This window comes from Phycodurus eques, chromosome 22, assembly GCF_024500275.1.
Source record: "Phycodurus eques isolate BA_2022a chromosome 22, UOR_Pequ_1.1, whole genome shotgun sequence".
In the NCBI taxonomy this organism is placed as follows: Eukaryota; Metazoa; Chordata; class Actinopteri; order Syngnathiformes; family Syngnathidae; genus Phycodurus; species Phycodurus eques.
In genome coordinates, this window is record NC_084546.1 from 6,818,988 (window position 1) to 7,028,723 (window position 209,736).

The window sequence follows — 209,736 nt, forward strand, 5'->3', positions numbered from 1 at the left end:
TTCACCTCATATCATAGCGACATGTACAGAAGATATTGTGATAATATGCCCCCAGGGCAGTGTGACCAAACCTTTATTGAGCTAAGGCTCATATTTTCCAGGAGTAAACTCTCAGGGCACACCAAACAAAAATGTCAGAAAATGTTCACCACAAGCAACAGTTTGGCGGCCAGTGAATCGCGCTTCCAAGAAGAGTCTTCAAGCTATTTATTGCCACTCCCAGTTGAAGTTTACTGTTAAACTAAACATTAAAGAGAACGACACCGTGTGTATTTCAAACAACCACAGTAGCTTTGCCCTAATAAAGTATGTTTAGCTTAACGCTAAACTGCAAAATTCCAGAGATCGGCGGACAAATAGCATCGGTGTTGCTTTAAGCATTGCCTATATGAATAGAAATGGTGGTGCAATAGAAGTAGACTGATAATATAACAGTACAGTTATGTACTGGATATATAGATGTTAATACTGTAGTGTAATTGCCTATAAATGCCACAAGAGAGTGACAAAGGACTACTTTTGTCTAAATGAAGCTCCTCAACAGTTCCTTGGCACCAACATGGCACACTTGTGCGTTAAAAGGACAAAAAAAAAAAACTTACATCAAAAACAAACACAAAATACATCACACCCAAGGGTTACTTTGTCCGACGTTCGTAGCTCGAGTCGTACTGTCTGTGTTGCAGGCAGCCTCACCGGCAGATTGAGAAGCGGCGGCGAGACAAAATGAACAACCTCATCGACGAGTTGGCCGCCATGATCCCCACCTGTCAGCCTATGACCCGGAAACTGGACAAACTCACTGTGCTGCGAAAAGCCGTGCAGCACCTAAAGGCCCTTAAAGGTACGCTACTTCTCCGCCATATTCAAGTCCATTTTCTGGGAATTTACATCCAGCCCTTTTTCCCTCCAGCCGGTTCGGGCAGCGCTGACGCCGCCCGCAAGCCCTCCATCCTGCCTCATGATGACCTCAGACACCTTTTGCTCAGGGTACGTGCCTCAATTTAGAGACATCATCTATTCATTGGAAACAAAAATCCTCCACTAATCCTGATTGATGTCTTTGTTGATCTTCGCCTCTGTGCCCAATTCAGGTTGCTGACGGCTTCCTGTTAGTTGTGAGTTGTGACCGAGCAAAAATTTTGTTTATCTCCGAGTCTGTCTCCAAGATCCTCAGCTTTAGCAGGGTCTGTGCACATTTTGCAACACTTAATAGCATTCGTGAGGGCTGAATGTTTTTTTCATGTGGAGAAACTAATCATAACACACTTTAAGAGTGGAGGAATACAGTATAACAACATCATTACACATCTGAATTTCTTTAAATATGGCTAAGCTAAATCTTTGTGATAAACATATATATTGCATGTTTTTAGTTTTATTTGTATTAAATTCAGTGATTCTTTCCGGTACTACTCGAGATAGCCTGCGTTTCACTTGTGGTGGTACTCGTGCTACACTTTGAGAATCACTGGTCTTTTCATTCATTGTGTTTTTGAAATAATAATTTACATTCTATGAATTAATTTAAAGATTGTATTTTTTTTTTTTTTTTTTAACAGCAATAATGAATTTATTATTGTGTGTGGTGACAGGTGGAGCTGACAGGCCAAAGTCTGTTCGACTTCATCCACCCCAAAGACATCAGCAAAGTGAAGGAGCAGCTGTCGTCGTCAGAGTTGAACAACCACCAACGCCTCATCGATGCTGCCAGTGAGTCTGTCGCCATGACGACTAGTAGAGTCCACTGCGGGAGCCGCCGTGTGGAACTTTGCGTGTGTTTGTTTTTGCGTTGTGTACAGCGGGCGTCCCTGTTCAAGCGGACACCCCCGTCACAACGTCGCACTTGTCCACTGGAGCCAGACGCTCCTTCTTCTGCCGCATGAAGCACAGTCGAGTGGAGGGAAAGCACAAGGACAAGCGCACGCTGCCCACTGCTTCCATTAAGAAAGGTGAGTATCAACACAGTAGATGATGAATGGAAAGATTCATAGCCATGGGGATAGTTAAATTGTAGAATACTACAGTCCCATTGGCACATTTGAAAAATAACCTTCTGTATATATATACAGGAGTGTAAGGTGAATTTCCCCCGAAGACGCCGTGTAACTTCCTCCAGCAACCCAGGCTAAACTTAGCTCCTCCTCGACATACAAAAATATTAGTCCATCAGGTGCGATGGATCACTTCAACAAGCCTTCCTTGACAGCAATTACTACTTTCCTGTTCGCCAAGACATTGGTGCCATCTTATGGCAATTTAGGGGGTTACAGAACGAGCACAAAAATGCTCGAATAGGTCAGCACCCACAAGGTTTTTTATTTTAAATAGTTTAATAAATGAGCAATATTATTATTATTAATACCAATACTGATTCTTTAAAAAATTATAATACAGCATGTAGGTTTTTCAAAATCTACATTTGAGCAATCATGGATGACAAATGTTGCAGTGGAGTTCTTATTTTTATTTTATTTAAAAAAAAAAAAAGTAACCTACCAAAATCACCAGAATTATTCTAATATCATTTTAAAATTGAATCAAAAATACTACACGCAAATGATAACAGTAATAGTAATAATACAAACAAATCATAATGCAGAATTTTATATTTTTGTATTGACTACCTAAATTATCTCCATTATTTACTATAAAATATTTAAAATGTGTCTTTTAATAGTCAAAAAGAATACATACAAGTAATAATATTATTTTATGTATTTTATTATATACTTATTATATTTCCACATGATGCAACATTATTCTTATGCATTGATTCTCAAAAGTGTGGTTGGAGTACAACAAGTGGTGCGCAGGTACGTATTATGAAAAAAAATATTTTAAAATATCGAAAACTGGGATTTAATAATATGACATCACACATACCGTACAATTAAAGATGTGTGCCGGAAAAAAAAAAATTGTGAGCTTTTAGAGTGATAAAATATTCTGAATTGTTTTGAGAATGTGGTTTGAATTGACAAACTGGTCAAATGTGTGTCCCCAGACTCAAGAAGATACTGTACCCTCCACTGCACCGGATACATGCGCAGCTGGCCCATGAGCGACCTGGACTCGGAGGCCGACGCCGAGAAGGACGCGTCGGGCCTCACCTGCCTGGTGACCATGTGTCGCGTGCAGGCCCACGCGTCCCACCAGCCCCCCAAAGATGTCAAAATCAAGCCCTACCGAGTTTGTGACTCGCTGTGCCATCGACGGCAAGTTCACTTTTGTAGAGCAACAGTGAGTTTCCCCTCCATTCGCTTCTCAAATCCCCCCCTCCCCGACTCGGTAGCCTGTTTAGCCTTTTTTTTGTTGTCAGGGGCCTGAGGTGAGAATTCCACTGAGAATGCAATGGCAGAGATGTGTCAACCAGAGAAAATACTTCTGTGTCTTTGCCGTTGTTTCTCAGAGGGAGCATCTTGATGGCGTCCCCATGAAAATATCCTCTATTCTTTGGACGTAATTTCACCACCTAAGTACAGTGAATTGGCTTCTCCCACATGCGTGACTGATGAGTGCATGTGGACATGTTGGAGGCTCAATCAATCCATGCTCGCCCCCAAAATAGAAAACTTGCACAACCAAACTACCTCTTTTATTCTTCTTCTTTAATTCCTCCTTTTTACCATTTTGTTTGTTTGTTTGTTTGCAGAGCGACGACGGTCATCGGTTACCTCCCGCAAGAAATTTTGGGCACGTCTTGTTACGAGTACTTCCACCAGGATGACCTGCAGCACCTGGTGGAAAAACACAGGCAAGGTGATGGAGCATGGTGTATTACATTTGAATTCTTCTCATTAAAAAGCCACATGCAAAGGTTTTCAATGCGCTACTTGATCAAATTAAACCAGCATTTCACAACCTTCATATTTGACCAACTTGTATCAGCATTGTACATGTACATAAACCCACAAGATTTTACTGTAGCCAAAAAACAAACAGTGGAGTTTGTGCATTCTCGTTTCCGGTGGCTCATTTAGAGATTGAAAAAACATAAACGTGCATTACAATTACTAGTGTTGTACGTTTATGAGTTTGTCTTACCTCAAATATGGTGTTACTACCTAAACATTTATTAAGCCAAGGCACTTATTTTACATTCGAAAAGTCTCATGACTGGATTAAACATTTGATTTCCAATTTATAGTACATTTAAATCATTTTAACGGTTAGTATTTGGAAGATTGTGCACATTTCTTTACACCCGCCATTGTTTTTGCAGTTCTGCGCAGCAAAGAGAAGCTGGAGACAAAGTGTTACAAGTTCAAAACAAAATCTGGTCCCTACGTTTCACTCCAAAGTCAGTGGTTTAGTTTCACAAACCCGTGGACCAAAGAAGCTGAGTTTATCGTGTCGTCAAACCGGGTCGTCTCGTAAGTATCGCTTTTTTTCTTTTCTTTTTTAATAATAAGAGATTTTGTTAAGTTAGTTTTTTTTCGTCACATTGCACTGCACAAATAGAATTTGAACTAGCTCTTTTCATCAGCAGGGGGCCCAGTCATACAAAAGACGATGAAGCTGCAGGCAGCTCGAGAGGTCCTCAGGGTAACACAGAAATCATCTGCAATTCAAATATGTGCATTCTATCTTTCCTTCTCTTCCTTTTTTTTTTTTCACTTGTCACTTCTTGTCTCACAGAGGAATCAAAACAATTACACGCTATTCCAGGCCTCACAAGTGGTGTGGGCAAAATGATGTACGCAGGCAGCCTCGGCACCCAAATTGCAAATGAACTCATCGATTCCTACAGGTGCTCTGTGACAAAATAAATTGCTACTTCATAAATGTTTCAGTATGTTTTCAGTACTTTTTGCACAACTTGCTGTTCTCTAACAAGGAGCTGATCAGCAAAAGTCACAACAATTTCCAAGGATGTCTACTTGCCTGACTTTCTGTGACTCTTCCAGTCTCTCTGTTGCAAACTGCTGATGATACTCTGTTACACAAATACTGCAAAAAGTTAAAAAAAAAAGAACAGTTGAACGTTTAAAAGTTTAGAGAAAGTCAGATTAATTTCACTCATAAAGGTTATAGTGCATTTTAGGTTAATCTTGAAATGTGTCTATTTAGAGAATATTTATACTGTTATTACATATGTGTGAATAGGGCAAACTCGTCTCCGTCAAGCGGTGTGTCCAGCCCGTTTGGAGCAGCCCAGAGTGTACTAGAATCCCCGCAAGCCAGCAGAAGTGTGAGTGATTTATTATTACAGCGTGCCTGAAGTTCAAATAAGAGCACTTCTTGAAAATTCAGTTAAAATGTTGTGTTGCAGCTGTCTAGACGAGAGGATGAAGCGGGAAGTTTTTCAGAGTCGAAGACGGAGGCGGTCCCCAGCGTTTCGGAAAGTACAGGTACTGTGTCACACTATTTAAACACGAACATTTGAGCCCATAGGAAGTCACTACGAACTGGAAAAAGCAATAATGACTCAAGGGTAAGGGAAATCATACAAAATAAATACAACAAAAATACACTAAAATAGAACAGAAACAATGACAATGTATGTGGAAAAAGAAAAAATAACTTTAATGGTAACAGAAGCGGAAGCCCTAAATTGGATAAATACAGGCCTCCTATGATGAAATTACTGACAGCCATTCGCAAAGAAAATAAAAGGTAATTTATATGTAAACTATTACAAATATAAATCGTGAACAAATAGCAAGTATAAAAAAGTAGAATTTTTTTTAAAAATGAGTATTTTAAATGGAAGAAATATGTGGCCAATAAATATAAAACTTTATTTCAATGCATGTAACATTTTTAAAGAATAAAAAAACTAAACCAAAAAATGTGATTAAAAAAAATAAAACAAACTATTTTGGAAAACAAATTCAACAATTATATTAATGTAAAATTGTTAAAAAATAAACCAAATGTTAAAAGGGTAGGAAAAGAAATACCCAAAAAAATAAATATCAAATATATCCATAAAAAGTACAGAAATACACAATAATATAGCAAAAACAATTATAAAACTGTTTAAAATAAATGAAAATATATAAATTCAGTTAGTGTAGTTGAAGATTTTAGCTTTTAGTCAGATTAGTAAAAAATATATTGACATAACATCAAACAAATCAGAATCCAACCGATTTTTTGTGTGCTAAATGTGGTTGTATATTAAACATTTAAAAACGTTGATCAAAGATACATACTGTTATTATGTCATTATTTTTATATCATATTATCATCAGCAGTTACTTAATTTTGCCTTGACATGATTATTAATGATCTAAAAAGTTAGGCGAAACACTACTTGAATCTCTGGAAGACATTAAGTATATTTCCATTGTTTCTTATGGGGATTATTCAATACAAATCTGGAAATAATGCAAACAATGGGGGAAAAAAAAAATACAAAATTAGAACATCTATTGGGTGGGCATCCTGTACACACAGCCAACATTTAAGCCTAGACGTGTGTGTGTATACGTCTGTGGATTTGTACGTGTCCCTGCAGGCGAGCCGTCCCAGCAGGACTTGGACAGCATGCTGGTGCCGGGCCTGAGCAGCTTTAGCAGCGATGAGGTGGCCATGGCGGTCATCATGAGCTTACTGGAGACGGACGTCAACATGGGTCAGTCGGAGGACTTTGACGACTTACACTGGCCCTTCTGAGTCCCCCTTTCGCCTCGCTATTCAAACCACCGCAAGGCCTCAAAAAGTCCACTCGATGACACGTAGGGTTGAAAAAAACATCATGACTGTTGACTTCTCCTTAAGGAAACGGCACTTGAAGTGAATGTGTCTTCCGGTGGGATTGAAAGACAGAAAAAATATATTTTTTTCTCACCCCCACCCTGACTTGACTATGAAAAAAAATCTGACTGATGACCCGCAGTTCTGCAACACAAGAAACTTAGATTTTTTTTTTTTTTTAAATCGTAGTTTTTTGTTTTTTTAAACATAATGTCCGCCACCAAAACATGTACTTTATTTCTTCTTGCATTGTCTTTGGTAGAGCCAATAAGCATCATGCAAATATTGACATGATGCCTCAGGCCTTAATTTCCAGCCCACACACCATCACCACCACCACTCCCAATTAACTGAAAGCCGGTCTCCAACTTTACCAAACATGATAAATTAAAATAATGCGTGGAAAAAATTTGAAACGTAGCCTGAACCTGGGGTTGCGTCAGGTTGCTTTTGCAATTTTGGTAATTTTGAATTTTCAAATTATTATAACCCAACCTAATTTAAGATTTATTACACCGTTATATGGGCCAGCTATCATTAGAATGTTATTAGAAGCATCCAGTTCAGATTCAAAATTCACTTTAGTGGCTCGCTTTTTTTTGGGCGTGTATCAGAACAAATTTAATAATTTACCCCTCCTGAATTGGCTTTAAAAAAAATTGTTGTAATGGCCATACAGGGGCCACATGTTTTATTTATTTATTTATTTTTTTTAAAGCCAATGCGGGCCAGTTATGATATTATGTCATCAAAATAAAATCTTGTCACCAAGGTGTAATAAAATATTAAATTTGTTCAGATTCTTGCCAAAACAAAACAAGTCGCTCGGTAAATTTTGATATTTGTAACGACCAAAGCTAGACCACTTTAGGCTACCGGTAATACTGCCAAAATTTACCAAGCGAGTCGCTTTTTGGGGGCGTGTAACAGAACAAATGTAATGATTTACGCCCTCATGGAGACATCTTTTAAGGTGTCATGGCCATTCACAGGTTAAATATAATTGCATCACTGTAATAGTGATGAAAATCAAATAGTTTGAGAAATGTAACTTTAAAGAACTTTGGAGCGAGACGCTACAGTAAATGCAGTCGATGAAAGTGCTAGAAAAGAATGCTTGCGCCCCGGTGTACTATTGTACTGTCACGACATATCACTCACTTGGTGTATCGCAAAGTCTGTACAGTTGAACGACAGTTTCAGTTCAAATGGGGCCATAATAGTAAAAAAATGAAAAATAAACTTGATGTTCGGGAAATGACTTGAATGCCCTATGTATATTTTGGAGAGGATTGTGTTTACTGAGCTTTTTGTCACAGACAAGTTGTGCAGAATGCAAGTTGAAAGGCACGTTTGCAATGGCTTCTGTGTTTTGGATGCTACTTTCCACTTATTTAATACCGTCTGTTTATATGTTGGTGAATGTCTCAATACCACAACAGCCTTTTGTGAACGACAACATCAGCCTATCTCAACATTGCTACTGAGAATATGCAACGTGGTTCTGTGCACAGTTATACTTATTTTAGAGGAGGTCACTTTAAACCACTGCAAGTAGAAGCGAAAGGTCCATTCAATCCAACCAGAATTGAGTGGACCACATTGTTAGACTAAAGAACAAGACATTTGGAGGATGAAAAGCAAATCAACAGGGGAGTTTTAAAAAAAATAACTGTGTGAAATCCTCTGCCTTCTTCCCGCTCATGTAAACTACTCTGGTTTTATCACTGGGTTCTCTAATCTTGAGAAACATAATGTGATTGTGTTGCCTTGTGTTTTTGAATGTGTAAAATCAACAATGCTCTTTGGCTTTCAAAGCTGTCTTGAACCCTCTATCAGAAGAGAACGTGTCTTGTTCGTTTGTACGTGCTGATTGTTGTTGATGCTTCTGCTGCAATGAGTGGAGGTTCAATTTGGAAGTAAAGTACTTTTGTTTTATAGGAACTGAAATCAACTGATGCTGTTTTATTGTTTCAGGTTGCACCTTTGCACATGAAAAGTACTAAAAAACAACAACAACCTACCTCTAATAATTAACATTGACATATAAAATCAAGATACACAGTAAGGCAAGTGAAGTTTTCCCATTTTATGTCTAAACCTGAATTGCACATTAGCTAGGCAAACCAACACACCAGATATGCATTTTTTCCCCCAAACGAGGTAAAATGTATTGATATTGTGCAATTTTTAAAACAAAAATAGCTGGGAAAAAAAATAAAAAATACAATAAACAATGAATGCCATATAAAAGTGTGGAAATCTACCCACAAACAAAACTCCTTGATTGGCTTTATACATACCATATAATGAAGTGTCCACATCAGGTATACCTGTGAGCCAATGCAAAAACTGCATAACAACTGCATGTAATTTGACTTCAATTCACTTTCTTGTAAAAAACAAAAACAAATAAAAACTATTCAATGTTATAATTAAAAAGGAAAAGGATCTTTAAAGAGCTTTGTCACATATTCTGTCTTTACAAAGAAAGAAATGGCCAATTACTGTTTTAAGCATACTGTATGTATAAGAGATTAACAGTAATCCGCCGCTATTCACATTGGGCCATATTCTCCCGTTCGTGCATAAATCTCTTTTTTAAAATTATTTTTTTTATTATTATTACCTGGACTTGTGCACTTTTCATTTACTTGGATTATCCCGTCTGGACCTCTGCTTCATATCAACGCGGAGAAACCAAAAAGGTGTGAATCACTGACAAAATTTTAATATATATTTTTCAGTCTCTCTACATACATTTGATAGTTTTCCGGAATTGTGTGGCATATATTTTAACTGCATCCAAACGTCAAGTCCAATATAATGTCTCACGATCTCCGGGCACTTGAGTTACTACAGCCTCTGAAGTGCATAGTGGAAAAGTGCTTAAGTCAATGGGAGAATATTCAAAAGACCAGATTTGTAGTTACACTCACGGTTAAGGGTTGTTCCACCCAGAACATATATCTGCTTCAAGGTGCATAAATGACACTGGCAAATCTTGCACACGTGGGAGAAGAAGGCCAACAAAGCAGTCCCGTGATATTGAAGATTTTTCCCTTTGTAAACTTATTTGAACAATTTTTTTTTAAATATACGTCAAATTGTGTTTCAAGAATGTGAGAAAGGGTATTTTAAGGCTTAAACTTGAAAACAAAAAATCTCGATTTGGCCGATTTTCAACTATCTCAGGTGAATCTGGGACTTAAAGCCCCAGGGCGCTCACGATACAATTCTCTGTGCGATGCTCATCCTCCCTGTCACACAAAAGATTTGTTTGGCCTTGGCGAGGTAAAAGAGAGGCCTTATGAGCAGGCCGACCCTCGGGAATAACAGACAGAACTGAAACGCATAACATGTCAACCGCTTTAATTCCAGTCTACCGTAGATGCTCAAAAAAAGCAAGGGGAGCATCGAGCTAACGGGCGTGTAGGTAATCACAGCAGGTACCACCACAGTGAGTACATTGACCGCTGCCCGTTTCTTTAGAGGTGACCCGGAGCAGGCCTGGTCGCTGCTTGCTGGGCTTTGTTGACGGAGTGACAGGACCACACCCATGAGGCTTCCGAACATGACCAGGAAGAGGCACGATATCACGATGCACACGGGCATGAGCATGATAGTCAGGATGTTGATAATACCTGAGCAAAAAAAAAAATCAAAGCATATGAAACTGGAAAGTTGATGGAAATATGGAAATGAGCTCTTAATTTGGGAATTTTATTGTGGAAATGTCGGCATTTTGGGAATGCGATCAACAGTTTCGTAGAGCGGAATAGTTTTAAGGTGAAACAGTTTGAATCGGTGAAGAAATGCGGAAAGAGGATGCAATCCATAAAATATCCCTTGATTTGGTAAATGTATGCGAAAATGTGGACATTTTGGGAATGTGATATATCCGTAGATGCACTGAACAAGCGGAACATTTTGTAGTTGGAATCGTTTTGAGTCGGTCAAGAAATGTGGAAGGACAACAAAGTGAGAGGCATAATAAAAAAAGAAAGAATTTTGGTGCAAAATAACCATTCCAATTGTAAATACTCCACACCTGAAGGGGGTGCTGTTACCCTGCCTCTACTGTTTGCTTGAAAGGATGGGGCCAATGGAGTCAGAGGAATTACCAGGATGTTGCTTAAATACTACACACCTAACCAATTCTCAGCCATTATTTGGTTACTTGGATACTTAAACAGCGTTTACCTGAAGCCAGGCAGAAGGAAAACGTGAGTACCCACACCACACTTGACACGGCTTTGTGGTACTCCCACTTTCGCAGTCTTGTGTACAGCACGGGTCGGACTACAGCCAGGTAGCGCTCGACACACATGCAAGCTAACAGCAGGGGGCAGCCCATGATGTTGAACGCTCCGAACACGTTTTGTAGCACGTTGGTGGGAGAGTCGTAGGCAATCTTGGAAGTTTCTGGAAGTATATTCTTAATGTGCAAATCCCTCTGTGAAAATGGGTTAAAAAAAACAAAAGCAAAAAAAAAAAAAAAACTTGGAAGATAATTGGCTGAATGCTCCCAAAAGCAAGACATTTGTCATCCTAGAATAGTAAAAAAAAAAAAAAAAAAAAGAATAGTTTTGTCAGCGTCCAATCAAAAGCATGTAAACCATAAACAGGCAACAACAAATCTCTTCTTAAATTAGAGTTCCGCAAAAATTATTTTACTGGGGTGTTACCCAGTTCTGTCAAAACTGCTACTCTGGCAACTACTCACTTGACCTTCAATCAAGTGTTCCGATTAAACTGCTGCCATGGCGACAGCTACTTGAATCTCTAAACTAAGCAATTGTGGCGTGTTTACAAGCCAGTTACATTCTGGTTTCAATTTTATTTGGAAACAAAAAGCTGCTTTTTCTTGTGCCGAATTGTTTTACAAATGAAAACAAAGAGGGTACTAGATGCACCTAGATATCAAGGATATTGAATAAATGCTCTAACGGCTGTCCATAATTTTGAGAATTTTCTATGAAGTTGTCAACCAAGCGTGCTGACAGGTCTCTATTATTTTCCAGAACCATTAGGGGTTCAAAAGCACAATCGAATGGTAAAAAAACGAGGTACAGGTAATCCATCACAACAAGGTTCACACCAAGGACCTGGGAGACAGAGACTTCAGTATAAAACATTGAGTGCCAAGGCCAAACCCATATCAAAAGCAAACACAAATTAAAAAGCATTAAACCAGAAATCAACTGAGTTTCGAGGTAGAGTTTGACTTCCTTTCCCTGACAAGTAACCAAAGCTTGAAGCCATTGCCCGTTCCCCCGATAATTAGGAGGAAAATCCATCCATTTTCTTCAGCGCTTATCCTCACTAGGGTCGCTGGCTGCTGGAACCTATCCCAGCTATCTTCGGGCGGGGCACACCCTGAACCGGTCGCCAGCCAATGGCAGGGCACAGAGAAACAAACAAATATTCGCACTCACATTCACACCTACGGGCAATTTAAGTCTTCCATCAACCAACCACGCATGTTTTTGGGATGTGGGAGGAAACCGGAGTGCCCGGAGAAAACCCACCCAGGCACGGGGAGAACATACAAACTCCACACAGGCGGGACTGTGATTTGAATCCCAGTCCCCGGAACTGTGAGGCAGATGTGCTAACCAGTCGTCCACCGCGGAGGAAAATATTGGAGTCAAACCAAATGCCGTTCCAGCTTCAATTCTGGACTTTTACTAGCTTTTCCCAGTGTCACGTAAACGCCACTCTGCAAATATGACACATAAAAAACACACACACATTAAACTGCTCAACTCAAGAAAACTCACTCCACTTTTATTGCACACTCACATTATCATAAAGATGTTAAAATTAATCACATTTAGTCATAAACATAAAACAAATCTTCCCCCCCCCCCCCCCCCCCCCCCCCAAAAGTGCAAATTTCATCGTGTGGCTACTTTAGTGCTATTATTACAAAATAAAAATCCCCACAGATAAAGGTGACTCAAGCAACAGTAGATTTTTCTTTTCATAAAGTATATGATACATGGAAGGAAATCATGAACTAAACAAAAGGAAAGCAATATTAATGATCCATTCCTGCTTTATTTCCCTAATCAGCGCAATTTCCAGTGCGTTCAGGAAAGAGCAGCACATTTACAGTGTCTCAAAGCAAGTTCATCAGTTTTTACACTTTGTACAGATTCACAAAATCGCTCCTCCTCAGTTAACTCATCACAGTAGTGAAGAACACAGGGCTTGTGGACCCGTTTTAGTGACTTGGTGGCCAGCCGTTCTTATGACAAATTGAGAGTTGCGGTCCAAGTAAAGCATCAAAACAGGCATTTCTTGATTTAGCAAAAATAACATAAATATCTTGTATGTAGTATGTGTAGAAAAGAACAGAATGTTTGAATTTAAATGGCATTAAATCCTGTTTACATAGAACATAAGCAGTTTGATTGTTGTTTTTCTTATAGTAGTTAATATGAGCCATATTTAGACAATTGGTGCACTTCATTTAGTCTCAGTTGTTTCAAGATCCGATGAACTAATCCCACAACTTGTGCCGACATCCTTAATTAACGGGCGTATAATATCTTTTGGGGATCTTGCCAAAACATAAGCAGTTTGTTTTGCTTTTTGTTCCCTAACTTATTCACTCACTTCTAAACGGGAACACATAAGAGGGAGCACATAGCTCCTCTTCGGGCCTGCCTCCACTGGCTGCCTGTGCACTGTGTTATTGTTTTATTGTTTCTAAATTATCTCGGGTTCGATTTGTATTTATGTACACCACTTAATTTGAGCTGCAGTTGTTTTTAAAGTGTTCTATAAATTACACTGAGTTTAGTTGATTTACAGTAGACAATGTGAACCGAGCCAGTTTTGGACGATTACGGGTATACATTTATGTGATTATAACCATCCGTAACAACGATGTGGCCCGCAATAAAAACAAATTTGACACCCCCTGCTTAAGAGGAATACATGTACCTAAACCAGTGTCAAATATTAAAAAGGTTACAGAGGCAGACGCACATGAACGAATGGAAAAATCCATGCTCCTCTTTGGCGGTTAGAAGAGAATTGAGCTGCCTACTGACTGGCGTCTGCAGTCTTGGTTCTTCTGCTCAGGAAACAAAACCCTGTTTGACTTCCTGTTGACTCCAAGTGGAGGACAAATCCAGCTTGCATGCACTAAAAGGAAAAGTTGGGGTGTCCACATTAGCTGTAGCTACTCGTCTGCTCACATGTGGAGCACGTCCCTCCTTCGACTCGGTTAGCCTCGGCCTCGAGGAACAAGCTCACTGCCACGGCTGCTGCGGCTTCGGGTTCGGGTTGGGGTAGATGGGCGCCGGGACGGGACGGTGGAACGGCGGCACTGACGTGTTCGGATTGGGCGGGTACGTCGGCGTGCGGTACTGGCCCATGAGGTGAGCTTGGGAGTGGGCGGTCGTGTGGGCCGGCGTAGAGGACGAGGACGAGGCAGGGAGGTGGAGGTAGAGCGGGGCCGAGGGGGCGGATGGGGCGGATGGCGCCGAGGGGGCTGTAGGGGGCAGGACCCTCTGGAGGACCACATGCGGGTAGAGCTGGGACTCGGAGCGGTAGACCCCAGGAGGGCCGGTCTTTAGAAGACTCTCCTGACTCCTGTGTGGGGAAGAAATGTGGAGACAGAATAAAAATTTTGGACCATCTTTAACGTCACTATTGCTTTTGATTGGCTTATGAAAGGCTTGGCTCAGGTGGTCAACTTGACCCAGCAGCATAACATTTCAAAAGAAGAAGACAAAAACAACTGCAGTAGTAGTACAGGGTTTCCACAAAATGTTTTTCAATTTAAATATAAATAATACATTGTTAATCAGATTTCCATTAAGTGGTGATCAAAGTTTTTCATCACCTGAAGCAGTTGATGAAATAGATTCAGTTTTAGAGACTTTATGGACACCCTGTATTTGTAATTAAAGAAAATAATAATTTGTGACATTTACTGAGTTGCTGCAGGTGCCTTGGCTACAAAGGAATATTCAAGACAATAAGGAAAAATAGTAAATTTTGGAGAACAAAATTTGCAGTTTCAAGAATGAAGTCAGAATATTATGAGGAAAATATTTTTTCGAGAAAGTGTTTTTTTTTTAATATTAGTGTCTTTAGAGAAAAGTTGCCTTTTTTGATAGTTGTAATATTTTGAGAAATAAATCTTTTTTTTTTAAATAGAACACTAGTATAGTCATAAAAAATAAATTAATGACAAGTTTCTTTGTTGCAGCAGTGACCTTAGGTACAAGGAAATAATAAAGCCATAATAACTAAATAAATTAGGAGAAAAGTTGCAAAGTTACAAGAATTAAGTCATAATATTATGAAAACCTTTTTTTTTTTTTTATTTAGAAGTCTGATATATTTCTTTACATTAAAGTAGTCCTATGACCAAAAAAAGGAGAAAGGGGGAACTATTATTTCATAATAGTTTTAATAGCATAAGAAAACAAATTATTTTTATAGAATTAAATTACAATATTATGGGAAAAAATACCATATTTTCTTTTGAGAATAAAATGGTAATGGTCCATGGATTATTTTTTTTAAACCAATATATAATTTGGTGGTTGGAAATGGTCAAAAGGTATTTTGTAAAATCTTAAACTGGAAGGTGTGGTGCCTGGGAGAGGCGTTGGACTAAATCCCTTGAGTGAAAATTGGAAAATTGCCAAGCAATAACTTGATGATGAATTAAATATGTTTTGAATAGGATAGGAAAATCTCTCTCTGAATGTTCTGAATCAAGGCTGGAGCAGCTGTGCCATCGTGTGGATGAAGGCTTGAGCTGGGTCACGGCCTTCTTTCGCAAACTAGTTGTGAGTAAATCAAGCCTATCAGTGCGCTCCATTTTTCTCAGTTGTTTCAAGGCATTATGAATCAGTTCCACAGATTGGACCAAATCCTTCATGATCAGTTGATTGATTGGTAGGCCCTTTCCTATCGTCCCTGGTATATTAGCGTCTGGTGACCTTGGCTTGACTACCTCTGATATCCTCTGTTCTCGTATCCGCCGAGGCCTCCGGTCAGGTAGAGCGGACTGTCTGGTGCTAGACGAGGGTTCATCCTCTGGGACAGGTGGAAGATCTTGGGAGGAGGGAAGTCCTCCCATTCGCCGTCTTCTCTGTCCAGCCATCGCTCACTGCAACGGGCTGAACGCTTTCCCCTGCGTCTGTCAACAAGGAGCGTTTCGACAAGAACTTCTGAGCTATGTTTATGCAGTGAACGTACTGCAAAGCAAGAAACATTTTGTAACACTTGCAAATTTTTAGAGCACAAGTGAATGTGCGCGGCACGGTGGACGACTGGTTAGCACATCCACCTCACAGTTCTGAGGACCGGGGTTCAAATCTCGACCCCGCCTGTGTGGAGTTTGCATGTATCTCCCTGTGCCTGTGTGGGCTTTCTCCTCCCACGTCACAAAAACATGCATGGTAGGTTGATTGAAGATTCTAAATTGCCCTTAAGGTGTGAATGTGAGTGTGAATGCCATGTGCCCTGTGATTGGCTGGCGTTCAGTTCGGGTGTACCCCGCCTCTCGTCCGAAGATCGCTGGGATAGGTTCCAGCAAGCCCGCGACCCTATTGAGGAGAAGCGGAACGGAAGATGAATGAATGAATGAAAGTGAATATGCTTGTTTAGAAAAGAATACACTTTAAAAATGGCAAAACAACAAAACCCTGCATTTGCTTATTTTGGCATTGGTTAATTTATGGACAGTATTTGCAGTTGTTGTTGTTTTCAACCTTTCCTCCTTTATTCGCTTGTTTTTTAAAAATAGTTTGTGCTAGTTTGTGCTTTGGTGCCATCTGGGGAAGTCTTGGTGTTGTTGTTAGGTTCAATTTGTTGACAGGTTTTTTGTTATTATTTCTTATATATATATATATATATATATATATATATATATATTAGATGTGCTATTTTGTTGGCGTTCCTTGAATACACCCTGTACAACATCAATAGTGAAACTGAAAATATGTAATTGCGTCTTGATGCAGCTACTTGTAGCCTGTGTAGTATACTTTGTAGTGACAATTTGCCTGTATTCCCTAACATTTATTTTTGTATGTACAACACAAAAGGTGAGTTTAATGACTTGCGAATGCGCATATTAGTTTGCCCATGTGTGATATCACATCGGTCGGTTTGTGCTAGTGTGTTTTTAAGGTGGTTTATTTGTGGTGAATAATTCAATTACAGAATACAGTCGTATTAGAAATAATGTGGAATGTTATTGAATGATGTAGAATGATGTTGAATAATGTGGAATGGTATTGAATGAGGCGGCAAGGTGGCCGACTGGTTAGAGCGTCAGTCTCTCAGTTCTGAGGACCAGGGTTCAATCCCCGACCCCGCCTGTGTGGAGTTTGCATGTTCTCCCCGTGCCTGCGTGGGTTTTCTCCGGGCACTCCGGTTTCCTCCCACATCCCAAAAACATGCATTAATTGGAGACTCTAAATTGCCCGTAGGTGTGACTGTGAGTGCGAATGGTTGTTTGTTTGTATGTGCCCTGCGATTGCTTGGCAACCAGTTCAGGGTGTACCCTCCCCCCTTTCCACGTTGATAGCTGGGATAGGCTCCAGGACTCCAGCGACCCTAGTGAGGAGAAGCGGCTCAGAAAATGGATGGATGGATGGTATTGAATGAAGTGGAATGAGTTGAACACGTAGAAGTAGGAACGGGGATAAGGAAATAAGGAAGTTACGGCAAAATTAGGAATATCAGGCTTTTATTTTGAAATTTGGGCAAGGGGAGTTGTTCACGAGTTGGTTTGAATGAGCTGAAAACATAGAAGTAGAAACGGAGCAAATGTGTTGAGAAATAAGGAAGTTATAGCAACATTTGTAAAAGTTTTAATTTCGGGCTTCTATTTTGAAATTTCGTGAAATTTGGGGAAGGGGAGTTGTTCACAGGTTGGTTTTAATTAGCTGAACACATAGAAGTTGGAACGGTGCGAATCGGTTGAGAAATAAGGAAACTGTAGCAAAAAATTTTGAATTTGTGGCTAAAATGCGGGTATTTCAGTGATGCACAGTGTAGAGTGTTGTTTGTTTTTTATTTATTTTTTAAAATATATATATATTTTCCCCTTTTCCATCCGGCTGTTACGAACTTACCTGCCCGGTCGAGAGGCCCTCTGGGCCGACATGTTAAAGCGAAACATGACCCTGCCGGCTGGATGATTAATTCCCCCCCCCCCTGCATCCAGCTGTTTTGAACTTCTCTGGCCGGCCGAAAGCCCCTCTGGTCGGGCATGCGAGACCGTGTCATGACCCCCATCGGCTGGATGATTTTTTTTTTTTTTTTTTTTTTTTTTTAAAATTTCATTTATTATTATTTTTGTTGTGTTCCATCCCGCTGTTATTTGTTGTCTGCTATGAACGTCTCTCGGTCGGCCAAAGAAGTTCGTAACAGCGGTATGAAGGGAGGGAATCATCCATCCGGCGAGTGTCATGTCTCGCTCACATATGCCCGCCCAGAGGGCCTCTCTGCCGGCCAGTCAAGTTCATTACAGCGGGATGGAGGGGGGCGGGGTGGTATATTTTACATGCCCGCCCAGAGGGCCTGTCGACAGGCTAGAGAAGTTGTCAAAACAGCGGGATGGTGTAAAGAAAGGGGATGGTGTTAATCATCCATTCGGTGGGGGTCATGCCTCGCAATCACATGCCCGCCCAGAGTGCCTCTCGGCCGGCCAGTGAAGCGCACAACTGCGGGTGGAAGGGAGGGGAGGGGAAGTGGGGGCTATTCATCCAGTCAACCTTCCAGAGAAGTTCGTAACAGCGAAATGGAGCCAATTTCCGTTTTTTTTTTTTTTTTTTTTTTTTTTTTTTAAATCCCCCAACCTTCTTCCGACCGAGGGGTATCCCCCAACCTTCTTCCGACCGAGGGGGTACCATGAGCGGGCATTGGAGAGCGAGGCTGATCTCCACGCCGGTTGGATGAACTCCCCTCGCCGCCCAACCCGGGGATCATGCCACGGTCTCCCATCCCCGCCCAGAGGGGCTCTCGGCCGGTCAGAGAAGTTCAAAACAGCTGGATGGAGAGGAAGAGAAAACAAATTTGAAAAATAAATAAGTAAAAAGTTACACCCCGCTTTTACATGGGGGTCCAGAAGGGCTCTCCGACCTTCCAGAGAAGTTCGTAACAGCGAAATGGAGCGAATTTCCGGGTTTAAAAAAAAAAAAAAAAAAAAAAAATTATATATATTTTTAATTTATGTATTTATTTTTAATTTAATGAATTTGGTTGTGTTTTTTTAACCCCCCAACCTTCTATGGCCGGCCGAGGGGTACCATGAGCGGGCATTGGAGAGCGAGGCATGATCTCCACGCCGGCTGGATAAACTCCCCCCGCCGCCCACCCCCATCCGGCTGTTATGAACTTCACTGGCCGCTCAAGAGTCCCTCAAGACGAACATGTGAAAGCAAGGTGTGACCCCTGCCGGCCGGATGAATATTTCCCCTCAGTGTTTTTCTCCATTCCGCTGCTATGAACTTGACTGGCCGGCCGAGAGGCCCTCTGGGCGGGCAAATGTGTGAGTGAGGCACGAGCCTCGCCGGATGGATGATTCCCTCTCTCCATCCCACTGTTATGAACTTCTCTGGCCGACCGAGAGACGTTCATAACAGACAACAAATAACAGCGGGATGGAGGGGGGGGATAAATAAATGAATGAAATAAAAATTTGGGGAAAAATATATATATATATATATATCATCCAGCCGGCGGGGATCATGCCACGGTCTTCCATGCCCGCCCAGAGGGGCTCTCGACCGGTCAGAGAAGTTCAAAACACCGGGATGGAGGGGGGAATAAAAAAAAAAAAAAAAAAAAAAAAAAAAAAAAGTATATATATATATATTAATAAAGGAAAAAGTCACACCCCGCTTTTACATAGGGGTCCAGAAGGGCTCTCGACGGAGCCAATTTCCGTTCCCCCCCCCCCCCCCCAAAATTATTATTTTATATATATATATATATATATATATATATATATATATATATATATATATATATATATATATATATATATATATATATATATATATATATATACATATATACATATTTTTTTTCATATATTTTTCATACATATATTTTTTTAAACCCCCCAACCCCCTGTTATGTCCTTCTATGGCCGGCCGAGGGCTACCATGAGCGGGCATTGGAGAGCGAGGCATGATCTCCACGCCGGCTGGATAAACTCCCCCCGCCGCCCACCCCCATCCGGCTGTTATGAACTTCACTGGCCGCTCAAGAGGCCCTCAAGACGAACATGTGAAAGCAAGGTGTGACCCCTGCCGGCCGGATGAATATTTCCCCTCAGTGTTTTTCTCCATTCCGCTGCTATGAACTTGTCTGGCCGGCCGAGAGGCCCTCTGGGCGGGCAAATGTGTGAGTGAGGCACGAGCCTCGCCGGATGGATGATTCCCTCTCTCCATCCCACTGTTATGAACTTCTCTGGCCGACCGAGAGACGTTCATAACAGACAACAAATAACAGCGGGATGGAGGGGGGGGGATAAATAAATGAATGAAATAAAAATTTGGGAAAAAAAGAAAAAAAAATATCATCCAGCCGGCGGGGATCATGCCACGGTCTTCCATGCCCGCCCAGAGGGGCTCTCGACCGGTCAGAGAAGTTCAAAACACCGGGATGGAGGGGGGAATAAAAAAAAATGAAAAAAAAAAAAAAATATATATATATATATATATATATATATATATTTTTTTCTTTCTTTTTTAATATATATATATATATATATATATATAAAAAGAAAAAGTCACACCCCGCTTTTACATGGGGGTCCAGAGGGGCTCTCGACGAAGCCAATTTCCGTTTTTCCCCCCCTCAAATTATTATTATTATATATATATATATATATATATATATATATATATATATATATATATATATATATATATATATATATATATATATATATATATATATATATATATTTTTTTTTCCATATATTTTTCATACATATATTTTTTTAAACCCCCCAACCCGCTGTTATGACCTTCTATGGCCGGCCGAGGGCTACCATGAGCGGGCATTGGAGAGCGAGGCATGATCTCCACGCCGGCTGGATGAACTCCCCCCCGCCGCCCAACCCAACCCCCATCCGGCTGTTATGAATTTCTCGGGCCGGTCGAGAGGCACCCTGGACGTGCATGTAAAAGCGAGATGTAACCCCTGCCGGGTGGATGTCCCCCTTCCCCCCTCCAGGTGTGACCCCGGCTGGCCGGATGAATTAGTCGCCCCAACCACCCCCGGTGGTTTCCACCTGCCCACCATTCCGCTTTTTTGAACGTCTCGGGTCGGGCGAGAGGCCCTCTGGGCGGGCATTTGAGAGCGAGGCATGATAACCGCCGGATGTTCCGCTGTTCTGAACTTCTCTGGCCGTTCGAGAGCCCCTCTAGACGAACATGTGAAAGCAAGGTGTGACCCCTGCCGGCCGGATGAATCTCTCCCGTCAGTATTTTTCTCCATTCCGCTGCTATGAACTTGAGTGGCCGGCCGAGATGCACTCTGGACGGGCATGTAAAAGCGAGATGTGACCCCTTCCGGATGGGATGAGGTTTTTATTAAATTTCCCCTCCCACTGTTATGAACTTCTCTGGTCGACCGAGAGACGTTCATAACAGACAACAAATAAATAAATAAATAAATGAAATTTAAAAAAAAAAAAAAAAAAAAAACATCCAGCTGGCGGGGATCATGCCACGGTCTCCCATGCCCGCCCAGAGGGGCTCTCGGCCGGCCAGAGAAATTCAAAACAGCGGGATGGAGGGGGGGGAGTGAAAAATATATAAATAAATAAATAAATAAATAAATAAATAAATAAAAAGTCACACCCCACTTTTACATGAGGGTCCAGAGGGGCTCTCGACCCTCCATCGAAGTTCATAACTGAAATGGAGCCAATTTGCGGTTTTTATTTTTATTTTATGTATTTTTAAAAATCCCCCATCCCGCTGTTACGAACTTCTATGGCCGGCAGAGAAGACCTCTGGAGGGGCATGTGAAAACTAGGTGCGACCCCTGCCGGCTGGATTTATTATTATTATTATTATTATTATTATTATTATTATTATTATATTTATTTATTCCCCCCCTCCTCAATCCTGCTTTTATTGAATATCTCTTGCCGGCCGATAGGCCCCATGAGTGGGTATTTGAGAGCTAGGCCTTATCCCTGCCGGATGGCTGATTTTAAAAAAAAAATAGTATTTTTTATTTATCTCCCGCCCCCATCCCTTTCTTCATCCCGCTTTTTTTTTAACGTGTCTGGCTGGACAAAAGGCCCTATGGCCGTATGTGAGAGCGAGGCATGACCCCCGCCGGATGGATGCATTTATTCTTTTTTCTCCATCCCTCCTAATCATGTCACCCAGTTTATCTTTTTTTTTTTTTTTTTTTCAGTTAAAAAAAGTGGGGGTCGGGGGGGGGGGGGGAATCATCCATCTGGCGGTGGTCATGCCCCGCTTTCACATGCATGCCCAGAGGGTCTCTTGACCAGCCAGAGAAGTTCAAAATAGCGGGGGGACGGAGAAACTGGGGGCCATGATTAGGAGGAATGGCCGAGGGCATTTGTATTGCGCCACAAGAGGTAAAATTCTTGGACCGGGCAAGATGGGCAAGAGCGAAACCATTTGCCAAGAATTTTTTCATTAAAGTTCTGTTCACCCACAAAGTTTGTATTTGCAAAGTCTTCTTCCAGCATCAAAAGCCTAGTCCAGGAAAGGAGATGATTTTATTTATTTATTTATTTTTTTTACTTTTTTCTCCCCCACCTACCTGGTCCGAACTGTCTTTTTTGGCTTTTTTCTTGCTGGATTGTTCTTGCAGGCAGCAGACGAGGAAGGACAGCGACATGGCGAGGATGACGACACCGCTCACCACCGACGCCAACACGGCCACTCTCAACCCGCGGTCCTCTGGCCTGGGGATTGCTGCGGGGGTGGGGCGGGGGGCGGGTGGAAACATTTCCTAATCCAGCAGTGCTCTTCCATGTATTTGTACCCTTGAGTTGCAGAGACATGAGCCTTACCCTCACACACGGGCAAGTAGTTGCTCCACTGCGCTTTCCCATTGCGGACATTGCAGTAGATCTTGTCGTGGCCCACCAACTGGTAGCCCCCACGGCACCAGAAGGCCAACGCGCTGCCCACCGACACCCCGGTGCCGCTCTCCACGTAGAAGGAGCCCCGACGTGGAGGCAGGACGGGCATACAGGACAGACCTGAAGAGCCAGAGAGGTCATGTTGGAAGACCAGTGTAGTTTTTTTGCACATTACATCAGTGTTTCCAAATTCTTATTGAGCCAAGGCGGACATTTTACAATTAAAAAAACTCACATCACACCGCCAAACAAAAACTCTTGTATCTCAAATCATCTTTACCAATTGAAATGAAGAGAAATACCGTTACTTTGCTCCAGCCCTACATAAAACACCAACAAAATTTTTTTGTGATCCATTAAAAAAAAAAAAATAGCTTTGTAGTATTGTACTTTATATAAACATTTGTTAATAACATATTCAGAAATAATGTAAAGAGTTAAACAGTTTGTGCAGTACGATTTCATGCATCAATGCACATTGACTTTGTGCTTTCGGTGTGCTCACCTTGGCCACATCGGGGCAATATAGTACAGACATACAGATAAGTGTTTCACAGCTAAGAGACTCAGTAAGAGCGGCACGGTGGACGACTGGTTAGAGCGTCAGCCTCACAGTTCTGAGGACTAGGGTTCAATCCCCAGTCCCGCCTGTGTGGAGTTTGCATGTTCTCCCCGTGCCTGCGTGGGTTTTCTCCGGGCACTCCGGTTTCCTCCCGCATCCCAAAAACACTGCATTCATTGGAGACTCTAAATTGCCCGTGGGTGTGACTGTGAGTGCGAATGGTTGTTTGTTTGTATGTGCCCTGCGATTGGCTGGCAACCCATTCAGGGTGTACCCCGCCTCATGCCCGATGACAGCTCCAGCACGCCCACGGCCCTAGTGAGGAGAAGCGGCTCAGAAAATGGATATATATATATATATATATATATATATATATATATAATGGATATATATATACATATATATAATATGATGAAAATTATTTGTATGGACCTTTTTTCCCTCCTGTACTTGAACTATTGAATGATCATTGGAGTTTGCATAGTAGAACCAAGTGGGGCTACTTTTTTTTTTAATAGATAGTATACCATCCTTGGTTGAATGAATTTGCACGAATAAGAGCTTATAAAAAACAAAAGAAGGAATCACACACACTTTGTTTTTGCCAAATTTTTTTAGCTTTGTAAGGCAGCTAACAAAATATGACGTTTAAGTGCATTTCTACCAGTCAGGAAATTGGGAAATCATCCTCATAGATGCTTTTGTGGGGGATTGCACTTTGATTCTTGTTATATTTTCCTCATCCATTTTACCAGCCCCATCCTCTTTTTATCTGCCTGATGTTCTATTTTCTGCTTTTCCGTGTTGCGACTAGAGTGTCTGTTTTCTTTTCAGGCACTGGCACTTACATGGGAGACATGGCGATACTGTACACGGAGGGAGCGAAAGCTCTATTTATATCCTCTTTATGCTGCAATACACAAATACTGCTCTGAGGTGTCATGATGCAGCCACTATTGTTAGACTCTCCTAGGACCTTGCATGCATCGCCAAAGTGATGTAGTTCAATATGTTATTGATCAGTGTTGAGTTGCAGCTTTTGCACATGAAATTATTCTTTTAAAAAAAAATCTACTTTTAAAGGAGATGATTTAATAATAAATTACATTTTATTCCAAGGAAATCAGCATGGAACACAGCACACAACAAAGCCAAAATGTTAGATATAGCTACACTTTATCTAATGATCCAAAATTCTGCCTTTCCAAAGAGAATGGCACTCTGGAAAGCTTCCAGGGCAATAACATACATGAAGATATTATATCAGAACAACAATTGAGATCCTGATGTGATGTGATTTCAAGAGATATGGTGTTTCTCCCCCCCCCCCCCCCTTTTTTTTTGTATTTCACCATGTTAAATGGGATTTTTCATGTTAAATTTAGATACCTGCAAGAAGTGAAACCTGGGAAAGACTTTTAAATTTCGTCAGTTTGTGACCCTGAAATGAAACTTGCTATAGCAATAAAGTATTACTGTATATAATGTGTGGCACGGTGGACGACTGGTTAGAGCGTCAGCCTCACAGTTCTGTGGACCCGGGTTCAAACCCCGGCCCCGCCTGTGTGGAGTTTGCATGTTCTCCCCGTGCCTGTGTGGGTTTTCTCCGGGCACTCCGGTTTCCTCCCACATCCTAAAAACATGCATTAATTGGAGAATCTAAAATTGCCCGTAGGTGTGACTGTGACTGTGACTGTGAGTGTGAATGGTTGTTTGTTTCAATGTGCCCTGCGATTGACTGGCAACCAGTTCAGGGTGTACCCCGCCTCCTGCCTGATGATAGCTGGGATAGGCTCCAGCACGCCCGCGACCCTTGTGAGGAGAAGCGGCTCAGAAAATGGATGGATGTATATAATGTTTGAGCAATTATTGCCACACTATGTACTATCATAGGTTGCATATATGTTGAGCAAAGCATTCACACATCTTCTGACTGGAAGATTATCAACCATTTTAGAACAGACCTCATGTCAGGGCCCATGTGCTTGAGATAATAGATGGAAATTCCCCACACTTTGTGGGCAGAGTGAAACACGGAAAAAGGAAGACAGATTCCGGAAGAGGACAGATAATTCTGGTGAGACTCTCATCTAATGATCAGCGGTGCACGATGCCACTTGTTGTATTTGCTTAAAATAAGATATAACTTATTTCTTTGTCTAATAATTGACTATGTCCATTAGCTTATCAACAAAAAAGCCAGAAAAAAGCCACAAAATAAAAAATGACTTTGGCAACTATGCTATTAGGCTAATGATAGAATATTGTATCTATTTCTGTAGCTTTTGAAACAGTAATCAGGACATTGTGAGTGTGTGTTACCAATTAGATTCTCTTGATGGAAATGTTTGCCCCTGGAGTGGCTCCACTTTGCATGCAATGTAGTGCAACTCTGCTTACTTTGTGCATCATGAACCGATGCTAATTAGCGTGTTGAGCGTCCTTTCCAACATGGTGTCGGCTTCACTAATTCTGCTTCTAATGAGTAACAGCCAGAGGGGCATGTGATGGTGTGGTTTGCTCTGTCAGTATTAGAGTAATCTGTATACTGTATATATGTGTGTACGTGTGTGTGTGTGTGTGTGTGTGTGTGTGTGTGTCCGTGTGCGCGTACACACGAGCTGACATTGTGTTTAAGACCCTCTGAACATGCGAGCTGCTTTCCGCTGATTAGGAAGGACAGATGGAAGGATTTCTGCAGCCGGAGAGATGCTGACAGAGGATCCCGTCATCATGTGTGAGGATGATGTCACATCCCCTCCCTCTTTTTCCTCTCTCGCAGACATACAGAAACACATATGAAGTCGCTCACATCAAACACGTGCAAGATGGACGGTGCATTTCATGGCAACAAGGATGAGCTGACTCACTGTTTAGAGGACAAAAGTCAGGCCCATGTCCACATCAACAGATTAAACTGCAAGTGAAATGCTCTTACACAAAAACTGCCCGGTGCACAAAAAAACAACCATATTTTGCGTTCATTTGATTTTGCAGTGATAGTTTTAAAAACTACAGTGGTACGTCAACTTGGGAGTTTTTAAAAAAAATTTTTTTAGATGCGAGCCTTTTTGTCTGAATTAGGAGAAACCTTTCAGTTAAGAGTGCTAGCCAATGGTGGCAGCGAAATTCAATTAACAATTCTTTGAAGTTGACTGTCAAATTAGTCAAAACAAAAAGAATTGCACGTTATGTATTTAACCATATCACATTAACTTCGTCTTATGAAAGTCCACTAGCTGAATGCTAATATACAATGCAAAATGCAACAGACGAGCTTACGAAACTAGTATCAATGTCTTGGTAATTATAAACCAGTAAATCAATTATATTTGAACACAAACAGTCGTACCACAGAGTATACAACAATACTAACAGGCAAATATTCTTTACCCTCTGCAAAAAACGACTAATATTATTTCAGCTTTGTTTAGACCGTCTACTTCTGTGCTTTTGTCATCAAATCTATGCTTAGTATGTCTGTATATCTTATACTACCCTCTTTTGGCCACGAATGAGCAGCACAATGCCCACTGAATTATCATGATGCACAAACTGTTTAATTCATTCCATTAAACTAAATTCAATCATTACTGTATGTTTTTTTTATAAAGTCCCATACAATTATATAATAATATGCATACATAATATTACAATACATGTAACAGATTCTGAATAATCATCACATTCTTTGATTTGTGTACATGTAGAGAATGTTTGTGAGTGTGTGTCCCTTGAGCTTTTTCTCACACACATACACACTTGACTTCCACTGCTGTAAAGCCGCATTCATTATTAAATGTATTACGTGACAGTGTGTCCTCTCCTTGATCCGTTGCCTTATCGTGGTGGAGGGGTTTGTGTGTCCCAATGATCCTGGGAGCTAAGTTGTTGGAGTCCTGTGGGGGGTGCTTCGGAAGTATGGGGTACCGAACCACCTGATACGGGCTGTTCGGTCCCTGTACGACCGGTGTCAGTTTGGTTCGCATTGCCGGCAGTCAGTCGGACTTGTTTCCAGTGAGGGTTGGACTCCGCCAAGGCTGCCCTTTGTCACCGATTCTGTTCATAACTTTTATGGACAGAATTTCTAGGCTCAGCCGAGGCACAGAGGGGGTCCGGTTTGGTGGCCTCAGTATCGCATCTCTGCTTTTTGCAGATGATGTGGTTCTGTTGGCTTCATCAGGCCTTGATCTCCAACTCACTGGAGCGGTTCGCAGCCTAGTGTGAAGCGGCTGGGATGAGAATCAGCACCTCTAAATCTGAGACCATGGTCCTTAGTCGGAAAAGGGTGGCGTGCCCTCTCCAGGTCGGGGATGAGATCCTTGCCCAAGTGAAGGAGTGCAAATATCTTGGGGTCTTGTTCACAAGTGAGGGAAGAATGGAACGGGAGATCGACAGGCGGATCGGTGCAGCGTCTGCAGTGATGCGGTCTGTTGTGGTGAAGAAGGAGCTAAAGCCGCCAGGAAAAGCTCTCAATTTACTGGCCGATCTACGTTCCTAACCTCACCTATGGTCACAAGCTGTGGGTCAGTAGTTTCCTCTGCAGGGTGTCCGGGCTGTCCCTTAGAGACAAGGTGAGAAGCTCGGTCATCTGGGACGGGCTCAGAGTAGAGATGAGGTGGCTCGGACATCTGTTTAGGATGCCTCCTGGATACCTCCCTGGTGAGGTGTTCTGGGCACGTCCCACCGGGAGGAGACCCCGGGGACGACCCAGGATAAGCTGGAGAGACTATGTCTCTCGGCTTGCCTGGGAACGCCTCGGGATGCCCTCGGAAGAGCTGGAGGAAGTGGCTGGGGAGAGGGAAGTCTGGGCTTCCCTGCTGAGGCGGATGCCCCCGCGACCCGACCTCGGATAAGTGGAAGACAATGGATGGATGGATGGATGGACAGTGTGTTTTAAAACTATGTTGCTACGCTGTTGCTGGTAAACTCATTTGCTATCCTTCCAGCGGAGGCCATTCATGATGAATAAAAAGGGGGAATTAATGCCAAAAAGATTGAAAACGTATTCTAACTGGGAAACCTTTGTTTTGTAGTTGTTGGGATGTTTGTGTTTTGCACATTATTGTTCTCCTGGATTCAACTTAAAACCTGGCAACCACACACAAACAACCAAAAATGTGATTTATTTGCCTTGCAGACCCCCAATGTCTGTTTGTTTAAAGCGGCGTTTCCCAACCTTTATTGAGCCAAGGCACATATTTTACATTGGAATAATCTAATGGCACACCACCAAACAGAAATGTCTCGAAAATATATATAGTGGTGCCTTAAGATACGAATGACCTGACTTATTAAATTTGAGATCTGACCACTGTATGGGCAGTGAGCTCAACTCACTTCGCAACAGTCAGCAGTTTGGCAGATAAAAGATGGATAATACACACACAACAATACTCACAGGCATATATTATTTGTCCTTGACAAAGGACCACTCATATTACTGTGACTTACGAAGGTGTTTTGACCGGCTTCTTGTATATCCTTATGTCTGTATTAAACAGCCCCCAGGTGGCCAATGTGTGCGGACCAGAAGGAGCAGCACAATGTCCATTGAATTGAAGCAAAAAAATGTGGAAAAAACTGTTTAATTCTTGACAATCTATGTCATTACTGTATGTTTTTATGAAGTACAATATTATAGAGTGCTATTTTTGCTTGTTAAAAAATCCATTACAACTTTTTTTTTTTTTTTTTTTTTTGATCGGCCTGAACGGATTAATGTTATTTTAATAGAGAAACGATTTGAGATACGGTTTCAAAGGTTGTTTGAAATTAGTTACAAGCGTGGTCATCTCAAGGCACCACTGTATTTCGATACAGCTCTCGTATTGAAGATTGTGCGGAACCTAATGAAGCGTCCACTTATTGTGTTTCTGAACAAAAGGCTACACCGGATCACTTTTCACTTGTTAATCGTAAAAACTAAAACGAGTTAAGATTTACTGCCGTGAGTTGACACAGATGGGAGGTGGCATTCTTCGCTAGCAGGAGACTGGCTTCACAACATTTTTGTGTTACTGTCTTCTTCCTAAGTGATATTTTTTTTCCAGTCTCTTTGCTCTTGCTGAATGTGATATGACCTCACACCAACTTCTCCTCGGCATCACGGGGCGTATCCATTTTTGATGTGCTGTATCGCCACCTATTACCTAATCGCATGTGTGTGTGTGTGTGTGTGAACATGTGAGGCTTCGCAGATCAGTGTTGGTTCAGTTTGTTTGTAAATGCACACACTGCTTTGCTGCTTTTGGGTCAAATAATGTGAATTTGTTGGATGCTGGTTCCATCCTGTCCTGTGAGTGTCAGTTGTTTGATAGGAAACAGAGCGTGAATGAGAGGAAAAAGGCTTAACACGCAACTGTGTTTGCAGGGAAGCTGCTTGTATTCCCAGTTAGCTGTGGAAAAGGCCTGCTTGGGTTTTAAATAACCCTACTTACAGCCCAGAAACTTCAGTTTGCTCAGCTTTAGTTTGATATGATAGCTCTGGAGGAGGGGTTCTCAAACATTTTGGGTCCAGGGTGGGGGGACATTTTTCCAAGGATCCCATCATAATCCTCACTCTAATTAAACATTACTACCTTAAGAATTAAAAAGTTGCCTATTTTTGAGAGTGTGTAGTTTTTTTTCAGAGGAAAACAATTTTTAATGGTATGAGAATAAAAAAAAATTTTCCAAGAAAAAAGTCTTCAAGAACATAGAAATTTTGTTAGAATAAAAAGTCAAAGTTTGAGTCAAGAAATTCAAATTTTAACAAGTGAAGCTTAAAATTACAACTTCATTCTCTTATGCCTTTCATTCTGGAAAAGACACATTTATTCTAAAAAAAAAAACAATAGGGCTGTACTGTCAGCTAAATATGCCTTTTGTTAAAAAAAAAAAACCTTCACGAGTACAGGAATATCAGATTTGTCATAAAACAAGTATTCAATCCAGTATTTTTTTTTTTTTTTAATTTTCAAGTACAGTACATTTTTAAGTTCAGTTGTGTTCGTTTAATGCAATACGTTTGAATTTAATCTTTAAGAACTGTTTGTTTGAACTGAAATTTATTTCAGTACACTTATTTTCCCACATTATATTTAAGCACCGTGTTAATGTTCAAACTGTGCATAATGTTACAGTGGGTTACAATAATAAATAAACATTTTAGGTATAAAACCTCTACAACCTCTGCTAAACGTACTACGCTACTGTATTCTAATTATGTTCATGATGGTGACTCCACATAATAATTGCAAAATATTTTGTGGACCCAGTTTGAAAACCACTGCGCTGGAGTTAAATCTGCTGCCATCCAAGCAGAAAATATAATTACTGACGCAGGGGAAGAAATAAAAAAGTATATAAAGCCCTCATCAAAGTTACATGACCAAGAGACAAGAAATCTTAAATTACACTTTCTTCACCAGCTTGTTCGTGTTGCGAACTGGAAAAAATAAAATCCATCCCGACAAGTAAGAGATAATCAAGGTTGAAGGCAAAATGACAATTCTTCTGTATATTACATGAATTGTAGTTCATTTCCAAGGTGTTTAATGGGGTTGTGTCCCAATACGTTTTGTCCTTATAGTGTATATTTTGTCATTATTTCTGTCCACATTTTAAAAAATATATAAATAAATAAATAAATCACTGATGCATTTGCAACTCCTATAACCCAGTCTCGGGCCATTTAGCCAATCAGAAGCCTGAAGAAAATAATTTCCTGGAAAATACATAGGTTCACACGATGGCAACTTGTCTTCATAGACATCCATCTCATATAACATTTTTGGTGTGTAAAATGGTTGAATAATCTTTACACAGTCCTCCTTAGAGATCCCTGGAGGAGGTAATAAAACAAGCAGTTTTGTCTCCCACAATTTACTGTACACTGTGGTGCTTGAATTATTCATTATTATGGTTGCTGACAGAATAATGGAGTAAACATTATTTTTTTTGTGGGTTGTTTTAAAATTATACAATATAAGTGGGGAGAGGTGGGGGCAACGACCTCCATACCCATCAGGGCAGATGGCAGATTGTTTCTTCCATTTTTTCCATTTAACCTGACAAAATCTTTGGGTAAAATTTAACCCATTTTCACATTTGTAACCAATAGAAATGGCCCATTTGTCATTCTTTCACCCTGAAATATGATGACTTTTCCCTGAAGTGACCCAAAATAAAATGAAAATATTTCTGTGTGTCCATCTGTCAAGCGTATTAGGTTTGTGTTGAATGAAACGTGTCCAGATTACATACATTGTCAGTCAGTTTGTAAATTGAGACAAGGTCATTTCAGTGTGTTGTGGTACCTTGACTTTCAGCTCGAATCACTCCTACCTCAAATCAACTTTCCCCATTGAAATGTGTTGAAATGCCATTAATCTCTTCAAAACCCTCTAAAATTACCAACAGATTTTTAGAATGTGGATTTATATCATGGTACATAGTCTTGCAATGTACAAATGCATACAATAATAAAATAGTGAAATCGACAAAATCGACTTTAAAGAATGAAATTAGCACCAGAAAGAATATATGCCTATGTAGCAGAAATCGGTCATTAAAATACATGCAATTATTTAATTAAAAAGATCAAGAGTAGAATGCCTGCAGCCTACTGGTCTCAAAAGTATAAATTTAAATATAACGACTTAAATGTACCGACTTCAGTTTAAATGGATAAAACGGTGTGACCCAGTTTTCATTACATAAAACGAAAAATTCTGTAAACGACTACGAACACTTGGTGGACAGATGCTTAATTTATTCCCACAACACTAAATCACAAATAAAGATCGTTCTATAAGAAGGATTTATTAACTAAACTATGGATAACACATAACAAATGAGGGACATTGGGGCAATGTAAGGATAACAGCCCACAGCCCGTTTATGGCGTTTTGCATGACGTGTATTAAGTTAACAAAATTTCAGAAGACAAAGTTATTTCTTACACAGTATGTGTGCCTTGACTCAATGAAGGATGGGGAAACACTAGGCAAAAATACGTGCCCACAAGGGTCTAATCAGCTAAATGGGATCCCCGGAGCGGATAAAAGTGGCAGCTAAGGTCACGATTTAGCTGTAACCAAAGCAACAAAAGAGATTAACGTTCGTGGTGTTTCAGCAGAGACTTTATCTGAACCTGTTTTCATTTAAAAAAAAAAAAAAAAAAAGTGCAAAGACCTCAAAGCTTGATGGGTGGTTGCTGGTTTTCTCCTGATTTATAGTTACTATTTTAATTGATCGGATTGGACTGTGATGGTTGTGACATAGACCATTTGACCAATCAATGACCAGTAAGTTAGTTTTCAGTTCCATTAATTTCCTGCCACTTATCCAGTTCAGGGACATGGGGAAGCTGGTGTGTATCCCAGCTGACTTAGAGCATCACACAATCAATCAATCAATCTATTAACTACTACTCACTTAAGAGCAGGATCAAGATGGCTGTTGTTCCCATGTGGCGAAAACACATGGTGGCAGATTAAATGAGGGCGTCCTCTGAACTCAAATTGACAAAAGTAATTGGCTTCAAAACTACACCCCGCTAATAGTGGGCGTGTCCACGCGGTATGATAGTCCCGCGTGTTACTGTGCCATTACCAGGATTCCCGCCGCTCGAAATAGCCCGGGATAGACAAAGGTAATTGGCTTGGGGATAATCACAACCGAGCCATTGAAACATTTCACATCGACGTTTGGCCGCCTGACTATTATCAGTGGAGAATAAGCATCTTAGTGTCATCGTGAGGTGGATTCTGTGCCTAAATCTGTGAATCACTGTTTGGATGCTGTCAATGGTGGCAAGTAACCAAGTGAAAATACTTTGTGACTTAAGTTGATTCTGATGACTTTTTACTTTTGCTGTCTACATTCCATCACGAAGAGTTTACCGTTGCCAACTTTTTTACGAGAGTATTTTTATACAACTATCTGTCCTTCTTAAGTACTGACTGCAAGTGCTTTTCCCACCTCTGGATTGTTGGTCGAAAGTTCTGTGCTTTTTTTTTTTTTTTTTTTTTTTTGCCCCCCCAAACAACACAGATAAAAAAGAATCAGCGTAAACTCGTGCTTGAGCAGATTAGGAAGCCGAACGCCTGCTAAGTAAGTGATAGAGGCCCCACTGAGGGATTTACATGAACACTGTCACACACACAAGCTGGTGAGGTTAATTGGAGGTGTTACCGTGTTAATATAAAGGCTTTTGCGGCTTCTCCAACCGCTGAAGTAAGCCTGACTCAGCTGCAGCTTTTTGTAGACCTTAAACTTAGCATCTGTGGCTGCTTGTAATAAAAACAAAAATCTGAGATTCTCTGGAGAGTGCAGACCTCCACCAAGGCACAATAACAATGTGAAGCAATAGAAAATTGCACATTTCATAACAGCCACCAGCCTTCGAAAGAAACTCTGTAGAAAGGAATCAATACAAATTGTAGTAAAATAAAGTAGGCGAAATGTTGTGAATGAAAACCCATTGAAGACAACTCAGGATACAGGCTTGTTATAAATACAGCAATTATATATATTTATATATACAGCAAATTATTTAATAATGGTGGTTGAAGATAAAATGATCAAAGTTAAATTAGACCGAATAGAGTACAAACAGTAACATTGATTAAATAAAATTTAATTGGGGAAGGGCATAAGACTAATCATTCCCCCCAAAAAGTAGAACAAAATAAAAAAGATGAGAGAAGAAGATAAATCAGTATTTTCTTTAAAAATAAAATAAAATATCAATAATTTAAAAACAGAAGACAGGTAAATTTGTAGAAATACTCTAGCAAAATAAAAAGAAACCGGTTCAGAGTCGAAGATAAAAGACTAAATAAAAAATGTCAAATAAAATAAATTAAAAAGGTAGAAGTAAAATAACTCATGAGATGGTTCACATGAGTATAATAAAATAGTAAGAATTTGTTGGGAATTACAAAATAGTTCAGGGGGTAATAAGGTTTTTGGTGGGGCAAAGACACCAACTTGGCTATAACCACATACAACCAAATAATGTTGAGGGGCGGAGGCTTAACAAAATTTTTAGGGGGGCTTCAGGAAAGAGATTGTTTGGCGCGTTCACCGATTTGTTTCAATGGCTAAAAAGTTGACATTTGATTTGAAATAGCTCAGTGAACAGTGTAACTGTCACTGTACAGTAAGGACCAAATAAATTGGTGAGTTTGACTTTAACAGGACATATTTGATTCCATATTATAACAGCATCCTCTCAATAATTCAGCATACAGCATCTAATGAACATCTAATAACTATCCTCCCTCCATCTTTGCATTTCCACACAACTATTTAGTCAGTGTCTGAATAACAAGAGAGACCGTTTCGCTGCTCTGGGCTGAACCCGAGGAGATGAGTCAAATTGGCTTAGAAGAAAAAGTCAACAAAATATGCACATATGGTTAATTCTTGTGGGAATTAGACATTTACGCTACCACACACACACACTCTCTCTCTCACACACACACACACACACACACACACACACACACACACCGCACTGTTTATCACACCTCCAGGATTTAGGACACTTTGAACAGTGAACAGGGCTTTGCTGTGGTAATTCATGCATGCGGCAAGCCCAGCTGATAACCTGTGTGTGTGTGTGTGTGTGTGTGTGTGTGTGTGTGTGCCCGCTTGTGCGTGGATGTTATTAAAGCATAAAGTGCTTACTCTATGCTCTCTGAGACACAGAGCCGCTGTTATGAAACAAGCAACTGTGTTTATTCTCTAAACCTTTAAGAAGATTGATGTTGTTTCAGTGAGTCCATTTGTAATGCGTGTGTGTGTGTGTGTGTGTGTGTGTGTTTGAGGCACGTGAGCTTTGCATTTTGTCTTCTGCTGACGGCTATTTTGCGTCCACGTGAGCTGTGGCTCAGCGAGACAGGATGGGCGACTGGCAGGGAGAAACAAATGAATGCTGGGGAAAGGGGGAAGAGAGTGGATAAGTGCGGATAAGAAGACAAAACAAGAGGAGACAGGGAAAAAGGGAAGAATAAAGGAGGTTACAATGGAGCTGGTAAGCTAAAAAAAAAAAAAAACAACAACAAAGAGGCAGACCGATGTAGAAAAGGATTGAAGGGAGGGATGGAGAGCAGAGGAGAGGAGAAAGGCAGCTCATGGTCCAGTGGAGGTTGAAGTCATGCTCTACTTCGGACAACTGTCTTTAAACGCATCATCTGCTTTCTCCAAGCGTGCGCACGCACACACATACACACACACACACACTGGAACGCTCCTGCACTCACACCTCTTTAGTTATGGAAGACATAACACAGCGATATACGTAGCAGACATTTCCGGATGTGTGGCTGTCCAGCCTCCGGCCTAAGCACTTTTCTTATCTTTGAGCGAGAGCATGAAAAATAAATGTGTCACCTCTGTTTCAACCCTTTATCCAAAAGCACAACCTATAATTCAAACACCCCAGACTTAATCTTTGCCCGCCCCTGGGGAGGTGAGGACTAGTCGAGGAAGCTCCTAATCACTCTCAGTAGTGAGACATCGATCAGTCTCATCAGTTGTCGGGGAGGGGGGAGGCGTCTGTGTACTCTTTTGTACTGGGAAGACCTTCTGCGACATTTGACAGTCAGGGATGTCAAGTTCTTCCATAAACTGTTTCCATAAAGTTTGCAAGTGTAGAATTTTGTAGTCCAGATACATTATGTACAAGTGCATACGAGCACACATTGATGCATGCACTTAATTGGTCCCCCAATTTTTCATTTACTGCAAAAACAATCTCAGCCAGCGACATATACTGACATTCAGATTGTTATAGAGGTCTTATTGAATGAGTGAGAAACTCAAAATAAGTCATGTTTCTCTCTGCATATATGTAAAAAGCAATTCAATATGTATTTTATATTGTAAAGTTAAAAAAGGTATTTTTTTTCAAGAATTTCTTTATTTTATGTTACAAGAACAAAGGCGTGTTTTGTCAAAATGAAAAGTCATCATTTATGAGAAAAGTCATATTTTTCCCAAGATAAAGTTGCAATGTTATGATCTTAAAATCAAAGATTTACAATGGACAAAAGTCGTTGTTTTGACGAGTGAATTTCAAGAATACAACTTTATTCTCGTAATATTATGGCTTTTATTCTTGAAACAAAACATCTTCACTTTTCCAAAAATTAGGACTATATTGTATTATTGTATTAAATAGGGTTATACCCCAACCCCTCACCCCCTCAAAAAAAAAAAAAAAAAACACATCTATTTGTCCCTTGGAAAAATATGACTTTATTTCTGTGATAATAACGTTTATTTGGTTTTGTTTGAAGGAAAAACAAAAAACTGACTTGCAGGGATGTCAGATTTATGTGATAAATCACAATCATATTGGATCTTTTGGTCCAAGGCTAAGTCAGGAAGGTAGAGAGGAGTCATTGGTTTGGCACTGTGATGTGCGGTACGAGTACCACTAGTGGTACATCAGCTCCCTGGAGTGGCACCGAAAGGTATCACTTAATTAAATAGAAGTAAAACTGACATTGACATTCAATACAATTAAACATTGGAATAAAAACTTGCATATATAGTTTAAATATATATTTTAAAAAAAATCTAAAACAGTGCAGTATTTAAATGGAGTTCAGTTGTATTAACTTTAAAGTATAGTGCAATACATATGCTTTAAATATTGAAGAACGGTTTGTTTTCAAACATTTATTGGAGTACAATTTTTATTTAACTCAGAACTAAATCACTATTTAAGTGCACTTCATTTCTTAACTATATTTAAGCACAGTACGGCAAATGCCAGTACATTTTCTTTTAATTTTATTATTATTCTTTTTTTTTTTTTTGACAATTGTGCAAAAAGTGGCAGACTCCTCTAGCACTTAGGGCAGTTCGAATGACTCACATTGCACCGGACTATTGCAATATTAGTAATTCGAACTGCTCTAAGTGCGAGAGGACTCTGCATCTTTTAGCACAATTGTCAAAAAAAAAAAGTACCGGCATTACCAGATAACGAGCAACCCTTTACTGCTCAGTGACTGTTTTTTTTTTTGTCAATGTCTTTATGTCTCCAAAGCGTTCTCTGTCAAATGACGGTCTGTTGTCGTACGAGAGCGGCTCCAACTACCGGAGACAAATTCCTTGTGTGTTTTTGGACATACTTGGCAAATAAAGATGATTCTGATTCTGATTAATGTTCAATGTTTGAGGTGGAACTTGGTGTAAAAAGTTTGAGAACCACTGGTTTAGTACGTTTGTTTTGTTGGCTTTAAGTATGCACTTTATTGAAATGATACGATCTAATCATGTATTGTAAATGAATTTGTAGACCTTCAAGCTACAGCTCACAGCCCCCAGTTAGGAAAAGTGCTTCATTCATCGGCAACAAAAAAAAGTTCACCTGGCGGCAGACTGACCTGTGTAGTTTCTGGTTGGAGTTTGCGTCTCCAACTCTGTCTGCACCTCCACTGTTGTTGCTCGGCCCTCCGTCTGCAGGTTGGGCTGCAGGCGGACCAGGGTGCCGGTCCACTCGTCCGGGGGCGCCGGCGGGGTCACGGCGGCGGTGGTGGCGTTCTGCAAGTCCTCCAGGCTTAGCGCTGAGCCTAGGGTCAGTACCAGCACGCATAGTAAAGGCTTCAGCAGCACCCAGACGCGAGGGCTTTGGGAAGCGGTTCCAACGTTTGAAACCATGGGGACAAGTGATGAATGTGAGAGGATGAGCAGAGAAGTTCACAGCGCCAAGGTCACATGTGTTGACTCCATCACTTCTTGGATCCTTTTGCTTCGGGTACTCTTCAGAAAATCCAGTTCATGATGCTGGCTGTAAAACAGAGAAAGAAAGTCAGCGTTTGTCTGTGCTGTTTGCTACTCCCTCTTTTCTCTCTCTCTCTCTCTCTCTCTCTCTCTCTCTCTCTCTCTCTCTCTCTCTCTCTCTCTCTCTCTCTCTCCCTCTGTCTAACTTGCTCTCTCATCTCCAGCTGGGCCGACTGAGCTCTTGCGTAACAGTCACTCGCTGGCTGAGCTGTGCTGAGCTCTCACTCGTGCAGTGGCTGCCTGCATGCGAGCTTCCGCTACTGTGACCCTCTCACGTGCACCCCTGCCTGCCCTGCCGCCGTTGTTGTGGTGGGGGGTGCTTTCGCTGGAAGCAAGGTGTCAGGGATTGGAGCCCCAGAGTTCGCGGTGCTATCGTTATCCTTCAGTGGTGTACTCTACGGTGTTCCCATGCTATATCGCAGTCCATCGTTTCAGCAATCTTTTTTTTTTTTTAAACAGTATACAATGCTACCTTAACTTACAAGTTATATTCATTGTAATGAATATAAATGCCATTAATCCGTTTTAGTCCCACAAAACAACAACGGGTTTTTAATAAGAGAATATGTAAATATATATTTATATGTACATATGTGTTATTAGCATATTTAAAAAAATATATATATTTATTCTTATTTCAAAATGTGTCACTGTATATATTTTTCTTTTTAAATGTATTTTGCACCAATTTCGTTGTACACCGTGCGATGACAATGAAAATTGTAATTCTAATTCCAATATGAAAAATAGCACTACTGCATTAAACATACAATAATATCATCCCACATCCATCCATTGTTTTACACCGCATTTCAAATTATTATGCAAATTATATTTTTCTCTGACGTTCCTAAATACTTGATGCAAATGACAGGCACCATAATTTTCAAGTCGTCAACCATTTGCGTAGAATTCAAATGTTTTTGAACAAACTTTGCGATTACTGGATAACAGTATCTTTTTGAAAAACAAAGAAACTTAAAATGCACTGTTCCAAATGACATTTTATAGGTGACAACTGAAAATAGTCATTTGTTGAATTTGCTGCATTGGGAGGTCATATTTACTGAGGTCAAAAACAATTTCAATGAAAAACATCATTGGCAGCTATGTGTATAAAAGGAGAGACATACTCCCCTGATCTCAACCCGATTGAGAACCTTGAAATCAATGGATGCAAGAATTGTGTTGCTGTTGTCAAATCAGGGGTCCTTTGTTGAAATGTAACTTGACCTGACAAGATTTTGGGAGGGGGGGGGATTAAAATAGCTTTTGATTTCAGTCAGTAAGACGCTTTTGCCTCTGAAAGGAGTGCCACAGTCGGAGGAGCAGATTCAGCGATGATGAGGGGAGCACAGAACCCTTTTCTCACTGGAGTTTGAAATCTCAACTCAATGTGTACATGGGACTTAAAGGCCACTTAGATTTGCATTCTCAGTTAGTTTGCAGCGTATGTGAGTTGGCATCCATGGGCTGAAACGTGACTGCACTTGCTGTCCACTCCGAGTGCGTCTTTAGTCTCGTAACAGTGTGTATTAGTATACCAGGTATAGATGCTCAGGTGCACTATGAACGTGATCGCTCTTGTTGATGCGTCCGAGTGAACGCATTACTCATTGATGCACGTGGGACCAAAAATAGGAAGAGGCAAAAAGAGGGTGGCAAAAATAAATTGGAAGATCGATTAAAGTGCGAGAGTGTGGGGTAGTGAGCGATGACATGAGAGCGGCAAAACAATCGGAGAGGAGGAATGGCGGAAGGAGATTGAGACGCCTGTCGTCGAGTTGAGTGGTGATGCGTTCATCCATAGGTTAGCATCGCTATCACAGCTTTGTACAGAGATGATACGCCAATGTACTTGTAGTGACGCACACTAATGTGACTTTCACATATAAAGCTGCACCCCCCCAAACAAACAGCTTAATATTACTACTAAGTTTTCAAATTCACTTGTTAAGATATGAATTTCTTCCCTCATTAACTTTTGACTTTAATATCACAACTTTATCTTGTGAAAATATGACTTTATTCTCGTAAGATTGTGACTTTTCATCCCAACAAAATAGGATTTAATTTAATAATCAAGCATTTAGCATTACACATGGTCATATGTAATTGGCGTTAGGATTATGACGGGGGTCCTTTAAAATGAAAATATTCAGTTTAAGGGGTCCCTGGACCCAAAAAGCTTGCAATCCCCTGCACTAAAGAGTTATTTGTGAGGTGAGAAGTGTTGAACGTGTGTGCAGACATCCACAAACTGAACAAATCATTAGTATGACCCTAATCCCTTATGCAGCCATCTTGGAGCACATCAAACACCGTTATGCAATGCAAAACATAGCACCCACAAACACACACACATTCAGACTCAACTCAATTCTTCTTTTGTGTGTGTGTGTGTGTGTGTGTGTGTGTGTGTGTCTCTGTGTATGTGTGTGTTCATGAGCTGTCTGAGTCTGTCTCATCTCCTCTTGGCTCACACACATCGGAACACCCGCAAAAGTGTCTACTATGTTTAAAAAAAAGAAGAAGAAAAAAAAAGAAAAATCAATACTGTATAGTGGTCTATAGACAATTCTGAAGAACTAAATTAAAATATATAAAGTCATCTATATTATGCTCCAGCTTGAAAATAACTCTTGATTACATACATTTCCCTAATTGTGATAATTTTTGAGTCTTTAAAAAATTAATACAAAACTCTCGCTTTTGAAAGATAGATAAATAAATAAATACACTGATAAAAAATAACACATTAAATTCAACTAGTAATATATTGCTCCTAAAATGAATAATTTTCCAAAAATGATCATGAATTACGTAATCCTCTCAGAGGCCATCAGACATTCGTGTGCCTACCGCTGCGTCGACTGCATTGCATCGATCAAAATTTGACTCAATCTTGAACTTGAGCCTTGTGAATGACACGCGCGGTGACAATTGCTCCTTTATTCCACACGGCACGGGAGCGGGCTGGATTTGAAGAGCAAAGAGGTCGGATCAAGCCCGGGGAATTATCCTCCCGAAGCCGAGCACCTTCACGGCTTGTCCATGACCAATTGCTGATAGAATTCTATGTTCAATGTTTGGAAACAAAACATTTTAAAGGATTAAACGCAAATGTATTGTACTTTAATGTTAAATACAACGTAACTGTATGAAACAAAAAAAGGTTTAAGCCACTGGAACAGTATTCACAGTTTGAAAATTTAATTCAGTGATACTTTCTCGTACCACTAGAGGGAGCCCGCATACCACACTTTGATCATCACTGCTCTAACTCATAGACCATGAACAAATGATCCCAATCAACGTTGTTTTGGAGATGTTTGAAAATATCCCTCTAGATTTCGGTGAGGATTCAAGCTTCAGCCAAATCCCCTGCAGCTTTGATGTTAAATTACAGCAGCAGATTAAAAAGTCAGACAGACACAAATGTTCAAATAAACCATTTAGGCACCCCTGCAGCTCTGCTGAGCTCATGTTGTGGTGTGCGCCACAGGACCTGGACACACATCCACACACTTCATGAACTAGTGAGAAAGTAGCTACGTCCAAAAGAGGAAAGATATTTAAATGTGTAGACGTGACCTCTAATCTGAGGTCGGTTTTGCCGCAAGTATATTTACATTTCGGGTCTTTCACTAAACTATAATTCTGACGGGAAAACGCTTTGCCTCGGTGTAATCCCACATTAAACCAAATGCAAATGTGAGGGAAAATAGGCCAAATAAAAACAAAAAACTAACGTTGATGAGGATATATCAATAGGCAGTCCAATGGAACTGGGATAGTACAGTTGAGCTCAGGCTGATGGTTTGTTGGAGTGGCTCAAGCACACAGTGATAAATGAGATATGTGTACAACGCCACCTCGTGGATATTAGTTACTGTTACAGCTTTTTCTTACCTTATCTGACATCTTTCAGTGAGCAAGGCTAGTGTGATTCTCGGTGTGGTACAGTTCAGTTGTATTTAACTTTTAAGTACAGTCCAATCCATTTGCATTGCACTGATTGTTTTTCAACTTTTCCAAATGATATCTGTGTGTAAATATACTGTAAGCGCGTGTTTGCCCACTGTTCTTCAGTCTCTCCTGGGAGATCTTCAGGAATATGTGGCACTGCGATTGCGAATAAATTATTAATGACTAGTTTTACCTCTTGCCTTTTTCTCCTGTTAGACTTTGACAAACTTTCAGCTCCAAGGGACTTAGGAGATTTTGGGTTTTGGATAAATGTAGACAAACATTTGACACTAAAAATGTTTTTTTTTGGTCGATTTTAACACCAGCTCCAGAATCTGAAGGTTTGTGTTGGACATTGAGGACGGGACCCCAACTTCATCTGGCCACTCCGCCTTCTGTTTTGTGAGCGTACAACTAACATGAAAGTTATTTACAAGCTAACATATTTGACATCATATGAAACTGAGAGGATAATCCTTTTTCCCGAGTCTTTGCTTCCAGTCAGCAGCAGTCAATCAATTGTTTGTTTTTATGAGGAAATCACAGTTAATCCTTACTAAAGAAACATTTTGGTCATTTGCTGATTTATTTTTTTTGTTCACGTTGATGCAGGTGCATGTGAATGTGAATGGAATGTCTGCCATGTGAGGTTATTTACCAGTGCGTCAAACCTTATGAAGAGAGCCTTATGTGCTTAAGGTGGATTGTGATCAAATATTTATTTTTAAAATTTTATTTCCATGTAGATCAACTCCAATAACTTACTTTAAAGTTAGTGTAGTACACAAAGTATGGCCCACTTTGTTTTTATCCTAAAATTGGTGAATTAAAATGGATTGACTATTTTGTTGTTATTTTTAAATCATTTATATAATTAAAAATGTGTCAATTGGTTTCATGGGAAAAATATAATTTAAATAATATTAAAATACGTAATTCCAAATATGCATTTAAAGTTTTATTTAATCATTGGTTAATTGAGTCAATAAAAGTATCCCCCCCCCCCCCCCCCCCCTAAAATTGGTTAATTCAAATGTATATCCACATTTTTCTAGTTATTTTGTATTCATTTAAAAATTGAAACACAAACCTGTCCTGGTTTGGCTTGCATGTACACCTACACACAGATACAGTATTTTATACGGTATAAGGTTTATATATATATATATATATATATATATATATATATATATAGATATAGATAGATAGATATAGATAGATAGATAGATATATAGATGCACATATAAAACCCTCCTCTAGAGGGCGGTGTAGGATAATTGCGTGGAAAGTTGGGCTGGGTTACAGTATTATTGTTGTACAGTAGTGTGTACGTATACAGTTGCACTATATTTATAATTTTATCTTAAAATATTTTAACATGAAACTATATATAACTTGATCAAAATGTCCTCAGGATTTATTTAAATATAAACACATGTACTGTATACTGAACTCTATAATATTCAATTGTCAAATTATTTTAGTTGTATTAATTTTGAACTGTTTTAGTGGTATTTTCCACGAGTAACATCATGCTCATGCTCACGCCCACACCCTTATGCAAACACCTCAAGTCTGATTGGGTGACGCACAAGAAGAGGTTGGTACAAAACAATGCTTGTTTAGCATAGCTAAGCAGACCAATAAATGAGCCCCTGGGGCCTCACCTGACGCTGCAGACAGAAGCCAGGACGGGGGAGACTGTCGTGTTCCAAAGTGGCTTGGCCCAAACACACCAGACCAGTCCACTCATGCGTAAAAGCGCGCAGCCAGGCAAACTTTACGCATCGGAAACAGTGTGGCCCCCCTTCATCATCGCTCCTGGCCCGGTTGTGTGCTGCCCCTGCCTGTGGTTACTGGACACCTCCCCTCCCTTACCCCCCCAGCTGACGTTCACGGTCGGTTCTGTTGAGTCCAGAGCTCCGGGTCACCCATGAGGCTGGAGGCCGCAGCCAGGATGGATCTGTTCCGGAGGCTGTGGAGGGCGAGGAATCTGATCGTGGTGATTTTCATCCCACTCTCCCTGTTGCCACTTCCTCTCATCCACCCCACCAGCGTAAGTCAAACAACTTTAATACTATAAAGATAAAAGAACAGAGGAAATCGTAAGCAAATATGGCAGAAGATTCAGTTCTGTTGTGTGTCTATTTGTGAAGACAACTTGACTACTGCATTATTTTAGGAAGAGCAATTCATTCAAGTCAGTAAAATACACAGTTGAAATTGTTGAATCGGTAAATCAGCAGAGGTGGCAAAAGCCCTCACATTCTGTACTTAAGTAGAAGTACAGATAATACCTGTGTAAACAAAAAAATAAAAATAAAAGCCTAATTTGACTAAGTGAGGAGAAGAAAGTACAAATACTGTATCTGCGTGAAAGTAAAAAGTCAAAAGAAAATGCACAGTTTGAGTTTCTGAATCCATAAATGACCAGAGGTGGCAAAAGTATGCACAATCTGTACTTAAGTAGAAGTATACCTGTCTATAAAACAATACAATATTAGAAGCCTATTTTGACCAAGTCTGGAGTAGAAAGTACAGACATCTGAGTAAAAGTAAAAAGTAAACACTGAAGTCAAGTAGAGACTTAAAAAATCCACGTCAGTACAGTTACAAAGCATTTATACTGTTGCATACCACCTCTCCATAACAGCAGCACTCAATTTAACGATACATTTTTACCAAATAATAGAAAAATACCCACGACATAACATCCAGTTGGTGTTGTTGAAGCTCCTTTTTTGACAGCTGCAGTCAACTGATGGGATTTTCTAGTGCGTGAATCAATCAAAAGGCCCTATTGTCGTGATGAATGCTCATCCAGATCAGCGGGCCGTGTCTGTGTGGAGATGTCGCGTCACGTTGATGACATGGAGATCAGTGGAAGATGAGGCCAAAAGGGTTCAAAGACGCATAAACGGCCCTTTCATAATAGAAGAAATGGGCGAAAAAGCAAATCTCAGTCATGTAAAAACTGTTGCAAGAACAATAGGATTATCACAAGCTTAAATCCATTGTACGCAGGGTTGCTACTTGGCTTGGAAAGTTAAACGAAAGACTCGGGATAAGTCATAACAAACGTGACAAATGTACCAGTTTGGTTTAGATTAAACAAAATTCTGGACCTTTCCTGGTTGAGGAACCGGATGAAGTAATGGTAGCAACGGGGAAGAAGGGAATCCAAATTGTTAGCCAGAGAGCATAGTTACAGGGGTCATTTTTTCTTTTTTTTCCCAAAAATTTTGAAAAAAACACAAGTCACAACAAAGTCCAGTTGCCCTGATTCAACCTTTGTGGATTATCATTGCCTGCATGACTTGGATTCTACACAGACATAAAAAAAAAATATATATATATTTTTAGCAAGCACAATGCTATTTTTAATTGACATTGTAACAATAAGTTAAAACTGACTTGGTCAATCATGCTATTTGGCTAATGATTGTCCTTTTAGCAAGCTTTAGTACTACGATCAATATTGTGGTAAAGATTTTGGTCAGCAACTTACCATCAAAACGTACTCTTCCAGCAATTCACTAAACTGCAATAGAAAACTGTTAATACAAATCATTTGTAAAACTTTGCAACTGAAAAAAAAAAATTGGCTCAGTAGATAATGCATAATTACTCTTGCTTTACTGATTTATTTAGGACACAACCCCAGTTACATTGCAAAATACTTCTATGACTAACAATACATATATATATATATATATATATATATATATATATATATATATATATATCATATCCCAGTCAAGACCATGAGGTTTCTTTGTGCTGCCATCAACAGCAAAGAAATTAGGCAGTCAGACAAAGTAATAGAAAGGAAATTGTTCGAAATAAATGTCACTTTTGAGATAATTATGAGAGTAATCGATAAGTCACAACTGACAGTAAATGACATTGTGGGACAAAAGACGTTTTTTTTTCAACACAGCACCATCTGCTGGATCTCGTGGAGAAATCCACACTGCATCCTTATTTGTGTAAAACCTCTTATGCAGTAGTACCTTGACTTAAAAGTGCCCAACTTACAAGTTCTTCAAGTTACGAGCCGTATCTCGGTCCATTTTTTTTGCTTAGTGTTGCGAGCAAAAATTTGGCTTGCGAGTGAGCTGCAGGCACGCCGGCACTTGATGGCTGCAGCGAACTTCACATCAGGCCAACGTGTCCGAAGAAAGTGAGCGCTGAGAAGAAAAAGCGGATGATGTCCATTAAATTAAAGCTTGAAATCATCGAAAAACATGAGCAATATATAAGCTCAGTGAAAGTTAAGTGGGGGGAAAAAAGTTGTAAAAATAATCATCATGTATCAAATTTAACTCAAAAGTCAAGGTACCACTGTGATGCTAATATTGTTGTACGGGGTAAAGTGGTTTTCATTCAAAGGAGTTTTCACGTGCTTCCAAGTGGCCCGCTGGCCAATCGCCGCTCTCCTTGCTGTTATGTCAGCGGCGATGCATGTTTGGCACCGTACGCTGCTGACCCAGGATGAGGCCGAGCCAGAACCGAGGTGCCAGAACATCAACACAAAGAAAAAAATAATCAGAGTAATGAAGTTATATAATCAATGTACCACCACCGACAGCACGCAGGGGCGGCGTCCCGCTGGCTTCTTACGACACTGGGGACCACAGACTGTTTCAGGAATGTGACGTGTGTGTGAGTGTCTGTGTGTCCGGCTGCAGCACAACAGAAGATCCAGCCAAACACTGGCTCATTATTACCACATTTGCCATGTTTGTTTGCTTGCTAGTGAGCAAACTGACACCCAAAAGTAATTCCTAGTAGCGGATTACATTTTGTTGTGGAGCCAGTGTTTGTCATTAAGCTTTATGCATTTGAATGCACAAAGACAGTGATTCCCAACCACTGGGCTAAGGGAAATGATCTAAGTTGACTTAATTGGTCTGAAAATTACTCCAAATCATGTTTATCTATCTATGGCAGTTACATATAGTGACAGGCGGAAACAATTGAATGCACTTCCAAATAGGTGGTAAGGAGTACATTTGACCTGCGTATCCACTTGTTGCCATTCATACAACAGAGTAAGAAGTATGTTTATAGAATAAGTACATTTGTGAGTAAAGTGAGACAAGCTCATCGTGATTTTAATATACAGTGGTGTACCATGTACCTTGATTTACAAGTTTTTTTTCCGTGAACATGTGTAACGCTAATAACGTGCATCTGATATCAACGTTCCCCATTGAAATGAATGCTATTAATCCGTTCCAGCCCACCACAAAAACACCAACATTTTTTATGTAACATATTTCTTAGTTTAAAAAAAAAAAATAGCACTCGACGGTGTTGTTAGGAATGTGACAAGTAATCTCACTTTCCTAGAATTAAAAGCATTTTGGTTTATATACTGCACCACAATGACTCGGTGAATACAAAATATATAATGACAAAAGAAGGAAAAATGAATTAGTAGTAGTTGAACATGGTAAACATTTATGCATGACTGTGAGATAATCAGTCAATTTAAAAAGGTAATATAGCCTGTTGTTGATTGGTTCAGGGAACGCACATTTATTCCACCAGGTGACCTAATTCGTCTTTCAAGTTTCTTTGATTAAATGCCACTCATCATCATTTCCTGAGCCCACCACTGATAACAGGGAGTTGATTAGCCAATCAATTAGCCGCGCTGAGGTGGAAATACGCCTGCACAATTTAAGACAGTCAACACAAAGGTGAAATATCTGTTTTTCCAAAGTAATTATGCCGAGAGTCTAGGGACGTTCGAGTCACTTGATTTTGAGTATCTGCTGATACCGAGTTGACATTCAATACCCTAGCAATGCGTTAGGAAGCAAAAAAAAAAAAAAAAGATGTATTCAAAAAAAGGTATCCCAACATAATACCCTTTTTTTTTTAAACGGCTATAAGTAAATGAGGTCTGACTCGAGTTTGAACGCAAAGCCTCTATCAGTATAAAGTCTGATTATTCCATCAGCAGCTGTTGCTTACTTTGCACTTTAGCTTTAACTTGCAAAAGGACACCAACAAAGAAATCAGCAATGCATGTTTGAAGGTCTCACAGCCTCCACTGATAAACAGTAGCCAATAATCAATAATCAGTGAGTGCTGAATCAGGCCATCTTGCTTGTATCTCCTGTCCTGTGTTTACTCATTTTATCTTTGCATGTCCCCCCCTCATGCTCCTCAGCACCTTCCCAACCATGTGCATTGCTTTAACCCCACTATCAGTCTGGCTTTTCCACCTCCATGCATGTGAATTTTCAGTGCTGATTCAGCACGGTCCCAGCTGTTCACAAGTAAACGGGACTTGGAAGTCAAACTGAAAGCTATATGAAACAATTCAGATTTTTTTTGGGTGGGACCTTGAGATTATCGTTGACAGCTTTTGAATGTGTTGCTAGTGTTTCAATTTTATCTGTTGAATTTTATTTTATATTTTCATTGTATTGTATTTAAATGTTTTACTTTATTTACATTTTTGTATTTTTATTTGGGTTGATATTTTATTTGCAGTCGCAGCAGTAATAGTTGGTGAAGTATTTAATTTGACAAATTGTTTGTCAGAATTTACAGCCAGGGAAAACACTGTCAAAAAAAATAAATACTTAAAGAAAAATAAGACTTAAAGAAACATAAAATGTATTATGTTTATATTTATATATATTATATTTATTACGAGTGTCCAACGATTTGATGAAAATTAAAATGAAAATGTAATCGCTAGAAAGTATATGTAGTACAGTAATTAAAGTACTATGGTTTTTTTTGGGTAACATAATATTACACTCGATACATTTTCCCATTAATTCTCATTATTTTCCTTGTTCACTATTAAAGAGAAAGTTAACCGTTGTGGGTCCTTGCCCACATTTTGTTTTCTGGCATAACTAAAATAAAATTGCGCCTTTTTTCTGGAAATAGTCCTCGCCAAATTAAATCAATAGCAAAGGAAGACACAGTTCATAGATTTAAGTGCGATAACCTGTGGACTTTGACAGGGGGTCGAATCTAGGTTGATCAGTTCAAATCAATTCACTTCGACATGTTGGAGTACGGTGGGACGGTGGACGACTGGTTAGAGCGTCAGCCTCACAGTTCTGAGGACCCGGGTTCAATCCCCGGCCCCACCTGTGTGGAGTTTGCATGTTCCCCCCGTGCCTGCGTGGGTTTTCTCCGGACACTCCGGTTTCCTCCCGCATCCCAAAAACATGCATTAATTGGAGACTCTAAATTGCCCGTAGGTATGACTGTGAGTGCAAATGGTTGTTTGTTTGTATGCGATTGGCTGGCAACCAGTTCAGGGTGTTCCCCGCCTCCTGCCCGATGATAGCTGATAGCTGGGATAGGCGACCCTAGTGAGGAGAAGCGGCTCAGAAAATGGATGGATGGATGTTGGAGTACCCCAGGAAATTATGTTAGGACCTTTTACATAATTTGATATCCCGACCAATGGAAACATTGCACCAATGATTTGCAATGGCTCAGTCTTAACCCTCATCCAGAACTGTTTTATAGAAAATAAAATTATTAAAATGTATGCATTCATTCGATGTTCTGAGGGTTTTTTTGGTTTGCAGGAGGCATGTTGCGCATATGTGCTAATAGTGACGGCAGTCTACTGGGTATCAGAGGCTGTTCCCTTGGGTGCTGCCGCCCTCGTCCCTGCCTTCCTCTACCCACTCTTTGGGGTACTAAAGTCAAGCGAGGTGAGTTTATTTTTTAATTTTTTTTTTTATTGTAGTTTGGTATTTTTTCGACAAGCCATCACACATTACAGTAAACCCCTGCTTTGCAAAAATAAAAAAATACACTTAGATGTGCCAAAGGAAGGTGAACACACTGCAAATGAAGTGAAACACACAAATTGCCTGTTGACAATTTGAGTTTTAATATGGATGTTCGATGTCACGTGACAACGGTGAACCTTAAAATAGTTTTTTCTGACTGTGCAAATGGAAGGCGTTAAATCTTCAGAGCAATGCATAGAAACGGAATGTCTGTGCTGACTCATCTATATTTTCTCTAAGCCCAGATCAGACAGAAAGTGAATGGTCCCCCTGTGAGCTCCTTTCTTTGTGTTTTGCTTTAATAATCCTGCACAGAGGATGTTTTAGTCCTGTAGGTGCACTGTCACGTTTCGCACACATCTCCTCTTTAACAGTCGTAAAAGCATGTCCAATGGCTCGTCCTTGTTGACTAGTGGGTAAAGCCCATTGTATCACAAATAAGTCACCCACCTCCCTTTTTCTTGACCTTTCTTATCACAGCATTACATAAAAAGAGTGCCATGTGACCAAATTGCAAAGCTGCCTCTTAACCACACTAAGCCTCTTGTGATGGTGGTCCATAAACAGAGAGCTTTTATGCAACATTTCCTGTCTGTTATAACGCTTGCTTACTGTCGTCCACCTGATAGCTGCAATGGTGGCAACGTAGAACTGGGAAAGTTGCACCAATAAACACCTGAGTTGAGCATTCAGGGGGTACACAGGTGATGACATCTTTGCATGCCATTTTGTGAAATACTGCTCGTATCAAATCTTCTGGTACTCTCACTGGACAATTCATTAGGTATGTCTGCATGATGTCCGTTATAACAGATATATGAAAAAAATGATAGCTTATATTTATATTTGCCTTTCAAAGCACTCAAGTTAGCTAATGAAAATTAAAATATAACTAAATATAGATATAAAGAAATATAATTTAATGATCATGTAGCTGGGTTTGGAAGAGGAATACATTGTAGTTTACAATTGTGTTCATATTCTTTACTTTTGCACTAATTGTTTACTTTTTGAACTAAAAGAGAATCCAACCATATCTGGTGTGGAATTGATTGTCATCATGTATGAAATATGGCAAACAGCCCAGCAGGACAAAGTCCAGCAGGCGTTAGGTGAGAGGTGACGAGACATTGGCTTATACAACGGCGAGATTGAAAAGAAAGAATGGTGTAAGTGTTGATCCAAACAGGGGAGGGTGAAGTTGGGAAGTGGGTGAAGGGGGTAAAAACCCAAATGCAACCATCATTTCCTGTGAGGCCTGTCTTTGACGTATGTTCAGGTGGCGGCCGAGTACTCGAAAGACACCACGTTGCTGCTGATGGGAGTCATCTGTCTGGCCGCGTCCATAGAAAAGTGGAACCTGCACAAGCGCATCGCCCTGCGCATGGTGATGATTGCGGGGGCCAAGCCTGGCATGTGAGTGTTCAAGCATGCAAGAGTGTACACCGTAAGCATAGAAAACGGACAGTCTACCAGGGGTGAGAAAAGTACGAACACACTATACTTTAAGTCCCTGAAAAGTAAAAGCACTGATTTAACACCAATGCGAAAAGTCTCAAGGGATCAATTGTCATTAGACAAACGTACCTAACAATCTTTATTCATGCTCTCTTGCGCAAGGTTGGTGCTGGGCTTCATGTGTTGCACAGTTTTCCTGTCCATGTGGCTCAGCAACACGTCCACCACGGCTATGGTGATGCCAATTGCCGAAGCCGTCCTGCAGCAACTCATATGCACCGGCATGGCCGACAACCTCGAGCCCGACGCCACCGAGGACGACAGCGGTACAAATGCTCGCTTGCAAACTTCGAATATGGTCGGCCTTGTGTGAGATCCAGTATGAGGCATCTGTCTGTGATGTTATATTAATCCACAGTCTCAAATGTTCCTCGTCGACTGTGACAAATGTGCAATTTTGATGATGTTTGTTTTGTCCTGCTGCAGTTTCAGACAAAGAAGAAACCCTGGACAAGAACCAAATGGCACTGCTCGACCGTAATGACAGGTATTGTTTTGGTTGTAACTTCATTTGTGACCGAATTTTGTTTGTTGAATATACCTAAACATTTTGTAACCACGTCTTTTTTGCCCAATATCTTTTACTGAGCATCAACTGTGCTGTACAGTAGATCAACATAAAAAAACAGTGCTCACATTTTGAAATTTTCAAGAGAACCCCTATCCAAAGAACCCGCTCCATCTCACCTGTATCTGGGTGACAGACACAGCACAAAATAAAAAAATCTTTAAAAAAATCAATAACATTTTCTTCAATTTGAAAAATATAATAGTCATAATAAAATGGACCCCAGGAATACCTCACAGTTAGACAATATAAGAGTGATAAGAACTATAATGATTATAGTGAAGCTATTTAAAAAATGAATGTAATTTATAATCATTATAATTAAATATTCTAAATAAATACTGTATTTTACTAATATGACGCAATCTTTGGACATGAAATGTTTTTTTAATGAACTGCATTCCATGGTTGACGTGTTGAATATTTAAATTAGAGTAATGGTATAGCTGAAAATGGTAAACTGTACTTATTGTCACAGTTTTGCAGGTTTGCAGTTTAACGTACTGCATATCAGTTTAACAAACACGGGTACATTTCAATCATCTTATCTATTCAATATGATATAATATAATTTCTCACTCTTCCAGCAACTCTGACTTCCTTGCAGTTGTCTCAAAAAACATCTAAGTTTGGATTAAGCGATGAAGAATTTGTTTTAAAGCAACTATTTTACCAACCAGCGTTTCTTTTTATGAATCTAATTGCTGTCATTCTCTCCTCATCCTCCAGCAATGCTTACGATAAACAGGAGCTCTCTACACTTAGTGAGGTAACAAAAACACACTTCTTAACAAAAAAACAACAACAACTACATAATAAACGACTCTATTTGAACTCTTCAGGTACAGACTGGAGAAGCCAACGGGATGGGTGTGAATCAAAATACCAATCAAGAATGCATCACACATACAAACGGACACTTGCCGCAGGTGAGAAACGCCAATCATAAAACATTCTCTGAGTAGCAGACTCAAGTGTCACTCATTTTGTCCTTCATTTTCACATAGGTGGCCATTGAAATCCCAAATGTGAAGCGCGTGAAGGCCAGGCGAGACTCCCAGTATCCCACCAAGCGGGACCACATGATCTGCAAATGTCTGACACTCAGCATCACCTACGCCGCAACCATCGGTGGACTCATCACCATCACCGGCACCTCCACCAACCTAATATTCGCTGAGCAGTTTAACACGTACGTTCTTTATGCATGCAACATAAAAAAAAAAAAAAAAAGCTTCTGTGCTTTTCTGACTCATGTGAAGTCAGGTTTGCGAATCAGACCCCAATTCCAGGCTAATGCAGGCCTACTGTATATGACAAGCTTGGCAGAAATGGAGACGCTGGATATCAACATGCCGTTCATAAATCATATGACGTTGATTTGACCAGTAACAGAGCAGTGTGGTCACTTCATAGAGTGTCCAGACTTTCCTTTACATAGTTTTGCCGATGTCTAATTAATTTCCTCAACTCACTTCAACATACGTCATACATCAAGATGTTACCAGATAGAGCCCAAAAACAGCAAATGTAGTTTATTTATTTATTTTAAATAGCGGCTAACTGAAGATAGGTTCAAGGGGGGAAAAAGGAAGAAAATCTACAAATAGTCACATTTGCAAATGCCAAACCACGAAGATGCCTGGTTCACCGTGTAACCTTTTCAGGTGAATTTTTCAAAACACTGCAGAAACGTCCATTCTTTCCGTTTCCAGGCGCTATCCAGATGCCAAGGTGATCAACTTCGGCACGTGGTTCATCTTCAGTTTCCCCATTGCCATTATCATGCTGGTCCTCACCTGGCTGTGGCTGCACTTTCTCTTCCTGGGCTGCAAGTGAGTGCCGTGTGAGAGTTTGTGCACGGTGAATGTGTGTGGTGAATGATGTCATCTCCAGCTTCAGGGAAACATGCTCTCTGAGTAAGAAACGCAAGTCCAAAAGGGAAATGATGTCAGAGAAGAGAATCCATGAGGAGTATGAAAAACTGGGACCCATCAGGTATCCATCTGTTCCATCAGAGTAGGACATTAAAAGGACATTTTAATTCTCTGTTACCAGATGTTGCTCTTCTTTTTTTTGGTGTGTGTGTTCTAGCTACCCAGAGGTTGTCACTGGGGTTTTCTTCATCTTGATGACTCTGCTTTGGTTCACGAGAGAACCTGGTTTTGTGCCCGGCTGGACCTCCCTTTTTGAGAAGTACTCCCAATATCCCACTAACTGTCATTATTCATGTTGCGTGTCAAACACACACACACAAAATGAAATTGTAATGCATGTTCTCCCTCCTTTAGAAAAGGTTATCGGACCGACGCTACAGTGTCTGTCCTCCTGGGCTTCCTGCTCTTCCTCATTCCTGCAAGGCGGCCTTTCTCTTCACCCTCTTCGAGCTACAGAGACTCAGGTAGAGCACACGCAGGCTTCAGGGTGCTAGTGACCAGATTATATCAGTGTTAACCAACCTTAGTGAGCCAAGGCACATCTTTTACATGCAGCACACCAAAAATGGCACAAAAAGTATACAGTAGCTACTGGAATAATGTTATTTCTCCCAAATGTACTCAGAAATGTGTTTCCTCAGTGTGAAATCGGGGCCTGTTTATTGAACACGAAGCTATTATTCTGTTCTGTTCTGCCATCTACCACTGAATAGTTCGGCCTGTCACGATAACGTCGCTGGCGTAGATGGATGAACAAAGATACATTATTTGTTGTAAATAAATAATAATTGATTGGATAGTTTCTAGAGTCGTTTTGAGTCACTGTGCAGTATTTATGCAGTGTTCCCCTGTTATTAAGGACCGGTAGGGACCGAGCCCTGCCGCAACTAGGTTTAGAACTGCCTACATATGCCACAAAATGGTGGCAAAGCACTACTTTTGTCGTAATAAAGCTCTGCAACTCTCTTCAACGTCGTTCCTTGCCACCAAGATTCCAAAAGACGGCGACCAACCAAGCATTACTTTTGTCTTCATTAAGCTTGTCAACTCACTTGAACATAGTTCCTTGGCACCAAGATGGCAGCAAAGCACGACTTTTGTCTAAATGAAGCTGCTCAACTCACTTCAAAATAGTTCCTTTGCACCAAGATGCCAAAGCAATACTTTTATTGCTTTTTCAATAAAACAAAGGCATATCAGAGGATAGATGAATCCTCACGTCACGACGTTCCTTCGCAATTTGTATTTACAGCATCAGACCCGCTGGCTCCAATGATCACTTGGAAGGACTTCCAGCGGCTCATGCCGTGGGAGATCGTCATCCTGGTGGGCGGAGGCTATGCGCTGGCAGCCGGCTGCAAGGTACAACATCGATCAGAGAATCATTGAGTTCGACGAGTAGAACTGCAGTGTATCATACTGACTGATTTCGGTGTGCAGGTGTCAGGCTTGTCCGTGTGGATCGGCCGCCAGCTGGAGCCGATGAGTGGACTCCCGCCCTGGGCCGTCACCCTGCTCGCCTGCCTGCTGGTGTCGGCGGTCACGGAGTTCGCCTCCAACCCGGCGACGCTCACCGTCTTCCTGCCCATCCTCTCCGCACTGGTACGTCACAGCTTGATCAAGAATGATGTGTTGCAACATTTAGTTTGAATATGCATAAACTGAAGGCACGGGTCTTCCATTTGCAATGTGAGCTGGGTCTGGATTGAGTTCCATTCCATTTCACATATTCGGATTCGGATAGTTCTGTCAAATTTCATCAGTTTGTTGTCCATTACATTTTAATACTGTGAAACTGGAAATATTTTTGCATTTGGTTCACTCACTCTTTCGGACTGAATTCACACCTAAGGGGGAAATTAAGAGTAGCAGAATATAGACTTCACCTCCGTTTTCTTGTTAAGATCCTAAATTGTTACCTTAAAAAATATATTGTGTAACTTGACAAATGTCGAAGCAATGGGGAGATATTTTTTTCATGACCTCCACTTTCTCCAAAAGGTTTGTTCTTTTTTTTTTTAAATTCCTCTTTCCTTTTATTTCTTACTGTATCGACCCCTCCTTCATAGTCCGAGACCTTGCGCATCAACCCCCTCCACACTTTAATCCCCTCCACAATGTGCGTGTCATTCGGGGTCATGCTTCCAGTGGGGAACCCCCCCAACGCCATCGTCTTCAGCTACGGACACCTGCAGATCAGCGACATGGTATGACACGCACACGCACACACACACACACACACACACACACACACACACACACACGCACACGTGCACGCCTACTTTCCCCAAATCACATGCTCTCTTGCACCTGCAGCATCAAAAAGCCTGTGATTGTTTTATGTAATCAGAGGGATGAAAAGATGTATTTTGTAACTCTTGGCAAAGACTTGAATGCCCCAAGAGAAGCCGTCACGTTTTCTCTCATTTAAACTGCGCTCTGGTTTGTGATTATACACTGTGACATATGCGATTCCCAACTCCACTTAGCTGACCCAAAAATTATTTATTTAAGACAAGTATATATTTGTTAATCTGTCTATGACAGTGACAGAGACAGGCAGAACAATTTAATGCTCTTCCACTAGATGGCAAAAGGTACATAATTAACCTGTGTATTTCAGTATACAGTATATATTTTTATAACATTTTTGTTTGGTGGTTTGCCATGATTTTTTTTCTTGCATGAATGTATTGCCATCTCCTTTTTATTTTCCAGGTGAAAGCAGGTTTCGGAGTGAACCTGATCGGCGTGGCGGTGGTGATGTTGGCCATCACCACGTGGGGGGTTCCCCTCTTTAATTTGTCCGAGTTCCCAGCCTGGACAGTGGCCGCAAATGTCACTAGCAGCTTATAGCCCACCCTCTTCTCAGAGTGAAGCCAGCAAGAGGGGGACCAATCCGGAGAGAATTAAGAAAGTCTTTTGACAGAGAAAGTGACAGAGAAAGTCTAGACTGGACTTATGGGAAGAAGGTGGACAGAGGGGAGGAGAAGCTGCTTGAGGCAGGCAATCCACAATTCACAATGAAAGCTGTAAAAATGAAAACGTATTTTATATCCTTAAATGTAGGTAATTTCTCTATTCACTTGCTGTGTGATATGACATTTAAAGGTTCTGCAAATGGCGCTCAAAACCACAGATTGCCTTCTACTGTACAGTTTTTGGGAAAACATTTTTAGTACTGCCTTTAAACCTGTATACAGTTCTTTTACTCACAGTAAAAGTACATCATGGAACCTTAGGAGTGCACTTGTTGCCAATCCTAACAAAGGAATAAAAAGTTCCTATTTCACTCCGTGGAAACAAGGCAAGGGCTTTTGCCGTCACTGTGGTGACAGATATAATGAAAGCGCATCATTGAAAACAAAAATCAAAAATCATGAAATGTTTTACAGTTGAACAATAAGCTGCTAAAGGATGGCTTGAAAATGTGAATGAGTAATTTTTTGAACACATTAAGGTACAAAGGGTGAGCGCATATATTTGCATTTTATGATAATCAATGTTCAATCAAATCTGGTGGTAGAAGACAATATTAACATGTACTGTGCAAAAATTTAAATTGTGTTTAATATTTTTACACAATGGAATGTGTGGCTTTTATCTGTTCTAAACCAATTATCGTATCATAGGCACAATCTTTTATCTGTAATTTATTCAAGTTGTCACACTGAATGTAACTCAGTGGAGTCGATGTCAAAGCCTTGACGCCTATCTTTGTAAATACATAGACTTGTAACATAAAGAACTGGTTCAATTCCATGCATTGTAAAGACATGAAAGTTAAAAAGACCAACTATGTGTACAAGAATAAAACCCATTCAACCAACATGTAATGTATTTTTTTTAATATACATTTTGTATGTTCATGTGAACCAACATCAGGAGTTCACAAGGCCATTACACAAAATGCAATTTAAAGCTTTGTTCACATAAATACACATAATCAACCAGAAGAAGAAATGATTCCAAGTCCTCTAGGCCTGACTGTGGCGAAAAAATAAAATAAAATAATGTCACTTTTGTCAGTGAGTGTTAGGAGGGCTGTCGGGGTCCTTCAGCAGGTGTGAACCCCTCTGTTTCCATCTTCTCTTTGTATTTCAAGAAGTCTCTCCTTTTGCTGAAATACTTGACCTGCAAGCAAAGACAGAAATAGGAAGTACGCTTAAAATACGGTGTACGATGAGCTGCGAATGACAACAACAAAAAGGGTACAGTTTACCCACTGAGCGGGGCATTTGGCCTCAAACTCGCTTTGGAAGCTCTGGCACGATGCAATCTTGTCATTGTTGTCATCCATACATTTCCATAATAAGTCTCTGGCATCCCAACAGGCCTTTCTTTCAGCTGAGTTTGGAGCTGCCATAACCTATTGACTGTGGGGGGATGGAATCAAAAAAGGTAAAAGTGTGGGAGGTTTTTTTGCTGCTAAAATCATCAACAGTCCATTCAACGCATTTGTATACCATTGTATGTAGAAACGATACAACTACACATCGTGCTACTTGTTTTATTTGGAAAAACAGGACGTTCAGCACGCAGACGGCGAGAAATAGCGGATAGTAGTTAGTTTGTTAGCTACTGAATACTCACTCAATCAAATTGCGGAGGATGTTTGTCAACCTAAATCTGCTGCTTCCATAAAAAAACAAAAAAAACACAAACAATGTACATTTACAACGCGTGCGAGGTTACAGAATGAGCATAGTGAAGGACAATTCTTCCCCGTCGCGCATTGATGACGTCAACATGGTATGCATCGGTAAGGCAGGCTAAAGCTTCTCACCGTAAAACAATAAAATACTAAATAGAAAGCAAAATAATGTTTTTTATCAGTTACTTTGGAACCATTTTTACTCTCAAACGTCAGCGTGTGGGAGTCCTGTGTCAAGCTCGTCGAAGAAACTTTGCTGCTCGAAGACAACAGAAGATGGCGCTGTTTGCTAACAATCTTTATGAGCTCTTCATTACTTATTGTCCAATGAAATTATGCAAACTGTAATAACAGGTATAGTACAAAAAATATTTAAAACGCTAAGTGATTAATTTGCACCATTATGAAACGATAGAGTAATTAAAATGATCCCAGGCGTCGAATATATTTCTGTGAATGGTCTACATAACCCCTAAATGTACAACAACAATGATACTGATTGGACAAAATGCAACAGGTGAGATTGAGCTAATCTTATCTCATCAATTTAATGTTTCAAGTCCCTTTTGTTGACTGCGCAACCAGCTAATTTGATCAGGCTATTATAGACTTTAGTATTAGTGTCTGACCCATACTGTGCTAAATCTTACACACGCATAAGCAGATTTCAGGAGAAAAAGACCAAAACAAAAAACAATCGCTTCTGGAGTTGTGGAAATTACACATAGGTATGTATGTGTTTATATACAGTCAATACATATTGATATGTATTAAGGAGGGTTCTCAGAGCCTTGCTCAAGTGTACCTTGGCAATACCCATGAAGCAAACCAGTAAGTTCCACAATTAGGGTTCAGTGCAGGTCTTCCTCTCATCCTACAATAAATATAAAAGGTCTACACACCCCATTCCAGGTTGCTTTTGAGATACAAAAAAAAACCAACCCAAAAACAAAACAAGATAAATCATTTCCAATAATGTGACCTATAGCATATACGACTCAAGTGAAATAAAAGTGGTTTTGAGAAGGGAGCTAAAATATTCAAAACTGAGATAGTATGGTTGCACAATTGCGAACACTCTTATTTCTGGGGATGCGGTGGTGTTAAGAATGAACCAATCAACACCAAAATCTCCCAAAGTCAGTGTTAGCACAAAACTTTCAGAGACGCAAATAAATGTCGGAAAAAGCCTACTGGAAAATCTAAACTTTATTTGGGGTTATCAGAGACACTTTTTATGGGGGCAGGTGTGTGCTGATGCCCCTTTTATCATGAGTTTGAATGTGATTGGTTCATTCTGAACACAGCCGCAACCCAGTTATAGGAGACTGTGCACACCACATGATCTCTTTTTAACTTCTTTTTTTTTTTCAATTGAGTTGTACGGGTTATAGTATAGTAGTAGTATCCAGTAATTAATGATTGCAAAAGTTTTGACATTATTTTTCACCTTGGTCTTTTTTTTTTTTTTTTTTTTTGAATATATCACAAAACCCTGGAAGAGGTGTGTGTAGACCTTTTATGTCCACGCTATATTACGAAGGCAGGGCATTTGCACACATCCTCTCCAAAATGTAGCTCTGACTAGCTTGGCCTCATTCAAATGAAAGTATTTTCCCATGTAGGCTGTTTTTGTCACCCGGCTGTTTGGATGCACAATAGGGTGTGTGAAAGCTTTGCAGTGAGTAAAGGCATAATTAATGCGCAATGTTGATTAACTCTCTCCTTCTTTTTTTTCTCCTTCCTTGCCTTTCCTCTCTCAGCCGCAGTGATGAAGAAAAGCCCCAGAGGTTGCCATGGTGCCCAGCAGCAATCCATCTCCGTTTTCTGTGCTCATGTGGACCGAGTGGGAATGAAAAACAGGCAAACCTCTGCAGAGGATGCGGTACCCGCAGTCCTTTTAAGAAAGTAAGTGTTTGCCGCCTTATATGTATATACAGACAATCCCGAATGTACACTTGATGTCACATATTTAGTGCTCCCACTTCAAGTTTCTTCTCTCCCTTTTTACTGTTTTCGTTTTAGTTCTGCATGGAGGGTTCTCTTTCTGAGAGCATCAATAACACTCTCAGGTTTAATTGTTTGAGACGCCCTAGTGTTAGACAGCCGTGTACTACTTGAATCTGCTGCATGAGAGTGCCAACACATAATCTCTGTTTTCAAAAAGCTAATCTTTCACAAATCGGCATATCCTGAGAAATGGGCAGAGATGCACTGATTATCAATGAAAAGCTTCACACTCAGGTAAATTGAGGCGAACAGAAGAGGCCACAAAACAGATTTTATTCTCTTTAATCTCATGACCTACTTAATACAGTAAGATACAGCCCGCCTACATGCTGCTGTTACATAATGGAGAGAGTCATTGTGATGTCAGACAAATCATTTGATCAATTAGCTCTTGAGAATTGATGTAGGATCTAGAAAAAAAGAACCCATTTCCCCAGGAGGGGAGTCATGTACGGGCTCCAGGAATGTTGACTAGACTAATCTGCGTTCATACCTGCAGGTAAATGCAGCAGCAGAATGTGCTCATTGCCGAGGGATCAACATGGAGATCACCCCCTCATTGTGACTGCTAAATATCTCATCAAGCTACTCTGGCTTCCATGAGCGTTGATCTATTCTAGAATGAGGTACGCGTGTGTTAGATATATTGTAGAAGTTATCATTAGTATTATGGACAATGTTTAGAAAGAAAGATGTCTCGCCTTCAAGAAGATGACTCAGCAGGAATCATCTGAGAGAAGGACGTGGCCGGGACGTGGCAGGTGCCATGTTTTCACCTTGAAACCCTACCCTTAGTGTGTTGTGTCTTGTAGCTTAGTACGTTATGTCTTGTAAACTTAGAAACCTCCCTATTTTCAAATAAATGCAGGAGCGACGGGAGAGATTGTTTAGAGCGTGTTGAGAGGCTGTAACCTGAACAATCTCCCATGCGCCCTCCTCATGAGTAAAATGACCAACGTCTTCATTCCTTTTGTGTTTATTCATTATAATGTTTGGTGAGATAAATCCAACAGCGTGCGATGAACTGAGTAATTGTGCACGTCTGGCCAGGGTTTCATGTTCGTATAAATACACCTCATTCGCAATGACCTCTGACCATGGAAAATGGCAGTTTTTTTTTTCTCTCCCTTTCTCCAGCTGAGGTACTCCTCTTCTCATTACTGCCTCCATAACTTGGTTAGAATCTGGATGGAACGGGGAAGTAAAACAAGGATTTTTGTTTGCTTTTATTCAAGGTTATGTGCCTTCTTTGACACCATTTAAGTTTTTCTGTGGGAAATAACACCCCACTTTTGCAATTACTGGCTGACACGGTTATATTTACTGACCTAAGAGTTACAAATGCATTACGGTGACTCTCGCTTTCAAATCAATGGCGAATATTTGTACTTCTTTTTCAAAAGGAGGTTATCCAGAGGGCTGATTTCAGACATGTTCTCCCCCTCCATCTTCTCAGCCAGTGATAATGCCTGCATAGCAGTGGATCAGTTATTTCAGCGCAAATTCACACTGCCGCATTACCTTGTTAAAAGAAACCTATTAAATGTGAAAGTTAAAGCCTCAGCAAGGTTTATTGACCGAGTGCCAGCGTGGTTTCACAAAGCACATGTTTGTGAAGATTCTCTCGATGTGCACAGGGCCTGTAAAATTCACCCTCAAACCAAATTGGTTGATTTCTTTTGTCTCTTGTTGTTTACATGGCAAATACCATATAATGTATATCTTTGCTGTTTGGTGTCTACAGGTTTGGTACCCTAATCTCTCAGTAGACGTGTTCAGTCCGTGCAACACATCCTCATAGGTGAGTAGTAATGCCTTCATTAATACAACAGTACTGCTACTACTTATTTGAGTATTGCTATTTGGACAAATGTTTTAGGACAAGTCACCATTCTAATGTATCACTTTTGTCCGTGCCAAATTATTCACACCCCAGTCAAACATTTGTGGGGGGAAAAGGAAATTAAAAGAATGATATTTTAGCATAATCCTGCTTTAGACAACCACAACAACACAGACAAAACAATTGCATGCCATCACATGTACACTCAGTGAGATCAAACCACATTAATTTCCACAAAGCATCCCACTCTCCATATTTACGCTGAATTTCAGCCACTGATTGAAACTGACACACCAGCACTGTTGTTCATTGGATTAAATCAGATTACATTGAAGGATCTTGATCATTTCCTATTTTGTCGTCAGGCATGCTCTCGTGTGACAATGAAAAATTGCACGATGAGATGCTTTTGTTTGAATCATTGAACCAAATACAGCACTTTGGTAACAATTTTATTGAATAACTATGGTGAATAATGTAAACGTGATGGTGGTGTTGTTTAATCTTGATACACAGGACTTTAATCAGTCCAAACCATTTCCAATTTTTTTTAAAAAAACTCTTCCTGGCATTTTGAATCACATTGAACTCCACTTTAAGAAACATTATTATATAACAATTGACTACTTATTAAGTTCAACTGAGCATGATCCGTCATTACATTCAAATTTTTCACACGTTAACACTGTATTACCTTAAAATTAAATAAGAATAGTTTGCCTGAATATGCAAACACCCTCTTTGACCCAATGCAAAGACTATAGTAACCAAGTCCGGTTTTTATCCATATCCATTATTTGATTTTTGCATATTAATTCGTGACATTTTCTTGAATTATTCACAGGATACATCACATGGTTAAAGTATGGATTTCTGTAGTTTATGGTCACAGGCTAACCACTGCGACTCAAACATAAACCACCCTCGGAGATGTAATAAAAGTGTGAGAGATGAGTCACGTGACTTTAAGATCTACGGCGAAACCTTTAATGATCTTGGAAGGTAAATGTAAGAAAACAGACAGACACGTGAAACGGCCTGAAACACACACATACATACACACAGACAGATGGAGGCAGGCAGCTCTGCGAGTTTTTGAAGTAGCCTGACACAAATGTTAAATGGCAGAGACGCCGGCATATTCTGCTTTTTTCTTGCCTTTCAAAAATACAAGCTATCATGGATCTCCAAGAGGAGGAACAAATCAATTATTAAATGGAATAGCAATTGCCCCTAAAGGAACATCTTCTGGCAACACGTCCCTAAATTAATAAGAACAGAGAGACCATCAATAAAGTGCAGCAGTTAAACTCCCCCCTAATCTCACAGGTGTTGGTAAATGACAAAATAGGCATCTGTCACATTATATTAGGCTGTATATTATTTTAGCCTGTGTCATTTGCACATACCAGACAGTCTGCACACTCATCTTTTGAGCCACACACGGCATCTTACACGCACACAAACACACGCATGCACACACAGAGGGATAAACATCGAACAGTTATCTGTCAGGCATGCTCTGGCCACAGCAGTGACCTCCAGTTGCCACCAATGGAAGTCAATATCACTGTCAACTCAGACCCAGGACCAAATGCCATTGCAAGCACACACACCCGCACCCACCCACACAAACACACACACAACACACACACACACACACACACACACACACACACACACACGCACTTGTCTGGCAATAATATGAAGGCTATTGTCCAGTGTCCGGTGTGTAGGTGTGTCTGTTTGCTCTCGTGTTATAGTTGTTTTCTATTAGGTGTCTTCCATCCCATCCATTTTCTGAGCCGCTTCTCCTCACTTGGGTCGCGGGCTTGCTGGAGCCTATCCCAGCTGTCATTGGGCAGGAGGCGGGGTACACCATGAACTGGTTGCCAGCCAATCGCAGGGCACATAGAAACAAACAACCATTCGCACTCACAGTCATGCCTACGGGCAATTTAGAGTCTCCAATTAATGCATGTTTTTGGGATGTGGGAGGAAACCAGAGTGCCCGGAGAAAACCCACACAGGCACGGGGAGAACATGCAAACTCCACACAGGCGGGGCCGGGGATTGAACCCCAGTCCTCAGAACTGTGAGGCTGACGCTCTAACCAGTCGTCCACCGTACCGCCTATTAGGTGTCTTATTGAACAAAAATAACATTAACGTCTCAAAAAACTTTTTACTCTCACAAAAAAAAAAATCTTCAGTCACCAGAAAACCCCTCACTCACGCACAAAAATTCACATTCACCAATAAACATCTTACCTGAAATAACCTTTCACATACACCCAAAACCTTTTCACGTTAACCTAAAAATTCTTACATACACTTACATACACCTAAAGACCACTCACGCATCCAAAAAACCTGTCACTCACCTCTCACTCAAAAAAACTCTCACTCGCACCTAAACATCTCTTACACAAACCAAAAATCCTCTCAAGCTCACCAAAATAAACCTCTCAGATCTACTCAAAAACCTCTCACTCTTACCATAAAACCTCTCACACAAACCTTTTGCATATACCAAATAACCTCACACACACCACCTCTCATATTCACCAAAAACCTCTCACATGCACCAAAAAACTCTCTCACTCAAACTAAAGAACCTATCACTCATTCCAAAAAACTCTCACAGCCACACATTGTGTACCCAAAAACTCTCACAGCCACCAAAGAACTCTCGTTCACATCAAAAATTCTTTCACGCTCACCAAAAACCCCTCGCTCAAGGAAAATTCTCACTCACACATAAACATCTCTTACACAAACCGAAAATCCTCTCAAGACTTATTTTAGGGCCACACTGGCACCTCCCAGTTTTCCTCCGATTTATGTTGGTAACGAAACATGCAAATTTCAACCTGCCGCTATCTCACAAGGCAAACTCAAGCACTTTTCAAGTGTACAGCACAAACACGCACGCAGAGGCCGACAGTATTTCCCGGAAGCACGGGAGGTGAGAGGATATTGTAACAAACATTGGATCGTAAATGTTGGACCGACAAGTAGGACAAAAAGGCTCTCCTGGCGGAATTAAAGGAGGATTATCTCTCTTAATTTATGCTAATGAATGCACACGGAGTAATGAGAGCAGCTTGTTCTTGTGAGACTCGAGCCTGCCTCACACATTCTCACACACAAACACTTAAAAGCTGCCACCGCAGTGTGTTTTTGAACCATTGAAGCCTGTTGCATGTGAACCCCACTCCCAACTCATTCTTTTTCCCAGCACACACACTCGGTGCTGTTCAGTCGGGTCCTTCGGGCGACTGTTGTTCTCCAACTTTTTCCTAATCCTTTTACATTAAAACACACTTTATTTCCGCTGTGGGAGAGTTTTGTTGTCGCCGGGGTCTTGTTCCGCTGTGTGGGGCTGCTCCAGTTCAGCGGACCAAAGCCTTTCTCTTTAGACAAATTATTCATCAAGACATACTGTGATCAGCGGGGTCTGCACGATTCTGCTGAATCCCGATTTCCTCGAACGCACCCTCTGATGAAACGTCTTCCAAGAGAGACTCAAATCTCTTTCTTTAGCACTTAGCAAGGACTTCATAGTCGTCTGTAGGTACGGCAACCATGTTGCTACATTAAGTGCTCAATAGTTGTCTTCATTGTTTTAGTAGGAACCAAAATCAGTTGGTTGAATGCAAGCTAAATTAAGTGAAAACAATACAGTGTTAGAACAATGCTTTGTGCGATATATGTGGTTTTACAGATCGTTTTCGACTGGGATCATGACATGTAAAATCACTGCCGTTTGTATGGGTAATCTGTGGAGTCGCTCTCTGTTGATGAAAAAAGATGGTGGTTTGGGCTCCAAAAGGGGGCCTTGCACAGGGCGGCCATTCGAGCTAGGACCGCCACTGCTTAGTAAGCTGCAGTGCAGTTTGACAAGCACAATAGTAAACATATTGAGAAATGTTTCTTTGCTAAAGCTGCATTATATTGTGGGTGTACATCATAGCATGTCTCAAATGTCCTTTTACTGTATAAAGTGTAGTTTATGGAATGTAATGCATGCAAGAGGAGCTCAGTGCTTTCAGAGCTAAAAGACACTGATTGGACGTCAAGTGCACGCACACACAGATCACACAGAAATCCCTGAAGTCAGATCACCATGACGCCCCTCATTCATTTTCATGAAGGCAGTGGGTGGCGCTCACGCCATCCCTGTTTGCGATTCGCAATTGCGCGCCCACATTCATCCGGCCAGACAGACAGCGCTCCTCTTACCAGAGCCAAGCCGAACCGCACACGCACGGGCACGGTCACGAGCGCGAGCGCGATGACCCGCTCGCGCATCTTTACGCACACGACACGCGTTTCGCTCCACTCGAAGCAACATTCTGCCTCTTTGCGTGTCATTTTCTCGCGGGGGACCATGAAGGCAGTACGGGTCCATGAAGTCTTCTACGGGCTTCTGCTCCTCAGCCTCATGGGTAAGGAAATCCGGAATTTCTTGTGGGTACGCGTCAATAATTCTGAAATGACGCATTTGTGTACAAATGTATGAAACTTTTTGGGGATTGTGCTCGCAGACACATGTTGAAGAGTGACTGTGTAGTGATGCTGTGTAGAAAGCATGCTGTATAATGTTCGCTGTGGTGCATGTGTGCTTCATGATGCACTCTCTTCCAGCAGCATTAACTCTTTTTTTTTTTTTTTTTTTTTTTTTAAATGAGCACGTTTAGCGTGCAAAGCATTGAACTGGTGGCTGCAATATGATTCACATTATTTGCATCTCACCATTCCGTGAGCTCGCGCTCTATCTTCCAGTTGGAAGCATCTGCATTGGCCATGTCTATACACTAATTATTTTTTATTTCATTTGCCACTCATTTGAAAATGACCCATAAGGCACAGCAGGCCACCCTCCATTTAACAAGCATATATATCCATTGTCATAACTTTGTTTTTCCCAAAGGATTCAAATGTGTGTCCACCTTTCGCCCCAAATTAGCTCCGATAGGCACCACCCCAGCGCTGACCCCTGTCATGAAATGACAGATAATGAAAACCATACTCTGCATCGGGTGAGGTGTGGCTCATTTGCATGAGACAGAGCCGCCCCCTTAAAACCGAGTGGTTTCCGCTGTATAGTAAGTCTGCTTTAATTGTTAACCCTTGGGGAATTTTGACAAAACCATGTCACATAAATGTGAGTAAGAAACCTGGGAACTGTTTTAAATTATGGAAAAAATGCATCACGTCTTCTTTAAACTTAATCAAACATCTTGTTAAAATTTTAGCTAATATGAGCCAGACTTTGTCATTAAACTATGAAATCATGTAGAATTTTTGGGACACCGTGTGTAGATACACATTAGCGCCAATTCAAAACAGAAGTTATTTCAAGGCGCTTTACACACAGAGCAGGTCAAGAACCACATTCCCCATGGAGGAGAGAACAAGGACAGATATGTAGGTGAGAGCAACGGGCACAACAACAGCCATATCAACAAGAGTTATCGTGCCATGATGACAGCAACAGTGACGATACTGGTCCGCTCCTAACACCACCGATGACAAATAGGTGAAAGTCAAGTCGCGCCTCCATAAGCAGAGAGCACCAGCCATTGGGAGAGAGAAAGACAAAGAGAAGAAGGGTTAGTAGTAGCATGCTACCTGGATGGTGATGAGGTGAGAAGAGCAGAGGAAGAGAAGCTCAGTGCATGAAGGGAGATCCCCTGGCAGTAAACCAGGACAAGCGTGGGTCGTCGCTGACAATAACCTCAAAGGAAAGTTTACTGTCGAATAGAGAAAAGGGTGTCTGCCCTCCGGACTGTGTCAGGAGGACGGTTCCACAGACGAGGAGCCTGATAGCTAAATGCTCTCATTCTACTTTTGCTTTCATAACCAATGATTTATTAATCAGTGTTGGCGTCCTCGATATATTTTCTTTTGTAATTCGGCTCAAGGACAACATTTATCAGCATTCACCTTCGCTTTTTGAGAGAGTTGTATTTTTCCGTTTAGAATACAATACCGACACGAGCATGTCTTAAATGTGAAAGATTTGGTAGTTGGAGACTGAGAGGCATCGTTCCCCGACTGCCCTGTTGTCCAACCATCTGTCTCACAGTATGCCAAGTCGGCACTACAGAACAGTTTGTGGTTTGACTCGCCCACAGTGTCACAAGTGCAACAATAACGCACACATTCAAATCTGTGTGATCCGGCGGATGTGCTTGTTGTGACCTAATCTGTCCTAGTTGTTCTAAACACAATCTGCCTCGCCTTCGGGGAGTTTTGTTGTTGTTCATTCATCCAAAAGAGCATTTGTGAGGACTCGGAGTTCACTGATGTTGGATGACATGGCCTGGCTTATGATCTCCATTGTAGTGTTTTGATGGAGTTTGGGCCATAATCATAACTTCATCTCTTTTGCAGTGTGCACTGAGATTTGACACTGTATCTGATTTTAAGGCTTTCTGTGAATGGGCAAAATAGTGATTGACTGGGGATTTGAGTGACCTGTGATTGACGGGTCTCTCACCCAAAGTCAGCGGCTCCTGAACAAGATACGCCAGTGATTCTTAACATCTGTGGTAGTACGCATTAGGCTCCCTTTAGTGGTACGCAAAAGAATCACAGCCTAAGTACAGTTCTGTTGTATTTAACTTTTGAAGTCCCTGTAAAGTGAACATAAATGTATTCTAAATTTGACACACCATAGAGAAAAGTGTATTTTTTTCACAACCCGACCAAATCTGGGTAAATATATGAAATGGTTCTGATTCTGATAATAATACATTTTAATTGCATTATTATGTAGTTTCTCCCCCTATATTTAAGTGAAGTGTTCATATTGAAACCGTGTAATGTTTCAGGGGCTTACAATAATAATAATAAAAAATATCCTTTTAAGGAATAAAACCTGTCTCATGTTATATGAACACTTCGGCCTACTTTGCTACAGTATTGCGATATTGGTCATGGTTGTGGTACTTGGAGAGCTAAGTGTTTTTTTTTAGGTGATACTTAGTGCAGACTGTTTGAGAGCCACTGGGCTAAGCAGTGGAAAATGTTTTTTTTTGTTTAGTGAGCTTATTACTTAAAAAAAGAAATGTAACGTGAAGCCTTTAAAGCCTTAATGATCCCTTCTGCTATCAGGTGCCGATTTACTAGCGTAGCTCTTTTACTGTGCCATATGCTTTGCAACCACATGTTCTCTCAGTTGAGATCACACCTGCTGTGAGGAATTCCATATGTGCTTTTGTGCCGGAGAAACTGAACGCATTTCGATTGTATTACTAAATCACACTTATTCCAAACCGATGTCAGGTCGAAGCCTTGCCCAGTGTTGACATCCTTGTGTAATTCTGCTAGAATACAAATCAACTCATTACTGCCCCACCCAGTTTATTGTTGTTTTAATGTTTTTGGAGTTTGCCGTTTCACCCCTTGTGACACTGAATGATTGCATTGTGCTATTGATGACTCGCTAGTGCGTGACAATTGGCGTGATGGACTCGCACGAAAACAGCCAGCGTGCTATTGATCATTTCGCAGCTCACAAGAGAAGGCTCTCTGCCAGGCACTGTGTGTGTGTGTGTGTGTGTGTGTGTGTGTTGGTGGCTGGCCTCTCCTGATTATGTCCAAACGAGATGAAAACAATGATCAAGTTTATGAGAACATGCCACCACACTAAGCGCCATAGACAACATGTTAATGTAAATTGATGATCATATGTTGTCCCTGTGAGATACCATCTGGCCTGCATGCGCCTAACTGAGTGAGGCATCCGGCAGCGTTATAGGATGCCTAATGGTGTAATAGTAATTGCCTTAAAAATAAAAAAACTGGCACACTGACTAAGTAAAATCATAAATAATATATAGAGCACCGATGACACAGTCTGGATCATGAATTATTGTATGGATGAAATCTGTCTGCTTCATATGTGTAATTTATGCTTTTATTCCCATTACATCCATCGCACTCATTCCAATCTATGTATGGATGAAACGATACACCGCTGACAGTTAATCCCAGATTATTGATTAATGATGAATTACCAGACATTGGGGTGTTGGTTTCAGGTGTTGTCATCTTTTGATTGAACTTGGCTTCCCTGCACAGAACACAAGTAAAAGCAAAGAAAATGGATGAATAATAGATAAATACTTGGTTGTCTATTTTCGCAAAACTCTCAGGCTCACATAATTTCTCTGCAAATCAAAAGCCTACTTTTTAGTTACGGGACATTATGAGATATGATTGTAATTTGTTCCTCTTCTACCTTTTAACTCCCTGCTAAAAAGGAGATTATTGCTGCACTAACTTCTCCTCTGCAGATGGAGTCAAGCTCTGTAAACCAGCTGAATAAAAACCTTACGTGAGGGGAAATAAATCTTGTTAGAAAGATTTCCTAAAGCCTTCTTAGCTGTCTGGTTTTTAGTGATTTTGATAATTTCCTTATATAGTTGTTTCAGTCCTTCAAATGGAACATGAGATAAGATTTTGATGGCATTTCTCACAACAGAAGTGGGTTACACTTTTATAGTAACCAAAGGTTTGGCATTGAGACAAACCACAGATGTTATAGTGAATAATTGATTTACTTTCTGTGGGGGTATTTTTGCCTTCCCTCCTTTCGTCCCTTCATTTTGTCATCCCAAACATTTTATGTTAAGTTTTTCTTTAATCCACTCAGCAGAATCTTTTTCTTACCCTGGCAGTGTACCGCGAGTTTTTTTTTTTTTTTTTTTTAAAAGCCAGGCTGTGTCACGAGGACAGCTGCTCGTCTCTTTGATGGCGAAAAGCCTGGACATGGCTCAGGCAACGCACTCCAAAGTTTTCTCAGGAGCTACTATGATTGAGGCAGGTAGTGACATTTTACTGGGACGGTGGAAAACAAAGAGGAAAAACAATAAATGGACCTACTGCAGGTCAAATAATGCATTAGAGAAGGTTTTAATTTGTTTGGCACCATGAGTTGGTAAAATACCCATTTTACATCAATATTTAACACAGATGTGTCCCTATGTCCTGTACTAGTGTTTTAAAAATAATTCTTATACATATTTTATAGAGAAACTTTGGTATTCACAAAGCATTGCACTGACAGAATGGTTGTTAAAACAGACAGAAAATTTTCCAGCGCTCTCAATTTGTTCGTTTAAAGTGTGCTCCTCCAGTTTTATTTTGAGAGATGCTTTGTTAACAACCAGTTACAAAGTTTTCATGGGTGTTGCACAATGTTGGCTGGCACACTGATCATGGCAGCACTGACGGTGTCCAACTTTGCAATTTGTTAACTCAAATTGGATGCTATCTTAGGTTGTGGTTTAATTTTAATTTGCAAACACTGTCAGACATTCAGATTAAATGATTGAATAATTTGGCATTCACTGAGTTTTGCATTCTGAGATAATCCAAGCTAAAATACAGTGAAAGTGTGGTCTACTTCTTGAATCATTTTCTTCCTCAGAGAACCATTTAAAGTTGAGATTCACATGCACAGTTTGACTTCTTCCTAGAAGGTTTTGACACAATTGCAGTGGTTCTTTGCGAAACAGAGGGCTTCATTGTTTTATTGATCAAAAGTTAAGTGGAACCCAAAACCAATGAAAGTGAAATGCAGTGTTTTGTATTGCTTCTGTCAGCGAGAAGGGTCATCTGGGAACTGTGACCAAATGTAAGTTGATTAACGCTCAAGGCCGTCCAACTTTCCAACCAATCCCGCAACCCACCTTAAAACATGCTTACGTTCCGATAGAAATCCATGAGTGGGAGCTCAGAGAGAATGACAGTCTGGCCCATTTCCAATCCCCTCCCCTTGGCCCTGCTCCTAGCTTTGGAGTGCCCTCGACCGGGTGGTGGCTCTTCAGTAGCAAACAGCAAGGGGTACATATCTTTACCCAAAGGGGATGCTTCTTCCGCCAATATAAAGCATGCCAACACCACCTGACGTCACAGAAATACAGCATGTGTTGTGTGGTTGTGACTCATAATGGTTTGTAATGCAATAGAATGCAGCAATCCATTTTTATCAAGGCTAAGCTTGTAGAATTGAGGACAACATCCTTGTGCTCTATTTTGGTTTTTGGGGCAAACAAGTGAGGAATTGCGGGGGGGGGGTGACCCTCCGCTGAAAGAACGCGAGGGGGGAGATTGTTGTGTCTCCATGGCGATGGACAGAGTTGGATCAGGAAGCCGACAGGAAGTCAGGGTGTTCCACGCGCCATCGAGGGCTTTTTCGTTGTCATGAACTGTTGTCATGGAAACTCCACACATTCAGACTGAATGTCGATGGAAAAAAATGTTGACATAATTCATCAATGAACATATGTTTTCTCTCAGTATACATCGCCCCAGAAATTCTACAAAAATAAAATGTTTCCAATGTCATATCTTCTACAGCTTGCACCACTATTGGACTTTAAATGCAACCTCCATACGAGAGCGTGTGTTGCTTTCCGACCGCACAAAATCATAGAGAAAATCTTTTTTTCATGGCCAAAGGCCCAAAGTATTAGGATGCAGGACCGCTCCACTGAACGGATGCAGGATTACTAATCGCACACACGCACACGCACACGCACAGTATTTTCTCAGTTTGTGCCAAGCAGATGGGATTGGTGCATCTCACTGCTCAGACTAGGCAGGCAGATTAGTGCGCCACACAAGTGAGGTGAACACGTGCACTCATGTGGATGAATCAAAGCACTGCGCCTGCATGCACAGAAAACACATGTTGTCTATGTATGTTTGTCATAACATATTTGCATAGATCATTTATGATTATTTTGATAATCAGATATAAACTATTCTAGTCTCTTAAGATGTGTCCACCTCGCCTGGTTTCCAATTTAAGAGCAGTCAAGAAGAATACATAGCTTCATTACACACTCACAACCCATCAAAAATATCTTAGCTGCAGGGTGGAATGCAGGAAGTAAGCTTATTCATCCTTTTACACCTGCCTTGAACACCAACCGGAGGTGAAAAGGCGTAATGGCAAATGGTTTGTGGAAGAACTACATTTCTCTTGCCCTTTTGATGCGACTGACCGATATTTTACCAAAGATTTAAGATGTAAGCAGGCAAGCTTACACATTGACCTTCTGTTGTCAGGGAAAGATTATTCGGGAATTAGTTAAGTGACATGAGAATAATGATATCCAATATAGAGCGTCTGCCTCACAATTATGAGGACCGGGGTTCAATCTGTGTGGAGTTTGCATGTTCTCCCTGTGCCTGTGTGGGTTTTCTCCGGGCGTTCTGGTTTCCTCCCACATCCCCAAAAACATGCATGGTAGGTTAATTGACAACTCTAAATTGCACGTAGGTGTGAATGTGAGTGCGAATGGTTGTTTGTTTCTATGTGCCCTGCGATTGGCTGGCAGCCAGTTCAGGGTGTACCCCGCCTCCTGCCCGATGATAGCTGGGATAGGCTCCGGGATGCCCGCGACCCTGGTGAGGAGAAGCGGCTCAGAAAATGGATGGATGGATATCCAACTCCATGAGATGTCAATAAAAAATGTCATCAGCCCAAAGATTTGTATATCAGTTACAAATATAAACAGCCAACATATAAGGTGGAAAATGGGGCAAAGATTGAGAGATTGGCGATTTAAAGTGGCTATCAAAAGTCTACACACGCCTGTTCAAATGCTAGGTTTTTGTGATGTTAAAAAAATGAAATCAAGATAAGTTATTTCAAAACCTTTTCCACCATGAGTGTGAACTAGAACACGTACAACTCAATTGAAACTTTTTTCTTTCAAAATCTGTTTGATCGGGGAAATGATAAACAACTAAAATAATGTGGTTGCAGAACTGTGCACACCCTCTTATAACTGGGATGTGGCTTTGTTAAATGGGAGTCCCCACACACCTGCCACCATTTAACATGCCTGTGATTAATCCTAAATAGAGTTCAGCTATTCGAGTAGGCTCTTCCTGATGTATATCTTTTTTTATCAGTTTCTAGCAGAAGCCTCAAAAGGTTTTGTGCTAACACTGACATTCTTTGGAGTCTAATGATTTATTTTGCATAGCTGCCTTGAATATAATTTCTGGAGCTTATTTATTTGGCCACATAAAAAATATGTCTAGTAGTTGTCCTATTTGGTTGCAAATCCAAAGGATTAAAAGCCAAATTGTTGTCAAAACAAGTGTGGCGTAAACCTATGGATTTATTTAATATTTCTTTGCAAGCAAGGGAATTAATGTGTGTCAATGTTAGTGTTTGTCTGGAGCAGCTCTTTTTTTTTTTAAGAAGAAAGGGCTGAACTTTAAAAGCAAAACTCACGTCGCTTCAAATAGATGAAATTGTAGGGAAAAGCCAAGCTTTCATCATGTGTCGTGTCAGCCTGTCTGAGTATTTATTCATGTCTTACCCTTGCCTTTTATTAATCCTGCTGTAGTTCACTGTGCAGTAAGAGAGTGCACTATTGATTTTTCTTCATCCTTAGAAATCAAGATTACAAGAAACACATGCCATGATTAAGTGTTTACTATTGCATGGTACAGATTACACCAGCAACTACACAAATATTACATGTGCTGTAATGTTTATATTTCATGTAGGTACAGTATGTGTGTGGTGGTAAAGCAATGCAAAGGTAAAATATCAAAAAGGTTTTGGTTTAATGAGACTGCTGTGTTGTCAAACGACAGAAGGGCATTGCGTTGTACTCTATATGTCTGCAAATAATGGGGTGTTACATTACACTCTATGTCTTTGGATGTATGTGTGTGTGCACACATGTGCAGCTGTCCAACTGTATTACCACCTCACACAGGGCCCAAAACTCTCAGGGTCACATCTCACACACACACACACACACACACACACACACACACACACACACGCACACGCACACACACACGGATCCCAGTGATAAGCTTGTCTTCTTGGGTTTTAAATTGCAGCTTTTAATGCTGCCCAGGGCTCGTGGAACAATGTACGGTTTATTTAAACCTCCAATGTCCTCCACTTAACATAAAGCCTGATCCCATTAACTGGTTCCTTCTGCTGCTGGACCTGAGTGTGAGAGAAATGAAGAGACGAACAGTAAATGTCGGCGGCCGCCCTATCAGCAGGCCACAAATGGATTGCAGTGGCCCCTCAAAGTTTGCATCTCGTATGAGGTGATTAATTATCAACCAGTCCGTCTACATAACTTTGTTAAAAAGTCATATTAAATCCGCATAATATCTAGTTTTGTGGCTGTTCAAACTTCATTTTCAATATGTCAGTCGAAACACGTGTGAAGTCTTAAGAGATATGCTGGCCTTGTAAGGCAGAGAATTGTCACCACTAAACAAACTCGCAGCATTTCCTTACATTTCTCGTACACTTTTGCATTCACTGTTTCATGCCAGCTTCGGAAGTGACTGGAAGGTTTCCCTCAACTCGTGTTCCTCTTAATTATTTATATAATTCTTATTATTATGACTAAGGCATACATTTAACCAACTGTCACTGAACACAGCTGAATGCCTTACAAGTTAAAGCTTGTCCCGCCTGAGACATGTTGCCCTTGGATTAGTGTGTGAGACCCTCTGGTGAGAAGGCGTTATATGATACACAGAAGTCCTGTCTTCATCTACATTTGTCTCGGAATGCCACTCGGTATGTTTCTATACCGATAGATATGTGTTGGCGTACTAAGAAGGAGCTAAATCATTGTGCAAGAACCCGTGACAAATGAACAAACCTACCTATGCTTGTCATGAATGGACTTCAATCCCGATGAGGTACAAGTTCATTTTAGTAGTTTTGTATTTATATATTGTATTTTTGTCAATGATGGTGACGTACGGTTCGTTTAAATGATAAGGCTCTGGGAAAACTAAATAGGATGACTTGGTATTTGGGGTTCTTTTAATGGGACCACACTAAATCAGTTTGTGCCGTTATAAACGAAGCCGACGGACAAGTGCCTCATTGGAAGGATTTGGGCTAAATCAGCCTCCGGGAGTCTGCTAATCCAGCACTGTTTTATTCGTTAGATTTCTGCTGAGACAGGCTCGATTATCACATAATTATCAACATTCCTCCTTGCAGCATCTTCACACAGCCTGCTCTCATGGGAATCCAGTAGGATTTTGGACAAAAAAGTACTCCGCTGTAAGTAGTGGAAAGCAGGCTGATTTCATTCGATTTTTATGAATTGCTGCATTTATGAATTCGTTTTCAATGTAAAATGTCCATAGAATGTAGTAAAGTTTACAAAGAGCTTAACTTTCAGCATCGTTGAAAATAATGTCATCCAGAAACTACATTCTGTCCAATGCACATACAGTACGAGATGTGAATTTTCAATTACAAGCTTTGAGGTTCACAAACTGCAGGAGGCCAGCTAAGCCCCAATCTCCAATTGATTGAAAAGAGCCGGCATGCGTCCATCTGTTGTGAGGTAACCTACGCACTACTTTTCAGCTCATCTTCAAGAAAACGAAATAATCATGTAATTCTCAGCACATTTCCATGTTATTTATTTTTAAAATTTTATTATTCAGTGGGCTTTGAAACTGTGATCTAAACTAACTAATTTGAGAGAAAAGGGTACGGGGAACATGATCCAAGCCCCGCAAGGGAAATACTGTACCATAAAGAATGAAACATAACACTGATATATTTAAAAATCAGAAACTAAACCAATGTGACTGGCCTTTCTTAGGCGTGTCATATGAGATAAAATAAAAAAAAAATGAGATAAAATAAAAAAAATTTAACCATTGTTTTCTTATTTTCAACCATAAAACTTGGGTCATTCAGACTTTAACGAGGAGGAATAATAGATAAGTGAATGAGGGCACAATAAAAGAGAGAAGAAAAGAAGTAGCTGCAGGCTTGTAGCATCAGTAATTGCCTCATTAACATCCCAACACTGTGTTTCATGTAATGGGTTCTTTGCGGCACACACACCAATGAGGCCAATTATGACCTGTTGTTTCAGTTTTAACCTCTAATATGATTGTAATTTAAAGGTGGAACAGTAATGCAATACATTCTTCATCTACATTCAATGCACACACACAACGAGGTGCCCTAAAGTGGTCATGATACCCCAAAGCCCCGGTCCACACACTGGCTGTCAAGTCGGAATTTGACCATTTTTATGCATTTTACCCCCCTTGTGGTTAGGGTTAGGGTTCTCACCGTAGGCGTGCGCGCACTCACAGCCAACAACGGGCGCTCCAAAGTAGCTACACCAACGGACTATCTGAAAGGCATTTTCGGGGTGTAGCCATGGCTAGCTAACTAACTTCACGTCGTAATTCCGCCTGACAACCGCCGATATGAACGAAGGCCCTTAAGTTCTTCTATATGTGGGAGGGATGACTCATGCCGGACTCCAAAGTGCACCACGTAGCGCCGTCTTAGCCACGCCCAGAACATTTGGAAAAACAAAATGGTGAAAAACTGTTTAATGCTATCTCTCCATAATTGAGTAGTACATATTTCCCAGTCTTCGAACACGTTTTCAGCAATTCTCTTCAAACATCAATTTCGGAACAAATCCCTGAATTTAATGTAAAACTAACAAAGATGTGAGTTAAAACAGTTGTGATGTGCAACATTAAATCCCCCGTGGCCACAGCTGCATCATCGGGGTCTCCTGAATATGCATTTATGCAGATGATTTTACACATGATACACAAGAGCCTTCTTTACCGTATGCATGCAGGGTAGGTGCATTTTTAAAAAGTACTAATAAGCAGCTCAGAAGTGATTTTAGTGTTATAAGTGCACGCTGTTTATGCTATCTTTTTTGTAATTTAGTTTTTATTTTAATCTTGCTGTGGTAAACAATAGGATTATGCTGACTACATGTTGAGGGTATGATGGTAGTTGCCTCTGACCTAAATTTGACTCTGCTGAGGGCTTGAAAGTTGGAAGGCAGGTCTACACAGAGTGAAAGAAAAAGGGATTCTGTTTTGTTCACCTTATTTTTGATGTATTCATGTTTATGTGGCACCCCACTGCATAATTCAGGCATCAGTAATCACTATCCTATTTTGCTATTCTCATGATGTTGACCCTTCCTTCTCCTCTGTCATTTTCATGCCATGACTCAACTAATTTGTCTACTTCCTCATGCTCTTCCCTTACAGTGACATAATGAAATGGCCCCAAGTATCACAGTGGATGCAGCAGGGTGCATCTATTGAATTCAAAATGTCGCTCAAGCATACTTTGTCCGATTATGTATGCTGCCTGCATGATTCTCTGTCTGCTACCTAGTAATATACTATATTAGTTTTATTACCTTAGTGGCATTCTCACTAATAAAACAGTCTTTACATTTTCTAGTTTTCTAGATATTTGTGTGTGTATAGGATGATTTTAAACAAAACAAACAAACAAAAAACATTAACAAGCCTTCTTATTTTTTCTGCAGTCGGAACAGTGGAACCTTTCCGAAACTTGAAGAAAGTCCAAGAAGATATCGACTGGTCGTACACAGGTATGTACCAGTTGGAATAAATAGATAGCAGGCCTTTAGTCAATAATGTAAAAATACATTTAAAACCATCTTCAGAATTGCGTACAACACAGGCTTCTGCATGAATCACCACCTATGAAAATAGGTTGTGTGCCACCAGGTCCAAATTGTCAGCATCCACACCGTTCCTGACAAGTGAATAAACACATACTGACATTTAAGGTTGAAAAATCCCTTGATCTGTTCCAACATTTGAAAACATCCAACAGTGACATAAAGCTCCGGTGACAAGCCCAGCGTATGTCAGTCTCAGATCACTTGATCTGTAGGAATTACTTTATCTGTCAGCATCTCCCATAGGAGAGCCTTGATCTGCCTCGGGCCATATGCTCAGATGACTGCAGCTAACTCAACATGGAGCCCTGCTGCGCTAAGCTGGGCAGAAACAAGAGTGGTCAGAGGCAGACAAATAATAGTCGTGGTCCCGGTGGGGGAGATTATGGCCTCTTACTGGTAAAGGAGAATCGGGTGGAGTGATCAGTCTGAAGGGGTCACCACTGGGCTAATGGAGGGCTATTAAACGTATTAACCCCTCATGGATTTCTCGCGATAACTGGCACATTTGATGGCTACATTCAGTTACAAACAACACACGTTACACACATTCATTGTGTAACCTGTAGCACCACTAATTGTACCTGTTCTAATTAATATAGGATGGGCTCCTTGGTTGATTTGCAATGTAAAGATGACACTTTAAAAGCACAATATAATCCCTTTCCGAGCTGAAACTATTTTTATCCCTCCATACCCCCCCTACACACACACACACACACACACACTGAATGCACATTACAGGGCTTAGAGATCAACTGATTATAATTTAGTGGTCACAAGGTCAGAACAGCTCAAGAATATACAGACTGTTCAAGGCAAAAGGTCATTAATATATATATATATATTTAAATGCTTAGGATATAATTATAATAATATTATAATAATATTCATTCACTTACTACTAAGGGTTGAACCAATTAGTTGACTAGTCAACGAGTCCAGTTTACAACTCAGCATTGACATGAGTGTTTTTGGCGTCTCGACCTCCAATCAGCCAATTTACAGAGGACTTTCGACTCGTCTGTCGTTGGCGAAAGATAATCCGCTGGCCTATGCAGCTCGATAGAGCAGCATAATCTCCAACCAACATGGCGACACAGTCTTCATACATCTGCACGGGTCTGAGTATGAAAATAAGATGGTTGTGGATGAGAATAGCTCAGAATCAGAATCAGAATCAGAATCATCTTTATTTGCCAAGTATGTCCAAAACACACAAGGAATTTGTCTCCGGTAGTTGGAGCCGTTCTAGTACAACAAACAGTCAATTTACAGAACACTTTGGGGACATAAAGACATTGACAAAAAACAATTGTGCAAAAAGATGCAGAGTCCTCTAGCACTTAAAGGAGTTCGAACGACTAATATTGCAATAGTCCGGTGCAATGACCATTGTGCAAAGGGCGCTGAGACTTCAAGGAGTGTATGCGGTGACGAGTGACGAGTAGTGCGATCATCTGAGACAATGTTGGTTGTGCAAATGTTACAGATACTCCTCAAGTTAGCCTCACTAGCTTTGGCGGAACACAGGATGAGACCGGCTCGTTGAATTGAAAAGCATTCGCAGCGCTTCCACTACATACAACAACTACATCAATTTTGATTTTTAATCAATTATTTGTCAAAATATGTCTTCATGTGAAACCGGTCCGTGGCAGAAAAAAAGGTTGGGGACTGCTGTTATGTGTTGAAAATATCAATGAAATCACTGATTAATCAACTTGGACTCGATTTTCATCACATCATAGTCGACCCCCCACCCCCCAAAAAACACATATACTTGAAGCATGAAGTTGCTGAGATTCCCACATGTAAATTTGGTTTATTTGGCTTGTTGGCAATCTCCTCCGCCAGACTTGTTTCCCTCATTTTACAGATTGTTTTCTTCGCTCCGTCAAATCTTTCCAGTCAGCTCTCAGGCACACACGGTCCATTTGTCAAAGAGTGACAATGTTTTTGTTTCGCGGTGTGCCTTCTCTTCCTCACTTAGTTCAATTTGTCGTCTTATTTTGGGGGGTGCGCTTGCTTGTTTGCCGCACTGCACTCGTCATTCTGTCTCGCCTCTGATGTTCATCATCACACGGGAAGGCAGGCTGGTGCCAGTTAGTGTAGCTTCACTGAAACTGGAGACATTCCTGCCAGATGTGTGTGTGTGTGCATGCGTGTGTGTGCGTGTGTGTGTGTGCGCGCGTGCGTGTGTTCTGGTCACAATCCGGTCTTTCTGAGCAGCTCTGTTCCCTTGCCCTGTGCTGTTCACTGAGCCGTGAGTAAGAACATTAACATGTGAAAGAAGTGCACTTCATTGTGAGGCACCATGCACTTCTTTTTGGAAAGGGTACGGGTGAGGTTCATGATAAAATAAAATGAAATATGTGGAATAGGGTGCAAGAGAGTAATTGACAGATGTGATGTGGGAGAAAATACCAGTCAACTTATAGGAGAAGAGTTCTTCTTTAGTGTTAGTCTTATAAGTTAAAATCACACCTTGATAAACTACTAACAAATTTTACAGCCTGTTTCGGCAGCAAACAAATTACACCTTATGGTGTAATAAATGTAAAATCTATTCCACCTCCATGCTTTAAGACACAACATAACTTTAAGTGTTATTATCTGTCACATAGTAGACCAAATTCTTCGTGGTAAAAAATCCACTCATCATAACCATCCATAATCTGTGTATTTTCATAAAGAATGCTTTCTTTGAATGGTTAATATGGGGACTGCTGGAGCTGCTTCCATGTGGAAGGAAAGCATTAAAATGTTCGTCACTGACACCCATAAGGCTTTTTCCATGTCTCACACTTAATGCTTGCTTCTTCAGACCACACATCCCTCTCGGTCACCTCTGTGTATATTTGTGTCACACCAGAGGGAATACATTGGATTCATAGTTATCCATCCAGTTTTTTGCCAGGACTCTGTCAAGTCTGGTCACCTAGCTGGAAAACCAGTGTCAACACAAGAGATGACTGCTCTTAACGGTCTTTTTTCCGACCAAAAACGACTGTTTTGGAAACACGTAGTGTTATCTTGCTACCTTCCTTCACAAGCTGAGATGAACATATACAGAAGTCTCTGAATATGTACCGAGCCATTTTTGACTATGAGCTATTATTAAGAAATCAAAGTTAAAATAATCCTCCACAGTTCACTAGTCACAAATTCACCTATTGGTGTTTTATTTCTACAGAGCCTAATCCCAATGTAAAACTCGTTTGCATTTTTGTGCTCTTTTTGTAACACGTTAATATGCGTCTAAATAGGAAAGTAGTGCAGTAATCGGTCCAAGGAATTATGGTGAAGTTATACATCTAGACTGAGCTTTGTATGTCGGGGAGGATCTAAGTATAGCCTGGGTTATTATGGAGAGTCTTCGCAGCATGTGCATGTAATAATGTAACATGAGTTAGAAATCATATTAGTCTTTTGAGATCATAGTTTGACGTATATTTACAGTTTACACTATTAATATAGGCAATTGTCAACATATTTTTGTGGGGGGCATTAATTACAGTTTTTCGCTATTCCCAGCACGTATGTTAATTAACATTGTCATTGGAATCCTATTGTTCTGTTAATTAATTTGTATGGTCCAAATGTGGTAAGGTATATCAGAATAAAAAAACTGGAGGATTCCCAGTGGAATATGTTGTTGTCTACAACCATTCACGGTTGTTGTGCATAACAATTTTGTTATTCTCATCATTCCTGATATGACTGTTAATTCAATTTGATTTTTTGAACAAACTTTCTCTTCCTTCATGTTCTACTCATCATCGTCCCTGGTGGCCCTGGGATCCTTCTGCCTGGAGGATACCCCCGGGCTCCCATCTGTTCCGTTTGCATGTGTTAGCGTGCAAGTGTGCACTCTTGATTATCCATAGCAAGGCAATGGCATGCATCATATTGTCCAAATATCTAATATAACAAAACTACTACTACTACATCTATTTTTCCCTGTGTAATTTTATTGTGTCAACAGCCAATTATAAAAGCTCTGAAAAATTGTGTTGTATTGGTTTGAATAGTAATACTGAGTAGCTTAAAACAGCCTATTCTATGCCTCTTCTTTCTGCTGCTGTCTCTCTTCTCTTGCGCCTAAAGATTCATCGCCACTGGCAATGCAAGCTTCAAAACTCCGCTTGCGCTTGATCCTATGATCACATGGAAATGCACATAGATTTTTGATATGGATATTTCAACAAGTTCCGCATTTCCCGCGCAGCGACTTGAGAGCGTTAGAAAGAAAAGTGGACTGTGGCAGTATACCGCCACAGGGTTTGTTCACATATGATCGCATTTAAAGTTTACTCTCATTCTCTGCTGAACTGTGCAGAAGCTTCCAAGAAAACATCCTGCATTTCTCTTGCAGTTGCACATTTCACTAACAAGCAGCTCGGAGGGAGAAATCACTTATTATATGACTAAAATGAGCTGGATGACTGGCCAGATGTCAACCATAATATGCCCACAATAAATGTTTGAGTCATATACTTTGAAGGTTCAACTTTTCGGAATGATTGTGTTGTGTTAGAGGAAGAACCTAAAATCTTTTGCATAATATCCAAGCCAAAATCATTGTCATCCATAATATACAATAATACATCTTTGATACTTTTTGTTGTTGTTTTTTTAAATTGGGTGGCCGACTGGTTAGCACATCTGCCTCACACTTCTGGGACCGGTCCCACCTGTGTGGAGTTTGCATGTTCTCCCCATGCCTGGGTGGGTTTTCTCCGGGCACTCCGGTTTCCTCCCACATCCCCAAAACATGCGTGGTAGGTTGATTGAAGACTCTAAATTGCCCCTAGGTCTGAATGTGAGTGCAAATGGTTGTTTGTTTCTATGTGCCCTGCGATTGGCTGGCCGGTTCAGGGTGTACCCCGCCTCCCGCCCAAAGATAGCTGGGATAGGCTCCAGCAGCCCGCGACCCTAGTGAGGATAAGCCATAAAGAAAATGGATGGATGGATGGGTTTTTCTTCATTTTAATTCATGTTTTTTTTCCTCTGTCAATCGGTAATCGCTTTGTGAGGATTACAAACTGTTGTGTCAAATCAGGCAAAAGGCCAGCATATTCATATTCTTCCAACTGTAGTTGCATCTGTTAGTTCCCCTGTCTGCCTTTCAGTAGGCACCACCAGACAAACAAGCCAAATTATTTGGATGAAACTCTCTGCAGGGCTGCAGCATGGGCCCAGGAAGCAGCAAGCCAATTTGGGTCAGATCTGTTTAACGTAGTGAAAACAGTTTTTTCCTTCCTCCTACATTGGCCAGTGTAGGAGTACTGATGTGATGTGATGTACTGACCTCAGACCAGCGTTCACAGCTGGAGCCTGCAGCGCTCCACTTTGCTCTGTTAATTTGTTTCCAAATACAAGCTGCCAAAACTGTTTGAAAGCCATTCGGCTTTGTTGGCTTCAGCTACGATGCTCTTTGAAATAGACTGACGGAGAGTTGACGCGGTGCAAAGCTCTCATTGTGCCAGCATAAATGGGACCAACCCGTCAACTTCGTTTGACCAGAATTTGCATGAAGCAATAGATATATTTTAAATGAATGCCAACAGTGCAAAGTCCCCTGATTGTATCCAAGTGGAAGTAATAATATTTACAGTGCATCTGGAAGGTATTCTAATTGCTTCACTTTTCCCATATTTTGTTACGTTACTGCTAAAACGATTAATTGAATAACTCGAGGAATTCAGTTGCAAATGCATAAAAGTTGGAGCAAAATCTCTGCCTCGATGCATAATAGTGATAATTTTTCCACAGACAATGTCCAAAGTTTGGGATCATTTCATGAAAAAATATGATAAAGTGCAATTGCAAGTGAAACTAACTAACGTACCACAGCAGCACGTCTATGATGAGGAACACAACGTATCGATGTTTGCTCATTTAATGTAGCCTACCACGATAAGTTAGAATGTATTGCAATGCCCCTACAAGACAGACATAGCCGCCAGTGGACTTTCAATCATCCTATTGAACAAACTGTGGGAAAAATAGACACATCATAAGCACATTAGTACACAAGCTGCTATAGCCACAACCGATGCCCAGGCACCCAACAGTTAGCCGGTAGACTAATTGATTCTAAAAATATTTGCTAGGCGCATGATTAGGATTACATCCATTAAATGACTGTGCGCCCATCCAATCTGATGAGAATTTGAGAGGTGTCGCAAATAGAGCAAGGCAAAACTGCCCAAAGACAGGTGTGCCAAGCTCATCATTTCTGTACAGATTGAAAAACTTGAGGCTGTAATTGCAGCCAAGGTACATCAACAAAGTATTGAGCAAAGGCTGTGAATACCTAGGTATGTACATGGAATCTTTCAGTTTAAAAAATAAAATAAAAAATACTTTCTAAAGGCACTGTACATCTACCAGAATCAAGGAACAATCTCTGAATGGTTTGGCTTATTGTTGGAATTGTGATGATTGTTCTCCAACCCATGCAGAATAAAAAAAACCTCACTGTTTCTTTGCTTTTGTCATGGTTATCAACTCACTCAACTCAAAAACATACAGTAGCTGTGGTCCATGATTAGCAGGCACTGAATCAAACTGATTGAAAGTTGCAGCCAGTAGACCACCGCCACAAAAATGTACCACCCGCTCAGCCCTCGAATTGTTTTGACAGAACTTAGTTCGCTTATTTGGCAGTGCATTGTCATGTCAGTGCTGTTTCCTTCTGTTGCAATTTTAAGGGCTTTCCTGTCTTGTATTCATCATAGATCCCACCTTGAATATTTTAACTGAAAAAGCCCACGAGCTGTTTCGACGGCGTGTTCTCTCCCCGCCTCTGCTGCTGTCTGTTCGTCCGCACGCACATGTTCGCGACTCTCGACCGCTTTCCCAGTCACCAAATTCTTGAGGCTGGCCTTTCTTCTGCTCCAGTTGTTAAGTATTCTTGTGAGGCTGCTCCTGGAGCCTCTTTTCAGACGCGGGTTAATGATGGTGAGGTGTGCACATACATGCGCCAGTTCCTTGTGTTCTCGCTTTGCTTTCTTGCATGATACAGTATACGTACTGATACAAGTTGGAAGATTTCATCCTTCTTTTGTGCAAAATGAAATAGAATTATTGCTCAAAGACGAGTTCAACGGTTCATCTCGGATTAAACATGAGTCACCTGTAAAATCAAGGAGTTAATGGATACAAAAAAAGGTGTTAAAGCCCGTTCAGATGCAGAATTTCCATCTATCCATCCATTTTCTACCGCTTATCTGAGGTCGTGTCGCGGGGGGAGTAACTTTAGCAGGGACGCCCAGACTTCCCACTCCCCAGCCACTTCATTCAGCTCTTCCGGGGGCATCTCGAGGCGTTCCCAGGCCAGCCGAAATACGTAGTCTCTCCAGCGTGTCCTGGGTCGTCCCCGGGGTCTCCTCCCGGTGGGACGTGCCCGGAACACCTCACCGGGGAGGCGTCCGGGAGGCAGCAGAATCGGATGCCCCAGCCACCTCATCTGGCTCCTCTCGTACTCGGAGGAGCAGCGGCTCTCCTCTGAGATCCTCCCGGATGACCGAGCTTCTCACCCTATCTCTCAGGGAGAGCCCGGACACCCTGCGGAGGAAACTCATGTAGACTGGTTGGGCGAACTCCCATGCAACCTCGAGGACCCTGCCGAGGGTGTAGAGCTGGTCCACTGTTCCACGGCCAGGACGAAAACACTGCTCCTCCTGAATCTGACATTTGACTTCCCGATAGACCCTCCTCTCCAGGACCCCAGAATAGGCCTTCCCAGGGAGGCTGAGGAGTGTGATCGCCTGTAGTTGGAACACACTCTCCAGAATTTCCAATGACGTGAAAGGGACACAGCCCGAATAAGATCCTGTGTAAATGTTTCTGATGTTGTGACTGTAAATTGGAAAGATAACATTAAAACTTCTCACCATCTATAAAAAAAAAACCAGCAAATTTGTTAAAATTGGATACAAATAAAATAAATAACTTAAAAATAATCTCTTGACACACTGACCAAATCCAGCCCCAAAACCCCAAATATTAACAAATGACATGTTAATTAGCTGTTAGTGTTAGACTAAATAAGCAGTGAAGCCTATCGCTCATCTAATATTCACACATACATTCTTCTGTGTCGTCTTGTCTTGGTGATTCTTTTTTTCCCCTCTTGAGACTTTAAATTGTGTTCATGTCGAGACGAAGCAGAGGAGAAACACTTCCTATAGAGTGTCACATTGCGTCTGTGTGGGTGTCTATCGCTTAGATCATCTCAGCTTTAGGCTCAGTCTTTTATGTCAAACAATGTGTATGTGTGTATGTCTCCCCATGCAGAGGGACTCACATTCATTTTCATGTCTAAAAATGGTTGTAAGCAGACAAAGAAACACTATCTCAAACACATGACCCTGCGACAGCAAAATCATTCTCAATGCTAAAATATGAAAACCATTTCCTTCGAATTTTAAAGTAAAACAATTCTCTTCTGTCTGATCATCATATTCAAATTGAACATTTTAGTTTAATCATGAATCAAGATGCCAAGTTATTTAAATGCGGCAACGGCTAATTCAAAATGGAAACCTGCAAGCTTGAAAAGAGGTTAAACTTCTTAAGCTCTTTCTTTGTGAGTCGATAATTCATATTCAGAAGTTTAGCGTTGGGTTAAACAGCTCCAACAGTGACGTTCTGGCTTTTAATATTTGATCAGTATTCAACTATTTTTTGCCAGCGCTGCGGTAAACCGAAGCAGACAGTCCCCCCCCCCCCCAAAAAAAAAGTGGAGCCCTACATTATTTAACTCAATAATCTCGCATGTATTTCTGAATGGCTCCCTGGCTCAGCAGGGCAGAACATTTTCAAAGAGGGTGAAATGAGCACTTTTGCACCGCGTGTGTGTACGTGTGCACACCATCCAAGGGAGCCTAATTGGTTAAAGTGTCGGCAGGAAGCGAGAGACGACATTTGAGTCTGTGCAGTTCATTGTCTATCATTAAGCAGGGAAACGCTGTAGGAATTGTGTATACACAGTGATTAGCAAATACACCTTCTGTGATTTGCTCCAATTTGGCTTAAGGAAAGCAAATAAACTGAGCTTTCTCTTCCTATTTTCCAATCATAAACTCAATTCCGTTTAATATTGAAAGGACAAAGCAGCTAACCAAATGAATGTAAACTTCTGTATACTGTTGACCAATATGGAACCTGACAAGTTCATTGAGGCAACGACTGACCCCACTTACGAGTAAAACCATTTTTTGCTTTGACAAAAATTTAAGATAAAAGCACTGTATGATGGCAGTGATTAGAGCTACAAGCTTGGTCACGGAACAAATTAAACTCTTATCTCAAGGCACCACTGTACTATATTTAAACCATACACAAAGCTGCATACACTTCACAATGTGAAAAGCTAGAGCCCTATTGATTTTGAATGATGACACTAAATGGCCCAGTGAGCTGAGGTCAAAACAGAACGACGCTCAAATTAGTCCCATTTTAAGCCATGTTTCATCAAACTTGTAGTTATTATTGCTGCCAAATCAACAACACTATTGATACTGACTGATAAAGTAATTGGGGTTTCAAGGTCATTTCGGTTTGCATGTGTTTTCATCAGAAATCAAATATGAGCTTTGATTTTACAGGGACTACACAGTCTTCCGCCACAGTCATTCCTGTTCATTTCTTCCCTTTACGCTCCACGGAGCCTCATCCTCTTTTATCGTCATTTCTCCGCTCACTACAGCAGAGTGAGCAGAAATGATGAGTGGGGCACCAGAAGGTGGGAATGGGAATGGTAGCTTTCCAAAGTTTTCCTCGTCTTCAGTATTATCATTCTTCTCTTCCCTGCGGATACTTCTTATGAAAGTAGACGTCAGGGTTATTGAATGTAAATTGCTTATTCATTCTTTTTACTTTCACTACCTGACTGTGAAGACAATCTTAGTGAACCTCATTTTTCCCTCCTCCTTTTTCTCACAACCTAAGCTTGCCATGCTTAATTTCTTCCCCCCCCCCCCCCCCCCCCCCCCCTTAAACCATCATTTCTGACTTCATTAAGCATTTTAATGAATATATCGGCTCCAACTACCGGAGACAAATTCCTTGTGTGTTTTTTGGACATACTTGGCAAAATAAAGATGATTCTGATAAATCATCACCACAATAATAAATAAACATTGAATACTCAATACCTCATGCTATATGCCACAGATGTTCCAACACTGGACCCCTGTTAAGAGTGTACTCCTCTAGTCTGCATCCACTCTTGAGCTCCGTATTCCCCGTTGCGGTTCTGTTGCAAGCTTTCTCAGATGTTACTTTACCTCCCACACTACTGGCTCTATTAGTGTCTGACTGACAGTAGTTCGATGTGAATTTTGAATCTGGTGTGATGTTTTCGTTTTATTTTGAGGGGGGGCTGGCAGAGTATGACGTGTTGCTCAGCTTGCTCAGATTTACATCACATGCTTGATCACCTTACAAAATGAAACATATTACCGCTCTTAAAGATTAAACCCACAACGCTCATGCCCTGATTGAATTGATTTAAGGCTAGTTTCTTTGATCTCCATTTTGTATGTGAGATAACATGTTGTATATAGCCGATGCACGCCAGCCAATGTATGTAAATGTTTTATGAATCGATTAGCACAATTCGTCATGAGTAAATGAGTAAACAGTAGTTGTGTGTTCTGAGTTTGGCTGAAATTTGCTAGTTCTTGTGTTGCTCATTCTGTTCCATTGTTCATGAGACGAATCACATGCACACATGCCACATATCTATGATTCAATAGAATTCATACTACGCACTTTAAAAAAACATTTACTTATCTGCACTTGCAGAACATCGATGCATGTCGACAGTGAGCGAAAGGCCTGCCATCATGAATAAACAATGCTGCTGCCCACACACATCTTAAACATAGATTAGATGCAGCCTGAGGCCAAATCAGCCAAATTCAACCACGACATTGCACATTTCCACTCATTTGTTGCTAATCTGTTCTGAATATTCCTCTGTTTAACATTATTCAACCCACTTCAAATCTGTGTGCAGGTGCCCTGAACCAGCGTAACTGGGGTAAGAAGTACCCGTCGTGTAACAGCGCCAAACAGTCCCCTGTGGACATCGACGAGACCTTCACGCAGGTTCGACTTCAGTACCAGAATCTGCAACTGGAGGGCTGGGACAGACTCATGGCAGAGTCCACAACTATCCACAACAACGGGAAAACAGGTCTGATGATGATCTTCAATTGTATTTATTTATTTTTTGAAATAATTACAGCCTGGTTTCTTAAATTGATTGTGACCATGCAGGTAAGGCTTGATTTATTTGTGTGCTGTATACAGATAGTACAAAAAGGTATGTTCTTGGATGTAATTTTGAGTTATATACAGCAGTGATTCCCAACCACTGTGGTGAGAGATCATCAGGTGTCTTGCGGGAAATTATACAATTTCATTTAATTCAGTCTGAATGTTTATTTTATTTTTTATTTCCTACTAATGACCTAGCGTTTGTTCATCTTTCTATGCCAGCGATGTATAGTGAAAGACAGAACAATTAAATGATGATGTAGAGGGCAGAAGTTACAATTATCCTGCATATTCACCCGTTGCCATTCATACAAAAGAATAATAACTTTGTGTTCAACTAAACAGGTATAGATTTCACACCAAGTACATTTTTGAGTAAATTGAGACATCGTCATCATTATTTCAGTATATATACTGTGACATTTTTGTTTGTTTGTGTGGAATGAGATTTTTCTAATGTAAAATATGTGCGTTGGCTGGCTCAATAAAACTTGGAAAACACTAATATACTTTGTACTTTGCAAAGCTCTGAGCCCAGAGTTCTTTTTGGTAATTCACTCCAAAAAAGGAGAAGGTTTGCTGCCCATTTCAATCAATAGAAATGAATCTGATATCATTTTGTTGCTATAAAACACAACATCTTAATAATCCCTGGATGAGGAAAGAAGCTTAACTTTCCAGACGCCAAAAAAAAAAAAAAAAAAAAGCTTCACAACACGGGGGTTAACGAAGGAGAGGAGCCATGAGGATTTAAAGGAACAGAGAGAGAAAGAGTCATTGAAGGAGAGGCAGCCAGAGGCACAACACTACAGAGTGAGCATGTGGAGAAGGGAAAAAAAGATCAATGTCAAGAGGGAGAGATGAAACTGAGCGAAAGAAAAGAGTCAATAAAGGAGCTGGAGGCTAGAACAAGAAGTAGCACTCGTGAAAAATCGGGACAACGTGAAGAGACGGCGAAGGAAATGTGTAACGAGTGATGTCTTACCTGATAAACAGTCTGCTCAATCTCACTATGTAGGCACTATGTGTTATCAAAACATTAAAGATCCTTCGAACTAATCTCTTTCTCTCCCTCTCTTTTAAGTCAGAGAGGAAATTAGATATCAGGGCAGGTGTAGCGATGCAGAGCTGCCATGATGTGATGAGGAATAATGTATGAGCTGTACAGTCCCACTTAACTCTATTTCATATCCTGTTAGGGCTTAATATCCTAGAGGAGCTACTTGGAATTTATGGGGCACACGTGCACAATCTAATACAAGAGGGATGATGCAGTGCAGTTATACAACCACAAACATGTCAATTAATACTTCTTTGATACAGTATTCTTCATACAGCTCTTGGATTTGATCACATTAGATTGTGCATGTGGCCCTCATATTGTGGCGAGTATGTACAGTATCTCACAAAAGTGAGTACAATGTAAAGTAGTCAGTGTACACCTTGTAGAACAGTGTAATTTTACTGTACCCTCAAAATAAAATTCAAAACACAGGCATTAATGTGTCAACCGCTCGCAACAAAAGTGAGTGCGGTACTCCGCTAAGTGAAAATTCTGCCCAATTAGCCATTTCCCCTTCCTGCTGTCATGTGACTTGGTGGTGTCACAAGGTCTCAGGTGTGAATGGGGAGCAGGTGTTTTAAATTTGGTACAACCTCTGAAGTACATGTATGTGTGTTTTAGTGGCTATCAATGTGGATGGCGACTTCGACATACGTGGAGGTGGACTGAGCTCCAGGTTCCGTGTTGATACCATCACCTTCCACTGGGGGCGCTGCAATGCTACTTCAGATGGGTCTGAGCACAGCCTCAATGGGATGAAATACCCTCTTGAGGTACTCAAAACAAACTTTCTACTGGTATGTTTATCTTTACCCTTGCTTTTGGCTAACTTGCTTACATTTATTTCAGATGCAAATCTACGCTTATGACCCAGATGCTTTCCAAAGTCTGGATGAGGCCATCAGGGAGGGAGGCAGGATTGCGGCATTAGCTGTGCTGTTTGAGGTAAGTCAACATGTTGATGTCTGCCTCGGTATCATCAGCAGTAAGGCTTTTCCTCCTTAAATAGAATGATTCAGTCAATTTACTGAAGAAGTGCATGTCTGCAGATCAGCTTAGATGACAACGAGAACCTCAATCCTGTCATCGATGCTGTCAACACTGTTAGTCGATTGGGTGAGTCACCTTAAAAATCTTTCATTAAAGAATATTTTTTGGTGTGGTTCCTTTTCTTACCATTTTCTGTTGTTGAGCAGGTAAGAGTGGATCAATGGAAGCCTTGGCCTTGCACTCCTTGCTGCCAAATAACACCGCCAAATACTACATCTACAACGGCTCACTGACTTCTCCTCCCTGCACGGAAACGGTCGAGTGGGTCGTCTTTAAACAAACCGTGGCCATATCGGAAACACAGGCGAGTAGACATGACACAAATGAGGTACAGTTACACAATTTAATGAAAGCTGAAAAATCCTGACAAACATGCTCAGATTCGTGATGCAACTCGGTGACTGGTTTTGGCTTAGTTGTCCTTCACGACTGTGGACAAAAAACCCAGCCAAATACTGTACAGCATAGTAATGAAGTGATGCAACATGACAGCTTTAGTCCAGTTTTTAAGTGGGGAAAAGGGGCATTTGGTTTTGTCGTGATTACATATTTTTTGGAATTCTTGCCATGCAGTGTTTTGGAAGCTCTTGTCTTCTGCTAATTGTCTCTAGCTGATGAATATAGAAAGACACGGAGGTCATTTTCAGTGGTTGTTTGTTTACAGTACAAGCCATATTTGTCTGCATGTGTTAGTGCGCATTTGCATGACGGAAATGAAAGTGACAAGGCATGACACGGGCACATAGGCGCAAGCTAAAAATAGAGCAGTGCTCGCTATTGGCCTGGCACAAACACAAGCCTCTTACACATAGTGTTTACTTTGGCATTGGTATCAAAACAAGAGAGATACATATTTGTTTTGTGGTGTTCACCGTTCCTCCTGCTGTGCTTCTCCCTGCAGCTGGAGGTCTTCTGTGAGGTGATGACCATGGAGCAGGCAGGCTACGTGATGCTGACAGATTACCTGCAGAATAACTTCAGAGAGCAGCAGCAGTTCATGGGGCAGGTGTTTGCCTCGTACACAGGAGTAGAGGACGTGCCCACGCCGAGTATGTCGTAATTCACCCCTCACATGTTTGAAAGGCTTTTTTTGTTTCACTATCCTTTAGCACAGGGGTTGTCAAATCTTTTTAGCTCAAGGTCTACTTTCGATTTTTAAAACAGACAGATGGGACAGGTCATTTGCACATGAAGTAGAAAAACAGTTTGAATAATACATTCAAATTGTATTATGTTTCAATTGCAATTATTTATAAATAAAGACAAAAATGTTAAATGTCTTTGTTAAACTTTTTGTTTTATAAAAAAAATCGACAAATTATTGACTAAAAGTAATAATGAAGAAGGTTATAGTTGTATAAAAAATATTTTAGTATTATTTTTCATGTTTTTACATATATTATTAATGTTAAACTTATGTAAAAGTGTTTACTAATATTTTAGTTTATTATTTACAATAAACTAACTAAATATTTAAAAATTTATTAAAATATTAAATGTACTTTATATGTAAATGTGTACTTTTTAACTAATATTTGTATTATTTTATTTACAATAAATTAATCAATAAATCATTAATTGAGATAAATACAATACAAAATAAAATAAAAAGAATAAATGCATTTAATTAACCAATTTTAAATTTATTCAACCAATATCAAAGAACTGTTGATAATGTAAATGCTTAGTGGGCCAGATTAAATAATGGCGCTCACGAGCCATACTTTGCCCACGCGTGTTTAATCACTTTTTGTTCCATTCAGCCAACCAAACGAACTCGTCAGAAATGTTTTTTTGCGTGTCTGAAAACGGCAGACAATAAAAATCATTTAAAAAAAAAAAAACTTTGCTTTGTTGAAACTGTGTTGACTGAGGCCACACAGGCGCGACAAGGCAAAGTGAACGTGGAGCACGTTGTGCTCACAATGCCTGCATCCGCTTCCTGCATAATGCTGTTTGTCCTCCAAGGTCAGCCCACAGTAGCAGTCATCAAAAACTATAATTTCGCTATCCTCTCCATCTGCATAAATCCAAACTCAGACATGTAAAGTAGGTCTTTTAGGTTGCCAGGGAGCTCGACTTTGTAGATCAGGACCCCTTTTTCCCCTCTCAATTTATTCTGTAGCTCTTTTTGAAATTGAAATAAAGTATTCAGTATTTCCGAAAAGGGCCCTTCTGCCTGTAACAAATGTATGCACCGCTCACGCACTGGCCACTTATTGCCAAGCGCTTTCCTATACTTCTGTACTTTGCAAATAAATTGAATCAACATACAGTATATAAGGATTGAATAATCAAGCACAGCTTTACTATTTTTATGTGTTTTTATCTTGATGTTGTTTTCGGCATCCTTACACAATTTACATGCTCTTCGTGACTCCAGCCTGCAGTTCAGCACCAGAAAATGTCCAAGCTGACGCCCAGAATGAGACAACCATTGTTGTGACGTGGGAGCGTCCCCGCGTGGTTTATGACACGACCATCGACTGGTACACTGTCACCTACGAGAGGCTACAAGGCCAAAACCAGAGGAAGTGGGAGTACAGGACTGACGGGGATCAGGATGTGGTACGTGTATATTTGTGTGTATGTCCATCCTCTACTACTGTATTTCAATTCAATTTGGGTTTTTATAGGGAGCCATCATCTCCAGCCTGCTGGCCAACAGCAGCTATGTGGTTCAGGTGGTGGCTGTTTGCACCAATGGTCTCAGAGGAAGATGGAGCGTTCAGATTATAGTGGACATGCCATTAGAGGATCCTGGTACGAGCATGCATAGAGCACAAATATGAATTTGCTCCAGCACAATTGTATATTTATAGGTTTCCTTTCTAGAGAGTGATACATTTCCGGATGTCTCCAAAGACTTGAAAAGCAGCAAAGAGGTAAGTGACCATCTTGAAATGTTAACTTTCTTGATTTAATAAAATCACGCTTTCATTGTTAGCCGTCACCAAACATCAGATGGCAGAATCCGGAGAATCCCAATCCCTTAGATTTGACTCCAGTAGATCACAGTCCAGTGGAGGAGATCCCGGCAGAGCAGACCAGAGTTTACCAGAACCAACCCACACACCACCCCCGGCTGAAATCAACCCAGAACCCCCCGGTCCAGGTCACCGCTCAGTCAAGCCCAAAGCCTCCTCCACCCGAGTCGCCCGTCCAGAAAACACGGCTCAACCCCAATGGGAAAAAGAAACCCAGCAAGTCTAAAAGTGACGATGTGAGCAAAAACCAGATCGATGACGGGAGGAGAACTCGAACACAACGGATATTTACCCATGGTGGCTTGGATGGGAACGGTGCAATCTGGGTAACTGGTATAACCGAGCAGCCGGGCTTCCTGTTTCCTGTTTCTGCACCTAACACTCTGCCTACTGTCCGCCGTCAAATCACAGAAGAGGAGTCTCTGCCGCATCAGGTAGTGACGATAACAGTTTACCAAACTACTCAGAGCAAAATGTTTTACCGCTGGACTGACAATCTCTTTATTCGTTTTGTCATTGCAGACACAAGATCTCAATCCAACAGATCCAAGTGAAAGTGACCTCCCTTCTCCTGAGTCGGACCTGTACTCCTTCTCTGTGGAGGATATCCAAGTCACCGATGTCTTCTATGAAGACTCACTCAACAGCTCTTCATCCCAAATCCCCACTTCCCCCTCAGTGGGATCCACTGTTACACTGCCAGGTCAGCTAAGCAATGTTACAGTTTAACTTTAACCCTACTACTCTAAATATTACATCAGTGGTTCTCCTTATCGACATTTTGTTGCATAGATACTGATGTGGCCAAAGGGACGCCACAGTCCTCTGAAGACAGCGATTCACCTGTGAACAAACCTCCGGAAACCAGCACCTCGTTCTGGATCCCTGAGAGAACGGCGACCGGGAGCAACAACCTCGCCGATACCGTTTACAAGTCTTTCACCTCCTCCTCTCTCCTCAGGGTGCTCATGCACACCACCCAGCCAATGTTTAATGGTAATACTCCAAGACCACCTCCCTCAGTATTGCTGGGGTACTGACTGTAGGCTCAAAGTGTGTTCTCATGCCTTTAAAACAACACTGTACACTCCCTGGACAATACGTGTGTTTCAATAGCAGCCTTGAATTGACCATATTATGGGTTTGACATATTTTTTTTCGCTCAACAGTGAATACAGTTCGGACTATTCAGCTGCAGTGTGTGTCATCTCGTAGTAATGATGGATGCTGTGTTGGCAATAATAGCGTGGCCTTGGTAATGCTAAAGAGTAAGCTCCTTGTTGCTTGTCACAAATTAAATGAGTGTAATTTTCATCAAATCTTTTTGTCAGCATCCGACTGTGTTAACTGCTTGAGTCCACTTATGCTTCATAAGTGGAATATTTTCATCTGCAAGGGGGTTTATTCCTTTGTGTTACTCAAGTGCACTCTCTGGTGGATGTTTTTCCTCAACCATTCCAAACACTAGAATTTTACTAGATTGACAGTCTTGTACATGAAGCTCCTGTTTTTTCCCCCTCTTGACATTGTGTATGTAGAAATGCTTTTACTTTTACTTTTAAAGCTATGGATATTTTTTCTCTCTTTTTACATCAGAGGGAAGCAACAGCAGTCACGAATCGCACGTCGGGTTGGTTGGCGTTGCGGACAGGGAGAAGAGGACCGTCATTCCTCTGGCTGTTGTCTCCACTCTCACCATCCTGTGTTTGCTAGTGCTGGTGGGCATTCTGGTCTATTGGAGGTACGCAAACAACAAAGATGACATTGCAATGACCCACCTCACTTTTGTTCATCTCAGTTTTTTTTTAGTTTTTTGTATGTGCTTATGTCACAGAAACTGTTTCCAGACAGCTAACTTCTACCCCGAGGACACCACGTCACCTAAAGTCATATCAGCTCTGTCCACACCTCTGCTGCTCGCCACAGGTAATGTTCACAGCGAGACCCTCATAACATCGCTGTTACTATTTGAAATGGGAGTTCCATTCGGCCCTTGTGTGCCAGATGGTCACGAGCCACTGACGGTGAAGCAGTTTGTGAAGAACGTCATGGAGCTCCACAACACCAACACGTTCTCCAAGGAGTTTGAGGTGTGTGCGATGTCTGTGGCACTACTGTCGTTTTTTGTGTGGTGGAGTTATTAGAGGCAGACATTGCACTAGCTGACAGTACCTCATCTGTCACAGCTTTTTAATAATGCACTTCCATTTTTGCTAACATCACGCTCTATAGGAAAAGCTTTTAGCAACGTGTTAGTATGCGCAAGCAGTTACATAACAATTTTAAAGAAGGATTCCCACAAACCTATCTGTCATCACTAGTATAAGTCAATTTGAAGATTAATTACGATTCCTTGGATTGGTGTCAAACGGGTGCATCTGCATGGCATCAGTCCCCCCTGTTTCCTAGCATGAACCTCCAGTGTAACACACACAGACAGGAAATTCAATGAATACTTCCATCTTGTAGCTGTCATTGTCTTTTGGCCCCTTTACGACAGCTAAGGACTAAAATTTGCATCTTTAAGAGAGAAAATCACAGTCTGAATGCGACATAAGCGATAGATGTGAAACCATAGCTTCTGACTTAGCGCTCAACCTCTCTGTGTGTATATGAACCCCTTGTATCTGTACCTGCACTGACTCCCTGTCTGCCTGTGTGTCACCACCCCCAACCCCCTGATTCTCCTTTCACCACTGCCATCGTTGTGCTTTCTGCATCCTCACTTCCACCCTCCATTAGATTGTGAAAGAATCCTATGAGGTAAGATGCTCTCCATCCCTTTAAAGTCGACTTTGTTTTTCTAACTGACACAGTGTAATGTATGTGTATAATGCAGGCTCACAACAGGCTTTTTTTGAGGCGAAGACAACATGTTGAAGCTGATACATTGTTTTGTGTTAACTTGTAATGGTTACCTGTACTGCTATGAGAACTAGTATTACCCTACCTCACGATCACAGATGCAGGTATATCGACTTTGCTGATGATTTAAAACGTGTATATTTTGTGTTGTGTTGTAGGAGGTACAAGCGTGCACAGTGGACATGGGCATCACTGCAGACAGCTCCAGTCAACCCGAGAACAAATCCAAGAACAGATACATCAACATCCTGGCCTGTACGTCTAAATACAGCATTGCTTTCACAGTTTTGCTCAAACCAAATGCGATGTAACTTTATAAAGCATTCCCCCCTCCCAGATGATCACAGTAGAGTGAAGCTCACCAACAGTTTGGACAAGAGACGGGAAATGCGAGGACTACATAAATGCAAACTTTGTTGATGTAAGTGTGGTTTTTATTCAGCCAGTTCAAACTGAGGTTATTTCAAGAGATATTTCACACAGGCTTTGTTTAAAACTATGTTGCTTATACAGTGGTGCCTTGAGAGTTTTGCGAGATACAAGCCATCGTTCCGACGATTTTTTTGCTTTGATTTATGAGCAAGCATTTGAGATACAGTGAACTCCCCTCACTTCAGAAGAAGTTTGGAAGAACAATTCTTCAAAAAAGAGGCTTCAAGCTCTTTATTGACACTCCCAGTTGAGAATTACATGTTGTGTATTAAAAACAACCACATAAGTTAATGCTAACAAACAATGCAAAATGTATGTGTTGGTGTTTAAATGTTTTAAGCAATGGATATTTGACCACAAACACTGGATCAACACAAACAGTATAGAAATGCTCATGGGCATATGTTTTTATGTTAGGTCTCTTTTTTTTTTTGTTAATGTACAATATTATAGAGTGCTATTTTCCTTATTAAAAAACACATTGCAAATTTCTCAATGCACCACTGTATTTTGAAGCGGCCCAGCAGAGCTCTCACTTCAGCATCAATGTAAAATTAATGTTTTAAAACAGCTTTTGTGAATATTTCTTGACCAAGTAGTTGTTTCGTCCGTAGGGTTATGAGCGTACCCGGGCCTACATCGCAGCCCAAGGTCCTCTCAGAGCAGGCAGGGAAGACTTCTGGAGAATGATCTGGCAGCAGAACATTGGTGTCATCGTCATGATCACCAATCTGAAGGAGAAAGGACGGGTGAGAGCGCATGCCACTACGTTATTAGTACTCTTTCTGATGCTGTCATTGCCCCAAATCTAGATATTCATTCATTTGTGTTTTTTTTCTGTTTTACTTAACAGACCAAGTGTGATCAATACTGGCCAGAGGATGGGCAGGAGCAATATGGTTCATACCAGGTGACCCTGAAGAGCAGCAAGACCCTTGCTTACTACACACTGCGGGCATTCATTGTCAGAGATACCACAAATAAGGTCACACTCCTCCTCTTTCTGAACCTGAGCCTGAACACACAAAGACCACTAACATCTCTGGTCCTCCAGGTATCCCAGAGGAAAGTCGAACACACAGTCCAGCATTACCACTACACCCAGTGGCCAGACATGGGCGTCCCGGAATACACTCTTCCCGTCCTGTCCTTCATCAGAACATCCTCTCGGGCCAGAACGCAGGAGATGGGACCCGTCTTGGTTCATTGCAGGTAGCCTTTACATGCTATATATGTGTGTTTACATTGTTATTGGGTAGAGTGAAGTATTATGATCATTTTGTGTTTGCGTCACAGTGCTGGTGTAGGGAGAACGGGGACCTATATTGTCATAGACAGCATGCTGCAGCAGATCGAGGATCAAGGGACGGTGAATGTCCTCGGTTTCCTAAAACATGTGCGGACTCAGAGGAACTTCCTAGTTCAGACAGAGGTAAACAAACACATCCATGACATATTTAGTCAGTGATTCTCAATCACTTTGCGGGAAATTAGAATTTCACTGAATTACTGAAGCCGGAAAATTATCTACGAACATGGTCACGGAATGAACTGAACTCGTATCTCAAGGCACCACTGCATATCCCCTCTGTGTTCAACTAAAATGGCCCAGATTCCACACTGAGCAAGTACATTTGTGAGTCAATTGAGACGAGATCGTCAATATTTACGTGTACTGTAAATACTTTTAGGGACATTTTAGTTTTGTGGTGTGCCACGAGATTTTTCTGAAGTGAAATTATGTGCCTCAGTAAATGTTGGGAAACACTGTATTAAGTAATGAATCAGGGTTTGGGCCACTTCGTCCACTTACAAAGGCATTGTGCACAATTTAAAGCTTCCGATGTTGTGGTTGTTCTTGCCTCTAGGAGCAGTACATATTCATCCACGACGTCTTAGTGGAGGCCATCTTGAGCCGCCACACCTCTGTCGCTTGCGACCACCTCCACTCGTACGCATCCGGCCTGCTGACACCCGGAGTGTCAGGCCGGACGCGCATGGACAAGCAGTTCAAGGTACATGTTGTACATCCACTCGCCATATATTACATACATGAATGGTTTATTAGGATATGATGATGTTGGATTTCTCAGTTGATCAGTCAACGCCAAGCGAAACACGCCGACTACAGCACTGCTCTCCGAGATGGCAACGCTATGAGGAACAGAGCCAGAGCGCTGATGCCTGGTGAGCCTCAAGTGCACATGTACCTGCAAAACCACATAATCTACCCCTAGATACGATACTATACTCTACTGCGCGTGTTTGGTTTTCTCATGTGTTTGTGTTTGCAGTGGAGAGATCAAGAGTTTGCCTAACTGCCACTGCAGTAAACTCATCAGGCTACATCAACGCCTCCTACGTGCTGGTAAAACAAACTCAAACACATTGCCTTTAAGTTAAGAAAACTGTCACGCATTCAAGTTATTTTTCTGATGATGTTTTCGCGTAATCCTGCTGGTGTTTTCGTTTTAAATCACAGGGCCATCGCCACAGTAAGGAATTCATCGTGAGTCAGACGCCGCTCAGCAGTACCGTGGAGGATTTCTGGCGAATGATCTGGGAGCATAACACACACACCGTCGTCCATCTGCCCGACGTGCATTATCAGGTTAGTGCATTATTTATTCGCTGTTTGTTTACAATTTAAAATGTATATTTCTACACACTGCATGTCTCTTTTTGCAGAGTGAGGACTGGGACCCGTGTGTGTATTGGCCTTCTGAAGAGCAGATTATGAACTTTGAGGGATTTACTGTGTTGTATTCAGGGGAGAGACACGTGTGTCTGTCCAATGACGACAAAGTGCTTGTGCAAGACGTCACGTTAGAATCCACGCAGGTAATGACCAATATTTGAAATATAACTTATGTGCTCACATTCATTGCTATAGCCAAGCAATGAGGTCCTAACGTCAGCAACAGTTCTTCACTACTTCACCCCAATACTTAGTACCACAGTAATCCCCTGCTGTTTCTCGGTTCACCTAAATCGAAGATTTTTTTGGTTAAACATAATTATTTTTTGTGTTCTATTTTTTGTATTATCTATACAATGTATGCTTGTATTTTTAGTGTTCAAATACATTTACAATATGTTTGAAAAGTGTGTTTTAATAGGTTTAAATGTGTTTAAAGCATCGTTAATGGCTAAAACCCCTGCTATAACTGCCTAAAATGCTTTCTTTTCTAGAACAATTTTGTCCTGGAGGTCCGTCTATACAGCGCTTCCTGCTGGCCCAACCCTGACAGCCCCATTAGGAATGGTTTTGAACTCGTCAACATAGTCAGTGAGCACAGGAGACACACACACGGACCTACAGTCGTACACGACCCGTGAGTACGCCACTCATTTATTGTGAGACTGCATAGAGAAAGAGTATTCCCACGATACACATTTGATTTCACATTTCTCACATTCTACATTTCAACAATTCATTTAATTCCACAGCATTTCTCAGCTCCTCACCATTCACACAATTTCTAAAGAAAATACATTATTTACTTTTATGATATATATATTTATTTTGTTTTTTCTTTGACTTTTTGTGTGCATGTAGGTTGGGAGGCGTTACGTCGGGTCTTTTTTGTGCCCTCACTACTTTGTCCAATCAGCTGCAAGAGGAGGGGCAAGTCGACGTCTACCAGGTGGCAGCGAATGACCAACCTCATGAGGCCGGGGGTGTTTAATGATATAGTAAGTACTCAAACACACACACTCACCCCTCTCAGTAATCCACCATAATGTGGAGACCCCCCTCAACCCCTTTTAGGAGCAGTACCAGTATCTGTACCGGGCTGTGCTGAGTCTGGTGAGCAGCCAGGAAGACCAGCGAGCCCTCCAGAGTCCAGAGACCAATGGATCAGTACTGCTGGGGAAGACTAACATTACTGAAAGCCTTGAATCACTCATGTAGATGACACACACACACATGCTAATGCAAACATAATAACCGTACAGTACATGTACTGGTCAGTGTTGAGGCTCCTCTGCAAACGTCCAAGAGCTGTGAGTACTTTTTACATGCTTAAAGGTCAAATCCAATCTAAGATGAAAAGGCCAATTGTCTCACTGTCAACATTGTAATAGCCATTTGATCACACATAATGTGACAAAATGTACCTGGAAGTGTTCTCAGCTGAGCATCCGTTCAGCAAAATAAAACGATGGGCACGGCCTAATTTAAAATTCTAAATTAAACACTTCCTCATTTCAATCTAATATGCATTCATTTCCGTGATATTGGCTATTTCCAACATCAAATGTTTTCCAATCATTGTTCCATTCCAATTTGCTTCCTAAACCAGAATTTCAAGATTTAAGAAATACAAATGACAACCTAATATTTTTCAGAAGTAGTAATGGGGAACTACTGCAAAGGCCATTGGCTCTGTGGCCTTTTGTAATAATCCAAGCTCTTGTACTTCAAAGGCTTTTTTTTTGCTCCTGCGACTGTTTGACTAAACCAAAATAACGCTCTGTGATCTGTCTTTTTTTTTTTTATTATTATTATTATTATTTTTTTTTTTTTTTTACTAAAGCTGGCTACTGTCTTGTTTGCACTTGTTGAGTCAAATATGAAAGGTTAGACACTCCATCCAAATTCTGTTGTGAGTATTGAAGATATTTGTCAGTATTTTGTCCAGGTCTCCTATCAGACACGATCAATTAATCAGTCAGCTTTCTTCGACAGCAACTATATTACAGAACCTTTTTTGTGTAAATATCCCTTATATACCAAAAGGCCAAATTGCTGTATGTTTTTACTCTATCTATATTTTCTATGACATTTTTCTAGCCATTTACACATACTGTACAACTGTGTGAATTCTATTTGATAATTTCACATACAGATCATAGATTTAACTCATTGTTAACGCTTTTTTATCATTCCGGTAATTGTAGCAAGTTAACATGTCTGCAGCCACAAACGTGTGCAGTATGTAAATAGCAACAGATTGAATAAAGACTTGAATATGATTTTTCTTGGGGGAAAATGCAAGTCTCTTATTGTACACAAATGATTGACAACAACTCTTCCCTTTCAAGCTTTAACATGCTTTTGTTTTATTTTTTAAAATAGACCAGTGAATAATTCACAAACACAAAAAGTTATGAAAAATATTTGTTATTAAAGCTTTGCAGTCACACACGATAAAGTGTATATAGTGCTCCATAAATAAACCTCGTAAATAATACAGGCTCAATGTAAAGTATGCAATATTTCTTTCACCACACCTTCTCAGTTATAATATTATACAAATGTTTGATGAATTATTTACAACAGAGTGTAATAGACATAAAAATAAAAATAAAATTATGCCCACTAACACCACCAACTAACACAATACCTCATTAATACCTCAAAATGATTGAAAAAAAAATACATTTGAAATATTTCACTATGGCACATACCGTAGATTGAAGACTACAATAATTATTATTATTGTTGTTATTTTTCTTGACCTTATTATGGCTGAAATCTGCATTAAGGGTTCTATTTTGTTGACATCCCCATCTTAATAAAGAGCGTATACATCATTTACATAAAGTAACCTAATAAGCAGTTGTAAAAGAACTGCTCATTAATTTACAATTTGTTGTTGTAGTAAAACATATCTATTCGATGTAGAACATAAAATATTAAAACATGCATATTTAACTAATTCCTTTTTGAAAAAGCGAAAAAAAGCACCTGCTTTAAGAATATTGCAAGAATCTAGAATCATTGATGCAGATAAACCTGACCAAACAAACAACTGGTAGCTTCTTAATGTACTCTTTAATACAGTACATATCCTCCTTGGTGCTTTTAAGCAAAGTGGTGGTGCTTTTTAAGCAAAATCCTGATTTTTAAAGCACTTAATCTCTTATGTGTAGCACCAATTTAAAGCATAAACTGTAAAAGTGAATATTTTATACCAGGGGGGGGCAAACTGTTGTGCTTAAGGGCCACATTTGATTTTTTAAACGGACAGATGAGCCAGGTCATTTGTAGATGATGCCAAAAAAATGATGTATGTCTTTAAGATATTTAAAAGTTTATTTGAACAATAAAATAATAATTCAGTCTCATAATTTATGAGTCGAGTTTGTTTTAATCGCCCTTAATCACAAAAGAGGCCCGAGTGTGTAGCTTTGCGAATTGTGAACGTGCATGTCGTCCTCCATCAATTGTCTTTACTTGTCCCCTTGAATACACTGTTGGCAAAAAAATAAGACTTTATTACAGTGGTGTCGAATTAAAGTGACTGTATAGATGTGTGTGTGTGTGTGTGTGTGTCCTCACATAGTCGGTGCGTTTGCGTTTCCAACAGTCTGGGTCGAGCCTCTTCTGTTCATCGGCGAGTGCTTTGGCCTGCAAGGTAAACACACGACGCTCTTCGCTTCGCATTTTCTTCCAGCGCTCGCCAAGGAGCACGCTGATCGCTCTGCAACACACACACATGCACATTTTACACACATGACCAGCACAGACACACAATACTGCTGTTAAGGTGCACACCAACCTGTTGTCCTTGCCCGGGTGCATCTGCGTGTACCGCACCCTGAATTTCTTGGCAAAAAGCATGAATGCATTCATTGGCCGCTTGCACTTGGGCGTGGTGTGGTTACTTCCTGGTTGGCTGACACTCTGGCTTTTGATTGGCTTGCAGTGAGGACCACGGGAGTGGCTGGGTGTGGGAGTGTCTGTTGGTTTTTGACAAGTTCACACTGCTTTTTCTCACCATTTTTTTTCTTATCAATTTAACAATGTCAAGAGCCCCAGACATGACAAAACACTAGCTGTGCGTGCCCACAAATGAGCATTTTGTGTGGACTTTGTATCTATAGCATAGCCCCAATTTATTTATTTATTTTTATCCCCATGTCACGTCTGAGGCTCAGTAAATGTCAATGAAGGGATCTCAAACCTTGTAATGTGTATCTGTCTGGAGAAACAGTTCCCCCGCTGGACTGGGAGGCATATCGCCGTCGGGCCATACTGCTCAGCAGGTAAACCGCAGAAGAGTCCAGTGGTGTGAAATCATAACTGAGAAGACACACATTGAAGGAACTACACTTGTAATTGTGTCAATCATACATGCACAATGTCATGTACCTTTTCAGTACCTTTTAAATGTGTCAAAGACAAGCGAGTCATCTGTATGTTCGGCATCTCTGTGACCTGGAGGCAGGCACACATCACCGAGCTCCATTTCGTAGCCTGCTATCCCATAATGCACCACAGTCAAGCTTGGGTAGAATGATGACCAGCCTGATAAAAAGGAGAAATGCAGGTGTTACCAAAATGTTTAAAGTATGTCAGTATTTTATTATTCAGTATTCTATAATTACATGAAGCACTTGGTGAGTCCTCTCTGTGGAAAGTGCTACATATACAAAATGCATTCACTTACTTACCTTTGTTTTTAACATAGAACGGGTGGTCGAGTTCACAGCGTGCAGTTAACAAGCCTTGCCCAAAAGCGCCAGGGTCAAAAGTCAGCTGCAAGACGGCCTGACCAGAAAGCACATTTTCCGAATGTGCCACGAGCTGCAAACCCTCAGAGCCATAACGCTGCAAAATAGAAGGTTTTTGGTCAAAATAATTATAACTTGAGTTGTCAAATTCTGTTTTTTTTGTTTTTTTTAAATACACACATATATAATATATATATATATATATATATATATATATATAACATATATAATATATACATAATATATATATATATATATATAATGTACCTTCAAAGATATGGACTGTTCCTCATTGCCAGACTGAAGGTCCTCAATATTTTGCCATTCTAGACTGGAGCCACTATGGAAACGCAGGTGAGTACCTGCACACACAAAACAGCTTCTCTGAAACTACCCTAGTATTGACAGCCCACGTGAAAAGTTGATACACCATTGTAAAATGGCTGTGTTTTTCCAAGTAAAAAAAATACTTTTCAAAAATCATATCAATTTAAAAATTTTCTATGAATTATTATTAATTGTATTTTGTAATATTTTATGACCATATGTTATTACGCTGATTGATGATTTCTTGTCATTCAGCAAAAAAATATGCCTGTTTTTTAGTCATAGAAATGTGAAACATTTCTGATTTCTGATGCCGTCCATTTAATTTACGATTCTGTGGAAAACAACTGAAATCATTTTTGTCCACTGCAAAAATAAACATACAAAACATTACACATTTTTAAAAATGTTCTTGAATTGTCTTTCATACAGGGTTTCCAGAATGTTTTGGTTTAGCCATTTTAGATTTGGATTGATGCTGTAGTCGCAATTCCTCTTACATCTCCGCATTCGAGCAGACCCCTGATTTTTTTTTTCTAAAATACATGGGTTTTTAATTCCATAAAGCCCCAGTTGCAGTCATTTTAAATCTAAAAAAACAAAAATGGATACATTCACATTCTCATTTGGACTTGCGTGTGCTTGTGTACCTTTCAGAAAACAGTGCCAGGCGGTGGCAGGCCAGGAGACACTCCAAGCCGTGTCCTCGTCATCGGAGAGAGAGGGTCTGGCGGACACCTCAGAGCTACATTCACTGGTCGTCTGTGCGAACATAAAGCAAACATCAGGCAACGAAGCGCTTCTGAAGTGGGTCAGTCGCTTCATTGATGGTGGGTTGAAGTGGGAGTGAAGAGATGAGTTTGCTGTACCCTGCCTCTGCGGGGCGACGGCTTGCTGCTGGAGTTAGGTGGGGGAGGCCGGGCATACGAATGTAGATCGCTTTGGGCAGAAGAGGAACTGAAAATGACAAACGAAGATGTATGCAGTACTTACTTTAATTACTCTATTCAATGCACAACTTTCTGTCCTCTAACAAGAAGCTGAATGGTAGTTGATCAAGTGTTATGGCTAATGAATGAATGCTATTAACAGTTAAATGGTATGTGTGATTGTACCTGCTGTGTGGAGGCTCCTGTAGGAGTGGGCTTTGAGGCCCGGTGGCAATGTGAGCCAGCTGCGTCAGCAAACGGGTATCCCCTAACTGCACACGTTGCCCCCGAAGGGACTCCTCCAGGCCCACCTCTACTTGATAAACCGCCGTCAACTCTTTCTCTTCTGGAACCTCCTGCAGGTTTGGAAGATCAGCTGAGGAGAGATCGGAGGCAATTTTGAGTCTTTATGATGCCAATTTCTGGCTATAAAGGTCAAATACTTGGTGTTATTTACCATATTCCATTAAGGTATCATTCCTTGTGCCATGTGAGGATTCATGTGATTGATCCTGATCCACTTCCACAATCTCTTCTGTGAGTGTAAACACAAATCAAGACACCCATTGTCCACTACGTTTTGGCCAAACGGGTGTGCCGTGGCCGCCAGAAACTTAGTGTAAATGTAGCCTAAAAAAAGAGCGATGCTTGACTGTTGCCATGGGGATTACCTGCGTATTCGCTTTGAGGCTCAGGCTCCTTGTGCTGTTTGGGGTCACCACCAGACAGGCCTTTTGGGATCACCATCTCCCACATCTCAATGCCCACTGAAACAGTAAGTGTAATTACAAATATGTCACATGAAGAAACACGTCTTTCCATGAGTTCAATTTTATTTTGTTTATTCCTGAAATAGTCTATTTTACCCCGCCCCCGAAATTTCTTTTCATTTTTTTTCCTCCCCTTGCACAATATGTTCATCATGTGACAGCCTCTTGTTTATAAACTTCGAGCCTCCGCGCATGCGCGTAGCGACCCATTCATTCAACGCTGTAAAAGACTGCAACAAATAAACGAGTAGCAATTCACAAAAGTGTTGTTATAATCATTTATTCAGACAATGTCTCAAAGAGTCGTATTCAATGGACATAAGTACAAGAAGAAGCCGTTTGATCTGTCACTGCATGAAAGTACTTTTAAAAAAATGGGCATTTCCGTCGACGAATACGAGAGTTTTATAAGACTAATAACTACTATTCATACGAAAAAACGACGTCTGTGTTGAGAAAACGAGAATAAATATCATAAATGCGTCGAATGGGTTTGGGGAAAAGGCCGTTTCAACAAAAACAACTAACGTCAACAATGAAGCTTTAAGAGCGAGCAGTGGAGCTCGTATTTGTGACAACGACAGCCCTCGTCATCTCAATATTGTCTCGTATATTCCAACTTTAGACGCTATTCATTACATTGGTGCGGTCGCTTGTCGAATTCGACGCTTTAAAACCCGGAAAAGTTTTAATGAACTTTTTGTTCACTCACCTAAACAGTGGCCTTGTACGGGAAAAGTAGGTTGGTATAAACATATCATCTTCGCTGATCCTATTGGCCCAATGGGATGTCAAACAACGACTCTTCGCATTCCCATTGGTCGTTTGTTTACAGACGTCTCTGTTATCAGGATCAAGGATTAAAAACGATACCAAAACATTACATTGCATTATATTATTTAATTTATTTTGTGGTACTGTTACAGTATTTTGAAGTTTTGAGTAATTGGAGCGCTTGTACTGTTATTCGTGTAATTGTTAGATATGTTATCAACTTATTAAGTATTACGTTAATTACACGAAAAGGTCCAGCCTGTATTTTTATTCGTTCTATTTAATGTAAATGATTCACTTTGTGATGTTCTTCAGGTTGAAAAATTAAAATGCAGGTACTTCTTTTGGCCGCTGGAGAGCAGCAAACATGGAAGCTGATCGAGCTTTCGACCAGCTGAATGGTTTTACAGTATATCCGAATGCCACTTTATTTTGAAGGCATCACCGGATTCTGCTCACTCTTCATGCAACGTTAGAAGAGCAGCTCGTCAACCGGGCAGGGAGTCAACGTTGTTGAATCCCTTTTAAACAAATTTTACATGTCCTCTATTCGTCTCTCTTAAATGCCTAAATTCGGGTTGTTTGCCGCGGGTGTCATCACCCTACGCGTTCGTTGGTAAGTTTTCATTCGAGACTTTCTGGCACTTGTACCGTTATAAATCAGCCTTCTTGTGGGCCACTTCCGCTACAGTTGTGACGTCCACGCTCCTCCTGTTCTCAAGTAGTTATTTCGTGACATATTCTTTGGCATATAAATCTCAGATATGTCAGAGTATATATTTAAGACAGCGTGTCAATACAGTGTCATTTTGTACAGTTTTACTTGTGTACTATCCACTTTTGCTTCCTGTTTTCGCCCCCCCCAAAAAAAAAAATCGCCAGTCATCACATCCTCTTTATTTAAATAATAATATAAAATGACAACAGACCCGAGTTTAAGTTGATATATTTCTGTACAACGTAATTTGAAGACACTTTCTCACTATTGTTGGTGCATATTTGTATTTTTGCTTTATTACATAAGTGCTCCAAATCGTTTAGATTGTGTGGACATTTCCCGTGTGGAGCCCCCTTTTGGACACCAGACAGCTTTACAGTTGAATTTAGGTCTGGGCTCTGGCTGGGCCTTTCCTTTTATGCTCCTTTACAGAAAACAATGTGAAAATCATTCCGCTCAAAATCAATGTGTCCTCTTCTTTCGCTCCTCAAGCTAGGCGATGGACGAGCAACCGATCCAGGTGAGCGACGAAGAGCGAGTGGTGTTGCGAGAAGACAGCCGGAGGCGGCGACGAAGGAAGGCCATCACGTCGTCCTCCTGCGCCTCCATGGATCACGTTGTTGTGGAGTTCGTTCTCCCCACATCATCGCAGGGCGGCGACTGCCCTGACTCGCTGCAATTAGATGTTGCGGGAAACTGGACAGTGGAACAGGTTGCTCATTTTTATTCAATTGTCTACCCAAATATCGCTTAAGGTGACTTTCAATATCTGTGCTTCCAGGTGAAGGCTCAGGTGTGGCTCAATGCAGTGACGTCCAACCTCTGTCCGGAATTCTACCAGCGGTTTTCTCCTGACCACTGCATCTTGCTCTACCAGAAGAAAGGCAACACGTGCGAGATCTACGACAAGCACCAAGTCTTCCAGACGCTGGACTGCGTACACTACTGGAGAGGTTTGTTTATGAACAACTTCCTTTCTGCGGCAGTGATTCCCAATCTTGATGGAGCCAAGGCACATATTATACATTACAAAACTTTTGCTGCACAGCACCAAACAAAAATGTTTCCATGATAGAGTGGGGATTTCTGCAATGGACATGTAGACACGTTCCACAAACATTCTGCAATAGGTGATCCACGATATAGTGGGGTAACACTATACTGAAATAATGATGATTTCCTCTCAATTTACTCACAAATGTTTTATTACTCATTGTGAATTCTGGGTCTGTTTAGTTGAACCCAAAGTTATCATTCTGTTTTATGAATGGTATTGGGTAGATACACAGGTTAACTGTACCTTTTGCCATCTAATGGAAGAGCATTTAATTGTTCTGGCTCTCACTATAAGTCACTGGCATAGACAGATGAAAAAAAATATGCATCATTTGTAGTAATAATATTTTCCGCACACTGATGTCCCAAGGCACAGTGCTTGGGGATCACTGCAGGATGACGCATGGGTGTTTTTATTTTTTTAAAGCTCTGAAGAAGGACGTGGGCCGGCTCAAGCTGGTGCCTCGTCCGCAGCCCTCGGACGAGACCCTTCAGTACCAGCGGTTCCTCAACTACCTGATCGGCTACGACGTCACCGACGTCAGCAACGTGCACGACGACGAGCTGGAGTTCACGCGCAGGAAACTGCTGACACCGCGACGCGTAGAGCTGTCCGATCGCGACGCAAAGTTCTACTCCATGGACCCCTGGGTGACACACAAGCCGCTGCCTGAGCACCTCCAGGGGAAGGTACATTCAGATTTCGGTTCGAGTTGTATTTTTCTCCTACTAGGCTCCATATTGAAACGGCACAACATGCATAATAACACAGTGACCCACACTGAACTACAGTATTTACATTTTAAATCCTGGTTTTCCATATCTTGCAGTTTAACCATATTCTGTTTTCCATCTTAAGAATTTAAGAACTTAAGAATTGCAAATAATGCACCCTGCTGTCATTATTTCAACCGTTCTGTCACATTTGATGAAGAAGTTAGAGCTTCTAGTTTCCCTCAAAGATGTTTCCTATCTTATCTTGTGTGTTCAGAAGCTCTAATTCCATTTAAGATGCGTATCATTAATGTGCGTTATGTTATTGGGCTGCCCTGTTCGTCCTCTCAGGTCAGTAATGGCCACGTTCTGGTGGTAATCCACATCAGCATAGCCAGTCAAACCATCAAGGTGTCCATTGACGACACACCAGCACAGGTACCATAAAGTGTTGCACTTCACGTTCTCAATCTGCTTTGTGACATCTCGCATTTTTAACTGTCCTGTTCAGGTATTGTCCAGCTTCTTCTCCAAAACAGCAAATAAGAGAGGGTTGCTGGGCATTCCTGACAACACGTGCGAGGCAGACTTTGTGCTACGTGTGTGTGGCAGGTTTGTTTAAATCAAGACAGCTACGATGAAGTCCTGAGATCAAATTAATTAGTTTGATTCGTTTTTCGACAGGGAGGAGTACCTGTATGGAGATAAACCACTGTACAACTTTAACTGGATCCGTCAGTGTCTGAAAAACGGCGAGGAGATCCACTTGGCTCTGGAGACGCTGCCAGATCCTGAACTGGATCTGGTCCACGAGGAGGACTGGGCCCAAGTCGACGATTGCACTGGTGTCGCTGGTAATAATTTTTACTCTGCTTAATGTTTGGGCGACGGCTGGTCATTTGAAGTTTTTGTCCTTTTTTTGTGTCGGTCATTTGACGTTTTTGTCCTTTTTTGTGTTATCCCAGGCACGCATGAGCAGCTGACCATCGACGAGAAGGACCACGAGCGAGTGTTCACCATCTCCATGTGGGACTGCAACAGAAAGTTCCGGGTGAAGGTGCTGGGAATCGACATCCCAACTCTTCCCAAAATTCCCGACTTTGTCGTGTTCATTGAGGCCAGCATCTTCCACAGTCAGCAACTTCTTGCTCAGGTAGATAAATCGTCCCGATCCGTAAATGACATATATAGTGTATTGTTTGTCATTTTTAATTTGTTATCTGAGACACAAATAAAATCAGTTTCAACCACAGAAGCCTCACTTTTGTATTTAAGGAGCGGACGACCCCCAAGACCTTCAATGAAGAGGTGTTGTGGAACTGCTGGTTGGAGTTTAACATTAAAATCAAGGACCTGCCTAAAGGCTCTCGACTCAACCTCCAGGTATTTTTTTATTGCTATTATCATTTTAGATATATTTAGCATGGTGAACAAGTGGGTCGCACATCTGTCTCACAGTTCTGAGGTCGTGGGTTAACATTTCTTTTAAATGAGAGGACCCCATCCAGCAAGTGCTTGAATGGGGACTTCTGAAATCACAGATTTTCACTTATTGCGGGTGGGTCTAGAATGCCCCTGCTGCAATAAACTGTGATGATTTTTGTGAATACATTACAGCATCTCATTTCCTTCCCAGGTGGTGTGTAGGAAACAGCCTCAGACTCCAAACTCAAAAGGACCTTCTTACCAGGATAACACATCAGGAGGTGGAAGTCACGACGGTAAGGCCGTCTGACATTCTGTCAAAGCTCCACGAAGCGAGCTTCACCTCTTCTGCTTCCGTTTATCAAGGCAAGACGAAGAGCCGCCTCTTGTACTACGTCAACCTGCTGCTGATAGACCACCGTTCGCTGCTACGCCAGGGGGAGTTTGTCCTGCACATGTGGAAAATGCCAGAGAAGAGCGAGGAGAGCAGCAGCAGCAGCATCAACGCCGACAAGCTGACGTCGGCCACCAACCCGGACAAGGCTTCGTCCATGGCCGTCGTCATCTTACTGGATAAGTACTGCTACCCCGTGGTGCTTCCCAAGAGCCGCGACCCGAGCCGGGATGGCGGTCACGCAGCGGAGGACGCCGAAGGATGCGAGCGAGGTCAAAGGGAGATGCCAAACCACCTGAAGAAACAGTTTGGAGCCATCGTGGCCACCGACCCCCTACATCCATTGAGTCCTGAGGACAAAGAGCTACTCTGGCATTTCCGACACGAGTGTATGCGTGACGTGAGGTAACTCGATAGTCAAACATACAGTGGATATAAAAGGTCTACACACCCCTGTTCAAATGACAGGTTTTGGTGATATATACTGTATGTATATATTTTCTTTTTTCATTTGAGTTGTCCAGGTTGTAGGTCCCATTAATGCTGGAAAAAAAGTTTTGAAATGTTGGATTGAGGTGTGACTGATTTAGATATGTAACAAAAACCTGTCATTTCAACAGTGGTGTTTCGCGTTTATGTATCCACTCTGCTTGCATTGTGTTCGAACATTACATAAGAACATTACAAGGTCTTCCTCACAGGGCCTATCCAAAGCTACTGTCTTCAGTCAGGTGGGGGAAACAGGAAGATGCCCTCGCCACCCACCGGCTGTTGGAGCGCTGCACTGCATGGGACAGCAGGTAAGAATATTTCAACTGTCGTTTCTGAATAATTCCTACTGCTGTATCGACCCACAGTCCTTACTATTCCTGTTGTGGTGGTTCAGTGTTTTGGACGTCGGCTTGGCCATGCAGCTGCTCGACTGCCACTACTCGGACGCACAGGTCCGTTCCATGGCCGTGAGGAAGTTGGAGACGCTGGAGGACGACGACGTGCTGCGATATCTTCTGCAGCTTGTCCAGGTCTCTTTACCACCAATAGAATTCTATCACAACAACAAACAGCCTTTTATTGTTCACCTCTTAAATCTGGCTCTCAAAAAGCATGTGATTTTATAATATTTAAAGAGGATAAGTGTGTGTGCCCACACAGACACATTAATATTGCCTTCTTTGCTCGTTTCCTCCTTTTTTTCTCACCCTCGCTCCTATTTTGCTTTCATATGTTTGTCTGTGTTGTGAAACCTGTCATTCTGGAGCTGCATTGACTTTACATAATATCTTATTGCTGTGTTTGTGTACACAGGCGGTCAAGTTTGAGCCCTACCATGACAGTGCCCTGGTCAGGTTCCTGCTCAAGAGAGCTCTGAGGGTAAGTAACACAAAAACATACGACACATATTACTGTCAGTGGCTACAAGTCCAGATTAAAAAAAAAAAAAAAAAAAAAAAAGCATCTTGTAATGTCTCTATTTTTCCGTTTCAGAGTAAGCGTATCGGCCATTTCCTCTTCTGGTTCCTGCGCAGTGAGATCGCCCAGTCCAAGCATTACCAGCAGAGGTATGCGGTCCTGCTGGAGGCCTACTTGCGAGGGTGTGGCGAGGCCATGCTGCAGGATTTTGGGAAACAGGTGAAATATATATATATATTTTTTTTTGCAATATTCTTTCACATCATCACAAATTAATTCCATCATCTGGTGTATTGTAGGTGGAGGTGACCGAGGCTCTGCAGAAAGTCACCCGAGAGATCAAGACTATGTCTCCAGACAAGTATGATGTCACAGCACAAGGTAAACATGGACTTTTAGTGATATAAATGTATTATTTATGCCCCAGGCATGCATATATATTAAATTGACAGTAAAATAATGTTCATTTGCTGTGGTACTAATTTAACAACACAGTGCATCCAGAAAGTATTCACAGCACTTCACTTTATCCACATTTGGTATGTTACAACCTTATTCCATTGTACATTGTTTATTCCCCCTCATATTCTACACAATAAAAGGTTTTACAATGACTCTCATTGAAAAGTTTTAATTGTCAAATTATTGAGGAAAAATATTACATTAGCATGACAGGATATAGTTTCATGAAGTGATAAAATAATAATATTTTTTTTTATTTTTTGTGTGTGTGTCTTCTTTATGTTTAATTGTGCCTCACCGCTGCAAACCAAATCCCCCCTCAGCACAATTAAGATATTCTTTCTATTCATCCAATTAATCACCTGGAGAACTTTCTCAATTGCCTTACTTATAAACAAAGGAAATTATTATTAATTATTTAGAGCCAGTAATTGGCAAGTGTTGTAAATTGACGTGAACACGTCTGCTTTTCAGTGGTGTGCCAGATGCGTCAGAAGCTGGAGACCCTCCAGTCGTCTGGTCTTCCGGAGGGTTTCAGGGTCCCCTATGATCCAGGTCTAAGAGCTGGAGGGCTGCTGGTAATGGAGGCGCACGCTTTAGTGACGTCCACACTGTATGTGATTCCTTACTGAAACACTGCCATGTTTATTTTGGGGCTCAGATCGAGCAGTGCAAAGTGATGGCGTCCAAGAAGAAGCCGCTGTGGCTGCAGTTTAAAAGGGCCGACCCCACCACTCTGTCCAAGGACCCCATTGGTATCATCTTCAAGCACGGTGACGACCTCAGACAGGACATGCTCATCCTGCAGGTGTTTCACAGTCTCACCCCCTTGTCGTACTTTATTTATTTATTTATTTTTAATCAGTTTATTTGAAAGGGGACAATCCAATTTCATAAAACACATGAAATACACATGGTTAAAAAAGCCAGAATTAGCCAGAAGGCTAGTTTTCATCTGTAGTCCCCTGGCCATGATGTAAAAAAGCAGTAAAATACATCTACAAGACAATATAATACAGGATACATAAAGACTGACTATACTATTAAGAGAGAATAAAACCACAAATCTTTTGAAAACGGACATCCAGTATATCACTCTGGATTGTGGGCTTACACAGGACAAGTACAAGTCTAGTAAGCTCATGTCCAACCTTTTAAAGACACTACCTACTACTATTGATTTTGGACGACGTCAGCAAATGTGAAACAGTTTTTAACTAAACACATCATTGTACAGTGTTGTCTAGTTGTTTATGGAAGACTGTCATGTTTTGTTGTTCTCCTTTCCCATCAGATTCTGCTGATCATGCAGTCCATCTGGGAAACTGAATCTCTGGACCTGTGCTTGTTGCCTTACGGCTGCATCTCCACCGGAAACAGGATAGGTCCGTCACATAAGGGGCCCTTAAATATATATATATATATCCATCTTTTATCTACAGCTCTTGATTCTTCTTCTTCTTCTTCTTCTTGAGCGCAGGTATGATAGAGATCGTGAAAGACGCCACCACCATTGCTAATATTCAGCAGAGTGTCGTCGGAAGCACCGGAGCCTTCAAAGACGAAATCCTTCATCAGTGGCTGCGGGACAAGTGTGTCAGCGAAGACAAGGTACTCCAGGATTTGAAAACGCTATGGCTTTAAGCCAGCCCTATAGTGATGTGTTTTTGTTTTCCTCTCTGTGTTAAAAGGAAGTAGCAAAAACGGCAGACAGGAAAAGGATGTGAGATTTAGTGGTTTCCTGTCACACAATGCACATATGCGACTTTTAGACTTGTCATCTGCGCCCAGTGTGTCTATTACATGCATTTACGTTTGTTCTGTGTTGTATGAACCTGAATTAAGATTTAAAGAGAGTGTTTCAATGAATTTCTAAGCCCAACCAGTAGTGGAAGTGGTTTAAAGCTTGTGACAAAGTTGTTTATTTCAGTTTCAACAGGCTGTGGAGAGGTTTTTGTATTCCTGTGGCGGTTACTGTGTGGCCACCTATGTCCTGGGCATAGGCGATCGCCACAATGACAACATCATGATCACTGAATCTGGTAACGACCCGCGTGTCTCGCTTTAACGCTCACGGTATGTACCTGAAAATGAGAGGTTTTGCACGCCCGCTAGGGAATCTCTTCCACATTGACTTTGGTCACATCTTGGGGAACTACAAGAGCTTCATGGGAATCAGTAAGGAGTGGGTTCCTTTTGTGCTCACGCCAGACTTCTTGTATGTCATGGGAACGTCGGGAAAGAAAAGCAGCCCACACTTCCAGAAATTCCAGGTACTTAAACCAGAATACATTTTTCATTCAACACATATATGTGCACTTACTACATACTCCTTCTAATCTCTGTATCAGGATGTGTGTGTGAAAGCTTACCTCGCTCTTCGGCACCACACCAACCTCCTCATCATCCTCTTCTCCATGATGCTGATGACCGGTATGCTGTCCTTCCATACAGTGCGAAAGTGAACCTGTTAATAAATTCACCAACAGTGTTGCCTTAGATTACAAGTTTAATTCGCAATTTCAAACACATTTGGGGGTGTCAGTTGCTTGCATTTTTTTCGAGTAATTAATTATTTTGCAATGCTATATTTTCTGTGGTTAAACATTATTTCTTGGCCCGTACTAGGCATGCCCCAGCTGACCAGCAAGGAGGACATCGAGTACATCCGCGAGGCGCTCACCGTCGGCCACAGCGAGGACGAGGCGCAGCGCCACCTCCTGGACCAAATCGAAATCTGCCGCGAGAAAGGCTGGATGGTGCAGATAAACTGGTTTGTTCACCTGGTGCTCGGGATCAAGCAGGGGGTGGAGAAACGGTCCACATGAGTGTTACTCACCACCAGGAAAATTTAGCAGGCAAGATGTGTGGAAGACAATTTGAAAAAGAACAAAGCGTGATCTGAATTTGTTATAAAAATAACAACAATGCTCGTGATATGCAAAATTATATCTACTTCTTTTCTACAGTGGTGACATTACTGCTTTGACCAAGTCAATTGTAAAGTTTTCACGTCCCTGTAACAGCTTCTATACGGGTTTTCCCACTGCAGGTCTTAATGTTTAAAAAAATTGGCATAAAAAATGTAGCGTTCCTTTTTAGCGACTTTCCTTGTATGACCTTTGTGGACAAATGCCATCGCTGTATAGCGGTTCATTGACTGCGGCCTCGCTATGTTGCAGATCATTTTTTTTAAGCATATCTACTATGCATAAATCTCCGCTATATAAAACTCTGTGGTTTATAGTGATTGGATTTTATGGGATTTTACAGCTTTTTACGTTAATGCTTTATTTCAATTCGCTCTCAACATAACAACCAGTTATGGGATACCTTAGGCATTACTGCCATCTAGGGGTATTCACAGCACACAGGATTTGTAACAGTATAGTATATATATTTTGTAATTGTTCAAATTTGTTTATAATATGTTTAAAAAAGTATGTTTTAATAAGTTTACATGTGTTTTAAAGTGTGTGGGAGGGGTAAAATTACTTTTATTAGTTTTTGATGTCTTTATATGTCTCTTGATGCAGGCTCAGCCTCTCCTGCATCATGAAGACTGATGAATACATTTTTCTTCATTTTAAAGCAATTATTACTGTTTTAGTCTTGATTCACTCACTTAGAAACCCATCCAAATGCATAATCTAATATGACTGTTGCAACTGCTCCCCATTCCTTCCCATACAATGGACTATTCCAACTCTCTCTGTATTACATATTTTCACCATATAATGGTGGGTCTGGAACGTATCGCCCGCGATAAACAGCTTCACCATCGTGCACTTTGACTTTAGATTGTTTCGTTTTAAAAGTTGACATTTCCACCACAAGGGGACGCACTGTGACATAAAACAGGGCTGTTTTAGGATCCCGTCATCCTCGCTCCCTGCCTGTCATAATTCCTCCCATCGCTTTCCATCGTAATCATTGACATTATTGTCTCAGCAGATGAGTGGGTGCAGGTGGACAAGACTGACACCCTTTCTTCTTGTTTTCGTTTCATTGCGGCATTGAACTGCAAATTGTCAGAACAGAATAAAAGCCCCCTCGTTCCTCAGCTCTTTATGGCTCCTTAAAGCCTTTTAGCACGCCTTCGTGAATCATGTGGAGGCTGAAGTGATTCACTGAACACACAGAAATGTGAATGGAAATGTGGAAAAGAAAAGCTTTGTTGTTCTTCGGTATTTGTGCTCGGAGAAACGTGTCTCCTTTTATGCGCTCTTGAGCCTCGCGGCAGCAACACTGATCGGAGGCGAAAATCAAATATCTTCATATGCAACTACACATGCAGTGTAGTATCAAAAATTGCCTGTTGTAGAATTGCACTGCTTCATGTTGAATGTTAATTTGAACCTTACTGTGTTTAGCGCCATGAGTGAGTCAAAATATCCCAAACCCATTTCAGTATAATGCAGTGCTGTGTGTGTCACTGTGTGTTTACTTGAATAAATGCAAATTGTCAAAGTCTACTCCAACCTGCTTTAATGTTCAAATTCTGAATAATTTTGGGTGAGTTTTCCAAAATATTGCATTGAAATATGGTGAAATAGTCTAGTTTGTGTGCGAGCGTACGCGCGTTTTCATAACCTTGTCATCTGAGAAATTTTCCGGGAACTTTCTAGGAACTCGTGAACCAGATCAAACACATCGAGCGAATTTGCTGGTTTCTTGTGTGTGTGCGTGTTTGTGTGTGTGTGTGTTTCCAATGCCTTTGTACAAGATGCTTGACTTGAGTTTTATAAAACTTCACTAATACCGAATTCATGTAAAAGAGACAACACAAACACTGTACTGTATTTACAGTATGTGCACGTGTAATGTGTTCCCATTAGTATGCATACATGTAAATTAACGTACAGTACAGCAGTTCGTATGATAATGACCCGTGGGTGTGTGATGCACTTCCGTCTATTTATGTCCAATGTTATGAATGCTTCTCTTTGAATTCACGTGAGTGTGAAATTTTCATAGCAGTTGTTGGATCATCCATGTATAGTTGTCATAACATGTCCAGTAGTCATTGTGATGGATTATAGTGGTATTGCACTCATTTGTGATGATTTAGTTTGACACGAAACTCAAGCATGAATCTGGAGCTAACTTTGTGATTTACTGCCATCTAGTGCTATCGTTGTCAACGACAACAACTTGGATATCCGCCATTTGCATTTCCGAAAAGCTGCCATAAGATCTTAAATTATTGACCTCATTTCTCAGTAGATCCCCTTTTAAATGTGACACGCCTTAGAATCCTACTTTCGCAATCAGCTTCCCACATGAGCGATTGGTCTTCTCTCATTCTCTCGAAGTGAGAAATGTTATTATTCCTGATTATTTTGACAGAAGCGGGGGGGGGGGGGGGGGGCTTTCCTGCTTTACATTGCCTTGGTAACTGTCAGTCAAATCTAATTAAAACACACCCACACACTCTCATCTAGCAGAGTTTGCCAAAAGATGTTCTTTTTTTAAAATTTTTGCAACCATGACTTGATAGTGCTATAAATAAAACACTTGTGATCTTGGGCCGACGTATCTTGGGCATACATTGATATTTAATGTCTTGGACAATATTTGGAGAAAAATGTCCAAGCTTGACCTTTTGAGAGGTGCCCTCAAATACAACATATGTTTAACACTTAAAATTTAATGCCCTGAACATATCTGCAGCTGTAATTAGATACTGCACATGGAGGGCTGTGTGTGTGTGTGTGTGTGTGTGTGTGTGTGTGCGTGCTGGTCACGGTGCCACATCAGATACCCTTACTGACAGAATGTCAAAGCGCATGCAGGGGTACTTGTGTGTACGTTGGATGGTCAAATAATTAGGATGGGATGAAGTGGGAAGTAAGTATTGATCAATATAACAAGGTGCCTTGAGTCACAATTTTATAAATGGATATAACTGCAATTGGTGTCCCCCAAGGTTCACTTCTTTATCCTCTACTTATTTCTATATATGCGTCTGGGTAAAATTCTGTTTTATTTTGTAGTTTTATCTCTTCTCGTATTGAATAAAAATATTTTACTAATCAGTCTGCCAAACAGTTTATACTGTAATCTTGCTCCATGACGTTTTACAGTAAAAAATGCAAATGCAAATGAAGGGTGCTTGTAGGATTCAGTTAAAGTTTGCATTTGACCCTTGTTTGGTATCACAAACGGGTTTAGTAGGAGTCAATTTCTTCGATATTTTGAGACTGACCTTGTTGATAGCTGTTGACTTGTTTTATGTATTACATGGACGGTCTTCCTGTTTTAAATTTACACAGGAACGCCATCTCTTCAGTCCTAATCCCTATTTAAGAAGCCCACTCAGTGGTTTTGCACATCAACAGAAGGCCATGTAATTAATGCATATTACAGGGCCCAATAATCTTTGCTTGTTTCTGTATGGTTGTAATTCCAAGCATCCAATCAGCCTGGCGGTTGTTCCGCATCCCGTCCTTCCCTCCGTCCAACCACCAGGCCAGTTGGAGTCTAATCCCAGCAGAGCTAATCTTCCACTGAGCAGAGGATTGCACTACTGAATTGCTGGGTTTCCTCTCACCTGCTGGCCACAACATGCCCGACTGACTGAGTAGTGGAGCTCGGTGTCGACAGAAGATGGCTTTCCGCCGATCGCCCTCCTCCACATGGACTGGTGAGTGTCACACAAACATGTTGGCAGCACTAAGCAAGGCCACTGTGGGGAAACAACTTGAGTGCAGGCTGTGTGGGGCAGCTACCACCTGGCAACTCTTTGCGTAAGGCTACTGTGATATGCAGACATGCATTAAGACTTGAGTGGACTTCTTGTTTAGTGTGTCCTATCAATAAGCCTAATCTGTGTAAGTGTACTGTCCAGTAAATGAGGTAAGGAAGCCACTAAGGGTAAAAAACTATTATCTTATTTGTTTACCAACATTGGACTCTGGAACAAAAATTAGTCCTGGGTCAGTTTTTCTTGAGCGGGTGAATTGTCAGAGCAAAATTGTCATTATTTGTCAGGCAGGCAACATTAGACCTGATAATAATGTCTTTGTATTTAAACACGTTGAAGCAGCATGTGGCCCACGAACCAAGATTGTTTAAACTCCTCGTTCCAAGTAAATGACCGGAGAACTTGTGTACCGGAGAACATTCTATGCATCGAGTAGGGCAGTTCTTGATGTTATCCAGTATTTTTTTTTTACATTGCAACATTTCTTTAACCTTTTTACAGTATATGTTGAGTTTGGTAAGGTTTGGAACATTAAATTTTGGAAACCCTTGTTTAGTGTAGAAATGGACTAATGCTAAGCTAATATGTGAAAATTAAAGAAAGATGGAGGCTCAACAAAGCATCCTTTGCTCTGTGAAAGCTGGAAAAGTCAACAACTAATTCAAGGCAGCTTTTATTCAGTTGCCAGATTTTTGTCATGTAAAAAATAATTTCAAACCTTTTTCCACCATTAATGTGACCTATAACAGCTGAGCTAGTGACCTACCACAGCTGAGCTAGTGGTTGCACAAGTGTGCACACCCTCATAACTGCAGATGTGGCGGTGTTCAGAATTAACCAATCACATTCAAACTTGTTAAATTTGACTCAGCACACACCTGCCACTATTAAAGGGACTCTGATTAACCTCAAATGAAGTTCACCTGTTCTAGTAGGCTTTTTCTAAAATTTTTGTTGCTTTCTCGCAGAAGCCTCTACGTTTTGCGCCAACACTGACTGTCAGTTTGAACTGTTCATAATTCCCTTCACCTTGTCTAAGGCTCCAGTTCCAGCTGAAGAAATACAGCCCCAAAGCATCATGCTGCCACCACCATGCTTCACTGAAGTTTCACTGGACTGCAACAAAATCTCCCTGCATGTGGGAAAGCAAAAGAAAAGAATAATAGTCAGGAAAAGCCAGTACAACATCTGAACTTTATTTGGGGGATTCACAGGTACTTTAAATGGTAGCAGGTGTGTGATTACTCCCATTTAACATGAGTTTGAATGTGGTGGGTTAATTACGAACAAAGCCACATTGCAAATTAGAAGAGGGTGTGCGCACTTCGGCAACATTATCTCCATTGTTAATCTTCACTTCCACTCCCAAAAATATTTAAAAAAAAATAGTTAAACAGGCCATAAGACACATTAATGGTGGAAAAAGTTTTTAAATGATTTATCTTGGTCTCATTTTTATTATTTTTTTAAATTACAAAAATCTGGAATTTGAACACGCCGGCACGGTGGACGACTGGTCAGCACATCTGTCTCACAGTTCTGAGGACCGGGGTTCAAATCCCGGCCCCGCCTGTGTGGAGTTTGCATGTTCTCTCTGTGCCTGGGTGGGTTTTCTCCGGGCACTCCGGTTTCCTCCCACATCCCCAAAACATGCGCGGTAGGTTGATTGAAGACTCTAAATTGCCCGTAGGTGTGAATGTGAGTGCGAATGCTTGTTTGTTTCTATGTGCCCTGCGATTGGCTGGCGACCGGTTCAGGGTGTACCCCGCCTCCCGCACGAAGATAGCTGGGATAGACTCCAGCATCCTGTGACCCAAGTGAGGATAAGCGGTAAAAGAAAATGGATGGATGGATGGTATTTGAACAGGGGTGTGTAGACTTTTTATATCTTCTGTAGGAAGTAAAATAGTCATGTGCTTTCCAATGTAGATAAACCAAATGAGTTTTCTTTCAACAAAATCCTGACCACTACCAGCTGAACTATATGTTACCATATGTTGATTTACTACATAGCTCTTGAGGGAAAAGAAATAAAAAAAACAATAAAACATCAATCGAGATTAATGCATCTCCAACTATGTAATCGTCAAATCTGCATTGGATCATGTGCCTCTTTACATAAATATCGCTCTTGACACATATCCTGTGTCATACACATGCACGAGGGATTTTCTCTCAGCCGGTATTTCAAATTGGCGACCCTCCAGTTGCCAGACCTCCTTCTGCAGTATCACCTTAGGCAGATTGTCAGTGCCAAATGAGCCAAACACGACTGCTGCCATGAAATGGAGAAAAAAAAAAAAGTCGTCTTGACCTCCTCATTAGCATTCAGTGTACATTGAGTTCAAGAAAGAAGGACGAAAGTGATGCTAGAGAGTGAGCTGTCCGTGGTACTGAAATGAGAACAGAGTACGAAGCCTGGTTTGTTACTATGGCTACAGATGTCTGTATCCCGAAATAACCACACTTTGTAACCTTATTATTAAAAGAAAGGCTATAGCAGTTCTTGACGAAAAGGCAGTTAGATTTTTATGAATTGATCAACTCTTTCATACTTTGAAGTGATTTTGGCTACGCAACAAGTTGATTTCATGAGTAGAATTTCCCGAGAGCATAAGCCTTTTGTGGAACCCAAAATACATTTATGTTGCTCCTTAAATCCTCAGTTGTATAGTCCTCAAAAGTAATAGAAATGATATACGGTTCTCTGCTTTATAGGTTGTGAGAGAGGCATGTTGCACTTCCTTTAGGGTTAATTCGGAACACAGACACATCCTCAGTTATAAGAGGGTGTACACACTTGTGCAACCACATTATCTCAGTTGTTTATTTTTACTTCAAAAAGATGTCATTTTTTTCCTTTACTTTGGTCTCACTTTTTTAAATCACAATAAAATCCTGCCTTTTAACAGGGGTGTGTAGACTTTTCGTATCCACTGCATATGTACAATACAAAAGTAAAACAATTGCATAAAAATTTGGCATGTGGCCGTTGTCAGAATCAATTAATTACATTCAAACACAGGTTAAATGGATGTCAGCACACACCTGACAACATTTAAAGTGCCTTTGATTAACCCATATAAAGCTCAGATTTTCTAGAAGGCTTTTTCCTGACATTTTGAGGTTTTTACATTGACATGATCTCAGTTGTTTATTTTTACTTCCCCTCTAAAAATTATTTATATTTTTTTTCCCAAATTTCTTTTCTTGATAGCCTGCTGTATAGCCCAAATACCTTTACATTAAATTAAAATGAGAATGTATTTGAAGCGCTTCAATACAGTTATTTGGTATTTCCAGGATGAAAAGGGATGTTTGATAGGACAAGTTGTGAGACTATCGTGTACATTTGAATCAATACGGCTGAATCATCCAAGATGCTTCACTTTTAGTTCAGTCTTTTGTCCCGAGTGGAAAGTATTTTCAGAGTAAAGTGTATATTGTGCAGAAAGACGCTGAGAAGAGAACTTCAGTAATGCTGTGTGTCGTTGTGCTGTTGCATTAGAAAATACAATCAAAGATTCTTCATTTCCTTGAAAACTAATGCATTGCAGAGTCACGGGGGAAAGGCTTCAACCCGGCGGCCACGGCGCTCAGCGAGTCCTCGTCCATCCACAGCGACGTCCTGTACCACCTGACCGGGGACGTGTCCCGGGTGGGCCTGGAGCCCCTGTCCTACAGCATCCCAGAAGCAGAACCTGACAAAGAGGATGATTGGAATGAGGAGGCTCAAAGTCTACTCAAGGTGACTGATGAATGACTGAAGGTCTATTTGGTCAGGAGAAGAGAGGGGAGAAGTGGGAGTAAAACAGGCCAAAATCCAGATGTTAGGGGTGAGGCAGGGAGAGAGACTAGTTGCGTACTGGGTGTGGTTAAACCAAATGCGAGAGTGTAGAAATAAGTCTTATGTCGAGATTAACACATTAGGAGCTCTAATTTCTGATGCTTGGGCATTCCAGAGTACCAAAGGCCCGAGTAAAGAATACTCTAGAATCTGCTGACTTCTTTTTAGCTCTTTGCTACCGCCTCTAAAAATAGTCATGGGTCACTTCATTAGGTATGCCTTGCATTATGATACTAAATATTCACTCAACCCATCAATTTCCGATACGATTTAACATCTTTGGGGTTGCGGGTGACCTGGTGCCTCTCTGTATGTACTGCTCTATAACCACAATAATAAACTTTTGGTTTTCTCCTGTATTGGCTTGCACGGGGGTATCTAATGAAGTGGCCGCTAAGTTTGGATCAAATCAGTCAACATGTACAGCAACGAGTTGTTTTCCTGAAATAAAAATGGCATTTCGAGGCCCAAAAACACACACTTTACAGATGGCCGCTTCCCCCCCCCTCTCTCTTTCTCTCTCTCTCTCTCTCTCTCTCTCTCTCTCTCTCGACAGCGTGCCGCGCGCACTGTGCCAAACGCGCCGGCGGTGCGCACGCAGCCCGCGCGCACGCTCACACACTCACTCAGACACTCATCACACACTCGCAGCGTGAAAGCTAGATGGATGCCTCCTCTCGCGCGTGGATCATGCTGCTGCTCCGCTCTTCCCTTTAGATCAGAGCCGAACCTCGTTTCGGATCCGCGCGATGAAACCTGTTGCGTCGGCACCGCGGACTAAGTGGCGTAACCTGTAGTGTCGTTTTTGGAGGGATGGGGGAGGTGGCAGCAGGGATGAATTCGGCTACCTTTTTGCCAACTTTTACTCATCGTCTCACTCGACTTGTCTGATTGTGTTGCAAGGGTCACAGCATGCAAACTGATGACAAGATCCCAGTAAGTACAGCAGTTTTTCTTTTGTTTTTTTTCTAACTTCAAGAACTGCTCCTACGCCTTTAGTATTTACTAAGATATTGTCGTGAGTGTACTAGTCACCTGCTTTTCACTATAGCGGATGTCATCGCAAACAGTGCCTGTTGGTACAATAAGAATATACAGTGGTACCTTGAGCTACGAGTGAGCTTTAACGGCTAATTTTCAGATGCAACTCAAATTGTATTTATGGATATTTCCAAAAGCAATTGTAATTGAATCATGCATGTTCTCCCAGTAATGTAATGGATTACCGTTACATACATTTTGTATTATCTTGTTATATGTAATTAGTTACTCTCCAATACTATCTATACAGCAGTACTTCCACATTATGTTATGAGTAAACTGATACTGAAATTTGAACTAAACTACAAACTTGGATTCTGCAATTATCAAATTAAGTGTAAATTTATACATTTGCATTATTTATTCAAAGGGGAAGGGTAGTTGGACTTTGAAAGTGGAGGGAACTTCTGCTTTAGAGATAATCTGTCTTGTTGGTGGGATGGTAGACCCCTATGTACCCCCCTCCCTCCCGAAAAAAACTCCAGTTACCTTGTAGTCCACAATTGGCCTTATTGTGAATTGTCACCCTGTACCCTGATTTTTGCAAAAATGCTCTTTCTTAGTCAATCTTTTCCGCTTCTTGACTTCTTTTTGTGCCTTTGCATACACGCCACATATGGACATGTGGACTTTGATGCAACACAGTAAACATAAAGACAAACAATCTGCACTATTTTGAAGTGAATTTGTTGATTTTCAACAGTCATGAGGGTTTTTCTTCCATCCAAGTCGGCAGAAAATATAGGCAGATATTTATATTTGTAAGGGTTTTGTAACGTTGCAGCTAATCCAACAGGGGACCAAACACAGCACGTGACCGCATTTTGGATGGTATCCAAGGGAAACACCAGGGGTCTGTGTACTAAACAATCCCTAAAAAGGCTCCCCCATTCTTTGGACACGTAACTGATGTTTTAAAAAAAAAAAAAAAAAAAAAAAAAAAGGCCACACGGGGGCAAGAATGTGCATACCTCACTCATACTTTAGAGCAGTTGCATTGTGCAGGGAGTCTTTGTGCTCCAGCATCGCTCTCTTTTTATTGTCTTTCTGGTTCTCACTCTGCCTGTCAATGCGTCCCCATTGGCCACAGTTGTTTGTTTTACTCTTCTGACCACCTGGCGAGTAAATCCAGCAAATATCTGTGGAGTGTGTTTGCTTTCCCTTCTTTTGTCAAAGCATTGCAATTTGTGTGATCACATTGACTGCAGTGCTGTTTAATGGAGGTTCCCAAGGTTTTAGTCTGCGAATACAAAACTAATAAAATTTTTTTTTTTAGCATTAATTGAACTGCTATGCATTCCACAAAAATTGTGTTGTGTGTGGAAAGTCATAATTTTATTCTTGTACTTTATTATTAGGCTTTTTATTCCAGAAAATACACCTTTTTTTCTGAGAAGTATGACTGTATTCTTGAAAAATATTCCTTTTGTTCTCAAAATACATAGTACTTTATCCCTGTAATAATATGCGCTTTGTTCATCTTTATTCTTGCAAGGAAGTCAGATTTATGTGATGTGTTACAATCATATAAGAACTTGTAATTGGCCCAACGTTACGGGAGGGAGAAGTAATTGGTTCATTATGTGTGTGTTTTATTGTCACCATGTGTAAGACTTGTGGAACCCAGTTTGAGAACCGACTTGTGGAACCCAGTTTGAGAACCGTCATTTGGGGAAAAAATAACCACAGTCTTTTCTACTTCGTACAATCCTTATATTTTTGTATGAGATCCTACTAAATTCGCATGACAACAAGAGAAATGCAAATATTGTAGAACGCCTCCATTTTTACAGTAGCGAGGAAATCAGCATTCAAATCTCCCATAATGCCCCGGGCCTATCGAGCCTTCCCTCTTGTGTCCTCAATGTTCCGTCTCCTTCCAAACCATCTGTCTAAATAAAGAATCAAAAGTGGCAAAGGTGATGCGACTGCCCACTCTCCTGCGAAAAGGTTCTCACTTCAGTGTTTTTGAGAACCTGCCAATAGCCACTTTGTGTTCTTGTGTGTGCCGACGTAGCCAGCCGTGCTCAAGTTCATTCAAACCGTTACGTAAGCCGCCGCCGCTCAAAGGCACTGCCTTTGCTTTTCATCTCGGTCCTAAACCGGGTGTTGAAATTTACTGTTAGTTGATGCAAACAAATCACACTAGGTTTTATTTGAAGTGGGGATTATTAACAGTGTGAACTATTGAATTTCTTCTTGACTGGCGACCAGTCCAGGGTGTACTCCTCCTCTTGCCCAAAGTCAGCTGGAATAGACTCCAGCTCACCCGTGATGGAAAATTGTGCAGAACTGTTAGGTTGCCCATCCGATGTTTGAAACTCAAGTTTGGTATACCAAATACTGACAATAGTATCCTTTTGGCTTCTACAGGTTGTCAGTCCTTCATTAAGAGCCCAAGACAACAACGGAGGCCTCCACTTCTCTGACGGCCGACGGAAAGTCGATTATGTCCTGGTCTTCCATCAGAGAAGACACACCTCCGTTCGGTCCCCCGCCAGCACGTCGGTCTCCCACGACCGACTCTCCATCGTTTCCAACGGCAACTTCCCCGCGTCGCGGGGCTCGGACGGCAAAGAGGGAGGAGGCGGAGGGAGCGGCCAGGTACCGGGAGGGGAGGCCGTGAGCATCGGCGAGGTGTTCATGGAGCTCGACAGCGGAGGAGGGAACGAAGCGGCGGAGCCTGCCGACCACGAGATGCATCTGATCCGACAAGAGTTTGAGGCCAACCTGCTGGAGGCCGGCCTGGAGATAGAAAGAGAAGGAGAGGTCAGTGTGATGTGTTCAACAAAAGCCTGATGATGCCATTTCTGCAGAGTCGTGTAGCGCCCTTTTTCTCTCTTCGTCGAGATGGCAAAACAGGTTCTCTGTAATTACTGCAATGCCCTCGCATGTGGGAAAGGAGAGGCACAGTCGCCGATGCACGGCTTAACCGTTTATTGAATGCTGGGAGAACTGTAAAACACATGAGCACACTCATGTAAGAGCTGCTGTCGGTCACAGCTCACGCCCAGACACTCACATACAGACTTGGCGACGTCACACGCCACCCCACCGGGCCCCGCCTCTTAAAGGCACACGCATGTACTCTACAATACGTACAGTCATTTTAATATATTGAATACTTGACAATGTATGTGTACATGTTTACAATGAGTTTAAAACATGTTTAGAATTTAGTATTTAATTAAGAATTTTAGTATTTTTTTATATGGCCTCTCTATTGATATCAAAATTTCAAAACACATTCAAATGAGCAACATCATGCCCTCCGTGTTACTACAGCGCTCACGAAGATGAGTCGTTCAGTTTGAAGTGGATTTTCTTTCTTAGCGGTGTGTGTGTGGTTTTTTTGTTTTGTTTTTTTCCTGACTTGAAAGGCTCATCAATATTCCTACTTTCACAAATGTGAATGCTTCAGTTGTGGCGACCAAACATTTTTAAACAACAAGAGTGAAGAGAAAGGTCCTCTCGAGCTGGGAAAATGCTAGGCCATCTGCCTCAACTGACTTGATTGCAAGAGAGAGGTTCTGTCATCCCACCCCCTCATCCCTCTGATGAGGGGGTGGAATGACAGAACAATGCGCGGAGTAATAGTAGTAGTATGATATGCAAGAATAAGTACTGTAAATGATGACTTCAGTTTAGGAAGGCGAGGCATCTACTCTCGGGGAGAGAATCCAAACATTACAGATGGAGGGAGGAGCTTGCATTGTGGGAAATACCCCAGCAGTGTGGGCCTATGAAAGTGGAACTCGAGTGTGAGTCAGGACAAGCCTGATTCAGCCTTGACAACAGGATTCATCAAAAAGAAAATCTGTTCTTGAGATAGGATTTAACACGGTCAAGTTTTCTAGTTCGAGGCAGCACGCAAAAGTGGGGAGTGTACGTTCTACCACAGCATTATTTTGGGTATTCGATCTGAATTGAAATTCTACCCGACTCCCAAAAATCTTTTCCTCCCAGTTGCTGTGCCCAATGGCAGCTGCTGGCCGTAACCTCTTTCATGTCATTTGTCTCGTTTACCCTGCGAAACGGCTCATTTCAGTTGTGACAGTCAGACATCTTTCCACCGTGGATGTGTCGGTGTCGGATGCTTTGGTCTGGGCTTGTGTGTGCGATGACGTGCGTAGTAGGCACTTGGCAGAACGCCCACTCGCTGTTGTTGTTGTAGCAGGCCCGTGGGCTACGGTCCTACAAATGTGGTTATTGTCCAGTTCTGTCACACTTTGCCTGCTAACACCAAAGGGAACCATTTTGGCACCTACCACAAGTGATATTAAGAAGCAAGTTGCATTGCTGGAGCCAGGACCAATATTTCAAGAGGAATCGATGCAATTTGAATGCAAGTCTGTCCTTGTGTTTTTGCATATTGTATTTGCCTGTGTTAATTTGCACATGCATGTGTAGTACCTCACAAACGTGTGTCATGCAACTCGCGCCACCCCAACCACAGCCATCTTGATTTGCCTCACAGCAAAGCGATCATTATATTTTTCAAACAATGGGACAGCACTGTAAACAAACAAAAAAAAAAAAACATTTTGCCACACTGTACAATAGTCAGTGCAAAGCTTGTATATAACAGTGAAGGTTTACTGTCCCCTCACAATTACTCAACGTACAGCCATTAGTGTCTAAACCATTTTGAGGAGAGAGGAAATGAACACTGTGATCCAAGCTGTATACTGACTATTTAACACTGCAGCAAAGTGGCATTTCTTAAGTGTTGTCCCAGGAAAAGATATAATCATATATTTAAAAGAAATGTGAGGGGTGTACACCCTTTTTTGAGATACTATATGTGTGTCTGCTACTTGTTCATGTATGTCCGCAGGTTACGCATTAATCAGACTGTAGGACTTTAATCTGGCACCTTATTGTATCTCGTAGATTGACGTGTTGATGTAGTCCACGCCCGAGAGCAGCGAGAATATTGAGATTTTGCGTATATAGGATACTCTTACAGCGTGACTGACAAACATAATTACACTCCTTCATTTGAATATCGTGGGGGGGTATTCTTACAGTATGACTGACAAACATAATTACACCCCCTCAGCTCTCGGTGTACCTTCAGTAGGTGCTGGCACGTAGAAGGAACAATCGTCTAAATAGCATGAGTTCTTAATGGACTGTCCTGTACTCATGTGCTCTTAAGGCCCATGAACCTTAGTCCTTTTGGAAGTGCTCAGATAAACCACAAAAGAAACACCGCTTAGTATTTAGTCCCATTGGAACAAATTTAAATCTCATTTATTGGCCGATTTTGCTCCATGTTGTCACTTGAAAATGGACTTGCGTCTTCCAATTTAGTGTTGCGCCTCCGACATATTTGTGGTTCAGCATTCGCTAATTCACCCATTTGCTCTATTTGTGCTTAGGCCAAAGCCATGTCTAAGATAGAAATATTGCTTTGGCACCATCTTGAGGTCAAAAGACAATGTTGAACTGAGGGGAGGAGCGTCGTTTGTCAGGCCATCGCCTTGTTTAAAGGGGAAAAGTGCTTTGCCACCATCTTGTGACATCTATATGCAATTCCAAACCTTTTTGGGTGGACGTCAATTACTTGCAGATTGTACTTGCAGTTCGCGGCAAAGCAACCCTGTATGTTGAACATATTTAAAGTGGAATTTGTTCACTCTTTGAATGTGTTGATTTTGGTGCTTTTAAATCCAACCAATGAAACTTGACTTGGAAGTCAAACTCGTTTAGTGTGTTGCAGGATTATTAAGATGACCTTCGATCCTTTTACGGAACGCTTTTAATTAGATCACAACGAGGTAGTGGATACTGAAGATTTCTGTCAGTGAGATTTCGTTGGTAGGTTTTCCTGAATTTTGGGTGAAGCGCAGGCAGGAGTCAATTTGTTACGCTACTTTATATGTTATACACAGCACGTTATATGATGTGTTCAGTTCCTCACACCTACTGTCTATCAGTCATTTTCGCCGTCAATGTTTTCTTGACTCCCGCCTCTCACTTAGCGACATGCTGTCGCCCAAACGATCAATCTCACCTATATATGCGCATCGCCCCGACCCCCTCTTGACGACACCCGTCCGCCCCCCGCCGGCTGCGTCCTAGTTACCCCCCCCCCCCCCCCCCCACTGAGATAAAGAGCTAATTGGAAATCCCTCTACTAATTAACCTTCTCTCGACTCAAATGTATTTATATCCGCTGCTTTTTGACACAGCCATGTAGGAGGGAGAGAAAGAGGGCAGAAGAAGGTGAATATGATGATAGTGGGATCTGGTGTTTATCATTGAATTAGTTACTTATTATTACAATATATTCCTGTTTGTGTAGAGAGGATTTGCAGTTCCGCACATTTGAGCATATGTTATTCAATAATTTATGAGTACAAACACCCAAAAGGAGACACTTGTGTGAATGTACCTTTCGTCTCACCAACAACAAATCTAGTGGAAAATAGAATATTTCATAATAGCACTTTAGTAGTGATGTAAATTAGTCTACATTTTAGAATAATGAAGTAGGGTTTTTACACACATTGGACAATACTTTTTTTTTTGTTTTTTTGGGCTTTACTTGGCAAAACATTTTTTGTTTGTTGTTACACAAAAGGCCTAGTTCTCTCAAATATTGCTCACAAATCTGTGTAAATCCATGTTAGTGAGCACTTCTCCTTTACCGAGATAATCCATCCACCTCACAAGTGCAGCAAAACAAGTCGCTGATCCGGCAGCATGAGTTTTGCACAGGTGTGCCTTTGGCTGCCCGCAATAAAATGGGCTGAATTGTTGAGAGCGGGTCAAATTAAGTGACCTATCAAGATTGCAATGCATTTTGGGTTCATACTGAAGTTTAACGTCTCGTGAGTAGTGAGTGTATACTGTATGATGGAAACGAGCAGTTGGCTTCAAAATGTAGCAGCAGAGAGGAACTTGCTGATGTGATGAGAGAGGAGATAATGAAACACAAGAACGGTGAGAGTGGCAGTTCAATGAGCCGGCCCGTCAATCAAGCCGGTGAAAGCGTTGTCTGCCAGGTACAGAAGGTACAGTCATATAGACGAGGGTGGGCCGAGGGGAAGGGTGTAATATCTCAGGAGCGTCAGAGTCGAGAAAGGGAATCGGGTTTCCGCCATTGCCCCCCTTCCTCTCCAACCCCTTACAGTAGGAGATCGGGGTCTGAGAAGTGTAACGTTACCTGCTGCGTGCTTGCTATCTATCCCCTGTTGTACTCTCGCTGCAAACAATGTCGCCCGCTTTGATATTCACAAATCAGTCACACGCTCCATTCTAACGCATTACTTATTTGCAGGGTTGCAAACGGGTCTGGAAAATGCTCCATAATTGCAGCGCGAGACGATGATTCATCATCGGCGGAGCGGGACGTTATTTAGCATACAATATTTTCCAGGACACGATGAGGACATGCTGTCGAACAAAGCGGCGCAACAGTGTGCCAGGAACAGGCTGCACCATGCAAGTGTGTTGAAAAGTGTTTAAAACAGGCCAAGGTGAAAGTGTTACATGGATGGGATGGCATTTAAAATGGGTAAGATAATGGATTGCTGGGTCAAGATTCTAAGGCGGCGAAGCATTTGAAGTGTGGCACATGTTTACAGTCTGTTGCCAAGCAATTGTTTGGCAGATAGAAAAATAAACAATTCTTCAAAAAAAAGTCTTCAAGCTCTTTATTGCCACTCCCAGTTGAAGTTTAGTATCAATATTTCTGTATGTCTTTTATATATATATATATATATATATATATATATATATATATATATATATATATATATATATATATATATATATATAAAATATATATATATAAAAGACATACAGAAATATTGGTGGCCAAGGCGCATACACCAGGAGCACAATGTGGGGCTGGAACGCATTAGTCTCATTTCCATTCATTTCAATGGAGAAAGGTGGTTTGAGATGAGTGTTTTGAGTTACCAACATGTTCATGGAACACAAATTAATTCATATAGGCAGTTGTAAATACTCTTCTGGGTGTGGCATCAATAAAAATTGCCACGAATAGTGGAAAAAAAACTATTCATGACACAAAAGTATTGAGACGCCTGGCCGTAACACCCACAGGGAGTGAAAAAAGGGAACAAATACATAGTGTATTTTCATGTCCCTGTAGAAATATGACCCAAACATATTAACATATAAATGTGTACGTGTAATATTCTATAATACGACAAAAACTGTTTTGTTTTTAGGTGAAGGTCCATGGTCTGAGCTTCACCCGCCTCCATGCACCCTGGCCGGTGCTGTGCCGGGAGGCGGAGTTTCTCAAAATTAAAGTCCCTACCAAGACGGTAAAACCTCTTTTAATAAAATAAATTGTCAGTCACTGTTAATTGAGTTCTCTATACCCTTCACTTCCACATATGTACTTCCTGTCTGTGATACAAGAAAACATTGTTCGCAATAAAACATCAAACCTTTGAGAAGAATTATGTCCATCGGTAATCAATAGAATAGTAGGCGGAATCGTTTTCTGTAATACGTGGTCTGATATTCCAGCAGCGTTATGAAATTAAAGAGGAAAGTGCATTCAGCAGCAGCATGAGCAGCGTGTGGAGGAAGCTGAAGCAGCCTTTCCAGCCCAAAGTGCCCCCCCAGGACCACGGACCCAGCAAGTTCCTCACACACTGCTTCTCTCGGGACAAGCTCCACCTGTGAGAGCAAAAACCCACACACACACTCACAAATATACTTCCTCAGTGTAGAATCTGAATCTCGCCCTGTTTAGTTCAACCAAACGCTTGTTGTATGAATGGAAACGAGTGGATACGCCGGTTAATTGTACCTTCTGCAATCTCGTGGAAGATCATTGAGTTGTTCTGCCTCTCACTATACTTTGCTGGCAATGACAGATGGACAAAGATATGTTATTTCACTGGCTTATACAATTAAATGTGTCGTGTCTGTCAGGTACAACATCACATCGAAAGATACGTTTTTTGACAACGCCACAAGAGGCCGCATCGTAAGTGTTCTAGCACATCATGTTTGTGCTAATAATTCATTCCAGCGTGTGATGTCCAGTGTGATGGTGTCTGTGTTGTGTCTAGGTGTACGAGATCTTGAGGAGGACTGTTTGTGCACGGACCTGTCAAACCATTGGTAAGAACACGATGCTGTGAGTGCTCCCTCGACTCTGCCCTGCAATGCATGAATAATAGGTGCCGCTACGCCTTTTGTGCTCCAGGGCCGCATTTGAGCTTCACCTCGGACATATGGGTCAGGTCGTTTGTAGATGAGGTGAAATGGGTTCATTTTAATAATAAAATAATAATTCATGCTTTAAAAAAAAAAAATATATATATATATATATATATATATATATAATTCAGTTGAGTATGACTAATTAACCATTAATGTACACACGTATATGTAAATATTTTTTGATTGTACTATTTTTTACACAATAAACATACTTTTAGGAAAATCTGCAAACTTAATGCGGCAAATACAATATGTCAGGACTCTTGATAATGTAAATGCTGCATGGGCCGGATTAAAGAGCAGAGCGCACTGTATGTGTCCCCAAGCCATACTGTGCCCATCCCTGCTCTACACCAAGGAGGCCCATATTGCGTCGTCGTAACTGGTGTGTGCGGTTGGCTTGCCCATCATAGCAGAAGGTGTCAGCCGGAGGCAAGTGCCCAAGCTGGAGGGGAAAAAACATTGGGAGAGAATAGAATTGCATCTCTTTAACCTAAATTTCCTCTTTCCACTTAGTTCTCGCTCAAGACATTTTGACGCATAAATACACAGAGTTCCTCCCCCTCCTCTCCGTTCCCCTCCCTCGTCACCTTGTTGCTTGCCTTTCACAAGTGGGTCATACGTCCACAGGGTGAGCTGAGCTTGAAGCCTCATGAGTGCGTATTAGCCTGTGAGGTTCATTAATAGCCCGGCTAATCACAGCACATTCCTCTTTGAGCCACTTCATTGAATTTGATGAAAGAGCCTCGGCCGTCCGTCTGTCTGTCTGTCCTTCGATTTGCCGCCGTCCGGAGGAGGCATCCGCAGGTCAGGTCATTCCTTCCCCTGGAGAAGACTAAATGTGGCGCTCCCAGTTTGCCTGACACTAAAAAGCACAGCTAAAGTGGCGCAGCCTGAAAAGTGTTCTTGCAGAAAAGGAATTCGAAGTGACGTGTGATTTGTCCGACTCTCCCACAGGTATCACTACATTGATCGCAAAAGGGGTCTACGACGCTGCCTTCCCTCTTCACGATGTAAGTTTTGGATCGCCTTGTCCCTCACAACAACAAAAAGTGATCCGTATACTGTATATCTGCTGATTTTTGCGTATGTTATTCCTCAGGGGGATTACAATGCCACTGGACACCCTGAGGAGAGGAATGACCGACAGGTACCAACTCTTTCTTTCACGTATCGTCGGATTTACTCCTCTGCTAAGTTTTCTTCACTTCTTCCTCACAAAGAAAAAGCATTTTGAAAGCCTCTCTGTTTTCAAGCGTCTCTTTGGGCATTTATTTGCCCAGTTGTTTGGATGGGAGTCATTGTTTTTGTTTTTTGTTTTAATAAAGATCATTTCTGCCTGTGAGAATTAACACTGACTGCTGTTTCGTGTCTGTCTTCATAGGTTCTACACGAAGAGTGGGCCAGATACTCGGCCTTCTATAAGTACCAGCCCATTGATTTGGTCAGGTAACCTGATGTCCGATCTCAAGCTAGTTTTTTTTTTTTTTATTGAAATCCGTTTAGTCAAAAAAACTAAAGAAAAAAAATTGACAGTTAATGTTATCGTGCATTAATACATTTTGTTTCATGGGGATGCCAATGGCACCGATTTGGTGGAATGGCCCATTGCTTATACTCCTAATGTTAATGATTACTATAAAAAAAAAAGTGATTTTGTTATATAGTACAAATTCAATATTATAGTAGTTAACATAGTTATAGAGATATCCTATAGAAATTAAATGTATTCAGTCTAATATAATATTTTCTTACACCACTACACATAAGTAACCCCAAACTTTTGAATGGTAGTGTATTTATTTATATTTTAAATGTATACTTTTGGGGGGTTATTATTATGAACATTTTAATATAAAGCAAGTGCGGGAGTTGTGCATTGCCCACAATAGTAGCCTTAATTTTCCTTTCTCACCCTACAGGAAGTACTTCGGAGAGAAGATCGGCCTGTATTTTGCATGGCTCGGCGTTTACACGCAGCTGCTCGTGCCCGCCTCCATAGTGGGAATTATTGTGTTTGGCTACGGGGTAGCGACAGTGGACACAAACATACCCAGGTAAACAAATTGCTGCTAAAAGGATGAAACATTTACCTGGGTAATAATGTATTTCTGGTATTCGGTACCAGTATTCATTCTCTCGTTTCCCCCCTGAAGCCTGGAAATGTGTGACGAGCGTCTCAATTTCACCATGTGTCCTCTATGTGACGGAGCCTGCGACTTCTGGCAGCTGAGCACTGCCTGCGGCACGGCCAGAGCCTCGCACCTGTTCGACAACCCCGCCACCGTCTTCTTCGCCATCTTCATGTCTCTGTGGGGTGAGCGTGTGCACGTGGTCAACATCTGGACTCGGGTATCCTGTAACCTTCAACGCAAAGAGAAAGTCCTTTCCGGAAGGAAAGCAACATAAAAATGCTGAAATCTGGCACATTTATTTATTTTTTTATCTTCCCCATTCATTTTCCTGCACCCATGTAAAATGGGATGAATAATTGGAAACAATAACTTACAGGTTTGATAGATTTGACAAATATGTGCCTTAGAAGTAGACTATAATAGATTTATTATATGTACAGATGAAGAGCAAAACAACCAAAAAACAAATATGTATAATTTTATCACCTATTTGTGTGTCTGCGGGTGTAGCGGTGTTGTTCCTGGAGCACTGGAAGCGTCGCCAGATCAGTTTAAGCTTCAGTTGGGATTTGACTGGCATTGAGGACGACGAGGTAGAGCGCAACACACATTCAAATGCGCCTCCAAGATGACACGATAAACGTTCCTTTCCCTGCAGGAACACCCGAGACCAAAATACGAAACCATCCTTCTCCAGAAGAGACAGCGGAAGCAGAAAAACAACAAGAAGAAGAAGAAGAAAAAGAAGAATCCGGTAGGAAAGTGTGATTGATTAACTAACCTTTACTAACAATCAAGAGTTATCACATACAAATCAAATCTTGACATTGATTTTAGCGATATTAGCCAATAAAGTCACGCTGATAGTATACAATGCATTGTCACGGGATACTTCATGAGGTACATACACACAATCCTATGAGATCCCAATACGAGCTTTTCATTTCACATCCACGACTCACAAAAGGTTAGGGATAATCAGTTTACGCGTGAAATTTCAGGATGAACCTAAACCACACGACAACCTTCACAGGTGAACTTAATTTGACTTACCCTAAACGTTTGAATGCTTTGTGTTTTAGCACTTTTTGCACGACTCGCTGTTCTCTGACAAAGCCCTTACAATACCCACTGTCTTTGATTGGTTGTGTTTTCCTCGGGCAAGATACAAGATGGGGCCGGAGATGGCTGATTATTTTTTTTTTTCAAAGCGATCATTTTACTAATGCACCACTTTCAGGTCATACTGACAATTTAAAGAAATATGACAAAAGTGATGGGGGTATTGCAATCCCCTCTTTAAATAAGGTTACCAGCATTTTATATTGGATCTCATTCTACTGTACAGATGTAATGTCGTGGCCACATCGTGTATCCGTACACGAAGAACAACGATGCCGAATTAGCCTGGAATTCCCTTATTTCCTCCAATTTGCGTTTTCCACACATCTCTGTGCTCATCTCAGTCATATCAGGAAATGATCTAGATTTTCTCTGAATTGGGTCAGTCAAGCCCTTGTTGGCCCACATACCCTTTATGTATGTCCTCCTGTCACAGCAGCAGTGCAAACACACGAATTAATTTATATTGTAATGCGCCGCTCAACACGCCATCCCCCAAACAGAAACAGCACCGGCCAAATACTGCAGATCCCATGTGTTCACAATGTCAGTGAGTCTGCCTGTGTGTATGTATGTGTGCGTGGGTAACCTGTCCCTCTGTCCTGCAGCCAGTAAAGCAGAAGGATGGGACAGTGACAGAGAAGGACAGATGGAGGAGAAAACTACTTTTTGCCATGGCTGCAGGAACACCGGTAACCCCCCCACCCCTTCTTCCTCTTCCTTTCCCTTTCATTTCCTCTCCTGCACGCTGAGGCCTTTCTGTTCTTCTCTTCCTGTTCCATCTTCTGGCTGCTGCACTCTCAGGTATTCACGTGAGCAATTTGTATGCTCTCCCTGTCCTCTCCTGTAGTGCAACACTCTTGCATTAAGTTTATAGTAGCTGTATGAATGATCACTAATCTATAATTTTGGCAGAATTCGAGGGCCCCAAAATCAAATGTTGCTTGAGCGTGGGCTGGTTCTGTGCATGAGAGTGTGAATGGTTGTCTGTTTGTCTCCTGTTGACTTGCATGACTGGCTGAATGCTGAACTAAACAATGTCTTCGAGGTCTGCACACTAATAAAAGCAAATAGAGCGACTGCTTTATATAACATGACCCAGTTGTGTCACTTTTCATCCGAGATGTTTCGGATGTCATTCCAGCTGGCCAGTGGGATCTGGGGAATTGTTCTTTCCCTTTACATTCCCCTTGTTGACAGTCAGATGTGATGCCAGAAGTTGCTGTCGTCTTAGTTTCACGTGAAACGGCTTCGTCAACGTTCCGCTAAACCTACACATAAAAAAGCTTTTACACATGTAAGCCAGTTAGCATGACATAAATCAGCAATTATGATGAACAGAGGCAGCAGCAGTGAGTGTAAAATACCAGCACACACTTCAAATCCCTTATCCAAACACGTCAGTGTTACGCTCGAGGCCAATGGGAGACAGCATGTAGACGACGTGTCATTTGCCCACTGGCAAGGAAACCACTACGAATCTGGATGTTAGTACTCAGTGCCAGAGGTGGCAAAAGTACTCACACCCTGTACTTAAGAAGTACAGATACTTGGATTTAAAAAAAAAAAAAAAAAAAAAACCTCTGGTAAAAGTAGAATTACTGATTCAACTCCTTAAGTAAAAGTACAAATTACAGACTCTGAAATGGGATTCCAGTGGGTACAAAAAAAGTCTACTCTTAGCCATAGCCACTCTTCCTCCAGCAAGGAGTTCAAATTCTCTAAACTTCTCTTGCCATGAAGCTCGAGGAGACTTTAGATAAAAGAAAAGCCAATCCATTGATGGTGCGGGCTGATTCTGTGACTAAAGCATGGATCCTAATGGCAAAATTCTGCCGTATGCAGCAGCTGGGAATCTAGTGGTCTATAATTTGGTAGTAATCCAAATTAGGACTGTTAACGTAAAATCCATGGATCATCAAAGAGGAGAAGACAAAGAGAAAGATTCAAGTTTTGAAAAAGACAAGAGTCTCGGGATGGTGAGAAACAGGGAGGGCGGCTGAGTGGGAGTGATGCACGCTGGGCAGAAAGCCAGAGGTAAGATTAGTGACCGTCACTATGGTGACACACATCTCTCTCCTCACACGTACACACACACACACACACACACACACACACACACACGTTTGATTCATTACTTGGGGAAATTTAATGTGCAGTTGGATCAGAAATGGTGTAATTGGTGTGTATTTTGTTTTTTAAATTGAACTTAGAGTTACCTCATTTTGTGTTGTATTACAATTAATGATGAATAGAGTAAATTGGACGTTTTATAGCTGTCTTATCCTTGATCTACTGTTTAAAGTTAAGTAGCAGACGATGCAGCAAACTGCATTGATCCAGTTTGTCCACTAGATGAAGCCAATGTGCTTCCAATGACAATAGCAGAAGTCTTGAAACACTTGTCTCTTCCTCAATAGTGAATGTGTGAAATTCCATTGTGTTTGTCTGAGCTTGTCCAAATTGAGTGTGTGCTTTTAAGCACATAGTGATGATCCTTAACGTGAAAAGGGTTGCATAGCAACAAGATGGGAAGGCAATAATTATCCATTCATAGATATGTGACACAAGAACTTTGCTTTCTCTGAGTAATACCCATTATCATTCCTGTCAGGTTGCTATTGAGAAGTTAACCTGGAAAGACCGCCTTCATGGATATTGCATCAATGTTTCCTCCATTCTTTTTATGGTGAGTACAACATGCTGAACTAATTGAAGCTTGTCATACAACCAAACACGTCGAGCAATGTGACTGGTAATTTGCATGCATGAGTTAGTGTGCGAACTCCATGCGTAGCTGATGAAGTACTAACAAGTTTCAATCTTTGCCCATAGTTCGGTCTGACCTTTTCGGCCGTTTTCGGCGTCATCATCTACCGCATCACGGTGTCCGCGCTGATGGCCATGAGCCCAGACCCAGAGACAAAGTCCAACGTGCGCGTTACAGTGACGGCCACGGCGGTCATCATCAACTTGGTGGTTATTCTCATCCTGGATGAGATCTACGGCGCCGTGGCGGTGTGGCTGACCGAGCTCGGTATATTACATACATAAAATTGCAAGAAGACAAATGTGAACCTTTTGGAATTACCTGGATTTATGCATAAATTGGTTGTAAAAGGTGGTCTGATCCTTATCCAAGTCACATACCACACAAACAAATTATAATTTTTTGTGTTTTTGTTGGACACACCATGTAAAAATTTATAGTGCAGGCTGGAAAATGGATGTAAGAGTCAGTAGTCAGGCAACCTTGAGTCCTATTAATGTGACGAGAATGGATGTGAAAACACACATTTTGAATTTGATATTCTTAAGAAGGCTTGCACGGTGAACCATTCGCAACAATTAAGAGTTGTTAATTTGCATGAAGCTGAAAAGTGTCACAAAAGTAACTTAGCTTTTGTCAGATTGTTGAGACATGAAGTAAGTTCATTCAGCACCTGTTGCTGCCCTCCCTAGGAGTGACTGTCCAGTAAAAATGACTGCAAGAGCACAGCTCAGACTGGTCAATAAGTGAACAGTGGCCTAGCGTGTCGGCGAAAGAGAAATCTCTGGCATGTGGCACATCTCGGTTGAGCAATCAACAATAAGTCAAACTTTAAAGAAGAATATATGTAATGAGGGGACACCACAGATGAAGCCACTAGTGTCTACTGAAAAAAAAAAAACATTGCTTCAGGTTTGAAGTTTGCAAAATAGCAAGTATGGTGGAGGGGGTATCAAGGTTCGGGTCGGCTTTGTTACATCAGGGCCTGGGCCCATCAGCGACAGAAAAATGTCAAGAACTTAATTTGCTGTTTTCCAGAGATTCCTAAAACAGAGACCAAATTTGAGGAGCGTCTTATCCTCAAGGCTTTTTTGCTCAAGTTCATGAACGCATATGCGCCCATCTTTTACGTGGCTTTCTTCAAGGGACGGTACGTTGTGCGTTTGTGGAATCAGCCACATCAGCCCACAATTGAATAAACTCCCGTCTACTTGTGCTGTTTAGGTTTGCAGGTCGACCGGGAAGTTATGTGTATGTCTTTAATGATTATCGAATGGAAGAGGTGAGCATGCATCTTGTCTGGAAAATCAGCACAGCATCATCACCTGATGAAGAATACATGGACAAAAGTGTGCGTGTATTTCCTTCAGTGTGCACCAGGAGGCTGCCTTATTGAGTTGTGCATCCAGCTTAGCATCATCATGCTCGGCAAGCAGCTCATCCAGAACAACATCTTTGAGATCGGCATTCCGTAAGTAGCATGCATTCCTCGGTGACACGCCCTGGAACGTATAAGAGCCCCCTTCGATCCGTTGGTCGCCATTCAGTGGCAGTCTGTTTGGTGTTATGACGTACAGTATCCATCCCGGCAGGAAGTTGAAGAAGCTGGTGCGTACGCTGAAGGATAAAGGAGGTGGCGAGAAGGAGGAGGAAGAGGAGCGACCTCCGCAGCAGTGGAACCTGGATTATGCCCTCGCTCCCTTCGAAGGCCTCACGCCCGAATACATGGAAATGAGTGAGCCGACACTACACAAACATATGTACTCCTGTACATTACTGAGGTGGTATGTACAACCCATGTTTATGCTGTGTACACACAAACTCTTGTTTCCTGTTTCTCCCCACGTCATTTCCTGTTGACAAAAGTGGAGTCTTATAATGATCACAATGGCACATATCTATTTAAGATGATCCCACGTTAAACCAGTATATACCCAGCAAGGCAGAGATGCTTTGCTTTTACAGTCATTCCCATGCAGAAGTGGGTGCACACTGGATGCACTACCCTTGGCGCATACTTTAAACCTTTGCTGCTGCAGTCTGAAATCAAGGTTTTTTTCCCCCACCATTCCACTGTTTAAATGCAGTTGGAAAATAAGAAGCAGTTCACAGTTGATTGTGTCATGTTATCGAGATTAGTGATCAGGCATATATTTTACACAAGAAACCACCGCTCAAAGAAATGTCCCAAAAGTATTAAGAATGATCTCGTCTCAATTTATTCATGAATTCTATTCTTTTGCGTGAATGGCAACAGACGGACACACAGGTTAATTGTACTTTCTTGCATCTGGTGGAAAAACATGTAATTGTTATTCCTGTTGCATAGATAGATAGATAGATTATTTGGAGTAAATAATGAATAATTTTCAGACCAGTTCAATTCAATTGGATAATTTCCCACGGCACACTTGATGAGCTCTCGCCACACACGAATAGGTCACTAAACTCCCTAAATAAAGTGAGGCCGGAGGTGGAAAACAATACTGCACAGGAAGGATATGCCTGAACTATACTGTAGATGCAAAAGGCACACACTCACACATGCTTGCCAGCGTGTGAATTTGGAGCAATTGTTTTTTTTTTTTTAAATTCAACTCGTCAAACTCTGCAAGCTCGGCTCAGGTGGACCCGTGAGGCGATAAGCGCGCCCTGTGGCGCTCACCTCTCCTTTGTCGCATCTCTTTGTCTCGTCGCATGGAGTCCGGAGAAGCCGCCGCTCTCCGGCTCGGTGGAAATCCCCGTTCTCACGCTTCTTAAATTCCACCGCGCAGACCAGCTTGTCTTGTCTTCCCAGAGGTCATTTATAGATCATCCGTTCAAAAACACCTCATTTTTTTGGTGTGGTTACAACATTCTGGGCTGAAAATGCTGTAAAGAAATGAGCCGAGGACTAGAGCGCTCGCTAAAACATCACAGCCTGTCATCGAAATCCCCAGATGACCCTCAAATAGGGGCAGTGAACAGCAAACGGACATTGCAACAATCTGATTGAATGCGTTGTGTTTTGATCTTCAGGCAATGCTGTGACATCATTGCACAAGGACCACATTTGAAGAGATTTAAAAATAATAATAATAATAATAATTTTTGCAGAATGCATGTGTATTTTCCCCAATCATTTTGCCTTTTTAATAACAAAAAAAAAAAACAAATAAATGAACAATTGTATGAAGCAAAAAGCGTTGTGTGAAGCTAAGAGACTCTTGACCTGACATCATGTTTGCTTTTGCATCCTGAGATCAGTCATATTTAAGGAGTGTTACGAAACGCCATATAGAGCATTCTCGCGGGCGTACAGCTTACCAAAGTGAGTTTTTTTCATGACGGGGTTCTGGCTGTCTGTTTCCCACAGTTATCCAGTTTGGCTTTGTCTCGCTGTTCGTGGCCTCCTTCCCTCTCGCTCCCCTTTTCGCCCTGCTGAACAACGTGATCGAGATCCGTCTGGATGCCAAGAAGTTTGTTACGGAGCTCCGCCGGCCGGTCGCCGCCCGCGCCAAAGACATCGGTAACTGATACGTTACTACTCCACATAAACGAGACTGTTAAACTCTGTTTGTATATGTATTAGTCTTTTATTTTGGCGAGAAATAGTTTCAATTTCTCTTGTTTCTTTGTGGAGATGCTATCACGAGGACAACCATGTTACACATGGAGTGCGAAAAGTGAATGAGTAGAATATAAGGGTTTTGTAACGCATCCGTCAACCTGAATAAAACGGTACCAATTGGAATGCGCCAATATTTCCCCCTTTTATTTTTAGTGTTCATCATAAACTTGACTAATTTTAATTTCTTTCAAGTTTCGCCGTGGCTCGAGGCGGTGTGTCTTTCGGGGGGGAGGTAAGATTTCGGGTCGCAACCCTTGCAGCTCCTTCCCGTGGTCGCTGTAAATTTATTTTGGTTCATGCTCGACCTGAGTCCAATCTACACTTGATCCATAGGCTTTTCAAAGGCTTTGCTCATCTGAAAGTCAGTGGCAGGATAGCATGTTCTTATATGGCCTTGCGCTCCTTTTCATTGAGCCAAACAGGCTGGATGGGTTGAGTCCCCGCGAGAACATATCTTAATTGGAAATCAATAAAGTCCTCCACTGTACATTGAAAAATGGGCTGGTGAAACCCACCTCCTCGCGTATAAATATGCTAGATCAGCGGTTCTCAATTTCTTTATGCCAGGAACAACCTTAAAAAAATAAATAAAAAATACTTCACTCTCCAAGTACCACCAGTGTTCATCAAAAACGAGAGAAATTTTATTCCTAAAAATATATTTCATATTATTGTAAGCCACTGGAACATTACACACAGTTTGAACATGAACACAGTGCTTCATTATATGAAAATAAATAAACTGTTATATGTAATTCTATTAAAATGTTTTACACATAAAAGTGTGTGAAGACAAATATTTCTAAATAATTAAATGCAAATATATTTTATTTAAAAATTAAATACAACTCAATGTTACTTAAGAAATTAATTGTACTGGATTTAAAAAAAGGTATTTCTGTGATTCTAGGCAAAGACAAAAGTGTACTTAAATAATAATTTAATTAAAATGTAGTGCACATAAGTGTAGGCAAATTTTTAAAAACAAACAGTTAAATGCAATGGTATTGAACTTAAAAGTTAAATACAACTGAAAAGCACTCAAGCAGTGATTCATTCGCATACATCGAGAGGGAGCCCATGTATCAATCGTGCTACCGCACTTTGAGAATCCCTGTGCTACATTAAATAAAGTCCACACACACACACACACACACACACACATATATATATTTATATATATATTTATTTTGTTCTTTTTGTTGTTTTTAATATATATACATTTTTTTCTTTTTGACTTTTTTTGTTTTGTTTTTTCTCTCTTTCACAGGTATATGGTACAACATACTGAGTGGCATGGGCAAATTCTCAGTCATAATAAATGTAAGTAAAGGCACCCTTGAAGGCAACACCATGTATCATTTAACAAACTGTTCTGTATAATTTTCATGTAATGCTGGTTTGTATTAAGAATAGCAGCCCTGCCACTACCACGGGGACCCCAAATAGACCTTTAATATAAGTCAGTTGACAACATTGGACAGGTTATTCATATTCCTGTCTAGTTTTATTTGTCCTGATATTGTCCAAATTATATGACAAAAAAAAATGCAAAAAGAATTTATGTCATGCTTATACAGAGGATAATAAGTGAATTCTATGAGAGCACAGGATTTATTAGGTAGTAAACAAATTGAAAGCTGGCATGATTTCTTCCATTCAAAGCAGATTTCTCTTGAGGCAAGAAACCTGCAAGGGTTATTGCTTATGTAGGACTGCGGGGAACCGCAACGTAAGCTATCCTGTGAGGATTTTGGCAAAGACAACAGGGGAGCAGCATTCCCTCAGCCCTGAAGGCTTTAGTTTTAGAAGGAGAAAAGATAAAGCTACACAAAGAGACATGCACTGGTTATGCCACTAAAGGTTATGTGAAGTCAGAAGCCCACTTAAGCCCACTTAAGCCTGGAGCAAACTGCCACCTGATCAATGCAAATGTCAATTCCCCCATCACGAGTGCCTATGACAGCTGGCTACAAAATCACTGCAATCAATTATCTGCATTCTAAATTTGTCTTCCAATATTAGCGGTGCCAGAAGAAAATTGGCCGTTAAAACAATCAATGTTGATTGTTTTATTATTTTTGATTTTTTGGGGCCCCCTTTCAAGAGCAGTGTTTCAAAACCTTTACGGGAACAAACAAAATGTCCCAAAAATTATAGTGTGTTCTTATGCGTATTCTCCAATTTCTTTTTGGAACTTATTATTTGTTATTTGCTGAAAACGTCATCTACTTTCTCTTTTTGTGCTCAAGCTAAAGCCATGTCTAATATAAAACATATTGCTTTTGCTCCGTTTTGCGGCATCTTGGTGCCAAGGAACTATGTTGAAGTGAGAAGAGGAGCATCAATTAGTTTAATGCATTTCACGGGAACAATAAAAAAACATATACAATGTAAATAATGGTGTTTACAAAGTTCAATTGTACCTTCTTCCATTGAGTGGAAGAGCAATATTTCTGCCTTTCACTTTACATCGCTGGCATAGATAGAGCAAAGATACATATTCGGAGCAAATAATTCATAATTTTCACACCAATCACTTTCCTGATGATCTCTCACAGTAGTTCGAAATCACTGGATCGAAGTCATGACGCTTACATTTTTGCTTTGGACCTCACATCATGAACTGATTGAATTGTGGACTGTATAACTGTAGGAGTTATTCCTCACTCTCTTTACTCTCCTTCTGCCCCTGAGGCCTTTGTGATATCCTTCACGTCGGACTTCATCCCTCGCCTCGTCTACCAGTACATGTACAGTCAGTCGGGGACCATGCACGGCTTCATCGACCACACGCTCTCCTACTTCAACGTGTCCAACTTTAAACCGGGCACAGCGCCGCAGAATTCCGATCACGGAGATGTCACCGTTTGCAGGTCAATACGAACGTTTTGCATTGAATTGCTGTGTACATGAGCCATCGACAGAGGTGGAAAATGTACTCACACTCTCGCAAAACAAGACTCTGGTCAAAGTAGAAGTACTAATTCAACTCCAAAATGTATTTCAGTACAAAAATAAAAATGTTTTTTTTTTTTTTTTTCTGTCAATTATACACAATACCCGTTTTGATAACTTAAAAAAAAAAGTCTTTACACACAGAACAGTTTACCTCAGAACTTGCATAGTGCTTGTACTGAGAACATTTGAAGACTTTAGCTTGTAAGCGAAATTCTGACAGGATAATCACGACTGAATTGACAACAGATCCCGCATGAGCCAAACAAAATAACAAAAACAATGTGCGAAACTATATTTTGACAAAGTAAGCAGTTGAAAGCACAGTGGTATCTTGACTTACAAGTAACCCAACTTACAAGTTTTTCCCAGTTACAAGTCTTCGATTGGTTGATTTTATATGTATATATATACATATATGTATATTTTAAAATTTTATTATTATTTATATTTTTTTGCTTTATGTGCGAGTCAAGATTTGAGTTACAAGCTCGCTTTAGATACACTGCCGCCACTTGATTGAAGAAAAAAAATAAATAAAAATGAGGCAGTTATAAGACCTTTTTTTTTTTTTTTTAATAAATCGACGAATAGGTCAATCCTCAGGTGCCAAACTGCAAATATGTGGGGGTCCACTGTAAAGAACAGATACCTGAATAATTGACTCACTCACTTAAAAGAGTATTTGTACAAAGTGACTTCTTACCACTGGCAATGGATGGGTTGGTTCAGCCTCTGTGGACACTTGCCATTGCACATTAGTTCAGTTTGGACTCCAAGATGTGTTCTAGAAATGCACGCTTTTTTTGGACAGTGTGAACTGTTACTAAGGCTCTGTGCGGCCACACAAAAACGTCATGAAGTGCATCACTATTTCATAATAGCAATATAAATCCCTCCAAAGGGAAAGGGCATGAATGCAAGTGACGACTGACTGCTGACTCTGACCTGCACTTACATAAGATACCGAGTAGTTACAGTACAAGAATGCCAGTCTTTGTGCCAGTGCATGTCTCAAGCATGATGTACGCCTCGAATACTTACAACCGTGAAATTGGCTGTTAAGGGCTCCAATAAGGGTTCGAGTGTGAGCGGCCATGTTGTCAGCGGCGCCTCGAGGGGCAAAAACGATTCAACCCTTCGCCCCTCGATAACAAACGCCCGAGAGACACTTCATTTCTTTGTCCCATCTGCTTGGGCCCACAGTGAATGATTGATGGATGTTTGCAGGAAGGAAGGAACGGGGGGGGGGGGTCAAGGAGAGAGAAAAAGATGTCAAACACTGATCTTGTGGATATGAGTTGATTTTGTTGAATCGAGAAACATACAAATGTGCAACATTTGTATGTTGTTAACATAAGAAGCCAAAGTTACAAAAGAAAGCATCCTGCTGCCTGTGTGAAATAAGTGTGGTTGACCATCGTCATGCTTACACCAACATCAGCAATGAAATACAAAGCGGTTTTCTGAAAAGAAAATAGCTTTAATAGCTTGGTTAGATAGAGTATGAAGCAGAGATAAAGACAAACTGCTACAGCTAAACCCATCAAACTCAATTTAGCAGGAATTGTACAAAAAGCTGAACATCACCCGTACAGTACATTACATGTTAAAGAAGCATAATGTCAAAAGTTAGGCTCTTTTAACCAGCAACCAGGATGAAAAATGTGCACTGATTTTTGTTTAACGTTTTTCTAATATTGCAGTTTTTAACCCATCAATGTCATGCAATTTTCCTTTTCGTGGAAATGTGGCTTTTGTGCTTATTTTAAGGACGGCAATAATCTGACCCCTGTTTTTACTGTCCATGTTACTTCATGTCCCGTAAGGCGCTCAGGTCTCGGGTCTCTTTTTATAATCTCTCAGCAGTGTCTTCTGAAATAATATTGACGCTCCAGTTGCTGCAGACCTTATCGCCAAACATGGACACGCAAATCTTTAGCGCAGTCTATTCCGAGAGGAGTGTGTGAATGTGCAAAACTGCGTTTACTGTCAAGCGAAGTCAAGAATGATTGTAGTTCCCTGCATTCGCGTCGGTTGTAGTTTTAGCTTTTATTGTGTCACAAAATATTTTGCTTCATTCACATTCTCAATAAAGGCAGTGAGTGCTGTCATATACAGTTCATACTTTAAAAGCAAGAGAGATTACGAAAGTTGAACATACAGCCACAGAATATAGACTATAGGAGAGCATAAAAAGAAAGTGGAAAGGTGCAATACAAATACAGCAGTCGGTTGTAATAGGATATGCAATTGGCAGGACGGAATTTATTTTTATTGTGTTTCTAGAAGCTTGCAAATGTCATTCATGAAAATTCTGTATGTTCCACGTACTGTATATTGAGGACGGACATTAAATGCTACCATACCAGCATGTTGTGCTCAATTTAGATCCTGTGTTGCTTTTATTGGCTCCAAAGTTCTAATTTGTGAGATGCTTCTGCTTCCCTGGACTTTTTTTTTTTTTTTTTTTTTTTTAATAGCGGCTAAAGCCAACATCTAGCTGTGTTTTACAATGTGGGTGTGTTTGTCTGAAATTCCAGGATTCTTCACCTTGCCTATAAATTCTCCAGTCATTATCAAACAGACCAGCAATGAATTCAACACGCATTTTCACCATGGAGTCTATTTTACTGGCATCAGCCTTTTCCTTATTTCTTGGTTTTGGATTTTTCCACGTGGGATGTCTTAGCCATTAGCTACACAAGTGGTTGGGTGTTTGGTTTGGCCGAGTGTTTACTCAAAAGAAAGAAATGCAAAGGAATCCACATAAAATGCATCATCATCATCGAAGCTGAGCAGGGGACGAGGATGTTTTAATGAACCAGTTAGGCCCAATGGAGGCAAATGTGAATAAGTTTCAATCAACCTGTCAATTAGACGGTGATGGATGCGTTTTCCCCCCAGGTATAAAGACTACCGGGAACCACCCTGGTCTCCAGATGCGTACCACTTCTCCAAACACTACTGGTGCGTCCTTGCAGCGAGACTGGCCTTCGTCATACTCTTTCAGGTATGAGCACGTTTTTTTTAGTTCGTCAGTCGGACGTAGCAGCTGCATAGACACGGTGACCACAAGACTGGGGTAAATTTTGCACAAATGGGTTAATTCTTCAAATATGTGCACATGAAAATGTCTGGATTGTTATCAATATTTTTTTTTCTTTGAGTATAACAAACATAGAGGCCAAGACACAGCACGTCTCGGCCAAAATGCAAATAAAGTCAAATTGCTATGCTGTACAAAAGACTGGAAGTGATTGGCAGACAATTGCACAAAGCCTCCGAATGACCTTCCACGTTTGAGTTGTTTATTGAGTAACCGTAACCACAATAACGAACGTATTTTGAAATGATTAACTCCCTAACGCTGTTTGTAAAAAAAAAAATACAAAAAAAAGAACTGTTCTTGCAATGGATCTCATTACAGTGTGCAGGTGTACCTCATAAATTCCAGTACGTGTATGTGAACCAGTCATTGCTCATTTTAACGGAGTACACGTGATCGGAAACATTACAGATGCCTCAGTCCGTTGGGAACGAGTTCATTTGATAATGAGGTCCTTCCCTGTGTGCGCTTGCATACCTTTGGGACACATGTGGACCAAATGTGATGCCCGTTCCCACACTGGAGCCTGATGACTCGACTGGTGATTACCCGAGTGTTGTATGTGTACCGCTGGTGGTACGAGGGCTTCCTCTGGGAATCGCTGAAGTAAATGTTTAAACTGTGCATACTATTACAGCAGCGTGAGCATTTTTTATTTTTTTGGTAAATGTAGTACACTACTCTGGTCAAGTAGAGTTAATGTTGTATTTCATTCCAGCGTAGTTTCTCTCAACGTGACCTGTTCTTTTCCATCCTGTAGAACCTGGTGATGTTCCTCAGCCTCGTGGTAGCCTGGGTGATACCGGACATTCCCAAAACCATCGTGGAGCAGCTGAAGCGGGAAAAGAAGCTGCTGGTGGACCTTTTCCTACGGGAGGAGAAGGACAAATTTCAGCTCATCCAGAGCCTCTTCGGCAAGGACACCCCCGTCGCCCCGGGCGGCCACGTCCTCCCCCCGGGTCAGGGCTTCCCCCTCCCGGGCCGCTACAGCACCCTGCCCCAGTATCCGACCCGAGCGCCGACCGGAGATGGCGGAGGAGGAGGGCCCAGGGCGAGGTGCAGGGCGGCCAGTTTCAGCCTGTACACGAGAAAAGGTCCGCCATCACCCAGAAATGAAAATTCCCGACACACAGCTGTGTGACACGTGACACGACGCATCCCCGCGGGTGCGTGGGGCTCGCGAAAGGAACATCGCTTCCTCGAACTGCCATTTTTATTGTCCCAGCGTGAAAGAGGTGTGCCGTGATGGATTCACTCACAGGTTCACTTCAAATGTGTCTTTGTTGTTCCCGCTTGTGCCGACCGTTCACCTGATCGAGTGTTTTTACTTGGAGCCGATTGCTTCATCGCGTAGACAAGCAATAATACTGTGTTCGGCTGACAAATCTTCGAAAAGAGTTTGTAGATTTTAAAAAATAAAATACAAAAAAATCACCTGGATAGACCTTCCTGACTGAACACTTCAAATCTATTCATTTATGGACCTTTGGTGGTACAGAGGTGGTATGTTTAAATGTACTCCATTTGGACCCTTGGGCCCTTTACAGCCCAAAAGTGTAGATTGCACCTTCAGGAAAACAAATGGACTCTTTTGGGAATGTAATCCTCTTTTGGGGGATTGTGGCAGTGATCGCTAAATGAATGGATGGACATTGTGTGTCAGACTATTGCAACTTTTGGAAGATTTCTGCTTCATGTGCTTCATTATGCTCTTTGTATATATTTGTTTTGAAACTGAACTCGTAGCAACAACACAACACCAGATTCTAAAGTGTTGTTCGTAAAAAGCACTTACGAGCTTCCTGAAAGTGCAAATTGTTTCCATGGCATTCTCTGTTTACATTGACCATCTCAAGTGATGTTTTGTTTTCCTTCTTTCTCGATTTTTCTGTTATTCCTTTGCCACTCGTTGTTTCTCCAGTACACTTACAGCCCTCCATTTTTGACATGATCTGATACATGCCGGTTTGCTAAAGTGATGTATGATGTAATGTACTCCTAACTTCCTGTTTCAGAGGACAGATTATATGTCAACATTTGTTGCAGCACTGAAACTGAGCACAGGGACTCATTTTCATCTTCTTTTGCAGATGCACAGAGAAATGCTCATCATCGGTGCATTAAACTGTTTTCCTCATTTCAAGTAATTGAGATTATTTACTGTTTTGTTACAATGTGAAGTCATAACTGCTCTCATAATAACATGCTGCAAAATGTCACTTGTGTTTCAGAGGCCTTGTACGTGCTCTTATTTTGCCCTGACTGCTCACAAGCAGCAACAGACTGTTAAATTCTTTATGTATTTTAGATTGACTTAGAACAAGCAAATTGTGACCGTAGTACATATTTAAGACGATGTAGACATACATGATTACATAACTGTTTGATGTCTTGTGACCTGTGTGCTTTCTATCTCATTGGTGTTTTTTTTTTTTTTTTTTTTCTATTTCTTTTCTGCCTTTCTTGAGCGAGAAGTCCAAATGGGGTGTTATTTTTAACGTGTTATTTTCTTCTCCTTGTTCCACAAGAGGTAATCATGAGTCACTTAAGAAGTCTCTGCTCTATTTGACCTCACTACAGGATTGAAAAACAATATAAGCCTCTACCAGACTGCATTTTGCATCCATGTGTAGGTTAATATGATGTTCCAGTGATGATGACAAAATGCTGACGGTAAAAGAACACTGTTGTTACGAATTGTTTTGAACATTCATTTTGACAAAGCCACTTTTATAAATATCTCTCCTTAATAATGCATTTCAATCATCTAAATAAATGAAATGAGCCGCTTATTGTGAGTGAAAAATACTTACATTTTGGATATCGTACAGTAGTTACGAGGTCTCGCAGTTACCACGAACGCACCACTGACATCATTTCCTGTTTTACTCAGTGACCTGTTTGATTGGTCACACCTGTGTACGTAATCGAATGTTTTTTTCTTTTCTTCGAGCAGGTATGTCACAAAGAAATCTTTTTGAGGGAGGGGAGTTATTATTACAGCGTTTTGACAAGTAAAACTCTTATTTCTAATTCCAACGCTTGTATTTGGTGTCATTATCACCACTGCGCCAGCAGCGATATAAGTATCAACTTCCTGTGACAAATATTAAGAAAGTTATGACTCTTTAAAACCGGTGAAAACGCATGGCTCGATCGTCAACGTCGTAATGCAAAGTCAATAAGAGGGTTGAGTGTTTAGGTGTGACCTTTTGTTTGTTGAATCCGAGTTTCAACATCATGTTTCAGTTGGTGTCAATGGAAAGCTTGCTAAACACAGAAACAGACAACATACTGTATAATAAAAACATGGAAAAGTATCCGATAGATTCCGTGACATGTATTTGCAAAACCTGGTTACTCAAAAAATAATAATCATAATTAACGGGGGTTTGTCGACTGAATTCTGGAAAGTCCCTTTGTGCCCTCAAGTTAACGAGCAATGAACACACACAAACAAACTGCTATAAAATCATCCTACGTCAATATTTTTATTCTGTTTTGCTTCAATCACTTAATCAACTTCAGCCCAAAACAAAAAGATCAAATATTCAATCATTTACTAGTGTAAATGATAGGTTATTGGAATTGTTATTTAAAAAAAAAACAAAACAAAAAAAAACAATCAAATATTTGGTGAGTTGCCATATAATTCAAAGACAAATGGGGCTTTTTTTCCCCTTGTTTTTTTTTGGGGGGTCAAAATCTCACAAACACGTGGGAAAATGGTTTCTGGTCGGATGAAACCAGTTTTGAACTCTTTGGCTCTAATTCCAAAATGTATGTTTGATGCAAACTAAAACACGATACCTACCATGAAGCATGGTGGTGGCAGCCTCGTGCTTTTTCTTCAGCTGGACCTGTGACCAAAGACAAGGTGGGGGGTATTATGAAAAGTTCCAAATGTCGGTCAGTGTTCGCACAAAACTTTCAGGCTTGTGCAAGACAGCAAAATAATTGTCAGGAAAAGCTTACTAGAACAGCAGAACCTTATGTGGGTGATTCACAGGTACTTTAACTGGTGGCAGTTGTGTGCTAACTTCCATTTGACATGAGTTTGAATGTGGTTGTTTAATTCTAAACACAGCCACATCCCCAGTTATGAGGGTGTGTACACTTTTGCAGCGACATCGTTGTTTATTTTTACTTACCCTCTTTTTTTTTTTGAAAAATTCAATTGAGGTGTACAAGCTATTTCTCCGGGCACTCCGGTTTCCGCCCACATCCCAAAAACATGCGCGGTAGGTTAATTGACGACTCGAAAAATTGCCCGTAGGTGTGAATGTGAGTGCGAATGCTTGTTTGTTTGTATGTGCCCTGCGATTGCCTGGCAACCAGTTGAGGGTGTAGCCCGCCTCCTGCCCGATGATAGATGGGATAGGCTCCGGCATGTCCGCGACCCTCGTGAGGAGAAGCGGCTCAGAAAATGGATGGATGGAAGATATCGGTCACGTTAATGGTGGAATTTAAAAAAAAAAAAAAAAAAAGATTTGTGTTGGTTTCATTTCTCTCTGCCATTAAACCGTGAAACCATGCATTCTGTAAAGACAGCATTTCATTTAGAAGAAAAGTATTTTACATTTTTTCACAGTATTCCCGCCGCATTCTACAATTTCCCGAATTGAACTATGCAATTCAATGTGTATCAATTATTATTGGTGAACGAAAACACATTGAGTGATATATTAGCCGACATTTTTATACAGCATCTTTTGTGTATGTGACGAAATGTCTGCATGGATACATGAAGTTTTTTCTTTTTTCTATTTGATGCTTTCACAGGGCGCAGTGAAGCCAACCTGGACAAGCACTATCTTAACTATTTGGAAACAGACGAATCAGGTAACCACCACTTAAACTGTTTTTGTTCTCACAAAAAGGCAAAAATAAAGCGTGAGGCTTCCATACCATTCAACATAGCCGCTGGCGCATTAATCACACGTGAATGCGGCGATTGTGTGCGTGATGCCTTGAAAGGGTTGGAGAGAATACAATACGTTTAAAAGTCTGAAGCGCAACAAGCCAAGTCAGGGTGAGACAATGGCTGACTGTGGCAATCCGTTTGTAGGAGCTAATGTTACAATTACCTCCTGCGATGGAAAGAAATTGGCAGGAGAGGAAGTGAATAACAAGAGGAAGTGCTGCTACACGTAAGCAAGAGGATCCCCGGGGAGTCATGTTGAATGAAGTTGAATTATGCGTCAGGAAAAAGACCTTTGAGGTTATTTTACATGCCAGTGCTTGTCGTAAATGTTTTCCAAGTTTCACTTTCCCCCCCCCCGCTGTCTTGCTTCTGAAACAGTTATTGTTGTTATTGTTTCTTTCTCCGTTGTTCTTCTACTCCTACCTTCAGTTTTATGTATTAAGTAGGAAACTGTACAGCACAGTTCCTTTTTTTTAAATCAAAATCCTTTTTGATAAAAAAAAAAAAAAAAAAAAAAAACAGTACAGTATACAGTAATAACATAATTAAAGAGAATGTTAAAATATAAAGTTTGTGCATTAATTCAATGGGCAGTGTGCTGCTTTTTCTGGTGTGTGCGCCTTGGCCACAAGGGGGCAGACTCCACGTACGCTTGATGATGGAACCCAGAAGAAGCCCGTCACAACTAAGATGCAATAATATTCGTTCTTTGCAGAGGACAAATAATATATCCCTGCTTTTTGGGAAATTTGCTGCCACCATCGCGAGCGCTCGAAACACACACACACACACACACACACAAAAGAAAATCTTGGAAAAACTGATAAATCAGGTCGCACAGCTGGATTTGTGCAGTATTCACGAAGAAATGTTGTTTAATTCAGTCTTTTTTAACTCTTTACACGAGGGCACTTATTTAACTTTACTATAGAAAAATTATATGAGCACTTTGCACATGTTTATCAGCATTTTTGTGTTTTCAAGTATGTCAACTTACTTTTCTTCCATGGCGCATCTTTTTCACGATTTCCTTTGTTTGCTCTGGTGGGGAAGTCGCATGTTTCTGCTGCCTTCATATTAAGTTGTGTGACTCAATAATTGTAATAATTTTTCCCAGTCCTATAAAAGGCTTCCCTCTTGACCGTATCCAGAGCTGGGTCACACTGACTTTGTATGGCGTGAATGTCGGGAGACAGTTCAAGACTTATTCGTAAGAAAGAGTGAAGCGACCAGTCCATACAGTTAAAGTCATGCGGAGAATATTTGTAGACGCACTGCAGTGGGCTGATGCAACTGTCTAGTTCCTGGCTCCCGGTTTTGAGTGTAAATGGGTAATTGTATGTGCGGCAACAGTCAACTCAAATTGGGCCCATTACCCCATCGGATCTAGTTTTCCTACTGTTTGTGTCTGTTTCCCTGACTTTTACACACAAGTGTTGGGAAAGTGAAGGATTTTAAGGAGGGCTGTATGGGAAATGATTGAGGGCGGCTGCCTGTTACCCATCCATCCATCCATTTTCTGAGCCGCTCCTCCTCACCAGGGTCGCGGGCGTGCCGGAGCCTATCCCGGCTGACATCGGGCAGGAGGCGGGGTACACGCTGGTTGCCGGCCAACACACTGGTTGCCAGCCAATCCTGCCTGTTATCAATTTACATTTCATGCTGTGTTATGTGCGAGTCAGAAGTCTGCGGTGATTAAGTGGTGGTCATTTTATGTACAACACTGTTTCCTAAATGGCCTTGATTGGAAAATGAGTATTGTCCCACTGATTCCCGACAGTAGGAAGGAATGAATAGTAACGAGGCGTTTTCTAATACGACAGCGCATCATCGGTATTGGTGTGTGGTAATAAGGAAAATAACGTCAAGGCAGTGAAACACTGAGCACAGCAGTTCGATCACTATTCAGGTTGCGCAATCAAGAGTGTTGACAACCCCCCCCCCCCCCCCCCCCCCCCCCCCCAAAAACCACAAAATGCTTGGAATGCAAATGCACATCTGGTGCGCTTTTCTTATTTTCAGTGTGCATATGCACCTGTGCACCCCTGACAATGAGGATGTGCTGTAGTACTGATGTGGTATGTTTTAGTTACATGAAGCCTCGTGTGTCCTGTCTGACAACCATGCTGAGATTGGTTTTTGTTTTTGTTTTCTCGAACTGAATTAAACACGGTTTTCAGTATCGTACTCTGTCAAAATGGGGCAAAGGTTTTATGAAACTCCAACCCAATTGTGTTGCTCAAGTCCTTAGATGAGGTTGTACTGCAATACTCTCGACCAAAGCGGCCGCCATCCCAGAACCATTTGAGGGTCCACTGTTTCGTAAAGTGCGCTTGTGTGTGTTTGGGGGTTGAGCCAAAAGTACCGGCACGTTCCACGGCGAGGTGTGCGATGTGTGATTGACTGTGTGAATGGTGTGTGCGTGCACTTGACAACAACAGCTCACGTCCCTTGTTGACCTCACGCACTCTTATGAGGAATGTGGCTGCTCGCCAAGGCACCCGCAGCTGTTTGGTGAGTGTTGCGTGCGTTCCATGTGCACGAGGATGTCCATCTGCTGTATTTGACTCCATCTTTGCTCAGAACACACATGACTTTTCCTACATGTCCAACTAGTGAGTGGCAGTGTTTTCCGCTGACGTCTTGAATGCTCGAACGTGTGTGCGTGTGTATGAGTTTTTTCTGTTGGATGGAAGAGACTTGGATTTTTTCTCCCTGTGAGCAACGAAGAGAATCTCATTGATCCAGCATCCCACGAATTCTTAAACCGGATTTGTCATTGCATTGATTCCATTGAGTTGCTTATTCAACGGCTTGATCACACGGAGGTTCTTTGCCAAAGTTAGTTCGACAGTGAAAAGGAAATCCACCTCATTGGCTGATTGGTTGCGCTGTCTGCATCTGACCATGTTGCAGCACAAGGAAGATGAAACAAAATGCAATTGAATTCGATAACAGGTAATGGCAGCCCTCGGATCAATTATGTGGAGAAGCAACACACTGGTTCATGCATTTTCAATGAGAACGCAGTCGGCTGAGAGAGGCTATCGCTTTGTGGTTCTCGAAATGTTTAAACGGAGTACAACCTAAAACCATGAGCGCTACAGGTATCACCACGTCTACCAACATTTCATTCCAGTCGTGTAGTAGAGCTATGAGTTCATCAGAAACAAAGCATAAAGTGAATAAAAGCCACTCATTGGAAGCCACTGGAAAACTGCGTGATGTCGGGAAATACAAAACCTAAAGAATGATTTGACGAAAATATATTGCACGTACAAGTAAATGTTTTTTATGTTTTTTTTTATATTGCACGTACAATAAATGTTTGAAACAGTTCTCAAAAAAATCTAATAAAATTCACAGCACATTTATGTTTTATTTTTAAGTTAAATACGTCTGGGCTGTACTTGACCCGCAACCCCGAACATGATCAGTGGTGTAGAAATTTACAATACAGTAATCCTGCAAACTAAAAGGCAAACTGGTGGCGACAATAAAAAATTAGTAGGTGACATTATGAATCTTTTTCTGGCACCACTTGGCTTCACTGCAGTGTTGCTTCGCTTCATGTCGCAACCTGTTTTTGTGTGCTTGATGAGTGAACAGATCAGACCTGCATCAGCACGAGAAACAAATGAAAGCTTGGCTGAGAGGTTGAACGCCTTTGAACGCAATCCTCCAACACTCTCTGAAAGGATGTTTTTGCAGTTTCGATATGGTGCCATGTTCTTTTTCACCAGTTATTGCTTGGCACAAAAAAGGGGGGGAAAAAATTAGCAACGGATTATAACGAGAGTTACAAAGGTGAAAAGTAACATTTAACATTTAAAAAGCGAGCATGTCGAGAAAGTGACAACAGTTCGGCGTCGGCAGTTTTCCCACATCGCCCTCATTTTCCACGGAAATATCAAACACGATGATCACCGCGATACTTAACGGTATATGAGCCCGCCTTGGAAAAACAGTTCGGGTTTCTCTCAGCTGCATTTGACAATGAAGGCTGACGCACTGACGTGGGTTCGATCAAGAAGTCTGAATCACGACTGCTGTGTTGCCTCACCATGACTTCCACCCACAAATTTGTTTTATTGACAGCCAAAGCTTTGTTTGGCTGCATCGCGCCCTATGGGATCAATAAAGCTCATCACATCCTCTTAGGCTTATTAATTGCACTTTCAGCAGGCCACTGCTCATGGTGGTACTTGGAGAGCTAGTTTTTTTTTTGGTTTTTTGTTTTTTTAGGTGGTACTTGGTATTATAAATTTGAGAACCACTGGCTTCGACTTTCTTATGGTGTGCTTCTACGTACGTTACTGTGCTCATGAGCCACATCTCAGTCGTACCCATCGAAAAAGTGTGTGATTTAGAGCATAATGACACAGTATTTTCAAGAAATGAAAAACAAAGTAACCCAAAGGTGATTGCAGTGCCTTACTTTATTTTGTGCAGAACCTTCTAAATCCCTGCTTGAACGGGCTCACGAGGATGATGATGATAATAATAAAAATTTCAATGTCACCGCAATCAGCACACATTGTAAGAAAAAGTGCAAACACAAATGTGTGCGTGCGATGACGGACTGTCCTCCCTCGTGCTCGTTCGCACAACTGCAACCGCATTTCAAAAGGCGCACCATCGGGTGACCTTTGGGTCCCGAAATCCCGAAGCGCTGACATCATTCATCATCCGGCTCAGCGCAGGAAACAACTGACCTCCAAGTGCTTTCCTCTACGAGCTGCATAAAACAATATGGACCATGTAATCTTTATGTGTGAAATAGTGTTACTGTTCATTTGCAACTCACCGTGCGTTTGATGAAATATGCATACACTGGATATGAAGGAGCCTACCAGTTCAGAAAACCTTTGATAAGAACACCTTCGTATTGTAATTTAGTTTGTCGTGCATAGTAAGTCAGCCACTTGAGATTATTTGACAGGGGAATAAATATCTCTACCATATATCAAGTTCAATAGCGACTCTCAGGGTTGGTTCGAAACCCCCTTAAGAGCGGAGGCCCGCTGAGGTCAGCCAAGTGCTTTGTGTCACAGTAAGCACACCGTCCGCTTGACGTTATTGTTTTCGCCAGTCAACATTTCATTCCTGGAGGCTGAGGGTTTCATGATGTGGACTAACACTGGCCAAACCTGTCATCGACATATTGCCTCTCAGTGCCTGAGCCCTCCGACGTCGCTGTCATATTCCGCCACAAGAGGTTTATAACCGCGGGGAGTCGGGGTCATATGTTTGACACTAATTCTCTTCTAAATGTGTTATTTTTGGGGCTTAGGTGTAAGTCAACCCATGTTATTGTAGGGGTCTCGAGCTGCCCTTTTAACATTTTGCAAATGAACAAAAGGGCTTTGGGAACATTTTTCACTCATCATTTGTTCCTCATGTCCTGGCTTTTGAATTGATGTTCTTCATTAACTGGGATCATAAAAATGTGACTTTTCAAAATATTTGCAGAGTCAACTTTAGCTTCTCCCATCAAATTACATGGAGCCGTGACTGGTCGGTTTAGGTTTAAAATGGCACGACAGTACAGCGCATGGCGGCATAACCAGCTGCCGATAAGAGGAGAAAAACTTAAAAATGAAATTAATTAAAATTAACTAACTTCATAAAATACTATTTTGTCCCCATGAGTGAGTCACTTACAAACAAGACATACGATTCAAGATGGAATTAGGGCCCGGCTGATTAATCGGCCGATATTAGCCCTTTTCAATTTTTTTTTAAATGTTATTTTTATTTTTTGACATTCATACATTAAAACACAAGACAAAGATAATCACATTCAAACAAAATTCCCCCCCCAAAATGGGCCGATTTTTGCAGATTTCTCTCTCTTTGTTGTACTGGATTGTAAACGGTCAAATCTTCTGCCTGTTTCTTGCTGTAAGCATTAAGAGACTAAAAAACAGAGAAGTTTTATTCATTATGTATTTTTTTAATAGATCGGCTGATTGATCGGTTATCAGAATGTTATTCTGCCAAATATCAGAATTGGCCTGGCCTCAGAAAATCCATATCAGTCGGGTCCTACTTACAACCATGCATATAACATTGGTACCGTCCGGAAGACTGAAAAAACAAGGACGGACGGTCAATGTAAGGAAACAAAACAGCCTCACGATCAAGAAAATAATTTCTCATGGAAATCGGAGATTTTTCTGAGCAATCCATCTCCACGAAAGACAGACTTAGCATTTTGTTTCTTAGAAAGGGTAAACATGACCAAAACTGGGTTGTCCGACTTGTGAGAAACTCAGATGAGGTATTATTTAAAGTGAGTGGGTTATGACTCCACTTCAACAAGGATGAAAATAATATTGTCACAGAGTTATGGGAACTGCGGTGCTATGATGGCAAGCGCTTCATACGCCCATGTGCTGTATAAAATACAAGTTTGACTTATACAAATGAAATGTCACCAGAGGGTGAAAAATCTCGTAACCTTAAAATATGTAGGAAAGAGCCTTGTAAAAACATACACAGAATGTTCTGGGATTCCCAAGGCCATCCCTGATAGAGATTATGAAAACAACAGTCGCAGCCAGTCCAATTCCCGATGCTCCGAAAGGTAGCAACCACCCTGGAAATGTCCTTCTTGTAATTTGACGTCATCTGTACGATCACGCACTGTAAGACATTCTGAGGCCGCCTTGAAGTCTTTTTTGAAATGCTTTCAGGAAATAGTGTATTTTCACACGACAGTATACTCTTAAAAAGCGATCTGAACCATTTGACCATATTTGGAAATTGGAATATTTGCAAAGCGTCAAACTTATAAACCGCACGCCAGTTCACTTCAATTCGATCGGTAGGGCCTCCTCTAATTGCACTGGTGTCCGTTTGCTTGTCTTCCGGAGCAGAACACAGCCAAGTGTGTGTGGTCAGTGGAGGTAGAATAACATGGGCATGGTGGCAAGATTATATTATTTTTTTTGAAGGAAAACTGTGATTTGGTTTGATGGAGAAAAAAAAAAAAAAAAAAAAAAGAAAATCTCCTTAATCCGATTTTAAACACACAGACCGAACCAATCAAATGAATGTATCTGCTGTCAGTGCGCTCACAAGCCTACAAATCAACGTAATGGTCTTTGAATACGTATGAAAGTGTCGCATTCGACATTCTGAGCAAAGTACAGGAAACCCCAAAAGTGAATGATACTCGTGCTGGCATGACTTTTTTTTTTTACACGCGTGCCCTCACTCCGCACATACATTGTGAGACCCGGTGGGTGGTCAGTGGCGCGTCCAGCCGCAGATGTTCACGACGGCCTCACATCTGCAAGTCATCTCTGCGAAAAGCACCTTCTCGTTTCCGTCTTTTCCTCCTCTTCTCGTATCCCCCGATGTGTCTGTGCGCGCACCAGGACGGTCTCGCCCTCCGCCGGCTGCACAGGCCTTCCATTGTCACCTAATTAAACGTGGGCCAGCTTCACTCAACTGCGGCCGATGTCGATAGTAAATGCACCCCCGCCAACCCTTCCCCACCCTCGAACCATCACATATTTTCGCAATGTTTACGGTCGAGGACTTTTGAGACACCTACCCCTGAATACACACCGAAGTGCTTCAGATAGGTTCACATTTTCGTTGAAGGCTCGCTCTCACATTCAATACAGACTTGAAAAAAACCACGAGACGTCTATATGTCAACCCCGCTCTTGTATCCCTGGCCTGAATTCTTGAAACCCCCGCATTATAACATCTGACTTGCAGGCCGGCATGCATACGGACGACTCTGTGTGAAACTGCCTATTTTTGGCAAGAAACTCATGGTTGGCCTCCCCGAGGACCATATTAGGACTTTTATTCTGAAATAGTAAGGAGTTTAAAAAGATGGTATTTCGACGCGCCTTCAAAGCTGATATGCGGAATGTCTGATGTTGAATGAGGCACTAGGCTCCTGGCTTTCTAAAGCGCTTTCGTAATCCACTGAAAGTCTCAACTATGCGAGATGGAGCGGACGAAGGTTTGACCGTGTTCTCACGCGGGGTCAAAGTCTTCGAATGATGATGATTAGTTGCAGCAAATCAAGACAAAATCATGACGTTACAATCATAAACTCGTCACTTTACCTTGGCTGGCATGTTTAGAACTTCAGGGCATTGACAAAATACGGTAGATAAGTTATATACAGGTCTGCAGGACAGTCAGTCCTTCGCCTGCTTTGTTCCACCCCACTGCCACTTTGAGTCATGCAGAGACGAGACATGCGACGCAAGCGATCATTTTCTGACACTGTTTAAATATTAATATAAACCTTCTCAAGGTCTATTTTGATTGAAATTGCTCTCACATCCCGTTAGCTACCACAATGACAAAAGAAATAAATAAAGTGAAATCAACATTATTTCCCCGCAGTACATTTCTTCAATTGATGTGTTATTGTGATTGGTGTTTGCAGTGGTGACAAACGACACTGAATCACAGTCGCGATGTTCCGAGACAGCTCGGAAAACCGCCAAATCTTACAGCCGCGGCATCCAAATTCGAATCGAATCGCTTATTTTTAAATGTCGGAAAACAGCAGCTAAACACTACTTTATACTGCGGCAATAATAGTTGGATGTTAATTGGTTTTGGTGTAACACCTTCAACGATAACATTAACGTGATCCTTCCTTGCGCAAACACACGAGCGCCAGGCTTTCGTCAAGCTTCGGGACACGGTGAACGCCACACGCTGCTCTTGTCCACGATACACAAACTCCCGCTCGCCTTCTGTAGATATTAACACTTGAACACAAAAACCTTTGTCAGACCTTTTTGCACTCTCGTCTGTCAGAGCGCAGCTTTCTAACGCTGAAAAAAAAATCCTTTTCTTGCTTGACAAACATGCAAGGATGTAATTTAAGACTCTTTAACACCCGACTCCGCTTCATCTGGGTGCACAGGGTATATTTGTCTACTTGTAGGTTTATTTTAACAGGCTAGGGGAACGTACAAAATGTATTCGCAAAAGCGTGATAGGTCAGACCTCAGCAGAGGGTTCCAGTTGGCTGAAGTTTGGCGTTTTCACCGTTGCATGTCATTGATCTGCACAGCTTAAGACGTACTTTCTGACAAAGTACAACCGCAATTCCGAAGAACCTGCGCTGCAATGCGAAATCTAAGTGGAAACACGAGGCAGTGATATCGCACTCTGGCACGACGGCATACGACAACCGCAATAAGAACACATTTTTGAAGAATGGGCCAAGGGAACAAAACAATGGCTTCTGCAATCATTCATCATCCAATCATCAACTCTGATCCACGAAAGTCTGCGGACGTTACTGCGACATACTCGACAGCTCCCTATTAGAATTATTTTTCAGGCATAACTTCATACATCCCGAATATTAGGTCTCATGAGATAATACAGGTGTACAGAGGTGTAGTTTTGATGTCTTGATGTCTTTAAGTTGAGTATTTTTGTGACCAAGAAATGTTGGTTTTACTCAGTCGCATTGAGTTATAGTCGGCGCGCTACCAGTATGTCATGCATCTAAAAATGTCACGGCATTAGGGGCCAACATGCACATCTTAGTGGACAAGGTGAATGCTGAAAAATACAAGCCATCCAGATCATGTCCTCTCCGGAGACAATTAAACGATACCACAACACATTCTTAATAAGGTGACTTTAACTTGATGCAGGCCTCTGGGCGGGACATCGCAGGCGTCATTGAGCTCCTCTTTTCTTAAGCCTGGCAAATGCTAAACTCGTCCTAGAATAGGAGATTACAGACTTCAATCCCAGCTCGGCATGTATGCCCATCTCCTTAAATCAGCTTTGCCCTGTTGTAAGACCACCTCGAGTTATTCGAGATGGCGAGTTCTGCCTGTGGCCTTTTATGACTTCCGAGACCTCTGTCAGAAAAATCCGAATGTCCAAAACACCTTTCTAGGAGGCGATTAAATAAGATGAAACAGGAAAAGCCTTCGCATCATTGGCTGACTCGATGCGCTGTATCCGATGAGATAATCAAAGCATAAATCTACTGACGGGCGATCAGTGGACTTGTGTATTGCCCGCGCTCTTCAACCTTTTGTGAGTGGGTGCAGCAGTCAGTTGTACTTTCCCTGTGGGCCTGTATCACGCGTGCAAATTTGGATATTTTTATGTCATGCGTGGAATCTAAACTGACAGCATCCACTGGAAAATAATTCTGAAGCCAAAATTGATTCAAGGCATGTATTTTCACATGGCAATCAAATTTGTGCATCCAACTTTCTTTTTTTTTTTTTTTTTTTTGCAAACCCAACAGGAACTGGTGTTGAAGAAATGGAATACAGTACATGCTCTCACCAGTCTGTGGTAAACCAATATACAGTGTCATGTCTTTGCTCATGGAATATTTCCAAACATTACTTTTTTTTTTTTTTTTAATATATTTTATTAAAAGGAAAAAAAACATATATTGCTTGTGACACCAGTTTCGTGACGAGGGTCATCAGTGTAGACAAAAGAACAACTTTTTTTTGTTTGTTGTTTTAACCATCACTTCATTCACTGACAGCAATTTCTGGATTTAGTTTGTGTAAAGCGTCACAGAATGAACTGTTTGTAAAGGTGGTTTGGCCAATTTTTAATATATCGTATGTGTGCCCAATCAAATCTCAAAACTGTTGCTGAAAGTTTTTACACCTGTTTTGCGTGTGAATGTGTCCCACTTTGCTTTGCAGCCACACTGGTCAAGGCACATAATAAGTCTCAGTGTGAAGCATCTTTGCAGCCCAGCTTGGTCTTGTAGTCTTGACATAAGTCCATTGACATGTATTCTTCTTCTTTTTTTTTTTTTAAAGATTTTTGTTCCTTTGGAAGCAGACTTCTTTCAATAAATAACACAAATATATTCATACATTTATATTTAGATAAACATGTATAAACTACATGCATTTCATATAATTTAAATAATTTATATATACAGTTCCCCTTCACACCCTGACTCAGATGAGTTCTTCCAAAACAGCAACGCTGCACCATGAAATTTGGATTTGGATTTGCAGCATGAAATTCATTGAAATGGACCCAGATTTTCTTCAAGAGATGTGTCATTTTATATCACCACTTCAATGCATATTCCTGTGGTGGAGAGCACTGTGAACTGGAAACGGAACGTAGAATTCTGGGTTGGGCGGGTTTACGTCCTGTGACGTTTCCGGGACAGTGCGCAAACACAAGAAGTATCAATACGTATCCACCTCCAGCCGACTGAATTGCGAACTTGCGTTAGCGCTCGCACGTAAGTCTGTGTCGTCTTACATTGCGAGTTCCAGTTCTTGTCGTCAATGCCCCTGCAGCCTCCCTTGAAAGGCCGTGGGGTCTGACAACGCGTCTCGTAAAAATATTGTTTAATATCCTGCGTCACGCTGGTTTTAATTTTGCCCAAAACGGTGACGGGGGTTCCCCTCGTGTCCACCCCCTGGGTTTTATCAGTCACCCACTGGCTCTCACTGTCGCACACGGAGTATTCCCCGCGATAACTCTTGTGTGCAGTGTAGCGCTTCTTCCGGGTCTTGTTTCCGGATGTTTCGCCCTCTGGTCCCCCGCTTACAAAGTCATCCGCCATATACAGCGGCGGCGGTTGCAGCGGTGCCCGGTCACTCAGCAGCACTCGGGGGGAATTAAAGCGCTTGTGCTGCCTCAGTAGGTCCGAGTTCAACATGGTTATCTGCCCCTCGTCCACACTGGCGTTGCTTTCGCCGCTGCGGCCCGCCTCTCCCCACTGCTCTGCGTCCCCGCGTTCCTCCGGAACCAGGCTAGCACCGTGGAGAGGCGGCAGCGCATCCCGGTGGTCCGTGTCCCTGCTTTTCCCCTGCTGGGTCTGGTTCCCCCTTGTCCTGCCTCTGGTCAGGTCAGCCTGGAGGAGCTGGATGATGAGGGAGTTTAAAGGGTCCGGACTGGGCTGCTGCTGCTGCTGGTGCTGCTGCTGCTGCTGCTGCTGCTGCTGCTGCTGTTGCCCCTGGCGACTGTTTTCCATGTTGGTTGCCTGGATACCATAGAGGTACACGAGGACCATCACATAGAGCAGGATGGACATCACTAGATTCACCTGTAAGATCTGCAAAGACAGACAGACAGAGGAAGTTTGAGACTGCTATCTAATTCTGACGCTGCAGGGGATGAAATTCGCTATACGGGTGGCGGCAATGTTTGTCTTGGCTCGAGAACACATGGGAACTCACATGCTGCTTCATACCACGGCATACCATAAAGCTATAAATACAGCAGCATTTGATTTTGTTGTGCTTCTTGTCAAACTTTATCTTTTGCAAGCTGGGGAAAATTAGTGACACCCAAGGGTCATGACCAGGATCTTGACTATTTCTTGGGATAAAATTTCACATCAACTGACGCAAAATTTGCGCAGTCTTACACGATGTCAGACGGGCAGTGTTTTTTCAATCACACCTGCTTGTTTCTGTTATGAATTAATCGTGGAAGTAAAAACCCCAGGGTAGAATCTTTCCCAGTTCCTCTTTAAAGAAACACTGTTTTTTCCAAAATAAGTTTTCCTGAGAAATAGAATAGTGCTAGCTTGTCGGTAACAGTGCGCATGGTTCAGTTTGCTTTAAGCTATCAGTTAACAGTCAACATCATCTCTATTGGCAAACATGCCAAAACCCAAACAAACAACAAAACAAAAAAAGTAGCGTTGATAGTAAGAGTCAAAACGGTGTCATGACTGTGCAGACTGTCCCACACACACACACACACACACACACACACACACACACACACTCGCACACACACACACACACGTGCGCGCATACATGCCTCATCAGGGATTTGAGGCCACATGAAAAGGAATGCAACTTTTGGACTTCGATGCTGCAAGCTGAAATTACTCTGTCCCCTCCCAGTCCCCCCTTTAATACGACCCTGCACACACACTCACACACACTGTTCCCGGTCAGTCATATTCTATTATATCCTTTCTCCAATGTGTACCATTTCCTTCCAAATAAGATTGGTTGCAGACCAGGCCAAGTGAAGTAAGCCAAGCTCAGTTATTCTGCCTTGCTTCTTTCCCCCGACGACATTTTCCATTCCTCCATTAAGTTCATTGGCCCAGACTCGTCTAATCTTTATGCTTTTCCCTTCACATCACGTGCAAACGCGTGCTTTCTTTGACGATTGGACATACCCTCAAGTTTAATTGTTTTATATTTTAACATGATGTCATGAAATGTTACGTACATTCTTATTTCCTGGACGATGATGTGGTATCGTAATGACATAATGTACATTTATCTTCAAACAGTAATGAGATGTGCAAAGCTTCTGATATGATTGTTTGAGAAATGACAAGCTACTCACCGCATCCTTTAGGCTGATATAACGTCAGTCTTAATCCCGACTGATCCTTTTCAATGTATTTTTGGGCTCGTTTGAACTATTAACAGTGTTGCAGTGAGGTTGTTCTCCTTCCTGTTTTGGTTTGCACTGATGACACTTTTAACTAATAGGTGGAGCTGAAAAGCTCACGGCGCATTCCCATCCTCCTCTGCTGGAGCTGAGGTTAGCGTTCCCACTTGTTCGCATATAGTGCAGAAAGAACCAAACAAATTTCGGTTGGATTAGGGACCAAGTCTGTTTATGACATATCATATTCAAATCAAAACTGTTGCTCATCTTCGTTGATATGATTAATTGCTATTCTGTATAAAGGCAGCTTTGATAACAACTGTGTTTACAACACGCTTGATTTCAGGCAGATTCCGACAAATCTTATTATAGTTTGTCATTTGTTCACGAGTGTGTTTGACATTTGTTTCCCGATAACTCACACCCTAACTATTGGTTATTCCCTGAGATTGTAGCTGATAAAATCTTGCGGTTTATCTCCCACTGAGAAGATACTGTACATACCTTTGACTCCAAAACCTTGCCTGCTGATGTTGTTTTCCATAAAGAGCAAATGCATTGTGTACATACGGTAAATTACTCCAGTGGCAGGTTTGGGCAAGAAGAAGCATCTGAGGCCTCGGGGAGCCGAAAGAGAATTTTTTTTAAAGTGTGTTCAGTGTCAATGTAGCTTACTGCCAGGCCTTTATAGGGAAAAGAAAAATGTTGTGAGTTTTGTGTTTTGTTATGAAGCAGAATAAATACTACGGATACTTGTCTTTGTTAACAACCTGTCTGAGTTTCAAAGCAATGAATAACACATTCGTCGTCCTGGCTGGTCGACAGAGTAGTAGGCGATCTGGGGCTACTATGACAACAACTTAGCTGCTATCATCCGCATTACTCTCAAGCTCTGGTCTTTTCAATGTCAAAATCATTCCATGTCATTGCTTTGTCATCAGCACCACCTCTGAAATGCTGTGCCCAAAGTGTCAAAGTAGGAAATAGCGTGAAGGGTGTTTACAAGAAAACCATCAAGCGCCTGTGAGACTTGCTCAAGGACAATTCATTTTTCATGTGACATTCAGATGGTTTTGCGGTCAAAATAAAATGGAGCGAATCTGGAATGCTGGGTTTCAGGGAGCTTTGTCTTGCACCACCACAATGCTCCATGTGATTTGATTAGATTTTTTTAATTACACTGTCAATTCGTACTGGCTCAATATTCTTCCTGCGTCGTTCTGTTGCCAGTGATCCAGGCCATTGTATCAGTGGTGATTGGTGCAGATGTCTTCCTGAAGGCTAAACGGAGCGGATCCGACAAGCAGATAACGGTCAAATGGCTCAAGTTAGATGACACGCCAAGGTTGTTCAAAGTGCATTGAAGTTATAAAAGAAAAGAAAAAAAATGATATTAAAAAAAGAATAAAAAATAAAAAAGTGCCATTTTATTTTTGAAGGCAATTTATGAAAGCAGCAAAATAAGTATTCTTAATGAATGGCACTCCCTGGAGATGAATGACATGGCAAAAGAATGATACTGCAGTTTGTGGAAAGAACCAGACTTAATCATGTTGAACTACTCATAGCAACAGAACACATTTGTATGACAAACAAAAACATCATCATATCATGATATGAAAATAAAAAGTTCCTTTCAGGTACCCCTACAAAGCTCTGTGGTGAGGTTTTACACCAATGCAAGCTACAAAAAAATATACAGGCAAGGCAGAATTTAGTTGAATGTGTCAGCTCCTTTTTTCATGTTTGTTTGTTTGTTTGTTTGTTTTCCCTCCACCTTTCATTGTCACAAACATGCAATGCAGACGTTTCGGGGCAGGCCAGGGCTTGATGAGGCACTTGTTTAGGTCTCTGCTTGAACTGCACAACCCACCTTTTTGTACTCCAGTGTCAAGCCCTTATCGTCGTTTCACATCAAACTGCGGAGGACGATGTTTTGGGTTTGTTATGGAACCGAAGCGAGAGAGGGAAAAGATCATGTGGAGTGTTTTGTCAACATAATAATCAGAAAGATGGAAGTGGATCTGTGATCTGACTAGATGTTGATATCCCGCGATAGATACATAGACTCTGTTGGGTGTGCAGATGAGTGATGGCATCCTTTGAGTTGTCAAGCGGGCGCCCTCCTTCTTGGGTGTTTCGCTATATTTTATCTGGATCGCTTTGTTCTTTGGTAAAAGATTTATAGATAACGTTTCTTCATGGCATGTAGCACTTGCAAGTCTATGATTGATGGCTTTGACGCGTGATGAAATGGCAATATTATATGCCGAAAAGTCGTAAACATGCAAACTGTAAACGATTTAGATGTTCATTGCAACGGTGCTTAGTGGCTTTCCAATGAAAGATGACTGCTGTGGGAAATCGGGCAAGAGAATAGCATCAGTGTTGCGGTGCTATAACCCTTGAAGCAACGGGTGCTTGAACACGAGCAGTGGCGCAACACCTCGACTGATCACATTGTAAGTAAGCGACAATACTCGTAGGCAGATATTCTTCATCCTCAGTGAATGACAGAAGAATGAACATTTTTGTTTGTTTTTGTTTTTTGAGGGGCTGAAACTGATTAATAGAATGTCCTTTCATTTCTTTGGGGAAAGATGATTTAAGATATGAATGTGACGTAACAAATTCAACTTATTTCTCATTCAGAATGCTGCAGCTCGGGTTCTGACCAGAACAAAGAGGTCAGAGCGTATTACTCCAATTCTAAAGTCTTTACACTGGCTTCCAGTCAGCTTAAGAATAGATTTGAAAGTTCTGCTACTGGTCTATAAATCACTAAACGGTTTAGGTCCTGAATACATGAATGAAATGCTCATGGAATGTAAACGCAGTAGGGCTCTGAGAACGACACACTCAGGTCAAATAGTGGAGCACAGAGTCCAAAGTAAACATGGTGAAGCAGCACTTAGCTATTATGCTGCAGACAAATGCAATAAGTTGCCAACAGAAGTGACGTCAGCCACAAGTGTGCATGTTTTGAAGTCCAGGTTAAAAACTACTTATTTTCCCATGCTTTTTAGAGCATTTCCACTTTTAAATGATATTTCTTGCACTGTATGCTGTTTTAAATGTTTATATGCTGGTTTTTTTTTCTTTGTTTTTAAATGCTTTTAATCATGTCAAGCACATTGAGTTACCTTGTGTATGAAATGTGCTATATAAATAAATTTGCTTTGCTTTGCTTTGCTTTAAAGGCACCGCTGTTTTAATTACTGTATTTACCCAATTTCAAGACTGCTCATCAATTACTTTAGCATGCAAACATCAAATAGCAGAATTTAAAAACTCTGTGATTTATTTATTTATTCATTCATTTATTCATTTTGCAGGTTCTGATCCAGCATTTCTGGTCCAGCATGTGATTTAGTATAAAGCTCTTCTGAGAAACTCTGCTTGGATTACCATCGCCGTTTTGCGCATCCCTCCGGTACAGAGACAAGGTAAGATTGTCTTTGAAACATGTTGAGACAAAATAAGCGCACTATATCTTGGATTTCCTCAGCCGTGTGTGCTGTGTGTGTTTAAAAGAAAATTGAATCATTGAAGCGGTAGGTCGAGTGATTCTTTCTAAATTGTATTCATCAGATCTGCAGTTGTTTCAGAAACTTAATTGCACCCGAGTGTGGTCATCAGCGTCAAGGAATAAAACATATTCAGACTGAAGCTACTTCATATCTCTTCTTAACATTTTAGACCCATTGTACCTGTGTCAGGTCTCTCCTCTCGATGCAAGAACTTCGAATTGAATCTTTTATCTTCATTTGTCATCTCAAAATTCTATTGGCTCACATTCAGCCTTTTCTTATCGTCCCCTTACATGTCAGCCGGGTAACTTGCCAAGTTCCTCGCCTCACCTGCTCTCCAATCTCAACACAGCTTCCTGCTTTGCCACAGCTCAGAGCGGCCGCGCTCTCAAACGCACGACACCATGCGCACCTGCCAATCAGATATGAGTCATAGAAATGATCGGGCCCTTGTCATAGTTGTTTTAAAGAGAAAGTGTGAGACGGATGCATGGATGGACGCTCTGATTGCAAGCCAAATGTAGCTTTGATCTCTTGCCAGCGGGTGTGTGCGTGTGTCGGTGTATGTGTCTGTCCCCGTTAACACAACACGTTAACAGCACAACACAGCCGCATTAAAGTACAACGGAAGTGACCATGGGACTCCCTCCGACAATATCATTCGCCCAGGTTACCTGGGACTCAAATAAGCAAACCACTGTAGAAACCTCCATCCATCCATCCATTTTCTGAGCCGCTTCTCCTCACTAGAGTCGCGGGCGTGCCGGAGCCTATCCCAGCTGTCATCGGGCAGGAGGCGGGGTACACCCTGAACTGGTTGCCAGCCAATCGCAAGGGGCACGTACAAACAAACAACCATTCGCACTCACAGTCACACCTACGGGCAATTTTCGAGTCTCCAATTAATGCATGTTTTTGGGATGCGGGAGGAAACCGGAGTGCCCGGAGAGAACCCACGCAGGCACGGGGAGAACACGCAAACTCCACACAGGCGTGGCCGGGGATTGAACCCGGGTCCTCAGAACTATGAGGCTTACGCTCTCACCAGTCGTCCACTGTGCCGCCCTGTAGAAACTTATTTAAAAAAAAAAAAAAAAAACGTCAACATGTAAATTGTCCGAATTAAGAAAATGTGATGCCCACATATATAGATGGGGCACATTATTCCGGCATGGCAGGGATTCACCCTTCCATTATCCAAGGCAAACCACTTTAATATACTAGTTGTTTGCACTATCTCGGAGCAATGAGTCATATGAGAAACTGCATTTTATTTAGCGGTTGCAGTCCACTCTCATAAAAACACTCTTATCATCTTTGCCGTCAGCACCAAGCGACGGATCATTTCCTGTGAAAGTTCTGGCCTAATTAAATGCTTTACGCTGTTTTTAACACACACACCGACAATCAGGTCTACAAGCACCTGTCTCTCTTTAATTCGACAGTTCAGAAACTGTGTGTGATTTTGCCAAAAAATGGACAACTACCATGCACTGTAATGAAATGTTTCGAATGATCATCCTCTAAACACATCTGTCTGTAACACAAATATTGTTACTATAGCACTTAACCTCCTAACCTCAGCTTTGCTCGGGTTAACTCGTGAGCGTGCGAATAAGGTCAATGCTGCGCTGAACCGATGGTAAGGACAAAGTGATTTAACTTCCGTTTTGGCTGCCAGGCTACAAAGGTAAGGAGCTGTAAACTAATTCGTGATTAATTGTTGCATGCAGCAGGAGGAGAGCAGGAGCGCGAGGGCATGCACTCAGCGACAGACTCATGTTTATTTCAGCCTTCCCGTCGTGATATTACATTAGGCAGAGCTGTGAATTCTAAATTGTTTATTTAAATGCAATAAGAGCGCAAATGGAAATATACGTAGACTTTAAGAGTCTGGATAAAAGACACACTAGAGAAGTAGTTAGCATCACCACACGGACTTCTACCGACTGTCCACAGGCTGATAGGCGTGAACTCTTTTTTTTTAATTTTGTTAACTTTTTGATTGTCGGGCACTACGGTTTGCTTTTCACAATATTTTGTTTTTTTCCGATATTAAGTGGGGGGGGAAATAAAAAAAATCTGCTCGGTTGTTTGAGAGGGACTGTGGTGAGTGTCGCAGTTAACATGGAGACCCCCAGTGATAATGCAGACGGGGCACTTCGTGTCAGAGCTTTAGAGGACAGCGTGCCAAAGCAACAAATCCTCCCCGGGATTTTCACCCGGTGTCGTCTGAGCTCTAATGACTCCAGATGTTTGTGCATTGAAGGGATGTCGCATGGAGAAAAACGTCAACAGTAAGGTCATATCTGCGGCTTTCCTGAGTTTTCATCCTCCTCGTGATCATTCGTCACCACTGGCTAAATTGGGCCTCGAAAAGATTAACAGGAGGGTGGAGAGTTCATCCCGCTTGTATTGGTACAAACAGTGGCGACTGTGGGCTTATGCCAATCAAGCAGACAGAAATTTTGAAAGGCAGAATTTGGCACAGATTATGCAAGTGAGTGTCTTAAAATAGGCTCCATATTTTCCTCCAACCTACACCTCACCTTTTTCAGCCCTGAGGGTGCCAACTCAGGGAAGAGCATAATTCCAATCATAGCAGGGAATTTGACTGACTGTTTTGTGGCCTTAAAGGCAGGTAAGTCATCAAGTCATTACGCCATGACAATACTCGTTTGGCTGGTGATTCGCAAGTATGAGTGGCCTCATCTACGTGACGGGAAGTTGCTGTCAGAGTGCGTTAGTGGTGGCGACAGCTGACTTGAGATTATTAGCAGGCAATTTTTTCAAGTAAATTAGTAAGTAGGTAGAGTAAAATATACCACACTTGAAAGATGTGTGTAAATATATGAAAGTTAAATTTATGGACCTTGTGGGCTATTTTTCTATTGTGAGAGAATAATATACATCAGGATTGATTTACAACACTGGTCATCATTTGGCTTTGCATTGCCTTTTTTTCCCTCCGTGTGCACTATGTTGAGGATTTCACGCATTAATTTTACACTTCAAAATCCCGCATTTACGATTCAGAGCTGGATCGTGTCCGTCCATTGGCTTATGACTAATATGTACGTTCAAAAGCTCCTTTTCCCCATATTGATTTATTTATTTGTACAAGATTGCATGACGCCAACCTAAAAACAGCCCCATTTTAAAACCTTCTCAATTTATTGATACTGTATATAAAGACAATAAAAGTCATGCAATATATCAGTCAAACATACTGAGTAGAAGTCATATTTCCACTTGCTGGTTTTTCTGGTGTTGTTACAACACAAAAGCATAGTTCTGTTCGACTGAGCGCGCAAGTGAAAGGACCCATGATGCAAAACTCGCTTTGGATGTACCATCCAATCCACCACCTGTTTAGTTTAGTGTTTAGTGTTATAGCTCAGGACAAGGGTTCATGGGGCTCGCCTTCCCTTACGTAAGAGACCAAACAGACATAACAGGACCGCTCAGTGCCCACAACATGCAATTTCTACTGTCTGGTGAAAGAATTTGTTCATTCTTGCCAGCTAAGAAACATCTTTTGTTAGCTGGCAAGAATGTTTGTGTTGAATATAAAAAATTAACTATTTTAAGGCTCATGTGAGTGTGTTGAACTGTCAGGACTATTAATCTTGAATCTCCAATTTAGGGATTAATCGGATGATGCTGAATATTTATTACCATTTCCATGACAAGCCTTTTTCCATGACAAGGCCCAATGCCGGCAGCACGGTGTGTGACTGGTTAGCACAGCAGCCTCACGGTTCTGAGGAGCCGGGTTCAAGTCTGGCCCCGCCTGTGCGGAGTTTGCATTTCTCCGGATACTCCGGTTTCCTCCCACATCCCAAAAACATGCGTGGTAGGTTGATTGAAGACTCTAAATTGCCCTTAGGTGCGAATGTGAGTGCGGAGTGAGTGTTTGTTTGTATGTGCCCTGCGATTGGCTGACGACCAGTTCAGGGTGTACCCCGCCTCTCGCCCGAAGTTAGCTGGGATAGGCTCCGGCACGCCCGCGACCCTCGTGAGGAAAATGTTTTGAATGAATGAAAGGCCCAGTGCCTTGTCATTGAAAATGTCTGTACAGCCCTCGAACTGCTCATTTTTAACCATGGCCCATTTGGCTGCCAAGCTTTTATCAAATGATTATTTTTCCTGTCATAAAAAGTCATTGTTGTTGTAGAAATCAGTGTAATTTTAGATAATGATCAAATAAACCAGAAGCAGTGTGTAACTAAGCAACTATAGTTGTACGGTACCTAAAGGGTTGAGCTATATACAGTAGCTTTAGTAATAGAATTAGGTTCATTGTACAAGTGAAATGTTTGCATACTGAATGCTTCCATATTTTCAGTTCTCTAACTGTACTTGCTTCTGTTCAAATGTTTTTTCTTATGTTCAACAGCAAAAAACTTTCACAAACCAAAAGGCCCTCTTGCTAATTCATCTCCCACCACTGTCTCTTCAATTGACAACATCTCCAATCTCACTGAGTGAATAGACCTGTCTGCACTCTCAGGAAGAGATTGTTGGACTCCAAACAAGCTGTGTGGATAAAACAGAGAGAGTACAGTTGATTTAGTATTATTACCAAATCACCCTCGAAGATCAGGCGACGTTAATCCAGCACCAAGCCTAATGGAATCACTAACACAAGAATAGACTAGTAAGGCTCTACAGTGGCTTTGACCTTCCTTCCTCTGTTGTGTGTGCGTTGGTAGTATTTCATAGTCCACAGCCAATGCACGTGTTCATCAGCTGGAGACAGTGCGCAGCACAAGGAGCCGCCAATACATCTTCACGTTCATGACAAAGAGCGTGAATTCAAATGAACTTGTTGCTCGGTTTTTTTTGGGGAGACGACTCCTATTCCGAGCATCCAAACGGGTTTTGGTGGGCATCGAACTAGCCCCCGCCCACTCCTACCCTGTCGACGATGTGCATATTGCTGAGGAAAAACATCCATTGAGGTGTAAAAACTTCGACGAGCACCCTTTTTGACGAGCGGTTTTGGAGGCTGAAAAACTTACGTTAGCACTCACGCAACCCCCGTTGATGATTGGTTTGCAAGGGGCATCACCAACGCGTTCGGTGTTCCCCGGGCAACAACAGACCTTTGCACGCCACTGATGCTGTAGTATTACCTTAAACACAGTTAATGCTCGAGAAACCCTCCAATCTTAGTCGAGTTATTCTTCCACAGCGATGCGAAAGACTCATCACTTAATTCTCGCAAACACTTGATTTTAGTTATTGCTACCAAGGGTGGCGCAGCCAGTGATTATGTTCAGGGGGCAAATACTTTTTCACATAGATAGGTTTGGATGTTATTTCCTTAAAAGAATGAACACATTATTTGCTTGGGTTTTCTTGGTGATACATTAAAATGTAATCTGGAATCCGGAAGGGGGCAAACACTTTTTCACAGTACTTATATTTATTGATGTCACATCCTGCTGCTCTGGAAAGTCCTGAGGCTCCCTAACTCTTGGAACAGCAACAATTTATGACCACAACATATTAAGTTAACTTTGTAGAACACAAAAAAAAACACAAAAGATCAAATTTGGAGAAGTAATTATCAGTTGTTTATTTTGGCTCTTAGATCACAATCAAAAGAGTTGGTAGCAAATCATGTCTCACAGAGTGCACATGATTCACCTAAAAATAAAGAAAACAACAGAAGATAATGGCCAAGTTTCCACTTTAAAAGCAACTCATTATTTGAGCTGCTCTGCCATTGTTTTTCCTCACATTTGCTGTCATCTGCATGTGATCCCTGAATGAGATATTGACTGCTTTGACTCTATACACTGTCGATATCGTATGGTGAAGTCAACTCGTGACTTGATTATTGAGGTTAAACAAAATCAGATGAGGACATTTGAGGCTATCATGTTTTAATTTTATGCAAATTCACGGAAGCACAGTTACAGTGTCTTCTGACTTGAGATTTTGTCACAAAAATACAAATGTAAGACAACTGAGGACTAACTGCCAGCCTTCCCAGTCAACATGGATATTTAACTTCTGAAGCCGTCAATGGCAGTGAATGTGTATTTATACGCTTTATGGACTGTGACCAGAGGTTAAATTTAGCCATTGTAAAGCACGAAGTAACGTCATTTAAATGCATTAACTTTGTCTGTTGGGTTGCAGCAGCAGCAAGTAGGAAACGGCAAAAGGGAGCATTTCTCATCCGCAGTACAAAGCAGCGCCGGCACCATGTCTAATCAGAGCACGACAACACTCCCTGCGATACAAAGCCAAACCCATATGTGGCTTCCCAATGGGATCCCCATGTCAGTTAAAACACAACAGAAAGGTAGTACAAATAATTTAATGTGTCCCTGACATAATGTTATTTGTAAAACAAAAGAAGTTTGATTAGTCACACATGTCCGTCCATTTCTTATCCCACTCTCCACTGGGACAACACTAGTCTGACTTTCACTTTGTTCTCACACTGACTGAAAAAACAGAGATGAGTGGGCAGTTGCACTTTAGGGTGGATCTGCTAGTCAGCACGGACCGAGTAGTATTTATTCCAGGATGCGAACTGCCGCACTGACACTATAACTCTAAATGAAAACCGACCAGAATTGTGGTATGTTCGTCCTCGCTAATGAAACCCAATGAAAGAGCGGTAAACAACTGCACGTAGAAATGCATGCAATCCATGGATGACAACAATGCAATCCATGAGACGTCCACCAATTATTTACGGTACATGTACTATAAAAGTTGTTCACCAGCTCAATTGCACCTCATCTCCAAAATCAGTTTTCTCACAGAAGAGCCCATCAACCAATTTTAAGAAATTCTTTCAGACAGCAGATCTTGCTCACCTTGGTTTGTTTGGCAGTCGGCATCCAATTTGTAGCTAATTGGACGCTCCCTCTGACGTCCAAATCTCTTTCTACCTCTCAAGCCCAGTACCTGGAAATGACGTTCATGTTATGATGGGGTTGGTGAAAGTGCAGCCGTGTGAAAGTAAAGTTTGGTTACAACCTGTAACATTACTTTCATACTTTGTCTAACTGTTTAATTGTTTTGGGCTGACTCATCCCAAATGGTTGTAATTTCATTTTACTCTCACACAACAGTGCATGAATGCACCACACAAGTGTTACAATTTAACAGCAAAACAGCATTATTTAGCATTCCAAACTAGCAAGTCGGATCGAGAGGGAGCTGGGCCCTGACTTCTATAAGAGTCACATTTAGGCTTCAATATTTAGCTTCAGTGTAGAGATTAAAGTTAGGATTAGTTTTATTTTAAGGTTAGGGTTAAAACCAAATGGCAGGACAAGCAAGGATTAGGTGTCTGTGTGTGGGTGTGTGTGTGTGTGTGTGGGTGTTTGTGTTTGTGTGTGCGTGTGCGGTTGACACACTGGGCAGCGAGTTCTACCCGCCGGCCATTGCGACATCTGTCAGCTCAAATATCAAAGCGGCCTCGCACGTCGCCACAGATCACCTACGGGCGTCTCATGTCATCGCAGCACACCGGCACTGTGCTGCCAACCGATTAACCAGGTGCACGCACTTTTAGACACTCGTCACAATCTCACAATTGTGCGCATGGTGTAATCCAACTTTGGCCCAAAGTCAACTGGGATAGGCTGCAGCTGCCTACAAACCCTGGACTGGGTGCACCTTACCTGTTCAGAATGATGAAACGAGAGGTCGTATGTACATAGTAAAGAATTCAGGGTTTTCATTTGCGTGATCACATCTCTGGGCATCATTCCACAGTCGCTCCTGTTATCAGCAAGTCACAGAGTCCACTTTTGAAAGTAGAAAAGAAGCAGATGAATGAAGAGATGAAAAGATGGAGAAGAGGTCGTAAATAGAAAAAAAAACGAGGTGCATACAGATCCAGACAGTGAAAGTCAGGGAGATAAGGTAAATTGTTTCAGACAGAGAAGCAGATTAGCGGGTCAAAATGAACAGAAAGATGAGGGACGAGCGGTCATCTGACTGAATTCCCGGGAATGCAGAACCTCACCTCGGAACCACTTGATTTAGTCAAGATCAATAGAACAGAGAATGCGAACTGTCGGAGTTCATCTTCATTGAACTTGAATTGTATTGATAAGCGCGAGGGCACAAGCGCAAAGCAATAACTCACTCGTGTTTTTTGTGCATCATGTTGTGTGACGGAAGCTGTACGGCATGTGCTTCATGAAACTCCTTGTGTTTTCTTCGCTTGTACGAAGCATAAGAATGTGCAGCATATAAACACCCTGCTCAAAGGATAAACTGTCATGGAGCCAGCGGGGCTCGGAAATTGCGACCACATAAGATGAAAGAGCCCAATGTGATCCGAGCACAACCGCATGTCCATCACTGGGATGCTGACGTCTTCCAACAACTGATTGGCACGGAACTATTGGACTGTGGACTTTTAGACGAGTACGGCATATGGTTCTGACTTGAGCAGTAAATATCATTCTGATTCTGCACATTTTGGGACCAAAACAAGGTCCATAGAGGCATGCTTGAATGGGTTTGGTGTGGAAGAATCCCATCAAGGTGGTTGGTCAAAGAGGAGCCCTATCATTCTGAAGCAACATCAAATATGGACTCGTCAGACCCCATCATTTTGTTTCTGCCATTGATCCAGATTTTTTTTGTCTCAGAGCGACTTTTTCCTGAGAACAAGGAGTTCTCGTTGTACATACGGACTGCACTGAATGTGGACAAAACTTGACAACTTACATGAATTGGGGTTGACTTCGGGGCTATGTGCCTGTCAGTAAGGCTTTTCTAATTGTTCCAACTATGCATTTATAGCACCTCGTGCACTGAGGAACAAACAAGACACTTTCCCAAAGCTTTCACACAAAAGTGGGAATGTACAGGATTGCTCTCATGAAGCAGATAGACTCTTCGTTTAGGTCAACGAAACCCGAACGAAGTTCCGAAGAGCGCAACTCAACACATTTGGCCAGTTTGTCAGTCGGCCTCAATGAAGGTGCCACAGATCAACATTATGTAATTCGAATAGCTTATCCTCCATATGCCCGCTTGTAGCTCTAAAAAAAAATGCAAGAGTGCTTCCAAACAGGGTGTTGTCCATTTAATCTGTTCTCATATTGAACACACTTTTAGGGTACAGGGATAAATGTTTGCTCTTACAACCAAAACGATTCCATTAAGACTCTTGTGAAGATGTGACTCCTCCTTCCAAAGTAAACAGTGCATCATTTAATGGAGATAAAAGTCTATAAAAAATAACCCTTCAGCCATGACGTGATTTTACATGAACTGTTGGCGGTCAGCCTCCCTCATGGATTATTTATTTTCAATGGCCGTATCATCTTCGCTCCTAACATGCACAAATCTGGGTCAAGTACATGACCAAAAAAAAAAAAAAGTTTAACCAACAATAAGTACAATATATTCTTCTGGTCAGTTTATCAAAGTAATGATGAGTCAAACAATATGTCCTTCGGAGGCATTTATCGACTTAATGTTCTTTCTCATTTCACCTGCTACAAAACGGAATGAACACTCTTCAACGGAATTGTTGTAGCTGTCCCCCACTGGCATGCAATAGCCCAACGCCATGGTAGTAAGTTGCCATCAAGCTGCATTGAACAGCCTTTGTAAGGGCCTGTAAAGTAGACAGAGCAGTGGCGCATCGCTTGTCTCCTTCTACACGTCCTCATTCCTCACCCTGCTGTGTGTCTGCATGGCACGGGCGGGAGGGCGTCCAATCCGCCCCCTGCGACAGCTGTTCGGCGGCCTCAGTGCACGCCGACACCCACTGACACACACTCGAGTTGACTGGCAGCAGCGGGGAAAACCTGCAACCAAACTTTCACATTCACACCCGCTTAACTTTGACGCAAACGCCATTTCAGTGAAGTGGCTCCATTATGTTCGTTCACTGTACACTTACGTCACATAAAAGGTAACACACATAATATGCCCACGCTGAGTGAAAAGCAGATTAATTTGGGCATTAATTCGCTTTTACTTTGGAAACATTCTGATTAAGACCCGCACTGATAGCGACGCCCTGGACACTTGGGGAATTCAACCCCAAGCAAAAGCAACCCTTTGGGATAGCAGCCCGTGCACGAACCAACACAGGACAGCATCGTGATATTCACCATACTGTATTCTCTCACTTGCACAAAAACCTACTATATACATAAACCTGCCTTTAAGGCATGGAAACATGCGAAATCAACTACTCGACCTGCACATCGATAGGACTTTGAGGTACTTTAACCCAGACAAATAGGAGTATAATTAAAAAGTTCAATTTGCTCTGTAAATTCAAGTCTGTCATGTATATGCCAAGTTCACGGTGTCATACGTTTGTTAGCGACTATTTTTCAGTTGTGTAATGAACTTTTGTGTAAGTATGCGGAGGAGTAACAAATGTCAATTACAAGAATAGCTGTTGCAGGAGTGGATAGTTAGTCTGTGTTAAAAATAATGGGCTGAATATGTGTCCAATATACTTTAAATTGAAAGTATGCTCCCAGATATTGTTAAATTTGTCTTTGTGTGAAATGAGTATATGAACAACTTGAATAGGCTTCAATTTCTAAAAATACAAGCTGTTCCACTCCCTAGGACACGTCTACACGCCTTCCCACACAGCTCCAGGGGACTCACACAATATTTATGCGCAACTTAAAGAAACCCAACCCTCTACCTGCACAAAGGCATGGTGAACCTCTCCTCCCTGCCGCGTCTCGTTTGTGTTATGCGGCTTTGGATTGGAAGAAACAAGCTTTTAAATACATCACAAAACTTGCGTGTTGTACAAAAGGTAAATATTTACTCTGCAGTCCTTCGGAGCTTTTAAACCCGCCTTTGGTGCCCAGTTCAGTTCATTCAAAGGTTTTCTGAAATGCACTCTGCAGCCACTTCAACACTACCTAACTCTATACTTTTACTTTGTGCGGGCTTTTAGTCATCTGTCACTCTAAAGTTATCAAACGCTCCACAGCGATACGCCAGCAAAAGTTAGTCTTCCTACCGTAATAAAGGTAACCATAGCATCGGCCGGTTAGTATCCAACAGAGTCGACATGAAGGTGTTTTAATTCTTGGACAGAATCCTTTGGCGAAAACTTCTCTCCCACTGAGGAGGGCTGCGAACTGCCTGTGCGCCACACTGGTTCTGGAAGGAAGGAGAGGATCAGGGTGTGCGTAATGCTCTCTCTCACTCTTTCTCTCTCTCTCTCTCTCTCTCTCTCTCTACATAATCTACACAAACTCTCTGATGCAGGACAGATGGCTCTTGGTGCATGTCGCTTCAAAGAGCGTGCACGCACGCGTAGGTTGCGCAGGGAAGTACAGTATGTCCCGAATTGGGACTTCAAATTTGGAAGTGTATTGTTGATCATATTGTGTGCACACACGGGGTTGAACGACTAACTATGTTTTGCAGTCGCCTATAATGTGATGAAAGTTGAGTCGAAGTAGATTAATCGATGATGTCAGTGATATTTTTTCAGCAGAGTTAACGGTGGTCTCCAAACTTTTTTGCGCCACAGTCCAGTTTCATCTAATGACATATTTCGATGGACAGGCATTTTATTTGAGGATAGCTACTTATTTGAGGTCAAATATGTAGCATCCATATGGCCGTATACACTGACGTCTCGACAGCAGCATGCGATAAATGTCTTTTCCCTCTCATAATGGGGAGGCTGCTGATGGATGTTATTGAACATTTTTTGGCACCTACCTGACACATGGAAGTACTCCACAAGGGGCTCAACAAAGTGTTCTTAAAAAAAAAAAAATCCTACTTGAGGGTTAGCGCTATGAAGATTTGAACTCAATGTGTGTGCAAAGTACCCTTGATTGAAATGAATAATTGTTGTGGAGGTGAAAAGCAAGGGCTGAATTTGTGTGCTATGAGCAGTCATGTGGCACTTTGAAGTAACGTTTGTAATGGAAACATGCATTGCATACAAATGCAACAACAAATGTATTTTCTTGTTCGGAAATAGAGGGCCATACTAGCCGTATGTTTTTTTTTTTTCCGGTCCGTGACAAACTATTTGCCAAACATCACGAGGGCTCCCTGTTTCAGTGTCCCTTTTTTCGGAGTCATCACTGGAGCGTGTTGCATTTTTAATGTCCACAATGGCAACGCTTTTTTTTTTTTTTTTTTTTTTTTCTTCATGCGGCCCCTCGGGCTTCCCGCATGACGCCTAGCTGAGTAATTATTTTCCTGGACCAAAGTGAAATCATCAAATATGTAAGCAGCAAGGCGGGTGGTAGAAAGTTTTACATGGATGAAGTCGGAGAGGACAAGAAAAGACGAGTCACCTGAGAGATGAAACTATGACTCAGAGTAGATGAAGATAGCAAATAGAATTTTATTGATTTTAAATTGCGGCGGCACGGTGGCCGACTGGTTAGAGCGTCAGCCTCACAGTTCTGAGGACCCGGGTTCAATCCCCGGTCCCGCCTGTGTGGAGTTTGCATGTTCTCCCCGTGCCTGCGTGGGTTTTCTCCGGGCACTCCGGTTTCCTCCCGCATCCCAAAAACATGCATAAATTGGAGACTCTCAATTGCCCGTAGGTGTGACTGTGAGTGCGAATGGTTGTCTGTTTGTATGTGCCCTGCGATCGGCTGGCAACCAGTTCAGGGTGTACCCCGGCTCCTGCCCGATGACAGCTGGGATAGGCTCCGGCACGCCCGCGACCCTTGTGAGGAGAAGCGGCTCAGAAAATGGATGGATGGATTTTAAATTGCTCTTTTTCAATGATTGACTTGAAATTGAAACCTGATTTTTTTTTTTGTTGAACAACCTTCCCCGGCAGGATACAATGCGAGTCAACTACGATCATGCATTTCTTCGAATTTTATTTGATTGCCACTGTCAATTGACAGAGCAGTTCATTTGAATTCCTTTCAAACTGCAAAGTTTCTCTCTTAATCACTCAAAGTAACGCTTTCAATATTAGATTCTGCTCTGTCCTACTGTTTGATATGCGCTCACGGATTTTGGCTGACATCTAGCGTGGGCCTCAAAATCATCCCTTACCAAAAAGAAGAGTAAACCCGATCACAACCAGATGCATGCAAATAGCAGGTGTCCATACTTTAGATATCCTAAGTAAGGTTTGAAAGTCCTCCTCCATCTTGATTCTCCACTGTTTTAAGGTGCATTCCGACAACCAAGCACATAAACGTCTTTTCGACAATAAAACCCATCATGGAACAGTCCATCTGAGAAGAATAGTGAAGTCTCAAGTATCCAACTTTAGGCTGCCTCACTAAAAGGAATGCGTAATCGTTGCTCTGTTGTTCTGTATTATACACTATAAAAAGACCTCTCAAACTAGGGGTACTTTAGTAATACATTTCTTTTACATGGATACTTCAGATAACCTTAAACAAGGAGAGCAGGGTGTTCCTGGCAGAATAAATAAAACCTGACGAGAACACAGACAAGAACCGCAATTACGCACACCAGGTTACAATTGTTTTGCGCAGATAGTTCCTCATCTCACGTGTGAGATTAAAATGTGTACGTTTTTGTTTGCACTGTGAAATAGACATTGAGAACGACACCAGCTGCAAACGGCAAACACGCTTCCTATTGAAGCTGTAAACCAAACTAATTGAATGGGACATTGTTTATGTCACTGCATTGTGTAAAACGTCTTGGATAATTTAACACCCACATGAATACCACACATGTGTCCGCACTGCAGAATAGGACGACAAATGCAAACACGTATTCATGGGAACATGTTGGCAATGTACACGAGTGAGCAGAGGATAGCGAACTTGATTTTGTTTTGGGGGCTTGCGTCATTTTTTTTCCACTTCACTGCCACAGTGAGCTAACCGTACCTCAAATTTTGGCTTGCAACACAAAGCAACACAAAACTTAAGAATGAATTTCGATTTTAAGTCAAGTTACCACTGTATTTTTTTTTCTACTTAAGTCTAAATTGCTTCTTTTTTTTTTTTTTTTTTTTTTGTTGAATTAAATTTCATGGGTCTCACATTATAGATTATTATAACCCTACTACAGATATAATCGGGCTCGCCTCCACACACGGCTTGGTCTCTGGTACCAGTCCTCTCGAGAGGAGCCAGATGAGGTGGCTGGGGCATCTGATTTGCCTCCCGGACGCCTCACCGGTGAGTTGTTCCGGGCACGTCCCACCGGGAGGAGACCCGGGGACGACCCAGGACACGCTGGAGAGACTTCGTCTCTCGGCTGGCCTGGGAACGCCTCGGGATACCCTCGGAAGAGCTGGAGGAAGTGGCTGGGGAGAGGGAAGTCTGGGCGTCCCCGCTAAAGCTGCTGTCCCCGCGACCCGACCTCGGGTAAGCGGTAGATAATGGATGGATGGATGGATGGATGGGACTCACATTGCATTTGAAGTGCACGTCTGAAAGAATAAAAGCACAGAGCAGAAATCTTCAGAGGAAAAGCGTTGATGATTATCAGAGCAGAACACTGCATTATTTATCCTGCCTTCTATCTGGGAGATAGAAGCATGGGCAGTGAATCACGGATGGAACAAAGGTGTAAATGTGCTGGAGAGGAAGAGCTGTAATGGTATTGTAAGGTGTGGCCATGGAAGAACAATTTTTTTCCCCCTTAATTTTAAATGCAAACTAATTATATGTACCTGTCTTGGTAAAGTACCTTAATTAAACTTTAAAAATACTTTAACCTTACTGGTCAAATTCAGATTAAATAGGCGGTGAGTATTGATATTCGCTTTTCCACAGGGATGCGACAAAATTGGCACATCAGAGCCATAAGTGACAGGGGTGTCAAACTCGTAGTGTGGATTCATGACTGAATCCATATAAATGTAGAATCGCCTCATATTATTACATACACACAACAAAGTGATGGATAACCAGTTTTGAAATCAGAAGCCAGCAAAAATGTTTTTTTCCACTATTATTCGGGTTATTTTACCAGGGACATTGGTTACAAAAAAAAAAAATGCTTGCGATATCTAAACGTTGTTAAAAGTAAAGACAATTTGTAATTTTGGTATTTTAGTAAGAAACATGATTTTGACGCCCACGATTTGCTTTCACGGGCCAAATAAAATGATGTGGCAGGCCGGATATGGCCCCCGGGCCTTGAGTTTCACACCTGTGCCATAACAGATCATTCAGCATTTATTCACATGTGCTTTTTAAGCAGCAAAGCGTGATTTTTCCGTAACTAACTGTGGCCGTTATTCAGGTAATGACATCTGCACCAGCAGTACAGCACTGTATATAAAATACAGTGACATTTGCTTTCAACACAACCACGTTTGACTTCTTACCCTTATCCCAGCTTTACAATGTTCCCTTGCAGTAGACGCACTTCTCCGAAGTCACCAAATTGCCAGGTCGCCTTCGCCCCACCCCCATTCCGTGCCAATGCCTTTCATGCAAGTGTGAAACGGGTTTGGGAAATCAGCCGAGCACCAGACCATCAATGACGCTTTTTAGATGCAGTTAAGGGAGAAAAGGGTTTGACGAAATATAGGACAGTACACCACGTGTTAGCACAGGTATAATTGGAAGTGAGAGTGCGTCACAATGAATTATAATTATTAATGGTGATGAACCACAACTAGAATCCTGACACTCCCTAATTTGGAGTGTTTCTTTGTACATCAACCTGCACAGATCCATTTCCCGACAGGCCAGCTTTAAAACCAACCTCCAAATTAGCATTTAACGTCTGCATGTCTGACCTGTGACCGACATGTAACAGCGTTGATAATTATGATAGCTGAAGTGAGAAGGTGAAAGCATCACGGAAAAGGAATGCAATGACACAAGACGGTGATTAACGGTCTGACAGTACTTGTACTGTACATGACGCAAGTCTTTTTCGATCCCGGCTGCTGAAAATACAAAAAAAATCCCGAGCGCAACACTGTTCAGAAGACCGTATGGTCGCCATCATTACATTTATGCAAAGCCAAACAATCGTGAAATCTACATGGCTGTTTCGGTATTTTGAGGAAATGCCGTGAGATACATTTGGCTTCATTTTGTATGAATGCTCATCGCGCTCAGCAGTCACACAACTTTCCTTCAGTGACTTTTACAAAAAAAAAATAATAATAATAATAATTTACAGATGCAAGTAATTTGTAATGTTGACTCATCAATTTTAATGGGCTTACAAGCAGAGCGCCGGCTGAATGCTGCCTCCTGCACGGACCGCCTGTGTGTGAAAGTGCTCCGATGCGTTATGAATTAGTCTAGGTTAATAAAGCCTTTTGAATTTTTCAAGTAGGCGTTAAGTGCTTTGAATCCATCAAAAACCAAACATCCTTTTGGGGGGATGAATTTTCTCAGCAGGGTGTGTCCGCCTGAGATTTAAAAGAGTCTTCTGTGTGATGCATTTAGGTCACAGATAATATTTTTTATGATTACTTTCTAACCTATTGTAGAATAGCATGATATGTTTCGCTACACTTCTGCAGTAAAACTAAAATTCACTGACTTTGTGGATGAATTGTGAACTTTGATGAACTGTGTCACTTTTTTCACGACTCGGCATCATGTCACCACACAGCAATAACCTTTCAGCTGTTTCCGCCATTGATCGTGCGCATGTTTGTGGGAATATGAAACAGATTTTTGAACATTGGTGCGAGGCAAACCAACCCTGAGTGAATTAAGGAAAATTCAGATGAAAAGAATGATGTCGCCTGGAAAAGGGAGCTTAGTTTGCCGTCTACAAGCCTCTGGAGGGATGATACGTCCAACAGTGTGTACACACGACGTGCATTATGCATATTTCACATTCCTTATTCAGTGAAAAATTAAATGGATGCTTTCTGCATGAAATATGCATGCTTGCGCAACTTTTAAACAGCAATCCTGGCAAAGGTGTTTCCTTGCCTTTGACCCACTTCCTAATGGTTACAAACAGGGAAAGTGGGGTGAATCCCTTTTCTGTCAGTAATCTTCACACTCTAAGTATGAAAGTTGTTTTGTTTTTTCCCCCTCTCCTTCAAACCAAGTATCAGATGTTTAATATGTCGACCATGGGTTCAGGAGTGAACAGACTTAAACCCGAAAAAGTGTGCGTTTTACCTGCTAAAGAGGAGAATGAAGGAAGTAACCCCCTAAAACAAACAACTGAAATAGACTTCAGTGACCGGGGGGGGGGGGGGGGCGACGCTGAGGGCTTTTCCAGTCCTCCACCGCTCTTCGTTTTGTCAGACTAGTTAGTTAATGACAACAAGTAGCTACAAGTAGTAGACAATCAGTACATGCAGTAGATTAGCAGTCTTCGAGCATTGTTGTCAGTAACACTGCCTCAGAGCTGTCTTTTTAATACGACTACTTCCTCTTTTAGTCTTGAAAATATTTTCTGTGGTTAGAGCACTTTCATTATTCATATTTAGTGCTATTATGTCTACACTGACTACGGTTTGTGCTATTTAGTTTGCCATTTGTTTTCTGGACTGGTGACTTACCCTCTAAAAGGGCTATGGACAAAAAAATATATATATATTGAATGAGGATCACTGCTGCTATTCACTGTCTTTACCAAATGTATCAAGTTTTTGTGTAAAGTTCCTCAAACTTCTGTTCCAATCTGAGATTACACACCTTTCCATCTCCTCCCCGACAAACTCAGAGTGAAAATCCAGTGTGTGTTAATCAACGTGTGTGTGTAACAGTGATCCTTTGCCAGCAGCGAATGGGACAGGGAAGTAAGTAATGGAAAGGTATGCGAGGGAGAATACAAAGAGGAGTCGATGCAACTGGACTGGATGGCGTAGGGAAGAGACATTACATAGTAGAGCTTAGGCAAGGAGGAGGGAGTTGGGAGTTAGTATTGGACCAGGACTGAGGGAGGAATTCCCAGTTTCAGCGCTTGGCACTGACACACAAAACCATGATCTCGTTTGCACACAGGCACAACTTTTAAAAAGAGTCTGAAAACCACACACTAGCAGATCGTTAAAACAAAGACTCAATGACAGCCAACCTCCTTTCAAGAAGTGGGAGAGTACAGCATTTTGTAGATTTCGGATGGGAGGGAGAGAACAAGTGGATAGCATGAAAGGAGGGGGAGGATAGAAAAGGAAGGTGAATTTAAGGCCACAGGTTCGGTTTCCTTGTCGTGGCAAACAGACACCCTAATAGAAGAGAAGAGAGGTTTTTTTTTGTTCTTTCTCTGTCTTGAGAGCGAGAGAGAGAGAGAGAGAGAGAGAAGGTGTGTGTGGAAGAGAGTTTCTGGGTTAGATTGCGTAGTCAGATAAATCCGTGCACAGTTCTCGGATTGTAGAAGGAATGTAACGCTAGAGTAAGTGCCCTAATAAATAAAAGCCTTTCTACAAAAAGGAAGAGGGAACTGTAAAAGTGGGGTTGAGATGTGTGAAGCAACAGTGAGTCGTAAGCAAACTAGTAATGACTAAGCCCAAACATTGTACAAAGATGCCGAGGAACAGTTTTCATTTGTGTGGCTAAAACGCACGTCTCCTTTTCAGAGACACTGGTTGTTACAGTTTATTTGGATCTGATGGGTAAATGCGGCATGTACGGTAATCCCAAACGTATGCACTGACTGGTGGTGCGCCAATCTGAGTCCTGAATAAAGCACACCAGCCATGCTCCCGGTCCACAATAGGAATAATTACTCTGAATGGTTGTTGTTGTGACCTGCAGACGGCCTGTGCGCCGAATTTAGCAGTAAGTGGTAATGAGAACAGGAGAAACGAACAATGGGGTAGGAAAAGGGTGTTGACTGGGAAGAATAATGTGGCAATACAACAGGCAATTAAAAGTCCAATTTCACGCGGACGGGAAGGGAGTGATTTTGGAAGGCAAAGAACGATTATGTTAGCTATCGCTATCTCAAGGGGAAACCTGCATGGTGAAGTCGGTGGCACGTCTGCTCTCGGTGTTACGGTACAGGTGTCACGGAGCGGCCTCTAATACCAACTGTAATTCAGCATCCCCCCCAAATTCTGACCTGTTCAAAAAGCCGTTCGTCAGCAATCATCAAAATGTAAGCTACTGTTAAGGGGGACACAACACAACAGCTCATATCTCGAAAACCACGAGAAACAAAATCTAGAAGGACAATGGTTACGCTCATGTAGGAGCTGCTGTCGGCCACTGCTCACACCCAGACACTCACATGCGGCCTCTCCGACATCACACGCCACCCCACCAGGCCTCGCCTCTTAAAGGCATATGCATAATGCGTACAGTATTTCATATGCATTGTATGCTTGCAATTAGGTTTTATTGCGTTGAAATCCATTTGCGATGTTTTTAAAAAGTGTGTTTCAATTCATTTTATTCCATTCATATTTTTTGGGGGGGCATAGTTGAATCCATATTTTTCCAAATCAAGGATCCAACCATTCCCAAGTCACATAAGCCTCCAGGGTGTCAGCAAAAACCCGTTCACTGCACGACGCTGGCACAAAGCTTTGTCGCGTCGTGCTCGTAGTGAGGGGGAAAAAATCCCACTACAAATCTACTTAAGGTGCAAGCAGTATTTGTACTTTGTTCCATCCCAACTCTGGATATAACGCTGAGCTCACAAGGCAATAATAATAGAAACAAAAGTCTTTTTTTGGTGCCCCGACATGACACTTGTTGGGGAAACATGACCAAAATGTTCAAGGAGATGACATAGCACGGGTGATACATTTACAAGTTTGTAGTAAGTTGATCCACACGAGAAAGTTCAATGTGGAGGGGAAAGGAATGTGAAGGCTTTTATTGTTGACTCGACTTTCCATCTCTTGTTCTCACGACAGTGCAACCATGGTTTCAGCTGCTGGAGGGTCTTCTATGAAGTAGAGGAGGGGGTTCAACGGTCGAAGGCAACACCCAGATTATGTTATAGCTGCGCTGCTCAAAATTGGGTTTGTTTCGCTTCTGCCCCGGCGCTTCTATTTGTTTAGCAGTTTTGTATCATCCTGGTAATGAATCAAACATTTGGCCACATTCTTTTGAATCCAGGAGACGGAAACGGTGAAATGATAGCGTGCGTGGCCCGTGTGCTTTGATGTTGGGCAAGTCCAGGCAGCGCACTCAAATTAGATGGAATTGACATCAGCTCTTCAGACCGGTGAAGCTGAAGAGGATCTTGCTTGTGTAGGTTTAACCAGAATGTTTATTCTTTACATGATGTCCTAGCACCAGTGGCCCGTGGTCAAATTAGCGTCTGCTCTCACACATTGTTAGTACATTGCAAAAACAAACAAAATAAACCTGTCTGGTAAGAAGAAAAATATCTTGACAAAGAACAAGCTTAATCGTGGTTAGATTGAAGTTTTATTGTAGTACAGGTTTTTAGTCATGTGTTGAACGGAAAACAACAGCGTTCTTTTAGAAATCCCTGATGTAAGAGAAATTCCTCAATACACCAGGTGACTAATATAACAAATACTTTCTTCATGCGCTCCAGTGTTTCCCCTTGTGGCTCATTAACTGTCAAGTTGGGCAATCTGCACTGTTTGCTTCAAGATGATCTCGCGTGTGTTGAAAAAACACTTTTACTGAGTTTGTTTTCTTTGCATCATTCTCCTGCGTGAGGAATTCCCTCTTTTTCTTTTTTCTCCCCGTTGCTGCTGCAAAGAGCGAAGCAGACTGAAATACTGTCACGTTAGACAGACTTCTTTTCAAGCCATATTTGCACATTGAACATTTTCCCGCACCCCCTGCTTCTCATAGAGCGACTCCCCAAAGTGGGAGTGCTGCGAGATGTAAAGCAAACATGTATTTACAGCAACTAATATATCATATGAGATGCAACACTTGTTAATTATGGGGCAGGTTATTCGAAACAGAATAGATAATTCCTCCCATACCAAGAGGCTAACCTCCACTTCTTTCATCCGGTTTATGTTTGAGTATAAAAGGCTTAGCACTGTCTAAATCTTATGACCCAATATTTCATTACTAAATCTATAAAAACAAAAACACTCAAACAACACATTTTTTTTTATTATTCGCTCCTATTTTGTAGATGGAGAGAATCCGTCATGTAATTTGCCTTTGAGTTATTCGAAAGTATAATGGTGTGTTTGTCGTTTAGCTTGAAGCAAATTAACATAAATATGGCACTTTATGAGATCCTTGGACCACAGTCATTCCTTTATGTCATACACATGCTTAACAACAAATGTATTTGTAAATGCACTCTTGTTAACAGAAAACAGGAACAATCCAGTCATGCTTATCGTGTGTGTGTGTGTGTGTGTGTGTGCGTGTGTGTGTCTGTGGTTGCTTGACCCCGTAGTACGCCTGTGAATACACAGGTATGAAACCGAGATGATACTTTTCCACTTTGACCTCTGTGATTGCTTTTTCTGTCAGTTAAGATTTCTGTCTTACTCTTGTCTCGCTCTCACTCTGTCTCTCTCTCTCTCACACACACACACACACACGTACACACACACACACACGTACACATCATATAGGGCCACCACCAAGTCACCGCTCGACTAACCCTAACCACTGACCCAAAAGGCCTTTTTCTCATATGGGAATAGGTCAGACTTTTCCCAAGCACCGTTCCGTATATCACAATTATGTCCTTGAAAGTAGACAAAGCCATGAATAATCCGCTACCACGTTGTTCCCTTTTAATACCTGACACTGAACTGCCAAAGTCACTGTATTAAAAGCAGAATGACCACTAGAGTCAAATCTCTGTTACTTACCTGAACATTGCCAGGAGCTGGGAATCATTACTTGGATTGAAATTGTTTCTTTGAAAAGACGATGAGGGTTCAGGTGTCAAACCTTCCCCGGGTGGTGATCACGAGCCTCGGCCTAAGCGACCCGAGACCGCCCTTGCACCCTGCCGGACCACGCCACCTCATCGACCCCAAGCTCATATTTCGGCTTTGTAATAATCTGCATGTGCGTGTTTTGTGACCCTGAACTTCCACTTAGCACCAAATATGTTGTTCACTTGTCACTCAAATATTTATCCCAAAAAATAAATAAATACATTGCTTTGCATAATTCTAATATGTACCTTTTTCATTCAGTGATTTTGACTAGTAAAATAGGACAGATTTAACATTAAATCAACCCATCCACCTACCAGAGTCATCATGGCACCACCCGTCTGGTCATAATCTACCATAGACCAGGAGTGATAACTCATGAATATTGCTTTTTGATTTAGATTTTTTTTTTTTAAACTTTGGTTTACTGTTTAACCCTGGCGGAGATAAGTGCTCGACTGCGTGACATTCAAGTTATTCTTGTCGTTACGATATTGCTAAAACAGCAAATCCAATGGTGGACAAAGACTTGCACAGTACTGTATTTAAAATACATTATTTCCAGTATATAATGCTTTTTTTTTTTTTTTTTTTTTTTTTTTTTTTTTTATAACTGCAAACTCCTCCTTTACAAGCTTCACCATCAAAATCCCTTTCTATCATTCATTCCGTCCTCTTTGGTTCCCCATCGGCCGACCCTTGCGGCGCGATCCCAGAACACTCGTAACAAGGTGGGACACAGACGAACTCTCTCAAGTGGGCGCTCGAACACACACGCACACAAACACAAACGCACGCACACACACACACAAAAGGAGCAGGCCCTCTAAGGATCAATTACCAAATTAGCATCTCAGAATGGAGCGCCAGGAATAGAATGAGAGACATTGTCTTGTGATAACTCTTTTCCTTTCCATAATTGTTTCCCCCGTGACTCTCCATCTCCATTATTTGTCTTTCATTGCTTCCCATTATTAAAAGTTGCCTGACAGTGCTAAATCAATTTATGGCAGGAAGGCCTGTGAATATATGTTGCGCAAAACCGATTAATAGATTATTTCAATGCTACAGTGAACACCGCACCATAAATAGACAAAAAATGATTGGCTTGTGATGGAAGTTGATTTACATGCAACAACAAAAAAAAAACGGATTACTGTGCGTAATAATTTTCAAACTGACTTCTGGGAACTCTCAAGATTCCCAGAGGAGCTCTTGGAAGCTGCTCGCAGACTGGATTTGGCATCACGGCCAGTGTGCAACTGGAAACCAAATGCAAGCAGCAAGGAAGAATTGTTTTTAACAAGTGTATGGGGTTTTTATTTACTTTTGGGTCCCTGTAGTAGAGAAAATACAATAGTGGGCGCGCTAGTGCGAAACAGAGGAAGCAAAAGTACTTCAACTGTCAATCAATCGATCAAAATCTCCACCGCGGTCGACTTTACCGCTCTCTGTTTCCGTCTTTTTTGATGTTGTCATTCGCAGAGGTTGAAAAAAGTGACAAAGTTAAGATTACAAAGTGCATGTGTCGATATCTGAGTAAAAGTAAAACGTCACCAGAAAAATAAATACTCAAAATGTAGCTGCCTGAGTATTTGTACTCTGTTACTCCCCCCCCCCCCCCCCCCCCACTTCTGCTAACGCAGTAGGTTATCCAGAATTGCTTTGGCTGTCAAAGTGATGCCAGGCTTTTTATTTCCAAGCCAGTGTTTTATGCACATGATTTGAAGTTGATCTAAAAACTACATCCCCCTGTTCAAATGCAAGGTTTTTGAAGTCTAAAAAAAAAATCAGACCAGGATAAGTCATTCCAAAACTTATTCCACCATTAATGTGACCTATAACCTGTACCTGTGGAATGTGATTGATTAATTCTGAACGCAACTAAATGCTCGGTTGTGCAAACACTTTCTTAGTTGGTTCTTTTTACTTCCCCTTTCAAAAGATTTCTTTTTTTTTCTTCCAGTTGAGTTGAACACATTGTCGGCCAAATTAATGGTAGAAAGGGCTTTGAAATGATGACTCTTGGTCTCTTTTATTTTTTTTTTTAATAACACAAAAACATGGCAAACAGCTTTTTTTTTTTTTTTTTTTTTTAAATAGTAAAATTACGACATACTGCTGCCTTAAGGGATTTCATTTAAATACGAGCGCCTACCCACTTTATGTACTGGGTAATTTCACAGCTCGCTAATGGGCTGTCGTGCTGTGCGTAATATCACTCGTCAATCAAAGCTGTCAGTATGCTCAGGAATAGGGACTTGCTTGGTTGCACAGTATCGTGTTCGAGATAGCAGGAGCATTGCTAGCACGCAAGCACATGCAGCGTTCCAACCGAGAGTACGATGCTGAAAGGAAGTTGGTGAGGCAGCGAACGGGCCAGGTTTTGACAAGTCTCTCACACGCTCCTCTCGCTCGGCCTGACGTTTACTCTGCCCGTCTGCTCTAATCTCCTCCTGTATTTTCACATACCTCTCTTTTTCCCCCTCTCTCCAACCGCCGCCTCCCAGACACGTCGAAAGCGTTGCGCAGGGAGCACGGAGTCGCACAAAATCCTCCGTTTCAGGGCTCAAAACCAAGATGTATTTGGAAAAATACATACATTGCTTCGGAGCATTTTGTAATCATCAAACCGAATGGCTGTTAAAAAGATGAAAGTTGAGTCAAATGAGCAAAGCTACTTCATGTACTAATGCAAGCCACAAAGACCACATGATCACAAACTTAAAATGCCAATGGTAAAGCAAGGAAGGTGCCTGTAAGTTTACCACTGTTTATTGAGCCAAGGCACACATTTTAAATAAAAGTCTCGTGGCACACCAAACAAAAATGTCACAAAAAAATGTATATACAGGTGCAAAAGATGTTGTTTTTATGATGGAAAAAAAACAACAACACGAGCTTTATTAAGTCACCATTGGAATCACGGTACTTGACGGTACTAAAATTCCGACTTTGATACTATACCTGCATAAAGTACCTGCATACTGGTACTGAACTGATAACTACTAAGAGCTGACAAAATAACTTCAAATTCTGAGTATTTGTACTCATTCAAAAAAATAAATAAATTCAAGGAAACGAATTAGAATACTCTTAATAAAAGAAAAGACATTTTTAAACACAAGTGACTTTTTCTCCTTCTTGCGCACACGTCGAAAAAGGACTGTGAAACGATGTCATCGACAGCACTATTACACATGCATTCCAAGTATAAACCTATTTAAGACCCTCCTGCCAAAATTCAAAGTCCTGTCAATTATTATGAATACATCACATGCCATATCGCCACTCTCTTGTGCCATATTTACAGACTCAATTGTAATTGATTTCAATATTCATCGTGTATGCACAGTAGTCGTCATTTATCAATGAATTGGCATCACGCTGCTCCCATCCCGGCGAGTTGTGTTGTCATCGTCGCAGCACAGATTCATTGATTGCTTCCTCGCATCGCTCATCCAGCCTCAGTCCATCATCTGGCTGTCCAGCTCTCAGCTCTCCCATCTGCTCTTCCCCTTTAAGCCCCTTTTACATCATCGCATCCAGGTTCAACTTGAATGTCCATGGAAAAGAAGAACCCCGAATATACTGTTTTTCATGAACACAACAGAGCAATTGCTGTACGACTGCCAATTTGATTTAAGCTACTGTACTGAATGTTACAAGCATCTTTTGCAATGAGAGCGTAACTCGGTAGCCTGCTGAACGTGAAAAAAGGTTTTGATTATCTCCCTGGAGAGACATATTGGATTAGATTAAAGGCGGTGCAAAATAAAATCATCTGGAATCCACATTTTGATAGTAGCGGCATGTTAAACAGCATATATTAAAAACGCTGATGTTTTTGTTTGCGGTTCAACCCTGTCGGTTCGGGGGAGAATCTAACGGTATTAAAAGTGAGACTCAAGCAAGTCCGAGCTACTATATTTATTCAGATTCACAAGCATTCTTTCCTAGTTTTGGACAATGATGCATTTATTGGTATTCTTAAAATGATTAAAACCTTCATGGAAAATGTGCCTTTATATAGTTAAAGTGTTCAACGTTAATAATAATTCAATCCAAAATAACAAAGAAAAATCCCCGTCGCAATTTACTGTATTATCTACTAAACCAGCATGAAATTATTTTGGCATTGTGACCTGCAGCTACTACATAACGTATCACAAACCATATTCCCCTACCGTGCTAGTGTTTCTGAGGAGTTCTGTGTTACTTGTGTTTCACAATAGTTTGATGATGCCAAATGCATCATTGTTCTCAGTCTTGGGATTCAAAGAGCCAATTTAGATCATGTTTTCAAGTGACTTTGAGCCTCGAGTCTCATTTTATGAAATCCGTTTGTTTTAAAATAACAAGTTTCTGTTTTTGTTTTTTGTTTTCATGTGTGTGTGGGGGGGGGGGGGGGGGGAAGGACAAGGACTGTGAGTTGTGTTAGGTAAAGTAAGGCCCATTTGATGGTTGCACGGAATTGGAGGGACTGCTCGACGCGTGTTTATTCTGATGGCTGATTTTGAAGGTAATGCAAACGGCTTCACACATTTTTAGTGAATATTTGGGTCAATATCGCCATAAAGTACCTTTGGTGGCCTCATCGGAATCATTCAGTCATCAGCAAAATGCAGCAGAATAATGAAACTCTGAGGTGTTGTTATAACTAACGTTTGCTCACATACCAGTAAGTACAATGATAAGTATCTAGCAAGTGTTTAATTAATCAAAGTTAAGGTGAAGGAAAAAAATCTTTTTCAAGCAGTTGAGCAGTTCTCCCATCGATGCTAAAACAGGCTCGCAATAATGTAGTAAATACTCCAAGATGGAGTGTATGTGTGATTGATTTGAGTCAATTTTGGTGCCAGTGGTGAGCTTGGGTGACGTTCGTCGTGTAAGGTTCCATCATCCAAGTGGCAAAAAGAAGCCCCTTTCATGACCATGTTACAAGCCACGCTCTTGCCTGCGGGCTGTTCTTCTGCCAAAGCGCAGTAAGGGCAAATAGCAACAGTTGCTATTTTCTTCTTCTTCTTTTTTTTTTTTTTTTTTTTCATGAAAATGAGAGGAATGTGAGTGCAAATGGTTGTTTGTTTCTATGTGCCCTGCGATTGGCTGACGACCGGTTCAGGGTGTATCCCGCCTCCTGCCCCAAGATAGCTGCGGTAGGCTCCAGCAGCCCGTGACCCCAGTAAGCAGACGAAAAAAAACCAAGCATATCAATTGACCTCTAATAGTCCCAGACTTTCTGCAGTCATCCAGCTCTCTCCGATGATGTGCATTTTGTGGCATTTCAGAAGCTTATCAAAATGATTCCAAAACACATACAGCAAATGCTGTCATCAAAGCTCCCGACTAAAAGGAAAGTGACACTTTCGTGAGAAAATACCCATCCCCGTCCGCTATCCGTGTCGAGCAAAAATCCAAAACCTCCGAGCTGGCCAGACTCATAATTATTTAGCATTATGATGATTATTGGATGAAACGTCACGATCCCCACAGCGGGTCGAAGTCTCTCGATGCTGTGGTCACGCTACGCTCATAATAATCCATCAGGAAATACAGATGAGTGTTAATCACTGCTCATCTGACTGCACGCAAAGATTACACACTCACTTGCAGTAGAAGCAGATCAGACCACATTTACTGTATGTCTGATTCATACAGAAACTACAGAAATTCTAGAGTTCAGACTTTTCCCTCCCACTGTTGCTTTGCCTTAGGAAAGCCCATTTGGCTTAATGCTATCAATCAATGCAAAATGCCAGAGACTGGCTAACGAATAGCATCAGTGTTAGGGTGTTATAACCCTTTAAGCAATGGAAATTTGAACAAACGGTGGAGATAGGTAGCATAACAATCTGGCATATTGTCTTTATCCTCTGCCAAGAACTAATAGTATTTTTGTAGCTTACTGAGACAGTTGTGACCATCTCCATGAATAGCCTTATGTCTGTATTATTTAAGGCGTGCACACCAGAAGGAGCAGCACAATGTCCGCTGAATTGAAGCAAAAAGTTGCTTCTGCGAGGCATGTAGATTAATGACATTTCCATTCATTTTAACGGGGAAAGATGATTTGAGATATGATTTTTTTTTTTTTTTTTAGTTATAAGGGTGGTCGCGGTGTATATCTATCTAATCGAGCAGAGGGGTAGAAGCTTTACTCTCCAAACGGTGAGGGAAACCCTGTCCTCGGCCCTGCTTCTCGCATCCGCCAAACAACGACCCTTCATTCATAAAGAGGTTTGCATGTCAAAGCGTTATTATCTATCATACGCTTAATAATAATAATTCACCTTGACCTTAAAGTGTCAGGATTAGAAATCATTACACAATCCATTGAGAGGGTACTTGTTACTTTGACATTGGCCTTGGTCGTTCACTGATAAATGTACAGTATGTACAGTACAGACAAGTGCAGTACTGAGTGAGCCCATAAAACACTGCACAGTGTTGTTTTGTGGTTCACTACTGCCCCTAGAGGTCTTATTTGGTATTGCATAATTTTCTGAAACGGAGAGTGGGAGTTGAATGCCGTTTTAATGACCAGTGGAACTAAAACTTTTGTGCAGCCGTGCCAGTCTCATTCTTCATCTGAGAACACATCACAGCATAGTCGTCTCGAGTTTTTCATGTAAGCTGTCCTGATCATATGAGTTCATAATTGCCTCTGCAATACATTGAAGTGGATGGCTTGGTGAAACAAAGACAAGTGTGCACTATTGTGCAAAACACGAATGCAAATGCAATTAAAAAATATTGAAAATGAAATCAAGTTTGGGCCCACATTTCAACCTTATTTACTGCTTTGTGCTCCACCAGGTTGCATGTGAATGACTGACAACTGTGGCATTTTACGAAAATCGTGGATGATGATGAGTAAGCCTTTGAATTGTTGGACTTACGTTTTTTGAAGACATTTTTCTCAACGCCATCGTTTAAAAACCACTCTTGGTCACAGAGCAGCGATGAGATTGAGATGCATTGTGGGACACTTCGTCTACTGTATTGTGAGAAGCAGACCACATAAAATGGACGTCTGGGCTAAATTTACCCCACCTACCCTACGTTTTCCACCTGTGGAACTGAAAAGCACTTTGCTCAAATGTCTGTAATTGTGTAGTGAGCCCCGTACCTTGTTGTTCATTTACTTTCCCTGAGACTGACTCCCTTTGCGTCACGTGAATAGAATTAAAACGAAAAAAGTATATCATCTGAAAACGTTTTCCGAGCATAGCTGGATCAGATCTTTGTCAGATTTCTGAGTGAGGTTCCTACTCCTGATCTACTTTGTTTACACCATTATAACTTTCTAGGCCCAATTATGGAGAAACGGCCCACTGTGAGAAAAATGAAAATAACCGATGGGTTCTTTCCCATTCGCGTGTGTGTCCTTCCTACTGTCATGCACAAATGGGAGGAAGGTTTCCCCCCCCCACCCCCACCCCAAAACTATTTCCAAGTGGATTACATGGGCCAAAGGAAACCAATGTGCCAGTGCATGTTGTTCCTCAAAATCAGTGAATGAAAAGCCAATTCAATCACACTGTCGAACAGGTGACACTTCACTCTGGAATTTCAGACATATATATATTTTTTTTTTTTTATTTATTATTATTATTTTTTTATTTTATTTTACTTTATTTATTTTTTTGCTCCTCCTATTTTAGTCTATGAGATTTTTGGAGGGCTTAATCCCAGGAGTGCATATTGACTTTTATGGTATGTTTCAAGTGAACGGGCGCAGTTCCCAAGGTAATGTCCACTAAAATTCAGTACAGATGGAATTTTTTGTTTATTTTATTTTAATTTTTTTTTACACTTCAGATGGCAGATTTATGACCTAGAAGGAAAAAAAAACACACAAAATCCCCATCTTCAGACATTCCGATTTGGGGTATCTCTGTGTGATGAATGATTGTTAAAGAGTTCAGCAAAATAAATAGTAGACGTCGAGGGGACTTTATGAATACAAATTCCATTTAAATGTGGAGCGTATGCTGTTCAAGTAACAGAATGTGTAATTATTTCCATTTAATATACAAAAAAATTAAAATGGAAAAAAAAAAAACAAGGATTAGTAAATACAGTAGATCTAAAAAGTCCACACCACTTAAGTTCAATTTATTATAATAGTCTTTTTTTTTTAATTGAGTTAAATTAAGTTATGGGTCACATTAATGATGTCACATTTTGTATATCACAAAAACCTGCCATTTACACAGGGGTGTGTAGATTTTTTATATCCACTCAATGTATTCTGAAGTATAAATGATTCTAAAGATTTTTAGTGTGAGGAAGAGCAAATATTGCCAAAACGTTCCAATAATTTCTCAGGGTGCTCATTGCGTGACATTATGTGCAACCCTTCTGCCACCTAGCGGTTCATTAGAACACTGCAAGTGTCCGTCCAATAGAGCACTGTAATTGCAGGAATCGAAAACAAGCATTCTGAGAAGAAAAAAATACATACAGTATAATTGATGTACTGTATATGTAGATGATTTACGTAGGATATTTACAACGTTAGCTTTCATGAGGGGGGGAAACAATTGAAGCTGCTTTCTGTATGATGCACTTCAGTTCTCCACCACTGTGAACTACACCAGGCAATAAACAGATTGGAATGAATATGTCTCACAGTGTTGATCAAAACTGGGCAGTATAATCTGTGCAAAAACTGAATTTTATACTTCTATTGTTTCAACTCCATGTCAGTGAGTGAATAAATTGAGAGAGATGTTGAAATTGAGAGATGACAAGTGCAATGTCATTGGAATGCACACTTTGGTATCAAGTGATGGAAGTAGAGCTTTTTTTTTTTTTTTTGCTGACTAAGTGCACGCATATCGTAAAACAACTGGATTTACTCAGAGGTGAAGCTTTATTTTTCGGTATTGTCTCTTTTTCGGTGTTGTATCTTTCACCATATTTCCAAAAGAGGGCGCAATTTCCCCTTCATATGAAAAGGAGGCAACAAGGTGGGACACAGGAGTTTCCTTCCCTTCTGACTCATTCCTGCTCTAAGTGTTTGTAGTAAGAGTGAGTCATGTGAAGGAGTATTTCAAAGTGTGTATTCTTCTCACCTCAAACTACTATGAGATTTACCCTTCGCACATATGACAGGAGGCTTTCAAACCAGATTATAGGGCATGATGAGCTCAACACAGACTGCCCACGAGACGCTCAGACTAGGAGATTAAACAGGACGCCGGACAGTAGATTGACACGCAGGCAACCACTGGGTCACGGCTGCATTTCTTGACCTCTGGGGTCATCGCATTTTGATGCATGTCTTATTTTGCTTTCCGTCTTTAGTATGGATAGTACCCAATAATACAGTCTGAAATAAATCCCGTCACACATTTTCTATCGTCATCTAAATCAGTGAGTGCTCCCGGGGCATGAGAAGAGGCGGCCTGCTCGATGGCCCGGCGAAACGGTTTTGCAGAGAGACTGTGTTGGATACACAAACAAGGATGCAAATATACTGTACACTGTACACGAGCAACTGTTTTAGCAGTCGGTCGAGTCGAAAAGAGGGAACTATATCTGGGAGTATTTGCTTACAAACTATGTACAGAATGTTCTGTGCAAATTTCTTGGTGAGTAAACACATCTTAAAATGTTTGTGTGAACCACCAACTATATTATCCAACAGTCGTCTTAAGCATTTGCGCATCACAATTGAGTTACATTTGCTTCTTCCAGGTTGGAAGAACAAAAAAGGATCCTTTCCCCCCCTTTTGATTTAACTCATTTTGATTATTGCTGTGGACCTTAAAATATCTCTCAGTTTGTTTCAGTCAAATCTAATTAAAGACTATGGAGACTCATAAGCAATAATAGTGTTTACAGTCTATTTTCGCAGGAACAAACAGCTGTCAAGTGAAGAAGTACACTTTAGTGTAAGCTGAGATGTTTACACGCAACACCAGAAACTCTGCCACATTCAGTTCTGCGTTGCTGTTTCAGAACATCACATAATCATTCACCGTCGCTGAGAACATTACAGCGCTTTTGTGAAGTAATCGCGTTTATTTGTTCCTCTGATGTGGCCGCGGTGGAGTTTGTGGAGGTCAAGTCTGGGGTCAGGCATTGTCGTGCCGAAACGTGACTTATTCCATTCCACAAATCACTGAGTGTTTTAAACAAGGCGCCACAACAGGAAGCCCTTTGGGATTGTCATCCTGACTCAGCCATTTTCTGTTCACCCCCCCATGAACCTAAACTGTAAACTCTAGGAAGATATCCTGCTCATAGTAGCATTTTCACCGGATAAAATGCCTCGTATATAACCCTTTGGCTACTATGATTTGGGAATATTTACAGTGCTCTTTTTGCATTCAGCTTGATCCAAAACTTATTCAGTTTTTGAAAAATACCTTCCGCAAGATACGTCATGTTCTCAACACTTTAAATTTGTTTCTTCTTCTCGAGCTTCCAACATTCTCTCTGCGACGTGAGGCCAATCATGACAGAAAAGAGGCGCTTTGAGCAGCCTCGCCAGTGGTCCAGCCCCGACAAAAGCACTGGTTCTTTTTTTTTAATTATTATTATTTGAAAAGCTTTGCAAGTGTTGCAAGTAGCCCTTGGTATCAGGCAGGCAAACAAATGATTCCCTGAAATCAAATAACCGGGAGCCAATTCTTAAAAAAAAAAAAAAAAAAAACTGTTCTCAATTTCCATCCCCTTGGTACCAGTCCTATTATGGATGTGACGACCATTTTTTTATTTATTTATTTATTTATTTATTTTTTTATAAATGCATCTAGAGTCATTATAAACCGTCAAACAACTGCTACTTTATCACACACGGAGCAGCAACACATACAAACAGAGCACACCCATTGCTCCGTGTATACGAGGAACGTGACTCGAGTTGAGTTGGGGACCTTCTCTTCCTCTTCTTCTTGCTCTTAATTTCTCTCTTCTCTTCTAGTCGACCTCAGTGCTACAACACTGAAGCTCTAAATTCAGACTTGCCTTAAGAGCCCATTAAAAACAAATGCCTAAAAACCGAGGAGCCACAATATATCAGGGGTACACTGTATGTCTATAAAAATGTCTCTCTCGTCGCGTTAACTTCAAATATCTTAATTCTTCCGTCCTGCTCATGGGAGAAGGAAATTCTACTCCACATTGCACCTGCAGGGCCAAGATACCGAATTTCGCTGATCTTGTTTTTCCCGAACGAGCAAGCCGAATATCCCAATTGAGCCTCGCGGTTAAGACGCTGGCAACGGGGACTGCGTGTTCTTGAGGGGTTGCGTAAGCTCATTAGTCGACAGCCTGCAGAGTAAACAGCGAGCCACTGTTTGTACACAGAGCAACCAGGTGACACAATTGGCCCCCGCCAACCCGACTCACCCCCCGTCGCCCCGTCGCAGGATGCTCCTTACCCTGCCTTGTATTTATAGGATGGATTTCGGGGTCGATTTGCGGGTAACGTTGAACATTGCTGTCCAGGACTGAAGTTATCCTCTTGCAATGGACCACGTACTGAGGCCAATCCATTTAGATCAGCACCAAACCTCTGGAACTTAAACTTCTGCAACTACTTGCGTATGCCCAAATTTTGTCAATAAGATTTATGCAAGTTCACTGGAAAAAAAATAAATATATCTATATATATATATATATATATATATATATAAATATATATATATGCTGAAAAATGTTCACACAAGTTCAGTCGAAGGTGTTTTTCCTTGACCGGTATTCGAGCCCTCTCCAAAGTTCAGTGGAAATGAAGTTTTTGTGCAATCCCGCTATTGCCTGCACACTTACAAAACCTTTACTGACACACAATGGCAGCACAATGAGTGAACTTTGGGTGCCCTGAGGAAACATCAGCTTGTCCCTCTGCGTCCACAATGGAGCCAAATTCACGTCATTCCAGTATTTTTCCCTCTCCTTCAGCGTGTCCTGTCCAAACTACAACCCTCATTTGTTTTGGTTTTTTGGGCTCAAAGGTTTTATGGCTACTGCTGATCCCTTGCCACGAGGAGTTGATGCAACTTTCCATTGTCCCTCTTCCCATGGATTAGACGAGCCCTGTTAACCATTGTCGATGGTGGCATACAAGCAAAGTACTAACAGGGGTAATAATTCATAAGTATTCTTGCATCAACGAGGAAACTCCTTATATGAACTGTTCAAAGTGAAGCACTGTGTTCCCGGACAATTTTTGTGAAAACTTTCCAATACACTTGGCTAACATGCTTTACAGAGTACACTACTACCTTGTGCTGTTGTTTAAATTGGTTGTGGGTGAGAGAAGTGGTTCCCAAACTTTGGACAGCAAGTACCACCTTAGAAAAAAAACAAAATAATAATAATAATACTCCAAGTACCACAATAATAGCACCGATAGTGATACAAGTGCTGATCAAAAATGAGGCAGAGGTTTTATCCCTAAAATTTGTATTTAATATTATTCTATAGCACTGTAATATTATTCAGTTACACTGTGCTTAAATATAAGAAAATAAAATACTGTAGGTACAAAATTGAATTGAAAAATGCACTCTACTGGATTTAAAAAAAATAAAAATAAGCCACCGTAACATGCACAGATTGTGTTAGAGGGTCGAGGCATTATAAGCAGTCGTAATATGGCAAGAAAAAGGGTGAACGAGTAAATATATAATGAAATAATCATCATCATCATCAATCACGATCCAGAGTGCGAAGTAATTCTAGATTAGGAATTATTCTATGGCGAAGCACTGTTGTTGTTTTTTTAACAAATATTTAATGATAATAACAGCGTACATTTACTAATTTCCCCACATAAAATTACAGAATTTTTGTCATGCTGTGGCCTTTTTCCTCCTTGTTTTATATTGTTTTTTTTCTTTTCAGTGGCCCTAATAAATCTTTGTTGTTTTCTGTAAATGAATCGATTTGTCGTGTCTAAATTCCCACTGAATTCCCGTAAGGACAGGCTCATCCCTTGAAGCGTCATTCACAAGGGAAAGTGAACACCCTTTCATGACCACTTGTTCCATTCACGCAGGGAAGGAAATGAGTGTGGCAACACCGTGAGGAGTTTGTTTGCGCTGTCGTAAAGGAAGTGTCATCATGCTGCTGCAGAAACAGCTTTAGCACACTGGGCCTTTTGTTTTGGTTGCTCTCGTTCGTTCCAATACGCTGTCTCACTTCTATTCGTCATTTTAAAGATACGTGATCTTCCGCGCGTCCGTCTCTGAGGTTAGTTATTCACGGCGAGGGACTAGGAACGAGGTGAAGGTGGATTTCGCTGAACAGAGCCGCCGCCTTTGGACCAGCATCTCCACTTTTTCTCTCTCCTCCTTGTCCTCTTCATCCTCCTCCTTGCCTCCCCGCCCCGATGTTAGCGTGTCCATAGCACTGACCTATCCAATAAGTCCATTAACTTTGTGAGGCTTTAGGAAGAGTCAGGACAGCGATATAACAGGAAGTAAGCTGCTGTTGTCCAAAAAAAGTTAAGTGAGCTCTAATGCACTTCGACACCTTCCTCGTTGTTGTTGTTGTTTTCTTTTTTTTGTTTGTTTTGTCTTCATTGCAGTCACTGGATTGACTGTCAAGTGTCCCTCAGCAAGGTCATTGGGCAATTGCAGTGCAGAGTGCATTCCATATGACTGCAGCATTTGCAATTTCCTAAACATATAGCATGTAAACACAAACGTCAGGAGAATGCAAACTTGCCACACAACAATAAAGATGACTCACATGTAGGGTGACTCATCAAGACGAGCTTTTGTGCCTTTTGTGTCAGCGGCATAACTGTGCAGAGGAATACCATAAAAGGCCCTTTTATTTCAGAGCCAGTGTAATCGGGGATGTTTAATCTGCTCCACTCCATTCATCAAAGACTTATCCTCGCCATTCACACGAAAATCTCTCCATCAATAGCCTGTGCACACAAAGCAAGAGCAATTTCACCCCTTTGCACGAATAGCGGAGGTAATGGCTTTGCAAAACTGGACGTACACAAACATACTACATACACTTGAAAAGCATATTCTATGTACAGGTATTTACACTTAACACTCCTAAAACATTTTTGCCAAGCCAGCAAGTATTTAAAAAAGGTTTTGGGGGAAGAGGAGCAATATTCTTTGGTTAATATATATATTTTTTTTTAAATCATATTGAAGAAAATTACTTCCTTCTTTATTCAAATTTAATGTATATTGTATATTTTTTAAAATATTGATATTCCTACCGTCACCTATTGGTCACGACCTACAGCTCATGACCGAAAGAACAAGATCGTGGATACAAGCGGCCGAAATGAGTTTCCTCCGTAGAGTCGAGCCGCTGCTCCTCCGCATCGAGAGGAGCCAGATGAGGGGGCTCGGGCATCTTGTTAGGATGCCCCCTGGACGCCTCGCTGGTGAGGTGCTCCAGGCATGTCCCACTGGTCAGAGGCATGGGAACGCCTCGGGATCCCCCCGGAAGAGAGGGAAGTCTGGGCTTCCTTGCTGCTTAAGCCGCTGCCCCCGCGACCTGACCCCAGATAAGCGGAAGAAAATGTATGGATGG

General features: G+C 41.3%; 9 protein-coding genes across 21 annotated transcripts in view; 5 read left to right on the plus strand and 4 right to left on the minus strand.

Annotated features, from left to right (window-relative positions):
- The window catches only part of LOC133397083 (basic helix-loop-helix ARNT-like protein 2), a 16,096-nt gene extending 7,028 nt beyond the window's left edge, over positions 1–9,068 (plus strand). Inside the window, 14 exon segments of the mRNA XM_061667551.1 lie at positions 687–844; positions 914–990; positions 1,095–1,187; positions 1,596–1,713; positions 1,803–1,952; positions 3,008–3,183; positions 3,185–3,243; positions 3,656–3,762; positions 4,226–4,376; positions 4,493–4,548; positions 4,642–4,753; positions 5,110–5,194; positions 5,276–5,354; positions 6,467–9,068. Coding sequence (XP_061523535.1) covers positions 687–844; positions 914–990; positions 1,095–1,187; positions 1,596–1,713; positions 1,803–1,952; positions 3,008–3,183; positions 3,185–3,243; positions 3,656–3,762; positions 4,226–4,376; positions 4,493–4,548; positions 4,642–4,753; positions 5,110–5,194; positions 5,276–5,354; positions 6,467–6,624 — 1,579 coding nt within the window. The 3' untranslated portion in view covers positions 6,625–9,068.
- Positions 9,069–10,644: 1,576 nt separating this feature from the next.
- Positions 10,645–57,782, plus strand: slc13a4 (solute carrier family 13 member 4). Of its 2 annotated transcripts, XM_061667754.1 has the most exons (17): positions 10,645–10,931; positions 44,071–44,208; positions 49,727–49,855; positions 51,216–51,352; positions 51,557–51,720; positions 51,881–51,941; positions 52,752–52,791; positions 52,865–52,951; positions 53,030–53,214; positions 53,738–53,857; positions 53,919–54,020; positions 54,117–54,218; positions 54,314–54,423; positions 55,212–55,321; positions 55,400–55,561; positions 56,029–56,166; positions 56,678–57,782. In XM_061667754.1, the coding sequence occupies exons 2-17, from the start codon at positions 44,086–44,088 to the stop codon at positions 56,813–56,815; spliced, it is 1,908 nt and encodes a 635-aa protein (XP_061523738.1). In that variant the 5' UTR covers positions 10,645–10,931; positions 44,071–44,085; the 3' UTR covers positions 56,816–57,782. The 2 variants fall into 2 exon arrangements, with proteins under 2 accessions (XP_061523738.1, XP_061523739.1); XM_061667755.1 differs by lacking the exon at positions 10,645–10,931 and having other exon boundaries at positions 43,807–44,208; positions 53,925–54,020.
- zgc:162331 (uncharacterized protein LOC793007 homolog) lies at positions 12,595–38,397 on the minus strand. The gene is made up of 6 exons (XM_061668462.1): positions 37,787–38,397; positions 22,763–22,954; positions 22,510–22,664; positions 21,004–21,127; positions 15,692–16,010; positions 12,595–14,313 (listed from the first exon to the last, which is right to left on the minus strand). The coding sequence occupies exons 1-6, from the start codon at positions 38,058–38,060 to the stop codon at positions 13,971–13,973; spliced, it is 1,407 nt and encodes a 468-aa protein (XP_061524446.1). The 5' UTR covers positions 38,061–38,397; the 3' UTR covers positions 12,595–13,970.
- A 4-nt stretch (positions 57,783–57,786) lies between the features above and the next one.
- Positions 57,787–58,838, minus strand: LOC133397176 (cytochrome c oxidase assembly factor 6 homolog). Of its 2 annotated transcripts, XM_061667757.1 has the most exons (4): positions 58,746–58,838; positions 58,553–58,591; positions 58,182–58,335; positions 57,787–58,093 (listed from the first exon to the last, which is right to left on the minus strand). In XM_061667757.1, the coding sequence occupies exons 3-4, from the start codon at positions 58,323–58,325 to the stop codon at positions 57,995–57,997; spliced, it is 243 nt and encodes an 80-aa protein (XP_061523741.1). In that variant the 5' UTR covers positions 58,326–58,335; positions 58,553–58,591; positions 58,746–58,838; the 3' UTR covers positions 57,787–57,994. The 2 variants fall into 2 exon arrangements, with proteins under 2 accessions (XP_061523741.1, XP_061523740.1); XM_061667756.1 differs by lacking the exon at positions 58,746–58,838 and having other exon boundaries at positions 58,553–58,723.
- A 7,856-nt stretch (positions 58,839–66,694) lies between these two features.
- On the plus strand, positions 66,695–103,672 carry ptprz1b (protein tyrosine phosphatase receptor type Z1b). Its single transcript, XM_061667631.1, is given in 34 exon segments — positions 66,695–66,916; positions 78,839–78,904; positions 90,033–90,212; positions 91,980–92,131; positions 92,208–92,303; positions 92,408–92,474; positions 92,555–92,712; positions 93,310–93,457; positions 94,792–94,976; positions 95,045–95,171; positions 95,244–95,293; positions 95,356–95,829; positions 95,918–96,098; positions 96,188–96,391; positions 96,992–97,136; positions 97,230–97,321; positions 97,400–97,485; positions 98,138–98,158; positions 98,419–98,515; positions 98,598–98,638; positions 98,640–98,681; positions 99,307–99,441; positions 99,546–99,677; positions 99,747–99,904; positions 99,989–100,124; positions 100,561–100,707; positions 100,786–100,879; positions 100,987–101,060; positions 101,175–101,303; positions 101,381–101,533; positions 101,885–102,027; positions 102,252–102,345; positions 102,347–102,388; positions 102,465–103,672. Coding segments are annotated over 34 exon segments (4,347 nt in total). The 5' UTR covers positions 66,695–66,762; the 3' UTR covers positions 102,609–103,672.
- A 62-nt stretch (positions 103,673–103,734) lies between these two features.
- LOC133397121 (HMG box-containing protein 1-like) lies at positions 103,735–108,944 on the minus strand. Of its 2 annotated transcripts, XM_061667633.1 has the most exons (13): positions 108,895–108,944; positions 108,084–108,179; positions 107,870–107,947; positions 107,599–107,788; positions 107,353–107,440; positions 107,134–107,245; positions 106,424–106,518; positions 106,097–106,253; positions 105,806–105,950; positions 105,607–105,725; positions 105,202–105,382; positions 104,982–105,123; positions 103,735–104,893 (listed from the first exon to the last, which is right to left on the minus strand). In XM_061667633.1, exons 1-13 carry the CDS (start codon positions 108,941–108,943, stop codon positions 104,873–104,875), a joined length of 1,473 nt encoding a protein of 490 aa, XP_061523617.1. In that variant the 5' UTR covers position 108,944; the 3' UTR covers positions 103,735–104,872. The 2 variants fall into 2 exon arrangements, with proteins under 2 accessions (XP_061523617.1, XP_061523616.1); XM_061667632.1 differs by lacking the exon at positions 108,895–108,944 and having other exon boundaries at positions 108,084–108,349.
- Positions 108,945–109,392: 448 nt separating this feature from the next.
- Positions 109,393–119,610, plus strand: pik3cg (phosphatidylinositol-4,5-bisphosphate 3-kinase, catalytic subunit gamma). Its single transcript, XM_061668280.1, has 24 exons — positions 109,393–109,572; positions 110,167–110,386; positions 110,456–110,627; positions 111,158–111,420; positions 111,796–111,882; positions 111,956–112,056; positions 112,129–112,298; positions 112,410–112,597; positions 112,720–112,827; positions 113,081–113,165; positions 113,236–113,668; positions 113,965–114,063; positions 114,150–114,285; positions 114,569–114,634; positions 114,749–114,892; positions 114,973–115,054; positions 115,610–115,713; positions 115,797–115,943; positions 116,430–116,520; positions 116,616–116,746; positions 117,066–117,177; positions 117,251–117,408; positions 117,487–117,568; positions 117,764–119,610. Exons 2-24 carry the CDS (start codon positions 110,174–110,176, stop codon positions 117,961–117,963), a joined length of 3,372 nt encoding a protein of 1,123 aa, XP_061524264.1. The 5' UTR covers positions 109,393–109,572; positions 110,167–110,173; the 3' UTR covers positions 117,964–119,610.
- A 90-nt stretch (positions 119,611–119,700) lies between these two features.
- ano2b (anoctamin 2b) lies at positions 119,701–154,437 on the plus strand. 10 transcript variants are annotated; one of them, XM_061668270.1, is made up of 28 exons: positions 119,701–121,781; positions 125,399–125,589; positions 126,592–126,624; positions 129,103–129,498; positions 134,117–134,185; positions 134,937–135,035; positions 135,244–135,398; positions 135,655–135,709; positions 135,795–135,846; positions 136,906–136,961; positions 137,051–137,098; positions 137,333–137,397; positions 137,871–138,005; positions 138,105–138,265; positions 138,594–138,676; positions 138,742–138,837; positions 139,814–139,897; positions 141,820–141,894; positions 142,041–142,242; positions 143,014–143,125; positions 143,200–143,257; positions 143,346–143,446; positions 143,568–143,710; positions 145,331–145,483; positions 146,856–146,908; positions 148,283–148,461; positions 151,451–151,556; positions 152,413–154,437. In XM_061668270.1, the coding sequence occupies exons 1-28, from the start codon at positions 121,745–121,747 to the stop codon at positions 152,791–152,793; spliced, it is 3,378 nt and encodes a 1,125-aa protein (XP_061524254.1). In that variant the 5' UTR covers positions 119,701–121,744; the 3' UTR covers positions 152,794–154,437. The 10 variants fall into 10 exon arrangements, with proteins under 10 accessions (XP_061524254.1, XP_061524257.1, XP_061524255.1 ...); XM_061668273.1 differs by having other exon boundaries at positions 148,334–148,461; XM_061668271.1 differs by having other exon boundaries at positions 135,247–135,398.
- A 12,494-nt stretch (positions 154,438–166,931) lies between these two features.
- Positions 166,932–184,606, minus strand: ntf3 (neurotrophin 3). Its single transcript, XM_061668281.1, has 3 exons — positions 184,474–184,606; positions 180,320–180,410; positions 166,932–168,640 (listed from the first exon to the last, which is right to left on the minus strand). Exons 2-3 carry the CDS (start codon positions 180,341–180,343, stop codon positions 167,720–167,722), a joined length of 945 nt encoding a protein of 314 aa, XP_061524265.1. The 5' UTR covers positions 180,344–180,410; positions 184,474–184,606; the 3' UTR covers positions 166,932–167,719.
- Between the last annotated feature and the right edge of the window lie 25,130 nt (positions 184,607–209,736).

Coding starts and splice junctions, on each gene's coding strand:
- slc13a4 (XM_061667754.1), top strand. CDS start 44,086: ATGAGGCTGGAGGCCGCAGCCAGGATGGATCTGTTCCGGAGGCTGTGG. Junction 53,858..53,918: donor TTTCTCTTCCTGGGCTGCAA/GTGAGTGCCGTG, acceptor TGTCATCTCCAG/CTTCAGGGAAACATGCTCTC. Junction 55,562..56,028: donor TGCCCATCCTCTCCGCACTG/GTACGTCACAGC, acceptor CCTCCTTCATAG/TCCGAGACCTTGCGCATCAA.
- ano2b (XM_061668270.1), top strand. CDS start 121,745: ATGGCTTTCCGCCGATCGCCCTCCTCCACATGGACTG. Junction 138,006..138,104: donor GTGGACACAAACATACCCAG/GTAAACAAATTG, acceptor TCCCCCCTGAAG/CCTGGAAATGTGTGACGAGC. Junction 138,838..139,813: donor AGAAGAAAAAGAAGAATCCG/GTAGGAAAGTGT, acceptor TCTGTCCTGCAG/CCAGTAAAGCAGAAGGATGG.
- ntf3 (XM_061668281.1), bottom strand. CDS start 180,343: ATGCCGACTGCCAAACAAACCAAG. Junction 168,641..180,319: donor CGACTGCCAAACAAACCAAG/GTGAGCAAGATC, acceptor CTGTCTTTGCAG/ATCTTACAGGTGAATCTAGT.
- pik3cg (XM_061668280.1), top strand. CDS start 110,174: ATGGACGAGCAACCGATCCAGGTGAGCGACGAAGAGCGAGTGGTGTTG. Junction 117,178..117,250: donor CATCATGATCACTGAATCTG/GTAACGACCCGC, acceptor CACGCCCGCTAG/GGAATCTCTTCCACATTGAC. Junction 117,409..117,486: donor CACACTTCCAGAAATTCCAG/GTACTTAAACCA, acceptor TCTCTGTATCAG/GATGTGTGTGTGAAAGCTTA.
- LOC133397176 (XM_061667757.1), bottom strand. CDS start 58,325: ATGGCAGCTCCAAACTCAGCTGAAAGAAAGGCCTGTTGGGATGCCAGA. Junction 58,094..58,181: donor CCAAATGCCCCGCTCAGTGG/GTAAACTGTACC, acceptor CTTTGCTTGCAG/GTCAAGTATTTCAGCAAAAG.
- zgc:162331 (XM_061668462.1), bottom strand. CDS start 38,060: ATGGTTTCAAACGTTGGAACCGCTTCCCAAAGCCCTCGCGTCTGGGTG. Junction 21,128..22,509: donor AAAAAGACAGTTCGGACCAG/GTAGGTGGGGGA, acceptor ATGTTCGTCTAG/AGGGGCTCTCGAACGGCCAG. Junction 16,011..21,003: donor ACGTTCAAAAAAGCGGAATG/GTGGGCAGGTGG, acceptor TGTGCTAACCAG/TCGTCCACCGTGCCGCGCAC.
- LOC133397121 (XM_061667632.1), bottom strand. CDS start 108,336: ATGATGAACATATTGTGCAAGGGGAGGAAAAAAAATGAAAAGAAATTT. Junction 107,789..107,869: donor TGATACCTTAATGGAATATG/GTAAATAACACC, acceptor ATCTCTCCTCAG/CTGATCTTCCAAACCTGCAG. Junction 105,383..105,606: donor AGACAGATACACATTACAAG/GTTTGAGATCCC, acceptor AAAAACCAACAG/ACACTCCCACACCCAGCCAC.